Consider the following 243,793-nt stretch of genomic DNA (forward strand, 5'->3'; position numbering starts at 1 on the left):
TTGCCACCTGCAAAATGAGGGGCTTTGCACTATGTTGGGAGGTATGGTACCCAAATCCAGTGTTTTTGTGGCTCCATTGAACATGAAGAAATCCAGAGTAAAAAGCGAAGAGGAGTATGTGTTCTTGGTAGAGATGCAAAGGTCTGATTCTGTGAGTAGGAAACAAGGGTTCATTTCACTGAGAACTGTTGCTTTGACACCCCTGCAGTGTATGGGGGTGTAGAGCTGACACTGTCCTAGCCTTCCTCTGCCGAATATTTTCCATAGGCTTTGTGAATATTTTTCTTTTGGCAAAAGTGATCTGATTTTATGGAATGTGGAAATAAGAGATCTGATTTCCAGCCAGCTGTGTTGGGCTGCATCTACTCTGCAGAGAGAAGGTTGCTGACATCTAGATGTACAAAGTTCCTGGTTCTGGGGTATTCTATGTTAGTGACTATTGCAATTGGAAGCTGCCTCAAGGAGATATCCGGCAGTTTGCAAAGTCATGCCTTTTCCTTCAGATCAGTTTGAAAATTGCTACGTTGCTTCAGTCTTTGAAGCAATGTCTTCAGCGACACACAAGACTGCAACTTCTTTCAGTGCCTGGACTTGGCACTCAAATATCGGGCCCCCCTTGTGCCCAAATTAAAACTAGTGTTTATATGGGGCAATCACTTTTATGAACATAACACAAGCCACCTTGCTCAGCTTCAGTGCAAACATACAGAACCCTATGATCTATTCTCTTTATTTAAAATTACAGAATGCCTCAAAAATAGTGGAAGCCAACAGTTATATAACCCTTCTCACCCACCATTCTGGCCAACTGAAATTCAAAACCTCCCTCCCCCCCCCCCCCCCCCCCAGGGACGAGGAGTGAAGTCTTAGGAGAAAAGATTATAGGTCTTTCTCGGGTCCAGTTGTGTTGTTGTTTCACTCCTAGATCCATAAGCCAGGTGCCCCCTGTTGTCTCTTCCATATGACACTCACTGTGAGATCTTGTGTCCATTTATTCAAATCTACTAAATTTATCATTCCAAGTGTGCTCAAAGTATCTAAATCATAATGCTCTCATTCTGTCAGGCTTGTTTAAAATGCATATTGGTATGTAGGCTTAGTTTATTATTAAAAAAACAGATACCTCCCATTTTGCTGTGTCTAATCTAAACAATCCTTAACTGTATCAAGCCAGGAATTAATTAGTTTTATATTTCTTATGTTAATTTCTCTCACTTTCCCAGTTAATTTCATTGGAAATCTGTTTTATTAGCTTAATAACACTTCTATCCTTCTATGCTAATGGGATTTTTCATAAAAAATTCAAGGATTTCATATAGGCCTGAATAAATAGGAAATAATTGAATGACAGGGCTGATACATGGGAACTCTTTGGGTACCCAGCTTCCATAACCCCTTCGGGTCCCTGAGAAGTGGCTCTGCCTCATAGGCCTTGACAGCTCAGCAGTGGACAAATCCGCTATCGAGGTGGTCAATCTGTGCATGACCCAGAGGGTAAGACAGAAGGCAGGCAAATTGACTATTTTTTAAAGGCAAAGTTTCAAGGAGCTTGACCTGTCAAACTGGGGACAATGACTAAATTTACCCACAGAAACAAAGCAAATGAACAACTATTCCCAAAGGTTAGATGCCATCCATTGAACTCCATTAAGCAATCAAATACCAGATGACTCAGAGTCACACTGTTCTTTACGTTCCTTGGGAAAACTTGCATTCCACCCACCCCATCCATTAATGCTCCAGCCCCTCAGCAAGGAAGGTCTCTAACCTGAGAGAATGTGTCATAAGGAGGAGGCTGCTAGTTGAGCGAAGTCTAACTTGAGGAGGGCTCTCATAGGCTTGAGTTTAATAATTATCCTCCAGGGAAAAACACATCATGCAAGGAAAGCTCTAGAAGCAGCAGCGGGGGCATACACGTTCCTGACGAGTCTAGGGGATGTTCCTTAAGATTCACAACATCTTATGGGGACCGTGAAGGATTCAAGAAAACAGATGTGAAGGTCACGAGTCTGGGAGGTACTGCAGTGACCTATTTCATTTTTCAAAACAATTGTGGTAAAATATACATAACATTTACCATCTTCATCATTTTTTTTTTAATTTTTTAAAAAAAATTTTAGTGGGCTATTTGCCCAGCACGGGGCTTGAACTCACAACTCTGAGATCAAGTGTGGCAGGCTCTACCAACTGAGGTGGCCAGGTGCCCCACCCCCTATTTTGATCATTTTTAAGTGTCCTGTTCAGTAGCATCAAGCCATCACAGAACTCCTCTTCTTATACAACTGAAACCCTATTCCCATCAAACAGTTCCCCATTCCCCAACCCCAGGGAACCTCCATTCTACTTTCTGTCTCTATGAATTTGACTACTCTTAGGCACCTCATATAAGTGGAATGATAGAATATGTGTCTTTTTGTGATTGGCTCATTTTCCCTAGCAATCCTCAGGCTTCCTCTTTGTTGTAGCCTGTATCAAAATTGCCTTCCTTTTTAAGGCTGAACAATGTCCCATTCTATGAAATACTATATTCTGCTTACCCATTCACCCATCAGTGGACACTAGGGATATAATGGCATATTTCTGAATTAAAACCAGATGATTCCTAGACACTCTGGAACTAGGTTGCCGAAACTGTGCTAGAGAAAAGTTTCTGGGATACCAGGAAGGTCCTATTCATGACAGTTTAGCTTCCTGAGCAAATAACAAAAGGGGCAAGAAAAGCCAAGTGGCATAATTGCTACTTGGTTGAAAGCAGGAATACGGCACTCTTTTAACGCATTTTCTGGGTGTTTGTAGTTTTGATAATTACCTTTTTTTTTTTTTTTTTTTCACCAGAGTGATATGATAACCATTGGTTTAAAATAAACAAAATTCCAACAGCACAGGTTCTCTCTCTTTTTTTAAGATTTCATTTGTTTATTTGAGAGAGAGAGAGCACAAGTAGAGGGGAGGGGCAGAGGGAGAAGCAGACTCCTAGGGGAGCCCCACATGGGGCTTGATCCCAGGACCCTGAGATCATGACTTGAGCCAAAAGCAGATGCTTAACCCCCTGAGCCACCCAAGCGCCCAGCACAGGTTCTCTCTTAAAACACCTGAGACGGGGCACCTGGGTGGCTCAGTCGTTAAGGGTCTGCCTTCGGCTCGGGTCATGATCCCAGGGTCCTGGGATCGAGCCCCACATCGGGCTCCCTGCTCGGCGGGAGGCCTGCTTCTCACTCTCCCACTCCCCCTGCTTGTGTTCCCTCTCTCGCTGTGTCTTTCTCTGTCAAATAAATAAATAAAATCTTTAAAAAAATAAAAAATAAAAAAATAAAACACCCGAGACACTTAATAACCTCATACTTTTGATGATGTAAATTCCATAAGGTCACCTGGAAGGTTACCTTGTAAAGATGTATAAAATTCTGTAGGCTTTTGGTATATTATGGGAGAAAAGTGGTACATTACAATGAATATTTCAGTTTTCAAAATAGCTTATATTTTAAAATAAAACACTCATTTTCTTAAAAAGATCTTTTAGAAACCTTGGAAAGAGCTCAAAAAATTTCATAGCAGGCTAGCGCAAAAATTTGCAGCTTGCTGTAACATCATGTTCTGGCATTTGATGCCCTTTCTTAATCCTCATTATTTTCTCTCTCATCTATATCTCTTTTTTTTTCTTAAAGATTTTATTTACTTATTTATTTATTTGAGAGAGAGAGAGAGAATGCACAAGCAGGGGGAGGGGCAGAGGGAGAGGGTGAGAGAGAATCCCAAGAGGATTCCGTGCTGAACGCCGAGTCTGACGCGGGGCTTGATCGCACAACCCTGAGATCGTGACCTGAGCAAAAACCAAGAGTTGGACGCTTAACCGACTGAGCCACCCAGGTGCCCCTCTTGTCTGTATTTCTCACTGTCCTTTCAAAGTCACATTTACCACCTTTTCATCTTCCTTACTCACCTGTTTCTTAGCCTAGCCCATACCTCCACCTGCCCTGGACCTCCAGGTGTTCTCCTAACCACTGCTCGGCCCCGCTGATGGCTCTGAGAGAAAGAGCAGATGCCAGTGTATGTAACATCCGGCTAAAAGCTGCTTACACTCCCTCACCCATGCAAATGGATACATCAGAATTGCCCTGAAACATATTTATGATGAAGTATTACAGACAAAGATCACACAGATGAAATGTTCTGCCAGTAAAAGCAAATTTCAGATAATGATTTTGTTCTTAAGAAGGTTGATTACTGGCTTGGATTTTTAAGGAGTTTACTATACTAAATAATGTAAACACTTAGTGGCGATATAAATTTCACCCTATTACAGACATACATCTGAAAAGGCAAATGTTTTCAGTGAGGCTTTTCCTTGGGTTCTTTTCCTCCTTGAACCTTGTGGATCTTTGGATTTCTCCATGATCTTAATTGCAGTCTCTCCTGAAATTTGGATCATTCTGCATCCATGCTGATAATGATGTGAAAATGACTGTAAAGAGCATGAGAGAAGTTCCCCACGCTGTTGTAGCAGACTTTGCTCACAGCCAAACAGACTTGGCTATATTCAGTGAAGCCCTAAGTCACCAAAATCCTAAGCTGCTTGGATGAAAGAAAGAACTGCTACTGGTCTTATCTCTCTATCTCTCAGCGTCTCTGTCTCTGACCACCTCTGTCTCATGCCCCCTGCCCTCCCAACACACACACGGCTTCTTTCCACTTAAGGTCCTTCTCCTCTCTTGACCTCACTTTCTCTCTCTGTAAAATGAGGAAGACTGAATGATCTCTGAGACCCCATCCTGCCCTAACATTCTTTTGTTTCAAAACCTATGAATAAACATGACACTAATATCCACATTGCTACTTCCCGTTTAAAACGAGCTGTACTCTGGAAAAAGAGAGCTTGATGAATGTTGTAAAAATCACTTCCTGGAAATGAGACGAGCCATTTTCATAATGAATGTGATTTCATGCACCTAGCTTTTAAAGAAGCAATTTGCTTGCCAGGTTGCTAAATTGAAGATTATCATTGTGATAAGGAAATTAGTGGTTAACATTTATGGCCATTTGCAAAATCCACTCCACATTGATAAGTTTTCCCACATAGCCTAGAGAATTCCATTAAAGGGTTAGATTTCTGTTGTACAGATGAATATCTTAAAGGTGAAATACAAGTGAATTGAGATAGCTCATATACTTAAATTTAAATTTGTCATATCTCTGTAGGTACTGAGCACACCCTAAAGCTAGCTTTGAATGTTTCATGTGCTTTTAAGGAGTGACATGGAGATTATATTTGTGAGCAAAAAAGGTTTATTTTAAATGGTTAATGAGGACACTCACCTCCCTAAAATCACATCTAAAAATATGTTTATCTTTCTGAGCCCAAACCAATGAAAAGTCCTGCTTATTTACTTGCTACATCAAGTATGACCCATAGCTTTATAAGCAGACCAAAATTAATGGTGGGAGTATCTGTAACCAAGATATTAAACTATTGATTTGGGAAGACATGTCATGCCTCTGATTTTATTTTCAAAATATCTCTGAGCATAAGCACCATTAAACAAATAAAATGCAATGAAATGTGGGCTGTGCTAAGTCATCTTGTCCTCAAACTTCCATTCATCACAGAAACTGGAAAGTATAGAAAGCTCCAGACACTGGAAAAGCAAATTGTCACGATGGTGGATGGCTCTTTCTTTGTGGTCTTCAAAGGGCACCCCTGCCTTGGAAAGAAAATGCTGTAAAATGAGTCTGTCCCCTGAGTCTGAAAGGACACAATAGATGCCCGATTGATCCTTCTCTTAAGTCATAATATTGCTCTTGACTTTTAAATTGTAATGCCTGTATGAGCATCTTGAAAATGCGTCTCTGTCTTGTGGGATTTAGGCTTGTGGGTAAATCCTGATGTATGTAATACCTCTGGGCTGGGTTTTGAAGGTTTGAGAAAGTCTTTTCTTTAAGATTTTATTTTTAAGTAATCTCTATACCCAACATGGGGCTCAAACTCACAACCCTGAGACCAAGAGTCACACGCTCCACTGACTGAGCCTGCCAGGCGCCTTGAGAAAACCTTTTTTATATTTATTTTTTAAATAATTCTTTTCCTTTTCTCCTTCTGCTCTTACATAGTCAGATACTAAATATTGGAAAAGAAACAAAAATTCATAGAATATGACTCAGTAGCTTAAAAGAAGGGATAAAGATAAAAGGGAAAAAGTATAAAAACAAAGCCATCTAGGTCTGAACTAAAATTGCAGATCATGGTATACTACACATCTGCTATGGGTATGATCCCAAAATTGTTTCCAAGAGGCCTAGCAGCCACTAGGAAAAGAGAGAATCTGTATGCTGAAAAAGCCACAATGTCTGCGAAGTACACACATAGCAGTTATACAATGGATGTATAATTATTCTGGGTTGAGAGGCCAGGAAGTTTCCCCAGGCATCCGCGTAAACAGTGGTACTGGTAGTATAATGACGAAGGACCTGAACACTGTCTTTATATGTAATATTGAATTCCATTGGACTATTGCTTAACATGGCCCTTAGTAGAAGTTAATGGTGTGGGGGCGCCTGGCTGGTTCAGTCGGTGGAGCATACGACTCTTTAATCTCAGGGTTATAAATTCAAGCCCCATGATGAGTGTAGAGATTACTTAAAAGAATTAAATCCTAAAAAAATAAACCAGTAAAAAAGAAGTTAATGGCATAATATCATACCAAAGCATAATTTAGGAAAAGTCATTCAGCTGGAGGCCAGTATGATTAAATCTATGTGCCCAAGCCTCTACTGACACACCTGAATCCAGGGATGTATTGGAAGAGTAAACAGATCATGTCTTCTCCCAGCAGTTCTCCCATTTGAGGAGGTGTTCTTTTTAACTCCGCTTTTGACAAAGATTGAGTGACCCAGAGCTGGGGATTGTTCTCCTGGTAAACTGTTAAGAGTTCTGCTGCTTTGTGCTGCGGGTGAATTTATGTACAGCCAGACCTACATGTTTTTATAGACAGGAGAGCCGGGAATAAGGTAACCATCCTTTTCTTGAAACCTGAGGAATGACGAGATAAAGGCTCAGTTGAAATAAGTTATAAAACAAAAGGTTATAATAAGTGAAGATTAATTGACTACTTACTTTTGTCGGGCATTGTTTATGGTATTTTATATGCAGGATCTCATTTAATTGTCACATCAACCAATATTATACCCATTTTCCATATGGAGAGATTGAAGAGCAGAGAAGCTAAGAAATTTGCCCGACATCACACAACTAGAAAGTGATGAACCCAGGATTTACAACCAGCTGGTTATTGCTCCAGATTCCACATTTTTAACCACCATAATATATTGCCTCCTCATGGGAAAGCTTTTCTCATGACCCCAAAATGCTATCTGGAAAAGGAGCAGAGGGCCACGAAACTACAAAGCATTTCATAAAGACAACTCAGCTGCACTGCTGACCTTGGATTACCCAAGTAGAACAGTGTGGGCACTCCCAAAGACCTAGATCCACCTTGGCCTAGCCAGCGGGGAAAGAGTTCTGCAGCCGAAATCAGGTGACCTAGATTTGAGTCCTTCTGATGCAACATTGAGTCAATTTGGCTCAGTTTCCCCAACTGCACAACAAGGGTTTTGAACTCAAATGGACGGGGGGAGTCTTAACCAGGGGAGTAGAGTAATATCACCTGGGAAGCTTCCCCAGCACATCGCTCAGGCCCTGCCCCAAACTTGCTGAGCACCCACTGCGGGCTAGGTGTTGTGCAGGACATAGAGCTAACTTTTCCAAGACCAGCTTCTCCCTTGGGAAGGTCTTTATGGCGTGGTGCCTAAAGAAACAATTCTGCCTAGTCGGAGGTTTTTGTTGTGTTAAAAGCTAGAGGTGCATGTCTGAATCCAGCTCCATCTGTAAGAGGAGCAATACTGTCGCTCTTTCATGGTAAAGGACACTTGAAAACCGGCCACAGGCACAAGCTGAGAATCAGTGGCCAAACCGAACCTATAAGTACCAGGACAGGCTGCTGAAGTGAGCAAACCCCCAGCGTTGACTACTAGAGTGTTGACTACTAGAGTGAGCAAAGCCTGAATAGCAGCAGGGAGTTTGCAAGCAAATCCAGCCATGTTAGGAATCCCAGTAAAGCCATGAGGACTGAGGACAAGGGCACTGACTGCAGTCTTGGGTACTTGCTTGAAATCCCAGATTTGTGATTTCCTGGCTGTGTCACCCTGGGCAAATTTAATCTGACTTCCCCGAGCTTCGATTTCTGCCATTGCAATATGGAGACGGATCGTAGTGGACTCATGGGGCTTTATTCCGGTTGTGTTGTGTTTTCATTAACATTTATTGTGTCCCTTCTACTTGCCAGGTGTTATTGTAAGTGCTTGACATGTGTTATTTTATTTCATCTTGACCAAACCCCAGAGAACGCGTCACCCAGCTCGCATGCGGTCGGCCAGCCTGGGTCCAGTCGTCGGATTCCAGAGGCCACACTTCACCCCACTGCCCTGTCTCCCGCTGCCTAGCCTGGACAACAGCTCCAAATGGACAGAAGCTACTAAATTGCTTCTTTACAAGCTAAGTCCATTAAATCCTCTCCATTATGAAAATGGCTTCTCTGGTTCCAGAAAGTGCTTTTTACAAGATTCATTAAACTCCCTTTTCTCGTGTACATGTCATTTTATGAGGGTGGCAGAAATAGAGCTATTAGTGTCATGGGTTTTCATAGACTCATAGAATAACAATGCTAGACCTATCAAGGCCCCAAGGCATTGTTTAGTCTATTCCTCTCATTTTACACATGGGGAAACTGAGGCTCTGAGTAGATAAGTGGTTTAACCATGAAAAGCCACCAAGTTTGTGACTGAATCAGAATAAAAGCCCACGTTCCCTGACTCCCAAGTCAATGTTTACTTTCTCACTTGCTATCAGCATACAACCTTGCAAGCAGGTACCACTGGTGACTCATATATTTATTCAGGAGGTATGTATTCATGGGGCGCCTGGGTAGCTCAGTCAGGTAAGCATCTGCCTTTGGCTCAGGTCATGATCCCAGGGTCCTGGGATCTGGGATTGAGCCCCACATCGGGCTCTCTGCCCAGCGGGAGCCTGCTTCTCCGTGCTTGTGCTCTCTCGCTCTCAAATAAATAAAATCTTTTTTTTTTAAAGGAGATATGTATTGAGCAGTTATTGTGCCAAGCACTGTGCAAAGTCCAAGGGTGAGAAGAAATAAGCGGGAGGTTGCACTGGGCAAGTCATTCGGCTGGAGGCCCGTATGATTAAATCTATGTGCCTAAGCATGGGAAGTGATCTCAAAATCCTAAGAGATGACATGTTCGTACCTCCTGGAAGGGAGAGGGCTGAGTGGCAAGTGTCTTCCTTCTTTCTGTCGTTCAGGACAGCGAGACAACCCCTCGCCACTCTGGCTGGACTGAGCTGGGGACGGGGGAGCACGGGGAACCGTGTAAAAGCAGCAGGGCTTAACCTTGGCTGCACACTAGGATAACCTCGGAATCGCTTAAAAACGCCAGCGCCAGCAATGTTCAGGGACCCACCCTAGACAAGCTGAATAAGGATCTCTGCGGTAGGGCCTGGGCTTGTGTGGTGCCCCGTGGGGCTGAGATGCCCCTTGGGTTAGTAACCACTACTCTAAGTACATGTCCTGACAGTAGTCATGAAGAGTGTAGAAAGGATGGTGCTCCTGTGCATTGCTAAGGCTTAGCAGGACATTGCTGTTACAGGTGAAAAAAAAGCCTGGCTGGAGGGGCAATGGTTCCAGGAACAGCTGAAATAGATCGTATACAGCTGGAGCTCACAGCTTAGCACTCTGCTGAGCCGGTCCAGCCGCACTGCAGGGTATTGGGTACATTCTCATTCCTTACGCTGAGAGATTTCTTTTAAATTTCTGAAGCACCTATTGGTGCCAAGCACTAACCTAGGCTAGGCACTTCCACATAGGGGTGCGTTAGACCCTTAGACCCTTACATGACTGGGAGGTAGGTGCTGTTCCTATGCCCGCGTTTCAATTGAGGAAACTGAGACTCAAGCTGATGAACTTGCTCAAGATCACAGAGGAAGCAGCTGAAGGAAGATTTTATAAGCCTTTTTTTTTTTTTTTAAAGATTTTACTTATTTATTTGACAGAGAGAGAGACACAGCGAGAGAGGGAACACAAGCAGGGGGAGTGGGAGAGGGAGAAGCAGGCTTCCCGCGGAGCAGGGAGCCCGATGCGGGGCCCGATCCCAGGACCCTGGGACCATGACCTGAGCCGAAGGCAGACGCTTAACGACTGAGCCACCCAGGCGCCCCTTATAAGCTTTTTTATGAGATGACAGACTGTGGGTCCTGTATCATGTAAATTGTCAGGATGTTGGGGCACCTGGGTGGCTCAGTCGGTTAAGCATCTGCCTTCAGGTCAGGTGATGATGTCGGATAGAGTCCCATGCCTGGCTCCCCGCTCAGTGGGGAGTCTGCTTCTTCCTCTCCCTCTGCCCCTCACCCTGCTCATGTGCTCGCTCTCTCTCAAAGCAATAAATAAAATCTTCAAAAAAAAAAATAAATTGTCAGGATGTTGACCAATAACACGTTAGACCGGTCTCTTCCCCACCCTGGTTCTGTTCTCTCTCCTCTTCCCTGTCTGCTTCTAGTACCTCTTCCTGCCAAAGCAGCCACGGGTGCTGTCCTGAACGACAGAAGGAAGGAAGACACTTGCCACTCAGCCCTCTCCCTTCCAGGAGGTACGAACATGTCATCTCTTAGGATTTTGAAATCACTTCCCATAATGAGTTTTGCCAGAGAACAGGCACAAAGAATTGTGTCTTATTCTTAGCACATATTCTCAGCACGCCTTTTAATGACTCCTGTGGAACCAGTTCCGCGCATGCTGTGTTTCTGTCTATACTGAACATTAGCAAGCGCAAACATTCTCCACAATGGCTTGAAATTAGCAAGGCGGTGTTGAATACATTTCTGCTCTTTTGTTGTTGAAAGCTAAAGTATGTATTTACTTTCCTCTAACCAAAAATTTCAGACTACACTGTGCCTGTCTGTTTTGGCTGCATTTAAGATCGAAAGGAAAGGGTGCCTGGGTGGCTCAGTTGGTTAAGCCACTGCCTTCGGCTCAGGTCGTGATCCTGGAGTCCTGGGATCGAGTCCCGCATCGGGCTCCCTGCTCAGCGGGGGGTCTGCTTCTCCCTCTGACCCTCTTCCCTCTCGTGCTCTCTGTCTCTCATTCTCTCTCTCTCAAATAAATAAATAAAATCTTTAAAAAAAAAAAAAAAAAAAAGATCGAAAGGAAAGCCCACCAGTCGACATAGTATGTGCTGTATACATACTACGAAGATTGGAGCCCCGGCCTGCAAGTATTTCCATCTACTTCTTGAAGGTGGTACAAAGAATGATGGAAGTATTTTTATTTTATCTGTTGGCAGCCCATTCCCATGTCCAACGTGCTCATGAAAGTCTCTGCAAAGGAAAAGCCAGCGTAGGGTGTCAGAAGAAATAAAAGGCGAAGCAGATTTAAGCTTGGGATTTTTATGGGGACTGCGAGGGAAAAGTAAATGTCACATGCAAGATGCTACCACTTGCATGCCAGCTTCCCTTCCCAGCGTGACTTACCGGCAGAATTGAGTAGCCGCTGAATGAGAAGCTTTTTAGAATAAAACACACTCAGACACACAGGGGCTCCCAAGACATTCGTCCCCGAATGAAGACAGACCCACTCTTGCGACATCCGTAGTTGACACTCCGCTGTTGCCTTTGGGGAGCATGTGAAGTCTGCCATATCCCCCAAAGTAACTCCTGCTAGGCAGGGGGTAAGGAGGGTGGGATGCAGTCATCATCATCCCCAAACACCTTAGAACGAACAACCACTATCATTCCCTGCTGTTCCGGGCCGAAGGAGGAGGCTTCCGTGCTCTGGTTGCCAGAATAAATTTGAGAGTCCAGTGGCTCTTCCGAAGCTCTCACTCAGGCCTGAGGAGATAAGGGATCATTAGTGTCTCACAAAATAATGTTGAGTTTTTTCTCCCTTTCCTGGTGACTCTTCAGGCCTGGTTTTAGTATTCTGTTCACGGCTTTCAAACATCATCGAGGCATGTGGCTTTTATAAGCGTCGCATTGATACAAGTGCTGTACCAACGTGCTCGGTAAGACCACAGCAAGGGCAATGCGCAGGTTGCTAAAAACCCTTCCCAGGAAATGACAAGATGGGGTGCATCTTTCCAGACACGTACAGGACCTGTGTGCTCTGTGGCTGCCTTCAGACACTCCATGACTATCTCGAGGGCAGCAAGGCTTTCGGCGGGGGGAGAGGGGACTTGATCTCAGGCACTTGGGGGAGAGCAGCTCTCATGTCCCTGTGCAAGATGAAACTAGGAAGAGCAAATGCTCTGTGCCAGTGGAAGCCCGCTGGATCTTGCACGTGGGGCAAACCGGTGCTCCCGAGAGAGGCACACGGTGCTCACTGCTGCGCGCCCCCCACCCCCGCTCCTGCAGCATGGCTGCTTGGGCTCCTGGCACTGCCCAAATATTTCTTGGGTATAAAAGGCTGCCAGGCCAGGGCTGAGTGCCATGGTAAGAGAGGAGAGAAAGGCACCAATGAAGGGAATTTCTCTTTCCTTTTCTCAGAACCCTGAACTAAAAATAAAACAGAGGACACTCTGAACAACTGCAAATACAAACCAGCACGGGGAAAACAGCCACACACACACACACACACACACACACACTGACGGGGTGGCTGTGAACGTGGCATGAATTAATACATGCAGAACACTTCAGATGCTGTATGACACAAACGAAGGGCTATATAATTATTATTACTTATATTAGGATGGGCCCACGTCCATATTGGATCCCTCAAAGGAATACAACATGCGGAGTTGCTCAAGATATTTGCTTCCGTTAAGTCTCGACAAGAATAGAGCAAGTTGTTGTGAGGCATTCACCTTTGCACATCAAAACCAAACAGAAATGAAAGAAAAAAATGGAAGCAATTAGGATCTTGCTAACTAAGCACAGGGAACAGAAAGAATTCTAGCAATATTCTAAGCAGAATCCCTCATCAGAGAGAAGCCCCTCAGTTGACCAAATAACATCACCAGACAGACTTCAAAAAACCTTTTGAGAAACCCCCACCTCCCCTCCCATCTTGAATCTTAGGAGTTTGGGGAACAGCCGTGTAATTGCAGAGCTGAAAGGACCCCAGGTTTCTAGAAACTAAATGTGAAATTATTTTCCTGTCTGCTTACCTTCTACTGGAGGTCAGACGCGCCCCCCCCCCCCGCCCCCATTCTAGTTAGTATGATAGTCAGGCTGTCTGTTTCTTCGGCACAACTTAGACTGAACCTTCCCTGTTTGCCATCTGGGTTCGGGAGATGCTGTCTGGAGCTGTGATTTGTGAATGGCCGTATCCACCAGGGTGCTTCTCACACATAAGCCTAATTCATCGCCCTGTCAATTTTCTCTTCAAGTCATCATGCTGGAGACATAGTTAGAATCCTGGAACGTGAGAGCCGGAAGGGGCCATTGAGATCAACTAGTCCAACCTCCTCATTTTACACTCACAGCTGATAGCTGCATTCCAATTTGTCATCAACATCGCTCCTGGCATGATTAGGGCTGCGATCACTGGGAAAATGGGACATGTTCCTCTTCCCCACATTCTCAGAGAGGCCAAGGTCATAGCCCCCCCCTCCCTCAGCCAGCCTCACACACAGTTTTCACTGTTTCCTTCCTCCTGCTGTGTGAGGCGGCTTATAAAGCATCAGCCCTTTGTTGCGGAGGGAAGAACAAAACCCCAGCCTCCCAGCAGTCCGGAGATTTATAAGAGCTCAAGGAAGGTCAATAGGGTAAATTACCCTGTGACTTGTATATAATCAGCATCTTTCCAGTGTACTCCAGGATGAGGCTGATTACAGGGAAGGCAGAGGTGAAGAAAAAGGAGCATAAATAATCACAGAACATGAAGCTTTGAGCAGGTTATGGTCCTCATCTTTCTTTCGGTCTCTACATGGCATTCTGCTATATCTTTTTTGGAAGAGCATTTAGGAAGAACAAACGTTTGAGGATTCTTTCCAGATTTGTTTAAAAGTAGGAAACGGAAATAACTGGATATTGCGTGAGATTTTCTTTATTTTTAGTTGAGAAAGAATAGGTCCGTAAGTTGGAGGACATGGTCCAGAAGGGAGAGCCATAATTATTGAGGAGTCACTTCCGTTCGGAAGAAGCAGCGAAGGCTTCACAGAGGAGGTGCAACTTGTATACCTCTTCTCCCCTCTTCCTGTTTCCTTCTGTATTGTTTCCTTTCACACGGGACTTCGAGAATGTGGTAATATTGAGGTAAAATTAGGATAAGCATATCTTTACACTCTCATACATCCATGCATGGAAATCTCAAGTGCCCATTGCATCCTGGGAACTTTTGGTCTCTAGTTCACCCCGCCTTAGCACTCAGGGTATTGCACTGCCAGTGCTCCCCAGGGCACAGTAAGCTCTGTGTTATTTACCACTGTGTGCCTGGCACCAGTCGTAGAGCCCAGTACAGAGGAGGGAGGTGCCCAGTAAGCTGCAGGCAGGAAGTTCTTTGGAGAGCTATGTGGCTGTGATTTCATATGAAACCGGGAAGAATATATTCCTAGGAGTATTTTCCTACACCCCCTTGACATTTATTTATTTATTTATTTAGTAAGTAGGCTCCATGCCCAACGTGGGGCTTGAACTCAGGACCCTGAGATCAAGAGTCATGCGCTCTACCGACTGAGCCAGCCAGGCGCCCCACCCCCTTGACCTTTATAAGGGTCATTGCCTGTCTGCCTCATCCATTCAGGCTTCCAGTACCAAGTACGCTGTCGTCCCTTGAATATTGGTGTCAAGGCATAATGAATACGTTACAGGAACCACTTAGCAAAGCAACCGTTTTTGGGTTTTAGGATCACTCCTTTCAATATAAAATAACATGGCCCTTTCAAGTAACGAAATTGAGAAAGGATCAAATGTTAAGTCCTAAGTCAGTTATACTTCTCTACTTGAATGCTTTCCAATGATTGCCATGTGTAAGACATGACTGACATCCAGATTGTATTGACCTTCCACCTAAAAATAATCCTAGATTTATAATAAATTCACACATTACAGGGTTCTCATATTCCATATAGAATTTATATGCTCATACAGTCACCACACGTCCATACTAAAGGATAGACTCCAGCTAATGTTCAGGGTATGGAGGAACTGTTAGCACATTCATTCATGAGGGCATTTATAGATGGTCCTGTTGGAAGTACAGCCATTGATTTGAAGCAAGTCATTTATCTACAAAAGTCTTCAGTGCATATGAGGAAGTGAAAGTATGCTTCTCATAGGTACTTTGGAGTTCCATGCAAATGGGGACATGGGTTTAGTTAATGCTTTTTATGCCAAGACTTTGGTTAAATATATGTTAACATCTTGTATGATATAAACCTACAAGATTCTAGAAGGATTTGACCCCCTCCTATTCCTTACCCCCTTTTCTCATTAGGACTTCCATACCCCCTAGTTTCAGCTGCTCTGGCTCTTGCTTTGACGTCCACATTATTTTTCCCACCTCTGGTTTCTCCCTACCCTATTCCATTATCCCCAAAGTGATTTTTCTAAATATAGATTGGATCGTGTTACTACGGTGTTCAAACCCACAAGGCCCTCAGTCTCCTTAGCATGACATTCGAGGTTCTCCGTGTTTTGACGGTTGCCCACCTACTGCCGCATCCTTGCCGTTCTCCCCTTCGACCCTATCCTGTACTTACTTACACTGGTTGTCTCACCACGACCACAAGATATCCTGCACTTGCCCAGGTTTGTGCCTTCACACCTGCTGTTCCCCTCCCAACACAGTGCCCCTCACCCTTCTAGGTCCAGCTCGAGGATAACTTTTGCTCGGTCTTCCTGCCCAGACCGAGTTAGTGGCTGCCTCCCCTCTATCTAGTCTCAACGCACGCACTCTGTGTATCCTTCTAGCAAGGCGTTTCCAACTTTGCATTAGCATTCCTTTTATGCACCACTTGATTGTGAACTCCTGGAGGATTAGAGCTGGAGGTTCGCACAGTGTTTAATAAATGTTTGTTACATTAATGAATGAATGAGTTAATGAGTTAATTATTTTCCCCCACCATGGACATTAGTCAGCGTTCAAAACAGTCCGCTTCCACTTGGGAATCCCTTTATTTCCATATAGTGTAATGAGGCCTCTTAAGTTTACCAGAGGTCTGGGAAAAGGAAATGTCACAAATGGGAAAGTATTTTTAAGTAGGCATGTGTGAGCATTACCTTAAACCTTTTAAAGACAAAAGTTAGACTCCAGAAAACATTGTAAATGAGAATGTTGAAAAAAATGGCTTGCTGTATAATAGCTAGGGGTGAAAAGTTCATTTCTTTTCCTTTTTTTTTTTTAAAGCTCTAGACCCAATGTGGGGCTCGAACTCACGGCCCTGAGATCAAGAGTCGCATGCTCTATGGACTGAGCCAGCCAGGTGCCCCCAGAAGTTCTTTTCTTTAACCCCGGGAACAATAAAGTGATAACCCATATTTCAATCCCCTCCCCCCACCTGCTTTTGCCAGTGTTTACCATGTGAAAAAGAGCCATCAAGTGGTTTCATCCAGACTTCTGGTCTCTGAAAAGTATAAAGGAAATATTTTCATTTTCATTGTTCTTGATTTTCATAATTTTATGAAGATCAGATGAGATTTACAAATGTGGTAGCACGGTTTAAAAAGAAATTGCTTGGGGTGCCTGGGTGGCTCAGTCGTTAAGCGTCTACCTTTGGCTCAGGTCATGATCCCAGGGTCCTGGGATCAGTCCTGCATCGGGCTTCCTGCTCTGTGGGAGGCTTGCTTCTCTCTTTCCCACTCCCCCTGCTTGTGTTCCTCTCTCACTGTGTCTCTCTCTGTCAAATAATTAATAAAATCTTTGAGAAAAGAAAAAAAGAAATTGCTTGCTGTAGGTAAAAATTATTTGTTCAGTTTGCAAAACTGGAAATTTCTTCATCCAAAACTTAATTTACAGGTTTACTTTACTATAATTTGAATCACGGCACAATTTGTAAAGTAAGCCATGGAATTGTGCATTTTTAATTTTTTTAAAAGATTTTATTTTTTGGATACCTGCCTGGCTCCATCGAAAGAGCTTTCGACTCTTGATCTTGGGATTGTGAGTTCGAGCCCCACGTTGGTGTAAACGTAAAAAAATATTTCATTTTTAAGTAATCTCTACACCCAATGTGGGGCTCAAACTCACAACCCTGAGATCAAGAGTCCCATGTTCCACTGACCGAGCCAGCCAGGTGCCCCAGAATTGCGTATTTTTTTTTTTTTAGATCAAAAGAAGTCTTAAGACTATTTTTGTCCAGTGTAGATGACAGATTTGAGAAGACTTTGATGTCAGTACTACTTACAGGGAAAAAAAAAAAATATTGGCATTATAAGAGATGTTATGTTATAAAAAAGCCACACGCAGTTTTTAATCTACCAGTTCTAGGGATAACCAAAATACACATAAAGAATTCTTGATTTGTCTATTTAAGAATTAAGCCAGAGCGCCTGGGTGGCTCAGTCGCTTGGGTGTCCGACTCTTGATTTCAGCTCAAGTCATGATCTCAGGGTTGTGAGATGGAGGCCGGCGTCGGGCTCTGCAGTGAGCATGGAGCCTGCTTAAGATTCTCTCTCTTCTTTGGTCCTCCCCCACCCCGTTCCGGCCCAGGCTCCTGCTCTCTGGCTCTCTCGCTCTCTCTAAAAAAAGAAGAGAGGAAGAAGAATTAAGCCAGAGACCTATGCACTTATTTACCAAATCAGTCTTTAAGTTTTATTTCTATCATCTTCACTTGGTTTGATTGTTTATAACAATCATGAATGGAATTTAGTAACATTAGGGTTATTGGGATAAAAAATAGTGCTAGAAGTTTTCTAAGTCCCGAGCTACCTCTCTGCTGTGATTCAGCAACTTTTAGCAGTTGCAGAGCACAGCTTTCTGGATCTGTAGCCATCTGATCTGTCTCAGAGCTTGAGGAGTGAGGCTTGTGCCTGAGTCCACACTCCCGTGCCTGGGGAAGCAAGGCAGCCAGCCCAAGGGGGGCCTACCCCTCCTCTGGGCTCAGGGCTAAGGGCCTCTGTGCTATCTGGCACTACTGGGATTTTGTCAGCCTAAGGAATCAATGGGCAATGTGCTGAGTGCTTAAGCAGAATGAAAATAAGAAGAAAGCCTAAGCTTTGAGCCCAACATATGGTCTGGACTTCCTACATTACATCAATGCCCACAATGGCCCTTCAATGACTGGTGGGTTTTCAGGTCAGAAAGACCAAATAGATCACTCAAAGTTACTGTTGTCCCCAGGTCTCATTCATTTACATTCTAAGAAAGACCCATGGTTGGTGGGTCAGATGTAAACAGAAGGCGCATATGTGGCCTAACATCTCAGGCTTCAAAGGCAGCTGCGAGGTTTGCCTCCAAGCTCCTCCTCTGTGCCTGACAAATGCTTGACAGAAATCTTTGCCTGGGCGTCAGGGGAGTTTTTGCTTGTACAATGCTGTCATGATGTGACCTTTCTCATTTACTATTTAAAGAGTTTTGCTATGAATAACTGTGAAAATTTACCCGGGTGCCATTTAATGGAAATCCTCAAAGGCTTCTGAAACAGTTTCATTTACAATGAACTGATAGAATGCAATAAAAATATCCGGCTTCTGTGAATCTCTAACTTACTGTTTCAACTTTACCAAGTTCCCTTCCCCTCAAAATGCTTCTGTTTTTTGTATTCCTTTTTTTTTTTTTTTTTGGCTCCATGCCCAGCACGGAACCCAACGTGGGGCTCGAACTCACAACCGTGAGATCAAGACCTGAGCTAAGATCAAGAGTCGGACATTCAACTCACTGAGCCACCTGGGCGCCCCCTGTTTTTTATGTTCTTAAATGGAGAAAATTCTGCTCCCTTCTTTTTCCTTTCTTCTTGAGGCTCTTCTGATGAATGAAACCTGAGCCCACTGGAAGTTTTTCTTGTGGTCACAGCTTAGATGACAGAGGTGAATGGAGAGTTTTAAAAAGTACACAATTTCCTTCCCACAGAGCTTACCCAAATCATGCCAAGCCATTTTCTTTACCTGCCCTACAGAAGCCAAATTGCTCTTCTCAAATTGCAAAATCCCTGGGCTGCTCTCCCCAGCTCTCCGCTGTGGTGCTAACAGCAGAACAGAGACACCATGCCCTCCCTCACCGAGACTGCTTTAGCACCGGACGACTCATCTAGAACACGCGCACACACACACGTGCACGTTCTGAATTAGGTAAAACCGCATGGAGAAATGTAAATACAAGGAGTTTAAAAGAAGCATCTACCCTTCCCCTTTGCGTGAGACCACATGTGAGAGGACAGTGGAAAGAGAGACATGTAACCAGAAAAATAGGAGGTTGCAGGATGTTCATAAAAAAGTGATCCCAAGTAGAACTAGCTCTGCCTTAGGCGAGAGGAATCTGTGCCAAGTTAATGGAGTCACTGGTGTCACAGACCCAGGACTGGTTACCTCATCTGTGAGGCCCGTGGCGAAGTGACAACGTAGGGTCTCTTGTTCAAACACTGTTAATAATTTCAAGAACCACTAGAGTGACAGAGCCTGAAAGCAAGTGTGGGGCCCTTGTAAGCCTGAGTTCCTGTGTGACTGACCCCAGCTCTCCTCATTACGTGGCCTCGGGTTTCTGCTCCCATGACCAACTCCCTTCGAGGTGCTCTCCCTTCAGAATCCACCAAGAAGACCGTCCTTGTTTTCCTTACCCATTTTGCCTTCTGCTTTTCCCTTAGAGAATGTGAGTATTATTAAACTAGGAATCCCTGATGATAAAGGGGGAAGGCTTACTACGCATGGCTTTCTAGATCGATCTGTACTTCCAGTTGTGGACAGTGTGTGGTTAGATGGAAGAGCGGGGTCACTTGGCTTCCTTCATCTTCTGCCCCATTTCCCTGATCACGAGGGCTCACTTCCTTAAGCCCAGATTACCACAGCAGCCCCTGGACCCCAGGCTCCTCTCTGCCCAAGTGCTCGGATCATTCTTTCTGCCGGATGACTCATCGCTTCTTTGTTTATCCTGCGAGCCCCGGAGATGAAGTGCACAGGACACGGGTTTAAAGTCCAGTCAGAACTGGTTTTGACACCTTTGCCACTCTTCGTTTAACAAATACATTTTATTTTGGAAACCTGAACTCATCGATGCTCATAACCATCCCGTGAGGGCAAATGTGATCATCGTCACCTTGTTTCAGATGGAGAAACAGAGGTGCAGAGAGGTTAAGTGACTTGCCCAAGGTCACAGAGTTGGCGAGGGGCAGAGCTGCGTTTCAAATCTTGGCATGTGGGCTCCGGAGGGCCTGTTCTCGAGCACGGCCGTGCTGAGTGAGGTGGCATCTCTCTGCACCCAGCGGGTCACCAGGGCAAGCACCCACACTCCCTGAACTCCGGGCTCCTCATTATAACCTAGTTCTGATCATCTCCATAGTGATTACAGGCTTCACATCAGAAATGCCGACGAAGGACTTTACGAGGCACTATATAAATATTCACAGTTCTATGATTTTTACTTTGCTTGAAGGGCTTTCCATTATTTATAGACTTGAGTCCAAATGTCTGACTCTGGCTTTCAAAGCCATCAAAAGGTAAGTTGAGCCAGTCGTCCCATGCTCTTCACTGTTCTTCACAGGCTTATTTCTGTCTTTACATTGTCGAGCTTGCTCATTCCTCAAGCCTTTCCCCAATTCAAGGCTCTTTCTGTGTCCTCCTTCCTCAAAGCAGCCTTCTCAGATAATGCCAGTGTAGTGTGCATTGATCTTTTTCTTCTCTGACCCTGACCTCTCCTATCCCTTTCAAGGATAAGTAGCTCATCTTCCCAACTTGGTTATAAATTCCTTGAGGGCAGGAGTCATGTCTTATTTTGAGTGCATATGTTACGTCTCCGCGGCACACAGAGGAGGTCCCTGACACACAGACCGTGACCAGCAATTTCCTCATTTACGCCCGGAATCTCATCCTAGTGCTGGGCACATGCTGGGCCTTCAGGAACACTTGTGGATTTGTCTTCGATGTGCATCGCATCTGTTCAAGTGTTCAGCACACAATAAGCGCTCCATAAATTGTATTTTTAGAGACAATCTGTTACCACATAAGGACTACCAGAAATTACTCATACTCTTTGTGTAAATGGATTTATACAATTATAATGTTTAGGAGCTGAAATAAAGATGAGGGAAAGAAAATCATGAGACTTTTTTTAAGCCAAGAGGAACAATAGAACTGCAAGTCCAAATGTTTTCACTGGTGTGTCACAGAACAGGTGTGAGGTTTGTTGAAAATAATTTGTTATTAATGAAAGTTAATTTGTCAACTCAGCAAATGATTAACTTTTTTTTATGAATTGAAGTGGATTCCACGTTTCCCCAGAAAGAAGCTCGTTTTAATTCAATTGCTTTCTTGACTGGGAAGGCTAAGTCTAACTGCATTCTCTTTCACAGACGTGGAGGCTAAATCCTAGGGCCCCTTGTCCTTTGGTGAATGGTCCCTCCACTGTCCTCAGACCCTCCTCAGTCAGCAAATCAGAAGGAATCAGTGTCATTGAAGACCAAAACAAAATAGAACCCAATAAAATTCAAAGTCTTACCCGGGAAAATGTTTGTCTCCTGAGCAGGGATCAAGGCTTGGGAAAGATTTCTCTTGGACAGGCAAGGTTAAGAGAATTTTGTGAAACTCCCTATTTTGTGGCCCTCTGTTATAGATTACTTGGGGAGGGGCACCTGGGTGACTCAGTCGGTTAAGCGTTTGCCTTCAGCTCAGGTCATGATCTCGGGGGTCCTGAGATCGAGCCCCGTGTTGGGCTCCCTGCTCAGCGGGGATTCTGCTTCTCCCTCTCCCTCTGCCCCTCCCCCCCTACCCCCGCTCAGGCTCGCTCTCTCTCTCTCTCTCAAATAAATAAATAATCTTTTTAAATAAATAAATAATTTGGGGAAATATATATATTTACCCTTCTCCTAAGACTTCACCTTATCCATCCTTGGATATTTGATTTTGTTTTAGAGAGAAACTCAGAAAGTCCAATTCAAAAACAACAAATTGCATCAACACAGGCAGAGACTCCCCCCATTTTAATCTGTAAGAGCAGAAAAATTAGCTGAGTTTTGAAATTTCAGAACATTTGATCTGTTTGCATAGCAGAACTGAATAACTTTCTGATGAATTTGCACAAAGCAAAATCTGAATAAATACAGTTTCAAACTAATAAGATTCCTTTAACAAGTCCCTCTCTCAAATTACCCAGATGATTGCTTAACATGTACTTACTTTTCAGAGATCAATTTAGTAGATAAAATATATTTTGTTCCAAAATTTCAAGTTAAACACTTGAGATGTAATCATACTGTAAGTCCTTAGTATCTCAAGGGAATCCTTTTTTTTTTTTTAATGACAGCTTGGAGGCGCCTGACTGGCTCAGTGGGTGGAGCATGTGACTCTTGATCTCAAGGTTGTGAATTCAAGCCCCACTTTGGGGGTAGATTTACTTAAAAAAATAAAATCTTAAAAAAAAAATAAGAGATGACAGCTTGGACCGGGATAACCTACACTTCCTTTTTCATAACCTTCTGTAACATGACAGGAAACACACAGCAAAGTGTAGCTGGATTTTCCTTTCATTCACTAATGTTTTTAATAAGCCCCTCAGAAACTTCTGGAAAGCAGAGGAAGTTTCTCAATGGATATTTTTCTTTTCCACTCTTGCAAAGATCCTGTCAGCTGAATATTGCACAATTAAGGGGGCTTTATTTCTTTGTTTCCAGTTAAAATCTATTTGTCCAGATAGAGACACAGTGGCCCAGCAATAAAACTATGGCTGAAGTTTATGATCAGAAAGAGGCCAAACACCACTTGTCAGCTAAGAGCTTTGCTCACTGGAGTGAATCATTGCATTTCTGAGGCGCAACTGAGTTGTCCAAGGGTTCATCAGTTTCTCTGATGATAAGAAACTTGGTCGTGTTGGCTAAAAGGGTGGGATGAGGAAGAACTGAGTGAGAAAACTACACTATGCCCTGAAATGTGATAATGGGATCTCCCTAGATTGATGCATAGTTTAACTTTCTTAATTATAACACAGAATAATTAAACATAGCAACCTCATAGACTACTCTCCTGCAAAACAGCTACATGAAAAACCCATCACCTCCCCTGCCCCACCCCCCCACCAAAAAAAGCAGTAGGAAGTTGTGATTTACAAAGAAATAAAAGTGGTTTGAACATTTTTGAAGTCAAGTTTAAGAAGCGAAATTGATCCAAGGCACATGGTGCATTTGAATCCTGTAAAAATAAAATCGGAGTAAAGCTATGTCCGAATTGGACAACTGGGAGGGGAAGTGGGGTAAGAGATTTTCCGGTTGAATCACCTGAATAGTTGTCTCAGTGTTTGTTTTGTGTGTAGCCACCACTCCCAAAGTAGCCTAGAATCCTAGAGTACAAAAGTTAGATATGTCATCCCGTCCAGCGCTGCCCGCAGTTGGAGAAGATCACAAGCTCAGATCCTAGGACTCCTCCCTATGAAACACTACTCGTAGGTTCTTATTTTGTGTAAGTCAGACTTTACAAGACAACCGTGTTCTGACAGAAATGTGGTTTAATATGGTCTTGAACACAAAGAATTTCTCTCTTATCTGGAAGACTTAGGAAACAAACCAATTAAATATACAGAGCTGTAGGAAGAACTACGTGATAAGCTCCGGAAGAATTCATCATTCAAGCTTGTCAGGGAGTGCATTTTCTCTCAAGTCAGAATCTCCCAATTCCAAAAGCCAATTACAAGCTACTTTTAAATCTAGAATGAGTCATTGGGTTCAATAGACAGACTCAAGTATCACTTAAAATCGGGCCTGCCTGCATGTAATAAACTTTGGATCTTGGCTGTGTGTTACCATAACGTCTCTGCCATCCTCATGGGGTGTGTCTTTGTGTGTGTGTGTGTGTGTGTGTGTGTGTGTGTGTCTGAAAATGAGTTCTGAAAATGTTCCAAGTGAACATTTGTTTCAGACTTCCTGGAATAGCTAAGAATCCGCTGTAATTATGCTTTGAACTTACATCCTCCAGTTTTCAACCTTTTCTTCATTGTTCACACGAAAGCCAGAATCTTATTCATTTATTCATTAAGGAAATATTTATGGAGGGTTATTATGTTCCAAAGCACTGCATCAGGTGTTAACGATGTGAAGATAAAAGGGGCTTGAGAAGCGAAAGACTTGACCAAGGATTATCCACTCACCTATCCTGTCTGCCCAAGAGTCACTCGTGAGCTAGAAAGTACCTTATATTTCCTGTTGTAGCCAACATTCTGTCAAGATCAGATCTGTCCAAAAATGCCAGGTAACTGGATCTGACAGATAATTAGCTCAAATGTTCCTTTTTACGATAATGTTGATAGCAAATATAAAATAATGTTTGAAAATTAAATTAATAAAAATGATGTATACTAATTACCAAGTGGTTGCCCAGGGGAACCTGGGTCAGGTCCATTTCCAGCCCCCCTTCAGGAATGACAGCATCTGTTTTGATGGTCTTTTTCCAGTCTCAACAGACACATCTGATTTGCTGATGTATTACCTGCATTCAGAATAGGGAGCTGCGCACTACTCTCATTCCCATTCCTTCTCAACTCATCTTAAACAAACAAACAAAAAAAGATTTATTTATTTATTTCAGAGACAGAGGGGCGGGAGGGGTAGAGGGAGAGGAGAGAGAGACTCCCAAGCAGACTCGGGGCTGAGCACGGAGTCTGACGCGCGGCTCAATCCCACAACCCTGAGACCATGACCTGAGCTGAAACCAAGAGTCAGGTGCTCAGCTAGCTGTGTCACCCAGGCGCCCCTCAACTCATCTTCTTAAAAGATCAGATAATCTAGCGTTTCAAGCACCAACTCTCATTCTTCAACAAAACAGTTCAAATGAGGCTAGTCCCCATTGTTTCAGCCACCTTGTGAAGGCTACATGAATAAGCTGAAGATATTCTGCATATGGCACGTTAATAATCTCAAGAGGGGATAACTTGTTCTAAGTCTTCGTGTCCACCACAGGAATCTCAAATCCTTTGTTAGGTTATACATTTGTGAATGGAGCATACCTGGCAATATATTCTGATGTTCAACGAAATGCAAATAGTCAAAGAAGTCACTTTGCTAGATATATAGATATATAGATATCTCACCACGATTACAGCAACAAATGCATCTCTCTCTCTCTTTCTCTCTCTCGTTTTAACTCTACTCTGCGAATATAGTGATAACATTTCTGTTAGAGATGAATTCGTAATTTCCATTCCTTGGATTTGCATGTCAATCTGAATTATTTTATAAAATATAAATTTATCAGATGACTTACAGTATTAGAATTTTATCATGAAAACCAGTTAGCTGTGGAGTGGGTGGGTGTGTGTGTGGGGGGGGAGGGTGTGGAAAATCAGTAGACTTTCTTTCAGTTCCTAGAGAGATATCTGTGTCTCAACTGGTTTTTGTTCCTTTTTTTACTTTTAATTTTTTAAGTCTGATACTAATGGACATTCATGGAAAAGTATTAATATGTTTTTAAAAAGCTCAGTTTACCCTTAATATATAAATTATAATCATATATGGAACAGAAGACCTTAATTTGTAAGCATTTGAACACCTTACAACAAAGTTCCAGTAATACTTTGTCATTAATTCCACTTAAGTTTTTCTAATTCTAAAGAATTTTTCTAATTCAAAATACTTTGTCATTAATTCCTTTTAAAATCATAAAGAATTTTTATAAAGTACCTGTATAAACAGTTTATCCAATAGAACACAATGTCGTTGATCACATTTTCAGTATTTCATTTTGCCTATTAAGAGCCCAAACCATGACATTCAGTTTTTTAGACAATGTCACCACTTGGCACAGAAGGCTACACGAGAGCTTGTTTCATTTGCCATTTATTCCAATAACTTGACAACAATTATTTGCCACTAACTCTTAACAGTATTTGTACAGGTATGTTCAAGCTAAAATACCGCTAAAAAATTCCAACGCACATGCGATTCAATATATTTACATAATAACATATTTATTATAAAACCTGTGACTCTAAGCACTTTATAGGATGTGAATACAGGAGTCACTCTACCCTCTAAGGAAACACAGCCACATCTGAGAGAGAAGATGCTGCGGACAAGAGTCCTGTGTTCAATTCAGGTGAAGCGGGTTGGCTACTCGGACCGCTCAGGCATGCTACTGTGCATCCTGGAATCGCTCGGTAGCTCAGTTCACACGAAAGAGCAGCAGAGTTTCAAGTACAAGCCCTTAGCACCCAAGAGACCCGCAGCACGGGCAGAACACACTCTTATGCGGCAGGTGGGCTCTGGTTTAAGCAAAGTCGATATTGAAAACCCAAACATACAAAAACTGATGAATTAGAGGGATGACTTGTATTATAAAATGGTTTTCTGCTTTATAAAACGATTCACAAGTTTCCTCCAAGTGGCAGCTCCCCTAATGCATTGAAAATACAATTTGACTTACAAAATTTCAGTTTACACGTGACTTTTTGCACAACCATTGTGAGAAGCAAAGTAAGCCTATATACAGTACTGAATTTTCTCTCTCAGGATCTAAGTGAGTGTCTTATCATAGTACTGGTAAAGGACACTTAAGCCAAAATGTTACCTTTTAAGCCACTGAAATATAAAGCAAATACTGCCTCTAAAACATGGCTATTCCAGAAAATTTAAGTACGTTTGTGATTTTGTATTTACAATTTTGGGATTCATCTTTATAATGTAGATCTTTAGATAGCCCAAGTCTGTAGCTATCTTGAGGCCATAATATTGGGCCCTATCCTGCAGAAATTTGTTTTATTTTTGTGGGGTTTTCCCCCTTTTAGCTGCGTAATTTTAAAGAGATGTTAATGGTGGTTACACTGTAGCTAGTCTATTTATGACGTCTTACTCTTATACTTCATTGCACAGAATCACCTTTAAAAATCCAACTTCCTGCATTTCTTTACTGTTCCCACTGTTGACTCTGGGCGATTGTCATTCAAATAAGGTTCTCCTTTATTAGCTGTAAGCTCCCTGGCGGGGGGTTGGGGGGCTGGGGGGACAGAGATCCTGTCTATCTCTGTGCCCCCCCCCAGCACACATCATAGAGCCTGGCACCTAGGAAGCAAGCACTCAATAAATATTTATTGGACAAATGAATGAATGAAGAAATGATTGAATTGGGAGAATCGGCTGGAAAGCTTTCTTCACTCTAGCATCCAATCCAGTATGTTTCTGGAATGTGTACAATCAAAATGAATTTCCAGTCTTAAAAATCACAGAACCTCTCTCTTGTTCCCTATACGGGTTTTTGTTTTTTTTTTTTTTAGAATCCATTAAAATATGGAGCCCTTGATGACATGGAAATATTTAGAAAAATTAAATCTCCTTAGAAGTCAGAGGGCAAAGCAGAGGAATTTGAAGAGTCATTTCCTTACTCACCAACTGCTGGAGGGAACAAAAAAGGCACACAGATTGACTAAAGTCCAAAACCAAATCAAACTTGGCAGTTGTGTCCAGACTGAGAAATAGTACTTTTGAATGTTTCAATACAAACTTAGCCACAGGTATACTCAGAAACAATGAAAGCAAATCATTAAGAGCTAGAATCGAAGGAAATTACCATTTGCCATTTGTAGGGCCAGACACAGAAATCTGTTCCAGGCAGGGCGGGGGGAGATCACACTCTGTTGGCTGGAACCATTTCGCTGTGCTGATGCTCATACCCATTACAGGTTGCATAGGAAATAAAAGTGAAATAGCAAAATCCAGCTGTAGGAGATGAAAACAAAATCCTACAATAAAATAGCACTTGAGTGGATAAAGCAAAACAATATAGTCGGTGGGGATGCTAATTAGTTAATAAACGTAAAAGTGTTTGTGATTGCGTTAGGAAATAAAGCTTCAGAGTATATGGTGTATGAGGCCTTTTAAATGAAATAGTCTGAACCACATTCAAACAATTTCATCTTAAAACCTAACACAAATGAAGTAAAAATCTAAAGAACATGAGACTCTGGATTTGCACCGTAAGTACTAAATGAGAGAGTGTATGAATCTGAGTTCTTCCAGGAGGCCTCTTAAAAATCGTGTAACTACATGAATATTAAGCTATCTCTGTTGAAGATCAATGAAATGGGTTTTTCTATGGATAATGGAATGACTTTCAGGTGAATGAGAACAAACCCTGACGTGGAGTCACTACATCAGTAGTTCTAGTTAGATGTATAAACTTAAAAACTATCTTAACAGGATATGTATCCTAATTTGCCTTTATAATCACTTCCCAAAATACCTACCTCTGTATTCTGTGTTTATCATTGCACCAAATGAAAGCAGCCACAAGAAGATTTTTGAAACTCTTTTATATATATGTATTATATATATATAATACACACACACACACACACACACGTATATGTATATGTTTATACTTCACTCAAAGAGGAGGTGGTTTTTCCGGGAGCTGTCTCCAAGTTCAGTTAGCATAATATTCTCTCTCCTCTTTATGAAATGTAAATCTCACTACATTAACTTTCTTGTAGATCATTTCGGGCCACCATTCTTGACTTTGATCTAATGGATTTGAATAGGAATTATGATCTCTAATCAAAGAGTGAACATGCTAGCTTGTCACTGTAGATATTCAGAGGTTTGTTAAGGGCATTTTTTCCCCCGAATGCCCTTTACATTTAAATATACACAATTAACTTCTATTGTTAAAAAAAAAAAAAAAAAGATTTTGCACCAGTAGTTCTTAATCCAAATCATTTGGACTTAAGTAATTTCTAATTGAAAGCCTATCACATGAGTTGTTTATAGTGACAGACAATATACTATTAGTCATTTTAAAGCTTTAAAAGTAAGTTATCAGGATCCACTTCAATCTCCACATGATAATAAAGGATTATTATGTGCAGTAACCTATTTATGAAAAGGAAACAGTGTGCTTCTTTCAGACGCCATCAATTGCTTTAATAAGGAATTGAAAAGCTGGACTACTTTATATGCAGATCACCATCCCAGTTGCATAAGGATTTACAATAGACAAAACAAAACTATTTTTTGTTGTAAAGAAGGGCTGTTTGTTTAAATAGCACAATAATGTTTGCATCTAAAAATTCTTTACAGGCTAATAAGCCTTCATAAGTGTTATATAGACTTGGTTAGTTAAAATCATTCTAATGCTAAGACCAAAACGAAAGGCTTGCTTGAGCTGACAGGGAAGAATTCAAGTAACACATGCCTAAAGAAGGCAGACGAGAAAAGATGCTTCCTTTCTTGGTTTAGGTACTTTTTAATTGATTTGGAGATGCAAAGAGTATGTGATCTGATAGCACCTCATTAACGCTTCAATAAATGTAAGTGGAAAACGCTGCTTTCTCGGAAAATGTGAAAATTGAGGATTCGGAGCCTAATCTTTAATCCTAAAAGAAATAGAAAGTGATGTACACATTTGTCTCTGCTGCCTTGAATTTGCAGAGAACTTACTTGGGATGTTTTAATCTCACCTTTGAAGGGGTTCCTTCAAGGTATTTAATGGCTCATACGTCTTTATTAAATGAGGTGTGTGGCGGCCTCTACTGGTGTGTGTTTATAGAAAATGTTTCAATAGGCAGAAAAAATATTAATTTCAATTAAAAAGTTAGAAATACAGACTCTGTCATTTAAATATATAAAAATATCTAATTTAATGCAGAAAAAATATATTACAAGTTGTGTAATGCACTCTTAATTAGGAAAATAATCTAAAACACTGACCATGTTAGTGTAAAATAATGATTTACGGAAGGGCATTAATTGTTCAATTCACTCTGAGATTGGGTTAAATATCTTTTATTAATGAATTACTAATCCCGACTGAGGCAGCTTCTTACCTCTAGTCCACTGTTAAATCCGCTTAGTTGACTTAAATAAAATCACTTAGAACAAACCCAGAGGAAAGGAAATATTTTACAGTTAAATCTCTAAAGTCCTACAACTAGAATCATTTGATGACCGGCTGGTTTCTATAACTCAAGCAAACTGTACGTTGACTTAATATAGCTGACATTTTGATCTATTTTACAGTGTTTTTAATTTCAAAAATACAACACATTAAAATATGTTCAATTTATCAAAGCTAAAAGCAACACTTAAGTAATGTACTTAAAGTGCAAAGGCACTTTAACACAAAGAAGTGATGCCTAGTGGCTATACTTGGTAACTGAAGACGGAAATACCATATATCATTATTTACAAAAGAATTTATGGTCTCAAAAGATCTTTGGAGATCTTCTACAAAATACGCTAAATATCCATTTTTACGTGAAAAGTCTGCTTACTCTTTCTTCATTCACTATAATCTCCTCTTCCCATTCCCACACTGGAAAAATAAAAGAAGAAAAAAGAAACAAAACCATAAACAAAATATATGAACAAAATGCACTGTAGAAACACTCATGTTCACTGATGATTCCTAAGGAGAGAACTCGGGGGAGGGGGAGGAGGAAGAGAGGGTGGGGTGCGGGGAAGCAAGAGAGAAATAATTTAAAGGAAAACTTGGAAAAGCAGTATCATCGCTTCGCCCCATCCCCCAAGCATGTTCACAGTCCCCCACTGACGCTGAGGGAGGGAGAACACAAACACACACAAAAGCAAATGTAGTGCTTCCAACAGTGCGGAGCAGCAGCCCTTCACAGCTGACTGATTGCAGTTTGTTTTTCCAGAACTTCGAGGTAGTCTGGTTCTGATTGCGGCTTAGCTTGCAGTAAAGGGTGGTCGGGTTTTGACTGCCCCACAAAGCATTTCCTGGGAGTTCCGTATAAAACGGTTTTATTGATTCTGTCTTGGTTTTGGCGTCGAGATTCGTACGAAGGGGCGAACTGCCTTTTAGGTAAGGTACAAAAGTTATAGTGGACTAGCCCTGCACTGGGAAGTTCCTTGACTCGCTCCGCGATATTCTGATACAGCAGCTCGGGCTCTCTCGGCGTGGCTTGCTTTTCGAGCAACTCAGTGGCACTTATCGTGTAAGCCAGCGTGGCCGGCTCTTCTTTCTTCTCCTCCAGGTTGCCGTAGCTGAAGTCTTGCAGGTTTCGGTAATAGGCTACCGGGTCTCCCTCCTTCTGCATGTAGATCGGGTTTTGGCACATCTGCCCCACAGGTGGGGGGATATAGTTATAGACGTGGCCGTCCGTTTTATCCTGAGCCTCGGTATTGTAAGACCCATACTGTAGCTGGAAGGAGCTGACATCTAGGTTGTTGGCACTCCGCGGCACACTGGGCACCCCCTTTCTGCGCTTCAGGACAAAGACGAATAAGCCGGCCCCAAAACAGACAGATAAGATAAAGACAACAAGCAATCCTAAAATTAAGACGGAAAGTGGGACTTCAGTGTGGAGCTCCGGGTAGGAACTGGGAGACACACTAAGCGACCGAGGAGTGTCTGTGTTGTGATTCATGGACAAAACGGTTCCGTCTGACAAGTTGGGGCTGTCGGGACAGATAGCTTCCCTCCCCAGAAACTTCAGGATCTCCCCGGCATGCTTTGCGGGAGATTCGCAGGTCACCTCATTGATGATGACGGGGGAATTGGCATGTTCTGTCCAGTCCTTTAGCCCCATGATGTCACAGGTGCAGTCCCATGGGTTCTCTTGCAGATCTATCTGGATAAACGCCGGCAGCTGATCCAGAACCCCTTTCACAGGCAGGTGAGAAAAATGGTTGTTTCTCAGATTCAGCCTGGTGAGGGCCGTTCCCCCAAATATATTATCGGGTAGGGAGCGCAGCAGGTTGTTATTCAGAAACAGTAGCTGTAGGTTAATCAAAGCATCAAAGGTCAGTGGCTTAATCTCCTTGATGACATTATATTCTAAATAGAGATACTGCAAGCTCTGCAGTCCATCAAACATAGAAGGATACAGCACTTCAAGGTAATTGCCATTCAGGTAAAGTCTGCGTAAACTGGTCAGGTTTGTGAAGGCACCTTCCTGAATGACTGCAATCCTGTTGTTTCCTAAATGCAACAAGTCCAAAGAACTGTATTCTAAGAGGTCGTTCTTATAGACAGTTTGAAGATAGTTCCCTGTCAGGTAGAGCTTCTTTGGACTGGTAGGTTTGGGCTGCAGGTCGGAGATATTCGTGAACTTCCTTTCTTGGCAATTTACGTTTAGACCATTGTCTGAGCTCTGAGAGGTACAGACACAGCTGCTGGGGCAGGTGAGGGGCACGGGGGACTTGGTCTGGTACACCATGATCGGCCCGAAGCTCTGCCTGTCCTTTGACACGGTGACCCGGGGAGTCGGGCGATTTCTCATTTTGGGGGGCCGGCTGGCTTTGGGAGCCCTGGTTGGGTTGAGAGCGGGATTCATGGTGGGCGACAGCCTTTGGACGTGCGTGTCTGCATGGCTGCCCCTCTGACCGGAGTCGCCGGTACTTTTTCTGGGACAGAGATCTTGCCTGGTCAGCTGGGTCACATCTTTCCCATGCAGTCGAAAGGGAGTTTCACAGACAATCTCCCCGACAAACACAGTAATGGTGTCCAGCCAAGCCTTGAGAGGAAGTAAGTCACAAGTGCAATTCCATGGGTTCTCCTCCAGCTGGATCTCCATGATCCCTCCAATGTGCTCAAGGACGCCGGCGAAAGGCATCACTTTCAGCCTGTTCCCTCTCAGGTCTAAGTGGGTCAGCAGGACGAAGCGGAACACATTGCTGGGCAGCGACAGCAGAAGGTTGTCATTCAGGATGAGCACTTTGAGCTTATTCAGTTTGCTGAACGCCCCTGCCTCGATGGCACTGATGTAATTGTAGTCGGCCTGGAGGTACTCGAGGTTCTCCAGGCCCAGGAAGGTGTCTTCCCTCAGCACCTCGAGCTTGTTGTTGTTGAGGTGCAGTCTCTTGAGGGTTTTCAGGCCGCTGAACGCCCCGGTTCGGATCTCCTGCAGCCCGTTGTTGCCCAGGTGGAGAGTCACGGCGTTGGAGTAATTGACGAACTCGTTAGGGTACAGTCTCGTCAGGAGGTTTCCATTGAGGAAAAGCTGATAGATTCGATACTGGGGCGGCTGGAGCAGGCTGACAGTTGTAAATCCTTTGTTTTCGCAGTTAATATTCAGGACGTTTTCCTTCTCTTCACACAGGCAGCGGATCTTGCAAATGTCTTTGGCAGTTTTGCGGCTCTCCGTCTGTAAGATCCCGGCCACGGTTAACACACTGAGGAACCAAACGCCGCTCAGCATCTTTAGGCACCGTCGGTGTCAGTTCAGGTACCTACAGGCAAACCTTGGGGACGGGTGCGGGGAGAGGGAAGGATGCGGGGGAGAGAGAAACAAGGAAGCCCGATTAAAATGGCAAAGCAAGGGGGCGGAGTGGGAGGCCGGGAGAATGCGGGGAGGGGGCCACGCGGCAGAATGAAATCACTGCGTTTCTCAAAGCGGTTTCTTCTCTCCTCGCCCTCCCCCTCCCCCCGGCCCCCGCCAGCCCACCCACACGCGCGTCCCGGAGCACACATGCTTGCACCTGATTTCCCGGCGGGTCGCAGCCAGCCGCGGAGTCATTAGTAATCGAGTTGTCCTACTAAAGCCAGCCCATCACCTCCTCCCCTGGGGTATCTTGAAGAGATCTCGGGCGGCTCGCCCGTCTTAGGCTCGCAGCAGAAATTGCTTTACTTTTTTTTTTTTTTTTTTAACTGCGCAAAAAGGGGGTGGGAAAATCAGGGGACTGGCGGTGGGGGAGGGGGAGAGGATGGAAGAGCGAAGACAGCGCGGGGTGGGGGTTACTCACACATCAGGAGAAGACGGGACCCCTCTCCTCTGCAGTCCGCCAGTAGTTCAGCATCTTCGGAAAGAGAAGAAGAGCAAGGTAAAAAGAAGACGCCGCTTCCGGGGGGGATGCCCTGCTTTCTGCCGGCGGATTTAATTTGGCTGGGGGTGGGGGGTGGTGCGCAGAAATTAGAAATCCGGGAGGCCGCAGGGGAGGAGAGGAGGGCCCGAGCGGCGGGAGGCCGAGTCGACGGGGCCCCGGGGGTGCGACTGCGTAGGGAGGTCGGGGAGCCGGGCGGCGGGCGGCGGGAGGCGGCGGCGGCGGCGGCGGCGGCGGCTGAGCCTGGGCGCGCGCTTCCAATCCGGTGGCAGCGGCAGCAGTGCGCCGAGCAGTTTGAATTTGAGAGGTTTTGCAGGCTCCCCCGGACAGGGCTAGGGTGACGTCACGCGGGGAGGGGGCAGGCGGCGGATCGAGGGCGCGCGGTGGGGGAGGGAGGGGCAGATGCTTCCCTTCCCTGCGAGTGGCTTTGCAAAGCTCAAATCCGGGCTGCGTCAGTTGAATCTGAACTACTCCACCTCCCACCCGGCGGGCGGCGGGCGAAGCTCCTGGAGGGGGATTCTCCAGGAGGGGCCCCGCGAAGGGGCTGGGACTCCTCCGGCCTCGGGCGCCTTCGAGTGGTTTCTCCCACCTGCCACTCCCTCCAGGCCATTCCAGTGGGGTCTCATGCCACATTCCCAAGCGGAGGTCCAGATCTTCCCGGGGAGAGGGGTGCGTGCGTGTGTGTGTGTGTGTGTGTGTGTGTGCGCGCGCAGGAGATGTGCCTCTTAGCCACAGGCCTGGGGCCCGCCTGCCAGCCTCCTAGCTCGTGTGCTCTGATGCTCCTGGTGCCGAGTGGGGTGTGTGCCCGCCCCAGAGCGCCTGTGTAGGAGGGGACTTGTGCTTTTACATACAGAGCTTTTTTTCAGCGCGGAGAGAATTACTTTCTGGGGCGGTGACTGGCCAAACAGATATTTGCCTGGATTCTGAGAGCCAGCTCAACGTTAGAGAGAAACCACAACAAGCCCCCCCCCCCCCCCGCCCCTTGAGAGTTAGCCAGATAATGAAGTTTAAACGTGTGCTTTTCGCCTGCAGGAAGGAGGAGTGGGCGTCAGAAAGCACTGCCAGGCTGAGCCTCACTGGCGCGGTGTGGGAGCCCAGGAGTGGGAGCCCACGGAGGGGGCCTAAGCCTCCAGGCAGCATTATGAACTGCCAGGTGTGCGGTTTTTGCCTTCATTATCTTGCTCCTCCTGAATTCTCTTAAGGTCCCCTGGAACCAGGTGTCTCCCAGCGGGGAGTCCATCTGCAAGATGTGAAGGTCTGCTGTTGCCCGGAAGGGCCGGCCGCAGCCTCTGGTGAGGCAGGAAAATGAGGCAATGGAAGAGAAGGGGGCAAAGGAATGGACCGAGGATGCGCCTGTCCCACCAAATACTTACACTTGCTTTCCCCGCCTCTTCAGTCCCAGCCTGCTTCAGACCGAGTTGACACAGGGTCCCATTGCTGGACCACATTTGGAATAGAGACAATCCCACTGGCAAAATGAGCTGCCTGAGAACGGAAAGCCCCCCACTTCTCCCCTCCTGCCTCCCTGGTAAGCTCAGGCTTTAGGAGTGTTCCGCCCGCACCGGCTCTTTCGGCCCGGAGAAGGGCTCTGATAGTTTACAGACTTAGGCACTAAGGCAACCTGTGGCTCTGGCAGCCTCCTCCAGACTGTTCCTCAGGCTTTCACCTTGCCCTCTCCTTTTCCTTCGGGGAAGAACCTTGGACCAGACATCGTGAGACCCCTCCCCATCCTGTAATTCTTGCTTGGGCTTGGACAAGATCCTTTCCTTCTGGGGCCTCAAATTTCCCTTCTCTGTGCCAAAGGGCGGCACTGAGCTGAGCTATCCTCGGAGGGGGAGGGGCAGCCGGGTGATGGCCTCCCCACTCTCTATTGCAATTGCATCATTAGATGCAGAGTGATGCAGTGCACGATTAAGCTTCCTTTCACAGCAAAGGGGCATTTGTTCCTCCATATTTCTAAATATTAAATAGACATAGTTCCTAGAGAGATGTGGCTTATTCGTTGTCATTCATTTAACAAGTATTTATTAATTAGGTTAATATTTCATGGAAGCAGAAGCCAACATGAGAGCTGGACAAGACCTTTGCAGTCAGATTCATTTTATAGATGAGGACATTCCTCCACCAGGAGAAGTGCTGACTTGCTTAAGTTCAAGAATCTATAAAATGAGAAACAGAACCCAGGGATTCCTGGTCCAGCAGCTTTCCCCAAAGCTCACTACTGCTTGGTGTGAATTGGAGAACTATCTGCCTAAACTTAAATAATTGGTGGTGGTGTCTTACCTTTAAATGTGTGCTTTTAAAAAAATTGTATTTGAAAGTGAAAGATCAAATACTAGTTTTAGTTCGCAAATAATTTCCTGCAAGACACTGATGACGCTGTCAATACTCCCTGAGCACAGAAACTATTAAGAATTTCAGAGAGACAGAGACAGAGAAAGGGGCAGATAGATGGGGGGCAGCTGGCGGAGCTTGAAATCCGTGAAAATTAGTATAGAGTGAAGGAAATGCGGTGGTAAGCTGGCGGGAGTGGGGGGCGACACCGGGAACCCGGAGATGGTGTGACAGATCTTCCTTCCACGGTTAGCTTCCGACACGGGTCGGTGGACTCTCCCACCACTCCTCGGCCTCCACAGCCGCTTTCCCCAAGCACAGTTACTGGGATCGAATGAGCCTCAGCCCGGAAAAAGCACTTTAAGTAAGTTTCATTTGGCCCGGCGTCTCGGGGAGAAGCGCCGCGGCACCCCGCTAGGGAGAGCGGGCTTCTACGGTGGCGGAAAGGTTCTGGGGGAACTGGGAGCCCCAGGGAGGCAGAGGCGGACGCTAAAATAAGGCAAACCCTCCCTCTCCTCGTTGGGGCGAGGGAGGCAGAAGCGGGGACTCCGTCGCCTCGATCTCCCGCGCAGCTGAGTAGAGCCCGGCTCGGGTCGCCGGGGCTTCCACAGGGCGCGGGGAGGGCCGGCGGGATTGCAGCCTGCGCCGCCCGGCCGCCCGCCAGGCCTCGAGAGGGGTTAACGGGAGTCCGGCGGGCCTGCCGGGGAGGGGTGTCAGCCTCCCGCCCGCCCTTCTCGTCCCCCCCCCCCGCCCCAATCCCGGCAGGTACGGTTCCCGGAGCGCGCTTCCGGCGGCCAGCGGGCCAGGCCATTCCCGGGTCTCCGGGCACCGGGCGCCGACCGCCGACCGCTAGCACAGCCCTCCTCGCCCTCCCCCGGGCTGCCGGCCGCCCGGTGCCCGGCGCTGGGGCCCACAGCCGCGACGGCCGCGCGCGCTGCCTTCGCCCCGGCGAGCGTTCTTCCCGGGACCGGCGGCTCGCAGCCGGCACACGGGGCCCGCCCGGCCGGCGGGAGCCCGCGGGGCTGCACGACCGCCCCGAGCCCGGCCACGCCCGCGCGGGCTGTCTCGGAGCGAGCGAGCCCGGGCGGGCGGGGGCGGCCACCGAGGGCGGCCGCCGGCGCGCGGTCCCCGGCGGATCGCGCCCCGGCTTCCCGCAGCCGGTCCCCCCCACCCCCCGCCTCCACGAGGGGAGGCGGCCGGGAAAGGCAGGGGGCTGAGCGCCGCGTTCCCGAGTGCTGTGAACTTACCCGGCAAGCGCGCCACCCGCAGCTTCCCCCGGAGACGCCCGCAGCATCGGCCGGCCGGGAGGCGAGGGAGCCGGCACAGCCTCGGACCGGCGCGCCCGGGAGCGTGGGGTCACGGCGGCGAGCGCGGGCGGCGCCCCCAAGGGCAGGCAGATCCCCACTGGAGCGGCTCGCCACCGGGCAGCGCTTCTGGCAGGAAGCAGGGAGGGAGCCGAGAGGGAGGAGGGGAAGAAGAACGGGGGCGGGGGGGGGGGGAGGTAGGGACGGCCGCCCCTCTCCCGCACTTATCAATCACCCTGCAGATCAAATGTCCCCGCCGTGCCCCTGGGAGGGGGATGTAGCAGCCCACAAAGAAGCCGCCGCTCCATTTCTCTGACGAGCGCAGTGGCGCGCTGCTCACGCCTCTCGGCCCCTCTCGCCTGGAACTCTGCCCAGCCCTTGCAGCTCCTACCGTGGGCTGCAGCTCGGACTCGGTCAAGTGAAATGAGGATGGCACTCGGTCGGTACCAAATCCCAGGGGAGACTGAGACCACTGGGGGGAAGTTCCGGACAAGTCAAGAAGCAGCCGGCCCTCCGAGCTGGACGCCCTCCGGGACGGCTGCCTCCCCCAACTAGTAAGCGCCCAATCACTGGAGTTCGCAGGCAGATATGTAAGGACCTCCTACGAGGATGGTAAACAAGGAATTTCCATATAATATGGAGCGAAAGCTAGACTTGGGCAACTGTGTTAACAGAAGCAAGCCCTTAGCAGCGTGCCAGCCCCTGTGTTCATTTGATTCTTTTCATTCTTCGCGACGTTGCCCGGATTGGCTGGAGCGTACTTTGGCCATCCCCGCCCCTTCCTTTTCCTCCTTTTTTCCCCCTCTTATTAGTAGTCCAGGTGGTGGCGATTCGACTACAGGAAGGCCCTCAGGGAAAGAGTCACTGGGGTTCAAGAGGGAGGTGCGGTTGCAGTTTCCCTCAAGACCTGCCTTCCCCAGGGTATTGGGCATAAACTTGCAGTTGTGTTCGTTTCAGGCAGGATTAGGGAGTTTATTTGGATGGCACCAACACATCTCCCCCTCGATCCCGGAGGAGGGGGGCCTGCATGAACGCCGTCACTGCCTCCGGTCCTTCTTGTACCCCCGTCCAGAGTCGGTAAAACCCCAGCTGTTCGGAATCAGCCCCAGTTTGATGATGGAGAAGAGGGGGGGTGGACGATGAGCAGGGCCCCAAGTTAGAGCAAACATGAGCTCTCCTGCTAATGACTCTGCTTTGGGGTCTGTGTGTTTTCAAGGTTATTTCCTCTACAATGAAGCCAGGTTCTCACAGCACTGACTTCCACCCCATTCTTGTCCTTCCCCGGGGGAATCTTTTGTGCTTCCTCCTTCTCTTGGCTTTCTTTCATAATGGTTTTCTAAGGAGACCATGCTGGGCCTTTTGAAAAGAAAATTACTGATAATCGTATATTGTGACTATAAGCAAAGTTTACTTTCGGAATAGTACAAAGAATTATCTTTTATAATTGTAGCTCTGAGGTTTTAAGGATCATTGCTGCTCCTTTCACTTCATTCCTGAAAAAGACTTTTTGAGATTTCCCTGCCATTCAGATCATGCGCACAGGGGCAGACTCTTTACCGTTATGTACTCAGAAACATTACCCTGTTTTGTTAATGTCCTTATTTGTGCAAAATACTAACCGCGCTGTTTGCTACGGACTATAGCTGTCGTCTGGCCACATCATAATATTACTAACTAGGAAAAGTTATGCTGTGTCCTCTGTGTCTTTACCTCATTTCTGACTGTGCCATCTTTTCTTGTAGTTATTTAATGGGTGCTATAAACAACCACAAAACACAGAGCTGAGAGGCTATTCAAAGGCAGAAATAATGAGACAGTCATGCTGGAAAAAGGAGACCGTTTACTGAGAAGGGTGATGTGTCTCCGACCAAAGGAAACACACATACAAAAGCAGTAACTTGTGTACAGATGAGATGAGGAACACAGTATCAATGATAAAAACCGACATTTTATTTTTGATCCGGTAGAAACATGTAAAATATGGCATGCATCAATTTTAATTAGCCTTGGAAGCAAGGCTAACGTGTTTACCAGCGCTCAGAAAAGCATTCAGCAGCCTGTCTTTCCACACGGGACCATACCGATGGTAAGATAAAAGGAGAAAGAGCAGACTTCTCTTTTCATCAGCATACAGTTTTCCCGTAAGGGGGTAGCTCTTTCGAAGGGGGTCGTGAAGGCACACACAGACAGAATGACGAGCAACACAAAACTTTCTGTGATAATTACGGTAGGAGGGAGCTCGAAGTGTGTGAGTTTCAAATGTACCAATTTATTTGAAAGTTTCTTTATACTGACTTTTCTAAAAGCTTCTGCGTTAGGGGAAAATGTCCTGCTGTACTTGAATATCAAAGACATGCATATTAACGTACTTTTGTTAATGAATAAAAGTGGCATTGTTAATTCTTTGGTGTAGTGGCATTATAAACATATCTCTCTGTTCGTGCGCAGTTCTCTATCGATCATTTCATCTTACCAGTGGGCTTAGAGATCCCTGATCACAATGCCAGTAGGGAAAGAGTGCAAGAAAATCAAATTGTTCTTGGGTTTTTATCATTTCTTTCTACGAGTAAGGGAAAACCAGAAATTTCACCTAGGATGAATCAAAAAACAAACATGTGCCTGCATTTCTAAGATGATGCAAATGTTGCCCAATTACTATGTAGTACACAGTTTGAGAATGTTATTTCTCTACCTTCTCTGCACCTGTCCAGAGCTGGAAAGCTCCTAAAAAAAAAAACAAAGTAGGAACCTCATGCAGAGTGAGTAATTCTAAGACAGATGTGAGATGTTCTCAGAGAATACTGTCTCTTTTGAATCAAAGATTTCAAAGATTTCAGACAGAGACAGATTCCTAAATAAAGAAATGCAACACAGAGGACATGCCATTAATACCAGTAATTACAGTTTAGAGGATATTGTAGACTTTGGTTCTGTGATGCTATTGAAAGTGTGGATATTTTTAAATTCAATTCCATTATTTTGATTATTTTGGCAGGCCTGTTGGCTTGGTTGGAATAGTGCTGGGCCAGGACCCGAGTAGTTTGTCTTTTAATCCAGCACACATCCAAAGCCTTAGAGACCTGAATTCAAATCTCACTTCTGCTTCCTACTTGCAGGGGGAGCTGAGCAGGCACCTCTCTCAGTTTCCCCACGTGGAAAACTGGGTACTAAATCCTGCCATGTGGAGTCAGTAAGGACGGGATTCGTACAAAAGCCCTGGAAAATTGCGCAGCGGTACATATGTGTGAGGGGAAATCTTGACACGAGGGATTCCTAAACTCACTTCTTAAAATAACTAAATTATACAAAAACAGTGATTTTAGTGAGAAAGCAACATTTTAATTTAAATTGGATAACAGACTCAGGATTAGGAAGTTATTTACGATTCTGGTTGGAGCTCTATGATGTCGAACATTCCAATGGAAACCTAAAAACATTCCATTGTTTCCCTAGATTGTTCCAGAGAGTTGGATATATGTATATATCACCTCAACACTGTCGACATTTTGGACCAGATAATTATCTGTTGGGGGGGGGCTGTCACATGTCATGTGGGAGGTTTAAAACCATCCCTGGCCTCCGCCATTCTCCAGTAGCCCCAGTATGCCATATATATACACACACGCACATATATTATATTACATGTGTGTATATCTATTTGATGTATATATAATGTGTATGTGTGTATAAACAGCTTACACTTATTTAACAAACACAAACAAATCGAAGGAACGTGATATGCACTATGACCCAGCAACAGAGCGAGAGGAAGACCCCAGGCTCCCTGATGCCCTGCTTTGTGATCTGCTTATGGGTTGAAGTAAGAGCTTCTGGAACCATAGTCCCCTTGTCATAGCCATGCACCCTGAAATATTCCACTGCTGTTTATTTTAAAATTTGGTGGCCATGGCTTGCTAAATTGACTTCGTGAGTGACTAATAGGTTGGATCTCAGAGGTTGAAAAACACTGACATACGGAATCAAGAAGGGGAGGAAGGAAAAATGGGACAGAACAGAGAAAGGGGGGCAGTAAAAAAAAAGTGGGAGGAGAAGAGAAATAGAGGAAAAAAGAAGTTATAGAAAAACTTATGGTGCTCAACCAATTGTATCGAGTGTCACTTAACGATGGCACCTGCTCCGTCCTTACTGACTGAGTAGAGTGATTCATCAGGAAGAACCATAGTTAAGCTCACTGGACTTGGGAATAAATATACATGGCAAAAGCCACAGATTTTACAGATAAGGCTTAGGACAGCATTAGCAGGTATTTCATTTATCCTGACACATTTCATCCTATTAATCTCACTGCAGCTGGAAGTTATATTTTGGTCTGGAGTTACAACCTAATGCCTACAGGAGGAAACCAAATTTATTGGGTTTGACTTTGCACATTATTGGAACGATATAATGCAGTTGAGCCTCTGTACTAAGTTCTGTTGATTTTATTTATGTATTTATGTTTGACTAGTATAAATATAGGGTAAAGTATATGCTGTGGTAGAGAGTTTAATGCTGACTCTGCTGGAACATTCAAAAATGTCTGCCCGAAAGATGCCCAGTTCTAAAGAGTTATACCCAGAAGAGCAGCTACTAAGGATTTGCATTAAGTATTTCTGATTTTTTTTAAAAAGTCATCATTCGTGAAGAGGACCAGGCTATTAATATTCAAAAAAAGCAAGGATGGTACACTCCAGATCTATCCTGAAGTTGTGCTTTGCACAAAATGAAGCGAGGTTTAGAAACTGTGGGTTCAGAGGGGAGGTGAGTGAGATCTATAAAGTAAATAAAATAATTTCCAAGTAATAGCTGAGTGCAGCATTCAACCATCATTGCAAATCAATGCAAGGAGAATAGATTTTTTTTTTTTTTTTTTTGCCTTGAATCTTGATGAGTTACTACTCAGATGTGGTTTCAGTTCTTTTCTCCTTCCTTCCATTTTTCTTCTCCCAGGAGGTTTCCTAAATGACATGACAAGGACACTTGGCACGCGCCCTTAGTCACCCGATGATTGCAGGTGGGGTCACCCTGAACTCAAATGGGATGGCCCCGGGACGTATGTCCAACCACTTTTGCCTCTGTCTGTGGCCATACTGTGGTTCCTAGGCAAATTAAAAAGAAAAAAAACAAAGCTTCAGATTCCATGACATTCAATATCCCCGAGGCTCTCTCAGAAAAAAATACCCCAAAGTCTCTCTGGAGTGGAGGAACCATATGGAGTTTCTTGTAAGCACTTCGGAGCAACCCCAGGAAACGATGACAGACCTAGAGACATAATCATCCACGGATTTGTCCCCCAGCCTGGGCATCAGCACAGCAGCTGACGTGCAGTAGTAGGGTCCATGTCACTTTATTAATATTTTGAAAGAAGGCAAAGCAAGCTCATTTCTTGCTACACGTCAGTGCTTCAGAATAATGAGCTCAGTGTGCTGATCCCTTAGCTCTTTATATGAAGATCTAGTTGGCACAGGTCAGGAAATGGCACTATTGGAACTAGATAACTTATTTGCCATCATTTAAATATATTGAATTGTTTTATTTTAATGCATTTTTTTCCCATAGACATACTCATATTTTAAGAAGATGTGTACCGTATTACGAAAGGTTGAGGGCTGGTTATTGTTTGCAGCAAGGATGGACAATTGTCAAATGAATGAATCCATGTTCTCAAATTTTTTTAAAAAATATTTATTGACTTAAGTAATCTCTACACCCCATGTGGGGCTCGAACTCACAATCCGGAGGTCAAGAGTTGCATGCTCTTCTGACTGAGCCAGCCAGGAGCCCCTCTGCGTACAGTTTTTATAAATATAATCAGTCAACCTAAGATAACTTCTATCTCCTTTTTTAAAAGATTTTATTTATTTATTTGAGAGAGAGAGAGTACTAGTGGGGGAGGGGAGAGGGAGAAGCAGACTCCCCACTGAGCAGAGAGCCCAACGTGGTGCTCTATCCCAGGACCCTGGGATCATGACCTGACCTGAAGGCAGACGCTTAACCAACTGAGCCACCCAGGCGCCCCTAACTTCTATCTCTTGAATACAAATAAACAGTACATAAAAATTTTAGGTAAGCCTGAGTCCCTGCTGTAAAGCTCCAGTTGCTTGGAATTCAGTATATGTGCTGCCGAAGCGAGCACCAGTTGCTTGGAATTCAAATATATGATTTACTCAAGGGTCTGAACAGATCTGCTATGATTTACATTGATAGCATTGGGGTGTATTAGGCAACAATGAAATTCATTTATTACCCCTGCTATGGCCATTAGCCAAGTTCAGTCTTGAGCTATAGTAATGATATTGATCACAGGCCACCTGGCTTCGTCAAACTGTGCTTCTCCACTGATTTTTTTTTCCTTTTTTAAAAATTTTATTATGTTATGTTAGTCACCATACATTACATCATTAGTTTTTGATGTGGTGATCCAAGATCCATTGTTTCCGTATAACACCCAGTGCTCCATGCAGAACGTGCCCTCTTTAATACCCATCACCCAATACTCACCCCTCTAGAACCCTCAGTTTGTTTCTCAGAGTTCATAGTCTTTCATGGTTCGTCTCCCCCTCCGATTCCCCCCCTTCATTTTTCCCTTCCTACTATCTTCTTTTTTTTTTTTTAACATATAATATATTATTTGTTTCAGAGGTACAGATCTGTGATTTTTAAGTAAGTGGTTTATCAAAAATAAAGCCCTGGAACATTAATGAACCATGATACCCATGTGTACTTTATCCAAATTCTTGATCCATTTTCAGTATTAATATTCAATACACCTTAGATAATTTTTAAAAACTCCTGTGACATACTAATATAACAAATACTCTATGCAGAAAGATCTCAAAATACAGGGGAGTAGGGCAAGTGATCTACAATTAAACTTTGCAGATTTACAAAGCTGCTTTCATGCATGTTCGATTGTTATCTTTCATTGAAATACCAAAGGAATTAGTCATCTTTAAGAATTTTCTACTTGTGGGACGCCTGGGTGGCTCAGTCGTTAAGCGTCTGCCTTCCGCACAGGTCATGTTCCCAGGGTCCTGGGATCGAGCCCCCGAGCCCCGCATCGGGCTCCCTGCTCAGCAGGAAGCCTGCTTCTCCCTCTCCTACTCCCCCTGCTTGTGTTCCCTCTCTTGCTGTGTCTCTCTCTGTCAAATAAATAAAATCTTTAAAAAGAAAAAAGAATTTTCTACTTGTAAAATGTCAGTGATTATTTTGGGTCTAGATGTTGACTGAAAGAACTTGATAGCCTAAGAATTTGTCTTTTATATGTATGTCTGCCTGCCTTCCTCCCTCCCCTCTCTCCTTTTTCCTCTTGAAGTTGACCTGGGAATTCCTTCATCCACAATTAGATGTTTTGTCAAAGAAAACTATAAACACCACAGGCAGCAGTCTGTCTCCTAGGAAAATGATCACTTGGAATGGGCCAACACCGCAGAGAAGGTTCTCCCAGAAAGATGCCATCATGATTGCTGTTTCTGCTTGAGTTGTCCCTAGACTAGTAGAATGGTAGTGCTGGGCAGGGCTTTGGATGGGAGATTTATCCTACCTTCCCCTGTGGTTTGTGTGCACCACCTGCATCCACCTCCCTTGGGCTCTTGGTAAACGGGCAGATTCTGGGCCCTGCCCCAGACTCAGTGAATGGACTTCTCTGAAGGTGGAGTCAGGGAATGGTATTTTTATAGGATTCTCAAGGGACTCTGATGCAAATTGTAGGGCCAGTTCTAGTCTCGAGCGAGTGAGTGAGTGAGTGAGTGAGCTAGCGAGAGCACAGGTTGGGTATGGGGCAGAGGGAGAAGCAGACTCTCCGCTGAGCAGGGAGCCCGATGCGGGACTCGATCCCGGGACCCCAGGATCATGACCTGAGCCGAAGGCAGACGCTTAACCGACTGAGCCACCCAGGCGCCCCTGATACTTTAGTTTTAAAATTGTGTTTTTTTAATGACAAGCAGCATTAAAATTTAATGCAGCAAATGAACCATGTTACAGTATTCCCATAAAAAGTGGCTTGTTGGTTAGGCACATGAAGTGATAACATTTTATTTCAAACTCTTGACTACAAGTTTATTGCTATTTATTTGTGCTTTGGGTGATTAACTATATAAAATGGAATAAAATGCTTGATAAATACTTATTGAATTGAAAAAAAAAAGAGCACAGACCTTGGTGTTGAGTTTGAAAAGATTTCCTTTATTATCAGCATAAAGATGCTAAAATCTCAAATTTAATGGAATCTGAAGTAGCTTAGTTTTCGTGTTATCATTTACTGGGTCTGCCGAATCGTTATGAAGATATTGCAGGGAGACCAGTGTCCATAATAGTTTTTCCTTTGTCTTTTGCTTTCTTCTCATTTCAAAATTTTGAGTAAAGTTATATAAACCCTTCATAAAAGGCTTCGTGCGTGTGGAGGCTGAGGACGCTATGTGAGGGCTTGAAACTCTCTTGACCTATAAGTGTCAACTTCAAGAGAATTTCTGCTCGAAACTTTGAAGATAAAATAGAACATCTAATTAACATTTAGAAGAGGAAGATATATATCCATTTCAAGTAACCTGACCTGGATTTCAGCAGCAGGATCTCTTCTTGACACATTTGTAAGTCATTTTAATTGCTAATAGGTACTGTATACACACCCAAGGCAGAATGGGACTTAACCTCTCAGAGTTCCAAAGGTCAATTAACTTAAAATTAAACAATACATTTTTGTCAAGGGACATTTCATTTGGAATCATCTAATACTGCATCAGATGCGTATGATTGACAAACACCAATTATCCAAGAAAGTTGAAAGGACTAGTGGCATTTCGTGCTTCATCTATATTACTATAAATATTTTCAAGGGAAATCAGGTGATTTCATGGGTATGAAGCGTGGAGAGCAGGAACTGGCTGGGCTTTGGAGTCATACAAAACTCGGCCACCTAACCAAAAGTATGAGTATGGGCAAGTTACTTAAATTCTCTGAGTCCCACTTTACTCTTTTGTAAAGTCTGGGCAATGCTGCTGATTTTGTGAGTGTTGTGAGAAACACAGAAAACACATATAAAATTTTTCATACCGTGCCTGCCATTTAGGAGGTGAAGGGGGAACCATGTTCTCCTTCCAGTGTCCTTAGCTTGGTCCATAGAGTAAGCAATACCATCCTTTTTGCCAATAATAATGAGAGAGGACTTGTGGGCGCTCGTGCTCTCTCTCTCTCTCTCTCCCCCCAACTCCCCAAAGAGAAGTGACCTTGCTAGTGACTTTGAGTGAAGAATCTGAATAAGCTTAGCTCAGTGCCTTTTGTGTTCTCTCTCTTTCAGGGCTACTTCCCCACAGAATATGGCTAGCACTGCCTGGAATGGGGTGGCTAAGTTCAATTCAGAAATCTTTCCTGTGAAGTTCGACTGTGGTTAGTAGTATGAAGCTGATATTTTGTTCTCCATGTATATGATACTTTCGTTTACTTCTCAGTAGGTGTGAACCCGAAGGAGTGAATAGTGTGGGGCACCTGGCAGGCTCAGTGGGTAGAACATGTGACTCTTGATCTCAGGGTTGTAAGTTCTAGCGCCATGTTGGGTATAGACATTACTTAAAAATCAAAAATTGTTGGGGTGGCTGGGTGGCTCAGTGGCTTAAGGGTCCGACTCTTAGTTTCGGCTCAGGTCAAGATCTCAGGGTCCAGGTATCAAGCCCTACATGGGCTCTGTGCTCAGCAGGGAGTCAGCTTGAGATTCTCTTCCTCTCCCTTTGCCCCTCCCTGCCACTTTCTCTCTCTCTCTCTCTCTCTCACATAAATAAATCCTTAAAAAAAATAAAAAAATAAAAATAAGTCTTAAAAAAATAAAGGAGCAAACAGCTATCACTCCCAAATCTCCAACAATAGACAATCAATATATTATAGCTACTGTTATCATAGGCGCATTTGCCTGCACCCCCATGTTTTCTACAGTAATTTGATCTCACAATACCAAATGTTTATAGTCTAATGCACTGTTTATGGTACAATACCATATACTCTATTTCTTTATTATTTAATTGGGAAAAAAAATGCCCATTGTTATACTTTATCTAAGTGAGTAACAGGATTTGGCTCATAGTTTGTCAAAATCGAAATTCTTTCTACAACTTCAAAGCAAGACAAAATACTATGGTGCTTCCTCAAGGTCAGCGCTGCTTGGTCATACATTGTATGCACTCCTTTTAAACTCAGAAAATGTCTGATATATCAAAAGGAACTGGATTTAGAAGTATTATGAGGAGATAATCTTTATCATAGGGAGAACAATGCTCCCAATGTAGCTTCACCTGGTTTGTGAGAGGCAGAGAGAGAGACAGAGACAGGGAGACAGAGAGACAAGAGCAGAGCAATACAGAGAATAGCATAGCAAACACCTTTGTTCCCACCACCCAAATGGACAATGTGAAAAATACCTAAAGCAAATCCGAACAATATTATTAATATAAAAATAAATATGTGAAGATTCAGGTGAAGTCTCATTCCTTTCACCTCTCCCCAAAGGTACCACATTGATGTGTATATTTCCGGTCCCTTTTGTGTATCTTCACATATATGTGTATATATATTTATATATATTTGTATATTTATCCATGAACAATATATAAGCTTGTTTTGTGAGAAAACACCATATATGTTATTCTTCATTTTTCTAATTTAACATTTTTTAAAACTTTCCATGTGGTTGCATAGGAATCCTTTGATTCAGCTTAACTGCTAATTAATAGTCATCATATAGATGTATCAAATTAGATTTATCAATTCCCCGATTGATAGACATCTAAGTTGTTTCTGTTTTTTTCACCAATATGAACAAGCCACATCGTTGTTATAAGGATCCTTTGCTTGTCACTTTGTCTTCAATGTTCTGAGTAGGTGCTGGTTTTTCTTCCATAGTGCAGACTCCGATTTCTTTTTCTCTGTGGCATCTTACATTATTTTAACAATGTATCTAGTTATTTTATTCATTGTTTACTTTCTTTAAAGTAAGCTCTAGGCTCAAAGTAGGGCTGGAAGTCAGGACCCTGAGATCAACAGTCACATGTTCTATTGACCGAGCCAGCCAGGCGCCCCTCAGTGTTTACTTTTTAAAAATGGCTACCTCCCCCATCGATTGAGAGTCTGTATGCAGGAACTGTTTGCCGTTCCTGTCGCTCACCAACGTGTGTATGTTCAGTGACTGGAGTATAGCGTATACGCAGCAACGCTTGCTGAATAAATGAATGGAATCAAAACAACAAATAAGTGACTTCCTTTAAGGTGAATTCTCTGCCAGGAATCTCCTCTGTCCTTCACACAAAGAAGCTTCTGGCAAGTCTGCGCCATGGGTTAGCTAAAAATACCCAGACCTGTCTGGTTCCCCACGGTAAATGTGGCTTAGATTTAAGCTCAGATTTCTGCTGGATGTGGCGTAATATGCCAAGAAACCAGACCCCAGATGGGCATGTCATTTCCCTGAATCCTGGAGTCACTGGTAATAGAAGTGACTGTCATTCTTTTGAAATATAAAGTTGTCCCCAGAAGTCTTAAGACAGATCTTAAGACAAGCAAAAGCTACTGCAGCAGATAGTGCAGCCTTTCGGTGTCTGTTCTCCATTGCTTGCTTAGTCAAAGAAGCCAAATTTTCATTCCAGCGCATCATGTGCCAGAATAAAGACTATCATTACCCACCGTGTTTGTAGCTAAGCAGGACTATGTGACTGAGTTCTGGCTAATGAGAGTGGAAGTGTCATTTGGGAGTTCCGTGTAGTCTCCTGAAAAGGGGCAGTGGATCGCCTTATTGTGCCCTACTTTGCGTGGTGTCTGAGTGTGGCGTCTGTCCGATCGCACGGGGGCCCCCAAAGAGGGGGGGTGATGATCGGGCAGAGGCAGAGCGAAGGCGAGAGAAGTTTGGTGAGCACACCACCGGGGGGGGGGGGCAGTGGGCAGGACAGTGGAGAGGCTTTCTGCCAGGAGGCAGTGAGTGGAGGCTGTTTTTAAAGGGGGAAGATGAGGAGGTATGGCGACATATGGAATTCTCCCTTTTTTGGTCACTGTGCCTGGTTGTAAGTAGCCCACGGGTCAGTAAGGGCCTATGGATATTTTGAGGTGGGTCGCCCGATGGGCCTGTTTGTATTCAGCTAGGGGCTCACGAGCCCTTTCTACCTTCCATCGCTCAAGCCTGTTTTCTAAAAGCGGCCTCTACACTTTGATTCTGTTCCTACGGTCATCTTGGACCATAAAGACTACGGTTCTCTAGGATGGAGGAACAGATCCCCAGAAGGTACTTAGGTCCCTAAGGGCCAAGTGGAACCATCATAACAGCCCTCAATTGTTTACCTGTGGGCTCTTTCTTTAATGTGAGAATTAAACTTCTAGAGTCAGGTGACACTAATCCAAACAGATATATTTAGCTAAAGCAATATCATCCTAACCATCTTGCCATTTAAGAGTAAATATCTCGACCCCCTGGTAAAGCACCACGTAATAGCTGTGTAAACCTGAGCAACTCACTCTCAGGACCAAATTTTTTTTCTTCTACAGAACAGTAGGATAAGGTTAAGACTGAGATCTTTGCCTGTTAGAGAATCCTATGACCATATTTAAATATAATCGCTCTGGATTGTGAAGCTAGCTTTAGTAAGAAATGAAGCCTGTCTTTATCGTTTGGCAAAAGCTCATTAATTGGATTTTTTTTTTTTTTTTTTTTTTTTGATCGTTTGAATCCAGGCTAGGCTGAAGTTTATCTTTGTACTATCTAAAAAAAAAACAAAAAAACAAAAAAAACCCCAAAACCTCCCTAAACAAATCTGCATGGTAATTGTTGGCTTACTTTAGAAACCAACCGCTTTCTAATTGAAAGTTGGCAGCTTCTTATTTGCATAGAAACAGTTAATGTACTAACTTTCAATTATTTTTAAAAATCCATTTACTAAAACAGGCTGACGGTGGGGCGCCTGCCTGGCTGGCTCAGTAGGTAGATCATGCGACTCTTGATCTCGGTGTTGATAGTTCGAGCCCCACGTTGGGTGTAGAGATTACTTAAAAACAAAATCTTAAAAAAAATAGTCTGACAAGACATTATTGATGTTATTCATATTTTAGTGAGGTGGTGCAAGACTGAACCTCAATATTTCTGATTTCCTGAAGACTGGCAGCACGGATAAAGCTGCTTTTCAAAAATTGCAGGAATCACTTTCCCAGGGCTGGAAGAGTAAAAGGATTTGGAGTAGGTGGTCTTCTCTCCGTTCTGGAGTGTTATTGACATGCAGAAGTAAGCTAAGTACTTATTCTTTGTCCTCTGATACTGGAAGTAATCTAAGTGTAAATAATTCGAGTGGAATGCTAACTTGTTCTAATAACGCAAACATTTACTTTTGGTGGAGGTTGGAGGGATGGCAGTCTAAACCCTCATGGATGTCTGGGGATTTCTACTTCTTCTGGAACAAAACCTGGGAACTGGGGAGAGAGAGATGATGGGAGAAGACCCGTAAGAGACCCTTCATATTGGGGTGTGGCCTATGGATTTGGGGAGCAACAATGTCTGATGGTGGGCTAACTTTTCCTTTTCTGCATTGTAATGTTCTTATGAAATTCTCATTCCCAGCACAATGTGTTAACCACCACCACAACTTGGGTGTAAGTTTGTGTTAGCACTACCCTGGGGAGAGGAGGAAGGGGCTTTGCTTCTGTATTCAGATGGAGGTGTTTTGTTTTTTTTTTTAATTTATTCATTTATTTGAGTAATCTCTACACCCAACGTGGGGCTTGAACTCACGCCCCCAAGGTCAAGAGTCACATGCTCTTCCAACTGAGCCAGCCAGGTGCCCCTCAAACAGAGGTTTTTAAAAACTGGAGTGGTTCAGCTTAATGGTAACTAGATGGACCAAAGTCAGCAGTTGTCCAAAGAAGGAGGCAGCAGTTTGGAGCCAAGTGTCACAAGGAACAAGCAGGAGAGACAGATGGTCCCCAGGAATCATATGATATACACAGGAGGACTCTATTACTAGTGGTTACCTAGGATGACATTTCAAGTTATTTTATTTAGATATTCAAGAAAGGTGATTCCTGGAGGGCTAAAAGATGGGGCACTAGGGTTTCCCAATAATACAGCTGCTACTTCTCTTCAGTGCCCACTCTATTCTAGTCCCTAAGTAAACGACACTTGATACACATGATCTCCTTTATTGCTCACAACACCTGAAAGGCAGCATATTCTTTTTACCAGAAAAGGCAAAAGCCTAGAAATATCGGAAATTTGTCTCTACCTTTTCTCACTAGTTCATGCTGCACTTCCTCGCAGTTCATACGAATTGGTGACATTTTGGTAGTCAGATTACAACACAACTTTGTCAGAATTACTGATTGGTAGGATTCATTTCCAGGAAAAACATGGAAATATTTCTGCAATTCCAGAGTCTTCAAAAAAAAATAGTAATTCTGCTGAAAGTATGAAATGGAAGCGTCTTTACAGCTTAGAGTCAAACTAAGCTTTTATTTTTGTATGATCGGATGCAGTTGAACCTTGAACAACACAGATTTGAACTGCGCGTCCCTTTGTATTGGTTTCTTCAATCAATACAGTAAAGTACTGTAAATGCATTTTCTCTTCCATGTGATTTTCTTTTTTTTTTTAAAGATTTTATTTATTTATTTGACACAGAGAGAGACAGCGAGAGAGGGAACACAAGCAGGGGGAGTGGGAGAGGGAGAAGCAGGCTTCCCGCCGAGCAGGGAGCCCGATGCGGGGCTCGATCCCAGGACCCTGGGATCACGACCCGAGCTGAAGGCAGTCGCCTAACCAACTGAGCCACCCAGGCGCCCCTCCATGTGATTTTCTTAATAACACTTTCTTTTGTCTCGCTTACCTTTTCACAAGGATATAGCATATAATACATAGGACATACAAGATCTGTGTTCATGGTTTATGTTATCAGTTAAGGCTTCTGGTCGACAGCAGGCTATTAGTAGTTACGTTTTGGGGGAGACAGAAGTTATACATGGAGTTTTGACTGCCTTTGGGGGTGTTGACACCCAAACCCCCATGTTCTTCAGGGGTCAGGTGTATTTTGTTTTGAATCATGATGCAAAATAACAATGAGAGTATTGTGTTTGATGTTCTAGTATTAAACGACTAAAAGTGAGTGGTATTTACTCATGAGCTTCATGATTCCAATGTTATTGCCATGCTCTCCAATGACAGGACACTGTATGCAGATTTACTAATGAAAAAATGCAGCAAAAGTAAAAGGCTACAAAAAATAAAATAAAAGGCTCCATTAGTAATGGATAATAAAGTCAGAGAAGCTCTTAATGGTGAACAATATTGCAGTTGCTGAGTCTGCTGCTTTTCTTAAATTTTTTTTTTTTTTTTTACTGGTTCACTACTGTTTTACTATGGAGGGTTTAACACGTTTCTCCTTTTTTCTTCTTTAACCAACTAGATGGTTAAAGATTATATGCAGAAATGCATTCAAGTGTAAGTGGAAATGCCTGGCAGTAAAAGTTGATTGGCCTTTTCTAAAATTAGGAGAAATATTTATAGCCATTCAAAAAGCAGAGTTGGTTGATTACAAAGAGTAGAGTGTGACCTTACGTGAGCTCCTTGAGGGAACTTTTTGTCACTTTGTCATATGTACAGTAGCACGGAATTGAGCTGGTGCCTTGGAATGATTTGAGAAAGCGACGCTGTAGTCTTCTTATCACTCTCCTGCCCCCAGGACCTCCTAACTCCCCATTAAGTAATTTCTTAGGAAGCCCCTGGAGTCGTACGTCCGGCGCAGGGCAATGCCACAGCCTGTCAGGTCCATGAGGATTCGAATGAGAGAGAGAGGTGGTCAGGCTGCCTGGAGGCAAGGTGAGTCTCAGTGTGGATGGAGCTTAAGCTGGAGGTGCAGTCCTATACAGAGCGGGGAGGGGCACGGGTCCTGACCCCGATCAAACCTAAAGCTTGTTCTTAGGAAGGAAGTGAAGCAGTTTCCAATGATTTGGCAGCCTAAAGCATGATCCCAAAGGAAAGTCTGGGCAGGGTCAGCAGACCAGAGACTGTCAGGCTGTGCATAAGGCAGGAATGAAGCAGGCTGGGGGTTGAACTTTGGGATTTGGGTCTACATTTCAACACAACTAGTTTCTAATGAGTCTTGTGGCGGCTTCCTGAGCTTACAGGAGTCAGCGTCCCGGGATGGAAAGGGTCAAAGCCTCTTTGGACTGACTGCCCCTCATCTCCGGGGAAGAAGGCTGGGTCTCCGTCCTCTGGGAAGCCGCCAGTGCCCGTTGCATGTGAAACCACACTCTCTGGATGTATTATGGGCTGGGCTTGGTCTGGGGGAGCATCTCTCAGGGTCACTGCCATCACCTCCTTTACAAACTTCTCAGCCCAGTATTCTAACTTCCTCCTCTCTCTCAGGTCTTGACAGCTAGACTCTTGGCAGTATGGGTTTTTCTGTTTGGGTAGTATGTTTTTTAAGATGCTGTGTGACTTGAGCCTAGTGACATGTTAGCTCCGTAAGAAATGCATTACCATTATAGAAATATTTATATATTTATATTTATATTTATAGAAATATTTATATATTTATATTTATATTTATATTTATATTTATATTTATATTTATATAAATATCTTTCTACTCCGCAGGGGGAGTGTCCCTGCCTTCTCCATCTCGAAGTCAACGCCTTATACAAATGTCAACAAATACTTATTGAGTGTCTTTCTTTCTTTCTTTCTTTCTTTCTTTCTTTTTCTTTTTGCGTGTCTCTTAGATAAACTGATGTGTATTCGGCACTATAAGGGATACAAAAAGGCTTACGTGATATAGCAGTGTCCATCGGGGGCCATTCAGGCTTGGAGAAAGACAGAAAGTACAGCCACAAATATTTCAAGACTAATTCAAGGCAGTATGCGGGCAGGCACCAAATTAATTTGACAGCCAATAAGTACTGTGTGGTTTGCAGTTGTCCCAAAGGTTTTGTGTATGAGGGGGAAATCTTCGGGGTTTAAAAAATAAATGGGTAGGATTGAAATGGGAAGGAAAGGTAGCAGAATCTTCTTATTCATTTGACAAGCATAAATAATGCCTACTATATACAAGGCACTCTACTGAGTACTTCAGAAGTAATAACTCATTGATTGCTCACAACCAGCCTTTGAGGTGGAGCAAATTATGGGAAGACAGAGACACAGACAGGTGGAGGAGTTTGTGCAAGGTCATACAGCTGAGAGGCGTCTAACTCTAGAAGCGCACTGGAGGTGCCTGGGTGGCTCAGGCGGTTAAGCATCTGCCTTCGGTTCAGGTCATGATCTTGGGGTCCTGGAATTGATTGGTTGGGCTCACTCCTCAGCAGGGACCCAGCTTCTCCCTTTGCACCTCCTCCCCCACTTGTGCTCTCTCTCTCTCAAATAAATAAATAAAATCTTTAAAAATAAATAGAAATGCACTGGCCAATCTGGTAGTCACTGGTGGCTATTGCAAACTAAATGCATTAGAGTTAAATAAGTTAAATTTCTCTTTCGCAGTTGCACTAACCACATTTCAAGTGTTCAGTAGCCAAAGGTACCTGGGGGCTACCACAGTGGACAGCACAGATAGAACAATTCCATCATGGCAGAACCTTCTGGTGGACAGCGCTGGTCTACTGTCCATATATTTAACCATTCCTCTGGGCTAGCTCTTGGTGGGGTAATGATGTAAGCAAGCATGGGGTGACTACATGCTTCTAAGTCCCTGCAGAGAAAGTTGTTTTGGGCTAGAGCCAAGAGTACTAGAAGAAATTTTGCAAAAGCAAGAAGTGGAGGCTAGTTTTGAATGCCAGGCGGGGAACTGGGCTTAATCCGTATATTGGTTTCCTATTGCTATGTAGCAAGCTACCAAAATTAGCAACTCACAGTTCACATGGGTCAGAAATCCAGGCATGGCTTAACTGAATTCTCTGCGCAGTCCCACCAGGGGGCAACCAAGGTGTCAGCCAGGGCTTCGGCCTCATCCAAGGCTTGAGATTCTCTTCTGAGCTTGTTGGTTATTGGCAGAATTCAGTTTCTTGAAGCTGTAGAAATGAGGCCCTCAGCCCCAGTCTGCCTGCCGTTTAGTCTGCCTGCCATTCCCTCCCCGGTGACCCTCTACAAAACATGGCAGTTTGCTTCTTCACTGGGAAAGTATCTGCCGCTGCCACTCTGGCCTCTGAATTCTAGTCCCAGTTTTACTTATTTATTTATTTAAAGATTTTATTTATTTATTTATTTATTTTAGAGAGAGAGAGAGAGAGGGAACACGAGCAGGGGGAGGGGCAGAGGGAGAGGGACAAGCAGACTCCCGGGCTGAGCGCAGAGCCAGACGTGGGGCTGGATCCCACGACACTGAGACCACGACCAGAGCTGAAACCAATAGTCTGATGCTCAATGAACTGAGCCACCCAAGTGCCCTTCTAGTCCCAGTTTTGAAGGGCTCAACTGATTAGGTCAGGGCCACCTGGAAAAACCTCCCTTTTGATTAACTTAAAGGCAACTTAATAGGGACCTTAATAACATCTGCAAAGTTCCTTCGCATTTGCCATGTGCACAGCATACTCATACTCATATGAATGAAATCCCATCCTATTTACAGGTCCTGACCACACTCAAGAGGAGAGGATTATATAGGGTTTATACAACAAAGGGGGTATTTAGCATTCCATCTGCCACAATTCTATATGTTTTAAGAAAGGAGTGTGTTTTCTGACTACAAGGTGGGAAGATGGGACTGTTATGCTTTCAAGAGGCTGTTTATTCCCTGTTAGTTATTTGGTCTCCAGTTAACATATAATGTCAGATTAAAACCTTGGCCTTCTTGGGTGCCTGGGTGGCTCAGTCAGTTAAGCGTCAGACTCTGGGTTTCAGCTCAGGTCCTGATCTCAGAGTCCCGGGATCAAGCCCTGCCTGGGGCTCCACCCTCCGCGTAGAGTCTGCTTGTGTCTCTCCCTTCCCCTCTGTTCCTCCCCCTGCTCCCACGTGCACTCTCTGTCTCAAATAAATAAATTAATTAATTAAAAAAAAATAAAACCTTGGCCTTCTGAGATGGGTGAAGGGGAGTGGGAGTTCCAGGATTCCAGTTCTGGAATGAGTAAGTCACGGGGATGGAAGGCAGAGCACAGGGCGTATAGGCAATGGTACTGTCATAGTGCTGTGTGGTGACTTGCGGGGAGCACAGCATCACACTTACCTACACTGTTGCGTCACCGTGTTGTGCACCTGCAGCTAATGTAACATTGTGTGTCAACTCGACTCAAATACAAAGAAAACAAACCTTGGCCTTCTGGTCTCGCCATCTTGTCTATTAATGCATAGTCTTAAAATGGATATTTTCATGTTTTTGAAACCTAGTTATGTTTAAAAATCAAAATGATAACTTCGGCATTAATTTTTGAAGTATAAAAGGAACACGTGGTGCTAGTTTAAAAAAAAAGTAAAATGATAGAGAAGCACATTGATTATACAGTAAAATGGAAAATTGACCCACCTCCCACCAACCCCTTCTTTCTTGCTCCCATATTTTTATTTTTATTTTTTATGCTTCTTTTCTGCAATTCAACATGGATATTGGCATTCTTCCACGTCAATACCTACCGACACTCCTCTTTCTCATATATATACACACACATATATGTGTGTGTGTGTGTATTTATATATAAATTTAACTATATATATCCATACAAAATCATGAATGTAAAGATTGAAAGAGGTTATTCTAAAGGGAAAGCTATTATAAAGAAGAAATGCTCACATACAGCTCCTTATCTTATCCTTATAATAGATTGTTGCTTGGACTAACCCTGATTTTCGCCTCCTCAGAACTAAGGAGAGCCCATCTTTAAACTCACCTGAATCTTTAATCTTTGTTTTATGTCAAGAGCTATTTTCAGACCATAATCACAGCTCTGGAGCTTTAAAGCATCGAGGAAATTCACTATCAAAAGGATTTGACTTTGTTCTTTCTAGGGAGACAGACAAAAATGCCTGCTTGAAATAATCAAATGGCAGCCGAATTGGCTCTTTCTAATCCCCGCTTTCTCCCCGGATAAGGGAGGATGAAGAAGAAATTGTTCAAGGAGAAGAGAAATAGAACATCTCTCTGAAGTCTTCTGTCCATAGCCTTTTCCATACCCTTGGCCTGTTCCAGGACTCCGTCTCATCTCTGGTCCTAGCACTGATCCTGTTCCTTAGGCAGGGAAGATTCAAGAAGCCCGGGCCAGATGTTTTACTGTAAATCAGCTTTTCTGTCGATGCTGATCTGATCATCGAATTCTAACAATTGGCTTCTTGCCTTGTTCCTTATGATGGAGGTGCCATTTGGGGACATTTTTGTGAGTGAAGAGGGGTGCTATTAATAACTAACCTGGGAAAGCAAATATCAATCCGGGCTGCCCCGTGCAAACTGGACATATGATCGCTCTACTCATGATCAGGCAGTGCCCGGCCCCCACGAATGATAACAATCATCCTGCGCTTTGAGCAAGGACTCCCCAGCCACCATACTAAGCACTTACAGTGTCTTATTTGAGCCTCACCGTCAACTACTCTATTGGATATTGCTATTATCCTGCCCATCTTACAGATGAGGAACCCCAGTTCCCACGGCTAGGTTCCCACGCGCAGAGACAAATTGCAGGGATGTGGAGAAGGTGAATGGGGTATCAGCTTGAAAGCAAGGAGGGCTGGGCTGCCAAGAGGGAATGAGTGATGGTAGAGATGAATCTTGCAGGCGGTGTTTTGGGGATGAAAGGGTTTCTTTTTTCTTTTTTTTTAATTTAATTTTATTATGTTATGTTAGTCACCATACATTGCATCATTAGTTTTTGATGTAGTGATCCACGATTCATTGTTTTCGTATAACACCCAGTGCTCCATGCAGAATGTGCCCTCTTTAATACCCATCACCAGGCTAACCCATCCCCCCAGCCCCTCCCCTCTAGAACCCTCAGTTTGTTTCTCAGAGTCCGTAGTCTCTCATGGTTCATCTCCCCCTCCGATTTTCCCCCCTTCATTCTTCCCTTCCTGCTATCTTCTTCTTCTTCTTTTCTTTTTAACATATAATGTATTATTTGTTTCAGAGGTACAGGTCTGTGATTCAACAGTCTTAAACAATTCACAGTGCTCACCATAGCACATACCCTCCCCAATGTCTATCACCCAGGCACCCCATCCCTCGCACCCCCCGCCACTCCAGCAACCCTCAGTTTGTTTCCTGAGATTAAGAATTCCTCATATCAGAAGTGGAAACTGAGGCACAGTTGTGGAAGAAGCCTTGCGCAAGACTATAGAGAAAGTTCCAGGCCAATATTTTAACACCTAGTATGTAGATAGCAATTGGATTTGTTCAGACCCTTCCTAGCATCATGTGGACCAATTGGCTACCCGGTGGAAAAGGGAACCTCATCAACAGCACCCCTACCATCGCTCTAACGAAAAGTTGATTTATTTATTTATCTTTTTAGTTAAAAAGTGAAAAGAGGTACAAGTTTACAAATGCCAAGATAAATGTATGTGTAATTTCTTAATATTTTAATGTAAGTTTTATCTTTCCCATCATGGACTAGTGTGGCATTATTTTATTTTATGGTGCTGAACATTTTTTTTTTTGGCCATTAATGAGTTTTGTTCACATTAAGTAGCATTTTTGAAAAATACGCATGAGATATAAAACCAGAATATTTAATATTCATACTTGTTATGCTTTAATATCTTGCCTAAGAGTTCAGAAAGGGAATGGCATTTTTGTCCTGCATATGCCAGCATTTCTAAACCTTTCCATTAGTATTCACAGTAGAGATAAGTGAATGAAAATAAAAGCTATCTGGAAATTGAAATGTTTCTTCATTAAATTTGAAGTCTTCATTTTCCAGAATATATTATTTTATGATTTAAGCTCTCATAATCTTGTTATTACCATGTGACCAATACATAATACATAAATTATAGATGTGGAAAGATTTGGTTTGGGGGGTTGGAGTGAGGTAGCGAATGGAGAATAAAGAAAAATAAATACAAGTTCTATGGCTACAGTGGGCTAAATACTATAGCTCCATATCTATGCCCTGTTAGCTCTGAGCCAGCTTCTGCCTGTTTCAGTTGAAAAATTCTTGCTTGAAAAGCTTTGTTTTCCTAGCTATTGTCAAAACACTTTCTGTGGCCATGTGCCTCCATTGTGGGTTAGCGTTTGTCTTCGCTACTGGGTAGGAAGCCAACAGTGTTTACCACAGTAGCCAGGGAGAAAGGAGTGGATATCAAGAGAATCTAATTTTTTAAAAAATATTTTATTTATTTATTTGATAGAGAGAGACACAGCGAGAGCAGGAACACAAGCAGGGGGAGTGGGAGAGGGAGAAGCAGACTCCCGCTGAGCAGGGAGCCCGATGCAGGGCTCGATCCCAGGACCCTGGGATCATGACCTGAGCTGAAGGCAGACGCCCAACGACTGAGCCACCCAGGCGCCTCAAGAGAATCTAATTTGAAGACATTTTTCAAACTCAAAATATTGAAGTGAAAATAAAATCCCATTAGTATTTGTACTTAAAAATAATGAACATCAACCAAAATAGCTGCAAATTTTCTGGGCACCTCTACTTAATTTCTTCTTAATGGTTTGCAGTGTAACTCTAGGCAAGTTCACTTAAGCATTTGGCATTTCTTCCCTGAATAAGACAACCCAATAATGAGACTTTTTAATTCAAGAAACTAGAACTGGCATTCTGTGCTCTTAGTTCATCCCAGATGTTCACAGCTTGATCTATTTAATCTCCCCCATCACTAGGATTCAATAAGGGCAGGAGGCAACGTTTCAATAGCCACTGAAAATATTTGGCAAGATCTTCACCTCTCCTACATCAGAGGGCATCACCTTTCTGTTCCCTAGCTTTGGGGTACAATCTTCTTCCTTCCTTCCTGTGCATAATCCCACCCAGTTAGCATTACAGTGATTTTGGCCCAATCTTCTCGGGCATCTGGGGACCACCACCAGTTTGTCCAACTGTGGGAGGGAGTACTTGTGAAATTTGGCAGTCTTGTAGGCATCTCTTTCTCTCAGACAGATATAGACGGGTTTTCCACAGCGAATATTTATTATAGTTGAAATCATAGTCTACACAACTGTTTCCGGGTTTTTTCACCTAGCATCATTCTCAGCTTGTAACTGTGTTAAATTTTCCAGAAATCTTTTTGGAATTTATCTGCGATAAGTGAGTCTTGTCCTGCGTCCAGTGCTGACACGTACATTCTATCTCCCAGAGCCCTTCTCCCTATTAAGTCCATCTCCCTTGCTCGCAGGTGATCAATAAGGCACCATAATGTGTTTTTGTCCCTGGGAGTGGCAACTGACAAGGACCACTTTGCCCCCAATAGTGCAGTCCTTTCTCTTTTATTCCTTGTGGACACTGTACACTGATTCTAGTGAAGTTGAACCAGTCTACATTGGAATCGCCTTCCCAACTATTTTTTCCAGGAACAGATGAAACGAATTTCATTATTTTCTCATCAGATACTGCTTTTGACTCAAAGAATATACCTTGGTTGATCATTCACTTTTTAAAACAGATTTCGCTTCTAGTGACATCTGGATTTTTCTGAAAAGTTACCTTCAAAGGATGGAGATCAGTGAGTATTGAATGTGCTTTTGAATAAAGAATGCTGTGGGTATTTCCAACTGACTATTAGGTTTAAGAGTGTGATTTGCTCATTGTGGAAGGTCCTGTTTCAATCCAGTCCCACCCCATAAAGCAGTCCCCAATCATGGCCAGGATGAAACTTCCCTCCTTGGCTCTGCAGATTAATCCTAAGACACTTAATTATTTTTGTGCAAAGTTTCATGAAAAAGCAGGGCTAATCGTCGCTCGCTGACCTACACATTCAGCCCGGGTGTTGTTCAGCTCTCCACCTTTACGCTAAGCTGCAGCTGCAGAAGCAAAACTCACAGGAAATACACACACTCGAACACTTGAGAAGCTATTTTATACAAGTAGATTTTATAAATAACCACAAGCTCTTTTTATCTATCAAATCTCAACACCCAGCCGCCCCTGTGTTCCCTGGAGAAGTGTGCACTCCCTAGAGGAGCGCCGAGAGAGAGGAGAGAAGAAAGCCTTGAGGTTCACTCCTCTGACTCTTTCACCCCGACCTGCCAATGTTTGCCTGTGCCTTGACAGGTAACTCCTGATTGCTGAGCTCCTTATCTTCTAGAAAAAAAATTTTGGATTGAGTTTCCCTGTATTGGGCTTTATCTGCATTTCCAGAAATAAAGTGTGCTTCAGGGAGGGGGGGAGAAAGAAAGATCATTGGATCACATTCATTATCAGAAGAAGATTGTAAGAGGAATTCTTGAGCACGGTACTTTTCAAACTACATTTTGAACAAGAATAAGAATTTCTCCTTTATAGTATCATATGTTTAAAATGCACTCTTGAGCTTCTTGATGGCAAAGAGAAGGAGAAGGGGGCCTCCTAATCGAAAGGTAACGAATACTTGTTTGTTATGGGTGGGAACGTGAACTGAGAAGTGATGTGTGATGGATTCTCCAGGTCAAATCCTAGGCCGGTCTGTCCATTTCTCAGCCTCTTCTTAGCTAGTTAGGTAAGTGGCCCACAGTTTCTCCTGCCCACAGGAAACCTTCTGCAGTGCCTCAATTCTCACAGCGCTTTTAAAACTGCCCCTCTATTTTGCTTGTTTTTTTCAAAGACTCTGCTGACCAATAGAATGCCCACAAGTGTCAAAAGAAGGGAAGTCTTACTGGGGGGGGGGGGAGATGGAAGTGGGGGTCTTAGTATATTGCACTTCTGAGCGGAGCTCTTTATAGTGTGGTTTTGTCTTTTTATTTCTTTTTTGTCCCTGAGTGCTTCATACGAAGATTCAGAGTGATCTCTCACTCTGCTTCAACGTCAGGCCCTAACGTGGACACCAAGAGCCCTCCCCAGAGAAACCACCTCCCTCTCCAGACCGCCTCCCTCTCCAATTCTGCGGCCTCTGAGTGCCTGAGCCCTGGACATGACACGCTGGGCAGAATGGGGAAGGACTAGAACAGAGGGGCAGGCTGGCCGAGCCATTCCCCATGTACTCGACTCCGTAATAATTGTCCTCCTTTCTCCTTCCTCTTCGCCCTGTGCTATCTGGGCCGGGGCGTTTCATCCTGTTCCCTACTCAGTTCCATCTCGTCTGCATTCTACTATCTCTCCGCCATCCGCGATTTCTTAGAAATCTCAGTCTCCTGCCTGCTGCTTTTCTGGTTCCTCTGGGACTGTGACGGCTTTTTCTCTCCCGCCCCCCTCCCCCCCACAAATGGAGAGGACCTTGGGAGGAAAGACAAGTGGATGTGTGCTCAATGCATCTTTTTAAAACTCTAAGCCCAGATTTCTCTTTATCTCCTTTTAAAATCATCTATTAGGGGGAATGTACTTCAGGCCTTATCCATCAGACAGAAGGAAGTCAACCTTGTTAACTATTCTAGTTTAAGGAGCTACCTAAGCACTTTGCACAAATTATCGGCTAACCTATCTGATTACATAATCATCGTCTGAGCTAATGGCCTTTCAGTCAGCTTCTCCTGGAGCTCAGTGGGTGCTCTGTGGGACTTCTTTCTCACTCATGCCAAAAGCCGATTCCATAGCTTTCTGTGGTGATGTCCTTTCTAAATATCATAATTACAGAGATAAGCTGCGGTATTTAATTTGAGCACAAGAATGTCATAACATCATCAATTTTCCTACCATTGCTTCACTATTGGTCTGTTGAACATAGAGGTGTGGAACATCCATGGTTACTAAAGTCAACAGAGAGATTTTAAAGGCAAGTTTAATCTCCCGTGAAAAAAGCATTCTTTTATCTTATAAGAGTGATTATTTTTGGATATATAGATAAAGCCATGCTGATTTTATCCCCAGTCTGCCCACCGCCAAAAAAAAGTCTTTCTACAACAATCTGTCAAATCATTTTCTTTCTATTTCCCCATTCTACTCGGAGTGATTGAGCTGTGGGTACCCGTGAAATTTTATACAACCTGACACTACTGTATGTAAACAATATATTGAAAATATCAATAATTAAAATGGACCAATGAGGTCTCCTCCACTGGTGTAGCAATTTTTTTATTTGCATAAGAGGGCTGCACATAAACAGAAAAAAAATACTGCACAGAAATCTTACTTCTTAATTAAAATCGCTCCATCTGGGAGCGCCTGGGTGGCTCAGTGGGTTAAACGTCTGCCTTCGGCTCAGGTCATGATCTCGGGGTCCTGGGATCCAGCCCCACATCGGGCTCCCTGCTCAGCGGGGAGTCTGCTTCTCCCTCTCCCTCTGCCCCTCACCCCCACTTGTGCTCTCTGTCTCTCTCTCTCTCAAATAAGTCAATAAATAAAATCTTAAAAAAAATAAAATAAAATCACTCGATCTGGAAACACTGGAGTCATCGTCAACTCCTACACCGGTCACCCACTAGTAGGTTCTCTCAAAGTCGTCTCTTCGGGACCTCCACATTTCATGGCTAAACAGTTACAGTAGCCCCTGACTGGTCTCCTTGACTCTGATCCAGTCCATTCATCACCAACTTTATCGGCTTCAAATGAAAAGCAACATTCCTTTGCTCCTCATCGCTGAACAATCAACCCTGTTCTTTTAGATCTTTTAACTCTTGCTTCTGGTTAGTGATAAATTTCTTTCTTTTTTTTTTAGTGATAAATTTCAGAATAACTGTATATATCACTGTTTCTTGATTTATTAGTGTTGTACATTATACATCTTTACTTTCTGCTCCCCAACTTTCCCCCAGGATTTTTTTTTCACTTTTTTTTTTCTAGCTCCTCTCTTGATTCCTTTTGTAAGTTAGTAATATATTAACAACTTTATCGCCCATTTGAACGACTTCTGACAGTATTTCTGAGCCACTCATCTGATGAGAGGATGCTCAGTGGGCTGCCGCTCAGCTGTGATGTTGGGACATGTCTTCGCTGCTCAGCTTGATGGCACGCACGGTCTCCTGACTAGACATTTTCCTCTGTCTGCTTACTCCCTTATATATTCTGTTAGCTTTCCAAGAGGAACGTGAATTTTGGCACGTTTGAAAATTCATTTTAGGGGCGCCTGGGTGGCTCAGACGGTTAAGCGTCTGCCTTCAGCTCAGGTCATGATCCCAGGGTCCTGGGATCGAGCCCCACGTCTGGCTCCTGGCTCAGCAGGGAGCCTGCTTCTCCCTCTCCCTGTGCCTCTCCCCCTGCTCAAGCTCTCTCTCTGTATCTCTGTGTCTCGAATGAATAAATAAAATCTTAAAAAAAAGAAAATTCATTTTATCCTTTTCTCAACCTTGAGAAGTACTTTGGCTACGTGTGGGGTTTTAGCTTAAAAACCGACCCTAGGTTTTGAAGGCATTGCTCCATCATCCTCTCCCATCTCCTCTCGATGATGAGAAATCCGATGTGAGTCCGCCTATCATTCCTTTGTAGGTAACCTAACGTTTTCTCTTAAGGGCTGTGGTATCTTCTCGTCCCGGCTGTTCTGAAATGTCACAGTGATGTGTCCACATGTGGAACTTTTAACCTCTAACCTGGGCTGGGCACTTACTGGGCTCCTACGCTCAGAACGCTGAAGTCCGTTAGCTCCAGAAGTTTGCTTTGGGTTCTTCTCTCAATCCCTCCCCTGCACGTCCGTCTTTCCAGAACACCTGTTTGTTGGATGTTAGACAGCCTGTATTGAATTTCTTTTGTATTTTTCCTCACAGTTTTCTTCTTTCAGTTTTGTTCTGCCTAGAAGGAGATGTCCATGTTATATTTTAATTATGTTTTAAATTTCAGCGGCCACATTTTTAATTTTCAGGCACTTTTTCTGATCCTACCTATTTCGTAACATCTTTTTTCTTTTGGATGCAAAACGCTTCTGTCTCGGCAGCTGCCTCTGCCCCTCCCGGACAGGGATGCGGCCACAGCTGCTGTTGCCGGAGCTTCTGCTCCTTCTCGCTCCCTTCCTTCTCTTCCTTCTTCTTCCTGCTCTTCCACCTTCTTGTCTTCCTCTCTTCCTGCTCCTCCTCCTCTTCTGTTCTCCAAATCATTTCTAGTTCCTTCGTTATCACTTTTTCCCAGCTTTACCAACGTAAAGTGACATATAACAAATACAAGTTTTAGGTGTACATGGTGCTAATGATATCCGTGTATAAATAGTGAAATGGATACAGTGAATGGATATAACATATATGCCGTGAAACGATGATCACAGAAGGTTAGTTAACATGTCAATTCCCTTATATAAATTACCATTGTCTTTTGGTGATAACAGCTAAGGTCTACTCTCTTCGAGCTTGCAAATATTCAGTACAGCACTGAATTCTGGTCACCACGCTGTACATCAGATCCCACGACTTACTCATCTTATAGCTGGAGGATGCTACCCTCTGACCAACATCTCTCCATTTCCACACCCCCCACTCCTGACAACCACCAATCTGCTTTGTGTTTCTAGGAGTTTAGCCTTTTTGGATAACACACAGGAGTGAGAACACACAGTGTTCGTCGTTCTCCGTCTGACTTGCTTCACTTAGCGTGGTGCCCTCAAAGTCCATCCATATTGTCGCCAAAGGATTTCCTGCTTTGTTTGTTTGTTTGTTTGTGTTTTATGGATGCTGCTGCTCGGGCCTGGGCTGCATCCTTCCACAGCGGGTACAGCTGCTCTGCCTGCCGCTGCTTCTTGGTCTCTGGGTTCTTCTCTGGCTCGTTCAGTTGGCGACACATGGCACGTGACTTCTGGGGCCGCAGATCAGGGGCTTGTCCCTCTTACCCTCGCTCGTAGAATTTCCTGGGGTTCTCTTGCTGAGTCTGGTTGATGACGGTGAGAACGCGGGCGATGGATTTGCGAACAAGTCAGATCTTGGAGAATTCAGAAGCCCTGCCGCCTGTCACTTTGTTCCTCCTTCTTGCCATGAAAGACTCGAGCCTTAACCTTGGCCGTGGCTGCACAATCCGCTGCTAGCATTTCCTGCTTTTGTATGGCAGAATAATATTCCGTCACACACACACACACACACACACACACACACACACACACCCCAACTTTTCTTTATCTATTCATCCATCATCCAGTTCTCTCTTCAGGTCTGTTAATATTTGCTTAATATATGTAGGTGCTCCAATGTTGGGCACACATATATGTTATATCCTTTTGAGGAACTGACCCCTTTATCATTATATAGTCACCTTCTTTTCTCTTGTTACAGGTTTGATTTAAAGTCTGTTTTGTCTGATATAAGTACAGCCACCCCTGGTCTCTTTCGGTTTCTATTTGTGTGGAATACATTTTTCTTTCTATTCCTTCACTTTGGGTTTATATGTGTCCTGCAATCTGAAGTGAGTCTCTCATAGGCAGTATGTAGTTACATCTTGTTTTTTTTATCCTTTCAGCCACTCCATGCCTTTTGATTGAAGAATGTAATCTATTTACATTTAAAGTAATTATTGACAGATAAGGACTTACTAACGTCATCTTATTAATTGTTTTCAGGCTGTTTTGCCATGTTCCTTTCCTCCTCTTCTGATGTCTTCCTTTGTGAATTGATGCTTTTCCATAATAGTATGCTTTGATTCCCTTCTCTTTATCTTTTGTGTATCTACTTTTTTTGTTTTGTGGTTACCATGAAACTTACATGAAGTATCTTATGGATAACAGTCTTTTTAAAATTGATAACAATTTAGGGCGCCTGCGTGACTCAGTTGTTAAGCGTCTGCCTTTGGCTCAGGTCATGATCTTGGGGTCTTGGGATGGAGCCCCACATCGGGCTCCCTGCTCAGCGGGGAGTCTGCTTCTCCCTCTCCCTCTGCACCTATCCCCCGTTCGTGCTCTCTCTCTCTCTCAAGTAAATAAATAAAATCTTAAAAAAAAAAAAATCCTTTAAACTGATAACAACTTAACTTTGATCACATATAAAAACTCTACCCTTTTACTCCTCCCCTACATTTATGCTTTTGGTGTCACAATTTACCTCTTTTTATATTGTATATCATTTAACAAACTACTGTAGCTATAGTTATTTTCAATTCTTTTGTACTTAATCTTTTATACTTAAGTGATTGACACACCACAATGTTGCAGTGTTAGAATCTTCTGAATTTGACTGTATACTTACCTTTACTGGTATGTTTTATTTTTTCATATGTTTTCACTTTACTAATCATTGTTCTTTTGTTTCTGCTTGAAGAACTCCTTTTTGTAAGGCAAGTCTAGTGGTTGTGAACTCCCTCGGCTTTTGTGTGTTTGGGAAAGTCTTTATCTTGCCTTCATTTCTGAAAGACAATTTTGCTTGGTAAAGCATTCTTGGTTAGCAGGTTTTGTTTTTTTTTTTTTTTTTTTCCCAGCAGTTTGAATATATCATCCCACTCTCTCCTGTCCTGCAAGATTTCTGCTAAGAAACATGCTGATAGCCTTATGGGTGTTCCCTTATATGTGAGAATTTTTTTCCCTTTGCTTCTTTTAAAATTCTCTCTTTGTCTTTGACTTTAGATAGTTTAATTTTAATGTGTCTTGGAGAAGATCCTTTTCTGTTGGAATTTTTAAAATTCAAGTATAATTAACATACAATGTTATATTAGTTTCAGGTGTACAATACAATGATTCGACAGTTCTATACATTTTGCAGTGCTCATCATGACAAATATACTCTCAATCTCTTTTATCTATTTCACCCAACCCCCCACCGCCACCCAACTCCTCTCTGGTTGGAATTTTGGAGTGACCTATTAGCTTCATGAACTTGGACAGCCAAATCTTTCCCCAGGTTTGGGAAGTTCTCAGCCATTATAGCTTTAAATAAGCTTCCTGCCCCTTCCTCCCTCTCTTCTCTTTCTGGAAACTCCAATAACATGTAGATTGTTTCTGTTAATGGTATTCTGTGATCTATGTAGATTTTTTCACTCTTTTTTTTTCCTCCTCTAACCAGATGATTTCAATGACCCATTTTCCCAATTACTTATTCTTTCTTCTGCTTGGTGAAGTCTGTTGTTGAAGTTCTCTATTGAATTCTTCCGTTCATTCATTGTATTCTTTAACACTAGAATTTCTGTGTTTTTTTTTTAGTGGTTTCTATTTTATTGTTGAATTTCTCATTTTGTTCATGCTGTTTTCCTAATTTCACCTAGTTGTCTGTATTTTCTTGTACTGCACCGAATGTCTTTTTTAAAAAAGGATTTTAAGTAATCTCTACACCCAACATGGGGCTTGAACTCACAACCCCAAGATCAAGAGTTGCATGCTCCACCGACTGAGACAGGCAGGTGCCCCTCACTGCATTTCTTTAAGAGGATTATTCTGAATTCTTTCTCAGATAGTTCATAGATCTCCATTTCTTTAGAGTCAGTGATTGGGGTTTTATTAGTTTCCTTTAGTGGTGTCATGTTTCCTTGATTATTACCCTCGTGGCTTTGTGTTGGTGTCCGTGCATTTAAAGTGGGTACCGCCTCCAGTCTTCACAGACTGGCTTCAGGAGGCACAGCCCTTCACAAGCCGGCCTGCCTGAAGATTGTTGGTGGGCTATCTGGTGACGTCCATGTCCAGCAGCTTTGCTGTTGGAGTCACTTAGCAGTCAGAGCTGATGAATTCAACCTTCTTGCATTCCCAAGCAATGCTGAAGGCTAAGATGAGCATGCGTCAAGTAATGGTTTTAGCTCTGTGCGTCCTGGACTTTCTCCCTAGTAAGTTTTTCTCTGGCTTTGCAGATGAACAATGGAGTGTCAAGGCCTGCCAAAGCCTCAGGGTCTTTCTTTAGCCCTAAAGTTTCCAGGCAACATCAGTCAGAAACCTACTCTCAACTCTCCTAAAAGTACCCCCTTTCAGTGCTTTCTTGATATATTATCAACACTAGAAAGAATTTCAGAGATAACTTTGAAGACCTCTCTGCCTGGGGAGATTGGGGTGGGGGAATATATGTACTGTGCCAGCACCTCTGTGATATTTTGTGACCAAATCCAAGTTCCTATCCCATTTTCCCTGGCTATTTTTGTCAATATAAATAAAGGATAGACTACTGAGAGATGAATAACACAGTGGAAAAATAACTGTGTTGAAGGAATGAGTAGAATTGACACCTCAGAAAATTGAATTAGTAAATAAGAAGCCAAACTTGAGAAACTTCGAGAACCTAGAGAGAAAGAGAGATGAAAATAATGAAAGCAGTGATAGTAAATATGGCGGAGGGGTCCCATAGATAAGAGCTACAAATAAAGATAGCTAGAAGACAGGTGAGAACATATGAAACAGAAGCAATATTGCAGAAAAACACATGGGAAAAATGTTTCTGATCTCAAGAAAGGCATTAAATCTAGAAAATAAGAGTGTTCACCGGGTTCTATGAAAAATTAATAAAAACAGATTCACATCAGGTAAAAATATTAACTGTCACGAAGGATCCTAGTTGTCAAGTCTCTACAGACCACCAAAATAAAAAACAACCATAATAACCTAAATAACCACAAAGAAACAAGATCAGACTACCCTTAGTCTTCTCCAAAATACTAAATTGAAGAAAACAGTAGATCATCAACTGCAGAGCTGAAAGGGCAGAGGGTATGAGTTAAAAATTCTAGATTAGGCCAAGACATCAAATTCTCATTCATTTTGAATATGTTTGACAGAAATGGTCTATCTCTCTATCTCTATCTATCCTCAACATGTATAGATCCAGGGTTTGTGCCCCCAGAAGCTTTTACAATTTAGGGGACCCATTTAGGAAAAAGAATACAAATTGAGGCATGAAAGTGAATATTTATTTAGGTTAAGAAAGCACAACAAATTACAAAGTTGATAAGTAACTACAAACATGACTGCATTTTCCAATAACATTTGTTGACAGTGTGCAACCACAGAAGATATTAATAAGGTCCATAAAGGGAAGTCAAATATATTATTTTGCTATTGAGATTACTTGTGGTCACTTCATTATCTCCCTCAGTTAATTGCTCAGCAGCATTTCACATGGTTGACTATTCCCTACTTGTTGAAATACTTGCTTCTATCTGCTTCCATGACCCTGCACACTTATGTTTTTTTCTTCTATTTCACTGGCTGATCCCTTTCAGTCTCTTTTCCTGGCTTCTCTTCTCTTGGACCTCTAGAAAATGATGTCCCAAGAATTTAATCCTGGACCACTTTTCCGTTCTTACTCTACTTATGTCTCAGGTGATTTCATTTGCTACATGGTTTTAAGTACAAACATATTCCTGCCCTGACAGCTCCGCTGAGCCTCTGCCTTATGGGGACATATCCACGTCCTACACAATATCCCTTCCTAGGTGCCAGCTAGGCATCTCCAATCCAGCACATGAAAAACAGACCTTTTGATTTCCCTCTAAGCCTGTACCTCTCCGCTTTTTAGACGTCAGCAACTAGTAGCACCATTAATGTAATTGCTAAAGCCAAAAGCTTCAGAATAATCCTTGATTTTTCCTCAATTTTCTGAATTCCATCCCTCAATATATCTTCTCAACTCAGCTTCCAAAATAGCTTCTGAATATATCTACGTCCTCCTATTTCTTCCACCACCACTCTGGTCTAAGTCACCATTATATTCTGCTTTGACTTTTTTTTTTAAAGATTTATTTCTTTATTTGGGGGGGAGGGGCAGAGAGTCCCAAGCAGACTTTGCACTAAGTGTGGAGCCTGAGGCGGGGCTGGATCTCAGGACCCTGAGATCACGACCCGAACTGAAACCAAAAGTTGGTCGCTTAACTGACGGAGCCACCCAGGTGCCCCCTGCTTCGACTTAGCTCTCTGCTCCCATTCCTCATAGTCTCATTTACTCACAGTAGCCAGAGTGATATTTTTAAAATGTAATTCTTATCATGTCACTGCCAGGCTTAAACTCCCCCAGTGGCTTGCCATTTTACTTGGAATATAATCCAAATTGTTTACCCTGGCTTACAAACAAGGCTTTCTTTTTTTTTTTTTTTTAAGATTTTATTTACTTATTTGACAGAGAGAGAGACAGCGAGAGAGGGAACACAAGCAGAGGGAGTGGGAGAGGGAGAAGCAGGCCTCCCGCCGAGCAGGGAGCCCGATGTGGGGCTTGATCCCAGGACCCTGGGACCATGACCTGAGCCGAAGGCAGATGCTCAACAACTGAGCCACCCAGGTGCCCACAAACAAGCCTTTCTTTACATGACCCGGACCTTCTGCCTCTCCAAAGTCAATCCCCAACACTCTCTGCTTAGCTCACCGTGCTCCGGTCACACAGGCCTTCTTTCTGTCCCTTGAGCAAGCCGAGCTAGTTCTTTCCTTGGGGCTCGTCCACGAGTTCTTCCCTCTGCCAATAATATTCGTCTCCAAAAAATTGTACATACCTGTCTACTTTTCTCATTCAGATCTTGGCTTACATCATCCCTCCTCAGCAAGACCGCCTTGGAGACTCTTATTTGACTAGCAATCCCCCCTTAGTCGTTATCATATTCCCTTATCTTAATCTTCTTCAGTACAAATATCTTTATCTGATATTTTATTTTTTATTTATATTTAAATCATTTTTGGTTTTCTCTCCCCACGGGAATGCCAGCTTCATCTTTTATTCACTGCAATTTCCTGAATACCTAGAACACGACCTGGCATATAGTAGGTACTCAATACATGTGTCCAAAAGAGGAATGAATGCTTACATGGACACTAGTGCAAAAAGTAGGTGCTTACCTTTCAAATCGTGGAAGAAGATGAAAGCAATTGTATGAAGTACATTCACCTGGGAGTACTTCGAAGAGCAATAATAAGTTTTTTCTTTTCTCTACTATTACTTTAAATCCATCTTGTGGAATCTTTTTTGAGTCCATGAATGAAATTTTAGGCAGTCTTCATACATTATCCACTCAGTCTTAGTCGATATCAAGTCCACTGGTTGCTTTCATTGGTGATAGTTCAACTTTAGTAATGAATGGGTGTAGTCTAGGGTAATAATAACAAAACTTTGGACTTCAAAGTGAAGAATTCTAGCCTCCATGTGCATGTCTCTTCCTTATCATATTCCTTATTTCCTCCTCCCCTCCCTCCCCCCTCCCCTCCACACAAACGTGTGGCTACAGTTTCTGACCTCTCCAGAATAGAAGACAGGTGGGAGCGGGGGTCAGGGTCAGGAAGTTCTTTCTTGACCAGAACTCAAGGTATCTGCTCTTGGTGTCTCTGCTTATGGCTTATGGCAGATGCTTACAGCTGCCGCTCCTTAGGCTTGGTAGATGGTCAAATCTGACTCTTTGCCTTGGGGGCACAGATGTTATTCCTTAGAGATTCCCCCAGTGGCAATAATCAATCAACACTACTTACCTCCCTTTTATCCCGAGAATTCAGCATTTTTATCTTCTACTGGGATCACTTTTCCCTGGGAGGCAGTCTGCATTGGCAAGATTTCAGAAAGGCTTCAGGTGAATAGCTCTCCCTACCACCTGGCCCACATGTCACATTTGGTCCACGAGAAACCGTCCCACATCCTTGCCCCTATTCAGTAACTGCAGAGCTAGGTCCCAATGCTGCCTGTTCCCACGTCAGGCCAATGGTCATGACCTCTCCTGATGTTAGATTCCTCAGGTATCTACATCGACTGTGCTCCCCACCCCCAGTTTCTAGTTCTGGTTCACAAGAAACATGTGAAAAAGATATAACATACATTATTGATATATGTTAATTAGCATTAATATATATCAATTATATAATTAATTATGTCTATTATATAATTATATATTAATATATGTTAATGTAATAATGTATATTAATCAACATATTATATAATATTAATGAATATATTATATAAAACTGTATTATCACAAGAGTGAATAGAAATACCAGATTGCCCATGAATAGAATCCTACCGAATATATCAAAAGCAATGTATCTGCTAAAATTTAAAGCTTATACCTGAAGAAAAATAATAAAACCTCTACCTGAGCTACAGCATTTGTTTAACGTTTACGTAGTCAAATAAGTATTTTTCTTTGATATTCCCCCACTGCTTTTAAGTTTAGAAATTCCTGACCCTCAAGAAAGTTGATAAACATTCACTGGTGATTTTCATATTTTCCCAATTTTCTATGACTATTACCTTTACGATTAAAATAATAAACTATAGTTAATACTGGAATTAATCTTCAACCCAAATTCGAGGCCTATAAACATATCAGATAATCCTTTACAGCCTGACCCCTTTATCTTTAAACTTAGTGCAAGACTAGGCTTCCAAAGACTTCTCTAGTAGTCCTTAGAACAATGCTTTGTGTCTGTGTCATCAATTCATCCTGTCCTGAGCAGTGGGAAGCAAGCCTGTAATAGAAAGAGGATAATGGGAAGAGTAAAGACTTCGGAGTCAGTCAGATCTAGCTCAAATTCCAGCTATCTCACTTCGTAGCTTCGACTGTGGCCAATTTATCCAGCCCCTCGGAATGACATTTGTAAAAGGGCAGCAAGACTAGGGGCTAGCTCGACATTCATTATTGACATGCTCATCAGGGATACTTGTTAAAATTATTTGCTCTATAAATTGAGGAAGTCAATTGGCTATCCCTGAATTAAAAGTGGTAAGATGGAAGTTGTATTTTCCACGTAATGTAGCACAGAACATTCTGGTAGAACACAAGCTCAACCGAGACTTACTTCATGAAAACAAAGCGATTTTCTTTCCAATGTATTTTTGCCTATCGGTCCATTTTTGTGAAGTTATCCTATAGTAACGGCCTTCCAAATCTCAGGAGCTTCCAAAGGTAAAAGTATTCCTCATTCACCTTTCACAACCTTTGCGGGTCAAGCACAGTTCTCCTCTATACCTTCTTCCCTCTGAGAACAAAGCTAAAGGAGCAGGCCCTTCTTGAGCCATGCCAGGCTCAGGGCAGAGGGCAAAGTGAGAGAACCATCATATGCCCTGTGATGGCCCTGAATGTTTCTACTCAAAATGGCCACATGATACTTTGGCTCATTATTGACCAGACCAAGTTCCAGGCCTGAGTCTAAAGTCAGTGAGATGAGAAGTGTAACTTTCCCGCCGGCATGACCCAACAGTGGGCTTCTGGGCAAGGCTGGGGGTAGATTATAACAGTACCGTTTAGCACACATGGCTCTCACGTATGAGGCTCTCATTTGAGGCAACTACGGAATATCTGAAGCTGAAGTAAGACAGCGGTAACGACTGAAATGCTGTGACGGGTGCCGGTTAGCCCTTTCTGGATTCTGTGAGGTCTCTCACTGTGGTGTTACCAACATCTCTTTGGGTGCCTTCGGATCTCAGAATTTTTTTTCGGCTCTGCCGAGGTGCCTCCCTTAGCTAGGATGGAATGTGATATTCTCTGGCTCTTTGAAGGGTCTAGACAAGAACGGCCTATTTGTGAACAGCGCTCTGTGTCTTTTTGTAGACTTACAGTTGAAAATGTTGCCCACTATGCACCTCGGTGCTTCTTACACGGGGACTCACATGATTAGCATCAGACTTTTGGCCTCTGCAGAAACAAAGCTCCTTTCTGTAGACTAATATGTGTGTTTTCTTTTTTCAAACAATGACTAAAGAAGAGATCCACTATGTTTCCATTTTTGGACTTTCATTGCCAGAAATCTTGGGACCCAATTCACTGCCAGACTGTGGTCATTGACTTGATTCAGCTGCCTGGTAGAATTTTCTCTTGCTGGTGACTTTAAATAGTTTCTGTTCTATTGAATCCCCCGATTGTCCAGATTTGCATTTTTTAAAACTTCCAACCTGCCTCTAATGTTTTGGGAAATAGTCCAAATACTAAATCCTGAAAAAATAAAAATGTGAACCACGATTACAAATGAACTCAGAAGAAAAAGTTCCAGTTCTTAGTAACATATCTATGGAGAGATGGAGCATATTATGACCAAACTTGAATTCACTGTGAAAACTCTCTCTTAAGCCCTAAACTGAAACAAAACAAAACACGAGATACTGTTTTTGTGTCACAGAGCGGAGTATGTAAGTGCTTTTATGCAGTGCATTCTCCAGCTAGAACGTGAACCTGATGAAGGCAAGATCCATGGCATAATCTGTATTCCCAGCATCTGCCACGTAGCCCCAACGGGAAAGAAGTGTTTCCTGCCCATAAGACACCTTGCTCTGTGGACGAACTCCAAAGATGAGGTAATTTCCCTGAGGTCACAGAGCTAAGAAGTGGTAGAGGTTTTGCGGTGTACATGTAGGGACCTTTTCAAAAATTTTTTTTAAAGATTTTATTTATTTATTTGACAGAGAGAGACAGCGAGAGAGGGAACACAGCCAGGAGAGTAGGAGAGGGAGAAGCAGGCTTCCCGCTGAGCAGGGAGCCCGATGCGGGACTCGATCCCAGGACCCTGGGATCAGGACCTGAGCCGAAGGCAGACATTTAACAACTGAGCCACCCAGGCGCCCCTGGACATTTTCAATTTTAAAGTTCTGCAGTTGTTTTCATGGGTGGCAAAAATAATTAGCATGAGAACACCTCCGACTTCATGGATCTTAGGGAGTAAGATGAAGCACAATTTATTAAGTGGAAAATAGGGGTCAATGAAAAGAACAGTGTTGAGCAAATAAGACTGTGGGGGATATAAGGGATGTGGAAGCTAGCCTGTACGTGCCCCAGGAATGACCGAAGTCTGGGAAACAGTAGGTTACACCCTGATGCTTAACTCCTATCTCGTCCTGGTTGACACATTTACCATATACCATGTTTATCCTGTGATGCAGTGTATTTAATCGAAGATCTGCTGAGCTTCCCCTACATGCCAGGCACTTGCCAAGAGTACAAAGAATAGACATGTTGCCTCTCCTCATTAGGCTTTCAATAAGCACCTCAAAGACACCTGAAATCAGCCACATCTATTGTGGATGGAATTAAAAAAAAAAAAAAAAAAAAAGGCGGGGCACCTGGGTGGCTCAGTCGTTACGTGTCTGCCTTCAGCTCAGGTCATGGTCCCAGGGTCCTGGGATCGAGCCCCGCCTCGGGCTCCCTGCTCAGCAGGAAGCCTGCTTCTCCCTCTCCCGCTCCCCCTACTTGTGTTCTCTCTCTCACTGTGTCTCTCTCTGTCAAATAAATAAAACCTTTATAAAAAAAAAAAAGGCTGCAACCTATGGACATCTCTGCCCACCAGTTCTAACCAGGCATTTGAAAATTCTTTCCATTATAAGTTTGGTCCTCTATGGTGTGGCAATATCCTTCTTCCCTTTAAACAGCAATTTTGATGTAAGTTAATTCAGCTCTGTTGTTCAGTCACTCAAAGGTCAATTATCAGCTCTGATTAAGTAGGGTGTTGTCTCTTTGCATTTGTGGTATCAGCTTTAAAAATAAGGATGCCAGAGGCTCAGATATCAGGTGAATCTGGGGCCTATAAATAGAAAAGATAATAAGGCACTTCAGCTTTCTGCTAGTAAAACTTTATGTAGGCTCTTGGTGACTAAAATTATAGGCATTTAGAATGTCAGGAAGGGGAAAAAACTTACTATGGCAAAACAGCAGAGAGTTTGCCTCTCTGTAATAGTTATGAGTTTTTTCCTCGCTTAAAATAACATGATTTTTTTTTTTTTTTAAATAACATGATTTTATGAGCTTATAATACCTGCTGGAAATTAAGAAGAGTACTGCATTTTGCAGCTCATTAAGTGTTGATTACGTAAGTACTTCTGGGTGAAGCATCATTTGAATTTTCCTTTAAAAGCAAAACTGATGTTTTTTTCCTCCATCCTTTTTGTTATTATTTTCTCAATTATGTGTTTGTAAAGCACATGATTACTCTTAGTTATTCTCATGAGCATTCATTTTCGTATCTAGCAACAACCTCAGGTCTGAAAAAAGTTTCGCACAAGAAGCAGCAGAGAAATCTATGTACTGTTAGCTGGAATTAGCATTTATGAATATTTCAGTTGATTTTTCTATAGCTTCTTTTTATTATCACCACATTATTTTCTCTATCGTGTCTTCATCTAAATACGTGCAATGGCTATAGCTCAGCTAGTTGTATCTCCAGATAGCAAGCGATTAAGGAATGATGGGGCCCCTGATGGCTGAATCTTGGGCTACACATCAATTACTCCCATAGCTTCCCCAGAAAATTAGATATTCAGGACTGGAGCGGGTGGATGGAGAGGGACTAGTATTTCAAACAAATTAATGTAGTTTAAGCTAGGTATATTGGTTCGGGTCCAGTCGAGACAGAAAACACGGATTTTGGAACTGAGAGGGAAGAAATTGGTAACTGGCACTCTGGGTTTTGGCTTTCACCACCTTCGTGGCCCTTGGTCCCTCGGTTTCTCCCCTCAGCCTCTCATCCCAGGGCATTTTGAATACAGCGGCCAAGAGGAACGTGTTAACGTGGAACTGAACATGGGAATTAGGCCACGTCACTCCTCTTTGCAAAAACCCCTAGCGGCACCCATCTCACTCAGAAAAAGCTAACATCCTTAAATCTATTGGGTCACATACAACCCAGGTCCCTCTTCCCTGCCCTTTGTGTCTCTGCTCCCACCTTCTACTCCTCTTCCTTCTCTGATGTGCCACCTCGTTCAGGATGGTACTCTTGCTGTTCTCACACATGCCAGGGCGTGCCGGCTTTAGGCCTTGGCCCTTGGTGTTTTCTCTCTCTAGAATGTTCTTCCTTGCAAGAGTACATGGCTTGCTTCTTTACTTCCTTTCCTCGAATGTCACCTTCCTAGGGAGGCCTTCCCTGGGTATCCACCTCACATTCCAACTTGCTCTTAACCCTTCATATCACTTCTGTATGCTTGTTTTATTGTCTCCTCCACATCTGAAATTCTATATACTCCTAATCAGTCATGCGAGGCTTCTACTAGTACCTGTTTTCCAGGGATATTATAAAGATTTGATTTATATATATGTATATATATCAATTTATATATTTATATATATTTACTATATAAACATGAAAATAATATAAATATATGAAGTATAGGCCCTGACACAGCGAGCACTCAAGAAATATTTGCTATATATAGCCAACAAGCCCTAGGAAGCATAACCTATGAAAAACTGTGTGTGATCTTTGGAAGCCCCTTTTGTCCACGTTTGGCCACCTTGTCACACATTCAATATAGACTCTCGAGACCTTAACCTTCCGACGGCAAGAAGAGGCAATTAAAGACGAACATAAGGGGCGGGCGCCTGGGTGGCTCAGTTGGTAAAGTGTCTGCCTTCAGCTCAGGTCATGATCCCAGGGTCCCAGGATTGAGCCCCGCATAGGGCTCCCTGCTTAGCGGGGAATCTGCTTCTCTCTCTCCCTCTGACCTTCCCTCTGTTCATGTTCTCTCTCGCTCGCTTGCTTTTTCTCTCTCTCACTTTCTCAAATAAATAAAATCTTAAAAAAAAAGATGAACACAAGGGACGGCATACCAAGGGAAATAGAGAATACAGCACTCTGACTAAACAGTGCCAAAGAGGACACACCAAGAGGAGTTGGTTGAGGATATAATAATGTCACATTCTAACTACAGGGCCTGGCAAAGGAGCATAAATCAATTCTGACGATCTCATACGAGGAGCAGCCATTGGAGATGTTTCCAAGTGCAGGCGCACACACCATGCCTCCTCAAATGCCTGTTCTACCCTGTTTTGGCTTGTGCACTATTTCCATCCATCCCCATGAGAGATTTCAGGCATTTTATTTATGTATTTTTTTAATTTTATTTTCTTATGTTATGTTAGTCACCATTCATTACATCATTAGTTTTTGATGTAGTGTGATTTCAGGCATTTTAGATCACTTCCTCCTTCCCTGCCCTCCCCGTTCGTTTCCAAGATCAGGGTGGCCTGATTGTGTTACCTCCTTTCTCTGGCCACTGCTCCCGTTCATGCCTCAGCATTTCTCAGTTGGACCACGGCAGTAGCACCCCAGCTAGTCCTCCCACCGCCCGGACCTAGCATCCGCCCTGCTGCCAGATACTCCCATTCTGATGTCATGCATCGAGCATTTACTGTATTCCACACTTGGTTTTGGGTAGTTCACCTTTATCACTCCTTTGATCTTCCAGCCACAGTTTGAGCAGAGGACTGGTAAGAGTTCCGATTATGAATGCAGAAGCAAGTCCAGAGAGGTTAGATAACTTGTTCCAGGTCTTTCTGCTAAACAGTGGCAAGGTGACATCTCATGATTTTTGTACCACCTCGTACCTGCCTCTCACACATCTTGCCAAAACACAAACCCCTTTGCAAAATTAAACCTTGGCATTTAAAGATCCTCGTGAGCTAACCCCATCCTACTTAAGATCGTTGTCTCCCATCTAATCACTCTTAACAATTCACTGTCCAAGTCAACCAGTTGTCTGCTTTCCGCCCAGTATTCTGGGGACTACAGTACACTGTAACTTTGCATGCGCTTCTTCTCTGCCTGCAATACACATTCCTCCTTCTTAGTCTATGAAAAATCCTCGAATTTTTTAGGCTCAGGTTAATTGCTACTTCTTTTTTTTTTATTACATTCCCACAACACTCTGCATTTACTTCTAATATAGTATTTTTTTCATTCTGACGTCTATTACAATTGTTCATGTATTTGTCTCCTCTCTCCAGACCAAAAGTTCCTTCTGGGCAGAGGCTACGTCTGATTTATCACTCAGTTTTCATCACCCAGCATAGTGCCTGGGACATAAAGTTTCATAAGCAAGGTTTGTTGAATGTAGAATAAATACTGGACTTCTCCAAGGCGGTAGTAGCTCTGAGTTATCAGGCTAATCCCCACAGGCTGTAAGGAGCACATTCAGCCAGGCCCCTCCAGTCACGGCTGGGAGCCTCTCTCTCCTTCAGGCTCCCAAGATACTCCATGTACTTTGAACGTGGTATTGTCACGATCTCTTTATGCGTCTGCCTTCCTTGCAAGGCTGCCCAAAGTGCGGGAGAAGCGTGTAAAGCCCAATGACTATGATTCAGTGAATGGGTTTTGAGTGAATAAATGAAGGCTGACTGGACCACTCGAGTCAGTCAGCAATAAATCAGTGTGATTGGCCGAGAAATGGGTAAGTCAGTTGTTCTCTGGGGGAAAAGGATGACTATGGACCAGTGTGACCGTAATGGTGATCGGAATGACTAGCTTTGAGGCTGCTGCTTCCTATAGAGACAGAGCCCGAAAAAAATGGACTGGATAACTGGCCAGTGTAAGCACATCCATGGTCAAGGTTCTCGTCCCCATCTGCTGTTAAGAGATGTCTATCAGTTTTGTCTAATTTCCCGTTTCAAGAATATCAAATTCTGATGGTCAATCTCAACAAAACTCAGCAGAAGATTTGATATTTTACAAGAATAAGTACATGGAAAAAGATCCAGCAGAACTGAAAACTGTCATGAAGAATGGCCTGTGACATTTTCAACATAATGTCCTGACCTTAGTTATTCAATCCCTTCATTGAAAAATGCAAAATATTTGCATACAGAAATCCTTCAATAGTGTTTTCTTCCTTTCCTGATACCAACCCATCTGGCTTGAGATTTTGTAAACCAGATGACTTTTTGATTTTCACAAAGATGACATTTTTATGAACATAATAACATAAAAATATGTATCAGTGCCAACCTATCTTAAATATTTTCTATCAAACTGTGACCTTTTCTACCCAAAGTAATATCTAAATCCTTTTTCCTTGTGTTTACATAACCTGTTGAGAAATTCAAACAATGTAATCTGAAATGTAAAGGTATGTTTAGTAAAATTGGTTAAACCCAGATGTTTATTCAAGGATGCAACAGAGCTTAATAGAGCTGCTGATTGAAAAGGAAGCTGCAGGCTCATAGGTTAGCTTGAATCACCTTTCAGATGAGTGAGTCCATAGGACAGATCAGCTGTGTTCATAAAGAGGAATATCAAGAGGAATTGGAAGAATTCCCACGAGAGGCTAGATTATAGTTCACAGGATATTTAGAGAACATTGGCTCCCTCTCATGGGAGTGGGCACTAAGTGCTAAAGGTGTCTGTAATGTCCACTCCATCCTTTTCTCTAAATCCTATAAAAGGTCTGAGCATACCTAATTCAAGCCCCCTGTCCCTCCCATATTTGCCCCAACTGTGGCATGAGTAGCTGCAAAATAGGAATGCTCTATCAGGACATGTGTGTCTTTCCCTCTTGCTCGCTGCAGAATCCACAGAAGTCAGATACAAAGGGACTAAATGATGCTATTATAGTTAAGTAACTCAAGAGAAATGCCCAAGGGGTAGAAGTAAGCGGTTTCTTCCCTTAATAGGATAAGAGCTCTTCTTCCTTCTTTCTTAGCAAACTCATCCTCGTCTATGAGAGCCTCATATAGCTCAAATATTTTCCACTGTGAAAGTCTTGCTAACCTCTGGTAATGGTCATATGCTCCTCTATATGCCGGGCACTCTGTGAAGCAGAGATGGAAAAACAAGACCTTTGCTCTCAAGTATCTTACAGTACAGAAGGGAGGACAGACACCTGAACATAAAGCCCAGAGTATTACCGTGAGTTGCTGCTCTAATGGAAATGTCTACATAATGTAATAATAAAAAAAGTGTCTCAGTCGGCCTGGGAAAATTATGGAAGACTTTTCAGGAGAGGTGATAGAACTAACTCTTGATCTTACTTAAGCAAACACAAATATTTTTTAAAAGATTTCAAAAGTTGTCTCAAGGACTCCAAAAACAAGAAATTGAAACCAGAAGTTAAAATACCAGAAGGATTCTTTTTTTAAAAGATTTATTTATTTTAGAGAGAGAGAGAAGAACTCATGCAGGCAGGGGGAGGGGCTGAGGGAGAGGTAGAGAGAGAATCCCAAGCAGATTCCTCACTGAGCACGGAGCCCGATGTGGGGCTCGATCTCACGACCCTGAGATCATGACCTGAGCTGAAACCAAGAGTCAGAGGCTTAACCAACTGAGCCACCCAGGTACCCCTAGATGGATTCTTGCTTTGTGCTTCTTACCTCTATTATTTTTGAAAGGGTTGACTTCAGTCTCTCTCTCTCTCTCCCTCCTTCTCACTCAACCAGCTATCAGTACTTCAACATACCCATAGTGAAATATGGCCATTTGAATTCGCAGCCTCCCTTAGAGAGTGCTTCCTGGGAAAAGAGAATCTTTAAAATTTTTTTTTTTTTTATTTAAAGATTTTATTTATTTATTTGAGGGGAGGAGAGAGAGTGCAAAGAGGGGGAGGGGTAGAGGGAGAGGGGGAAGCAGGCTTCCCGCTGAGCAGGGAGCCTGATACGGGGTTGGATCCCAGGACGCTGAGAGCATGACCTGAGCCGAAGGCACTTAACCCACTGAGCCACCCAGGCAGTCTGGGGAAAAGAGAATCTGGCCCTACTAAGGTCAGTGTGTAACCCTAAAACAAATACGCTATACCTAGGGGTCAGGGTCATGCAGCAGAAATGTAACTGCTGGGTCACCATCCCCTGGATAGTGAGAGGGGTTCCCAGTGAAAAGTGCCTGGACTCATACCACTTAGTATTCATTATAAATACCATAAGCAAAGAAATTCCCTTAGTTCTGTGTGACTGAAACATAGGTGTTATGTGGGGAGAGGGGCAAAGAGATGAGGTAAAATGCTAGGCAGAGGCAAAATTTTAAGGACTTTGAATTCGAACTTTGTCTTGTAAAGTGGCATGGTAAACTTTGCAAGGGGACAGTAATAAATGGCATTACTGGTTGAGATAGAGCAAGCTGGAGAAGCTGCAGTTTGGAGCCTATTATTATATATTATTCTATCTCCAACTGTATATTATACGGCATAATACTGTATACACTAATGATGATAGACTGTTGTCTATTGTGTATTATTAGTATTACCTATTATTAGTGCTATTTTTGAGCTTGAGGTATTTATATCAAAGTGGAGATGTTGCATAAAAGCCATAACTTATTGGGCGCCCGCTGTGCGCCAACCACCCCATTTTACATAGATTATTTTACATAACCCACAGGGGGCCCCGGGAGGTAGGGTTAACTTCTGTCGCCCTTTTACAGATGGGGACTCTGAGGCACACGGGGATTAACTTGCCCAGGGTCACACACACAGTAGAGCCAGGGTGCGTCTCCACAGGGTGTGAACGCAGTCTGTCCACTTACCCTCATTGTCTCCGGCCTCTCGGTGCTGCTGCTGACATGTGCTGGTCGGCAGCTCGGGGCCAGAAGCCATCTTTGTTCTCACACACATTACTTTATATGTCCTGTCCGTCTTCTCCCCTAGGCTCTGCGTTCCTTAAGATCAGGGATTGAGTCTTTCTCATTTCTGTGCCTAATGCCTATCATGGGATTTGGCACAGAAAATGAGATGATGCATTTCGTGGGTGTAGTAGTCACACCAACATTTCTGGTTCCAGTCTCTTTCCTGCCTCTTGGAGTTAGTCATGGCCACGTGACTTTCTTTGGCCCCATGAAAAGCGAGCGGAAGTTATTCGATTTATCTTCCTGTAGAAGCCTTTCAGAGTCACGGTGTGATTCTCCATGCCTTCTTCCTTTGCTGTGGCAAAGCTTGCACTCTCCTATTGAGAGGGAAGGCTTAGAAGATGGCGGAGCCTCTGTCAGCTGGCTCTCTGAGTGACTACACGGAGCAAAGATGTAGTCCCTGACCCCTGCCGGAATATATTGGGCAGAGAGCTTGAAGGAGAAATCAGCTTTTATTGATCGAAGCCACCGAGTTTCGGAGGTTGTTACTCTAGCAAAGCTTAGTCCTTTCTGCCTAGTAGACTGAGCAGTTGTTGTTGGTTGAGTACTAATATCTCTCCCTGATTTCTACTTCCTTTTCCTCTCATTTGCCAATCTCTCCTCTTCTTACCATTCACCCCTCTGCCTCACAGGACTGGTGGGGTGAATTTCCTCAACTACTGTCCACGGCCACCTACCCCAGCTTGAAGGGTTGCCATCAACTAAAATCGGTACTTCCATTGAACCATAAAAATGCATTCGCCATTGACTGAGGCCTGAGAAGGGTTGCCTCAGAACTGTGCCTTTCAAATATCCCCAATGGCAGAAGAGAGAGATTGGAGCTGAGCCGGGAGCAACTTAATGCAAGCATAAAATGTTTTTAAAGTCTCCTAGTTTATCTAAAAATGCTATGCAAGTTTTGCATTCTTATTCATTATATATCTTTATTTTAACCTAAAATAAGGTTTTCCCTCAAGTCCTCAAGGGATATTGATTTTTTTCTCAAGAAATGTGTCCTGTAGTTTGTTTACTACATATCTTAGATAATCAGAAGAAAAAAGTATCTGGACTCTATTAAAATCTTAGCTACCCAAAGAAATGCCTTCACTATGATTTAATGTTATTTTGTGTATTTTTATAGAGGTCTGGCTGAGGAAAACCTATGTGAAGAAAGCACCTGTGTCTTTTATCAAAGTGTACTCACAAATATTGTCTAAAATAGTACACAGTACCCTTTATACAAGGAGCCATGCAGTACATTTTTTGTCAAGTTTTTCCTGTGTCCTCAACGACCGCCCAGGTAGCCATATATCTCTGTCCGAGGAGTAAGACTTTGGCACAGTGGTTCCCAAAGTGTCGGCCCTGTACCAGCGTCATCAACATCACTTGGGAACTTGTTAGGGATGCATATTTTCGGACCCCACCCCAGACCTACTGAATCAAAGACTGGGGGTGGGGCACGGCACACTGTGTTTCGACAAGCCCTCCAGGGGAATCTGATGTATGCTCACATTTAAGAACCACTGCCTTAGCAGAGGCCTCAGGCCCCAGGTCAAATGATTGAAGTGGGCACGGTCAGCATTTTGCCCTGTTCCCATTCCCTTTTCAGCTTCCTGGTGTTCTTGTGTTTACCTCTTCCCACCCCATCCCCACCACCTCATACCACTTTCTCCTCTGCCCGACTGGTCTCTTTTCCTTTTCTAGAACACATCAAACTCCTTCCTGCCCTAGAGTCTTTACACTCGCTGTTCAGTTCTCTCTGCTTGCAGCACCCTTCACTATGGCTCTCAAGTGACTGACATCATCTTGTCATTCATACTTCAGCGGAACGTGACACTTGCTCAGAGACACTGTGGCGAAAAGCTAATTTAAAGTAGCCAACCAGGGGGCGCCTGGGTGGCTCAGTCGTTAAGCTTCTGCCTTCGGCTCAGGTCGTGGTCCCAGGGTCCTGGGATCGATCCCCGCATTGGGCTCCCTGCTCGGCGGAGAGCCTGCTTCTCCCTCTCCCTCTGTCTGCTGCTCTGCCTACTTGTGCTCTCTCTCTCTGTGTTAAACAAATAAATAAAAATCTTTAAAAAATAAATAAATAAAAAATAAAGTAGCCAACCAGGGGTACCTGGGTGGCTCAGTCTGTTAAGTGTCTGCCTTCAGCTCAGGTCATGATCCCAGGGTCCTGGGATCGAGCCTTGGGTCCGGCTCCCTGCTCAGCGGGGAGTCTGCTTCTCCCTCTCCCTCTGTCCCTCACTCCTGCTTGTTCCCTCTCTCTTGCTTTTGCTCGCACTCTCTCTCAAATAAATAAATAAATAAATAAATCTTAAAAAAAATAAAGTAGCCAACCAATTACTCAATAATGTCACCATTATTTCTCTCCAGAGCCTTTCTCACCATCTTCCACACTGCAAATTTGTTTGCTTATTGTCTGTCTCCTCCACTGGAATGAAAGCTCCATGTGACTAGGGACTTTTGTCGGTTTTGTTTACATTTGTATCCCCCACACCTAGAATACTGCCTGGCACATAGTAGTAAACAATCAAATGTTTGGTAAATGAATAATTAGTTAAAAGAACCATAACTACGAGTCAGGAGAACTGGGATTGATAAAGAAAAAAATGTGAATGGAGGTGCCTGGGTGGCTCAGCTGGTTAAGCAGTGGACTCTTGGTTTCGGCTCAGGTCATGATCTCGGGGTCCTGATGTAGAGCCCAGCCTTGGGCTCTGCGCTCAGTGGGGAGTCTGCTGGAGGATTCTCTCTTTCCCTTTCTCTCTGCCCCTCCCCCCCACTCACGCTCTCAATCTCTCTCCCTCTCTAAAGTAGATAAACAAATCTTTAAAAAAAATGTGAATAGTTTAAACAATTGTGTGCACAATTTCCAACTAATGAGGTTTTTTTAAAAAAGATTTTATTTATTTATTTGACAGAGAGAGAGACAGAGAGAGACCACAAGCAGGGGGAGCAGCAGGGAGAGGGAGAAGCAGGCTCCCCGCTGAGCAAGGAGCCCAATGTGGGGCTTGATCCCAGGACCCTGAGATCATGACCTGAGCTGAAGGCAGACACTTAACCAACTGAGCCACCCAGGCGCCCCTCCACCTAATGCATTTGTGCCCAGAAGTAAGTGTGAACTGGCACTCTGGACTCTTAGTTGGTCTCAGTTCCTATTCGCTGCACATGGATTGAGGATATGGCCATTCTGTATGTGATTTTTAGGCAACAAAGCCCTTATAGTCAAGCCAAACTACTGATTCTGGTGCTCAACCAAAGAAACACAGCTATGTTCCAACACTGGAGGAAGAAATTGTTGTGCTGGACTTATTGAGAGATGATGTATGTAGGTCTCCAAGATGATACCATCTTAAAAGATTTTCAAGGGTGATTTTGACTATACTTGATTTTCACCTTAGACTGGCTTTGTAACTTTGCCCTTGAGTGATATGTAATTTCATTGTAACTGTGCTTTGTGATTCTTTCAAGGAACCTTAAAATTACATTTGTGAAATCCCTCTTTCTTCCTTCCTTTCTTTTTTTTCCTCCTTCCTTCTTTGCCAAAAAGCAATTAGACAGATGTGAATGTGATGGAAAGGAGGTCTAGTGGTAGCGAGAAAGCCTGTTCAGGGAGGACGTGTAAGCTGTGCAGCAGCCTGGCAGGGTTGGCAGATTTCAGATGTATAAGGAGATCAAGCAAATGAGTAAATAAACTAAGTAAGTATTTTGAGAAAATAAGTAAATATATTGAGAACAGTGGGAGCCAGTTGGTTTTAACTATTCAAAAAGGGATTTACAAATATGTAAAGGGATAAAGCAAGACTGAACCCTGAGATGTTGGGTAGAGATTAAAGGTATTGATGTGAACTCAGTATTCAGTAAATACAATGTAGAAATAAATATCCATGTTAATGTGTGTAATATATATTTATACGGGAGTGTGTATACATATGTGTAGACATAATTCCCTACACACATACACACATGTATTTCCTAACTCCGTTCATTGAGCAATCCTAGGAGAGTGATACCGCGGTAGCAACAAGCACCCTTACTGTCCAGCTATTGGTTTCTAAACACCGCTCACTGTCCAATGAAAAAAGCCAGAGCACCTTTGAGAAATGACCGCATCAAGGATTAGGGCAAGAAAAGAACCAGATGGACCTGGAACGTTTTCTTGTTCCCACAATAAGGATGTTCTCTAAGAATGATGGGCATATGTAAAAAGGATACAAATGCCAGCTTAGAGAGGATCACACTGGCCAAATCTAGGACAATTTGAGCATCAATATATATAATCATAGTGATGGATTATATCCCACTAAAAAAATCAGCATCTGGAAACCATCATAGAAATAATTAATTCACGTAAGATGGGGCCCCTGGCTGGCCCAATCGGTGGAGCACATGACTCTTGATCTTGGGGTTGTGAGTTCGAACCCCCTGTTGGGTGTAAAGTTTACTTAAAAATAAAAATTAGGGGCGCCTGGGTGGCTTAGTTGGTTAAGCGGCTGCCTTTGGCTCGGTTCATGATCCCAGGGTCCTGGGATCGAGCCCCGCATCGGGCTCCCTGCTTGGCAGAGAGCCTGCTTCTCCCTCTCCCTCTGTCTGCCTCTCTGCCTACTTGTGCTCTCTCTATCTCTGTTAAATAAATAAAAATCTTTAAAAATAAATAAATAAATAAATAAATAAATAAATAAAAATTAAAAAGAAAACTTAAAAAAAGAAATAATTAATTCAGGTAAGAAACAACAACAGATGTTAAAACTAGTGGGTGAAAATGGGGTGAAGGATGGGATTTTACATAGTTCCAAAATGTTTCCCCCCAAAACATTTATTCCTTATGAAGAAAAAAAAAAGTTACTGCACAGTAGAAAAACAGGGCAGATACCATATTAATTAAGTGACCAAATTTAACAACACCTTAGGCTGACAAATCAACACCGTCTACTACCCGATAGGACAGAATGAGAACGTAGCATCACTCTTGTGGTATTTCAGTCAAAAATTCAGAGTTTGGGTCTAATCGTGAAGAAACCTTAGACAAACTCATAATGAAGGACATTCTACAAAATTACACCTGCAATCTTTAAAAAGTCAAGGTCATGAAAATCAAGGAAAGACTGAGGAACGAGTCCAGATTAAGAGACTGGAAGGATATATCAACAGGGTGCAACTTGTGGTCCTGAATTGTATTCTCTTGTTAGAAAAGATATTGAGACAACTGGCGAAATTTGAATGGGGTCTCTGGAGAAAGGGTACATGGGAGTTCCTTGCAACTTTTTCTTGCTACTTTTATGTAGGTTTGGCATTGTTCAAAATGCAGATTTAAAAAAATATTTTATCTATTTATTTATTTATTTAAAGAAAGAGCACAAGTGGGAGGAGGGGCAGAGTGAGAGGGGGAGAGAACCTAAGGCAGACTCCCCACTGAGTGTGGAGCCTAATGCCAGGCTCGATCTCACGACCCTGAGATCGTGACCTGAGCCGAAACCAAGAGTCGGATACTTAACTGACTGAGCCACCCAGGCACCCCCAAAATGCAGCTTTTTTTTAAAGGCACTAAAGTAATAAAGTAAATCCTTATAAGAAACTGCTTAATTTTGATTTCGATTCTGGTATTGTTTTTTGAGCATCTACTGCAGGCAAGCCATCATTCTAGCTATAATGATGACTAACATATAATGATGTTAATATTCCAGAAATATCTACCCAAGGGCTAATACGTGCCACATCAGAGTGATCATAAGGCTAAATTCCTCTGTTATCCCTTGGGATAACTCAGTTCTGGTGTTGCCTGATGTCCAATATCTGAAAACAGTTGTTTCACTTATTTGTCTAATTTACTAGTTTTTCACTGTGTGAAGACAAATATGGTACCATTTATTCCATCATGGCCACAAACAGAAATCTTGTGTAATTATATTTTCTACAGTCATTTTGGAGAAATATTTTACAGTTTCTCATAAAGTTAAACATACACTTAACATAAGATCTGGTCATTCCACTTCTAGATTTTTAGCTTAGTGACATTAAGGCATATGCCTATACCAAGATTTGCACACAAGTGTTTACAGCAGCTCTATTATAATAGCCCAAACCCGGAAACTCCCAAAGCATCCATCAACAGAGGAATGCATAAAGAAATTGTGGTATATCCATACAACGGAACTAAAAAGAATGAAGTACTGATATATGCAACAACATAGATGGATCTCAAAACTATTATCCTTGGTGAAAGAAGCCAGGCACAAAAGAGTATATATGAAATTTATATGGAATTTGAACACAAGCAAAACCAACTTACAGTGACCAAAAGCAGATCCGTAGTTGCCTGGCGCCTGGGTGGGGAATTGCAGTCCAAAGTGGAAGGAGGGAACTTTTTGGGATAATATTCCATATCTTCATTGGGGGTAAGCATATGTATGTATATATGTATCAAAACACATTGAACTGGTCACTTAGAATGAGTGTAGTTTATTTTCTGTAAATTAAACCTCAATAAAGTTGATTTAAAAAGAAAAAAAATAGCAGAGGTGCCCTTCTAATAAGATCAAATAAAATCATTCCACATAGGCAACCATCTAATTTAGAATTTAAGATTCAACTATTATTTGTTTAGCTGTTACTAAACACAAGGCACTATGATCATCACAATAGTGGCTAACAGTTCCTGACCGTTTACTGCATGCAGGTACTGTGCTAAGTACTGTCTGTGGACTTGTTCTTTTAACAAATATTTATCAAGGCGCTTCTACAGGCGAGGTCCTGTTCTAGGCACTTGAGTATACAGCGGGCTCCTGCTTTGACAGAGCTTACAATCTAATGGCAAGAAACAACTTGTCGATGAAAAGACAGGATGGGAAAACTTTAGTCTGCACTCTCAGCTTAGGACACTTTTATAGTTAATACACATGCTTGAGCATATGTCAGTACACACGTGCACACACCCCCACGCACATATACGTGTGCACCAATCTGGGCAGGTTGCTTTGGTTGCAGGCCCCCTTCTTCCCCGCCTGCCCCGCAGTTGCTGGCCTAAGATGCACCTGGTTCCCCCTGCCCATGCGCATGCACACTTGGCCACTCCCTCTCAATCACTAGCACATGCGCTCTCCAAAGCGTTCAGGCCAAGTATATGGTGCACGCATAGCCATTACGCCCATCTCTTTCACTCACTTCTTTCCCTTCCTCCTGCACGAAATTGTTTTTGCTACATGGAGCCAAAACCTGCAGGCGTTCTGTAGGACAAATATAGCCTGGCTCTTCTGACATTTGGGAAGACTCTTGATCGAATTCTATCAACATTTTATAGAGTGTCCACTGTGGCAGGCTTTAGAAGTGAATGAGACTAGGTCCTTATCCTGAAGGAGCTTGTCAAGTGGCGAGTACTTAAATGTGTACATCACAACCCTTCCCAGCTTAATTTCCAGCACACTTTTGGCATCCTTGGAGAAACACTGTTGGGCCTCCTGGTCTTCAGATTTGAATTGTCTGTGGAGGAACAGACTATTCTTATGAAGTGATGGGAGTCTGTTCGGCATTAGTACGTCCAAACCAAAAGAGCCCTCAGAGATCACGTGGGCCAGGGCTACTCAATATGTGGTCCCTGGACTGGGGCTGGGTCTCAGACGGCTATCTGTCCACAGTGTGCCTAGCGCAGAGCCTGAGAGGAAGCATTTACAGACTTTTAAAGCAATTTGGCATTGCGGTGATGTCCAAGGGCGTGATTTTGTATTTTACGGAAGCATTGGTCTATGATATATTGGGATAAAAAGGTCTCTCACTGTATAGAGTTAGAGAAACATAACTCCCTCATGTCACCCCTGTGGAAACTGAAATCCAGAGCAGGAAGTGACTTTCCCAAGGGCTCCTGGCTCTCCCTTCAGGTCTGTTGCCTATCATGCTCCAAAGTTTATTCCCAACTCGTTAGAAACAGAATGCTGAATTGATACCAAAAAAGGATTAATGATGGCTACCATTTGGAGAGTATGGCCTGAGTGTCAGGACTTGAGCAAGGCAGTGTTCACACTGGATCTGTATTCCTCATGACATCTCCTGTTTGTATGTGTTATTATCATCACTTTGCAGGTGCTGAAAATGAGCCTTAGCAAGGTAAATCAACATGTCCCATCGTCACCCAGGAGTCTGTGGTCGAACACAGGTCTCTTATCCACCATACCAGACACACCTTATCTCAGGGAATCCTCCAACCATCCTAGGAGGTAGAGACGATCACGAACCCCATTTCACAGTTGGAGAAACTAAAGTTCGACAAGATGAAGTGACTTGCCTAAGACCATAGTGAGGGAGCGATAGGGCTGGATTTCATTTGTCTGCCAGCTCGAAAGCCCACACACTTTCCCATAATGCTACGCTGCCTTACAATGTTCAAATGAGAAATGTGAGCAAGAGAATAGAATATTGTTCTCTTGGTATTGAAGCATATCGGTTTCATGGGAAAGGTCACAAGGCTGGGGAAGTTCGGAAGTGTAATCTGGGACTCCTGCCAAGGTCTGAGTCCTGTCTGGTTGGCACATACTTCGACTGTGTCACCAGTGTGGGCTATAGCTCATGTTGACTGTTTAACTCCTGTTCTGTAGCCAAGTCTCAGTGGAATTCTCTAAGATTCCTCTGGACTCTCTCCGTCCAGGCAGATGCCAGTGATCTTCCCTTTGCCTGGAATGATCTTTTCTAGCTCTTTGCTTGCTCACACCTATTCATCATTCAAATACCAGCTTAGGTTTTATTTCCTCACGTAAGATTTCAGGCACCCCTAAGGGAGTCAGGTCTCCCCAGCATCCACCTTCGCAGCATACTAAAACACCCAGTGGCATTCCACATAATTGTAAAGAATTGATTATATAATTCTTATTTTCACTTTCTCTTAGTAGGATGTAAATTTTGAGAGAGCAGGGGCTTTGTCTTGCTCACCCTTGTATCTCCTAGTGCAGTGCCAGGCATGTAAGAAAGTCAATGAAAATTTGGTTTTTGAAATGAAAGAACAGAGGCACGGATGCAAATGTGGGGTTCTTATGCAACCATACCTGTTGTCTTCTCTGGGTTCAGTTTGACCGGTGTTTCCTAAGCTTGCCTGATCATAAAAATCACCTGGAGTGCTTGCTAAAAATATAGATAATTAGGCAGAGAAGCCTGGGGGTGGTCCACAAATCTCAGTTTTTTTTAAAATTGGCAGACAGGGCGGTTTTTGTGGGCAGGCAAGTTTGGGAAAGACTGACTTTAAATATCTATGTCTTATTTCTGAGAGTTTTTTGACAGTTGGACCTATAGACTCTCAGGGTCTGACCCAGAACTCCTTTCCTTTTGCCCCTCTTCACATGCCTTCTGCTTTATGTGGGCTCAGCTAGTTACTACTCCTCATACACATTCCACAGCCCAAACATTTTCACTTTAGTTGCGCTATTTCTCTGGTTCAAATGTCTTTTTCTCCACTTGTGTTATTTTCAAATGACACTTTTTGGATCCAGTTCAATGGTGCTTCCTCCATGCAGCCTTCCATGGCTTCCTCTTCTTCTGACCTCTCCTCCAATTGCATGTGTTCCTCTTTGATGGCTCTTGTCATATTCAACTTTGTATCATAGCTTCTTATGTCTCTATTCCTTTTAGCCTGTGAGCAACCTGAGGGCCAGATCCATACCCAGGCCCAAGTTTTGGTCCCTCCTGAAGCACACACGGAAGCTTTTACCCCAGTAGGAACCAGGTATTAGTTTAAGACTTTTTCCCACCAGCTCTCTAGCACCATTACGAAAATGGAGATCATCAGGCAGATGCTTCCTCAACTACACTCTTCTCTCCATCTCCAAACTTATCCAGGTCCTCATCCATTTTTTCCTTTTGTCTGAGAACAGGCATGCTTATTCCTTTCTAAGGTGATCCTCTCCACAAAACCATTTAAGATTTTACTTATTGGCTTGAGAGCGAGAGCGAGAGAGCACAGAGGGAGAGGGAGAAGCAGACTCCCAGCTGAGCAGAGAGCCCAATGTGGGACTCGATCCCAGGACCCTGGGGTCATGACCTGAGCTGAAGGCAGACGCTTCACCGACTGAGCCACCCAGGTGCTGCCACAAAACCATTTAAACATTTTGATTAACGAGTAAATGAATTAGTCAGGCTAGACGAAGTTATTCTGTGACTCAGAAAGATATCAGTGGCTTCATACATCAAAAGTTTAGTTCTCACTCTTGCCCCATGCAGAACGCAGGTGGTTCCACCCCTAACGGTCACTCAAGGCCCCGGGGTGATGGAAGCTTCCTCTCAACATGTACGGCCCGCGTCGCTGTAGGAGGGGCGAGAGAACATTGTAAATTATGCCCTGGTTCTCAAAGCTTCTGCCTGAAAATGCCCTACATGCTTCCACGACACTTCACTCCTTCTCTTAGCTCATTGGCCAAAACGAGTCACATGGCCATACCTAATTCAAAAGGGAGCAAGGAAGTATAATCCTATTGTTTGTCCAAAAGGAGGAGAAAACTGGGCTATTTGTGAGCATCCTTAGTGATTGCCAAAATACATGGCTGGCACATATTTCAATGGCACTTTCCTTGCTTTATTTTTCTAAAGATTTATTTATTTATTTTTGAGAGAGAGAGAGAGAGAGAGGGAGAGTGAAGGGGAGGGGCAGAGGGAGAGAGAGAGAGAGAGAGAGAGAGAATCTTAAGCAGACTCCCCATTGAGCACAGAGCCCCATGTGGGGCTCGATCTCACGACCCTGAGATCATGACCTGAACTGAAATCAAGAGTCAGACGCTTAACTGACTGAGCCACCCAGGCGCCCCATTTCTTGCTTTATTTTTAATTACTTTCCCCAGCTCTCTCCTGGATAGAGGGTACCTCTGTCTTTCCTTTCTTTGGCTCACTGACTATGCATACGTTTGAAAAAAGTGGAGTCGTTTATGACCCCACATAGATGCAAGAAATTTAATTACAGACTGACTCTTGCTTTGGTAGGAATTCCAGGAAAGTTCTTCGGAGTTAAGAGACTGAGAGTCAGAGCAAGACAAGTTTGGGAAACTGTCAAACTCTGTTACTTTCGAGGACACTTAATTACCCTTAATAATTTGCAATTTACTGCTTGATGTTCCATGCTGATAACATCTGCTTCCTTGTAAAGGATATATGGGAAACAATAGCCCCAAAGATGCTTTTTGGAAGGAGGTTTTAAAGAGCATCAAGGTGTGTAGATAACTAGCCCTCCTGTTGTGGCAAGCATTTAGGTTTTGTCCTTGACTCGAGCCTGACTTATTTTTGCATGTTTGGAAACCACTTAACCTTTCTCCACATCAGCCTCCACCCCCTGCCTATAGAAAGGAGATAATAGTTGCTTAGCAACTTTGGGGCAATTTCAGAGGAAGGGTCCAAGTAGTCAGCACAGCAGTGGGAAAGAGGGTCTCTGTGGATGGTGGGCTTCAACTAATGTATATTAACGTAATCTTCACTTATGTCATTCAAAAGGGTTCATTATATAAAAGAGAGAGCACCCATTTGGAATCAGAAAGACATCGTTTTGAGTCTCATCTCTGTCACTTCCTAGCTCTGTAAACTTGGAAAAGGCATAGTCACCCTTAAAAATTGGGACGACCCTTACCTCATGGCACTGTTGTGATGAGGAAATGAGAGAAAATATACACCCCACCTACCACGGAGCCAGCATATAGTAAAGTATAAATAAAAGACAACTGTTAAAATGAAAGATCCATTTTTGGGAATTGAGCACTCCCCAAACATCCTTTAGCCCAGCATGCTTTTATATTAAATATGCTGTGCTAAAACATTTTACTTGTATAACTTCTTCTAAAAATCTTTTTTTATAAAGATTTTATTTATTTATTTGACAGAGAGAGAGACACAGCGAAAGAGGGAACACAAGCAGGGGCAGAGGGAGAGGGAGAAGCAGGCTTCCCGCGGAGCAGGGAGCCCGATGCGGGGCTCGATCCCAGGGTCCTGGAATCATGACCTGAGCCGAAAGCAGACGCTTAATGACTGAGCCACCCAGGCGCCCTAGAAATCTTTTTTTTTTAAAAGTAACCTCTACTCCCAACATGGGGCTTGAACTCATGACCCCAGGATCAAGAGTCACATGCCTTACCGACTGAAACAGCCAGGCGCCCCTGCATAACTTTTACTCATAATTATAATGTGCACAGATACTGAATTTCTCCCCTCTTTCTGAATTAATCATGCTTAGTTATATTGTTCTCTGAGTCAATAAAACACTTGGCTTCCATAAGGGATATTAAGATCTTCCAGAGTTACATACATTCTAATAGAGGGAAATTATCATGTCCTTATCTTTTAATGATCAAAAACAGGACTCGATTATTCTCTGCTGTGGTATTCATTATTAATGTGTGACAGTAGATTTGGAGTTAAAGTATGAATGTGTGAGTTGCTATGGTATCACAAATTAGGGTTTTGCGTATTGAATCATCTCCTATGTTAAATATGAACTGTAGGTAGACAGATACATTTGTATGGTAAGTGTGGCAGGAAGGAAAAAATATTGATTTAGCAACCATCATGAGGCTAAAATACTTTGTCTTAAAGTGTCTTTTTTCTTAGTATCTACCATTTTATTTCCACATATTTTTCTGCTACTTCAGGAATGATGAACGGTCTCAAATGAATATTTAACTGCTTTTGCAGTTTTGCTTACTTAATCTGTATAGGGCATCTAATGTTTGAAATGGGTTAGTTTATTTATTTTTTCAAAGATTTTTTTTATTTATTAGAGAGAGAGAGAGAAAGGGAACACGAGTGGTGGCAGAGGGAGAGGGAGAAGCAGACTCCCTGCTAAGCAGGGAGCCCGATGTGGGGCTGGATCCCAGGACCCCGGGATCATGACCTGAGCCAAAAGCAGACACATAACCGACTGAACCACCCAGGCGCCCCTGAAATGGGTTAGTTTAAAATGCACCTTCAAATACTTGATTGGGGAGAATTCATTTATCTATTTATTTTATTTTTTTCACGATCTTTATTTATTTGAGTGAGAGAGCACAGAGGGAGAGTGAGAGGGAGAAGCAGACTCCCCGCTGAGCATAGAGCCCGACGACATGGGGCCGTTGGGGGCTGATCCTACGACTCTGAGATCATGATCCGAGCAGAAAGCAGATGCTTAACTGACTGAGCCACCTAGGTGCCCCACTCCTCTTGGTTTTTCTATTTAAATTCTCCCCAATTGGGTGCCTGGGTGGCTCAGTCGGTTAAGCATCTGCTTTCTGCTTGGGTCATGATCCCAGGGTCCTGGGATCCAGACCTGTGTGGGCCCTGTGTTGGGCTCTCTGCTCAGTGGGGAGCCTGTTTCTTCCTCTCCCTCCCCCCGCACGTTCTCTCTCTCTCTCTTTTGCTCACTCTCCCTCTCAAATAAGTAAATGAAATCTTAAAAAAAGAAAGAAAGAAAGAAAGAACCAAGAAAAGTATACGTTCCTGCAAGATTAGAGCTGGGAGGGGCATTTAAAATAATTCCTAATCCAGTGCTGTCATCTGGCAAACTGGAGTAACTTCTATCCAGAGAGATCAAATGCCTTGTCTGGGAATAATTTCTTGAGGCAGAAGCAGGATTAGAACTCAGGCCACCAGCTGCCTCCTGTGTTCTGTTAAAAACAGGACTGCCAAGTTGGAAAAAGACAATGCTACATCTCCATAAAAGACTCTAAACCCAGTGCTTTTGACCTTCCTTGGGACACGAAGTGTAAGAGAGCTATCATCTGTATTTTCTGTGTTTTCCTTTGAGAGGACAGGACGAGCACTCAGCTATTCCAAAGGGAACGAGTATACAGTGAGCCCTCCACAGGCAGGATGCCCCCAGCCCCTAGCAGCAGGTGTGACCTGTTAAGTCCAAAGAGCAGACCATTGAGATAGGAAAGAGGATGTGGCCAGTTTAGCCCTGCCTCTCCTTCCTTCACACTTAGGTAAAACATACCTGATCTAGTCTTTACGGCTCAAGCTGAGACTCGATTTAAATCTCATCCGTTAGGGGCGCCTGGGTGGCTCAGTCAGTTAAGGGTCTGCCTTCGGCTCAGGTCATGATCCCAGGGTCCTGGGATGGAGCCCCACGGCGGGCTCCCTGCTCAGCGGGGAGCCTGCTTCTCCCTCTCCCTGTGCTTGCTCTCTGTCTCTCTCTCAGATAAATAAATAAATCTAAGCCGTTATTGTGATTTTGTTTGACTCAAACTCCTGTGATGGTGAGTGAAGACACAGTTACGGTGTGAACACATGCATTTTCTGTCCTCAGATATACAGGGTTTTGCAAACTGGAATTCAGTGAACATATATGGCTGCGTTTTCCATTGGTCCTCTTACTAAAGCTCATCACTCTTTGCCGTGGCATTAAGTGATAAGCGACATGAAATAACATGAAACTTGGAAGCAGTCGTTCCAATTTATGTTATTAGCCAATGCCTTTGCCTAAACAAAGAAAAACATTACTAAAAATCAGTATGGTTATCTTGTGATCATGCTTCAAGATTTTTTGAAGTTGAAAGATGAAATCTAAAGGAAAAAAAGATAAATATATCCGTGTGATTTGACCAAGAGAATGACGGAAATTTAATCCCGGTTCTAAGTTCACGGGGGGTTCTCGCGGGAAAAGGAAGGTGACCAACACAATAGAAGTTTCTCAGACATCTGGATTTCTAGACAGTAAGGACTGTTTAATAGTGGAATGGCTGGACCACCTGCTGTCTGTGGTTTTTTTCCCCCCCTGTGTTCAGCCAAATCTTTTTTTTTTTTTTTAAAGATTTTATTTATTTATTTGACAGAGAGAGAGATAGTGAGAGCAGGAACACAAGCAGGGGGAGTGGGAGAGGGAGAAGCAGGCTTCCTGCCGAGCAGGGAGCCCGATGTGGGGCTTGATCCCAGGACCCTGGGATCATGACCTGAGCCCAAGGCAGACGCTTAACGACTGAGCCACCCAGGTGCCCCAACCAAATCTTTATTATTAGCCAATTTCCTGTATGAAAAGGCCTGGTGAGGGCATCGATAACAAAGGATCTTTTATTTAGTAAAAATCCAACATGAAAGGGGCGCCTGGGTGGCTCAGTTGGTTAGGCGACTGCCTTCGGCTCAGGTCATGATCCTGGAGTCCCGGGATCGAGTCCCGCATCGGGCTCCCTGCTCGGCAGGGAGTCTGCTTCTCCCTCTGACCCTCCTCCCTCTCATGCTCTCTGTCTCTCATTCTCTCTCTCGCAAATAAATAAAAATCTTAAAAAAAAAAAAAATCCAATATGAAAGATTATCAGAGTACCAGTTAGCAGGCTGTGTTGCTGGACTTCAAAGTAGTTTCATCTGTGGAACAAGGACTCGGTGGTAAGTACGGAACTAGGATTCTCTGAGTAGTGGGTATGCAGAAGTAAGACACAGAGGAGGACGCTCAACTCCTGCTTGCTGCAGCCGTGTTCTCCTCAGTGCGCGTGAGGCCAGGGCACCCCAAGCGTGATCCATGCCTGAGTTACACCACTTCCTCCTCGTGGTTTCTGCATCCTGGGATCCATTCATGCAGTCATCCATTCATGCAGATTTCAAGCTTTGCAAATCATCGCAGAGAGCTCTGTCCACAATGTTTGGACAAAGAATAAGAATGAACATTTTTTGAGGACTTGTGTAGACCCGGTACTCTACCGGGCTCTTTGTATACATCAGATCCTCACGTCAACCCCAGAAGGTAGATGTTGCTATGATCCTCGTTATCCTTGTGAAGAAAACTGGTGCAGGGAGTGGCCACTAAATGCCAATGTTATTATGTTTGCTTGAAAATAAATGTTTTTGGGGCGCCTGGGTGGCTCAGTTGGTTAAACGTCTGCCTTTAGCTCAGGTCATGATCTCAGGATTCTGAGATCAAGCCCCACGTCGGGGTCCCTGCTTAGTGGGGAATTAGCTTCTCCCTCTTCCTCTGCCTCTCCCTCTCCCTGCTTGTTCTCCCTCTCTTTCTCTGTCAAATCAATCAATCAATCAATCTTGAAAAAAAATAAAAGAAATGTTTTTAACGAAAGGCAAAAGGGCAAGAATTAGTTGAATTACCTTGGGTGAGTTTTAAAGAGATTTTTTTTATATGTGCTATTATAGTTCTGAGTTTCCTGGCTAGCATTCTTAATATCCAGCTCCGTAGTCAGGTACTGAGGTATGCCCGGGGATTAATTATTTTTATGCAATGGTGACTATTTTCCAAATTGAACTGTTTTCGTAGCTAAATTCAGGCATGCACATATGCGTGTGTGTGCACTCACACAGAGAACAGATCAAGGGACCTAATGCTATTGCAGGAAGCATCAATATTTCTGCTTGGTAAAGTGTATAAACAGAAGTTTTCAATTAAGTAAACAGAATAAAATAGGGAAACTAGAGTTGAATCTAAACTAGCTTGAGCATTTTAACAATCAATGGAGTTAACATTATAGTTAACTGAAGGGTAGAGATAAAAATCCTCTCTGCTTCACCCTGATGGGAAAACCCATCAATCCCCTTTTCTACCTTATCGAGCTGCATTTTGAGAATTGCATTACTGTGCCAGCCAGTCAGGTTCCGGCTTGTGTCTTGAAGACATGCACGCATGTGACTCGTTTAAAGCAAACTGAAGTGAAAAAGCACAGTTTGGTGGTCTTGGTTGGGCCCTTCTCACCATTGTTTCCATGTTTCTGTCTCTTATTGCCTTGAATCCTTATTTTTTTGTGATTGACTGGATCATTCCACCAAAGTCATGCTAGTAGCAGGTAACAAATCTACCACTATCCGAAGTCCATTTGTAGACAAATAAGACTCCCAAGTAGGAATCCAGGCCACCTGTCTGCATCTTGTTTTCATTACACTTTCTCAATTATCATTCTTTGTGGACCTTCTCATCTTGACTTTTGGTATTATTGCCTGCTCTCCACTTTGTCCCAGGGATAAGCAACGTAATTTTGAATTCTTGTAACCTGATATCGAAACCATGTTGGAGCAAAAATTTCAGTATCTGAACCTAGCTAGACTCCCGGAAGCCCTGGGTGAGAGGTAACTCGTACCCCATTTAAAGCTCTGTTGGATGGACCAGCCAAACCTACCTTTTGCCGAGCCCATCTAAGAGAGGAGGTGAACAGGATCAGTTCGGACGCCTCTCTCTGACCAGATCACCTGGACCGTGGACTGTGTGTGCTATTTCCTCCTTGATTACAGCAGTGACCTTGTGTGTGTCTCATGCCTTCCAGGCACTCAGGGTAATCTCAGTTAACACAATTTTCATTGTTTACCTCTATGAATGAAGAAGTCACAGATTAGCATTTATATCTCTATTCATCTCAATACATGCATACGAAGCTGCTTTTTTTTTTTTAAGATTTTATTTATTTATTTGACAGAGAGAGAGAGTGAGAGCAGGAACACAAGCAGGGGGAGTGGGAGAGGGAGAAGCAGGGCTCCCACGGAGCAGGGAGCCCGATGCGGGGCTCGATCCCAGGACCCTGGGATCATGACCTGAGCCGAAGGCAGACGCTTAACCACTGAGCCACCCAGGCGCCCCTGAAGCTGCTTTTTCAGATAAGTACTTCTTGTTCACTTACTTTCTCCTAAAAGCAAGACGTTAGAAAATTCTAGGGAAGTAAGGGTGTGACTCAGGCAGCTGCAGTGGAAGTGTGTACTACGGTACATTTGTAAGGGGTCCAAATGCAGTTACTCGGGTACTAGAATGAAGAAGAGGTAAAGGAAAAGGAAATAATCATTGTGGGAAATGAGTTATAATTGTTGTTAGCATTTTCTTTGTTTTCAGCTTTAAGGAAGTATCCGAAAGTTTTCTAAAATAAGATTTTGCTTCCCTTGTTTTCTCCATGTTAACGGAATCTTTAGTGTTAAGATGGAAATATATAGAAGTGGAAACCCACTAGAAATTATATCCTTGGTTGTTTTATTATCAATCACTAAGAGGATTAAAAAGGCTTAGCATCAATTACCTGACTAGACAACCAATGGAAAAAATAAAATTACATCCAAAAGTAATGGTGATAATTGGCTTGTTTGGGCTGCTGGAGACCTTATTCACATGCCCTATGATTATGCCTTCATTAGACCCCACTGAAGAGATGGCTCTCTGGGGCGCCATGATTCATAGGCTAAAGCTCAATGCAGTGGCAATATTACACAAAGGTGGAATGTGACAGGTGAAATTAGGCCAATTAAACACATACAATTCTGGGACTAGTTAAATTTGTCCATACCAGATTGCTTGGTTGGCGTAAACCATATTTTCCTAGCTCATCTGATTATGATTTCATCTTGTGTTTACTCTTACCCAAATGAAAGGAAGTTAGGCTACGGACAGAGAAATACCCACCTCATTGTCTTAGTTATGCCTGGCACTGGTTTTAAGGACTTGTTCATTAACAAGGCCATAAGTTTTACCCTTTTTCCCTGATCCAAAAATGCATCCATTTAAGCTAACGTGGCACAGACTGTCCACCTCTGTCTTCCCTGGCTCCCTCCTACTCATCTTTTAAGGCAGAGGGGAAGGTTTCTTGTTCTGCTCCTTCCCTGCCCCACCTCAAGGTGAGGTGGCTCTCTTAGGTACACCTTTCTCATAGCCTATAAGAGACAATGATCAGATTGCACCCCAAGGACCAGAGATGTCATTTCAGAGGACAACGTGCTGACTTGGAAGGCATGCGGGACAACCGAGAGTAGTTTAGCATGGTTCCTGTGGTCTGTCCATCCCACAGAGGTGCTCTGACTGATGGACCCAGTACATGGGTCTCACTTATCAAGACTCAAGGAACACCAGGGCGCCTGGGTGGTTCAGTCAGTTAAGCGTCTGACTCTTGATCTTGGCTTAGCTCATGACCTCAGGGTCGTGAGATCGATTTCCGTGTCAGACTCCTCACTGGGCGTGGAGCCTGCTTAAGATTCTCTCTCTCCCTCTTCTTCTGCCCCCCAATCCTCCCCCACCCGTGCACACACTCTCTCTCTCAAAAAAAAAAAATTAATAAAGACTAAAGAAACACCTACCAACTTTTAAAACTCTTTGTATCTACTTTTTGGTGTTGTTTTTGGTAGCTGAAACTTTGCTGTTATCTTAATCTTTAATTTATCAGGATTTATCTGTGTATACCACATTTACATAACTTGTTTAAATACTTGGGCAGCTGCCCATATGAGTACATGGTCCAGGTATCTCTTCCACATGAACACCCCCATATTGTGTCTCTCGTGGAGTCATGCACCAGTGTGTTTACTTGTATACACCCGACTGTAAACTTCTCGAGGCCAGCCAAGATGTTTTGTTCCTCACTAAATCCCTCATATCTAATATGAGGCCTGGCATAGAGTAGGTGTTTAGTGTCATGAGCTTATTGAATGCATAATAGCTAGCATGTATTGGACACTTTTTGTATGTGGCAACTTTCTAGGCATTATCCCATCCGGTTATGAGGTGGTTACTCTCATTCTTCTCATTTTACAGATTAGAAAACAGAGTCATAGAGGTAAAAATGCCTGAGGTCACAGAGCAAGTAGGTGGCTGACTGGGGATATGACCCAGGTTGGTCTGACCTCAAAGTCCTTGCCCGTAACTATTATGGCTAATGCTTTAGGATCTGCGTCACCCTTCCAAGGAAAGCAGGCACCTGGGGCGCTGTACAAAGCTTGGACCTGTTCCCACTGGAGTCTGGGAGGGGCTATCCTTTGTCCTCAGGCTATGAAATCAGGGAGGCAGTTTACTTGTCTAAGAAACTCTACTCCCCCGGGGAGAAATGATAGCGATTGGCAGACAGTCCTACTGAACCATCAAACCGAAGGGGCTAGGCAGATGGAGACTCTAAATACAACACCATGCCAAGGGAACTGGCAAAGAGCAAGAAGGTTTCAAGTGGAGGGTTGAAGCCAGAGTCTCGAGGGATTATTGAACTGGAAAGAGGAGCTGCGGTATTGCATGGATTTTTAAGAATGCCACTCAGCTCAGACTGCTGACTAAGCATCCGTCCATGCCAACAGTCCTCGGTTATTGAGAACTTTCTCTTGGTCAGCCACTGAGCAAAAGATACAGAGATAAGCTGGCCATATCACCTGGAGCAACAGAAAAGAAGATTCTACACGCTTGCACAAACTTTGGTGCACAGTGGGTGTTCACATTGCCCTCCATCTGTGACTGCCTAACAAGAATTACTGTGAAGAGCATTCTTGAGCGCTCACTATGAGTCAGGCGCTGTTCTAAGTGTTTTCTATGCTTTCAAACATTCTATCCTCACAACAACTCTCTAACGTAGGTATGATTAACATCATTATATTACAGATGAGGGAATAGTTAGCGGGCTTGCCCAAAGGCAAGGGTAGAGCCAGGATTGGAACCTAGGAAGTCTGGCTCCAGAGTTTGAGCTCCTAACTTCTATACGCACTAGCTCTCTAAGCGTTAACTCATTCTCTAGGTTCCCTTTCACTCAGTAGCATTTATTCATTTACCACACCTTACCTAGAACCTATTAGGTGTTTAGCATTGGACTGGTTGCTGGGGATGGAACAGTAACGAAGTTAGGCGAGGTTCTAACACGGTCTGAGATAGAAGGGCTGTTGAGCGGCTCACCAGCTTAGAGAAAGCAGTGACACTCCACCTGTCCCCCTCAGGACTCCAGCCATGTCCCTCCTCTATGGCTGCAAGCTGCACGTGCTTCCCAGGAAAGACGGAATCAAGACAGACTCCACTCACTCTCGTGAATCAGAACTGCTAGGATTTGGGTTTGAGTCCTTCCTGTGTTGGAATTGGCCAGTTCCTGGGGGTGATAGCAGATAATTCAGCCTTTATGTGAGAGGGAATTCTTACTGGAAATATTGCATTCCTGGAATCAAGGAATCTAATTTGACAGCAAGCATATTAATTGAGACTCCGGGGCTGCACTACTCCCCTTAGGAGAAAAACGGCCTTGCTTGTGTAAACTTGAGAGCATCCGCCTGCCCCGCCCCCAGCAGCGTGCCCCAGAGTCCACAGAGAATCAGAAGGGGCATTTTTAAGTGAAAAGACATGTCCAGCTGTATTTGTCTGTTGCTACATTATTATGACAACTAGTTCGTATTCGCGCATAACGTTATTGGCTAAAATAAAAGCAGAGCTGACGATAAACTTACAGAGAGAACAAGGTAGATGGATGTTTAAAATGTTCTTGCTTTCAAGCTCAATAGTGAATAACTGAAAAATCAATTTTTAAAGATCGCTACAGGAGGGAAGAAAACACTATCTTTTGAAAAACAGATTTCATCGGGACCGTGTGGGAAGCCCTTGTGCCTCGCAGGCTGTTATCTGGAAACTGTAGCGTACTTATCTCGGAGTCTGGCAGACGATTCCATATTGTACCTCTACTCTGAGTCATTTTAATCCCCATTCTGCTTTTTCTAGTCTGGTTTCGATATCAATTTGGTTTTGTTGGCACGGGGCTTAAGAACCACAAAGGCTAGGAAGCAGTACTTTGGATGAGCCGAAGTGAAGCACCTTTGAATTCCAATGTATAGACTTTGACAGAGAGGGCAGGACAGGGGCCCTGAGAAATTTTATGTGATCCATTCAACACACACTTACTATAGGCCAGGCTGTGTGCTCTGGGCTGGGGTATAAAGCTCAAGAAGTCTATTCCCTGGCTCAACAAGCCTGCAGTCTGATGGGAGAGTGAGACATAGACAGATGAGTGCAGGACGGGGAGGGAATTCTGTGAGATCTCTGGAGCTGGGTTAATGCCAGCAGGAGGGTACATCTGCGGCCGGGGTCCCCAGAAGAGGGCAAAAAACGCCACCCGGGTGGGAGCCAGGGTGGCAGTTGTAGGTAAAAGCAGCGGTGGTTAAGGGGACCAGCTCTTGCATCAGCCCGATCTGGGCCAAGGCTCTATTTCAGGACCCAGGAGCCATGAGCCTCGGGCAAGTTAATCAGCATCTTGGAGCACCCATTTCTGAACTACCGAAGGGTTTTGCACAGAGGAAAGATAGAGTCAGCTATGTGCTTCGGGAAGATCTCTGGAACATCTGCGTGGAGAGCAGGTTGAGGAGGCAAGGCCAGAGGCAGGAATGGAGAGGAGAGAGCTGAGCTCTGTTGAGGAAATCGGTGTCTCCAAATGCAGGCTCTTTTTTATGCACTGCCCAGCATCTGGCAATGCCAGGACTGACAATGATTCACCATATATAGTACTTACTTCGGGTTTGGCAAGTGGTCGGAGACCAGTGAGGAGAGCTGCCCCTCCTCTTTGCTCAGCACACAGGACCCATTCAGTATCATCCCTTTAGACCACGGCTGGGCTTCTTGCCCTCCAATCCCTGGGCTCCCCTGGTCCTGGGGAAGTGACAGGCTTTGGGAATCAGAGACACAGTGCCCTTCCTCATCACGCTCAGCTGCCCTACTGTCTAGGAGGTCACGGATTGTCCCGGAGGTAGCGAAGCCTTTAGTGCATTTGCTGGGAGGATCTCATGGATGTAAACTCTGCTACCTCTGCCCCCCTCCCCCCCCGCCCCCGACAGGACGTGGGCAGACAGCATCTCCGCGGGACCGGGGCCAAGATGCAAACAAGCACAGCATCTTCATGCCTCCTGGCCACAGAAGGACCTGCTCCCCGGCTCACTGGGACGGTGCTTGCTGGCGAGGGAGATTTTAAAGCGGTTTGAGGTTTTTCCCAGGGCATGGTTTACCCGCTCTGGGCGTGGTGATACTCTTCAAGAATGGCAACGACAAAAATAAGGCCTGTGTCTTTTTGTCTATGAATGGCCCTAAGAAACGCTGTTGTAAAGAAACCCGTTTAGCTTTCTCGAAACCAGTTTTCTCAACGTGTTTGGCTTCAAACCCCTTTTCCATCCATCTGTTATCAGCTGTGTGGAAACGATGTGGGGACATGCCAGTGTCCTGAGTCTGGGAAGGGGTAGGGGGGATGCAGGGAGTGGGGTGTCACGGCGAGTGGCCATTTTGGAGTTTATTATCCATGTGACCAGGCAGGTTAGTTAGCCACCCCCCCCCCCGGGCCTCTGTTTCCTCATCTGTAAAACTGAGATAACACCGAACTTGGGGATTGTCACGAGGATTACCTGAGACAAAATAGGTAAAGCTGCAGTTATTTTTTTCCGCAGCGTGGGCAATCATGAGTCTAGACTTCCAAGGACTAGTTCTCCCAGTAGAATTGTGTTAGCTCATTAAGGTATTAGCTGCGAAACCCGAAAGTGAGACACACGTGATTTATCTGAAACGGAGTAACATTAGGTTGATTTTAGGACTGAGGATAGAGGCAGACTATGGAGTGACTCACGTTTCCTTCACGAACGCCAGGGCTGTGCAAACACTCGCATCAAGGCTTCTAAACCAAATACTGACCAAAGCAGGCACGTCTTGTAAAAATGATTCCCCCCCCCCCCCCCCCCGCCCCGCTTCAAGTCTGTGACATAAAAAGGTAACAAGCTAACAAGTTTGGTCTGTTCAGTGTTGTTTATGGTGTTTCACTCGCTTGGGAAAATCAGGGACTAGACTTGGGGTGTGAGGAGGTTCTGAATAACAGGGAAAGCAGTGTGATTTCTGGGGTTCTTTGCTGGCCTAAAACATTTCCGCACCTGCCGGCTGTTGTTTGGAATCGCTATCACAGAGCACGTGTTTCCAGAGTTGGCTAGGACAACTGCCACGCGGACGAGGGGCGCATGGACGTTTGGGTGGCTAGATACGGCACAACCTTCCGGCGCTGCTACATTAATATATTGTCCTTTCGTACACGACAACCCTTTCCTTATCTGAAGACATGTATTCTGTGGCCTCCAACTTGGATCTTCTCCCGGCCACACCTCCTCAGTTTCTTCTGCTGTTGTCCATAGGTCAGTCTCAGAATCCCCACCCGCTGACCCCTGCCCGGCTCAACCAATTTAAGCAGGTCCCTTATCCCAAACAGCTCTGCCAGAGGGAAGTCTTCTCAGATGGGCTCTGCAGACGCGGGACTCTTGGCAGCCCCTGCCCCCATCGGGCCTGCCCTGTTTTTGGAGTTCAGAGCTCAGAGCACAGGAATATTCCTAGTTCTGTGAGTGGGAGGGGAGCCACAGTGGGAATGAACGTCAGCAGATGACACCCCCTGACATTGCTTCCCCTTTCCCAGAAGTGGTGTTTTGTTGGTTGCTTTCCCACAGCTGAGCTTGTCATAAAAGGAGCTCTGTTCTCCCAGGGTTTGTTAATTGCAGCATCACTGGGTTTTAAAAAAAAAAAAAAAGAAGCTTCAAGAATGTAGGGAATCTTGTCTTAATTCATTTTGATATCTAGTCCCTTACTGCAGTGTCAGTTTCCAATCTTATTTTTGATACACCAAAAATTAACAATTCAAAGTTGTATTGACATACTCAAATTTCCGATATTTAAATAACCCTCTATGCTAATTAAGTGTGAATTATATTAGACGTATCAGGTTACAGTGCTGCATATCACCCAACAGTTGCATAATCTTTTGAATTCTGTCAAAACCTACTGATTTCAAATAGCGTTAGCTTTTTTAGGAGGAATCTCTGTTAATATCTAGTGAATATCTAGGCCCCTTTGGTGAAATTTTTTTAACTAATTTTCTGGCGCAGCAAATACTGGTGATACTTGGGAGTTGGCTTTGATCCTTTGATCTGGTGATGATGTGGGTGTGAGTGTGGAGGAGGGACAAGGCTGAGTATAGTTCACTTGGTGATTTATATAGCTCCTTTCACAGGATTAGAGTGAGAATCCTAAAGGAAACAGCATTGTTGGAAGCCATGATAATTAGGAGCTCTCTCTCTCTCTAGCTGGACTAAATTCCAAAGCAATCCTAGTGGCTTGGAAGTCAGAGAGTCCATTTCAGTCTGTGCTTAAGAAGCTTTCCCCTGAAGGAGTCCTGCTGATTCTGGAGATTAAGGAAGAACTTCCTGGTGGCGATTAATTAATTGAATGCAACACTTGAATTTAAAACGAGTCACTCCAGTTTGGAAATAAATAAAACCCTCTAAACTGTGAAAGCAAAATGAAAATAAATGTTGATGGCCATATTGTCAACCTCGTGTGTGCATGTAAGTGTGTTCCTTTTGGAATCTTAGCGCCGATGCTGCGAGGACCACAGCCTACAGAGCTGAGAAGATCATTCAGCTCCGTCTCAGGGCCCACGCCCATCTCCCTAAACCAGGCTTCCTGCCCACCATGTGGATCGCCGGGGAACCAAGTTAGAGCTGGGGTGGGGTCATTCCATTGCCAATACTAGGGCTCATTCCGCGCCCTCTTTTTCTAAACCCGAAGACGGGGCAGCAGCATTTGCTTCTCCATCGGGGGAATTTCCTCAGGCACCCCAGGGGTTCTGAAGCCAAGAGAATCTGTGAGGAACGGACGGCACCCCAGGGAAGCTGAGAGCGCATTTTCATTCTGTTGAATCTTACCCATTCGGTATGCGAGTGCATTTGCACATTCTTATTATCTCTGTTAACTGGATGCTCCTAGAAAGCAAAACTTGTCTGGTCTATTTTCAGGCCTGCACCCGTGCGGCTTCCAAGGGGGCTTTTCCACGGACTGGCTCCGAGCCACGCGGCAGCTCGGGAAGCTTCCCCGAGCCTCTCTCTCGGGGCAGAATCCAGGCCCCCACCTGAATTCGCTCACCTCGCAGTGGGGGCCAGGGGCGAACGTCACGCTCTGATTTATCTGCCCCGATCTCGGCCCGCGTTCCAGACTTGTCATCTGGGCTTTCGGCCCGTGTTAGCTGGGGACGCTTCAGCTCTGCTCGTCCGCGGCGCTGTGAGCCCTCCCACACAACCTTGCTCGCACCCACAGGAGTCTTAAAAAAAGCCTCAGCAGCTGGGTACTGGTCAAGGAAGGAAATCACTGCAAGCCTCGCCTGCCTTCCTGCCGCTCGCACTTCCCTAAGGTTTCAGAGGCAGCAGCGGCCCTGGCTTGCTTTCCCTGTTTAGACGTGACCACTGCACTCCAGCCCCTCCTCCACGGCGAACCTGGAAAGGCCACAGGCTGTGGTGGCCCTGCAGGTGCGTCCCCACGACCCCCAAGCACCCGCTCCAGCGCCCTGGTCCGCTGCACTACTAGCTACGGAGACGAGACTGGACGCTCCGTCCAAGCCCCAGCGCGCCTTGGGGGTGTCTTGCGCAGGGGCCATGGGACCCTCGGTCACACTACACCCAATCCTGGGCTGAGCGGCAGCTGGAAATGGCTCGTTCGTCCTCAGCACACACAGCCCGCGCTTTGCTGGTCCTCAGGGCTGTAATTCCTGCCTGTGTCCGCGTCACAAGGCTCAATAGCTACGGCTGTCGGCAGCGCGGCCGACTCCCCCAGGGTCACCGAAGCCTTCCGCCCAGCCTCTTAACGGATTTCGACACTTTCCGGAAGGAACGGGCTCGATGTGGCAGAACTCTCAGAGAGATTGAACAGCAGAGGCCAAGGGGAGGCTCGATGTGGGTGGCAGGCTTACGTTCCTGAGAGTCCATGTGTGGAAACAGCGCCTTCAAATGGTCCCGGAACACGTGGCGTTTGGATTTAACATTCTGAAGCCTCTCCTTCGAAGTCTGCCGTGGTTCACATCATCCGCTTTGCGGAGGAGCACAATTTGCCACCACAAAATATGTCTCTTTGGCATGAGGATTATTTTAGGCTGATTATTTTTAAGAAACAGAAAATGCAAGAGGTTTTTCTTTTTACCTCCCCCCCCCAACTGCCCCTCCAAATTTAGTTGGGGGAGCTCGTGAGCACCAGGAAAAGAGCCCTCACCGAGGATGACTCTGTTTTGCATTAGAAAGAATTCTCTGCTTGGCATAGCAAACGTTGGTTTACCGAACCCGTTGCTCTTTCCATCTTCCTGTGAATTGTCTTCCTCCCCTTTCAAATCCCACACCCCTACCTTCTTCTTATTTCAGGAGGGCACACAAGCCTCGCTTGCCTGACTGCTTGTGGGTGGGCCTCATAGTCTTAGGGGGCCCCTGTATGTACATAATTACCTATAGTTTTCTCCTGGTAATCTGTCTCATATCAATTTGATGATTACACCAGCCAGAAGAACCTAGCCGGGGACATGAAACTTTTTTTTTCCTTCCTGACATCTTCATTCATATTTAAAAATCTCATTCTCTTGTAGAGTGACCATTAACAAAAACTATTCTGAAACTTCCAACTTTATAAAGACATTAAGCCAGGTTTTTAAGCAGGGGACGGAGGTGAGGCATTCTTAGGGACCTAGTGGGAATTCAGATTCTGTCTGGGTACATTATCTTTTCCTCTTCAATCAAACCGCTCTCCTTAGTTGCTACATAACACTGTAGGTTTTGTTACGACACTCACTAAGAACCAAATAAAGGCAACCAGCATAGTTTCATTTTCCTTGTTATTTTAAATGGAAGTCTGCTCTGTGCAGATGAGAGTGACCATCAGCGGGCTCAGAGCCAGTCCTTTGGTGGAAATTCAGGACTAAAAATGTGCTCAATTATTACCTGTTCTTAGTTCATCAGTAGAATTTTTCTTTTTTTTTTCCTAAACTGAGCTCTCCATAATATCCTCAAAGAAAAACTTTGATTGGTCAGGTTACACTGTGGTAACAAAAACCTCCTAAACTTAAGTGGCTTATATTAGCTCATTCGCTGATTGATTTCTTGCTCACGCCTCATGCCCACTGTGGGTTGGCTCCTTGACTTCCTCACCCATGCCAAGAGAACAGCCCCTAGCCTGGACATTGCTCATTGCTCATCTCATGGCAGAAAGAAAAGAAAGGCAGCAGTAAAGAGCATGTCCTGATGGGGTATGGATCATTTTCTCTTGGCCAAACTAAGTTGCATGGCTCAGCCTGCCAGGGCAGGAATGTGTAACCTTCCCTAAGGGATGAGCAGCGAATATTTGGACAGTAACATAATCTTCCACAGGCTTCCTCCTCCAGGATCTCTCTCACCACATTTCTCCCGAAAGGGCCAAGTTGATTTTGCTTCTGAATCATGGTTTTTTAATTGTAAGCCATCCTCTGGTACCCAGATGGCAATTTCAGGACAAGCCCTCTGGCCTCTTGTGTCAAAGAGATTTCCTGACCTGTATCAAAAGTGCCCTGGGGATCTGTGGCATCCATGAAAGAGAAGTTGTTCTGAAGATGCCTTCTCTCCATAATAAAGCCTTTCTTTGCCTGTAGCAGAGCAAGCCAGAACAGAGTTGTTGCCTTCCAGAGGTTTCCTGAATTTATGTAGTAAGCCTGGGCATCGGCAAACTTGACATATATTTTAAACCATAGGCATTAGCATTATTATTTCTCCTCCTCCTCCTCCTCCTCCTTCTTCTTCTTCGTCTTCTTCGTCTTCTTTCTTTTTAAGATTTGTATGCTTGCTGCTGTACACACCATGTGGTATTACCCTGTTTGGTTTCTCTGTTTTATGTTCACATAACATTCTCCATTCTCCATCTCAACCATAATCTGCCTTATAATTACTTTTACAATATCTGTCTCCCCTGACTTACTCACATGCACCCACCTCGAGGCTAGCCCCTTCTATACCTGTGATCATCCTACTTGTTTGTTTCAGCCCAGGTCTTGAGACATCCTTGGCCATTCCTCTTGGAGCTGGAATGTTGAGTCCCTGCTTTAGGAAACATTTCTGGGGTCCATTCTATTGTGCATGCTGCATACCAACTTCCTAGGATCCCCCTTTTTGCTCCTTTATCCTCTCTCTTATTCCTGTGGACTTCTAAATCTCTCTCTTTATGGAAGCTTGGCACACAGTCTTTGGTCTCATGAAACATGGAGCCAAAGCTCAAGTGGGGGTGAGGTTGGAGAGAACCTGGAACCTCCTTCTGGACTTGACAGACCTGGTATCCCTAGAGAGTTAGATACTGCTCAACCTTCCTGGTCCCAGGGAGGGAGCTCTGTGTGCAACAAAAGAATGCCTGTTGGTCACTGACCGGCGCCATGCCTGGTGATACCACTCACTGCCACCCCGTGATGGGTTTGCCCTTTGGGGAAATAGTACTGACCTCAACCAGCCAGGCACTTTGCTGGCATGCTAATATTAAAGTCAAGCCAGGAGAAAATGCGATGATGTTTTATGTAAGAAAATGGTTATAGCACAGTGGGTGTAATGTACTCACTGATCTGTTTTTCTTACCTGTCAAAACTCCAGTTTGAGGATTCATATCAAACTTATTTTAGTTCACAAAGAAAGGCTGTTTCCATGGGGGCTGGGGGAAAAAGCATCAGTGGGTTGCTGAAGACAGTCCTTTCATACACAAGACCAAATTCACAAACTAAAGGAGGGCCCAGTCAGGGACTCTTCATAGGATAATGACTAGATGTCTAGCCCACATGTGTGCTTGGAAGGCAGCTTGTTTGGTATGGAATTTCTAGGAATGGAGCTGGCAACAGAGAGACCAAACAGCACCCTCCCTTCAGACAAGACCACAGTTTTTTTTTTCATGTGTCACTTAAGGATAATCATAGTACCTATTTGAAAGGGTTACTTTTGAGGAGACAATGTGAGAATACATGTACAGTGTGGGGCACAGAGGAAGTCATCAAAAATGCGAATTTGCATTGTTATTGTAAAGGTGTTACCTGATCAGATTTTGAAAGTGCAGTCATCGCTGAGCTTTGTATTGCCAAGGTGATGGTCTGGAGGATCCCCAGGAAAGGGTGCAATTAGCAGTGCTTTTCCAGAACTGGGACTGAGGTCCCTCACCCCAGTTCCGGATGCCTTCTTCAGGCCACTGCATATGCTAATCACTGAGCTGGCTGCCCAAGGCCAGGAAACAGAGTCAAGTTAGACTCCCATATGGCCCAAATTATAATTCTAGAACATCTTCTATGTGTTGAGTGCACTTCTATGCACCAAGTGTCATTCCTGTTTCCTGACGGACATGATCTTATGTCAGCCACAGAACAATCTAAAGGTGGGCACTGTCATGAGCACCACTGTATACGGATTAGGAAAATGAGGTGCAGAGAGAGTAAGCACTGGCCTATGGCTAGCTGGGAATCTAGTAAGCGGCAGGGCTGGGAATCGAACTTCAGTCTCGCTGGGCTCAAAGCACGAGCTCTCCAGATCTGAGACTATTGTAATATTAGCAATAACTGTAAAAGATACCCTTCTATTCCTTATTTTATATTTCCCTAGGGGTCTTATGTCTATTATGACTTCAAAGAAAAGACTATGAAAATCTCTTTTAAAGCAAAATGATTGTAAGTAACTTTTCCTTATACACTTAAAGATTTATTAAGGCACATAATATTATTAAGATTTCTTGTTCAGGATTAAACTGTTCAATTTATAGTCCTTGATAAATTACTTTGATACACTTAGCTACCTCTTCTTTAGCATCTCTTGAAATTAAATTTTTAGTTTAAGAGCAGAGAACACTGACAAAAATGAGATTTCAAAATAAAATGACTGCATACAGAAATCTGTATTTAGCTCTAAGATTTCTGAATGTCTCAACATTTTAATTCCTATCACACGGATATAAGCTTGGACTTAAAATATCTATAATTTCACTTTGAATCATACATTTAATGATTATTTTTTATGCCTTGCTGAATTTGTTGCTACTTCCTCTCTTCATCAGAGCCCTAGTTTCGCCGATGCTGAAGTGACACTAATCTCGAGACCAGGTTTGAATTTATTTTAGTAATTTGTGAGGAAGTATTAGCTATGTACCCACGTACTCGATTTAGCAGTTTTGGAAGAAAGACTGGCAGAGCTCAAATAGCATGAGATTTTCGGGTAGATAATGCTGAATATGATTACTGACCCTGCCACATACTAGCTGTGTGATTCTGAATATATCATTTAAGCTGAGTGACCCTTCATTTCCCCATCTGTAAAATGGGGCTCATAATACCTTCTTCCTGGGAGAGATGGTATGATGTACATCAAGGATGTAGACCAATGCATACCACAAAATAAGCTCCCGCTTTTGTTGAAAACAGGAAAAAATGTTGATTCCAAACGGTCTTGTCATCCTTTATATCAAGAGAAGTGAGAAAAATCTGGGGCTCCTGGTGGCTCAAGTTAAGCGTCTGACTCTTGGTTTCGGCTCAGGTCATGATCTTGCGGTCGTGGGATTGGCCCCGCCTCGGGCTCTGTGCTCGGTGTGGAGTCGGCTTCAGATTCTTTCTCCTTCTCTCTTTCCCTCTGCCCGTCCCTCTGCTCGTGCTCGCTTTCTCTCTCTCTCTCCCTCAAATAAATAAATAAATAAAATCTTCAAAAAAAAGAAGTGAGAAAAGTGGATCATTTCTAATGCATAATGTAGAAAGAACTTTTTGGCAGTTCCTAAATATATATATATATATATATTTATTTATTTTTTCTCTATACTATATATACAGACTCTGTATACTATATATATATAGTATAAATATGTAGAGAAGCTGTATATATATATATTCTATATATATTCTGCATATATATACTATATATATATACACCCAATATACTCTCTCTCTCTATATATAAACTTATAATCTCTCTCTCTCTCCCCCCTCCCTCTCCACACACACACACACACACACACACACACACACACACACACTTGCGCAGTGGGCTACTTCATCGTTAGCTCGCCATTATGGCACATATGGAGGGAGAGTAAAATTAGGCTGCTGTAATGGCTTAAATGAGATTCTCACCCAGAACAAACAATGGCTCTCCATCCTTTAAAATGAAGTTAGAACTCCTATTTTCTTCAGTGTTGTTTGTATGTTAAAATTTTTATGTTAGTTTCTTTTAATTATTTTGTAAGGCATAACCGTGGAAGGCACAGTGCGTGGCACTTTCACAAAAATGATCTTTTTAAGCCTCATAACAACCCCAGGGTGTAGGTAGCATTATCCCCATTTTTTAAAAAGTAAGTTCTTGAGACATAAGAGACATATAAACGAAGTATAAATTTTAAGACGTATGGTTTGATACATTTTGACATACGTATACACCCGTGAAACCATGACCATAATCAATATCTTGATTGATAGTGAACCTTTCCTGGGAGCCTGGGTGGCTCAGTCGGTTGAGAGTCCAAATCTTGATTTCAGCTCATGTCATGATCTCAGGGTGGTGAGATCGAACCCCACATCGGGCTCCGCACTCTGCAGGGAGTCTGCTTGAGATTCTCTCTCTCCCTCTGCCCCTCCCCCTCCTCTCTGTCCCTCAAATAAATAAATAAATCTTAAGGAAAAAAAGATGGTGAACATTTCCATCATCCAGAGAAGTTTCCTCACATTATGCATCCCTCTGTCCCTCCTTGCCCTTGCTCCATTGCAGAATAATATTCCATTGTATGGATGTTGATGAACATTTGGGTTGTTTCCATTTTTAGCTATCATAAGTAAAATGATGTTGCTGGAAACATGAGTGTACATGTTTTTGTGTGGACATATATTTTCATTTCCATTGAGTATATGTTCAGGCGTGGAATTTCTGGGTTATATGGTAACTTTGTGGTTAACTTTTGAGGAGCTGCCACACTGTTTTCTAATGTGACTGCAAAATTCTCCATTCTCCAGTATGTTTAAATATATGAATATATATGGAATTAGAGAATGTTAAGGATTTGCTTAAGGCCACAGCACTTGGTGTCCAGTGCAAACTTCCCAGAGTCTGCCATTTCAAAAATCCAAGCAAGGTGATGGCAAGCTCCTTCAGGATAGAGACGTTTCTCAACTTCCTTTATAGCATGGGCAGGCTCTGAACCAGGCTGCTCAGATCAAAGCTCAGTTACGCCACTTACCGGTTGGTAACACTAAAAAAGATTGTTAATCTCCGTTCTTCATTTTCTCTCTTGGGAAAATGGAGATGCTAATAATGATGGCTACCTCATAGGATCGGTGATTAAATAAATTAATGGTTATCGGTTACTTTGCTCAATCCCGGAACACCTAGAGTTCCATAAAGATTGATCGTTATTATTCACACCATTATTATTATTATTTATTATTATTATTGCTGCCGTTACTGTAATTTGCACCCAGAACAGCTCATAATAGTGGCAAAAATCAACCCTCCTAAATAAGCACACCGACAGGCTGCTCTACAATATATGAATTGACATCTGGTTTCGGGAGGGATACTCGATTCATGTCTCAAAATAAGGTGGCCCTGTGCATATGGAAATGATTAAGGGCTTTTCTACTCTGGGGATTCAGTCTAACGTGGAGGGTCTTAACCTTTTGGAGCTTTGAGCATTGGATGAAACTCACAGGCTTTCTCTCTAGGAAAGCTCACATGTATAACGCCCTTTATAACGTTCCGATTATGGCCGGTCTTTCAGAGGCAGGCATCAGAAGTAATGTTCAGTACATACCTCATCAATGACAGGCTTTCTGCTAGGCACTGTACGTCCAGCGGCTCGTTTATTTTTTTAAAAAAAGATTTTATTCATTTATTTGAGAGAGAGAGAGAGAGAGAGACAGAGGGAGAGCACAAGCAGGGGGAGTGGCAGGCAGAGGGAGAGGGAGAAGCAGGCTCCCTGCTGAGCAGGGAGCCTGATGTGGGACTCGATCCCAGGACCTCGGGATCAGGAACTGAGATGAAGGCAGATGCTTCACTGAAGGCAGACGCTTCACCGACTGAGCCACCCAGGCGCCCCAGGGTTGTCCAGGGGCTCATTTAATCCTCATAATCACCTTCAAGCAGAGGATCGATCACTTCCATTCGTAGAGGAGAAAACTGAAGTTCACAGACTGAAGTGCTTTCTCAAGGTCACATAGTTGGGGTGATTCCTGCAGTGTTTCCAGAGTAGTTTCTCCTCTGCCACCTTTTCCACTTCTTCCTCTTTAACTATCAACTGAAGCACCCTTCAAGGTGCAATTTCTTCACAACCCCTTCCATGATTTGACAGTCTCCATTCAAGCATTTTAGCATAATTGGGGAAGTCAGTGGGCGGGTGATTCTAGCTTGCTGTGGTAGAAGCCAGTAAGCCATCTACTTATCATTCTGTTGGTGCGCTTTCTCTGCTTTCTTTCCTCTTGATAACACAGCAGGATGTCATTTTAAAGGATGCCAATCCCAACATGGTTCTTGCACCTAACTTGCAACATCAATTATTGACTGGTTGTGAGAAATGCCTCCATTGTGTAAATGAGCCCATTCACTTTGACACCTAAATTGTCTTCACGTCACATCAGGCCCAAGTCACTCAACTTGAATACGAGGCAGTTTCATAATGTGCCTGTTATACAAGTTGGAGGGTGAAGAGAGTGTTTTCCAATTTCACACCCCTAATCCAATTTACTAGACACTTCGGTGCGTAACTTTGAAAGCAGAGGAGGATGTAGTCTCCCACTCCCCGGAGCGGACTTTCGATCCTGCTGCTAAGTACACCTCATTGGGCGGGTTTCCTCAAAGGGGATTCTGGTGTCAAGGCATGGAGTCCAGAAAGAAAAGGGGATCTGATCAGTGGCTGTTGTTTCTCAAAGTGCTGTGGGGAGGTCTCTGGTGCCAATCTCGGTGTGATGGTGTGGCAGGTGGGAAAGGAGAGCGGGGTTGGTGGGGAAGCGCGAAATCCCACCCCAACCTCCTGGACTCAGACATGACTTTCCCGTGACTCGGATGCCAAATCACTTCTTTCCGCATCCTCTAAGGTATGTGTGAATTGCGGGAGGTGGGGGTTGGGGGGGGTGGGAGATGGGAGACAGCCTATGCTTTTATTCGCTAATTATATTAAGTACAAGAGAAAATGTATTCTCAGTCCTATCTCACTGTGTTGTTAATTCTCCTTCCCAGTGTGCCACAGACATCCCATTTTTGGGACCAGCCATCCTCCTTCCTCTTCACACACAGAAAGTAAAAGGGGTAATTATCCCCCAGGAGCACCTTAATTGTTCCAATTAACCTGACCACTTTTTGCAATCAAAGCCAGGCAGAGAAGAGGATTTAAAGTGATCAAACACCATTTTATGGGCTGTAGGTAAGTAATAGACAAGGCAGGGCATTTTCTATAAAGGATGGGCTCTGAAATGACATGGGCTTGCACTCAGGGATTTTTCTCCCACCGTTACTGAAAAGAAAAATGACATTTTAGCAGCTTTTAATTCTACCATCACCGCGCCTTTCTTTAATAACATGGCACATGACCACAATTATCCATGCTTGTTTAAGCTGTCTGTGGAAGCATTCTGTGAGTGGGACTGTTTGACTGCTTTCTCGGGCAGGCAAGCCTAGGTTTGAGCCCCCCTTTTAAAACCAATGTGCACTACAGTATTGGACAAACCACTGAAGCTTGCTGAACCCCTCTCCCGTGTCAGACCATCCCAGTCAACTCTCCCCAGCTCCAGGAGGCGGGCACTGTCCCCATAGTTTTGATGATGGAATTGAGTTTCAGTGAACTGAAGTGACCTTCCCAAGTTCATGATTTAGCTTCGTAGTGAGCTAGAGTTCATTTTTCCTCCTCCTCCTCCTCCTTTTAACGTCCTAGCATTCACTGAGAATCTACTATGTGCCAGGTACTCCGCTAAATATCAGGGACACAGTGGTGAATATAATGGACACAATCTCTGTTGTCATGGAACTTAAATAGAATTCAGCTCTGTTTGCAAAGCTCACATCCTAATCACAAGAACATAGGATTTTGCTTTCCTTACAATATTGTTAGTCTCAGATTAGTGAATGAATGCAAAAGTGCTATATTCTTTAAGGAAGTTAGGTTATGTATGTGATACACACACACACACATCTTACAACAGACTGAGTCTTTACGAACCTGTTCAAAGCTCATTGAGGCAAGACCGAAGGAAGTAACTATAACTAAAACTGGGTCATTTGCTCAAAATCAGTTAATTTTCTAAATAAAATGTAATAGAAAATATACAGGCAAATCTATAGGGACAGAAAGTAGATTAGTGGTTGCCTGGGGCTAGGAGAAGGAACAAGGTGTGACTGCAAATGGGCATGAGTTTCTTTCTGGAGTGTTCTGAAATTGGATCCTGGAGATGGTTACGTGATGCTGAACATTTACTAACAATCTTGAATTGTACACTTAAAATGAGTGAATTTTCTGGTATGTAAATTAGACCTCAGAAAAGCCGTTAAAAACACAAAGGAAATTAATAAAGGCTTATGAGTTAGTCCTGATGGGAAGTGTGAGTTCAAGTCTTTCTGGGCTGATCAAGGAAGAGATAGGATCATGAGAGGCAGTAACACATGAGCTTTACTGGGCAGTACACGGACAGGATCGAGTGAAAGGAGAAGTCCTTCCCAGCAGGAGACCTTCCAGAGACAGCAGCATGGGGCTATCACCCTGAAGAGGAATAGAGCAAGGGACCCCCTGGGGGAGAGGGAACCGGAGACAGGGCTTACGTGTCCAGGCAGCGTTGCTCAGCACCAAGGTGGAGAGTCTGTGGGTCAGAGAGCTCTGAAGGGCAACAGTTGTTTGGGGGTCTTCTATGGACACTGGGTTTGCCTTATCTCTGGCAAGCAGATGTTCAGTGTAGCTTCACAGAGTCTATAAAGTAGGTAGCTTCTATATGGTAAAAATATGTTTATTTGGACCATGTTTAAAGCAACTGGATGTGTAAAAATTTGAGTTTGGAGCCACAGGGCTCTGAGCTAGTGGTCCTAGCCTGCTGTGAATAAATAAATGACCCGGGGACCATTTTAGGCCAAAGCACAGGGGCCCTCTCTGGACCATTTATATAACAGGAAGGTATCGTGGATTTGCCACATCACTTAGCTAATAGTCAGCGTCCAAAACTGTAGTGGTTATGAGCAAGAGCTCTCTAGTCTGCCTAGATGGGTCACATACCTGTTATATAACGATCCTGGGCAACTTTGTCTAGTTTCCTCATCTATAAAACGGGAGAGTATGAACATTTACTACACGAGATGGTGACGATTGCCCATATTTGTACCTATACAGTAAAAACACTCATCACGGCGCCCTGCACATAGGGAACGCTCAACACTTGGTAGCTCTTATTATCTGAGAAACGTGAGTAGCAATCCGTTTTAGAAACCTCAGGGAGAAGAGTAGTTTTAATTACTAAAGTCTAGGCTATTTCTATCGAAAGCAACTTTTGAAGCAGCGTTGCTATCAAAACAGCTAACAGTCTTCCATAGAAACGCATGCACGTTGCCATCAGTCTGGTACAGGAGGCAGGTTGGCACTGACCCACTCCCACCTGGGAGCCTTGGCCCCAACACCCAGAGACGATTTACTCCTGGGCACACCGCCTCACTGCTCTCACCATCAGTGTCTACATCTGGTGCTCGAACATGCTCTGTTGGATCATTCTGAGGATTAGATGAACTAACACATGCCAAAGGACCCAGGTCACTTACTATGATTAGGAAACTGAGGCTCGGAGACGTTCAGTAGCTTGTCCCAAATCACAAGGATAGTAAGGACTAGAGCTAAGATTTGAACCCAATCGACCCGAATCTTGGGGTTGTACTCCTGACCATTATGCTCCACAACTGACCCGCTGTGGCCCCTGGGGCGAGATGAACCTCTCATCCTCAGTATCTTCAATCTTTTAAAATGTGAGAGTTAGTAGTACCTCTGCCTAGGATTGTCCTGAGAGTTAGATGAGATACGTAAGGCATTGAGGATTGTAGAAGGTAGGTGCTCAGTAAGTGTTAGTGAGTGTTGAATCACTATGATTATTTTTGCCTGAGGCACTTTCACTTTAAAATTTATCTCCTGGAATAAGGTCACAACTCATGAGAGGGAGATTGGGGCCAGGCCATGGTGGACTCCAGCCCTGGGGTCACTTGATCGTCCATCTCAGCAAATGTCAGTCCCATTCTTTTGTTGCTGTTTAAAAACCTTGGAGTCATCCTGGACTCCTTCCTTTCTCTGATACCCCACTTCCAATCAGTCAGGAAGTTCTTCTGCCTCTGCTTTCAAAACAAATCCAGCATCTGACCCTTTTCCATCACCTCCAACTCCGCCTTCCGGGCCCAGGTCACCATCACCTGTGACCTGGACTCCTGAGAGAGCCGGCTAGTTCGTCTCCCCGCTCAACGGCCCTTGCCAGCTTCGGTCTATTCTCAACACAAATGTCGCAGTGACCCTGTTAAAACCCACGTCAGGTCAGGTAACTCTTCTGCTCGGCTACCATTTTTCTCCTTTTCTCCCCACGTAGCTGCATGGCTGCCTCTTTCAACTGCTGTATCAAGTCACCCACTGGTGTGTAGCAAACGACTGCCGACCCAGCAGCTTGGCCAACAGTCATGTATTATTTCACAACTTCAGTGAGTGAGAAATCAGGCCACTGCTTCGCTCTGTTCACTGCTCAGGGCCTCACCCGGCTACAGTCAAGATGTCGACCGGGCTGGGCGCCTGGGTGGCTCAGTTGGTTAAGCGGCTGCCTTCGGCTCAGGTCATGATCCTGGAGTCCCTGGATCGAGTCCCGCATCGGGCTCCCCGCTCAGCGGGGAGTCTGCTTCTCCCTCTGACCCTCCCCCCTCTCATGTGCTCGCTCTCTCTCATTCTCTCTCTCTCAAATAAATAAAAATCTTTAAAAAAAAAAAAAAAAAAAAAAGATGTCGACCGGGCTGCGCTCTTATCTGGAGGCTCCAATAGAGAAGGGTTCACCTCCAAGCCCCCTCAGATCAGGGGCAGAATTTGTCTCCTTGCAGCGGCAGAATTCAGGACAGTTTGCTTCCTCAAAGCCCGTAACTGAGACCCAGAGTCTCTGCCACTTCAAGTCTCTGACTTCTAGATACTTTTTGAAAAAGCTCACCTGATTAGGTCAGGGCCACCAAGGCTGATGTCCCTTTTAATTACCTCAAAGTAAAGCTGATCAGGGACGTTAATTCCCTCTGCAGGAGTCCCTTCTCCTTTTCCACGTTACCTAACCTGATTATAGGAGCGATGCCCATCGTGTTCGTGTGCTCTGACCCCACTCAAGAGAGTCGGTGGGAACAGTGGGCACTATCTCAGAATTCTGACTTCCATACCTCCTTTAAGCTTCTGATCACATGATGCCTATTCTGGTCACACCATGTAATATTGTAATCCACCCCTCCCCCACCCCTGCCCATGCTCCAGTGACTCTTATTCGATTCTACTCTTTAAAAAAATAAATTATATTTATTATAATTATTAACATATAATTTATTATATTATTAACATCTTATATTTTTATGGTGCATTTGTTATGATTAATGAGCCAATATGGATATAATATTATTATTAACCAAACTCCATACTTTATTCACATTTCTGTGGTTTTCCCCTCAGTCTTTTTACAGTCCAGGATCCTATCCAGAATAGTGGATTCTATTTACTGCTCAGGCTGACTTAGGCTCCTCTTGGCTGTGCCCATTTCTCAGACTTAAATGAGAATTGTGGCGAATTGTTGGAGGCTGAGAGTGGATGGGCTTGAGCGTCAGACCCTCACAGGGCAGCAGTCTTATCACACAAAAGAGCCAAGAAAGATTCCTTCTGGATCTGGCAGGGGAAGAGTAATCATTGAGAGATCCTCAAGACCATTCTCTACAAGAAGGCCAACTCTACAGGGGAAAGACTGCCAGAACCTTATTCCATCTGTGCAAGGACATTCACTTGACTCCATCTGCCTCTAGCCTTCCTGGCTAACCTAAGGGTAGAAAATAAATGATTTAAAAAAAATTGTGAAGACCACAGTCCACGAGAGGCCAAAGCAACCGGGAGAAAAGAAAGAGAGACAGGAACATGAGGTTGGACCTACCCTTCAGCTTTCTCAAATAGTGTTAAGAAAGCACCAGAAAAAAATCAAGGTGGAGGCCTGTTTTCTGACTGAACCTGTTTCAAAGAGGCAGGAAGCAGAAGAGAGAGCTCTGCACGTGGGTATGGCTTTTCAGTGCACAGTGACCCCACACAATGGTGAACATGGCCAGATTGGTATTGTTGAAATGGACGCATTCTGGTTAGTCCTCTCTCCTTTTCAGTAAGAGTAGAAAGGGGTTGAAGAGAGTAACAGTAATAGAGTCCTACTTGGACACTGACTGCCATGGTAGATGTAATCTCAATGTGCAGGAGGAGGGGGCACATGGGAGGGATGGGCAGGCTGGGAAAGACCCACAAAAAGAAGTAATGCACCCCTGAAACAAAGAAACCATTATATGTTAATAAAAAGAAAAAAAGAAAGAAGTAACACCTTAGCATAATCTTCAAGCCTGAGGAGGAACTAGTAAAGAAGGGGAAGGAGGAGGAAGCCATTCTGAGCCAAGCAAGAATCGTGAGTGTAAGCCTAGAGCCAAAAGAGAAAAGGGCCTACTGGGGGTTTGTAAGAAACTGAACATGACTGGCATATTGAGTGCTATGAAGGAAGTGGAGCACGGTCAGAAAATGAAGCTGGAGAGGGAGGCGGGGGTCAGATCATACAGAGTATTGTGTGCAGGGCTGGGGAAACTCATTTTTTATTCTAAGAGCAGTTAAAACCATTGAATGGTAATGGTGCCATCAGATTTTTAGGAAGATGATTCTGGTTGCTGTGTGGAGAATGAATTGTAGGTGGTGGTGGTGGGGGTAACAAGGAATATCAAGGACATCAAATGGGAGTCCCAGCCCCTAGCATTAATGTAGATGATAAATGGACATAAGGGTGGTAGTGAGGATGTTCAAGACTAGAGAAACATTAGAGAAATAATTAAGAGGGACAATCTGCTGGTATTGGTGGTTGATTGGATGGGACATGGAAAGGGGAGAAGGACTTAAAGATGATCCCGGGAATCTGGTGGGGATATACTTTTTGTCCAGTACCAACAATGCCTTCGGAAAATACTGTCTATGTAGTTAGCGATCCTTTCAGTAGCTTCTCAAAGGTTTTATACAATGAAGGTAATTGTTTAAGGATACCATCTGTCTTAATTAGAGCATGCAGAATTTGGGTAAGCCTAAATTTCTGGTGAGGAATACCAAACACATACAATTGTAACAACTTGTGGAAATGAAAAAAAAAAAAGGAAAGCAATTTTACTAATGTCCAGTCCTGATGTTAATCAGGAAGTTTTTAGCTGAAGCGGTAACTAGTTATAAGACTTTAACTGTAGACAGAATGATAAGCTGAGGATTCATTAATTGTCCCTTGCCAGGTTCTGGCCTTGTTATTGACAATCAGTCACAGACAAACTGAGTCTGTAACTTTTCAGTTGGACAAATTTAAAAAAAAATAGGAAGCATTTGCTGCCCTGAACTATTTACCTGATTGAGTTATTTTTAAATTGCACTGTGAGAGTATTGCCAAGGACTGAAAGCTGACACATCATCTTAGAAGGGGTGAAGTTTGATTGTGAAATTGGACATGAACTTATCTGGCAAAAACACAACTTCTGAAGTGTTCTTGCCTAAAACATTTCTTCTCATATAAACTTATGAAAATGTCAGAGATGACATTTTAAAGGTCAACCAATCCAGCCCTCTTTTAGACATAGATGAAACTAAGACCTACAGAGACGTGGTTAAGGAACCTGCCTATGGTTACATGGCACCTTTGGAACCGAGCCGAGACTCAAAGTCATTAACTTTGAGATCATTGGGTCCAATGCTCATCAGACTGTCTTGCACTTCTATGTATGACTAGCTTCCAAATGCAGATAGGCACTGTTATTAATAAAAAATGATAAAATACAAATGCATTTGAAAGCATTACTAAACTGAGAGAAAGTTTATAAAAATCAATGTATTTTTCCCCCCAATTAACAAAAACTAAGATTACAACTCCTCTCATGTGGAGATCAATATAACCGAGGAGGAAGCTGTTGATAAGGTGTTCTCACACTAAAAAAAAATTGGAAACTTCCTGTTGTGGGTTGAATACTGTCCCTAAAAAGATATGTTGAAGTCCTAATCCGCAATACCCGTTAATGTGACCTTATTTGGAAATAGGGCTTTACAGGTGCAGTCAGGTGAAGATGAGCTCATACTGGATTAGGGTAGGTCCTAATCCACTAAGACTGGTGGCCTTACATGAAGAGGAGAGAAGCTACACGGGGAGAAGCTTGTGTGATGACAGAGGCAGAGCTTGGATCCACGCATCTCTCAGCCAAGAAATGCCAAGGATTGCTGGCAGCACCAGAAACGAAGAGAAAGGCATGGAACAGATTCTTCCCTAAAGACTTCAGAGAAAGCATGGCCCTTCTGACACCTTGATTCCAGACCTTCAGCCTCTGGAACCATGGGACAATGAATTTCTGTTGGTTTAAGCCACCCAGTTTGTGGTGATTTGTTACAACAGCCCTAGCAAGCTAATACACTTCTTTTCGGTTGAGGGCTGCCAACAGGCTATGGAAGACCACTGTTCAGATGGCAGGTTGTCATTGTGGGCTATTTATTTGCCCGACTTACCTCCCTTCATCTAGATGCTACTGCTTTCAGCACAGTGTTTCTCCATCAGCTGTACTAGGCAGTGAATGGATTTGAACTCAGGTCATCTCTCCATCTGTCCTCTCCCACTCTCTACTCCTTCCCTGCTTCTGTCTGCAGGACTGGAGGTCTTCCACACGACCCTTGTAGATCAGATTTGTTGTAGAGGATGACAAGAGATGGGGTAAAGCAATGATTACTTTTATGAGCTTTTTCATTTCATCTTACTTTCATTTAAGAAAAAAACCTCAGTTTGCTTTTATTGAAAACATTAAGGATTATTTCCTTACTGGTCCTCTGCCTCCAAATTGAGACCTACATGTATATCCTTTTATCTGCATCCTAGCTAGAAATTTGGGTCTTTTTTGCTGTACCAGGCAAGGATCAAAGCAGAAGTCAATATCTAGGGAAGATAACAGAGAACCATGAAGTATAGTACTTCAGTGGCATAAAATAAATACAATCGTTCCCCCTGGCAATTCTGTTCCAATTAGACACACAAGTGACCTTCATACTTTCCTGTTCACTGTACTCAGGTGCAGAGCTTCTTAGGTATTAATGTGACACCGGCTTTAAATCTTGCTCTTTCAACAACATCATCCTCTGATTAAACTTTGGAGTTGGGAGGGATGTCAGAAGTCAGTGAGCTCAGTAGGGTCTGGGGAAGAGCTGAGACTTGCTCAAGTTCACAAAACTAATTGATGGTAGAGTCAAGCCTGGAACACAGGCCTCCTGTGCCCCAGCCTGGTATTATTTCAGCCAAATCTCTGTTCTTTTTACATGAGATTTAGTTTTCTTTCAGGAAGTGTTATTGCCCTTCCTTTTCCAAGCAAAGGCAGTGTAGTTCAAGGTCTGACCTTTGAATGCAAAGGACAGAACTTTCCTGCAGGGCCGTGTACTTCAACGCTCTCTTATTTCAACTAGAGCTGCAACACTTTGCCCTCCTACCAACAGAATAGAATACAGTAGAAGCTTCAGATAATGAGATAGCTAATTCAAGATATAATTTCTTTTTTAAAAAAAGATTTTATTTATTTATTTGACAGAGAGAGACACAGTGAGAGAGGAAACACAAGCAAGGGGAGTGAGAGAGGGAGAAGCAGGCTTCCTGCTAGCAGGAAGCCCGATGCAGGGCTCCATCCCAGCACCCCGGGATCATGACCTGAGCCAAAGGCAGATGCTCAATGACTGAGCCACCCAGGCGCCCCTCAATATATAATTTCAACATTAAACAACGGTAATTCCTCAGTTTTGATCATTGTACAATGGCTATGTAAGATGTTAACATGGAAATCTGGGTAAGGGATATAAAGGAACTCTATACTATTTTTGCAACTTTCCTGCGTGTCTAAATTTAGTTCAGATTAAAAAGGTTTAAAAAATTGAATAAGCGGGATTTGAAATATACTGATGGCTTTCCTACCTAACCTTATTCCTGAAAGAAAATGTGCGTGTGTATTTCTCGGAAGGTTCTTTACAAATTCTGTCCCTATACTGCTGCAACACTGTAAGTTTGCTAAGTCCCTCTTATCATCTTGTGAAAATTACATTTTGTTAATAGCCATTAACCATTATATGATAGACTATGCACTTAGTAGCTATAACCTGCACATAGTAGAGCTTTGGGAGAGAAACAAAGAGTACTCTTGAGGGCAATGCAATGATTGGATAATCCTCTATTGGAAAAGCTATAGTGCTCCACTTCTCCCAGGGGAGAAAATGCAGTTATTATCAACTGGAATCTGAAACTGATAGCTACTTCTCTCCGAGCCCATTTCTACATTTAAAATCCATGTAATTGTTTCAGACGAAGCCTAGATGTATTTAATGTTATCTCCCGCAATTGCCCCAAGTGGAACCTGCAATGCATTTATATTCATCAATTAACTGTTGAGTGCCTACTATTTGGAAAGCATCATTCTAGTTGGAAAGACAGGCAAGTAAGGAGATTATCATTATATAGTTTGATAAGTGCTATGGTAGTAGAGGGAGTCACCTGGTTCTATCAATGCACAGAAGATTGGTACTTCTAATTTGGCCTTCGGAGTGGAGGTGCCAGGGAGGACTTCCTGAAGGAGGGACTACCTGGGGCTGAATCTTTAAGGAGAGCATGAGGTAGCCAAGCACAGAAGGCAAGGTCTAAGCAGAGTGAGGAATGGGAGCACAGTTCTGAGAAAAATTTGGCATGTTTGGGCAAATAGTCCATCATAGTTGGGTCATGAGGTGTACATGTATGTGGGAAGGGTACTGGGGCAAAGGCCTTTTGCCCTGAACCCTCTGGAGAGTGGCACGGACTAGCTTTTGTCTCAGAAAAATGGCAAGTGGATCGCAGGTAAACTCGAATGGAAACAGAATCTGGTGAGAGGGGATAGTGGCTTGGCGAGGGATGGCGGCAGTGGGGGGTGAAATATACTCGTGAAAATTATATTTAGGGGGTAAATTTAAAGTTATATTTAGGGCGTAAATTTAAAAGTACTTGGTGCTTTGTTGGATGTGGGGGTTTACTGAGAGTAAAAGATGATATCCAGATTTTTGCTTTTCCATAATTAGTTAGCTACAGTTACAGCTTCAACTTCTTACCGAGCACTTCCTCCACCTCCTTGTCTTAACTGAAACCTGGCTTTCCTAAGGACACTGCTTTCCTTGGGCCCTCTCAAATGAAAAGGGCAGAATAAAGGAACACCATATGTTCCCAGATACAGTTTATGGGAATGGCAAAAAGACATAGGTCAAATAATTTTTTTTTTTACCATTTTGCACTCAGTTAAAATCAATAAAATTAAAAAAACTAATTCCAGTATAGCTAACATGCAATGTTATATTAGTGTCAGGGGTACAATAGAGTAATTCAACAATTCTATACATTACTCAGTGCACATTAGGATAAGTGTACTCTCAATCCCCTTTATCTATGTCACTCATCTCCACCCCCCGACATCCCCTCTACTATCAGTTTGTTCTCTATAGTCAAGAGCCTGTTTTTTTTTAAATTTCAAAATTTTATTTTTCTTGCTTACACAAAGCTAATATAGAATACTGATGTGTTGCATTAACAAATATCAAACAACTTACATATTTCCTGGTCCTTTTGATGTGAAACATTTTTTATTTGGCCATATTGAGCAGACTAGTTTATATAAAAATTTTTTTAAAAATTTTTATTGTTATGTTAATCACCATACATCACATCATTAGCTTTTGATGTAGTGTTCCATGATTCATTGTTTGCGTATAACACCCAGTGCTCCATGCAGAACGTGCCCTCTTTATTTTTTTATTTTTTTTTAAAAGATTTTATTTATTTATTCATGAGAGACAGAGAGAGAGGCAGAGGGAGAAGCAGGCTCCCAAGGAGCAGGGAGCCCGATGCGGCACTCGATCCCAGGTCTCTGGGATCATGACCTGAGCTGAAGGCAGACGCTTAACATCTGAGCCACCCAGGCACCCAGAACGTGCCCTCTTTAATACCCATCACCAGGCTAACCCATCCTCCCACCCCCTCCCCTCTAGAACCCTCAGTTTGTTTTTTTTTGTCTCTCTTTTTTCTTTGCTCAGTTTTTCAGGTTTTTTAAAACAAATTCCAGTTAGTTAACATACAGTGTAATATCAGTTTTAGATGTAGAATTTAGTTATTCGTGTTGTATATAAATACAACGCCCAGTGCTCATCACAATAAGTCATTTGTTTTGTTTCTTGTATTTCACATATGAGTGAAATCATATGGTATTTGTCTTTGACTGACTTATTTCACTTAGCGTTATACCCTCTAGATCCATCTATGTTGTTCTAAATGCCAAGATTTCATTCTTTTTTATGGCTGAATGATATTCTATTCTCTCTCTCTCTCTATATATATATATATTTATACATATATACACATTATACATATATATGTATATACATGTATATATATATATGTATATATATACACACACAGGTGAATTCTAATAAGAATTCATGGTCATGAACTTCCTGTGGGCCCTTGATTCTTCCTGAAAGAAACCTATTGTATTTCTATGGTTAATCCATCCCCTCTCTCTTCACAAAGACTATTTCAAAACTTTTCTTCAAACCTGAGCCCTGTTTCAAGTCATTCTTTGTAGATGACCTTTTATCCTGTCTTACTAAGGAAAACAAAGATGCAAGAAGGGAACGTCTGCATTCCCCCTATCAAACATAGAAGGCGATCTATATCAGAATTGCACCCATTTCATCTTCCTTCCATTTTGTCATAGTATAGGACCTGTCTGTCCTTCAGTCTGAGGCTGGGCAGTCAACTAGAGCTTCAGATCTCATCAGTGCCCATTTTCCCAGGACCTTTACATTCAGGAACTTTAAATTATTGTTTACTCCTTTCTCTTTATTATTTTCAACCTCTCAAATAGACTACTTGTATCAGCTTTTATACATGCTCAATTCTTTTTAATTGAAAACAAAATAAGCACTCATTTACTTATCACTCTTCTCCCCTGTACAACCACACTTCTAAATAGGTTGTTTATACACATTGCCTCCACTTCCTCCCCTCCTGTTCACTCCTCAGCCCAATACAATCCAACTGCCATCCCATTGTGCCACAAACTAGCTTTTGCTAAAGTCATTTGCTAAAGTCACCTGTTCTGTTGAATCACAGTTTTTGCAGTACTCAACTGCCTTTTGGCACAATCAGAGAAGGTGGACAGTTGGATTGATACAAGGTTGGTTTTTTTCAGGTTGATTCAATAAAAAGAAATAACGTAAAGTGTTTGGGGTATTGACAAAGATGTTATTGAAGTGATTAATTATAAAACTAGGCTGTCACCAAATCCAAAAAAAATTTTAAAATCCTTGTTTTACTTGACTTCTCATTAACATTCAACCTGTTGACCAATTCCTCTTTTTTTTTGAGAAAAAGTAAAAGCTTTTACGATACAACACTTTCTTTTTTCTTTCTTTCTTTCTTCCTTTCTTTCTTTTTCTTTCTTTTTTTCTTTCTTTCTTTCTTTCTTTCTTTTTGATACAACACTTTCTTTGTTTTCCTTCTTCATCTCTTACCTCCCCCCTTGTCCACCTCCATGGAAGGTGCATCCTTTTCCTCCACCTTCATCCCAAACCTCAAGATTCCCCTGTCCTTTGCAGTTTGGGTGCTTTACATGGTAAGAGAGGATGCCATAAATAGATGGAGCATCTTGCAACACTGTAGTCTGAATTCCTTGGTGCTTCCATTGTAGGAGTCCAGCAAAAAAAAAAAAAAAAAAAAATTCTCCCTCAGATTCCTTATAATCCATCCTCTAAGGTCAATAGCTTTCAAACTGTGTCTGCAGAGTCCTTGGCTTCTGTGAAGGTGCTGCAGGGGCCACTGTGGAGAAACCTGTGCTGATGGGATTCCAGGTCCTATGCTGGGTTTCAGTTAAGCCCAGCTCCATTATCCGATTTACATTATTAGAGTTTCATGTAATATTTCATTGGTAAAAGATGTTTTCTGCACATACCCACATTTATATGTACACACACACACACACACACACACACCTGCACACGTGTACACACAGACCTGGTCCAATGGCTGCACTGAGCCTGAGACTAAGAAACAAAGTTGGTATCATTTTGAGTTTTAGATATCTGACTGCTTCTAGTTAGTGCACAAGTCCTCTGTAGCGACAAATTAAGAGTTGTATGTAAGGCCTCAGATGGCATGCAGTAAGCTAGTTTCAGTGGTGTCTCGTTCTCACTCACAGGAAAAATATGTTCCTTTACCCCATTGCCTGAACTTGATGCATCTTGGAATTTCCAACCCCACATCTATTTAATCTGTCATGGCATCTAAAGCCTTTTGCTGATGCCCTAAAATGAAAATTGCCAACCAGGGATGGCAACATCTAAATAAGACTAATGAGTATACTAATTATTTCAGGGGATAGATGCTCTATAAAGAGGACTGATGGGAAACGCTATCAATGTTAGCTACCAAGAAAAGGAAAGACAGCATTTTAGCAAATAGGATGCTTAATCAGCAAAAGAAGGTCTTCTAAAGATCAGTTTAAATCTTAAGCATGGAAGCATGTTAGTGAATGTCAAGTTGAATATTCAGTCTGCTCGTTCCAATTTAAGTTTGATTCAGAGCACATTTATTGGGGCTTGGTATATGTCAAGCACTCTGTCCCATGCCATGGGGCATCCAGATGAATGAGTCATGGTTCCTACCCTTAAGGAGCTTGCAGTATATCATCTACAGATCACGCGTCTTTTGCACCAAATGATTAAACCCTAAAGTCTCTGAGCTGCTCGAGGTGAGTTGAGAATGCAGAGTAAAATGGAGGCCAAACAAACAAACAAAAAATGCTAGGACACTGCTCAGTATCCAGTTTCCACAAAGACCCAGATAGGAAGTGTAGCTTTTTCCAAGGGTATCCTCTATGTTGCCACAGTGGCTCAGGGAATACAGATAACATAGAAAGAATGTATCTGGCTGAGGAAGCATATATCATTTGGGCTAAAAAGAAAACATAACAGCGTTATGAAGCCATTCTTATAAATCAGTAAAGCTGGAAACCAGTATTTTGTGTGGTTAACTGAGTCAAAGGGGCTGAGCGGTCACATGGGAGGAGAAGTAATGATGGCTTATTGGATTTATTAGTATCATGACCACCGCCATCGCTACTCCTGCTGTTGTTTACGGAGTTTTTATTCCCTGCTCCAGGCATTTTTTCTAAAAATTCTATTCATATTATACCATTCCATCTCTCCAAGCACTCTAAGTGATACACATTCATATTTTCATTTTATCATTGAAATAGCTAAAGCTTACAGGTTAACTAATTCATCCAGACTAAGTGGTGTCACCAGGACTTTACTGGCTGGACATTGGTGATTGGGACAGAAATTATTTCAGTGGATAATAGGAATGGGGGGCAGGTTGGAAGGGGTTAAGGAGTAAATCTACGTGAGAAAGGACAGCTAAGGAGGAGAGGAAACACATTTGGAGATAATTTTTTGCATGAATTTTTTTTTAACTAAAGAAAGAAGGAGATCTCTCCTTTAACAAGAAGGAAGGAGGCAAAGACTAGTGCAGAGATAGGTCAGCTTGTGACATTTGATAGGCAAAAACTGAAGCACTTTTTGTCCGATGGCATCTATTTCCTTTGTGAAGGAAGAGGCAAGATCATCTTCTAGAAAGAAAAGAGGAGGTGGGGTCAGTTTTGGAAGAGGGTGATCAGGCTCGAAATAGACCTCGGAGAGAGTGGAAGAGTCAGTTGAGAAGGGAAATATAATAGAATTGCTTGGCAGTGTTGAAGATTGATTTATTTAAGGTTTGTGATCATATATTTATAGTAATATGAGCCTGCACTATTTTAGAATTTTCTCTTGCAGCCCTGGGATTCTTCATTGCAGGGAGAGAAAAGGTGGATGTTTGAATTTTAGCTCTTGTTGGGATTTGCTAGATAAGTGCAATGAAAGACAGATTGGCGAGGGAGATTAGGATAATGACAGTAGTGTTATTGATGTGATAGGATGTGGAATCTAAGCTGGATAAAGAGGGCAGTGAAGAACGTCAAGGACTGATCAATAGGTAGAAAGTAGAGAACTTGATGGACTGAATGTCATTAGGAGTGGGGGCTAATTTAAAACTCACAATGGGGATGCTTTAAGCCAGCTTAGAGTTAGAGATAGTGTTCAAGAATGATATGTTTGAATCAATGCTTTCAGGAGCAGCATAATTTCAGGTCATAACAGAATCCATGCTATGAATGTGGAAATGTAGATAAGCTGGAGGAGAGAAGGCTGCTTAGTTCTTTCTGGATATGCTAAACTTGACATAAAGCCTGGGTGTTTGCATTGTTGCATTCATTATTTCTATAACCTGTATAATGAGATAATCTATAGTGTGTTGAGATACTAATTTTTGTCTTGTTCTTGCTGTAGGAAATTTGAAAAATCAAAAGGCAGTATTGCGCGCCCCCCCGACTCAAGCCTTGTGTTCTAAGATGTAGGCCACTTGTTCTAAGCTACAGTGCTACATCATTCCCACCCACCCACCCCCACGCACATGCACACCACCAGGAGGCACTTTGGAAGTGGGTTGGAGTGTTTCTGGTTGGAGATTAGGAAACACTACTGGCACTCACTCAGTGAGTGGTGGCCAGGCAGCCTAGATGTTCTGCAAAAGCTAGAACAGGCATTGCAAAAAAAATTCTGCCATTGTCTGCATTGTTTTCGAATGTCCCCTTCAACATTATTGTAGGTGTAAAAACTGTTTATCAGAGTGTGGAACCAAACTCAATTTTATATAAACACCTAAAATATTTGTTGCATATTTTAATAACCGTTAAAATTTCAAAGAGATGCAAAATTCCACAAAAAGTGGGAGGCCCTGTCTTTAATTTTGTTTGAAACTTGTCGAGATTTCGTCACCACATCACAAGATAAGATAGTCATATGAATTCTGCTAGACATATTTGAGGTATCTGTATCTGCATTTGTAACTGCTATGTGCAAACCAGGATAAGGAAAATTATACTTCTAAGTCCTCTCAATGGAAATAAGTATTACTAAATTAGCAGATCTATGAATTGCAGGGATCTCATTAAATTTTATCCATAAAGGTTTATTTAAGTATATTATTAATACTATTATTGCAATACAATAATTAGTCCAGTTCGACATCTTAGTTGTAAATATTTCATTTTAAAAAATTTTTATTTTTGGTGTTGCCTGTTGCTTTTCAATCTCATTCTGATCTTGTCCCCTGAGGTCTATCATAATCTCTCTAAAGCTTCTTTTATTAGCTTGGTTTTTTTTTTTTTAAAGATTTTATTTATTTATTTGACAGAGACACAGCGAGAGAGGGAACCCAAGCAGGGGGAGTGGGAGAGGGAGAAGCAGGCTTCCTGTGGAACGGGGAGCCCGATGCGGGGCTTGATCCCAGGACCTTGGGATCATGCCCTGAGCTGAAGGCAGACACTTAACGACTGAGCCACCCAGGTGCCCCTTAGCTTACTTTTTAAAAAAAAGATTTATTTCTTTATTTGAGAGAGAGAGAGAGAGCATGAGCGCGAGCGGGGCGAAGGGCAGAGGGAGAGGGTAAGAATCTCAAGCAGACTCCATGCCAAGTGCAGAGATCGATGTGGGGCTTGATCTCATAACCCTGAGATCATGACCTGAGCAGAAACCAAGAGTCGGACGCCTAACTGACTGAACCACCCAGGCGCCCCTAGCTTCCTTTTCTTTTCTTTTTTTTTCAAGTTTTTATTTAAGTTCCAGTTAGTTAACATATAATGTAATATTAGTTTCAGATGTAGAATTTAGTGATTCATCACTTCCACATAACGCCCAGTGCTCATCACAAGTGCCCTCCTTAATACTTCATCCATTTAGCCCATCCCCCCCCACCTCCCTCCCTGAACCCTCAGTTTGTTCTCTATAGTTAAGAGTTTGTTTCCTGGTTTGCCTCTCATATTTCCCCACCCCCCCACGTTAATCTGTTTTGTTACTTAAATTCCACATGTGAATGAAATCACATGGTATTTGTCTTTCTCTGACTTATTTCATTTAGCGTAATACTGGCCAGCTCCATTCACGTCGTTGCAAACGGCAAGATTTCATCTTTTTTGATGGCTTAGAGTTAAGAGAGAGTGTTCAAGAATGATATGTTTGAATCAATGCTTTCAGGAGCAGCATAATTTCAGGTCATAACAGAATCCATGCTATGAATGTGGAAATGGGTAGATAAGCTGGAGGAGAGAAGGCTGCTTAGTTCTTTCTGGATATGCTAAACTTGACATAGAGCCTGGGTGTTTGCATTGTTGCATTCATTATTTCTATAACCTGTATAATGAAATAATCTATGGTGTGTTGAGATACTAATTTTTGTCTTGTTCTTGCTGTAGGAAATTTGAAAAATCAAAAGGCAGAATTCCCCCCTCCGCCCGACTCAAGCCTTGTGTTCTAAGATGTAGGCCCTCGTTCTAAGCTACAGTGGTACATCATTCCCCCCACCCCCCACCCCCCATGCACATGCACACCACCAGGAGGCACTTTGAAAGTGGGTTGGAGTGTTTCTGGTTGGAGATTAGGAAACACTACTGGCACTCTTCTTTATCCATTCATCATTTGATGGGCATTTGGGCTCTTTCTATAATGTAGCTATTGTTGATAGTGCTGCTATAAACATCGGGATGCACGTATCCCTTCGAATCACTATGTTTGTATCCTTTGGGTAAATACCCAGTCGTGCAATTGCTGGATCATAGGGTAGTTCTGTTTTTAACTTTTTGAGGAAACTCCATACTGTTTTCCAGAGTGGCTGCATCAGTTTGCATTCCTACTATTAGCTTCCTTTTCAAATATTCTCTCTATCCCCCCATTGTTTACCGAAACACATGCTCTCTAAGGTCTCTTCATGTACGAGAGACTACAATATAGACCTTGGAATGTGATGGGATTTCAAATTAGGCGATGTATTTTCAGTGATACTTCATCCATACCCTGTAGGGATGTACCATTTTATAATCCTTAAAAATGAGGACCAATTCATTTGTGAGAATAGCATCTTTGCTCTTTTCCTCATTGGAGTGTGTAATTTGTTTGGCATATTATTCCCATTACAATAAAAGTTGTTTCTCTTTTTTCCCTTATTGTACATGACTCTGTCTAGATCGTTATTACTTATCCTAACACGTTTTCACTCATTAATGTCTTTTATTTAATTTCCCCTTTATGATTCAGTTCTGGCATTATATTTTTTTATCTTAAGTATGTGAGTATGTAGATTTGCGTATGTGTGACTTTCTTTTCAGGATAGTAAAATGGGCAATATAAAATATTTGTCAGAAAAGGGAACACAAATTTGATATGGTTGATGTCTGATGTCTGGGCTTCCCTTACTACTCCCCTCCTCTGGGTTAAGATTTTGTAGGTTTCAATGTTAGATCCTTCAAAGGATCATGCTGGACTGGACCAAAAGTGAGTGACCTGCCCTGGGATACTCAGTGGATTCCCCTAGGGATGGCAAGTGGGTTTGGGGTTTAGTTTTGGTAGTGAATTCCTTGAGTGGAAGATACTTATTCCCGGCTTCTGCGCACATCTCCAGTGGGGAGATGGCTATGTGGAATAAAGAGGGAAGCCGGGCAATAATAGATGCTTCAGTTTGGAAGCACTGTCAAGTTTCCATGCTTGGCTTGACGTAAAGGGATTAGAGCCACTTGTGTTTGAATGAAGTAGGCTGGTCGTGAGCAAGGACCACGATGGATTGAAGACCAGAGGCTCATCATCACATTTTTCTGGACTGAATAGCCCTTTTGTCCCCTGTTTAAACCCAAAGGGAAAAGGAGTCCCCCAAAGCACTGCTGAGATTGAATTTCCTATCAGTTGTAGCAGATGGGGGCTAAATTAGATTTATTTGGTTTAAAAAAGAAAAAAGAAAGAGTCACTAGCCCTGAAGTGCCCTGGTGAAAACTCATGCCAATTACACTTGAGCTTGATAATATTATTTTAGACATATTCTCATCAGAGACACATTGAAAAACCTTTAGTGAGGGGCGACTAGTTGCATGACTCTATTCCTGCATATTCCAAAGAACTAGTAGCTTCTGGTTGACCTTTTGTCCTGTTCCTCTGGCACCTCTGGAATGAATATCTTTTTATTTTTAAATTTCCTCATCCACTAGCATCTCTGTGTGAAGGCTCCAGGGAGTAAGTGAATGTGAGGTTCCACTCTCTGGAAACATTCACACATCTTGCTCTGGTTTGTTACATTGCGGAGGGAATGGTAATACTTTGGCTAAAAGAAGAACTTCAAATTGTCAAATCCCAGTGCTTTTGTGAGGCCGGTGTTTGTAAGAAAGTAGACTGAATTCATCAGGGTCAGACAGTAGCTGGAATAAATCACCAGGGAAGACCGTGAGTGGCAGGGGGAGGCTATTGGGGTGCATACACTTGGGAAATGAGAAGACAGATCTTTGAGCTGTGCTTACTAAACAGAATTCTCTGGACATATCGCTTAGGAGTGATTGGATGGTGAATTAAAACGTCTGCATTCGTGTTTCCCCTTGAATGACGGTAGCACAATGAATGCTTTTGAGGAGAGATCTATATGGCTTATTTTTTATACTCAACTGAAAGCTCTGGAGCTCAAGACAAGATATTTCTATTTTGTGGCTTCATTGTGTGAGTAGTCACAAAATGAGGTGGGGAAGAAATATTGCTCTTTAAAAGTTAGTGAACCGTGGGGATCTTATGTGGACTTGTAAAGAGTTCAAACTAGTCAAGGAAAGAAATGGCAGATAGACAACTCGAAGAGGGTTCAGGCGCTGCTTGAAAGACATGGGCATTGATTTCAAAGCCCAGGCCTTGGGGACTTCAATAGATGGTCAAAAAAAAAAAAAAAATATCCATGTTATTGCTTTGGGCTTTCTGCTGAATACAGTTTCTACATCCATCCTCAAGACAAGTTTATAGCTAGCTCCACACAGCACATAAACTGCTTTGTAAAGGCCCCCAAATGGTTAAATTTCATCAAACAAGTGGTTACTTTGAAACAACTCATTAGCATCCTGTCACCAAGCAGGGCCTTGACTGAATTAAGTTGCTTGTTTTCAAACACCTGTTAGAAAATACACCATATGCAGAGCACTCGAATCGAAGAGAATTCTCAGAAACAAAATCTTGGACATCTTTTAAAAACAAACAAGAGTTACCAAAGCATTTTGTGTCTATTTGGGGAGGACAGGCTTCTGGGTATCTTTTAGTACCCGCTTTGCAACTATTGCAAGAGTAAATCATGGTCCTTATAAAACCTTCAAGCTGCCCGGCCTCTCAGCAGCATTTGACATTGTTGGCTTCCCTTCATTGTCTATTGACTTCCTGTGTTCCCACTTTAGCTCTGTGGCTATCCCCCATCGGGGTCCCTTCCTCTGCACATCCCCGAAATGCTTACTTATTCCCCTGTTGTATTGTGGGCTCTCCTCTCTCCTCTGCACGAACTCTCATCTTCCACTGGCCTTCACTTTTCCTCTGCGTTTGTGCTGTCCACTCTCGTAGCCATGAGCCAGGCATGGCTCTTGAAGTCTAAATTAATTACAATGAGATAAAAGAAAATTCAGTCACACTAACCATGTTTCCAAGGCTCACCGGCCACACATGGCCATAGCCAATGCAAATACAGAACATTTCTATCATTACAGAGAGCTCTATTAGAAAATGTTGCTTTGTATGCTAATGACTCGCAGACAGGTCTCTAGTCCAGGCATCTCTCTGGGGTCTTGGACTCATAAGAGCCTACCAGACATCTCCATTTGGATGTTCCATAGGCCTCACAGACAAAATATTTCCCTCAAACTGCTTCTTTCCTGGAAGTTTGATTGGGGCCTTGAATGCAGAGATAAGGAATTTCATCTATATTCTTTATGAAGAGGAGAGCCATCAAGAATTTTGACTGTTTCCAGATAATTAATTTCAAAATTGACAATTCTTTAAAATAAAGAAGACTTCCAATTTTCAAGGGTGGCGTTTGACAGTTTCTAAGTTGAATCATCCCTTTCAATGACCCTGTAACTGGCACCTGTTCCTTCCCATTACCCCTGTCCCCAAATTAATTTCACATATTTTATGCAGAATGAAGCTAACAAAGCAAACTTTGTGATAGGACTTCCACAGATTGCTTAATTAACACTTCCAAATCTCTCATTTATTTGGATTTCTAAATCAACAGAATTAGACTACAAATTAATTCATTAGTGCAAACAATAGCAAATGGGGTCAGGATTATTAGGAGAAGAATAGACAAGGAGATGAATTGATCCACAGTCAGATGTACAGGTTGATCCCTGAGACTCAGAAAAAGTAGGTCAACTTTTCCCCCTTTTTCTTAATTACATGCCCACAAGCTTTCTTCTTGTCAGGTCTGGAAATCTGTGTAATTATGTTTCCATATCTGATCGCGTCCAATTTTGAAATGAAATAAACAGTAGGAACTGGTCACATTAGCAAGTGGAGCCATGAAATTACATTCATTAAGGCATTGTTCAACTATGGAGTGCAATCCTCCAGTGACCCCAGGAAAGCAAAAATTCAGGTTACAATTAAGGACCTGTGATACTCAATAAATATATGTATTATTTTGGAAAGAATGCATTCTTTCCCCTTCTATCAAAGGGACTCTAGACCTGGAAAGGGCTTGGATAAAGAATAATTACAATTTGATGAAAAGAAGCTGAATTCACCTTGATCCAAATCAGGTCAGTAATTATCCACCCTAATGCAGTATAATGATCCTTCGGATTTATAATTATAAACCTTCAGGAGAGTCTCAGTGTAATTCTGAAGTAACAGCAAGGTAACAAGCAATGTTTCCCATTTAATTTTCCACAACACACAACGTGATTCTATACTGAATTACCAGTATGCTTTTATTACAGTCATTTCTCATGCTTTAAAAAAATTCCCTCCTCTCTAGGGGTGCCTGGGTGGCTCAGTCATTAAGCGTCTACCTTCAGCTCAGGTCATGATCCCAGGGTCCTGGGATCGAGCCCTGCATCGGGCTCCCTGCTCTGCGGGAAGCCTGCTTCTCCCTCTCCCACTCCCCCTGCTTGTGTTCCCTCTCTTGCTGTGTCTCTCTCTGTCAAATAAATAAATAAAATCTTTAAAAAAATAAAAAATTCCCTCCTCTCTAGACAAATATATAGCTCCCATTGTCAATCTTAGCTTGCCTTCCCAACTTTGAATATTGTTCTCCACTGCGCTGAAGCAAGCTGCCTTTCATCAGGCAGACAAAATGCCTCCTCCCAACGTTTTCTTTTCTTCAAGACCTTTATCAGAACTTCCAGGAGTAAGCAAGGAAAGATGATTTCAGCTCAGTAACTAAAATGGCCAAAGTGGACACCGTTACCTTTGCTTGTCCTATGTTTGCCTGTCTGTCTACTACATCCCACTACATATACATGTGATATTTTATTGGATAACAGAGTGAAATTGCACACCATACAGCCTACGTGGCAATGAGAGCAAGGCACACATACTTGGACAGAAAGAGGGACAAAGAGGAAGGGAGAAAAGGAGAGAGGGAGAGAAATGAGGCACTTTTCTATAACAGAAAGGGCAGACTTTCACATTCATTATGTGTCCTTGAACCAAATATTTAATCTTCTGAGACTCAGAATACATATCTCATAGAGTTGTTGAGGATTCAATAAAATAAAGCTCTAAAATACCTAATATAGTGCCTGCCACAAAGTAACCATTCAATAAAGGATGGCAAGCATTCCATTAATCACCCAATAGTCACAAGGACGTTTCAGTCACTTTGACAAAAATAAATAGTATAAACATTACATATGTATTATTAATAAATAGTATAATTACATATTTGGGCCGATGTGAAATATGGAGTAATTGAAAGAGGGCCTGGTTGGGAATCAGGAAATCAGTGTTTGAATCTTGACTACGATTGTTGTCAGCCAGATGATCTTGGGAAAGTCTCGTAACCTTTGGAGCTGGGGCTTCCATGAGTGTAGGACAGAGGCCGCAGGATCCACCCCGGACATTTGGTGTGCTAATCCATGCACAGGGGCTGTTGTATGTCAAGCTCTTTGCGTGTATGTAAACCATGAAGGGGTGAGACCCTGTTAAGGTCCTTTGCCTTTGGGGAAGCAGGCCCAGAGGCAGGCCCTCACTGTGTGTGGCTGAGAAGTCTTAGACTTGAAGTCTGACAACAGCCTCTAGCCCTGTGTGCATGAAGCTTCTCCGTTCTGTTTTTTCGAGGGGCGACTGCCACGGTGACAGGCTGTGTCCAGGCCTATCTCACCCAGGAGTCCGGAAAAGGAGCCCCTGGGCACTGGAGATGGTGATGGGAAGGTAGTGGGGCAGACTTCTTGGGGCCTGTTAGAGGCAGCTGGGCTGAACACACCGATTTTCAGAGAAAGCAGACACAATCTCAAAATCCTCTTCTAATCATCACCATCTAACAACCAAGTCCTCACACACAGTAGGTGACCAGTAAATATCTGTTGAAGAATTCCAGGCAATCTCAAGTTTCATGAGCCCAATACATCGAATGACTAAGAGTCTATTGGCTTGCCATTCCGTCACTACACACAGCGTTCAAGGGAGAGTTTATGCCTCAATGCCGGGGAAATGGTTTTTCTCATTTGTCTTTTCTCCTCCCTCAGAGACAGCCTTCCTTTGTACGCTCTTGCAACCTCACTTTCAAGTCTCTGGTGAAATCAGGTAGGAAGCATCTTGGGGATTTTTCTTTCTTTACCAACTCTCAGTTGCTGATCAGGTTGCCATTTTGGATTGCTAAATGGCCTTCTAATTCCCATTTCATGCCCAGTGCTTTGTCTCTTGTTGGCTCTACAGGACTGTCAGAACCTATTTACTAACCTCGCCTATCTCCTCCTTCAGAACTCTTCAGCTGGGCTCTTTTTCCTGCTCTGTATTCTGTTCACTGCTCAGCCACCCTCACAGGCCGCCGCTGCCACTGAAGAGCCCATGTGAAATAGGCGACTGAGCTCCATGACACATTTCGAAGAGAAATATCCACTCTTTCCCGAATCAGTGAAGTTTTAAATACCAGAAACCTGTGTCTCTATGAAAGAGTTGCCAGAAAATTACAAATGGACTTCTTTTTTTAACAGAATCTCTGTGTAACTTCAAGCTATACAAGTCACATTTAGGTAAACCTGCTTGGGGGGAGGGGGCGGCGAACTGCCAGTCACTCTTAATGTACACTTGGTTCTCTGGGGGGAAAAAAAGGTTTTTTTCAGACCAAGTAGAAAACAAAATCTATCATCTGATACAACTTTGGATCCTCTTTTTTTTTTTTTTTTTTGGCTGAAGATTTTGCACTGAAAACATTTTTACAGCCATGTATAAATGGCCAAAAAATACAGTGATTTCCTAAATGCTAATAAAGTTTTAACATAAAAAAATAGATTTTCTGAGATGATAGCAACTGGCAGTTTGGGGATAGAAATAATGTATTCAGTAAATAAATTTCACACAGCCCAGCTAAGCACTCCTACAGACTATTCAGATCAATATTTGATGAGAATGTATCAAAGCAAACTTATTGCTATGAGGGGCCACTGCTGTCTTTTGATTGAAGTTAATGAAGCAGACATATTAGTGTAAAGCACTTGGGGGATGCATTTGGAAATTTGTCCTAACCACCACTAGTGCTGCTAATGGAAGGTGGTAATTACTGTCCACATAATTCTGAAATAATTAGGAAAATGGGCACTTTTTGGAATCATCCTATTTCAAATGCAGGCCCAATAACAGAAAAGTTTCTAGAGGTGTGCTGACTTGAATCAGTGAAGATAAAAGTGACAGACCTTTTTACTTTACAATTGAAATCTCTCTTCTTTCGCCCTATAGCTTTAGAAGGAATGAGGGAGCGGGAAACCTTGTTAATGCCAAGGCGTAGAGAAGAGCTCAGGAAGTCAAGTGTGGTAGCAACAGGATGGCTCACCTCCCCATTACAGTTAAAGATGCTCTAGCTGTCCTGTAACTTGAGACCCCTCCTGCCTCATTCATGTAAAAGGAAGCTCCCTGATTTGGCTGAGTCTCCAGGATGCTTCCCTGAAGGCATAGATAGATCACAGCGCTGACAAGGACTCCCTAGGACTGAAGATGTTCAGAGCATTCAGCTCCGTGTCTGAATAAATCCTGGCAGAAGGGGCAGCGGCGGACAGGTGTGCCCCGCTCCCAGGACCGGGCCCGGGCCCGGCGGATTTGCAGTTGGGGCGCCCTCCTGACTGCAACAGGGGGAATGCTAAATGCTGGGCACGGGAAAGAAAAGACGAATGGTTCCCGGAAGCATATTGTCAATTGCGAGGCAGCATTCCACCCCCCCCCCCACACACACACCCAGTGAAAGAGAAGGAGCTGCTTCGAGAAGGGAACCTGGGACACCATCAATAAAGAGGAGACAACCTGATAAGCAAATGTGGTCTCCGCAGGCCGGGGCAGGTGCATACTTTCCCAATGTAAAATGCCTTGAAAGCAATTTGTAATTGCAAACAGAAGAGCCTTACAAAGATGGAGCCGCCCAGAACATGCAGGGGAAAGCGGTCCGCAAAGCACACCGCTGGTGATGATTCAGGAAAGCACAGATTTCCCCGCGAACGGTGAAATCTTAAATCACGCAGCCATCCTCACAAGCCCTCCAACAATCCTCTGCATGCGTTTGATCTCAATTCTCTGCATTGCCATCGGGTGAGGAAGGCAAGGCGGGGAAGTCGCACCCCCACTTGAGAGGGGTGCACCCTGCTGCCCATCCCCGGACCTCAGCAGCCCTCCCCTAGGGCTCTGCTGTGTGCTTTGTGCGGGCTGGCGATTAGCATCCCCCACAAGAAAACCTGGTCTCAGAGAGAAAAAGAAAGAGAGAAGGGGGGCGGGGGAAGGAGAAAAATCTGTCCCCAGAAAAAGAAAAGAAAATATGGCAAGAGACTAAGGCTCTTAAAAAATGCCACTTCCTCCGGTTGTTTTCCCAGTGGTTCTCCAGGACGTCCAGCGGCACGTCCACACCTGTGACCCTGACATCCGAGCCCCTCCATATTTGACGCTTCACCCCACTTTACCCAAAGGGAAGCCTTCTCCACCATTTGAAACCACGTTGATTTGTAACACTGCAACGTTCTCCTATGCTGTTCCCTCCATTGGCTGGGCCTCTCTTCCCTCACCTGCGACTAAATCCTGCCCAGGTGTGCTGATGGCGGCTCAGCCCGCAGGCCCCGCGCAGTGACTCCTGCAGGCCCGGCCTGTGGCCCTCAGGCCCACGCGGTGTCTAATTCTCGAGAGGGATCCTGACGGGTTGCTGACCATAGCAGTCACCACTGATCCCATGGCAAGTGACTGACGGAAGTTCAACTTGATCTTGCTAAGGCAAAAAGAGAAATTTACTATAAGGCTCTTGAGGAATTTCATATACCAACGAAAGGTGGGAAGATCAAGGGCAGCTGGGCCTTAGGGGCATTTGGAATCAGAGGTGCAAATGCTGCCAGTACTGTGTCCCTCTCTCATCTTTGATTCCCTTGGCATGACACCTTCTTTCTCTCAGCTTCTTCCACATTCTGGAACACTCCACATTCTGGGGAACATGGGGACCAACAGTTCCTGTGCTGCACGTCTCACAGGCTTTCCACCAGAGGACAACTTTTGTTCTCTCCTCAATTTCATTTCAAGTAATTCTAGGGGACTGCTTGAATGGGCCTGCTTGCTCCAGACACCTATTTCCAGACAAATCTGGTACGGACTGGGGCAGAAGCACTTAACAGAGACCCTGCCACAGGGGACCTTGGGCTGTGTGTCCTGTCCAGAGGAGACAGGAAATCACTGTGATCTGGGTGGCCTCACTGGTTGGTGTCCACTACATTGACCTGGGCTCTCTCAGGAATTGCCTCTTCACTCTACATGCATCACATCTCCTCTCCCAAACAATTTCCACAGCACTCTGAGGGTGGATCCTAGGACCACATATTACCCTTCTAGAGTCCCCATGGTACTTAGTATAGTTCTATGCAATTCGATTTACTTACACAACCATTTTTTTTCCTCCAAGTTTTTATTTAAATTCCAGCTAGTTTATATACAGGGCAATACTAGTTTCAGGTGTAGAATCCAGTGATTCATCACCTACATAAAATACACCCGGTGCTCATCACAAGTGCCCTCCCCAGTACCCATCCCCCATCCAACACATCCCCCTGCCCACCTCCCCTCCAGCAACCATCAGTTTGTTCTCCATAGCTAAGAGTCTGCCTCATGGTTTGCCACTCTTCCCCCCCTTCCATGTTCACCTGTTTTGTTTCTTCAGTTCCACATATAAGTGAAATCCCATATGATATTTGTCTTTCTCTGACTGACTGACTTCACTTAGCATTATACTCTCTAGCTCCATCCATGTCTTGCAAATGGCAAGATTTCATTCTTTTTGATGGCTGAGTAATATTTCATTATATATATGATATATGGTAGGTATGATATATATATATATATATAGTTATATATATATATATATATATATATATATAGTTATATATATCTCTCACCTCTCACCTCCGCCTTCACACATGGTATTTCCTCCATCCATAATACCTTTCTAATTCTTCCCCTGACAGAAAAGCCTGTTGGGACTCCAAGACTCAATTTTATGTTACCACTTCTGGAAAGCCTTTCCTGACCACATCCCCTTGTCCCTTCATCCCAAGGCTAGATGAAGTGTCCCTCTTATGTGCCCCCACAGCATCCTTCATGGCACTTACTGCTTATCACTGTGCAGTGTAATCATTTACTTGTTGGTCTCATGTACTAAGTGGGTGGTTCTCAAAATGTGGTCCCTGGACCACCAGCTTTACCTGGGAACTTGTTAGAAATGCATATTCCTGGGCCTCATTCCAGGCCTAAGGAATCAGGGATTCTGAGAGTATACCCAGCAATCTCTGTTTATTTTTTTAAAGATTTAATTTATTTATTTTGAGAGGGAGAGAGAGAGAGAGCACGAGCAGGGGATAGAGGCAGAGGGAGAGGGAGAGCAGACTCCCTGCTGAGCAGGGAACCCGACAGGGGGCTTGATCCCAGGACCCTGAGATCATGACCTGAGCCGAAGGCAGACGCTTAACCGACTGAGCCACCCAGGCGTCCCTTGGTAAAGTTTTGCTGAATGAATGAATGAATGAATCACTATTTCCTACTTTATGTGAGGATTTTGGGATGTGTTGTTTCTTCTTGCTTGCTTTTCAGACATTATCAACAGGTAGATGACTGATTTCCGCTCATTTGTTAGACCATCCATTTATTTATTCATGTGTTAGACTATCTAGAAAACTTGACATCCAGAGTAGAATTCATACTCTTGGCCACAACCGTGGTACATATCTCTTCCAACCACCAGGAGTCTTTTAGGAGCCTTCTTCCATGGCTATGTGCCACAACTTATAAACGTGATCTCTTCCATTGGTACCCTTTTTAAAATAAACGAGAGTTCCAGAGAAAAGAATGTTCTTGCAGCTGCTGATGTCCTTTGAGCCTTGCATGATTAAAAAAAAAAAAAAAATGCCCTTACTTAATCCTGATGTTTTCACATCATCTTCGCTGATAAACCCTGGGCTTCAGTTGTAAACAAATTAAAGGCTGAAAACTTCTTTGGCACATTCTTTCCCGAACTTTATTGCTGTCCGTGAGTTACTTGGTTCCTTTCAGAGGGAGCAATCTCTGCGCACTGGGCCGAGGAGGGCCGCCCTGCACCTTGGCAGGGCCTAGTGGGAGTGTGTGTGAGAGACTGAGCTGTCTCAATAGCCCAATGTTATGCTTTCAGCAAGCTTTTGAGAACAAAGTCTCTGTTTTTATTGCTCTCCCTGCCAGTGATTGCGACTGGCTTCTTTCAGTGGGAATGCCAAAGCAGGGCATCCCCTGAGTGCTCCAAGCTCCTCACAGAGCCCTGAAATGAGGCCATTCTGGAGGCCACCTCCTCTCCCATTCTGCACACACAAATGCACACACAATTTTCTGATAATCCTTTCCTGCATCCCAAAGAAGACAGTGAATATAAAGCCCCCAAGAGCAAAGGTACTCTTTATTATACCAACTTGTTACATTACAAAAACTATAAGTAATTAGTTTCTGGAAACTTGTTCTACATTGTAATGTCCAAAACTTATGCCACACACACATACACATAAAACTGACTTAAGGGAATGAACTGCTTAAAGCTTGGAGGTTAAGGTTAAAGCCATAAAGGATAAAAGCGTAAATTATGTAGAGAGGTTTCACACACGTGATGTCAGATTGCATCCCAACACCCAGAGATTCATATTTAACGTGCAGATTTGCCTGGAGTGTCTCATTCAGTAGGTTCAGTAGGTTTCCTCATCCATGAAATTGTTATTTTTATCAGCAGCCCCAAGTAATTCGGATGTTCAGCTACTGTTGGGAGTTACTGGATTAGGTGGTGTTCAACTCTCCTTCCAATGTCGTCTATCATGTTTTGTATTACCACCGCACAATTTGTGATTCTTTCTGTCTGTCTCACACACACACACACACACACACACACACATCCAAATAAGGGAGGTAATATCAGTTTCAACATTATATCGAGGGTCAGGAAACCTGGGTTATGGTCCCATCTCTGCCACACACTCGCTGTTGCTTTAGATAAGTTATTAGCCTCCTCTTGCTTTCAGGTTCCTTATACACAAAACAAATAGTCTGTACTACTAGATCCAACAGTGTGCTGGTGAAAAGAAAAAATAATGAAGAAGCCTTGATTTGTAGTGTTTGTAGCATTTGCCAATTTGCATGGTGTAAGTAATCCCACCCACCATGGCCATTTTCAAGCTATCAACGTGATATCACTGAACATGGAGTTGAGAGGAGATGCACACACTCTACTCTCCCAAATTAGTACAAACTGGCTCCAGCTCAGCACTGACCAGACCCCTCCCAACTTTAAGTGTCTATATTCCATTTATGCAATTAATGAATTAATAATGGTAACACCTTCTCTTTAAAAAAAAATGAAAGTCAGTCATCTGTGCTAAGGAGAGAGCCTGAACTTTGTAGTTGGACAGATTGTTAAATTCCAGCTCCACCATTTGGACCTTTGAAAGGACAATTAACTTATGGGTCCTGTCTTTCTCATTTGTAAACAAGACAAAACACCCCTTTTTAGTGAGGAGTAATGAGTGGAGGTATGTAGAGTATCCAGCAGAGTGTCTAGTATCTGTAACATGCAAATGAATTAAATAAGAAATGAAAGAGAAAAACAATAACAGTCATAGCATTAGAAACACCAGCGCTAGGCTGAGTAAGATCCCATTGTATGTGTATACTGCATTTTCTTTATCCATGGAAGGGCCTGGAAGATGTTAAGTGAAGTGAGTCACAGAAGGACAAATACTGTATGATTCCACTTACATGAGATATCCAAAACAGTCAAATATATAGAAGCAGAGAATAGAATGGTGGTTGCCAGAGGCTGGGGGAGAGGAAATGAGGAATTGCTAATCAATGGGTATGACATTACACTTATACAAGGAGAATAAGTTCTAGAGATCTGTTACATAACATTGAGCCTACGGTTAACAATACTGTATTCTATGCTTAAAAACTTGTTCAGAGGATAGATCTCACGCCATGTTCTTGCCACACAAAAAAGAGCAAGGAGACACATGAAGTCTTCTAGAGGTGATGGATATGTTTATTACCTTGTTTATGGCAATGGTATGACAGGTGTACACATACGTCCAAACTCTTCAAAATGTGTACGTTAAATATGGTAACTTTTTAAATATCAAATATACCCCAATTAAAAAAACACCAGCACCAGGCAGGAAAAATGTCCCAAGGGAGAATATGAAAGAGAGCTCACAATAAAACTCAAGTTTAATGATAACATTACTTACTGTTTTATTGAGAACTTTCCATGTTCTAGGCACTGTGCTAAGAGCTTTACATGGTTATCTGATTTTAAAAACACAGCTCCAAGTATTATAAACCAAATTGTCACTTTAAAAAAGTCTTTTAGATGTCTTAAAAGCTAGTTTTAGATTTGAGCTTCTGCACAGGACAATTTTTAGGAGGATGAATCTAGAGAGGAACAGAGATATGAAACCAATTTACCACAGTCCCGAGCTTTGTACTTTGTATTCAAACCAATTCATTTGTGAAGTCACTCAGTGGACATCCACTATATGCAAGATACTGAACAAGTCACTGGGGGAGGAGGAAATGTAAATGTGAATAATACAGGGCCTCTGTGTTAGTGAGAGAGATAGCCTCAGGCATAAATCACATTGATTTAAAGCTGACTCAAACCCACTTTTCTCATGGTCCCTTAGATTGTCTTCGAAGTCATTCACCTGGGCCTCTTTTTTGCAGCCTTTTGTTCTAAACACAATGTGCTCTCTTTTGAAACTCCAGGAGGCATGTTTCAGTGGGTGTGTAGTGAAAAGACATCAGGGGTTGAAACCCTATCCCTATCCTATTTACTAGCTGTAGCAGCCAGGACAATTTCCATGACCAGTTTTTATTTATTTTATTTTTATTTTTTAAAATTTATTTTCATTTATTTAACTTTTATTTTATTTTATACTCAGGGCTCAATAAATATTAACTATTGTTTTTGGTAACTTTATGAAGTAAATTGATACTAGTTCTTGTACTATATGCCAAAATACATGATGGCTCAAACCTGCTAGAAGCTTACTCACATAAATTCTAAAACAGGTCTTTCTGATTAGCAAGCGGTTCTTTTTCATGGAGTGATTCAGGGACCTAGGATTGTTCTATCTCATGGATCCACCATATTTAATAAATGACTTTCAAGGTCATCAGGCTCGGCTACTTCCACCAGGAAAGAAAAAACCCAAAGAAACCACTGTGAAAGATTTTATGGACCAGTCCTGGAAGGAGTGCATGTGACTTCCTCTGATAATCCACTGGTTAGAACTCAGTCATATCACTACACTTAACTCCATGAGAAGCTGAGAAATGTAGAAATAAGAAGAAATGTTTTTGGTGAGTAGCTGGCTAGTCTCTACCACAGAAACCAAGTAACTCTTATTCTATTCTAAAGATCTCACCCCACATAACACCATGTGATGTCAAGCTATATATTTAGTTTTTTAAAAAAATTTTTATTGAGTAAACTCTGACATGGGGCTCGAACTCATGACCCAGAGATCAAGAGTTGCGTGCTCTACTGACTGAGCCAGCTGGGTGCCCCTATATATTCATTTTTCAATCAATATTAACAGTATCAGAAAATTTCTAGGTGCCATAGTTGCATATTTGGATACAAATTGGCTTTGCCAACTTTACTCTTGTCTTTGCCCTTGGAGATTTTCTAACATTTTGTTGCTGCCTTATCTGCTGTTCATCAGCTTCTACATCATGGTACTCTAGTTTGTCTAGTCTATTGTGTGGAGCTGAAATGATAATAATAAAACAAGACTTGAGGAAAAAACCAGGCATCAAGAGTCAGAAAGAAGTCATAAATCAGTACTGCGCTGGTAGAAGTACAAAGAGGGCAGGAGAAATGTCAGAAGCCTAGCTAGAAAGGAAAAATGAAGAATTTGCATGTACTGAGGGTAGAGAAAACCAGGCTCCATAACTCACAACAATTATTAGAAGTCAGGGTACTTCTGGAAACTACCCCAGTGTCTCAGAGCCAGAGCCAGAATAGAGAGTTATTTTTGTAATGCCAAAAGCAAAATGCACTAACAGAACAATTAACAGATTAGGTAGTATTCTATCTTCTTGGGGAAGATTCTTATAGCACTTTGTACATTATATGAATCAGCACAATTTGTAATTATATATATATTTTTATTATTTGTTTAATGCATATCTTTCCAACCAGACTGAAGACCATATGAGGGAAAGAACTTTATATTCATCAATGCTGAGCACAGTGCTTGACACACAGTAGTAACTGCTCAATAAATACCTGTTGAGTGGAAGAATGGATGGCTGGATGGATCACCATATTATTATCTTAGTTCAACTAAAAATTGGGTGACCTCCTAGAAGATATCCTGCAATCTTAACATTTTTTTTCTATCTAAAACTACTGCTTTTGTTTCCTAACTTTCCTCTCCTATTTCCTTTCCTATATCTGATAATTTCTATTTAGTCCCCTTCATAGGCTTCTCTTTCTCTGCTCATCTCCTAAGTATTGAGTCTCCCAGAGTTCTGCTCCTAGGCCACTCTTCTTTTGTTCTATATACCTTCCAGAGATGGTCTCTTCCAACCCAGTCAGCTTCTTGTTGATGGCTCTGATGACCCCATACAGCTACCCAAGACCTCACCTTCAAATTTCAGATGATGCGAACTGCTGGGTGTCTTCATTTTGAGTGCCAAGTTCATCTTCATTAAAACCAAACTCATCATATCTTCTTGCGAACCTGCTTCTGTTTCTGTGCTTTCTATCTGCGTTTTTGTGTGTGGAAGTGTGTTGCCCCCCTGTGCAAATATCTATCATAGCACTTAGCACGTTCTATAAGCAACTAACAACTTTTAGAACAGGGGCTATGTCTGATCTATCTTTGTGCTCCCAAGACTTAGCATAGTATATGACACAGAGCTCGTATTTGCTGAAATGAGTTCATATATGTATATGACACAGAGCTCGTATTTGCTGAAATGAGTTCATATATGTATATCATAATTACCCTTCCAGGTTCTTTAACTTGATCCCTTGAACTGTATTTGATTTCTCCCTGTTGTGTGATTATAACATTCAATCAACCACAAAATTCCATGGATTCTACCTTAAAATATCTCACAGTCCCCTCCTTTCTGATCATTCTTCCCTTACTCAGAGTCCTTCACCCAAACTATTGTAATACTCTTAGATGTTGTGATTAAATATGATTTCTTCTCGCTAATACATCCTACAAAAGCCCCCTTCCTTCCCTCATATTCAACAGATGTTCATTGAGTGACTACTATTTGCCATGCAGTTTTTTAGAGGCTGGAAATATGACAATGAACAAGACAAAACAATTTCCCAAGGAGTCTTCATTTTATTGGGAGAGACCTAAAATTAATCAACAGTCAAAAATATACTATTTTTCCAGCCTTGTTGAGATATAATTGACATATAACATTGGATAAGTTTAAGGTATACAGCATGATGATTTGACATATATCTATCTATCTATATATATAGTAAAATTATTACCACAAAAAGGTTAGTTAGCACAACATTCACATAGTTACCAAATACGTTCTTGTTGTTAACTATAGTCACTATGCTGCACATTAGATCCCTAGAACTTATTCATCTTATAACTGGAAGTTCATACCATTTGACCACCCTTATCCATTTCTCCTACCCTTCTACCCCTGGCAACCACCATTCTGCTTTGTTTCCACAACTACTTTTTTTCTTAGATCCGCATATAAGTGAGATCATACAGTATTTATCTTTCTGTCTGACTTATTTCATTTGGCATAATGCCCCCCAGTTTCATCCATGTTGTTGCAAATGGAAGAATTTCCTTATTTTTTATGTTTGAATAAAATACCACATTTTTAATCTATCCATCTGTCAGTGGACACTTAGATTGTTTCCATGCCTTGGCTAGTGTAAATAATGCTGTAATAAACATGGAGGTGCTCATATCTCTTCAAAATAGTGATTTCATTTCCTTTGAATATATACCCAGAAGTAGGATTGCAGGATCATATGGTAGTTCTATCTTTAATTTTTTGATGAATCTCCATATTTTAAAAAATATTTTATTTATTTATTTGATTGAGAGAGAAAGAGAGAGGAGTGTGCTCGTGCAGGGGGCAGGGCAGAGGGAGAGGGAGAATCGGGCTCCCCGCTGAGCAGGGAGCCCCATGCGGGACTCCATCCCAGGACCCTGGGATCATAGCTTGAGCCTAAGGCAGACGCTTAACCAACTGAGCCACCCAGGCGCCCTGAGGAACCTCCATATTGATTTTTATAGTAGCTATACCAATTTACTCTCCCACCAACAGTGCACAAGGGTTCCCTTTTCTCCACATCTTCACCAGCACTTGTTATCTCTTGTCTTTTTGACCATAGCCATTCTAACAGGTATGAGGTGATATATCATTGTAATATTGATTTATATTTCCCTGATGATTAGTGATGTTGCGCACCTTCCCATGTACTTGTTGGCTGTTTGTATGTCTTTGGAAAAATTTTTATTCAGTTCTTCTGCCCAATTTTTAATCAGATTATTTGGGTTTTGCTATTGAGCCTTATATATTTTGGATACTAACCCCTTATCAGATATATGATTTGCAAATATTTTCTCCCATTCCTTAGGTTGCCTTTTTGTTTTATTGATCATTTCCTTTGCTATGCAAAAGTTCGCTTTAGTTTTGTGTAGTCCCGTTTATTTAGTTTTGCTTTTGTTGCTTGCGTTACATATTTTATTTTATTTTATTTTTTATTTTTTATTTTTTTAAAGATTTTATTTATTTATTTGACAGAGAGAGAGATAGCGAGAGCAGGAACACAAGCAGGGGGAGTGGGAGAGGGAGAAGCAGGCTTCCTGCCGAGCAGGGAGCCCGATGTGGGACTCGATCCCAGGACCCTGGGATCATGACCTGAGCTGAAGGCAGACACTTAACGACTGAGCCACCCAGGCGCCCACATTATATATTTTAAAACAGTATTAAATGCTAGGAAGAAAAAAAAAATGAAGCAGGGTAAATGGATAGATGAATGGTTCCTGTGAGTTAGGAGTGTGAGTTAGGAGATACTTAGATTGGGTAGTCAGATAAAGTGTGTTTGAAGAGGCAACATTTGAATAAAGTAAAAGAGTAAACCATGCAAATGTCTTTGGAAAAAGAGATCAACACTGAGGAAACTGTAACTCCTTTAGGTGGGAGCCTACTTTGTGTAAGCCATGTACCTGCCATGTAGTAAGCAAGAGGTCATCAGGAACCAGAGTCATGTAGGAGGTTGGAGATGGTGTTATTCAATGCCTATTGAATTTTATTCTAAGCATGATTGCAGTTATTATAAAATTGAGGGCAGTGGAGTGCCATAATTTGATCTAAGCATTAAAAGATGGCTATGCAGTTAACAGACTGTAAGGATGTATATCAATCAGCCACTGACACAATAATACTGTTTCTTCAGCAATAGGAAAGTAATAGAGAAGTTAATTCAACAGTATTCCTGTATATTTATTTAGAGATGGCATGTTGACTCAGAGCAAAATATGTAATCTTAAATTATTCTAAATCCATGGAAAGAAATGAATTTGTTATACCCAATAATAAAAATGTCAATAGTTATAAGTTATTCATTTACTTAACAAATAACTATTAAATCATTGAACCTACTATGTGCTAGGAACCAAGCTAGCCACTAGGGGAAACAACTTTAAATTGGGGGTGCAAAATAGGCACCAGGGAGATAGCACTAAAACCTCATCACATCATAAACAACCTCTAGGTCAGCCCAGAGACACAAGAAATCTATTGCATACACACTCATATTCAATGGGATAAAGTTTATGTGCTTTCCCTAAATGAGTGCAAATGCCACAGGACTAAGCTCCAATCATGTTCCTATACATTCAAATGTCCATCTGTGGTTCACTATTGCAAGAGAGAATTCAATTTATTCTACCTTCTTCTCTGGGTGACATTTCACCATGGCAGTAAAATCTTTATCCTCAAATGTTCTGTTAATTAAAATAGCATGAACTATGTGGAGAATTTTAAATTGCCATTAAGCATATAATTTCTGAAGTCCTTTCCAGTGTCTATAAATTCCCTCTTAAATGTGCATCCATTTGTGGAGCTTTATTACTACAGAATTAAAAAATAAACAAAAAACAACAGTTACATGCAAAGCTCAAATAGACTCGGGGATTTTTTAAATCCTAAGATAATTAGTTATTTTTGTTGAGGAGAAGTTCATGTTTGCACGCATCAATCAGCCTATCACATCTACTTATTTCCTACAGCAAAACGTTTTCAACAAAGAAAATCTATGAAAACATAAAAGTTAAGATGTAGCTGAAAATCATGATCCGGTCAATTCATGCCCCTCTCCACATTGGACTTTGTCTTTCCGTGAGAACTCCCTATTAAATATGTCTTTTACAGAGAGCTTGAGCGATGCACATTTAGACAGGCTTCTATTGTGATGTCAGCTTTCCAAACCCCTTCCAGATAGTTCTGGGCTGTTGATGGGTCTTATGCATTCGGGCTCACTTCTGCTCCAGAGCTCCTGCCTGCAGATTTGCTGTTGTATCCAGTATGACACTGACCTAGTGATGACCACAACCTCTTGCCCAATTGCCAGAGATGCCCACATAGAAACTTTACTCACACAAAATACATACTAGTATGTTAGATTTCACAAATTTGATTGGATTGGGAGGGCACAGAGGAATGGTGTATCTTTCAGCAACACAAAGGAGGTCAAATTCAATATTTAAGCATCCCTGGTTATATTAGTTTCCTGTTCCTGCTGTAACAAATTGCCACAAACTTGGTGGATTTAAGAAATGATTTTCTTATCTTATACTCCTGGAGGTCAGAAATCTGAAAGCAGTCTCACTGGGCTAAAGTCAAGGTGTCAGCAGGCCTGGTCCCCTCTAGAAGCTCTAGGGGACAATCTGTTCTTGCCTTTTCAGCTTCTGGAGGCTGCCTGCATTCCTTGACTCATGATCCCTTTCCCCATCTTTAAAGTGCTTCACTTCAACCTCTGCTTCCTTTGTTCCATCTCCTTTTTCTGATGATGAATCTCTTGCCTCCCTCTTATAAGGACCCCTATGATGATATTGGGTCCACTGGATAATTCAGGATAATCTTCCATCTCAAGATCCTTGACTTAATCACAACTAAAAAGTCTCTTTTGCCATGTAAGGTAATATATTCACAGATTCCGGGGATTAGGATGTCAACATCTTTGGGTAGCCATTGTTTGCTTGACTGCAGTGATGAAATATTTTTTTAAAAAGTTCTTTTACCTTCCTACTACCAGGAAATTTTGACTGCCTGATTCAATTTATGTAGCCCCTCAGGCTCATACATCTTAATAGTTCCCCTCTCTCTTCTTCCTCCCTTCAGTCTTCCTCTTCACCCCATCTCTCCACCCAAATTTCCCTAGATAACTTCAAAATTATCTTGCTTTATTATATGTAACCATTCAACTCTGTGTTGCTATTATAAGCTAACTCCAGTTCAGGTCTACCTCTGCCATCTGAAATTGTCAAAGTGTTAAGCAGAACAGTAGGGTTTTTCATTTAACTGGAACCACCCTCTAGAAACAATGATGACTGCGATGACTGTTTTTTTTTTTTTTTTTTTTTTTTTTTTAAAGATTTTATTTATTTATTTGAGAGAGAGAGAATGAGAGAGAGCACATGAGAGGGGGGAGGGTCAGAGGGAGAAGCAGACTCCCTGCCGAGCAGGGAGCCCGATGCGGGACTCGATCCAGGAACTCCAGGATCATGACCTGAGCCGAAGGCAGTCGCTTAACCAACTGAGCCACCCAGGCGCCCTGCGATGACTGTTAAAGGAAGAAAATACCCTTATATTATGTCTGAGCTCCTCTCAATTATAGTCAGCGCAGCTGGTCAGTATAGGAGTTGTAAACAATTTGCCTTTTCCTTGATATCAAAAATGTTTCTTGGTCTCTTACCCTTGAGCTTAGCAAAAATGGGTTTTTCTTCCTATAGCCCAGGGAATAGCCTGCCAAAGCCAATCTGCCAGGCAACCCAGTATGTTAGAGCTTACCTTCTACTTCAAGGTCTTCCCAGAGTAGGAACAGCATCTTTCTGATGCAGAGGCTTCCCCAAGTCTATTTCACCACTTTGACTGGATAGGAAGGAAGATAGAGAGGAGAATCCAAATGGAGCTCATGGGTTGAACTGTGTCCTCAAAAATTCATATGCGTCCTAATCCCCAGTATCTCAGAATGTGCCCTTATTTGGCAATAAGAACTTTGCAGATGTAATCAAGTTTAAATGAGGTCATCAGGGGTAGACCTTAATCTAATATGACTGATGTATAAAAAGAGAAAATGGCCACGTGAAGACATGGACAGAAAGGGAGCAGGCCAGGTGATGAAGTAAGTAGGGGCTGGAGTGATACAGCTGCAAGCCAAGGAATGCAAAGATTGCTGGTCACCACTACTTGAAGCCAGGAACAGTCAAAGAAGGATTCTCCTTCCATAGGTTTCAGAGGAATCACGGCCCTGCTGATACTTTGATTTCTGGAAGTTCTAACTTCCAGAACTGTACAGATAATAAATGTCTATTGTTGTAAGACACCAAGTGTGTGGTACTTGTTACAGCATCTCTAGGAAACTAATACAGGAGCCAAACATAGAAAGTGTGGTTTCAGCTTCTTAGCAACTCCAAATTCTAATAAATATATGGTCTGGACATATCTATGTCTTAGTCTTCCTTGTAAGGGATGAAATGGGGATAAGGAATGTTGAGTTCTCCCAAAATGTTAGATCTTTACATTTTGCTGTCTTATATGTTAGCTCAATGGCCTGTAAGTCAGATCTATAATCAGTCTGGTACAAGGTTGACCCTTTAAGAAGGACATTATTTACTGACTATAGGAAAAATCCTGGGGTGCCTGGGTGGCTCAGTCAGTTAAGCATCCGACTCTTGATTTCAGCTCAGGTCATGATCTCAGGGTTGTGAGATCAAGCCCCACATCAGGCTCCATGCTGGGTATGAAGCCTGCTTAAGATTCTCTCCCCCTCCTCTCCTCCCACCCCCCCGCTTGCATGCTCTTTTGCTCTCCCTCTCTCTCAAAAAAAAGTCCTGCCTATCTTTTGGGGAAGCTACTTCATTTTTTAGTGCTGTTCTTGTTCTTATGAGTCTACCTCAGACCAATATGAAAAGCATTTCAGCCTCTCAAGACCGTTACTTGGTGACAGGTATTTCTCCAAGAAGCCTCTGAAATATTAGACATTTTACTATTAAGTTTTCTCCTAAGGCCAAAATGCATATTAAGTAAAAAATCAACATCTGTTCTTTCTATTCATTAAGTATGCTCAGTTGGTTCATTCACTCACATTCAACATGTGAGGTTATGCAATGTGCATTAGGTTATAATGTACCATTTTAGTAATGTTATAATATATAAAATGTAATATGAAATATATATATATATATATAATATAAATGTCATATATGAAATTTAACACCCTCCTCACTTATTATCAATTCCAGTGTCTGTGTTCACAGATAAATTCAAATATAAAGAAGAACATCTTCCCTTGTTTTATTTTTTCTTTGTTGTTGCTATTGTTGCTGTTCTGTTCTGTCCTAAAAAGAAGAGTTTTAGCGAAAGTGGCTTGCTAGAGCCCAAGTCATCTCTTTAGTGCCTGCAGCCTGGGGAAGTTTTTCATAAACTGATATAGTGCCTTCAGTACCTGCAAGGTCTCAGGATCCAGGGTAAATTTACGAGGGTCAATTGCTTTTCTATACACAGGCATTGAACAATTGGAATTTGAAATTAAAAGACAATATTATTTGTAATAACATCAAAAAACAGAAATTCTTTTGTAAAAGTCTAAAAAGCATATATAGGATTTATATGTGGAAAACTACAAAACTGATGAAAGAAACTAAAGAAGATCTAAATAAATAGAGAGACATTTTGTGTTCATGGACTGGAAGATTCAGTATTATTAAGGTGTCAATTCTTTCCAAATTGATAGATAGATTCAACACAATCTCCATCAAATTCCTGCAAGCTATTTTGTAGATATCGACAAACTGGTTCTAAAATTTATGTGGAAATCAGAGACCCAGAATAACCAACACAATACTTAAGAATAATGTTGGAGAACTCACACTAGCTGATTTCAAGACTTACTATAAATCTACCATAATCAAGACCACATAGTATAGGTGAAAATACAGACACATAGATCAATGAAATACAATAGAGGGTTCAGAAATAGACTCACACAAATACAATTAACTGATTTTTATCAAAAGTGTAAGGCAATTCATGGAGAAAGAATAGTCTTTTCAACAAATGGTGCTGGAACAACTGGACATCAATATGAAAAATGAATCTAGACACACTTTACAGCAGAAGTAACTCAAAATGGATCATAGACATAAATGTAAAATGCAGAACTATAAAACTTCTAGAAGAAAACATGGGAGAAAATCTACATGACTCTGCATTTGGTGATGAGATTTTAGATACAACACCAAATGCATGATCCATGAAAGAATATGTTAAAAATGTGTGGTCTCTGAAAGACACTATTAAAAGAATAAGAAGACAAGACATAACTGGGGAAAATAGTTGCAAAATATATATAGATAAAGGACTTGTATGCAAAATGTACAAAGAACTCTTAAAACTCAACTACAGATCTTTCTCAACTGATAAACCCAATGTGAGTTGAAAATATCCTAAGTTTAAAATGCATTCAATACATCCAACCCACCAAACACATGAGCCTACAGTTGGGCAATATCATCTAACACAAAGCCTACTTTATAATAAAGTGTAGACTATCTCATGTAATTGATTGAATATTGTATTGGAAGTGAAAAGCAGAATGGGTGTATGGGGACAGAATGGTTGTCAGTGTATGGCTTATTGACCCTCTTGATTATATGACTGACTGGGTGTTGTGGTTTGCTGTCCCCGTCCAGCATCATGAGAGGGGATCAAAATGCATATTGCTAACCTGGGAAAAGATCCAAATTCAAAATCTCAAGTACAGTTTCTGGTGAATGTATATCATCACTTTCGTGGCATTGTAAAGTCAAAAAATCGTAAGTTGAATTGTAGGTCAGGTACCATCTGCATAAGGAAACAACCTAACTTAAAAATGAGCAAAAGATTGGGGTGCCTGGTGGCTCAGTCAGTTAAGCATCTGCCTTCGGCTCAGGTCATGATCCCAGGGTCCTGGGATCGAGTCCCACATCTGGCTCTCTGCTCAGCGGGGAGTCTGCTTCTCCCTCTCCCTCTGTGATCTCTCTCACTTTCACTCTCTCTCAAACAAATAAATAATCTTAAAAAAATTTTTTTTTTAAAGATTTTATTTATTTGAGAGAGAGAGACACAGCAAGAGAGGGAACACAAGCAGGGGGAGTGGGAGAGGGAGAAGCAGGCTTCCCACTGAGCAGGGAGCCTGATGCGGGGCTCGATCCCAGGACCCTGGGATCATGACCTGAGCTGAAGGCAGACGCTTAACAACTGAGCCACCCAGGCGCCCCATCTTTAAAAAATTTTTAAAAAATGAGCAAAAGATAGACATCTCACCAAAGATGTACAGATTGAAAATAAGCTTTTTTCAGCAACACCTCAGGTTTCCATGGGGGAGAATCTTTTCTTAAACACTCCTGTACTCTTGCTCCACCCCTTGTTCTCCTCCATGGAAATGGAGTGAGTCACCTAAATGATGTGTTTGATAGAAGAAATGGCAAAGGTAGCTTAATCTCTTTCTCTATGGCAAAGGTAGCTTAATCTTTTTCTCCATCCTTTCTTTTTTGGATCTATCTTATTGCAAAGAGAATGTTCTTTAGACTATTTTACCTGTATGCTGTATGCTTAGTGGCAAACACTTTGCTCTAGGTGTTGATGATTAGAGGGTGGTTATGGTAGTATCTGATTATTTTGTACTGCCTATAAATCTGAAAGTAAGTTCTTAATTCTGGGATTCAGTGTTTAGACAATTGTTGCTTGAACACTTAAGCCACAAAGTACAGCTCAGCATTTATCATTAATGATGATGCTATTTTCATCTTCATATGTTTTCCCATCTCAATTTGTTTTGCATTCAGACAGGAAGATGGGTGCTATTAATTTCTACTATAATGCTAACAAAGGAGTATAAACAACTCCAGAATTTTGGCCATAATGAGTAGCTGGATAAATAGATTATAGTTGGTTATTATTGGGCTCCAGAGACTTTTTTGTTATATTCAACAATTTCAGGATGGAGAGTATACTAAAGCATGTTTATAAGCTAATGAGAATCATTCAATAAAGAGGAAGAGCCTAATTTGCAGGACAAATGTAGGAGAAAATTTCAGGAAAATGAGAGGGGATGGAATCCAGAACTCTAGTGAAGAGAAGTTGGCCTTTTACAGGAGTGATACTGTCCCTACTATAACATGAGGAGATAAATGCATAAGCAAATAAACTTCTGGATTTGTTGGTGGCTGTTGGAAGAAGCTTTGGATTTCTCAATTCACCATGTGGTGGTGTCAACAAGTAAAAATGTTAGTATAACAGAAGGTATGAAAAGTCTATAGAAAGAGAGCTTATGAAATAGTAATTTTAGGTTGTGGAAAGACAAAACCTCTAGGGCAGCCTAGTAGGCTTACTGGTCAACTGTTTCTCATTCAGGATTCTTTTTTTTTTTTTAAGATTTTATTTATTTGATAGAGAGAGAGAAGAGCAGGGGGAGCAGCAGAGGGAGAGGGAGAAACAGGCTCTCCGCAGAACAGAGAGCCCGACGTGGGACTCGATCCCATGACCCTGAGATCATTACCTGAGCCGAAGGCAGACGCTTAACCGACTGAGCCACCCAGGTGCCCCTCTCATTCAGGATTCTTATTGTACAATAAAAGTAAACACAATCAGCTCAGTTGTGCAATTTTCTCCAGCAATGGTCAACTACTGAGATATAGGTATAAAGAAAGTAAGCTAATAAAGTTCATCCAGAGTCTGGTGTTTTCCATGCAAGTTTGACAGAAGTAGAGGGGAAAAAAGATTTGAAGTTATTAGTAGGGGAATGATTATAATGATGAGCCCACATGCACTTATAGAAGTGAGTTGGAAGGTTAGGAGGTGGTGGTCAGAAAGAAGGATGCTTGATATCAAAATTTTAAAGATGGGGCACCTGGCTGGCTCAGTTGGTAGAGCATGTGACTCTTCATCTAGGCATTGTGAGTTCAAGCCCCATGTTGGGTGTAGAGCTGACTAAAAAAAAAATTTAAGCTAGTATTGTTTCTAGCAATGGCTAGGATCCAGAGTATAACTATGGAAAGATTGATTGACGAGGACTTAAAAATAAAGTTCATTTGGGATGAGTTGAACAAGGAACTTTGAGGCCAGAGTGCTATGTAGGTCAACCACTCAGACATTGAAGTTACCCAGGGTAATGACAAGAGTTGAGGTAGAGAGGAAGAGAGTGAGCAAGAAGCTAAATCTTCCCTGAAAAAAAGTAGATTGACAAGGAAGTAATGGGAAATGACAGGGACAAGAAAGAAGAGTGATGTGGTTGAACGACATGTGCCTCAAAGCAGCAAAGGTAGGAGAACAAATCACCAGAAATAGCAATGAAGATCGAGGGTGCCGGCTAACCTGTGTCTTGTTCTTGAGGTGCCCAGAGTACAAGAAAAGCAGCTATAATAACAAAAAAAGACAAATAAGAAACAGCATCTGCTTGACAGAGTTAAGAGGGAAGTTATGCATTTAGATAAGACAAGGCTGAAAGACAAAGAGATGAAAAAAGATATTCAATCCCATGCAAATGATAATCAAAAGAGAGCAGGGTGGGCATAATTATAGCAGACAAAATAGACTTTAAGTTAAAAACTTACAAGAGACAAAGAAGGATATCAGATCATGATAAAGTTCAATTCACCAGGAAGATATAACAAGGATGGGGCTAGGTCATATAAGACAAGGTAATATGTAGCATGGGGATAAGAGCCTAGCAATAATGGATTACCAAGGGCCTTAAAGTTCTGGGGATTTTGAGATTTGGATGTGCCCTATGACAGTTTAACTTTGCCTTCTAGTGGAAGGATGGAACCAATATTAACTGAGAAACTTGTGGGAGAAGTGGCAACCAAAGAGGAGTGGGAATTTGGGTGGGAATCAGAATTTAGTTTGGAATATGTTAGTTTGGAATGTCTATTAGACATCTAATTGGAGATGCTGATTGGACATTTGGATGTATAATCTGGAGTTTAAAAGAAAAGGTGTGGGCTGGAAATGTTAATTTGGGATGCATTACAAAATAGATGGTAATCAAATCCACGAAACTGAATGATATCATCTAGGGAGTCCATGTATGTAGAAGACAGACAATGTCCAAGGAGTTGGCCTTGTAGCATTCCAACATTTAGAGACTGGAGAAAGTTTAAGGAACCAACAAAAGAGACAAAGAACAAGTGGGTGACCAGTGTTGTAGAAGGGAAACTTAAGTGAGTGTGGTAGAAGGGAAACTTAAGTGAGTGTGGGATCCGGGAAGCTATGTGAAGGAATTATTTCAAGAGAAGTGATCAGCTGTGTCAAATCCTGGTGTGAGTAACAATAACATGTGGACCAAGAAATGGCCATCAGATTTAGCAATGTGGAGGTCATTGGGCACTCTGACAAGGGAAGTTTAGGTGGAGTGGTAGGGAAAAAGCCTGTTTGCAATGGCTGAAGAGAGAATGAGAGGAGAGAATTTGGAGATAGCGAGTATTAACAAACCTGTTATTTTTGTGTTTTAAGGAAAGGCCAGTAGATGGATTGGGAAATGGAGTTAAATGAGGGTTAGTTATTCTTTAATTCTCTTTTTAACATGAGAGAAGCAAAGTCCTTGAATGAGCGAGAAGGTTGGAGAGCTAATGCCCCATTGGCCTTAGCTAAGAGTCTGGGTAGCTCATTCATGGAAACCAGTGGGAATAAAGAGTACAGAGACCCAAATGTAAGGAGGTAGGTAGATGTGGTTGTGGGAGATTTTTGAAATTCTCTGATTGCTTCAATTTTCTCACCGAAGTAGGAATTAAGGTAATGGATGAAGAGTGAGGATCAGAGAAGAAATGGAGGTCTGAGTAGAGAGGAGAGCATGTTAAATTCTCATCTAGGATAGTGCAAGAAGGCATGAACTAGGGATGCATAGTATGATTGCTTGGCAGCATTAGGACCACTCCTCACCCCTTGAGGTTTATGATCAGGATTTGAAAGTGAGACCACTTGACATCGTTTGTATTTTCTCCAGTTATGTTCAGCTGTATTGGGAAAGACAAACAAATACTCTTTGGTGCTCCCTGAAATACCGATCTGGATTCTTCTCCATCTGGTGGCTAAATGCATAGTACTGGATTGCCTTGGGAAAAACTCAGAGCTGTGAACAAAAAAATTATATCCTTTAGCTTCTAAATTCAAAGAAGTATCATTTAGGGGGCTAGGTTATTTTAATCCTCACAAAGATGGAAATGAAAGGAAGCCTGTTGAACAGCTTCTAAAAAAGGAGAATAGCAAATATAATTTTGTCATTTTCCTCCATTTTGGGTGACCTCTCTCCTCAATACCAAATAATCCCCTTAGCAATCTGGGGGCTATTGCTAAATAGAGGGATTTGGCCTTCAACCTGTCTGAAATTCACACTGTGTTAGAAGTCACAAGATTACCTGACACTGCTGGCTGAAGGATAGGATAGAGCAGCATAGGGAGGACAGAATAGCCCAAGAAATCAAGACAGGGCAAAGATTTTTCCCATTTATGCAAAGGTTGACATGAAGGGCTATAGGAAGTAGTAGCAGGGGGACACCAGCTGGCTTGCCAGATCCGTTCAAGAAGCCTTACAGCTTATAAACACCCCAGTGGGATGAAAGGATTTCAGTGAGCAGTTGTGGGGTAAAACACAAATTTGGGGTAGCAGTTATGCCTCTGTAGAATCATTGGTACCCAAAGGCTGTGGAGGGGCTGCCTAGCAGATGCCTATAAGCCACTGGTTGTTCCATACACAAATAACAGCTTTGGACAAGCTTTGTTTTTTCCATCCTTGAATAGAACACACTGAGTGATACAGTCACAAACATCAACAGATGTACCACTGCTGCTTTAGACTGAGGATGTAGAGAGCTGCCATCCGTTACCACCAACTACCTCCCTTACACCCACTCCACCCCTGCCCTGCCAACCACTTCCAGGAGGCAGGTATTGTTATGAGCTGAACTGTGTCCCTTCAAAATATGTTGAAGTCCTAATGCTCAGTACCTCAGAATGTGACTTTATTTAGAAATTGGGTCATTGCAGGTCTAATCATTTAAGATGAGGTTGGGCCACATTCCTATATGACTAGTGTCCTTATAAAAAGGGGGGAAATTTGTACATAGACACACATACAAGGGAGAAAACCATGTTGGAGGCAGAGATGGGTGTGATATTGCTTCAAGCCTAGGGATACCAAAGATGGCCAGCAAACCACCAGAGGCTGGGAGATAGGCATAGAGCAGATCCCTCCCTCACAGCCCTTAGAAGGCATCAACCCTTCCCACACCAGGATCTCAGACTTCTGTTCTCTAGAACTGTGGGACAATACATTTCTGTTGTTTAAGCCACCCAGTCTGTGGTGCTTTGTTACGACAGACCCAGAAAACTAATACAGGCCCTTTTATTTTTTTTTAATTAAAGCAGAACCAGGGTAGATGAAGGAGAAAATACCTGCAAGAAGAAGCCCTGGGATGGTGAACTTGACAGTGACTTGAATCTGATTGCATACATATCCAAGAGAGACTAAATTTTAAACCAGAAATATCTGAAACATTATGAGGTTGAACTGGAATGCAATAAAATGAGTTGTCTTCTCTGAGCATAGCCAGGACTCAAATCTAAGGAGAGGATATAGTTTTATGAAGAGACCAAACTTTACATTTTTTCCTCTTAGAGAAGAGCTGGCTTCTCTTATACAATAAACTATTCTGGATAGGCCTTTCAGGGATGATTGTGTGTGTGTGTGTGTGTGTGTGTGTGTGTGTGTGTGTTGGAAGGTGGGTAGTTATGAACTATCAGTCTATTCATGGCCAGTTATATCAAAACATATTAGCCAAGCTTCAATCACTGAATATTTGAAGAATAACCGAAGTGATTTTTGTAACATTCTGTAAATCCCGCTAAGTTCAGCTTAGCAAGACTTTAGTTGTTTTCTCAACTTAAGACCTGTGGCATTCATATAGCTAAAACAAACAAAAAAGATTAACACTCCACACAAAGTTCATACCTACTTCATAACTCACAAAGATTCATTGGGTAGGTCATAGATGCTTATGTCAACTGCATGAAAATAGAATAGATCCACTAGATGTTTTTGTTTTTACATGATTATGTGAGCAAATTCCATTTCCCTTTAAGGAAGTAAAATTGGAACAAAATGCAACATAGACATTTTCAGCTCTGGATGAGGAAAAAATTATGGAGGAGTTATAATTATAGCTGTCTTGCAATTCTGAAAATTCCTTCATTAAATCCTGAATACTCTAATGTAATGACCCTAACCCATCTTCATGTGCATTTCAAAGAATTCTTCATACATAGATGCTTCCTGTACACTGTTTTATAGACAGTTTTTCCAATTCATAATAACTTAACTAATTTTTTGTATCTATATACAGAAACTGTTGAAAATTTGGGATTTTTTATTTGGGGAGGTTTTGTACACATCGAGGGGGAAAATATTATATGACATTACAGCATGTATATTTGCTATAATAAACTGACTATTTGAATATTATAATGCCTGAAAACTCTACATGAATTCTATTTTAAATGTATTAGTGCTGGATAGTATTGCTGAGTGGAAAGAAGCCTTTATCTGAAGATAGTGTTCTAATGTATTTGTTCTACCAGAAGCTGGCTGTGAAACTTTAGCTCCTTTGAGTCTCATTTGCTTCACTGATAAAACAAATGGTTTGGGCTAGGTAAATTCCAAGTTTTCTTTCAGTGCCAAAATTCTAAATTAATTCAACAAGAATTCATTGCCTACTGTGTACAAAGGACTGTGCTAGTAGGCACTGATAGCTTGTCAGTGAATAAAACAGATAAAGATTCTTGCCTTCGTGCAAAGAAAAAAATTGCTGGTGCCCTCCTGGACTCCAGTGTCTGTCCCGACCCTTACACCCATCTCCATGTCCTGTGCCATTTGAGTCATTTTCTTAGAGCATGCTTATGAGCAAGTCCCTCTAATACTCAAAAACTTTTCAAGGTTCTCTATCAGTAGCACAATATTTGCAAATTCTTAATTTTTTTTATTTTTTTAAAAGATTTTATTTATTTTTCAACAGAGAGAGAGAGAGAGACAGCGAGAGAGGGAACACAAGCAGGGAGAGTGGGAGAGGGAGAAGCAGGCTTCCCGCTGAGCAGGGAGCCTGATGTGGGACTCGATCCCAGGACCCTGGGATCATGACCTGAGCTGAAGGCAGACGCTTAACGACTGAGCCACCCAGGCGCCCTGCAAATTCTTTAATTAGGCATTCTTTCCCCAAGGTGACCTAGACCAGTACTATGTTAACAATCTCATTACTTCAGTGGAGGTATTGGATAATAGAAAAGAACTGACACAGGAGTCCAAAGCCCTGGATTTAGGTCCTAGTACTATCACTCATTAGCTATATAACTTTTTGGCAGAGCATATAAATTCTCGGAGCATCTATTTCCTCATTTGTAAAATAAAAAGGATAATAACCTAGCTCCATAGGGCAATATGCAAGCAATAAATCACACTTGATAAAGATATGAAAGTACCTTATAATTCTTAAGGTAAAGTGGGATAGTGAAAAGACAATCATTTAGAACTAGGTTTGAAATCTGGCTCAATACTTTATTAGCTTTGTGACTTTGAACAAGTTAATTAATGTCTCTGAACTCCTTATCTATACAATCGGATCAAAATAGCTATTTTGCATGGTTATTATGAGTGCTAAATGAGTGTAAGGAAAATACTTGACAGTCAATAGGTAATTAGGTGACCATTGAATAGTAGCTATTATTAAAGCACTTAGTATTTATTTTAATTCTGCGTACAGAATGAATTGTATAGATACTATATTCCTACTGGTTGACAAATTAGTTCAAACTTCCCTCAAGAGAAAAAAAAAATATATATATATATATTTGAGAGAGAGAGAGGGAGAGAGAGAGGGAGGGAGATTATGAAAGATTTCAACTGGAACAAGAATGAATTGCAATCCCAATTCTTTTTTTAAAAAAGGTTTTATTTATTTATTTGACAGAGAGAGACACAGCGAGAGAGGTAACACAAGCAGGGGGAGTGGGAGAGGGAGAAGCAGGCCTCCCGCTGAGAAGGGAGCCCGATGTGGGGCTCGATCCCAGGACCCTGGGATCATCATGACCTGAGCCGAAGGCAGATGCTTAACGACTGAGCTACCCAGGTGCCCCTGCAATCCCAATTCTGAGCTTATGCTGATCTTACAGAACCATTAAATAGTATTAGAGAGCCCACACTTAGAAATGCATAAGAAATAAAAAGAGTAAGGAGATTGATTTAGCATCACCTTGTAGAATCGAAAATGCATAAACATTATGATCTAACAGATCTACTCCTAGATATGTGCCCTATGGAAATTTCTATGCATGTCCAAAGTGAGGTATGAACAGAGATGCTAACTGCAGAATTGTTTATAAAAAATGAAAGATTGGAAACAAGTTAAAAGTCCATCAGTTGGGGGCACCTGGGTGGCTCAGTCAGTTAAGCAACTGACTCTTGATTTCAGCTCAGGTCATGATCTCAGGGTCATGAGATCAAGTCCTGCATCAGGCTCCCCACTCAGCAGGGACTCTGAGATTCTTTCTCTCTCTCCCCCTCTGCCCCTCCCCCCTCAAATAAATAAATAAATAAATAAATAAAATCTTTTTAAAAAGTCCATCAATTGAATGGTGAATAAATAATTGTGATTTACTCAATAAATAGAATACATACAGCAGCAAAATGAATGAACTATATTGTATAGCTTACCTCTCAACATGATTGACTACTTTTAAAAATATAAACCCCAAATAGCCAGGGGAATGTTGACAAAGGTACTGGCACAAAAACAGACACACAGATCAATGGAACAGAACAGAGAGCCCAGAGATGGACCCTCAGCTCTATGGTCAACTCATCCTCCACAAAGCAGGAAAGAATGTCCAATGGAAAAAGGACAGTCTCTTCAATAAATGCTGTTGGGAAGATTGGACAGCCACATGCAGAAGAATGAAACTCGACCACTCTCTAACACCATACACAAAGATAAACTCAAAATGGATGAAAGACCTAAATATGAGACAGGAGTCCATCAAAATCCTAGAGGACAACACAGGCAGCAACTTCTGTGACCTTGACCACGGCAACTTCTTGCTAGACATAGCTCCAAAGGCAAGGGAAACAAAAGCAAAAATGAACTATTGGGACTTCATCAAGATAACAAGCTCCTGCATAGCCAACAGCTGACAAAACCAAAAGACAACCTACAGAATGGGAGAAGATATTTGCAAATGTCTTATCAGATAAAGGGCTAGTATCCAAGATCTATAAAGAAGTTATCAAACTCAACACCCCCAAAACAAGTAATCCAGTTGAGAAATGGGCAGAAGACGTGAACAGATATTTCTCCAAAGAAGACATACAAATGGCCAACAGACACATGAAAAAATGCTCCACATCACTCAGCATCAGGGAAATACAAATCAAAATCACAATGAGATACCATCTCATACCAGTCAAAATGGCTAAAATTAACAAGTCAGGAAACAACAAATGTTGGTGAAGATGTGGAGAAAGGGGAATCCTCTCACACTGTTGGTGGAAATGCAAGCCAGTACAGACACTCTGGAAAAAATATGGAGGTTCCTCAAAAAGTTAAAAATAGAACCACCCTACGATTGCCTGACTAGGTATTTACCCAAAGGATACAAACATTGTGATCCAAAGGGGCACCTGCACCCCAATGTTTATAGCAGCAATGTCCACAATAGCCAAACTATGGAAAGAGCCCAGATGTCCATTGACAGATGAATGGATAAAGAAGATGTGATATATATATATATATATATCAATATATATGTATATATATATACACACACACATAAATAAATATAATGGAATATAACTCAGCCATCAAAAAGGATGAAATCTTACACTTACAATGATGTGGATGGAACTGGAGGGTATTATGCCAAGCAAAATAAGTCAATCAGAGAAAGACAAATATTATATGGTTGTACTCATATGTAGAAATGAAGAAACAAAACAGAGGATCATAGGGGAAGGGAGAGAAAAATAAACTGAGATGAAATCAGAGAGGGAGACAAACCATAAGAGACTCTTAACTCTAGGAAACAAACTGAGGGTTGCTGGAGGGGAAGTGGGTGGGGTGATGGGGTAACTGGTTGATGGACATTAAAGAAGGCATGTGATGTGATGAGCAATGGGTGTTATATGCAATTGATGAATCACTGAACTCTACTTCTGAAACTAATGATACATTATATGTTAACTAATTGAATTTAAATAAGATAAAAAAGAAAAAAGAAAAAATATATAGAGTAAAAAATATTGTGCAGAAGAGTATTTACAACACAGTATTTATATAAAGTTTAAAAACTTACAAAACAATACTACATAGGGTTTGAAAAAAGAATATATATGGTAAAACTATAAAGACAGGAATAGGAATGATAATCACCAAATTCAGGATAGAGTCTAATTCTAAACAAGGTGTGTGTGTATGTGTGTGTATGCAGAAGGGGATGAGAAGCATGCTATCAGGGTGAGCTACTCAAGGAGCTTCACCTATATTTGCAATGCTCTGTTTCTTAAGCTAGATGGTGGGTACATGGCCACTTGTTACATTATTTTCTATACCTTTTATATATCTATATTATTTTGTGATATCTACTGAAAAGAGTATGATGATGAAGTGAGAGGAGAGGAGAAGAGGGATCTGGTTCTCCCATGTTAACTAATCAGGAAGTCACGATGAATTGTGAGTGCTGTTAACCCAGTGAGAAGCTAAAAGTAATCATCGTACCCAGAGTGATATCAACACAATTCCAACTTAAAAAAATAACCATAAAAACCTAAGTAGATGTTTGGATCTCCCATACTCAGGCCCAGGTATCTGTCTAACCTCCTACTGGAGGCAGCTAAGTGGGATAGTACAAGCACATGAATGGATGAAAAGAAATATAAGCTTTGAAGGCAAACTGACTTGGCTTACAAATTTCCTTTCTGCCATCTGCCCATGGAAATGAGCTGTAAACTTAGGACTGTCAGTGACTTGCTATGTTACCTTAGATAATTTTTAGTTTCAGTATCCTTAAATGTCTATATCTACAGATATAGATAGGCTATAATATCTCTATCTATATATAACATCTAGCTCACAATATTTCAGGGAATATACACATGTACCCACACACGTGCCTAGAAAATAATAGGTACTGAAGGAATTTGTTTTCTTCCTTTTTATCCACTAAGAGATTTCTTATAGCCTGAATTCTAAGATCGATTATTAAATTTCACTATAATCCACTTGAGATCAATTTGTATAATCCCATTATTACAATGACCTGGAGCAGTTTTGATGTAATGCAGTTTTTCTCATTTTAGTATTTCTTTGTTCATCCTTACTTTAATTACCATAAATTCCCCCCAAAATTTGATTAAATTTCTCATCAACAGTTGGATTAGAGAAACAAATTATCTGTTCATGTTCTCTCCTGATAGGTGTTGCTAAAGCATGTGGTGACCTTAGGCAGCACTGTCTCCCTTGCCCACCAAGATGGTACTCCGATTGCAGAATGACTTTGAGCACCTAAGCTCCCACAGTGCCCTGTGCAACAGCAGCATGCATTTTCTCAGCATCATATTTTGTGGATCCTAGCTGCTGAACAAGCTGAGATCTCTCTAGTGAGCCATCTGGGAATAGAGAGGGACCAGGAATTGCAGGACCATCCCCATGAGAAGAAACAGTTTTGGTTATAGCACCTGAGAAAAGGGACTGGCAATTCAAATTTCAAGGAATAATAGGAATCAGAGAACTCAAGCCACCACCAACTTCTCACAAGCTTGTAGGTCCTAGAGAATTCCATAGCATCATTTTTTTGTAGAAAAATTTAGAGGGATAGAGTTGTTAAATACCATACACAGCCAAGGTAGGAACAACCTGGTTTTCTCTCCTGTAACCAAATGAACTTATACTCATCTGGGATATCAAGCCAAGATGTCATAACTCTGTTCAAAGGCACTGACTGTCATAAGGCAGCATGCTGAAACCTTGAAAAACAACACAGGAAATGGAATATTTAGCATGGTAAGATTGCATGGAAATCCAGAAGATCTGATATTTTATCCTGTACTTCATGTTCATTTGTTATAATTACACTTTTAACTGTGGGGCGGGGTGGGGGGTATGTAGGTGGTAGAAATTCTACATTTTGGTATCCTCCTTTATTACTTCTCTGACTACAGTGAAATAAAGCTAGAAATTAAATTGTGTAGAGAGGTGCCTGGGTGGCTCAGTTGGTTAAGCATTGGATTCTTGGTTTTAGCTCAGGTCATGATCTCAGGGTCATGAGATTGAGCCCCGCATTGGGCTCCACACTCAGTGTGGAGTCTGCTTGAGATTCTCTCTCCCTCTCCCTCTGCCCCTGTCCCCACTTGCACTCTCTCTCTCTAAAATAAATAAATAAATAAAATAAATAAATAAATAGTGTACTGTTTAAATACATAGAAAAATCCAACCATTTGGAAATTTTAAAACATTCTCAAATAGTGCTTAGGTCAAAGTGGAACTCTAAACTGGTGACAGACTAGAATTTGATGACATGAGAACACTACATCTCAAAATATGTGGATGGTGATCAAAGATGAACTTAGAAGATTTACAGCCATATATGTTTTATTAAGAAAAAGAACAAAGATAAGAATTTAACTAAAAATAATAAAAATTAAAAGAAATAAATGTAAAAAAGCAGGAGGAATTAATTTATTCATTCAATAAATATTTATTGAATGGCTACTATGTGCCAGACACTGCTAGGTACTAAAGATACAGCAGTAAAGGTAACCAAGTCTGTGCATTCGTGGAACTTACAGTGTAAGAGAAAAAGATAGAAAATTAACACATAAACACTTAAGTGAATAATGTGTTAGGTGGTGCTTTTGAATAACAATAAGGCAGGGTAACAGAAAGTATATTTGAGGACAATGAAATGTAGACAAATGTGACATGTATTACTCCTCAGCAAAAGCTTCAAGAATCAATGTTCATGATTTGTTATATTCCCTTTTTTCTGCCTCTATGATCATGGAAAATGGTGTCAAGATAGGGCCTCCATCAGCCATGGTCCATGAGACCCTTTGTTGACTCATGGTGGATAGGTAGCTTGCTTGAGAAATAAACATTATTGTTTAAGCCATGGGCATTTCCATGCTTTTTGTTAGTGCCATATAACCTAAGCCATTCTTATTCTTTTTTTTTTAAAGATTTATTTATTTATTTGAGAGAGAAAGAGAGCTTGAGCAGGGGGAGGGGCAGAGGTAGAGGGAAAGAGAGAATCCCAAGCAGCCTCCCTGCTGAGTGGGGAGCCTGACATGGGGCTCGATCCCAGGACCCCAAGATCATGACCTGAGCCGAAATCAAGAGTCAGTTGCTTAACCGACTGAGCCACCCAGGCAATGCAGCCATCCTTATTCTTAAATTCATCTATGTAGAAATGTCAAGTAGTTGGCTGTTTACACAAGATTTTGGGAGAGAAATTGGGAATTGCTAATATACAGCTGGTAGTTGAAGTCATGGAACTGGATAAGATCACTGAGGGAATGAGTCTATATAGAAGTCTGAGTATTGAACTCCAGGGCCTTGAAAAGTTAAGAAATCAATGTGAAGATAAAGATCCAGCAAAGGAAACAGAGAAAAGGTGATACATGAGAAAGGAGAAAAAAAGAACAATTATTCTTGAAGCCAAGAATAGAGAGTGTTGCAAAGGGGAAGAAATACAAATGAACCTAATGTTAATAGGTCATAGAAGAGGAGGACTGAGAATTGATCATTGTATGCAGAACATGAAGGTCACTGCTGAACTTGACAGATGTAATTTTGTTGGAATGATGGTGTCTTAGTCCATTTGGGCTGCTATAACAAAGTATCATAGACTGGATGGCTTATAAACAACAGAAATTTATTTCTCACAGTTTTGGAGGCTGAAGCCTGAGATCAGGGCCTCAGTGTGGTTGGGTTCTGATTGAAGGACATCTTTAAAGTTGCAGACTGCTGACTTCTTGGTGTATGCTCATATGGTAAAAAGAGCAAAGCAAATTCTACCTAAGGGCGCTAATCCCATTCATGAGGGCTCCATACTCAGGGCCTAATTACCTCCCAAAGGCAACACCTCCTAATACCATGATGTATGGGGTTAGGATTTCAACATAAAAATTTTGCAGGTACACAAACATTTAGTCTATGACAGATTTGAAACTGAACTTGAATGGAGTGGGTTGATGAGAGAATAGGAAGTAAGGAAGTATATAAGTAATGAGAATCATCTACTTTTTAAAGGAGTTATCCTACAAGGAGGAGCAGAGAAAGGGGTGGCAGCTGGAAAGTGATATGTAAAGTTGAGAGGTTTGTTTTATAAAATAGTAGATACTAAATTATATTTGTATATTGATGGGGAGGCTACAGTAGAGAGGAAAAACTGATCAGGCAAGAAAGAGAGGAAGTTTTGGCTTTAGCTAGGAGCAAGAACAGTTTATCCATGCCAACAAGAAAGAAGTAGAGTATATGGGCCCATCTGTAGGCAGATGGTCAGATGTGGTTTGGGAGTTTGTTCAAATTCTTTTCTAATTATTTCAACTTCTCAGTGAATTAAGAGGAGGGTTCATCAGCCTAGAGTAAGGAAGGTGAGAGGATTTTGGAAGTTTGAGGGGAGAAGGTGTAAATAATCACTTTGGAAATTGGGAGAGGGAACTCTCAGGTAACTAATATAGACAAACATGGGAATTATCATATAAACAAAAGTGGGAATTAATATATTAGAACAAAGAAAAGCAATAAAGTTTATAAATACATCCAAAACTTCGTTCTTCGGAAAGATCAATAAAAAAGCAAACTTCTGATAAAAGTAATAAAGAACAAAATAGGAAAAGAGAAAATGTACATATACAATATTTGAAATCAAGTACGGATATAACCACTGCGTTGGAGAATATTTGAAATATTATATATAGAAATTTAGACTAATACATAAAAAATCTTCACATAATGAGGGGCACCTGGGTGGCTCAGTCAGTTAAGCATCTGACTCTTGATTTTGGCTCAGGTCCTGATCTCAGGGTCATGAGATCCAGCCTTGAGTTGGGCTCCACACTCAGCAGGGAGTCTGCTTCTCTCCCTCTCTCTCTCCCTCTGCTCCTCCCCCTGATCGCTCTCTCTCTCTTTTTCTCTCTCTCTCTAAAATAAATAAATAAATCTTTTAAAAAAACTTCACATAATGAATAATTTTCTAGGGAAATACATACTATCACAAATATACTAAAGAAATAGAAAATTGGAATAGGACAATAATCATAGAAAAAAGTTGAAAAATTATCAAAGATCTACCAGCAAAAATAGCACTAACCTTAGAAGACGTTAAAGGCAAGTTCCTTCAAACTCCAAGGTATAAACAATTGTCATGTATCTCAACTTTTCAGAGTATGGAAAACAATGACATACTTTCCATTTCATTTTATGAGACTAGTGCGACCATGATCCTCAAATGAAAAGATAGCATACAAACCCTAAAGACCAATTCACATGGGAATATAAACAGCAAAAAGAAAGTTTACCCCACGACCCCTTTCTTTAATATTTACGTACCCTTAGGTATAGCAAGAGTTCTCTACGGAAGATTAGCATTCACTCTAACACAGTTTAGAATTATTACTTGGAAGTAGCTATCCAGCTCTGGACTACATTTTGCAGTTCCCTTTGCATCTACATGGAATCAAATGACTGGTTCTTGCCAGTGGACAATGAGTGGTAGTGATGTGAGACATTTCCAGCCAAGGCACTTATGCAGATGTGCTTTCTCTAATCTCTCTTTTTTCATCTGATGGCTGGATCTAGATGACATGGAGGTCCTATGGAAAAATGCAGTCAAAATATGGAAGTAGCCTAGATTCCTGAGTCATCGTGTGGAAGACCAGTCTGACAAACACAAACAGCAACATTGGACTGATACCTGAGTGAGAAATAAGTTTCTGTTGGTTTTAGTCAATGAGACTTTGGGATTTATTTATCACAGCAATTGACATTATCCTAATTAACACATGAGATTAGTCAACTGCTTGCCCTAAGCTTCCATTTTCCCATCTCCAATATGGTCATCAAAACATTTTAGGTGGAAAAAGAATCTCTTTCCACCCACCTCATTGATTCCTATGTGCCCACTCAAGGAGTCGAGTTGGTAAGGATTGCAGTTATTCCATGACATTGATTAGGCTATATATGCTAGTGAGATGGGTCACTCAGAATCTATTTCATAGAAATAAAATCACCAGAGCATAATATATAAACAAAAATATTTATCACAGTGTTTCTGTAGTATCAAAAGAGGAAGAAGAGAAAGGAAGAGGAAAAAGAAGAAGGGAGAGGAGTGGGGGTGGGGAAGGAACAGAAAGGAGGGAAAGAAGAAAGGAAGAAGGAAGGAGGGAAGGAGGGAACACTCCAAAACTCATCTTTTGTGGCCAGCATTACCCTGACACCAAAACCTGACAAGCACAATACAAAAAAGAATATTACAGGCCAATGTTCCTTATGAACATTGATGCAAAAATTCTCAACAAAATGTTAGCAAACCCAATTCAACAGCATTTTTTTTTTGAGAGGAAACGGAGGGACAGAGGGAGAGGGGGAAAGAGAGAGAGAGAATATTAAGCAGGCTCCACACCCAGCATGGAGCCCAACACAGGGTTCGATCTCACAACCCTGAGATCATGACCTGAGCCAAAATCAAGAGTCAGATGCTTAACTGACTGAGCCACACAGGCACCCCCCAATTCAATAGCATTTTAAAAGAATCATACACTACGATAAAGCAAGATTTATCACTGGGATGCAAAATTTGTTCAACATACAGAAATCAATAAAAATGATATGCCACATTAACAAATTGAAAGACAGAAATCATGATCACCTCAATAAATGCAGGAAAAGCATTTGACGAAGTTCAGTATCCTTCCATTTTAATATTTCTCAACAAATTACGTATAGATGGAATGTACCTCAATATAATAAAGGCCATATATGACAAACTAACAGCTAACATCATAACTCAATAGCAAAAAGCTAAAAATTTTTCCTCTACAATCAGGAATAAAGACAAGGGTGTCTTCTCTTACCACTTCTATTAAACATAGTACTGAAAATCCTAGCCAGAACAATTAGAAAAGAAAAAAGTTAAAAGACATTGAAATTGGAAAGGAGGAAGTAAAATCATTTGCTTGCATTGACATGATTTTATGTATAGAAAATCCTAAAGATTCTACTAAAAAACTGTTAGAACTAATAAATTCAGCAAAGTTGCAGGATACAAAATCAACCTACAAAAATCAGTTGTATTACTATACAATAACAATGAACTATCTGAAAAAGAAATTATGTAAACAATCCCATTTATAATAGCACCAAAAACGGTAAAATACTTAGGCATAAATTTAAACAAGGAAATGAAAGATATGTACACTGAAAATTATAAAACATTGATGAAAGAAATTGAAGAAGACACAAAGAAAAGAAAACCATGTTCATAGATTGTAAGAATTAGTATTATTAAAATGTCCGTGCCACCCAAAGTGATCTACAGATCCAATGTAATCCCTATCAAAATGACACTTTTCAGAGAAATAGAAAAAATAATCCTAAAATTTGTATGGAACCAGAAAGACCTCAAACGGACAAAACAAACTTGAGAAAGAACAAAGCTGGCGGTATCATACTTCCTGTTTTCAAGCTATACTACAAAGCTTTAGTAATCACAAAGTATGTTATTATCATGAAAAAAGACACATAGATCAATTGAACAGAATAGAGAGCCCCAAAATAAACACAGGTATATATGGTCAACAGATCTGACAAAGATACCAAGAATACACAATGAGGAAAGGATAGTTTCTCCAATAAATGGCATTGGAAAACTGGATATTCGCATGCAAAAGAATGAAACCGGACACCTATCTTAAACCACATACAAAAATCAACTCAAAATAGATTAAAGACTTAAGCATAGACTTCAAACTGTAAACCTCCTAGAAGAAAACATGAGGGAAAACCTTCTCAACATTGGTCTTGGCCATGTTCTTTTTGGGATTTGACACCAAAAACGCAAGCAACAAAAGCAAAAATAAACTAGTGGAACTACATAAAACTAAAGTTTCTGCATAGCAAATGAAAGGACCAACACAATGAAAAGGCAACCTACAAAATGGGAGAATATATCTGCGAACCATGTATCTGGTAAGGGGTTAATATTCAAAAAATATAGGAACTCTTTACAACTCAATAGCAAAGCAAACACACACACACACTACCCATCCCCCCCCCCCAATAAAGCCAAAACCAAACAAATAACCCCATTAAAAATGTGCAAAGGACTTGAAAAGAGATTTTTTTTAAACACTATGTATAAGTGGCCAAAGGGTATATGAAAAGGGGCTCAATATCACTAATCATCAGAGAAATACAAATCAAAGGCACAATGAGCTATCACTTTACACCTGCTAGGATGTCTATTGTGAAAAGGACAAGAGATAACAAATACTGGTGAGGATGTGGAGAAAAGGGAATTCTTGTACAGTGCTGATGAGAATATAAATGGAACAGCAATTTAAAAAAAAAACAGTTATAATAGGAATAAGTTCTAAGGATCTACTGTACAGCATGGTGGCTTTTGTTAATAATACTGTATTGTACGTTTGAAATTCGCTAAGAGGGTAGATGTTAAATGTTCTAAAAAAAAAGGTAACTACGTGAGGTGACAGTTGTGTTAATTAACCTGATCATGAGAATCATTTCACTATGGATACATATATTGAATCATCATGTTGTATGCTTTAAATATATTGCAATTTTATTTGTTAATTATGCCTCTATAAAGCTGAAGAAGATATAAGCAGTTGAAGCAGCTGGAAATTTGGTTCATTTTTTTTTTTTTTTTCAGTTTTCTAAGTGTTGAGCTGGTACCCTGGTAAGTCTTTAGATATTTGGGAAATTGGGACACAGGAAGGACTTAAAGTTGTATTAAACTCAATTTTGAAGCCACCCTGAGTGCTACAGAATCTTTGAAGGAACACATCGGTTAGGCTATATTTGCTGAAAAATGAACCCAGACCAACCAGATACCTGATACCCCACTTCTTTTTTAAAGATTTTATTTTTAAGTAACCTCTACACCCAACATAGGGCTCAAACTCACAACCCTGAGATCAAGAGTTGCATGCTCCAGCGACTGAGCCAGCCAGGCATCTGGAGATACATGAGAAGCCTCTTAACGGGCTCAATCCTGGTGATAATATGGTGAAGGGGAGGTTTAGAGGTTATTATGCCCCTCTGGAAACCAGAAGAAGAAAATTCACATTTTGGGGCGCCTGGGTAGCTCAGTTGGTTAAGCGACTGCCTTCGGCTCAGGTCATGATCCGGAGTCCTGGGATCGAGTCCCACATCGGGCTCCCGGCTCATCGGGTAGCCTGCTTCTCCCTCTGACCCTCTCCCCTCTCATGCTGTTTCTCATTCTCTCTCTGTCTCTCAAATAAATAAATAAAATCTTAAAAAAAAGAAACTTCACATTTCATTAAAAGTAGAATTATGTGTAACGTGTTATCATGATTCCTTGACACTCTCTGCAACTTTCCTGGCAACAGATGTCAGTTTTCTCTGATGGTTCATGCTAGACCCTGAGGACTGATGGATGAGGGAGTAGAGATTGAGATCACCCCATTTTCCAAATGTGTATTCTCTGGGGATCCAGGGAGGGAGGCAAGCAGCGTTCCTGCTCCAAGTGTGATGATGTTGTGGCTGTGGCTCAGTGACTTTATTCACATGACCTCTGTTCTCTGTCTTGTAGTCTGGGGGTGGGGGGAAAGAAGTCAACATCAAGTGCTCTTTGCCCAAGCCCCTGTCATTTCGTCTCCACTGATTGCTAGATGATTCCACACCACACATAGGGGAGGGCCTGAAGGTATAACAAGTGACAGAAACATTTGAGAAGGGGTTAAGAGGACGCTGATTTTCACCTTTGTTATCAGGGACAGATGATAATGGGATTCTTGTCACTATGGCCCATAAAGGAGAAATAATACGACTATATCAACTGCTTCATTACCGTCAGGAATGGTGGAAAGGAGAGAAAGACAACTTTAAGAATTCATCTCAATCAGCTCTTTCTTAGGTTTGGTTAACTGTCAGTTTTTGTATATCCATAGGATGGAATGATATGCTGCCAATAAAATCCTATTTTTGAAGAATACTTCAGGACAATTGACAGTCTTATGATATAATCTTAAATGTGAAAAAGAGGATGCAAAACTTTATTCACAATATGATCCCATGCAGAAGGAAAAGCATTTAAGGAATTCTATAAAATGATGGGATCTCTGTAATTGAATATTTTTTCTTTTTTTTATGTTGCTGTATTTTCCAAATTCTCCATACTAAACTTCCTCTGCTTTTGTAATTAGAAAAATAAAAAGCATTATTTTTTAAATGTCACTTCCTTCTTTGTTGAAACTACAGGTCTCACTTTCAGGAACACCTGAAATTACGGAAGTGAACAGTAAGAAAGGGAGGATGGGGGAATGGTTTTCTCATTTTGGCAGCTCAATTGGAATTACTCAAGCTGACAGGTTTTAATTTAACTTTGTCTAATGAAGAAGTGAGAGGAATAAAGTACATGGAAGGACAAAGTATAGGGTTGGGTAGAAATTCCATTATAATAAAGAATTAGAAAATGTGGGCATTGGAACAGATAGCCAAGTTTATTAATTCTCAAAAAAAAATCAGAGGTGAGGACAGTAAAAAGATTCATCTTTTTTCCCAAAAGCAAATGTTTGTCTTGGTAACCAACTCAGTGCTCATAGTTAGTCTATGCCCTGTAACAACACAAGAATAAATAACAACAAACAATGCTATCACTTGTGTACTTTAGTCTTTCCAATGTTTAAACTTTACATTTCAATTATCTTAAAGTAAAAATAATAACATAGTAGAAAAGGATTTCAGAGCTCCTTTGTAGTAAATTCAGGATTACCAAACACAAAGAGTCATCTTCATGGAGTTCCTGTTCTTCTAAACAGCAAATGCTGTTCTTAAAGTCTGTAGATAAGTTTACTTTGGAGGAATTTTTTTTTATTTCTGTGTATCTTTATTTTTGTTTTATTTTTTTAAATTTTATTTTATTATGTTATGTTACTCACCATACATTACATCATTAGTTTTTGATGTAGTGTTCCATGATGCATTGTTTGCATATAACACCCAGTGCTCCATTCAATACGTGCCCTCTTTAATACCCATCACCAGGCTAACCCATTCCCCCACTCCCTCCCCTCTAGAACCCTCAGTTTGTTTCTTAGAGTCCATAGTCTTTCATGGTTTGTCTCCCCCTCTGACTTCCCCCCCTTCATTTTTCCCTTCCTACTATCTTCTTTATTTTTTTTAAACATATAATGTATTATTTGCTTCAGAGGTACAGATCTGTGATTCATCAGTCTTACACAATTCACAGCGCTCACCATAGCATATACCCTCCCTAATGTCTATCACCCAGCCACCCCATCCCTCCCAGCTCCCACCACTCCAGCAACCCTCAGTTTGTTTCCTGAGATTAAGAATTCCTCATATCAGTGAGGTCATATGATACATGTCTTTCTCTGATTGACTTATTTCGCTCAGCATAATACCCTCTGGTTCCATCCACGTCGGTGCAAATGGCAAGATTTCGGGTTTTTTTGATGGCTGCATAATATTCCATTGTATATATATACCACTTCTTCTTTATCCATTCATCTGTTGATGGACATCATGGCTCTTTCCATAGTTTAGCTATTGTGGACATTGCTGCTATAAACATTGGGGTGCACATACCCCTTCGGATCACTACATTTGTATCTTTGGGGTAAATACCCAGTGGTGCAATTGCTGGGTCAGAGGGTAGCTCTATTTTCAACTTTTTGAGGAACCTCCATACTGTTGTCCAGAGTGGCTGCACCAGGTTGCATTCCCACCAACAGTGTAGGAGGGTTCCCCTTTCTCCACATTCTCGCCAACATCTGTCGTTTCCTGACTTGTTAATTTTAGCCATTCTGACTGGTGTGAGGTGGTATCTCATTGAGGTTTTGATTTGGATCTCCCTGATGCCGAGTGATGTTGAGCACTTTTTCATGTGTCTGTTGCCCATTTGGATGTCTTCTTTGGAAAAATGTCTGTTCATGTCTTCTGCCCATTTCTTGATTGGATTATTTGTTCTTTGGGTGTTGAGTTTGATAAGTTCTTTATAGATTTTGGATACTAGCCCTTTATCTGATATGTCACTTGCAAATATCTTCTCCTATTCTGTCGGTTGTCTTTTGGTTTTGTTGACTGTTTCCTTTGCTGTGCAAAAGCTTTTAATCTTGATGAAGTTCCAATAGTTCATTTTTGCCCTTGCTTCCCTTGCCTTTGGCGATGTTTCTAGGAAGAAGTTGCTGCAGCTGAGGTCAAAGAGGTTGCTGCCTGTGTTCTCCTCTAGGATTTTGATGGACTCCTGTCTCACAGGTTGCTGCCTGTGTTCTCCTCTAGGATTTTGATGGACTCCTGATGGACTCCTGTCTCACATTCGTCCATTTTGAGTTTATTTTTGTGTGTGGTGTAAGGAAATGGTCCAGTTTCATTCTTCTGCATGTGGCTATCCAATTTTCCCAACACCATTTGTTGAAGAGACTCTCTTTTTCCATTGGACATTCTTTCCTGCTTTGTCGAAGATGAGTTGACCATAGAGTTGAGGGTCCATTTCTGGGCTCTCTATTCTGTTCCATTGATCTATGTGTCTGTTTTTGTGCCAGTACCATACCATCTTGATGATGACAGCTTTGTAATAGAGCTTGAAGTCCAGAATTGTGATGCCACCAGCTTTGCTTTTCTTTTTCAACATTCCTCTGGCTATTCAGGGTCTTTCCTGGTTCCATACAAATTTGAGGATTCTTTGTTCCATTTCTTTGAAAAAAGTGGATGGTATTTCGATAGGGATTGCATTAAATGTGTAGATTGCTCTAGGTAGCATTGACATCTTCACAACATTTGTTCTTCCAATCCATGAGCATGGAACGTTTTTCCATTTCTTTGTGTCTTCCTCAATTTCTTTCATGAGTATTTTATACTTTTCTGAGCACAGATCCTTTGCCTCTTTGGTTAGATTTATTCCTAGGTATCTTATGGTTTTGGGTGCAATTGTAAATGGGATCGACTCCTTAATTTCTCTTTCTTCTGTCTTGTTGTTGGTGTATAGGAATGCCACTGATTTCTGTGCATGGATTTTCTATCCTGCCACTTTACTGAATTCCTGTATGAGTTCTAGCAGTTTTGGGGTGGAGTCTTTTGGGTTTTCCACATAAAGTATCATATCATCTGGAGAGAGCGAGAGTTTGACTTCTTCTTTGCCGATTCAGATGCCTTTTATTTCTTTTTGTTGTCTGATTGCTGTGGCTAGGACTTCTAGTACGATGTTGAATAGCAGTGGTGATAGTGGACATCCCTGCCGTGTTCCTGACCTTAGGGGGACAGCTTTCAGTTTTTCCCCATTGAGAATGATATTCGCTGTGAGTTTTTCATAGATGGCTTTTATGATATTGAGGTATGTACTCTCTATCCCTATACTCTGAAGAGTTTTAATCAAGAAAGGATGCTGTACTTTGTCAAATGCTTTTTCTGCATCTATTGAGGGGATCATATGGTTCTTGTTCTTTCTTTTATTAATGTATTGTATCACATTGATTGATTTGTGGATGTTGAACCAATAATAATATAATAATATAATAATATAAAAAACTGGAAACATAGTAGCAACAGACAAAAATATAAATATTAAAATATAAATTTTAAATAAACACTTGCTTAAAAGTATGTCTTTAAAATCAATAAGGGTTTATGTGGTTTAAAAAGTCACAGTGGAGTTTAATATACACTTGACTATCAATTGATACTTAAAAAAAAAGATTTATTTATTTTTGAGAGAGAGAAAGAGAGTGGGCAAGTGGGGGGGCAGGGGGAGAGGGAGAGAGAGAATCTTAAGCAGGCTCTGTGCTCAGCACGGTGCCCGATACAGGGCTTGATCTCACAACCCTGAGATCATGACCCGAGCCAAAACGAAGAGTTGGATGCTTAACCAACTGTGCCACCCAGGTGCCCATGTAGGTGGATACTTTTAATACCAATCAGAAACATCAGCATCTTGTACATGGAAGATCGAAGGAAGAAACCCCTGAGAAAGGAAACTCTGACTGTGTCATTAGCTTACTGTGTATTGTTAGACAGTATGTGTGTGTATATATATATATATATATATATATATTACCTCTTTGGGTCTGTTTCCTCATTTACAAATGGTGACAATAAAGGTAACCATATTTACCTAATCTTAATTGAAAGACAAAAATGATGATATGGTGAACAAGTCAGATGTGGTTCTTAGAAAGAAGTTATTACAAACCATGACTCAGTCCTGGCCATATAGAGTGCTTGGAGCAGGGTGGAGTAGAGGAGTGTGATACAGAGGAAGACCCAGGAGAAGAAGGAGGAGAGATCTCCCCTCATAGAATTGGCAGTCTTCCTTTCCCTTAGGAGTCAGAGGCCAGAAGTTTTCGACAAAATGACCTCTGAGAATACTAAACTTCAGTAGAATCCTAAGCAGAGGTCAGAATTCAAAGGAGTTGAAACCTTAGAGAACAATATTGGGAATAACGTTTCAAGACAGAGAATGAAGACTGCAGGGGCAGAACTGTGGGGAAAATGGACTATACAGAAGGAATGGAGAGAATCAGGTGAATTCTCTAGCAACAGAGCTAGCTAGCAGGGATGAGGCAAAAAACAGAGCTAGTTACCCTCGTGTATCAGATCACACAATAGATGAGACCTAGCTCCAGATGTCCTGAGTAAAGGGGAGCCAATCATGAAGACCACCCACTTTCAAAGGTATATGCATCCTGCTATTCCTGGGTCCTCAGGTTCTATGACTTTGGTGTGTCATACAACAGCATATGCCTATCTTTGCAGGTGAATCATTCAACCATATTTTCAGGCTAGGCTTTTATTCCTGATTTTACAAAGTGGAGAAATGTCTGGGGCTAGGCCTGGGTAGAAAGTGACAGATCTAGGATATCCTATGATCAAAAACTGATCACTTTTATTAACATATACAACAATAAGCATGGCAATAGCATTAAAAAAAAAAGTAGCATAAAAACCAGATCCAAATAAATGTGTACTTGAGATTTAAGGGTTTTTTTTTTTTTTTTTTTTTTTTTTTTGTATTTCCAAAATACCCAAATAATTAAATAGGGACAGTAGAGAGACTCCATAGCTCTCAAATGGCTACTCAGGTTTGTCTCTGGGAAATATCAAGTTGCTAACACTCTTGCTTTAACAATGCTAAAAATAACACCACAATCCATTTCAAGAGTAGGGAAGAAAAAATGAAAAAGATTAACTAGATGATGTGTCAGCAATGATTGAAAAGAACCCAAATGAATCATTTGGAGCTGTCACTGCTGAGAGACAAGTTCTGATGTCTTGACCTGTTTCATAAAGGCCACTAACATCTACAGCTATATACACATAGAGTTTGGGGTTATGAAGCCCACTTGAAGTAATGTGAAGTCGGCTGGTACTTCTGGTCACATCAAAGAATGAATCAATTTGTTGCAAATAGATGAAAATGTCATTTGTTTCCCAGAATATGGCTATAAAATCCTTAACCCCCTTCACTCACAGCCCTGTGTCATTGAACGCCTGTGTCACTAAATTTTCTCTTTTTCACTAGTGGGCTGTCTTACTATAAATACTGTGCAAACAAATGCCACAATTAGCATTTAACCCATCTCCATGGATGAATTCACTCATTCAGTAAGTTTTTATTGAGTGTTTACTAAGTGCTGGGTAATCCTCTAAGCCCTGGGATATGTACATATATGAACCAGACCAAGTCCTCACCGTCAAGGAAGGTAGACTCTAGCTCCCGAGGTACACCCAACTGCTTACCTCCCAATAGAGATTCCAGTGCTGACGAGAGTGAAATCGGTCCCTGCTCCTTTATCTTCCCCAGCATTCTACGCACACATCTATGGTGCCAGTTAGCATACCAGATTGAATTGTAGGCTAACTAGGATACCCTGTGAGGCTGTGAGCAACTTGGGAGGAGCCAGAGTGCTGAGTGAAGAGAATCCTTCAACTGAGATCCTAGGGAGGTAACTGCGTGTATCATCTGTTCCACACTCACTCACCAAGGATCTAAGCCAGGAGGGCAGGAGCCTTATCTTGCTCATGGTTGTATCTCCAGTGCCTAGGACAGTGCCTGGAATATTCTAGGCACTCAGTAAACATCAGTTGAGTTCATAAATTAACAAAGAAATCAGTTTTCTGATTTCTAGGTTCTGATTCTTTGTACTACTTTGTGCACTGTGTTCTTGTTCATTTCATGGGGCATGTGGCAAAATTCCCAAGAGAGAGGGTACTGCTGTAGCTTCTGCCAGAATCTTGGCACCAGTGTAGTTTGTAAACTGGATTATATGTTGGCACATTGTCTACTCCATACCCATGGCTATGACTCTAACTGATTCATGCCCTTATAGCCAGCACCCAGCAAGAGAGAGCTTCAAGCCCCTAAGCCCTATTCATGGCTTGAGTCCTTGACCATTTTTCCTTGATTTTGCTTTGTTTCCTGACTTATTTCTCTTTTTCCCTGGTTTCTTCTTTCTTGCATTACTTTTCATTTTGGACCCTGCATTCACCCCCTTGGATCTGCAATTGCTTCTCTGGCTCTGAAAGTCATAGGACTGTGCTGAAATTGCCTTGTACTATCCAGGCTGGTTTGGCTACCCTCAGTAACTCCATTTCTTGATAAGGCCATCAAATGCCATAATCCTCCTCAGAGTTGGCTCCCATGGCTGACATCCACTCATATTGGCTTAATCCAGTCACCAAGAAGAGGGATCAGACACAATAGGCATTCAATAAATGTTTGTTCATTTGAATTCACTCATAATAGTGGATACAAGATGGGGTCACTTCCTGCCTCACAGCAATCCCTTCAGTGACCATGTCTGTGTTCTTTTCCTTCCTTTGGAGGAATTCTCTTCTGCCCCCAAACACATTGTCTAAATGGAATCTCCTATTTTCTTATATCACACATCTCCCTAGTCATAGTTAGTGATCAAAGAAGGGAGAAATTGGCCAAACCCTAGCAAAGCATGTGACCTAGAATTTACCTTAACTCTCTTATCAGAACAACCTTGGAGGACTTGGAAAATGAGAGCAGAACCTGGAACCATGTGATTAGCTGATCAAATCATTCCTTCTCCACTCAAAAAGTTAGTCAACAAAAGAATGTCTTCAACTCCTTTTGCTACCACTGTCCATCAGGGTGAAGTATGTGCATACTTGTGTGCTTTCTTTTTCTCCCTTTATTGAATGGGAGTTTTTATTGATATTATATTCTGCTTCCACTATTATATATTGATTATTTTGTGGGTGGATAAATTTGTCATTTAGTCTTAGAGTATATGCATATAAAGAACCACACTTGGGGGCACCTGGGTGGCTCAGTCGGTTAAGCGTCTGCCTTCGGCTCAGGTCACAGTCTCAGGGTCCTGGGATCGAGCCTCACATCAGGTTCTCTGCTCAGCAGGAAGTCTGCTTGTCCTTCTTCTTCTGTCCCTCCCCTCTGCTTGTGCATGCTCTCTCTCTCTCAAAGTAGTCCAATCAGATTATTTTTCCTGAGATTTTTCATATTCCTCTGGTAGCCATATATCCAGCTTCATAGGGAAGGATGTGAATGCTCAGAAGCAGAAGTGAGAAATGGAGAAAAACAGAATGAGAGAGAGGGAGGGAAAGAGAAGAAAGAGCAGCAGGTTCCGACAGCGTACAAGCCCCTGCTTCCAGTTCCAGGGTGTTTTGATTATTGCCTTCTGGAAGCTCAGTTCATTTCTTCATTCATTTTTATGAACACTTTGCAGCCTTCCAAAACATATTCCTTTTATCTAGGCTACTTTAAATTAGGTGTCTCTTGCCTAACAACCGTAACAGTCCACACCAATATAATACACTAGTTTGTAATCCATTATTCGGTGATGAAATTAAAAATTAAAAAAAAATTAATGGAACAAAATTAATAGAGTATTTCTGAGTGCATCACATGAAGTGTTGGTTTGACACGTGCGTGCACGTGTGTGTGTTGCACACACATGCTGGATTACTAAGAACATCATGCTCAAAAATGTTTGAAAGCCATGGCATGAAAGCATTTAAATCTGTGACTCAGTGGGGCCACTTGAAGAGTGTTAAGAAATCAGTCTAGATCATTTTGTTTTTAATGAGCAACCCAGGTATGTGGGAGGTGAAAAAAGCCTCGAGAAAGGCTGAGTCATTAAAGACACTTCTCTGTACTTGAAGCGAAATATTCTCCCCAAAGTGACACTGTGGAATAATTCATGCCTATGAATTTGGTGAGGACTGGAAACCAAAAGGCCAGAAAGAAGTTCCTTTCAGTAGCTACAGCCTCACAAGCTGCAAGAGTTCCAATTACCCAGGTGATTGGCTTAGTGTGAAATCTCCATATTATGCAAAATACGAAGAAGGATCCGAGGAAGTTAATAGAATCAAGGCAGTGATGAGTGCACAATCATAGCAGGATAACGGGTGTGCAGCAAGACTCATTTTGAAAAATAAAGCGAACTATCAGGATGACTTAGTTATGAATGGGCACCTAAGCTAATTTCCTGCAGCGCTGCTGGAATATAATGTGCCTCCAATTGCTGGAATTCTGCTCCAGAGGGAAGCATTCAGTCTCTAAATAAAAGTTGCCATGAAATAACAGACTTATTACTGAAGCGGATAACTTTGGTTGAGTGACAGTTACAGTTGCTCTATGGTGAAGGGATAGGAAATGAATCCGTGTCAAGTTGAGGCTAAAGTAGGGATATAGGGAGCAGCGTCTCACCTGAAGGAGATCCTGCCACTGATCCAATTACCTGGAGGGAAAATGCAATCTTCATAACAGAAACTCGAACTGTAGGAGGGTTTTAGGTACGCTTGAGGGTGGGGGCCAACTCTTGGTCAAGACGCTAGAGCAGCACTGCCCGATAGAGTTTTCTGTGATGACAGAGGAGTTCTGTGCTGTCCTCTACAGTAGCAACTAGCCATATTTGACTACTGAACCCTTGAAATAAGCCTAGTGAGACTGAGGAATTGAATTTTTAAATTCAATTTCAGTTGAATTAATTTACACTCAAGTTTAAATAACCGCATGTGGCTACTGTCCTCCATAATGCACAGCAGAGGTTAGCCCGTGAGAGCGTCTGAGTGTTTAGGAGGCAGCTACCTGGTGGTGGGTCTGAACCCCCTGCCTGGAAATGGGCCGGGAGCTAGGGGGAATGCACTTGGTTAGGTTAGAGTGGTGCACCATGGTTAGGTTCCTCAATGCACTGTTAGTCAGGCACCGCTTACTTCCTACACACTCCTATTCCTTGAATTCTCACCTGTATCTGGAGAGGTCCTTTGCAAAATCCCTCTGTTTGATTTGGGCTCAGGGGATTCACCGGAAGGAATCTATCTACAGGATGACTTGGGTGTTAAAAGGGGACGAGGGGCGCCTGGGTGGTTCTGTCTGTGTAGCATCTGACTCTTGATTGAACCTCAGGTCTTGATCTCAGGGTCGTGATTTCAAGCCCTGCACTGGGCTCCGTGCTGGGTGTGGAGCCTACTCTGAAGAAAAGGGGGTGGGCGGGGAGGGGAGCATTCTTGGGCTCTAGGGTTTATACTTGCAGGAGGAATCAAAATAAAAGCATTTTACCCAAAGGTATGTAAAAGTTTCAAACTTTAAGTGAAACTATTAATTTTGCCTTACGGACCGACTAAACAAAAACATTTTGTTGTATTCTATGTTTAAAGAGACATAAACTGAGCTAAAACAATGTGTCTAAGTAGACATAGCGTCTCACTGGAGTCTAATTCATATAATATTGGACCTGCTAACTGACTCCAAACAAGTTTCTTATGTTCTGTACAAAAAAAAAAAAAATGGTGTCATTATCCTCCCACAAGTTATCTCTGTGAAAAACTCAAAAACAATTTTTTGTAAAATTAAAAAAAAACTTTTAAAAAAAGTATTGTACAGGCTTTACTTGTCCATTATAGAAAACTGATAAGATACAAGTAATCAAAAAGAAGGAAAAAAATCATTGCTCCTGCCATGGAAACTACGGTTAAATTTTGTGGTATGTACCGCTAGAGAATTTTTTGTGCTATATGACTAATAAAGTCCTTTCTACATGCATGCACCCACATGTATATTAAATGAGATCACCTAGCGTAATTGTAATTTTTTCTTTCCATGTAAAACAGATAAAAGGTTTGTTTCAAAACATACACATTTGTATACATTTTGTAATTTTTTAAGGATGCATTATATTTCATTGTGTGGATAAATCAGAACTAATTTAGTCATTCTCCTGTTGTTGTATATTTAGGTTTACTTTTTCACCCACCATCATAAAGAGTACTCCGTAGAACATTATTGTATCTATGCAAGTATTTCCTTTAAGGTATTCTTTTGACTGGATAGTTACATTTGAGAGGTAATAAAATAAAATAGGATGATCCCTGTCTTCAACATCAATAATGATAACAGCTGAGATTATTGAGCCCTTACTATGTGCTAAATATTATTCTAATTGCTATGTGAGTTTACTTCTTGTGCACTCCTGTTCCTTGATTTCTCACCTATATTTGGGGAGGTCATTTAAAAATAATTAATTTGAATAAGTGTTACTATTATACCCATTTTACATAGGGTAAAACTGAGGCACAGGGGGATTTATTCACTTGCTCAAGACCATTTCATTACTGAGGAGAAATCTGGATTTAAATCCAAACAGTCCGACTCCAGTCTGCCCTGAACCAGAATCTCTACTCTGCTTCCTCACCATAAATTTTGCTTTGGGTGCTCACATTAGAGATTCCTTTCACCATTATTTCTCATCTACAGGGCTGTCTCTTGGGCTTTTGCTACTCTAAGCACATTGGAAAATATGCCACCACTCAAATATCAAAAGGTTGCCAATGGATAAAAGGAACTCTTCAGTTTTGGGTAATCCCAGTTTCAGACGTAGGAAAAGACAAACACTTAACAACAGCAAAGAATGATGGCATCAGTTTAGTTTTTCCATCCTAGTCAGTAATTACAGTAGCTAGTATTTTTCTCCTATTTCTATGGTAGTGTTCTTTTAATTGGGCCTCATGGTATAATTTCACTTATCACATTCATTTTTCCCATTGGATTACATGGGAGGAGGGGTGATGATCCATATCCTATTGATTTCTGTTGCATAGGGCCTAGAACAGTGTGTTTTAATCTCCATGGAAATGCAAACACATGATCTTGTGACCTTATTTTGGTCATAAATTGCATTCATAGGTTCCGTAGCTTCAACACATAAAGAAGCAACCTTGGTCTGTGATGTTGTGATACAGTAAGAAATAGGTATTTTGTGTTTGTCCCTGCTTTTTGACCCACAGCTCCTAAAAACCCTTGTAATTTCCTGACAGTTGTGATAGGAGCATCATCTGTTACAATATCTGGTCTTGGTCCCAGTTCCTGACACAAGAGCTTCCAAGACCCTTGGAATCTCAGGAGAGATGAGTGTCTTTTTTGTATGCTAATGAGACGGCTGGTAGCTGGGGCTCCTAGGTAGCATCAGGAGTGCTTCACAGAAAGATCAAAGCAGGATTAGAGGGTTAGAACTTTCGGCTCCACCCCCCAACCTCCAGTGACAGGAGAAGGGCTAGAGATTAAGTTAATCACCCACGGCTAATGATTTAATCAATCGTGTCCATGTAATAGAAACGCCATTAAAAAAACAACAACAACTCCTAAAAGATGGGGCTCAGAGAGCTTCTGGGTTGGGGAACACATTGAGGCGCCAGAAGGGTGGTGGACCCAGAGAGGGCTTGGATGCTCTCCAGCCTTTCCTCCCATACCTTGCCCTGTACATCTCTTGTATAGGGCTGTTCCTGAGTTGCATCCTTTATTTAATAGTAACTAAACTGTTATTCTGCATTCTGTGAGCCATTCTAGCAAGTTATCAAACCAGAGGAGGAGGTCATAGTAATTGCTGGTCCATCAGAAGTGCGGGAGGCCCCAGAGACTAGCGACTGGTATCTGAGGTTGGGAGGCAATCTCTTGGGACGGAGCCTTTTACCTGGAGAGTCTGATGTCTGTCTTAGTGTCTGGAGAGTTGGAGAATTGGTTGGTGTGGGGAACAAAACCTCACACATTTGCTGTCAGAAGTGCTTGTGAGTAGAAAAACAGACCAGCATGTCTGTTTCCTAAATGACCATTGATTTCTAAGAATCCTGGCTCCTGAGCTGTGGCAGATCCTGCAGTGGGGACCCTTTGAGGTGGTTCTCAAAAGACAATGCAATATGAACATGTAAGGTCTCATTTATGTAAAAATCCTATGAAGGGACTGGATTATTTTTCTCACCTTATATTATCACCTTATGCTCTCCCTGATGGCAAAAAATCAAGAATCAGCCTAAAGTTATATATGACTTCACTAAATCAGAGAAGTTAGGTTTTACCAGTATGGTAAATGCTCAAAGATATTTTAATATTTAAAATATTGCAAGGGGAATTCAGAAAAATGAGTGGCCATAGGGATGTTGCATGGGCATGTCCACTTTTCAATCCCATTCCTATGTCCTGCTCATTTTAATTAGCAGTTGAACCAAATATTAAAACACATTAGAACATCAGTTGCGTTTGCCTTTTCGTTTGAAAGTGCAGGCTTATCTGCTGAGAAATCTCGGGTGTGACAATGCAATCAGGACTTTAGAAAAAGCGTAGCCAAATGCAATTTATATCAGTGCTCAGAGAAAATTGATTGTGATATTATTCATTTTTCTCTGCATTCATTTCTCAATCCATGCATATAAAAATGTTACTTTCTAACTCATGGACTATAGACACTATAGATTATATGAAATTGGTCATACATTTAAGATTTTAGAATCTTAGGGAAAAAAAACCATGTCCTACATAGTGCTCCATCTGAAACAAAAATATCCATATAAAGAGAATTTGTGCTTCCACTAGGCAGGAATCTGCCTGCTCTACACTACATTACATTAGCATGAGTGCTTGCTGTGTATCAGCATGGCGGGTAGTCCCCACTGGCAGTGGGAGCCATGGAGGGACTAAAGCTGCAGCGGAAACCCCCATTTATATGTGTGAACCAACCCCTCCCCTTCCTATCTCCATATTTTTAAAAGTGTGGCCAAAGGAGCCCCAGAAGACAATTGTGGCCTTTGCCTGGGAAGGGTCCCTAAAAGCAGAAAACAGTCTTGCAAGAGATTGTCAATAAAAAGGATCAGTTCTCAGGGGCATCTGGGTGGCTCAGTTGGTTAAGCAACTGCTTTCGGCTCAGGTCATGATTCTGGAGTCCTGGGATCGAGTCCCGCATCGGGCTCCCTGCTCAGCAAGGAGTCTGCTTCTCCCTCTGACCCTCCTCCCTCTCCTGCTCTCTGTCTCTCATTCTCTCTCTCTCTCAAATAAATAAATAAAATCTTTAAATAAAAAGGATCAGTTTTCGTCAATTCATAACCTCATAAATACATTCAGGTTTTTTTTTTTTTTTAAGATTTTATTTATTTCAGAGGGAGAACAAGAGTGAGAGCGAGAGCGAGAGTCGGGAGCAGAGGGAGAGGGACAAGCAGACTCTGCACTGAGTGTGGAGTGTGGTGAGGGGCTGGATCCCACGACCCTGAGATCATGACCTGAGCCTGAACCAAGAGTCCGGCGCTTAACGGACTGAGCCATCCAGGCACCCTGCATTCAGTTTTTATAACATGAAGTTTTTGTGGCAAAAAATCTCCTCATTGCTACATAGAGAAATGGGGCATAAAAGAACCAGCTGTAATCATTAAATCTAAAAGGTTCTAGAGATTGAAACACAAACTATGATAAAATAGGACTCAAGATATGAAAGAGTCTGATCTGGTCCCTGACCTAAGGGTTCCCTAGGATGAAATGTTTCTTCTTTCTTTATAACAACTTTATAGAGATACAATTACCATACCATACAATTCACTCATTTAAAGCATACAATTCAAAGGTTCTTAGCATATTCACAGAGTTATGCTGCCATCACCACCATCAACCCTAGAATATTTTCATTTCCTTCAACTAAACTCTGCACTACTAAGTTGTCACCCCCAAATCTCCCCTCACCCCCTATACAGATTTTCCCATTATGTACATTTTATATAAATGTAATCATACAATATATGGTCCTTTGTGACTGGCTTTTTTCACAAGCGGGAGGGGCAGAGGCAGAGGGAGAGAGAATCTCAAGCAGATTCCATGCTGAGCACAGAGCCCCACGAGGGGCTCGATCCCAGGACCCTGAGATCATGACCTGAGCAGAAACCAAGAGTCAGATATTTAACTGACTGAGCCACCCAGACGCCCCTAATTACGTTTTCTTGATCTTCTCTTTAGAAGCCAATTATCTACATATTATTAAAATCTCCACCCCCTATGTACATCTATTAGATTGCATACATTCTTTCTTTTTGGCTTGGAATTCACCATTTATTTTCATTTTTCTGTACTTAGTATATATATGCACTTTACAATATTGTTTGGGTAAAAGGGATGGGTTTTGCCACAGTTTTAAAGAAGCCACTAATGACAGCAGATTTGAATTCCGTAAGTGTTTGTTGTGGTTTCTCCAGCTCTCAACTAGGCCTGAGATGGATCTAGTCTGCCACAAAAATCACAGTGCTTCCTTGAGTTTAATTATGTATCTTCATGTGTAACAGCTCTTTCTTGACTAAACAGAATATCGCCAACACTGAACTGGTACAACAGTCAGGGGTCTCGATCTCTTTCATCATTGAATTCAACCAAGTGCCACAAAAATACAATTTAAGCCAATTTTCATGATTTTATTCTTGTCTATGCTGATATTTTCTGACTTCTGAGTTTCTTTGCCTGAATATCAGAGCATCGAAGAAGTTTCCATGCTTTTAAAATTTCAGTATCTCTCTCCATGTCGATGGGTGGAAAAGCCAGGCCTTTTTTGTATTTCAGTTTGTACAATTCCTTTGGAGAACTATGGGACATTTTAGTTGTTTCTGGCACCTCATTTGCATATGCATTCTACTTTTCTTCCATTCCAAATTTTTGAAGAGAATCATAGTTTACACTTTCAGGAACCTAAATGTCTAGTGGACAGGAGAACGGTGAAACAAAACAGGTACTCTATATATCTTGAATGCAAAAAAACAGTTTAAAAAGTGAAAATAAGTATGATTTATTACTACCTATGTGCCAAGAATTGCATTAAACACCTTACATGCATTTCATTTTTTTTTGTTTTCCTAGAATATTTACTTTTGTTTTTATTGGGGAATCCATTTTAATATGCTGCTCTTTTTAAAGTGAACTATTTCCCATTCAAGTATAAAATATGTTTATCACTTAAAAAATTAAAAACAGAGAGGCAGAAAGCAGAAAAAAAAAAACCAGTTGTATGCATTTCATTCTTAAGGCAACCACATCCGGTAGACAACCTCATCCCCATTTTAAAGATGAGTAAGTTGAAGGGTACAGGAGTTAAGAAACTTGCCTAATTAGGGCGCCTGGGTGGCTCAGTTGTTAAGCGTCTGCCTTCAGCTCAGGTCATGATCCCAGGGTCCTGGGATCGAGCCCCACATCGGGCTCCCTGCTCCGCGGGAAGCCTGCTTCTCCCTCCCACTCCCCCTGCTTGTGTTCCCTCTCGCGCTGTGTCTCTCTCTGTCAAATAAATAAAATCTTTAAAAAAAAAAAAAAAAAGAAACTTGCCTAATTAAAAGCTCAAATTTATAAATAGTGGATGTGAGATTTGAATCCATGTTTTGTGTAAATTTGAAAGCTGACTGAATTGATGCATTAATGTATAATGAAGTTATTCTGCCATGGGACAAGAAGTCCATAATAAAAGCATGAAGGGGGAGTGACTAACTTTGCTTGGGGGCATTGTGGAAGATGAGAGAACGGAGGGGGCCTCAGAGCTGGTCACTGGGCAGAAAGCAAAAGCTGGATATGTGGTTGCCTCGGGCCACTGTGGATGAAAGAAGTGCAGGACGGGAAGTTGCTATTATAGGCAGCGGGCAGCATTGCTCTCAGCCAGTGTCTGCGTGGGGAACGGTTCAAGGGTCAAAGGGGCCACAGCACATCCGACCGCTGCAAGTGGTCAGTACGTGTGTGCACTTGGGAAGCAAAGACAGAAGAGGATGGAACAGCAGGTTGGGCTAAATAAGTTTCCAAAGGGCTGTTATGTTAGTGTAGAGACTGGATGAGAAGCATGTAGACTCCCCAATTAGCTAGGGCAGGAATCCAGGTAGGGGCAGGGTGGGAGTGGGAGAGGAGATGGATCTGAGCTGTGCTGACTGGTGAGAGCAGCAGAATGTCAGGCTGGGGGGAATTTAGAGTCCACACGGTGTCTCTCAATGAAGCATCTCTGTTAGATCCCTGGCCCTCCCATGCACCCCAATGTTCATAGCAGCAATGTCCACAATAGCCAAACTGTGGAAGGAGCTGTGATGCCCTTCAACAGAGGAATGGATAAAGATGTGGTCCATAAATATAATGGAATATTACTCAGCCATCAGAAAGGATGAATACCCAACTTTTGCATCGACATGGATGGAACTGGAGGGGATTATGCTAAGTGAAATAAGTCAAGCAGAGAAAGACAATTATCATATGGTTTCACCTATATGTGGAACATAAGGAATAGCATGGACGACATTAGGAGAAGGAAGGGAAAAATGAAGGGGGTGGAAATCAGAGGGGGAGATGAACCATGAGAGACTATGGACTCCGGGAAACAAACTGAGGGTTTTAGAGGGGGGCGGGGGATGGGTGAGCATGGTGATGGGTATTAAGGAGGGCACGTACTGCATGGAGCACTGGGTATTATATGCAAACAATGAATCATGGAACACTACATCAAAAACTAATGATGTACTGTATGGTAACTAACATAACATAATAATAAAAAAAGATCCCTGGGGTGCCTGGGTGGCTCAGTTGTTGAGCGTCTGCCTTCGGCTCAGGTCATGATCCAGGGTCCTGGGATCGAGCCCTGCGTCAGGGACCCTGCTCAGCCGGAAGCCTGCTTCTCCCTCTCCCCCTCCCCCTCCTTGTGTTCCCTCTCTTGCTGCATCTCTCTCTGTCAAATAAATAAATAAAATCTTAAAAAAAAAATCCCTGACCCTCCAATCCCCTCTGCTGTGTCCTGGGATGGGGCTGTAAGTGCACAGATTCCCCTTGTCTCGAGATGACTTTTCCAATGCATTGATTCTAATCTTGCTTCTACCACTTATTGTATAATCTTAGGTAATGATTAGTTTTCTAGGGCTGCTGTGACCAGTTGCTATGGACTGGGTGACTTAAACACAGAAATGTGTTGTCTCCCAGTTCTGGTGGCCAGAAATCCAAAATCAAGGTGTCGGCAGGCTTGGTTCCTTCTGAGGGCTATGAGAGGGAATCTGTTCCAGGCATTTCTCCTTGGCTTGTAGATGCCTGTCTTCTCCCTGTGTCTTCATATTGTCTTCTTTCTATGCATACCTGTGTCCACATTTCTCCTGTTTATAAGGATACCACTCATATTGGATTAGGGTCCCTCCTAGTGACCTCATTTTAACTTAATTACCTCTGTAAAAACCTTATCTCCAATATGGTCACATTTTGAGATATTAGGGATTAGGGCTTCAACATATGAAATTGAGGAAGAGAGGACACAATTCATCCCATGACAGGCAGGTTACACCCAACCACAAGCTTTGTGAGTGCTGGGTTTAAAGGTTTATGCTTGCAACCTGCTCTTGAGAATTCTTCTTGACTAATGAAAGCTGTCATATTTATACTCCTCGGCCTTCCATACATACCACCCCCAAGGGTTAATCCAAAGCTAAACTGTAACTAAGCCCACATGCTTCCTCAGCTCTTCCCTATTCCCTGCTTTGTTTCCATCCCTACCATACAGGTTCCGCATGAACTGCACGTTCCCAAAAAACATCCACCTGAATCTTTACGTCAAGTATGGTTTCCAAGAAACCCAATCTCAGATATTACCTAATCTTTCTGTGCTCTACTTTCCTAATCTGGCACATAGCAAGTGGCCAGTAAATGTTGCCTATCATCTCTATTACTGATATGGTGTCTACTTTGGTATTTAAACACATCATTAGATATTGTTGTATATTGCAATGTATCACAGTGAAGAGTAATAGTGATTCTTTATAATATTCTGGTAGCCCAGAGATTCTGCCTTGGGGTGGTTTGAGTCAACTATAAAGACCTTGGACTTTGAGAGGATCCTAAAGTTCCTAGCTAAAAGGATTTACCCTACGGAAAGATATTTACATGTGTAGTGAAAACTGGACACTGTGCCTTCAGAGAGCTAAGCAAAGTCTACAGCAACAACTCTTAGAGAAAATGATAGATTCTTAAAAATTGCAACCATTTGGGGTACCTGGGTGGCTCAGTTGGTTAAGTGTCCAACTCTTGATTTCAGCTCAGGTCATATCTCAGGGTTGTGAGATCAAATCCCGTCTTGGGCTCCATGCTGGGTATAGAGCCTGCTTAAGATTCTCTCTCTCACTGTGCCCCTCTGCGTGCACGCTTTCTCTCAAATAAATAAGTAAATAAAATCTTAAAAAACACACAAACATTTGGAAATCTTCAAATTAGTAGGAAGGAATATTATAGTGAGCTGGAAATACTGTGGGATCAGGTGCAGGTGAGAATCAACAAAATATGGGTTATAACTGACTCCCTTTCAAGCATTATCAATGTGACCTTAGGGAAACACAAGGTTTACAAACAAATAAGTTCATCAATACATTAAACAACTTATTCAGAACCGAGTAGGATTTTTCCCAAGGATGCAGGATAATGTAGTATTGAGACATCTACAATGTGATACTAAGCAGCTTTTGCCCAAGACCCAAATAGAGAAAACAAAAAAGGTTTATAGATTTTTTTACCATTAAAAAATACAATTATTGGGCGCCTGGGTGGCTCAGTTGGTTAAGCGACTGCCTTCGGCTCAGGTCATGATCCCAGGGTCCTGGGATCGAGTCCCACATCGGGCTCCCGGCTCAGCGGGGAGCCTGCTTCTCCCTCTGACCCTCTCCTCTCTCATGCTGTTTCTCTCTCGCTCGCTCTCCAATAAATAAATAAATAAAATCTTTAAAAAAAAAGAATACAATTATTGACTCCACTGAAAAAAATACATTCTTGCAAGTTTATCTTGTCTTATGGAATAAAAGAATGCCAAATGAAAACATTGGCATGGCATTTTAGTTTGTGTCTAGGTAAAAATGACAAGGAGAAGCGACAGAAAGGTAGTTTAAATTGGTGTACAGATTTAAAATTTGAAGTTAGGTATGATGGCAGTTACATAACACTTAACATTAATAGTTCCAATAAGGAACTATTAACCTAACAGACGTATGAGGTCATTTTATAACATTCCATACCCACCCAACACCTACTATAATGCCTGGCACATTGTATATACTCCATAAATATTTGTTGAATTAGTGCTCAGTTGTCTCATAAGGAAAAGGAAAAAAAAAAAACTTTTAGAAGGACATTAGTTATATTAGGCTGTTTCCACAGGTCTGAAGCTAACAGCCAACATCATATTAATTTTCAAAATATTCCAGCTCTCATTATTTAGGACAGTAAATAATACCTCTCTTGCCTTCCCTTCCTTAGTTCTGAACACAGAGAGAGAAATAGAGAGACAGAGAGAGAGAGAGAGAGAACAGAGACAGGGGTCAGTAGTCTGTTAGAGGATGTGGCTAAGTGGGCTTACTCTCACTTTCTGAAGTGGACATACTCGTCTCAAATGTCAGGCTTTCTGGGAGAGGCTAATGGATGTGCGGTATAGAGACTTACACAATGGCCAAGGGTGAAGACCAAAATTCACCCTCCCTGGAGACAGGTACATCCTAAGGAAGAGACTGGAAGAGTATGGGAGTGAGCCTTGTCTGCCCAGTTAGCTCTCTTAAATTAATTAGCTAAGTCTTTTCTCCTTACCTGAGGACCAGCAAGTGAAAGAGAAGGAAGAGTGAAGGGGTGGAAAGAGGTTGAGGGTGTCACTTTAATGGAAGCATGGGGAATAGACATAGTGATCCCTCTAACGCCATCATCATTATTCATCCATCAGCAAGGGTAGTTGGCTCTAGCTCCAGGATATATGTTGGATCTGATGACTTATTTCTATCTCCACAGTTTTTCTAATACAAGCCACGAATCCCCTGCCTGGGATAGTGAGATTGTTTCCAGACTGGCAGAACTTCCATACAGTTATGTAGGTTGTGCTTTGAATTACTCCATTTGTTCTATGGTATCCCCTGGTGTTGCACAGTGCACAACCAGGACAACTATATGTGATAAATTCCACATCACTAGTGCCTATTATGTGTTCCTGTAGGCTAATATTAGGTGCAGGGGATACAGTGATGAGCAAACAAGTACTTGCTATCATGGAGCTTACATTCCAGTGGAGGAGGAGACAAACATGTATATAAACCTACACATGGCTTTCAGATAGTGACGATTACTGTGTTAATTTTAGATAGTGGCAAAAACTATGGAAATAGCAAATACCACCCACTGGAATAAGGCTTACTCCCCTATGGAATGGTTGAAGACCCTCTGTAAGCTGTCCTTGGAAATGAGACTGGATCTTGGAGTTAATTCATATTGGACAAGAAGCTAAAAATGCCACGCAAAAACAATCTGGAAGGACAAGGAAGATTAATTTCCCAGAGGTCATTGCTCCATTGAGGGAACTGCTTCTCCCTTAAGAGACAGAGGTGAATTTTTATAGTCTGGGTCCTGGGATTTAATAGGTGGATTTTAATTGTTTTATTTCCAGGAAGTGCTAAAATACAGATGCTTGCATATTAACTTGTAGAATATCTGGACAAGGGTCTCCCAAACTGAAATGCTTACAGAGGCTGAGCAGGTAATATAAATGCATGGAGCAGGCAAGTGAAGGGAGCAAGGAAGAGATCATGCATGCCCCCATTTAAAGGGCAGTTGGCAATGGCTTAGCTTTCCCTAATCAATACTACATGGGAATGTTCTTCCGGCATTGCCAGATATTCTTATTTTTCAAGAGATGCAAAAAATTGGATTTTTATGTGAAATTTCTGGATCGTTAGATGTTATTTCCTAAAACATTAGCTATGTAGGTCAAACAACACACTTTCAAGCTGAGGGCAAGGCGTTCTGACCTCTCAATCAGACTAAGAACACCAAACGAACTCTTTCATTATTGAAAACGAAACATTATTTGTTTCCTCGAGATACAGATGCATGTAATCTCACATGTCTGTTCTAAGAAGGTTGTTTGAAGAATGGTTTTTATTTTTATGCATTTTGTTCTCAACAGCCTTCCGTGTCCTAAGTCTATAACCCTCTGTGAAATAAAGCCCTGCCATGTATATTTCTACTTAATCTCTAGGCACTAAAAATGAAGCAGATGATCTTCAGAATCTGATTCTGAGAGAAAGAAAAAAAAATAGAGAGGGATTAGAGTAGTTCTAGGGCTTACACTGTTAGGGTTAGCTCTTTTGCCCTTCAAAATGATTAATTTAGATGCTTTTAGCTATTGGCTGCAGAGTAGACAATTCAGATCCCAGTACTGGATTCTTACAATCTACATTTGATGTTGAAGGGACTCCATAATTGGAATCCTACAGAGAACATGTGGTGTGGATATTATATTTTCATACTGAAAATTTAATACAATTCAATATTGCTACCCAAAACCTCTTTCCATACACACACACACACACACACACACTGAGTTGTTAAGCTACATTTAAAAACAAACACACAAAACAGCACTGATAAATATTTGTGAGATATAATTTTTTTCTGAGCATCAAATATATGGTTTTCGAACACTATTATCTATCTGAACCATTATTATTATAACACGTTTTGATAGACTGAGAATGGAAAAATACAAGATATTATTCTGAGACTTTTAAATCCCTGAAAATTCAAAGTCAAAATCTGTCATTAATATATTCTGTTTGCCTCAGTACTAAAGGACATATGTTCCATCTGAATCATGCAGTTTCATGATGTTCCTAGGACTTGAAAAAAAATGACATTAGCTTTCTCTATATCATTCCTTTATAGAGAAACACACAGAAGTTCTTCAATTATGATTACTGTGATATTCATTGGTGTCATCTACGTTGCTTTATTTAGATAAGTTGATAAGCTCTCTTGACTCTTATAGTGGAGGAAAAAAAGAAATCAATGTTTCTGTTAGGTCAGGTCCTTACTGAACTGTTTTGTCTAAAGGCTGTTGCTGAGCTTACAAAGCAGAGTCTATACAATGTGATGCAAAAACATATTTATAAATATCAAAACAGAACAAAAATGAACTTCTGTGAATAAACACATGCAATATTTCAGGAGGATTTTCAAAATTTAGAAGAATCATCTCTGTATCACCATGTCACTTTACCTGCAACTTCTATAGGAATTTGGGGATCATTACTTTAAGAAGTCAGTACAAAAGATGGGTGCCTGGGTGGCTCAGTTGGTTAAGCATCTGCCTTCAGCTCAGGTCATGATCTTGGAGTCCTGGGATTGAGCCTGCGTTGGGCTCCCTGCTCAGTGGGGAGTCTGCTTTCTCTCTCCCTCTGCCCCTCCTCCTGCTCATACTCTCTCTCTGTCTCTCAAATAAATAAATAAATAAAATCTTTAAAAAAAGTCAGTTCAAAAAGAGATGTTAAAAACAGTTCAAATTATGCCTGTGTCAGACAGTAAATAACATGTCTTTCCCAGTGTTGTTCTCTAGCAGGATATGATTATATAATTTATAACTATATTTGTTTAAAATATGTGATTCTTATGAAACTTACACAATGCATAATTATAGATATCTTTTATTTTAGGATTAACAACATCCAAAGGTACCGTACTATTGATGGATCCACAAAGACTGGAAAGGTATGAGGTTTGTAAATTGTAATAAGAACAACAACATAAGAAATTATTTACACACATTATCTCAAATTATCATAATTATCTCACAAAGTGGGCCATATTATGTTATTTTACAGATTAAAAAATGAGGCTTACAGAGCTATTTTGAGTGGAACATAGAACTATTTAACTTCCCTTCACTAAGGATGATTCATCCAGGCATATGGACTCTCAAAAAGTCAAAATATAGACACCAGGGTTCTCACAATCTCCCCTAAATTTATGTGTACAATGTTGTATATAAATGTACATTTAAAAAAACGAAAATCCATAACTTCTATGATATTCTCCAAGAGATTGGTGACCCAAAAAAGATCCCCCATGCAAACTTTTAAATTTTAGATGTAAATTCATTAAGGGCAAGAGCCATGCATTTCTTTGACTTTTTCTATTCTATGTTGGCACGCAAACCATCTGATGACATATTCATAACTTAACAGTTACAAAGATATTTGTAATTAGATTTTCTAAACTAGGAAGGATTTTTTTATGACCAGAAATAAGTGGAAAAGGGCATAAGCCAAATCTTTATGATATAGTTTCATTTTGTGGATACAGAGTTCATCCCATTTAGTTGGTAAGATGGCTGAAATAGCCTGACTTAGAATGTGGTTCAATTATCTTGGCAGAAATTGAGCTAATTGGTGGTAACAGGATATCACCTCTTAGGATATTGCAATCAGATGTCAAATTCAACACAACCCAAATGGAAGGTATCATCTGAACTCACTTCTAAGCCATCTCTCCTTCAAGACTTCCTTATTTATGAGAATAGAATCAACATTCTCCCAGTTTTTCTCTACTCTAAAGGACACTGCGGATAGAAAATGAAGCACATACAAAGGCATCGAGGGGTGAAATATCACTTCTGCTTTATCAATGCATCCATAGACAGACACATAAGTTGTTTTCATGTCTTGGTTATTATGAATAATGCTTCAGTGAACATGGGAGTTCACATATCTGTTCGAGATCCTGATTTCATTTTCTTTGGATATATACCCAGAAGTGGGACTGCTGGATCATATAGTCGTCCTAATGTAATTTTTTGAGGAACCTCCATACTGTTTTCCATAGTGGCTGCACAAATTACATTCCCAGCAGCTCTGAACAAGGGTTCTTTTTTCTCCATACCCTCAGCAATGCTTGTTGTTTCTTGTCTTTTTTAAAAAAATAACAGCCATTCTAACAGGTATGAGGTGATATTTCATTGTAGTTTTGATTTGCATTGTCCTGATGATTAGTGGTGTCAAGCACCTTTCCATGTATGTTGGCCATTTGGAAAAATGTCTATTCGTGTCCTCTGCCCACTTTAAGTTGATTATTAGTAATAGTAATTGCCATTGAGTTGTAAGAATTCTTTACAAATTTGGATATAAGGTCTTACCAGATATATGATTTGCAAATATTTTCTCCCATTCTGTAAGTTGTCTTTTCATTTTGTGGATCATTTCTTTTGCTATGCAGAAGCTGTTTAGTTTGACATATACCACTTATTTATTTTGTTTTTGTTGTTTGTGCTTTTGGTGTCATATCCAAAAAATTTGTTGAGTTTTTATCATGAAAAGATTATTGAAAAGACTGCACTTTCCCCATTGAGTATTCTTGGCCCTCTTGTCAAATATTAGTTAAGCATACATGTGGGAGCTTATTTCTGTGCTCTTGATTCTGTTCCTTTGGTTTATGTGTCTCTTTAAGCCAGTCATTCTGGTGATTGTCAATGAGGCCAAAACCAAAAGGATTTTCCTGTCCAGTTTTGTCTTGTACTATCAAATGTCTTTGTACTACCATTCTTTTTGTTTCCAGTGAAGCTTTAGGTGGTAGTGTTTGGAAGAAGCATTCAGGTTCCCTCTAGACAGCCTTCTACCTATGTGTTTGGGCCCTGCAGATGCATGCCTGCCAATTTTTCTGTTTGGCTCACCTTTTAAAAAATGTTTTTTATTTGAATATAGTTGACACACAATGTTACGTTAGTTTCAGGTGTACAACATAATGATTCAACTTCTCTATAGGTTATGCTATATTCACCGCAAGTGTAGCTACCATCTGTCACCATACAACGCTATCACAATGTCATTGATTATATTCCCTATGCTGTGCTGTTTGGCCCATCTTAAGAACACAAACAGCAGGTGGAAAAGGTGGTTTTTCCTCCTGTATCTGTAGTTCTCAATCTATCCTCATAGCAGTCCTTGTCACAAATGCAACTAGGGGACCAGTTGCCTGCTTCATGGGTGTGGGGCAATGTGCAAACATTCAATGTTATGAAAACATGATTTTTAAGGTAGAACTCCCACGATATCTTCATATGTAACATTCCCTATGGTGTTTTATTCATATATTTTTGATTCCCTATCACATGCTTTACCCTTCTCCTTTGGCATTCTCACCCCAACCCCAAGCTTTTCAAACATTTTATTTACTTCTCAAGTCACATAGTTTCCTAATTGGCAAAATGCAATGCTTCCTTTTAATCCTACCCCGTGTGCCTATGGCATCTGAAACTATTAGAGATTTCACCTTTTTTGAGTTGTCTCCTCCATGGTTTTACGTTATTTTTCTTCATCTGTCATTTATATTCTATCATCAGAAAAGATATGTGTCAATTTGAAATACAGAGCTGCAGGTGAAAGAAGATTAGATAAAGCTAAAAAAAAAATTCTGAAATCATTAGATATGAGAGGGATGTATCAGCTATTTGGGATAAGGCAGGTATTCTATTTTGGCACCAAATTTTGGACTTCTAGTAATCAAGCAGAAAATGTAAACTGGCTGAGAATATTCCTAAACCACAATGCTTGACGGCAGCTCTTTCCTCTGCCAATTCTTCTAAGTTGCGGATATTGCCCAAGGTTTGGTCTTTATCCAGAGACTCTTCTCTCCCTTTGCTTAGTTCCATCACTCTCATGTTTCCAAATGCCACCACCCAGGGTAACTTTTCAAGTTCTACTGTCTCATAAGTTGTCTACTTCCAATTATTTTTTAAAGATTTTATTTATTTATTTGACAGACAGCGAGCAAACACGGGAGTGAGCACAAGCAGAGGGAAGAGCAGAGGGAGAGGGAGAAGCAGGCTCCCCGCTAAGCAGGGAGCCTGACGCGGGGCTCATGACTTGAGCTGAAGGCAGATGCTTAACCGACTGAGCCACCCAGGCGCCCCTACTTCCAATTATTGTATCATACGAATATGACAGCAACTCAACTGTTGATCTTCTAAAAAACAAAAACCAAAATCCCAAACAGCTCAAGCTGTCTAAATTCCTGAGTTATTTGAAATGTCTCAACATCTTCCCAGCTCCAAAAATCAGGAATTTTGTCTCATTCTTTTTCTTTGCCACCCCCACCCAATTAGTCACTAAACCTTGTTGATTCTTCCACTGCAACCTCACTCTTCTCTTCCAATGGCCTCGGGTTGTTTTGATAACCTCAACACTGGTAAACCTGATTCTTGCCTTTCTTTTTTCCAGTCCTGCAATTGGGCTCAAATAATTTTTTTCTAATTTTTACTTTCCTCCTATTCCTTCAATCATAGGCACGAAGCTCACACTCCTTACCCTGACATGAAAGATCCTTCACAATCTCACCCTTAGATTCCATTTAGCTAAATGATTACACTTCCTATTTGCTTGTATGTTTATTCTCATATATCTCCATACTTGAAAATTCATTCTCCTCCTCTAGGCACATAGTTCTTCTTCTTCTTCTTCTTTTTTTTTTTTTTTAAGAGAGGGAGGGTGGGGGAGAGGCAGAGGGAGAGAGAGAATCTTAAGCAGGCTCCACACCCAGCATGGAGCCCCACACAGGGCTTGATCTCAGAACGCTGAGATAATGACCTGAGCTGAAATCAAGAGTCAGATGCTTAACTGACTGCACCACCCAGGCACCCTGCCACATAGATCTTATAAGAGCCAATTCCAGGTTCCCTGTGTGCTAGAAATATTTATCTTGTTGCTGACACTGTAGCTTCAATATTTGTTACTTACTTAAATTTCTATAAATCCTTAGATCTCTTATCTCTCTCCAACCAGATCATTAGCTCCCTAAGGGATGCCTCATACATCTATGCATTCTCAACAACACCTAGGATAGTAGATGTTTTGTAAATATTTGTTGATTTGATTTAGAGCTATTTATACAACTACTTCCCTACTCAATGATATCTATATGAAACTGTGCACACATTAAGGGAACAAAAGAAAATAAAGTTATTATATTGCTAAATAAAAAGTCACATTGCTCCCTAACCTTCGTATCAAAATAGACCTTAGTGTTTTGCTGTTTTAATATCCACAGCAGCATATGCCCCAACCAGGAGCTGGAATCTACCAAGAAGACAGGAACTACCACAAATCACCATTCCGGAAGTAGAAAATGCCATCACTGCCATTGTAATAACACCAGGGAAAGTCAAATTACAGAGTTAAAATGGGCCTCCCTTTCTAAGTTGAGCCTCTATGTGAACAATCATGGGCCAGAAGAATAGTGAGGGCCACAAAGACTCCTATAACCTGAGTAATTATTTGCTTATGGTGAGATATCTCCTGGAGGAAATAACACCAGTAGTGAATACCATTTATTGCATTCATATTGTGTGCCAGGCACTATACTAAATGATTACACGAATTGTGTGATTTAATCCTCACTACCATGTTATAAAATAGAGACCATTATTTCCCTGTTTTACAAATGAGGAAATCGAGACAAAGTAACTTGCACAACGTCATATAAGCTAAGAAATGAGTAAACTGGGATTAAATGGAGTTAGGCTGGCACCCAAGTTTACATGATTTACTAACCTGAACTAGTCCTTCTCTTGCTACTTCCTTGCTTTATATTAATAGCATGACTTACTCAATAATCTAGGTAGAGGTTGATCTTAATCACATACTTGCATACACAACCATACTGCTTCAGGAAAGGGGATTGCACAAAAAATTTTATTTCAAATTACTGGCAACCTTTAGAAAAAGGTTTTGGGAATTTCGATAAATTCACCTTTGTCTCAAGTTCCAAAAAAAGGCTTTTATGTGTTGATGCAAACTAAAAAATCCACTAGTTGTAACAATCCTCTAATAGATTTAGAAAATCTCAGGAATGTGGACTGGATCTATTCTGCGTGTCTCAATACGGACGGCAGATGATATCTGTGCTATTCCCGTGGCTTTTCAATGAGTGCCTCTTTTTGTTTGTCTGGCTACCACTCCAACCTATTTTCTCATGCTAAAGATGAATCACGTGCCAATCATGAAATATCAGATTCCATCCCTTAGAAAGCTAATGGAGATATTTTTAAACACTTGCAAACTAGCAATTCTATCTCATAGATAACATAAGGTCTATACACCAATGCACTCCCATGTCCTTTGGATTTAAACAGAGTTTCTTATGTCATGCCAGAAAATGATTTCATACACTGCAGTAAATATATATGAAGACATCCATTCAAAGCTGTGGAGACTGGGTAAAATATAATTAATAGAATGAATGCATGGTATAAAAATAACTCTGGGGATTGATATCAGATAATATTATGTCATAGTTCGATTCATAAACTCCTTGGATACTGGGGCCATGTCTGATTCATCTTTGTATTTTACATAGTTCTTGATACTAAATGGTTGTTTGTTGAGTTAATGTGGTTGCCCCCAGGAATTTTTCTGTATCCTTTATGTGGACGTACGACTTGTAATCAGGCAAGAGGTATATCTTGGATGAATGTGGACAGTTCATAATTTTCACCTCATAAAACAGTTTCCTCTGTGTATGTCTCTCTAATCTTTATCAGCATTTGATTAAATACTTCCTCAAAAGGTCACGCATTGAATTGCTGGGCAGTATTAATGTCTAAAACATTTTTCCTGGTACTGAAATAAATTTTGGCTCCTCAGGGGTCTACTTATAAAAGTAATTTTAAAAAATAATGAAATTATTGTCATCCTTAATTTTCCCTGTTTCACAGCTGGATCTGCTCCTGCATCCTGGGAGTTGTAGGTGTCCTCTTGCTACAAAAAATTTACTTTAATGGAACCCCTTCCATGTTGACCAATTCATGGGATTGTGCTCCTCCCTTGGTGTCCCCATCTAGCACCTCATTTCTCTGCTAAAGCCAAGACATATCATAAAATTCATCCCATCTTTCTGGACCCAAACACTCTAAATAATAATAATAATAATAATAATAATAATAATAATAATAAATAATTTTTGAGTACTTTCATGTGTCAGATTCCATATTTTACAAAGATATCTTAATAAATCTCTTAAAAATCATTCTTCCTGGATATCTCATCCTTAGTTCACCATTTTTTCCCCCTACAATGTCAATATACCTTTATTTCCATCTGGTGTATTTTTCATCTCTGACATTATAATTTTTCTTTATATTTCTTGTATTTACTTAACTTTTAGAACATATAGAATACACTTTTAACTTTTTAAAAATTGAGGTATAATTAATGTAATCTTATATTAGTTTCAGGTATGCAATATAATGATTCAGTATTTGTATATATTGTGAAATGATCACCACAGTAAGTCCAGTTAACATCCAACACCATACATAGTTACAATTTTTTTCTCATGATGAGAAATTTCAAGATCCACTCTCCTACCTATTTTTAAATATGCGAGACAATATTATTAACTATAGCCACCATGCTGTACATTACATTCCTGTGACTTACTCATTTTATAACTGGAAATTTATACCTTTTTCATCTCTATTCATTTCTACCTTTCATCTCTGACATTTTAGTTTTTCTTTATATTTCATATATTTACTTGAACATACAGAACATATAGAATACAGTTATAACTGTTTTAATGTCCTCATCTGCTATTTCTAACATCAGGGTCAGTTATGTGTTGGTTTTGAATGATTGATTATTCTCCTTATTATAAGTCATGTTTTCCTGCCTCTTTTCATGTCTAGTAATCTGTAATCGGATGCCAGACATTGTGAACTTTACCTTCTTGCACGCTGAATATTTTTGTGCTCCTGAACTATTTGTTTCTTGGAAATAGTTTGATCCATTGGGGTCTTCCTTTTATATTTTATAAACAGGACCTGAGCAGCATTTAGTCTAGAGCTAATTTTTCCTCACCCCAGAGGCAAGTCCTTTGTGAGCACTAGCAAATGCCCTGTGAATTAGGACCCTCCCAGACTGGCTGGTGGGAACTGAGTTATTCCTGATCCTGAGCGGTGAGCTGTTAATCCTTTCAAGATGCCCTTGGGTAGTTCCTTCACATGCATGTGCTGATGAGTATTCTGCTGAATGCCTGGCAGCTCCCTAGCTTTCCTCCTTCTGTGTCGCTCTGGCCTCTCCAGTCCTCTATACTCTGGACTGTAGCTGTCTTGCTCTACTTGTGATCTCAGTTTCAGCTCCTCAACCCAGAGGTTCCTCTAGGTTCCCTCTGCACTGTGGCCTGGAAATTTTCTCAAGGCAGTAAGCTGGGGCAATCATAGGACTCACTCCATTTGTTTCCTATCTCTCAGAGATCACTGTCTGTCATTGATTATCATCTTGAAAACCATTGTTTCATACAATATTTTTTGGCTTTTATTTGTTGCCTCAAATGGCAAGGTAATTCCAGTCTCTGTTATTCCATCTTGGCCAGAGAAGTACCATATTTTTTTTTTAACAGATACAATGTTATGTATATTTTTATTTCTTCTTTATCAGGTTTTGGTAAGTTGTATTCTCAAAAGAATGTTGTCCATTTAAGTTACTTAATTTAGTGGCATGAAATTGTTTATAATATTTCCTTATTTTCATTTTAACATCTCTGTGATCTGTAATAATTTTCCCTCTTTCATTCCTAATATTGGTTTCTGTTTTCCCTTTTTTATTCTGGATCAGTCTTGGCAGGAATTTATCAATTTTTAATCAGTCTTTTCAGAATTTTTAAATCAGCCTTTTCAGAGACCAAAGTTTTACTTTTTGACTTCCTCTATTTTTTTTGTCTATTTTTTATTTTATTGACTTTTCACTCTTTGTAGTTTCCTTCCTTCAACTTACTTTAGGATCAGTTTTTTCTTCTTTTTCTAGCTCTTCATGGTGGAAACTTAGATCACTAAAAATGAAACTTTTCTTCCTCTTTAATATGTGCATTTATAGGTACATTTTTTCCTTTAATCATTGCTTTAGCTCATTCCTAAATTCTGATGTGTTATGAATTTATTATTGTTCAAGTCCAAGTAGTTTATAATTTGCTTTGTGATTTCTTCTTTGATCTCTCTGTTATTCAGAAGTATATTGTTGAATTTCCAAATGTTTAGGCATTCAAAAAATTTTAATTCCTGTGTAGTTAACAGAGTGTTATATTAGTTTCAGGTGTACAATACAGTGATTCAACACTTCCATACATCACCTGCTGCTCATCAGGGCACTCCTTAATTCCCATCACCTATTTCACCCATTCCCCTATCCACCTCCTCTCTGGTAACCACCAGTTTGCTCTCTATAGTTAAGAGTCTGTTTTTGTTTTGTCTTTTTTTCTTTGTTCATTTGTTTTTTCTTAAATTCCACATATGAGGGAGATCATATGGTATTTGTTTCTCTCTGATTGACTTATTTCACTTAACATTATATCCTCTAGATCCATCCATGCTGTTGCAAATGCAAGATTTCATTCTTTTTATGGCTGAGTAATATTCTACTGTATACATATACCATCTCTTCTTTTTTTTTTTTTCAGAAGTACTGCAAGGAACATCTGGATTTATTTATTCATTCCACAGATATTGAGAATATGGTTGTGAAAAGTTCTTGATCTCATGAAGTTTATATGGTGTATACCATCTCTTCTTTATCCATTCATCATTCAGTGGACATTTGGGCTCTTTCCATAACTTGGCTATTGCTGATGATGCTGCTATAAACACTGGGACACATGGATCCCTTTTAATTAGTGTTTTTGTATTTTGGGGGTAGATATCCAGTAGTGTGATACCTAGATCATAGCATAGTTCTATCTTTAACTCTTTGAGGAAACTCCATACTGTTTTCTACAGTGGGTGCACCAGTTTGCATTCCCACCAACAGTGCAAGAGGGTTTCTTTTTTTTCCACATCCTCAGCAACAATTGTTTCTTTTTTTTTAAATTTTATTTTATTATGTTATGTTAATCACCATACATTACATCATTAGTTTTTTATGTAGTGTTCCATGATTCATTGTTTGCGTATAACACCCAGTGCTCCATTCAATATGTGTCCTCTTTAATACCCATCACCAGGCTAACCCATCCCCCCACCCCCCTCCCCTCTAGAACCCTCAGTTTGTTTCTTAGAGTCCATAGTCTCTCGTGGTTCGTCTCCCCCTCCGATTTCCACCCCCTTCATTTTTCCCTTCCTACTATCTTCTTTTTTTTTTTTTTTTTTAACATATAATGTATTATTTGTTTCAGAGGTACAGGTCTGTGATTCAACAGTCTTACACAATTCACAGAGCTCACCATAGCACATACCCTCCCCAATGTCTATCACCCAGTCACCCCATCCCTCCCATCCCCCACCACTCCAGCAACCCTCAGTTTGTTTCCTGAGATTAAGAATTCCTCATATCAGTGAGATCATACGATACTTGTCTTTCTCTGATTGACTTATTTCGCTTAGCATAATACCCTCTAGTTCCATCCCCATCATTGCAAATGGCAAGATTTCATGTTGGTTTTTTTTTATGGCTGCATAATATTCCATTGTGTATATATACCACATTTTCTTTATCCATTCATCTGTTGATGGACATCTTGGCTGTTTCCATAGTTTGGCTATTGTGGACATTGCTGCTATAAACTTTGGGGTGCACATACCCCTTCAGATCACTACATTTTATCTTCGGGGTAAATACCCAGTATTTCACTTGTTTTTTGAGTTTTGATTTTAGCCATCCTGACTGGTGTGAGGTTATATCTCATTGTGGTTTTGACTTGTGGTTCCCTGATGATGAGTGATGATGAGCATCTTTTCATGTGTCTTTTGGCCATCTGGATGTCTTCTTTGGAGAAATGTCTGTTCATGTCTTCTGCCATTTTTTAATTGGATTATTTGGCTTTTTGGTGTCGAGTTGTATAAGGTCCTTATGTATTTTGGATACTAACCCTTTATCAGATAGGTCATTTGTAAATAAATTTGTCCATTCTGTAGGTTGCCTTTTAGTTTTGTTGGTTGTTTCCTTCGCTGTACAGAAGCTTGTTATCTTGATGAAGTCTCAATAACTTATTTTTGCTTTTGTTTCCCTTGCCTCAGGAGACATATCTAGAAAGATGTTGTTATAGCCAATGTCAGAGAAATTGCTACCTGTTCTCTCTTGGATTTTTATGGTTTCAGGTCTCATGTTTAGGTCCTTAATCCATTTTGAGTTTATTTTTGTGTATGGTATAAAAAAGTGGTCCAGTTTCATTCCTTTGCATGTTGCTGTCCAGTTTTCCCAACATCTTTTGTTGAAGAGACTTTTTCCCATTGCCTATTCTTGCCTCCTTTGTCAAAGATTAATTGACCATATAATTGTGGGCTTATTTCTGGGCTTTCTATTCTCTTCCATGATCTATATGTCTGTTTTTGTGTTAGGCATTTCTTAAATATCTTATTATTAATGATTTCTAATTCAATTCCATTGTGGTCAGAGAATATATTTGGGATGATATAAAGACTTTTAAACAGACTGTAATTTATTTTATGGCCTAGAATGTATATTGCAGTTTGGGGATATACTGTTCGATAGATATTATGTCATATTGACTGTTCAATTCTTCTATATAATATTTTTTTTCTTTTTTCTATGTGTTTTAGCAGTTGCTAACAAAGGAGTTTTTAAATATCCAACTGTTTATGAATTCATTTATTTTTCCCTTCATCATATCTTTTTTACATACTGTGCATTGGACTCCCAGCTATGCTAATCCTCAACTCACTCCCTCTGAGTCTGGCCCCACAGCAGTGTGTTTCTCCCACGAGTAGGCATTAATGAGTCTAAGATTCTGTTTTTTCCTCACTGACACAGCATGTTCCACACTGTCTCCTACTCAAGATACAACATAAGGAATTCAATGGGCCCCCCAAATTAAAAAACTTCCCTTTAGTATAAATAAATAAATTCGCGTTACTATAAAAATGTCACAACTGAAAACCTCTTATTAGGGTGTGTGCAATAGGTGAGGATGTGTTAAACCTATTCGGTTGGATTTCTGACCAACATGCTATGTTATTGACAGTTGTTTGCCTGGGTCAATGGTTTCAGGTTGTAGCCAAAGAACTGACTGAACTAAATGGCCCCATTTGCATTATACTCATATCCCTCAACTCACAGACCCAGAATGTGTTAGAATTCCATTTTTAATTATATGTAAATCTTCTTTTGGGGTAACAGCTATTTCCAGGAACCTCTGTTCCCAGAAGATGACTTTGTACGTAAAGAGCTGGCACCGTGAACATAAATAGATTTAAAAAAAAAAAAAAAAAACCCAAAACAAAGCACAGCCTCCATTTAGCATATGCAACCTTCCATAGTGCAAGTCCAAATGAGCAAATCTCCCAAACAGGTAACTTTTCTCTTGATAGAGAGTGTGTTAGTAGGGAGAGGCCTTAGCAAATGTCCATGTATATTGGATAGCATTTATAGATCACATTAGAAGGATCATCTTAATAGTTGCCTTTTCATTTCCTTCCATAAAATTGAAGAGCAAGCATACTTTTTTTCTTGTCACATGGAAGAATAATGGCTTTTAACAATGGCTTTTTGATTTGCACTAAGCCTAATCTTCTTTTGAGGAGTGCAATTATCAAGGACATTGTCACTGTTGTATTGTCCTTGAGTACTCAGTGGTGAATTTGAAGATGCGAGAAAGCTTTCTTTGCATGAAATCAAGTCTCTTGAAAAGATAACAGGCAACTGGTAGTGAAATGGAGACTAACGTTTTCTGCAAATGTTATATTCTTCCTTCATTACCACTTTATAATGGAATGCAAGAACACTGCTTTATAGTCTATGCTGAGAACAGCATATATTGACCTCTTGTCAGTACTTCAGGCTAGTGTTCTCAGTTTACTGTTGAGATATAGTATAGCTATTGACAAGCAAAAGGAACTGCCAGAGATAGAGCATATATTATTAAAGCAGTTCATTTTCTCATCAACAGTTTATGTCTTGCTTTGGATAATTAGTGAGGTCTTGGAAGGAATTAGTATGGTATTTGGGAATGTGTGTGCCAAGAGAATATACATACACTGAATTAGAAAAGAAATGTACTCATTTACGAGGGGACTGAGCAATGTGAATGGCATGCACATAGAAACTGAGCTCTGAGATCATTCACATGGTTTTCCCATTGTATGCATACAATTGTCCCATTTATTGCTCTTTGTCTATAAGACTGACCCAGGGTCATTATGTTTCTAATGTTATACCACTGCATATATCCAAAACTACTTCTTCATTCACCCACCATTACCCTGCATAAACTGAAGAAAAAGACTCTATTCCCACTCAGCGGCCTGAGGATATGTCAACCAGAGGATATAATTGACCAAATGAACTCATTCCATTTACATAGCCAAAACGTGTGCAGGAACAGGTAGAACTCCAGGGACTAACCCAGATATGCTATCTCTAGATGATCTCAAGCATCTAGATATTCATATGAAACTTAGGTAGCCCAGTATTCTATCCCTGGTATTTGTTGTTCAAGGTTATGTTTCGACCTAATTCCATCTTCAAGTGTAGGTATTCACTTCAAGGTGGCTGAGGATAACACACTGTCACATTTTATATGAATGTGTTGCATTCTGCGATTATGGTCTATTCCATCCCTCAGTACACTTAGGTTTCTGTCTTTTTGAAATGATTATTTCCATTGTATTTTGTATAATCACGGTTCCAGGAGGGAATAACCTTCCTCTTAGGTGGTTCAAGTGAAACCACTTTATTTTTTTTAAGATTTATTTATTTATTTATTTGTCTGTAGTGTCATTTGCAAATATCTTCTCCCATACCATGGGTTGCCTCTTTGTTTTGTTGACTGTTTTCTTTGCTGTGCAGAAGGTTTTTATCTTGATGAAGTCCCAAAAGTTCATTTCTGCTTTTGTTTCTCTTGCCTTTGGAGACGTGTCTTGAAAGAAGTTGCTGTGGCCGATGTTGAAGAGGTTATAGCCTATGTTCTCCTCTAGGATTTTGATGAATTCCTGTCTCACATTGAGGTCTTTCATCCATTTTCAGTTTATCTTTGTGTATGGTGTAAGAGAATGGTCCAGTTTCATTCTTTTGCACGTGGCTGTCCAATTTTCCCAGCACCACTTACTGAAGAGACTGTCTTTTCTCCATTGGATATTCTTTCCCTCACCACTTATTGAAGAGACTGTCTTTTCTCCATTGGATATTCTTTCCTGCTCTGTCAAAGATTAGTTGACCGTAGAGTTGAGGGTCCATTTCTGGAATCTCTATTCTGTTCCATTGTTCTATGTGTCTGTTTTTGTGCCACTACCATGCTGTCTTGGTGATCACAGCTTTGTAATATAGCTTGAAGTCAGGCATCTTGATGGCCCCAGCTTTGGTTTTCTTTTTCAACATTCCCTTGGTGATTTGGGGTCTTTTCTGGTTCCATACAAATTTTAGGATTGTTTGTTCCAGTTCCCAAAAAACGAAAGTCCAGGGCCAGATGGCTTCCCAGGGGAATTCTACCAAACATTTAAAGAAGAATTAATACCTATTCTTCTGAAACTGCTCCAAAAAATAGAAATGAAAGGAAAACTTCCAAACTCATTTTATGAGGCCAGCATTACCTTGATTCCAAAATCAGACAAAGACCCCACCAAAAAGGAGAATTACAGACCAATATCCCTGATGAACATGGATGCAAAAATTCTCACCAAAATACTAGCCAATAGGATCCAACAGTACATCAAAAGGATTATTCACCATGACCAAGTGGTATTTATTCCGGGGATGCAAGGGTGGTTCAACATTTGCAAATCAATCAATGTGATAGAACACATTAATAAGAGGAGAAAGAAGAACCATATGGCCCTCTTAATTGATGCAGAAAAAGCATTTGACAAAATACCGCATCCTTTCCTGATTAAAACTCTTCAGAGTATAGGGATAGAGGGAACATTCCTCAAGTTCCTAAAATCCATCTATGAAAAACCCACAGTGAATATCATCCTCAATGGGGAAAAGCTGAGAGCCTTTCCCTTAAGATCAGGAACATGACAGAGATGCCCACTCTCACCTGTATTGTTCAACATAGTACTAGAAGTTCTAGCAACAGCAATCAGACAACAAAAAGAAATACAAGGTATTCAGATTGGCAAAGAAGAAGTCAAACTCTCTCTTTTTGCAGACGACATGATACTTTATGTGGAAAACCCAAAAGACTCCACCCCCAAATTACTAGAACTCATACAGCAATTCAGCAATGTGGCAGGATACAAAATCAATGCACAGAAATCAGTTGCTTTCTTATACACTAACAATGCAACTGTAGAAAGAGAAATTAGAGAAACGATTCCATTTACAATAGCACCAAAAACCATAAGATACCTCGGAATAAACCTAACCAAAGAGGTAAAGGATCTATACTCTAGGAACTACAGAACACTCATGAAAGAAATTGAAGAAGACACAAAAAGATGGAAATATATGCCATGGTCATTGATCGGAAGAATAAACATTGTTAAAATGTCTATGCTACCCAGAGCAATCTACACTTTCAATGCCATCCCGATCAAAATACCCCTGGCATTTATCAAGGTAAGGGTGCTTCTAAACAAATAACTTGCACAATGTCACACAGCAAAGAAATGACAAAGCTGGAATTTCATTGGCAGTAGACTGGCACCCAAGTTTACATGATTTACTAACCTGAAGTAGTTCTTTTGCTACTTTCTTGTTTTCTATTAATAACATGATTCACTTAATAATCTAGGTAGAGATTTATTTTAATCACATACTTGCATACACAACCATATGGCTTCAGGAAAGGGGATGGACAAAGTGTTTTTTTCAAATTCCTGGCACTTCTAAAGGCTTGGGGAGCTGAGAAGGACCTATGGAAGAGAGGTCATGCGGCAAGAGCTGTCATTCTAAAGAAGTCCAACTACTGCCAGAGGAGCGGTGCAGAGGCAGGAGGTGGGGAGAAATACTACCCTTACCTTTCTCTCCTCCCATCCTCCAGTGTCCTGTTGGTGCCTCCAATGGGCTAAACCCGTCCAGTACACAGAAGAGGCAGAAAAAGGTGTAAGGCAGAGCTGCAGAGGGTGAAGTGGAGGAATGAAGAACAAATCAGCATACATTTCAAGTTTACTGCTTTTGCATAGAAGGGTGAGGTGGCACCCAAAGCATTTGAGATTATTCCATGTCACCATCATCTTTTGGTTGGACAAGTGCAATTTTATCCAAACCAGTCTCCCTACATCCACACGTGTGTCTCCATCCAATCACAACACCATGGAGGCCAGAGGAATCAGTTCAAAACAAAACAGATGAAGACGCAAACACACAACAGCAGAAACAGACCTATAAATACAGAGAACAAACTGTTGGTTGCCAGGGGGAAGGGGAGGTGGGGAGGCAAGCAAAATGGGTGAAGGGGAGGGGAAGATACAGGCTTCCAGTTATAGAAGGAATAAGTCACAGGAAGAAAAGGGGCAGTGTAGGGAATATAGTCAATGGTATTGTAATAGCGTTGCATGGTGACCGATTGTAGCTATGCTTGCGGTGAACACAGCATTATGTATAGACTTGTCCAATCACTATGTTGTACCCCTGAAGCCCATGTAACATGGTGTGTGTCAACTATACTTCAATTAAAAAAAGAAAAAAAATGGCATCAGTAAAGGTAACTGCATGGGGAAAAAAAACATCTGCCTTCCCTGCCCTCTGCACTGAACCTTTCCATAGATTCCATTGCTTTTAGGACAGAAACTGTGGTCCTTACCAGGGCCCTCAGTGTCCTACCTGGTCTAGTCCCAGCCTAACCCTTCCGTCTCTCCTGCATTCAGTTCCCTCCAGCATGACTGGCTTCCTTTGCTTCCTGCCTGATTCTGAATCTTTGAAATGTTGCCCCTTCCTCCTGGAATATTATTCCTGCTTTTCCCTCTTAGTCAATGCTTCTTCATCCCTCAGATTTCATCTCAAAAGGCACTTCTGAATGGAAGCCTTCACATAATTCCTAGATCCAGTTAGCTACCAAGTTTTATACATTTTGCTTATCTCATGTATATTTTCTTCATTGAATCTTCTCAGCTTAAAATTCTACTCTTAGCCATTTGATGATTCGCTTGATTTCCATCTCTTCTACTACATAATAAGCACCATGAAGCAAGGAATTTGTCTGGTTTTGTTCACCATTGGACCACAGGCCCTAACTCAGCACTTGCATGTGATAGGCTTTCAAAAGTCATAAGCAGTGTTGAAAGACACATGTGTACACCTGAAACTAACATAACACTGTATGTTAACTCTACTGGAATTAACAATTTTTTAAAAGACACACTGTGGGGGCACGTGGGTGACTCAGTCCGCCAAATGCCTGACTCTTGATCTCAGCTCAGGTCTATGATCTCAGGATCGTGAGTTCAAGCCCCATGTTGGGCTCCACACTGGGTGTGGAGCTTACTTAAAAAAAAAAAAAAAACCTACAAAAGACACACTGTGTACCTCAACTACAGTTCAGGATGTTAATACCAAATAAGATGCATGCATTAGAATGTCTGGGTACTTGATACATTGTGAATTTATTTTTCAGTTCTCTGTGCAGAAAAACATACAACAATATAGCCACAGTTTATATTGGCTCTTCATGTATCTTGCAAGTAAAGCAATCTTTTTTTATTTGTATTTTTAGGTTATGTCCTTGAAATGTCTGAGCTAAAAATCATTGGTGGCATTATTATGCATCATAGAAATTGTGTTTCTAAGAAATAAAAAATAAATGTCTCTGAAAACTATGTTTAAAAACCACCTTTTTACTATCTTGCATTTTTCTTCCTATAAAACTCACATTTTCCTGGTCATGAAAAAGAATGCAGTTGCCAGGAAAAAGGTGTGAGCGTGAATGCATAATACTTAAAATTATTCAAAGTAAATGTTCTTTCAGAGAGGAAAATTGTTATATCAGGAGAAATGCTGTCTGCTTCCTAAGAGACCATTCTAAACAAATAATTATAAACCACATTTTTGATGTGGCCTATGAAGTTCTGGATGGCAGAATATTTCTGTAATTGGCTTAGCTATGTTCAGGGAGACATGACTTCAGCCCTGTTGCCATATCCCTTATTAAGGCTGTTTCTACACAGGCAACAGGGAATATATGTGAGGGAAATACCTTATAATTTTGTTGAATTAATTTAGTCAGTGCCAGTTATTTTTAACATTCCAAGAAGCAAAGAGAAAGGCATAACTCCTTCAGTATGCCTATCGGAATGGGGAGTAAGGTGGCACATGCAAATGAGAGAATGTGCAGGAAGTGCCTACCTTGGTGAGAATAAACACTATGTAATATCACACAGTAGACACTTTGTAAATGTAAGTTCCCTTTCTCTCTCCTTGAGTATTGAGGTACTCAAGTTGTCAGGGAAATACTGATTATAAAAGTTCAGTCACACAGCTGGAAGGATGTTTCATAGGGAAAGGTAGTGTATTGGCTTTATTTGTATTTCTTCTCAAGTGGGCATGAAGGAGACAGGACAAAAGGATTAAAGGTTCAAAATGAGAAGGCTCAATGGGGTATAAGAAGCCATGGGGGAGAGAGAGAAAGGTGAGTGCAGTGAAGACCAACAGTAGCATCACTCTTCTATAGGCAGGTAGTGAGAACGCAGAACTGAGCAGCTTGTAACTTTTAAAGCAGGAGTACCTGATTTTCCATTGGAATCTTAGCCAGGATGGTAATATATTAAAAAGATAAAAGAGGAACTCATGGGGTTGTTGTCAGGAAGGGGAGTGGGATTAGATGCCCACCCTCTCATTCTTTCCTCCCCATGCCACCACCACCAGGAAGCTTTGGTATTTCTACAAATAACACCGTAGCCACATAGCCCTGAGTTCAACCACAGCACCATGGCCAGAGGGGACTTAGAGCCAAGTCTCTAAGGAAAACCGAGAGGTTAGATAGTTTCCATCTGAAGTTTAGGAGGAGAAGGTACTTAATTTGGACCTGGGAATGCCTGGTTTTAAAATCGAATCTTTCTTTCTTTCTTCTTTTTTTTTTTTTTTTTATGTAAAGCTTCTCTGAACCCTTTTTTTTACTGCTCTGATGAAATCCCTTACAGGAAGTGCCATCAGAAGCGAACCCTTTTTAAAAAAAAATTTTATTATTATGTTATGTTAGTCACCATACATTACATCATCAGTTTTTGATGTAGTGTTCCATGATTCATTGTTTGCGTATAACACCCAGTGCTCCATGCAGAACGTGCCCTCTTTAATACCCATCACCAGGCTGACCCATTCCCCCACCCCCCTCCCCTCTAGAACCCTCAGTTTGTTTCTCAGAGTCCATAGTCTCTCATGGTTTGTCTTATCTTTCATTCATCGCTGATTCCAAAGACTGAAATTCTGAATTGGCAGAAACTGCTGCTTAGGCAATGTCAGTGCTTTTTGTTAAATATTTTATTTTATAGGAAAAAGACTAGATCATTTGTTACATTATTTATTTTATTGAAAAAAAAATGAACAGATCCTGAAATTGCTGACTTGAGATAACTAAAAAGGGATGGTATATAAATCTAAACCTTGGCTTTGAGATTGATGGGTTTATACTACTTTTGCTAAAGAGCAAAGTTGCTTTAAAAATATGAGAAGAAACTAAGGAAATAGTGTGTTGTGCTCACTATTTTATGTAACTTCTATTTGGATTGACAAAGGTTGTAATTTCAATTTAACTGTCAGCTGACATCACTGAATGGGACACCCCAAATATAGCATTATCAACAAAGCCCATCCCAAAAAGATAAAACCAAAACCAAAACCAAAGCAACCCACCTTTTCCAATCCCAAGGGGATGAATGCTTTGCCGGCACAGGCTAAGTTGAGAACCTGCAGTAAATATAAGCCTATAGTTAAGAAGCAAAGATGGGAATAAAAGCTATCGGCAAGAAATGCTTTGTTTTCCCGCCACCAAATCTGCCATTCTTTTCTATGTGTACCTATATATTTTGCCTCCTACTTCCCACTAAAATGGAAGACATGACTCTGCAATGAATTAACGCTATATATTGAGTTCTGGCCGTCAGAATGTGACCAATGGGATATGGACCTAGGCAGTCAGGAATCTGTACATTCTCCATGTGCCTTCTCTCTCCAACCTCTATGTCTGTAAGTGATACACTTGTACATGGCATCGTTACAAGTTGCAAGGAGCATAGATCTTGAGTCACTGACTGGAGAGTTGTCTGATCCTGTTATGTTACTATACATGTTACTATGACATGAGTGACAAGCCTTTGTTAAGGCCAGTGAGTATTCATTACCACAGCATAGGCTCTACCATTCTAGCCTATCCTAACTAATATAGATGGCAATGGGTTTTGTCAGGTTTTCAATGATTTCATAAAGTTTCACTATATGTTGCACGCTTGGCTCTACTGTTCTGTATGTTAACTTTTCCTTCCTTTTAGCTCTGCATTTATCTCTATATTGGTCAATAGATCATATCCTTAAAAAAAAATGTAATGGCATAGAAAATAATTTAATTTGGTTCTAATCCAGCATTTTCCAAAGTGTTTCTTTAAAAAGCATTGCTTTTGGGAGCTATTAATGTGTATACCTGAACAGAATTTCCAAGCTTATATAATTTTGGAAAATGCTACATTCTATAGATCTGTCTTGGAGATGCTTGACATATATTGTCATAGTAAAGGCTCTGAACAGACCTGTAATAAAGAAGCCAAAGTTACCTTTTCCCAAGAGTTTGCACATTTATTTGACCATGACTTTTTCCCTGCAACTATTTCTTAGAAGTAGTTCCTTTTGTGGGGCACCTGGCTGGCTCAGTCAGTAGAGCATGTGACTCTTGATCTCAGGGTTATGAGTTCTAGCCCCACATTGGGTGTAGAGATCACTTAAAAATAAAAAATCTTTTTAAAAAGATTTATTTATTTTAATCTAAAGAGGGGGGAGGGGACAGAGGAAGAGAATGTTAAGCAGACCCCCCGCTGAGCACAGAGCCCACCGTGGGGCTCAGCCTCATGACCCTGAGATCATGACCTGAGCCAAAACCAAGAGTCGGATGGTCAACTGACTGAGCCACCCAGGAGCCCCTTAAAAATAAAAAAAAATCTTAAAAAATAAAGTAGTTCCATTTGTGCAAAAGTAGTTATGGAGATGGCCTGAGGAAAAAAAAGTCCTGTAATTTCACTTAGAAAGATAAATTTTCACCAAAAGGACATTGTATTAGTCAGAAACAGAACCAGTAGTTAAATAGGTGTATTAATTTCCTAGGATTGTTGTAAAAGTGACCACAAAACAAATCGCTTAAAAAAGCAAAAACTTAGGCTTTTCACACTTCTGGAGGCTAGAGGTTGGAATCTAAGGTGTCAGCAAGGCCATGCTCCCTCTAAAGGCTCTAGGGAAGAATCCTTCCTTGGCTCTTCTGGCTTCTGGTGGTTGCTGACAGTCCTCGATATTCCTTGTCTTTCTTCTCTGTGTGTCTTCTGTGTCTTCAAATCTCCCTCTCCTCAAAGGGGCACTGGTCATTGAATTTAAGGCCCACCCTAATTCAGTATGACCTCATCTTAATTTAATTACATCAGTTAAGACTCTAGTTCTGAATAACTTCACATTCACAGTGTCTGGGATTGGGACTCCAACATATCATTTTGGGGACATAATTCAAGCTCCAATAGTAGGAAATATTTTTCATCTAAATATCTAGCTATCAATCAAAAAATTGGCTTATGCAATTGTAGCATCTGGCTAGGCAAGTCAGAAATATATAGGGCAGGCCAGCAGGATGGAAACTCTTGGGCAAAAGCTGAAACTGTCATCCACAGGCAGAATTTATTCTTCATGGAAACCCCAGTTTTACTCTGATAGTCTTTTAACTGATTGCATGAGGCCTCCACACACTATCGAGAGTAATTACTTTGTTGCAAGTCAACTGATTGTAGATGTTAACCACATCTATAAAATGCCTTCACAGCAACATCCAGCTTAGTGTTTGATTGAATAACTAGGTACTATAGCTTAGCCAAGTCAACACAGAAAACTAACCATCAAACATAAAATTAAATTGTAAGGTCAAGAACCTTCTGATGTTCTAGCACATTCTAAAGCTCTCAGGCACACAAAAGCTTCTTTTCTTCTTAATTAACAGAATTTTCTTGGGTTACCCTGATCAGCCACAAGGTTGTCATTATGAGTCCTGTCTCTGAATGAAAGGGAGAATTGATGTGATGCAATTTAATTGTTCAGGTATTTTAAGAACGAAAACATAATGCCTATTTGGCTGTCTTGAAATCTTTGAAGTGATCTTAGAGAGTACCTAAGCTATTATTCTTACTTTCTCAATGGGCGAACTGGGCCCAGAGTGGGTAAGCACCTTGCGCCTATTTTTAATGGCAGGTTCAGACCCAACCTGAGGTAACAACCCAGTCCAGTTCTCTTTCCACTGTGGCTCTCAAATAAACTCTCCGGCTTTCTTCTTCCAGTCATTCTACTGTGGGAACACGTGGTGCTGAGAAATCTCCTGTGCCCATCTCCCAGGACCCATAGCTCGACTGCCAGGTGCCGTCCACATTGTTGGAGAGGAAAGTATGTGGGCAGGAGGGCATGGCATCCAGCAGAATGCTTTTCTTGCCATGGACCTCTCAGGACCCTCTTTAAGTATGGGTCGTGCCTCCAATTGGCATCAATTTGTAGTCACTCTGGGTACACAAGGTTGGCTTGCCTCTGCATTTCAATGACACTGTATGTTTTGATATCCTAGGTGACATGTCTGCATAAATACATGAAGACGGGACCAGCAAAGGTCATAACTTTTCCTATTACTGAAGATAAAATTTAATGAGCTAGATCACAGGCTGCTTTAAGAACGGCTGTGCCAGGTTAATGGGGCTCTGCCACTGAAGCCAATTACACTGGGTACAATTACAGCCTATTCTAATAGCTGTAAGTCAGGGTTACACAAAGATTCTGTCTCTGGGTAATTACTAGCTAGGAAGCAGGTGAGGGGAAACTAAGCAAATTGTCACTGATCATACAAGAGACACACAGAAAGCACAGAGCTTGTAGCTATTCCGGGTGCGTGTGGGTCATCTGTTGCTAAGAAGGAGCTGGCGTCGCAGTCAGAAAGCCCTCTTCTTCTAGCACTCACCAAAAGGATATGTGATTTCAAAGACGCTTTTAGAAAAGTAGCTGAAAAGTGAATAGTAGGAGAGGGGGAGGAAGAACTCAGAAAGCCCTTCTCTATTGAAACGGTTTCCCTGAGGATTGTGAAAGATTTAGTGCGTTGATATTATTAATTTCTTCCAACCTAAATACAGGGGAGTGTTACCAAACCCAACATGATTTTGTAAAATTTGGACAAACAGACCTCAAAGATGGACTTAGTAAAAGACCTCCTTTAAATTCTCTGCTAGCCTCACCCTGGCGGCTATTTACAGGTCCTTTCCTGCACATGGCTAAAAGGGGGTCATTGAAGAGTCTTCTGACAATTGAAGATCCATCAGAAATATAAATGAAAACACTTTGAAATTTCAAGGTAACAGAATTTTCCTATGATCTCATGGATCGATTTGCACACTATTGATTTTTGAAAAGCCTTCGAGGACCAACACACCTTCTCCAAGTGAAACACACGTGTTCAGGTTATCGCTGAATAAATATTTTAAGATCCAAGGGAGTGTGTGGGGGGGTAATGTTTCCTTTCTGAAAGCATCAGTGACATTTATTGGAACTGTGGGAAAGTCATTGCCGACAAAGGCAGCTGTATTTCTGTGTGCTGCCTTTTGAGTAGAATGATGTTTATAAGGGAATGAGTATTAAATAAATGACACAAGCAATGTCAATTTTTCAAAATGTTCTTTGTTTCCAAGAGGTTAAAGATTAAAAAAGTAATTCCTAATATTGGTTGTTCAGACCACAATTGGAAAGACTTCCAGAATGACTCAAGATTTTTAAAAGATCCTTTCAAAGTAATGAAGTAATCTGTGGTAGAGTAGAAACAAAGAGACGAGAGGGAGTAGGTGGTAGAATGTGGAGTCAGATGCTGTCCTCTTGGTGCTGCTTGCCCTGAGATTAAATTTTGGTGATATTGCTCTTTTTGTCATTAGAAGAGAAGGAGGAGGTTTTTCAGTAATTGTATATTCATTCTGTCCCTTTTCTCTCTTTAAACGAAACTCGTTTCTCCATTTTTTTTTTTTTTTACAATCTCCAAAATGTCATTTGTTTTTACTCCTAATTTAAGATTGCTATCCTTTTCTTGGTTATCTTCCTCAGAGACTCTCCTTAGAGAATTAAATTGTGCAAGTATGCTTAATAATTTGGAAGAGGCTTCAGTCATTCCTATCAAGACTGCCTTGTAGAATTGCCCTTTGGTGACAAGCCCCCCGGGAGCCCTAAATAAATCAAAGGACAGAATACTCTCCCATTTTTCTTCTAGTTCTTTCACTATTCAGTTGTACATATCATCTAAAGAGGGAGAAAACCCCACTGAAAGTGTATTATATTTGAGAGTTACCCAAGAAATGATGCAGCCATCCTTTCTACTAAATAGATCCAATGCCGATCTGTCTTGGATAACCGCAGTGTTTTGAATGTGTAGATTTTTCTATGAAGACAAACAGATATTCTTCTTTAATATTTAGATTGACTGTGGCTATTCAGAGAACATAACGGTCAGCCCTGTCATTCACATAAGTGCTGGACAGTAGAGAGAAAATAGGAGATCTACTTTGAGTTGAGAAGTGAAAAGGTGCATCTGATGAAGAGCAATACATCCAACACCATATATTGCATACACCCACCTAGAACGGATACAAACCAAGAGTGAGAAACCCCAAAGTTTCAAAAAAAAAAAAAAAAACCCAAACCCAGATATACTGGTAGCTTGCTCTAATACCAACGGGTCCACATTAGAGACAAAACAAAACAGTCACATAGGAGTGATCTTGTCACTGGCAGAATTAAACTTTCTTAAAGTGGGGTTCAAGAATGACCCAGATCAACTCATATCCTGCAGTCTCTCCTTACTCAAGAGTGGTTCACGAACCAGAAGGCAAAATTTCGGGGCACCTGGGTGGTACAGTCAATTAAGCGTCTGATTTCGCTCAGGTCATGATCTCAGGGTCGAGGGATTGAGCCCTGCTTCGGGCTCCCCACTCAGCGGGGAGCCTGCTTCTCCCTCTTCCTCTGCCCCTCCCCCCACTCCTGCGCTCCTGCACACTCTCTCTCTCAAATAAATAAAAATCTTTAAAAAAAAAGAAAGGCAAAATTTCAAGCTTCACCTCAGACCTACTGAATCAGAATCTGCATTTTATCAAGTGATTTGTAAGTGCATTAAAGCTTAAAAAGCACTGCCCCAAACACAACAGACCATAAGGTTCTAGGGTCTACTTCCATTATAATTTCTCTAAAAGAACATTTCAGATTTTCCAGATCCAATTCCAGATTGTTTCATGAATCTTCCAATAGGTCCACACTCCGGTTTGTCTCTACATTATGAGCATTGAAAGCCATTAGTGGGAAATGACCATACTAAGGACAGCATGGCCTTTAGTGGAACAAACACTAAGCTTGGCGTCAGAGAATTATGCTCAATTCCTGACTCACCACTAGCTATGTGAACTCGAACAGGATGCTTTAGCTCTTTAGTTGTCCTTTCTTCAACTTATAAAATTGGGTTAATACTACCCATGTCATGGCGCTGTTAAGAGAATGGACTGAGATGACATAAGCAGAGGGCTTAAATAAATCTAAATTTGATCTCTTGCCTGAGGACCATCTCTACATTACCTCCCAGAACCTCAATATGAATTTCCCCTCTCTGGTTCATTTTGTAGTTTGTTGCCTCAAAGTTATTGGGCAACTTCACATCATTTATATTCTTACATTTGAGGCTCACATTTCCTCAAAGCAACAGCCTCTTAGGCCTCATCACAAGCGCAACATGATAACTTAGGTGAAACAATTTTTCCCAGGCCTCATTGCAATTAGAGAACCCCAGAGTCGTTTTATGACCATCTGTCAAACTGTGACTTGGAGAGTGCTGAATCCTATATCACAAACTAATTGATCCAGAGGGCTCTTCTCATTTAGATTGCTGGACAATTTGTCCTTGTTTGCCCAGCACAAGCCTAGTTTACTCTTGTTTATTCAGGTGTGATCATTAATGCCCCCAATTTCACTTTAAAAGAGGTCTCCCAGCTTGTGGGAGAAATTACACAGTCAGCTATAAGCAGATGACTTTGGCTTTCCAAAGTTAAACAGCAAGTGCAGAAGAAATGTTACACTGGTTCCCTTGCTTTGCCTGAGCAGCTCTTCAAAAAAGTTGCTTCTGATATAGAACCCTATACATTGCCTCAGGCCTCCCAATCCTATGTGGGGCCTGCTGACTCTCTGTTGGCATTCACATCCTGCTCTGAGGCCTCCCCTCTATCGCACATGATGCAAACTTGGGACTCTCTTGCCAGACTGCTTTGCCAGCTGAGATCCACAGAGTCTTAGATGCCATGTTAAGATGCATTGGCATGAGGTTTGGGAGGCAAATGAGAAGCTCAGATACATTTGCTGCTTCCTCTGCAAGTGGCAAGTGGACTCTGGGATCCAATTTGTGATCACTTTGTGATTTCAAACAGAGGGTGTTTTTTCATCGCACCCTCCGCAGCCCCCAGCCACTTAATTGGCTTTGAGGCTGAAGAAGATCTGTAAGGTTGGCAGTGACTTTCTGCAGATCCCCGACCCTGGGCAGCAGCATCTCTGTAAGCCTCTGCTTGACTTGTCCCCTCTTTTTTCCTGCCAGGGCTTTGTCATTTGCCTGCTTATTGATGTTCTAACAAATCTATTGAGCTATAATTGATCTAATTAATCCTCCCCCCTCCTTGTCCCCCAGCCCCGGGCAGCTAATGATCTGCTTTCTGTCACTATAGATTAGTTTACATTTTTAAGTTTTATATATAAATGGAATCTTACAGTATGTACTCTGTTTTGTCTGGCTTCTTTCACTCATCTTAATGTTTTTTGAGATTCACCAATGTTGCTGCGGGCATCAGATTTCATTACTTTGTATTACTGAATAGCATTCCATTCTATGGAAATACCTTATTCACCCACGCACCCATTGATGGACATTTGCACTTGCTTCATGTCCAGTTTTGGTTGTTACAAATAAAACTACTATGAAGATTCCTGCAAGTCTTTGTAGAGACATTTTTTCATTGCCCTTGAATAAATAATTTAAGAGTGCAATGGCTGGCTCTTTTTCGTGGCACCTCAAATGCGGCAGGCTGTTAGGACAAAGCTGAACATCTCTTTCCCAGCTCCTAGCTGCCAGAAAATCATTAAAGTGGATGATGAACACAAACTTTGTACCTTTTTTGAGACGTGTATGGCCACAGAAGTTGCTGTTGATGCTCTGAGAAGAATGGAAGGGTTCTGTGGTCTGAATCAGTGGTGGCAATGACAAACAAGGCTTCTGCAGGAAGCAGGGTGTCTTGACCCATGGCCATGACTGGCTGCTGCTGAGTAACAGGCATTCCTGCTACAGACCAAGTAGGACTAGAGAAAGAAAGTGCAAGTCTGTCTGGGGTTGCTCTGTGGATGTCAATCTCAGTGTTTTCATTTTGGTCATTGTAAAAAAAGGGGAGAAGGACATTCCTGGACTCATGGATACTACTGTGCCTCATCACCTGGGGCCCAAAAGAGCTAGCAGAATCTGCAAACTTTTCGATGTCTTTAAAGAAGATGATGTCCACAAGTATGTTGTGAGAAAGGCCCTAAACAAAGAAGGTAAGAAACCTAGAACTAAAGCACCCAAGATTCAGCATCTTGTTACTCCACATGTCCTCCAACACAAGCATCAGTGTACTGCTCTGAAGAAACAGCATACTAAGAAAAATAAGGAAGAGGCTGCAGACTATACTAAACTTTTGGCCAAGAGAATGAAGGAGGCCAAAGAAAAATGCCAGCAACAGATTGCCAAGAGATGGAGGCAGTCCTCTCTGAGAGTTTCTACCTCTGAGTCTAGTCAAAAATGAGATTTTCTAAGAGTAACAATAGTGATTGTACCATTGTCTATGATTTCTAGTTGCTCTGCATCTTCAGCAACACTTGTAATTGTCTTTTTAATTTTATCCATTCTAATAGGAGAGAAGTAGGATGATCCACATCTCCATCAAGACTTAAAAGTGGCCACATTAGCCTGGAGGGATTTTAGGTAAGATATACAAAATACTAGGTAATGGTGAAGGGTGAGAGAGAACAGAATGAATCATGGAATAGGGGTGGCCATGGGGAATGACTTAGAGAAAATACCCTTTCCTTGCCTTGTGCGCCTCCAGATTTGAATGCGGAGTGATGAGGAAAGTTAACAGGTCAGTGTGAGAATGCTCTTTAGAGGGTTAAAGAAAGCCCCTTTTGTCCAACCAGAGGAACATTAGCCTCCACAAAATCACCCCCACAGAAGTGTTAAGAGTGGTACTTTGTGATTTCGAAGCCGTATCATGACGTCCCCAGTATCCACCATGCTATGTTGATGTCCAAAGTGGTGCTCAGTGATGTCTAAGGCCCCCAAGCCACCATTGACTGGGTAGTGCTTAGCTGATCAATCAAACTGAAGAACTCTACTCCTCATTCCTTGGGAGGGTACATATAGGCAGGTCAGAGGCTCTGGGTTAGGCTGGTTCTTGCCTTCATCATGGCTAAGGTAACCAAGAAACCATAGGAGCCTGGAATATTTATAACACAACCAACCCCAAGGACCAAAGGGAGGAAAACGAGAAAGACCCTCTGTCAACCGAGGTCCAGAGATGGTGTCAAGGTGAGATGACTTCAGGCAAGCTCTTCCTCTTCCCCTATTGACTTTGTCTCCCAAGTCCTTTACCCTATCCTTGCCTAGCACAAAGCTCCTCATTGATCCACACCCCTTTTCATGAAGCCCCCACCTTCCCATTTAGTCCTCATCCTCTTTCTCCAAACTAATGCCCTGGCCTCACTCTCTTGCCCTTCCAGGTGCCAAAAACAACCAGGAAGGCCAAAAGATCCCTTCAAGGGAACCTGAGAAAAGCAATCTCAAACATCTACCACTCATTCAAAAAAGCTGAAAAGAGCATGAAGCCAACAATATTCAACTGTTACCATATGCTGAATAGAAATGGCATCAAAGTAGGAGAAGAAATTAAAATAAGAGACAAGAACAAATGTCCCAGAACAAGAGACCCTGGAGAAACCCACCACTTCACATAACTTGTGCAGCCAGTAACTGAATAAAAAAGGCCAAAGACATTAGAAATACCTGTTGTGGGGCACCTGGGTGGCTCAGCCGGTTAAGCATCTGACTCTGGATTTAAGCTCAGGTCATGATCTCAGGGTCCTGAGATCAAGCCCGTAGTTGGGCTCTGTACTTGGTGGGTAATCTGCTTCTCTCACTCACCCTCTCCCTCTGTCTCTCCCTTCTCTCTCTCAAATAAATCAATAAATCTTAAAAAAAAAAAAAAGAAACATCCGTTGAGTCTCCAGAGGCCTGGTTTCTGGGAAATGGCCAACCACATAGAAGCTGAATCTCATACCAGCAGGGTAAACTGATGGCTATGATTAAAATAAAAATCAAGTTGTGAAAAGATGAAATTCTGTGTGTCTGAATTCTCCGTTGGTGGGGAGGGAAGCAGGAGCTGAGACAGGTGTGTGAGAAAGGAGGGACGTGGTGTCCTGGATGGTTGGGGACCAGACCCTCAGGTCCACAGTTAGCCAGACATTAGGGATAAGGACCAAGCTTTAGAACTGAGCACTGAAGATAAATTCCCCTCCTGAACACTTTATCACAGGGGCAAGGAATATACGGATGTGGTGTTACTGCATTTGTTTGGGGTAGGGAACAACATTAGGGTCTAGATTGCCACAACCCAGATGTGAAGAGGGTTTGATGTGTGGACAGTGACTGTGACTATATGATACTTTCAAAAAAAAAAAAAAAAAAGGCAAAACAAAGAAATCACTTCCTGGTCACCTGCCTCAGAGTGGGGTTCACTGTACCCACCACCATATGCTGTAAGCTAAAGGTGTTCAGAAATGCTCACCTTACTAAAAGTCACCATCAGCATTCCCAAGGACTAGAATAATGTTGGGAGGGAACAAATCCAATACTGATTAGTTTCCTTTTTTGCTAAGAAACTGGGGGTCGGGTGGTGGGAGTAGTCCACTCCCAGGGCAGGTGATTAAGAGGATCTTTGTCTGCAGAGTTTTAATACAACTATAAAACCCAGTAAAAACTGGTCTTTTAATTATCACCACACCTCAACATTTCTAAATAACTACAGTAGTAAAACAGTCTTCCTCAATAAAGCCTTTTGTTAGTTCAAATTCTAAACATTTTTGTGATTTAGGTTTCAAAAGCACAGGTTTATTCTATAACTAAATAAAAAACTAAACTCGATTCAAAATGGCCAAAGATTTTTGTATATATTTCTCCAAAGAAGATATGCAAATGGCCAATAGGTGCACGAAAAGATGCTCAACATCATTAATCATTAGAGAAATGCAAATCACAATCATGAGATACCACTTCCTACCAGGAAGGCCACTGTGGAAAAAATTAAAACTAACAAGTGTTGGTAAGGATGTGGAAAACAGTTTGGTGGTTCCTTAAAAAGTAAATATAGAATTACCATATGATCCAGCAATTCCTCTTCTAATTATATACCACTTAAATTTGAAAAGAGGTACTCAAACAAATACTTGTATGCCAGTGTTCATAGCTACATTATTCACAACAGCTAAAAGGTGAAAACAACACAAGTGTCCATCAGCAGATGAATGGCTAAATGAAACATGCTATCTATATCCATGCAATGGCATATTATTCAGCCATAAAAGGAACGAAGTCCTGATCCATGCTACAACATGGATAAACCTTGAAAACATTATGTCAAGTGAAAGAAGCCGGACACAAAAGGACAAACTATATAATTCCCCTTATATGAGGTACCCAGACGAGGCAAATTCATAGATACAGAAAGTAGAATAGAAATTACCCAGGGGTTGGGGGGAGGGCGGAGTGGGGAGTTCTTGCCCAATGGGTACAGAGCTTCTGTTTGGAATGATGAAAAAGTTCTGGAAATGCATTGTGAATGAACTTAATGCTACTGAACTGTACACTTAGAAATGGGTAATAGGGGGAATTTTACTTTATGTACATTTCACTGCAATAAAAATGCAAAAAGTTTATGTAATATTCAAAACAGCATATTTTTAGTATTTATCCTTTAAAAAAATCATTGTCTTCTGCTGTGGAGGTCACTTGGAGAAGGCCCTGTTGCACCGTTGGCCCCAACACAGGCTGGCATTTACCACTGCTCCTTCCTATAGAAAGTTCCTAATGGTTTGGAACTGTTTTGACTTCCAAAGCACTTCCAGTCTATAATCCCAGAGGTCATGTATGTAATACACACATCCTACATTTAAATGGGAGATTCTAAATACATGATGGTAATCACAAAGACTGTAAAGGTAAAGACACACTGGATTAACTTGCTTAATGAGCTGCTAGGAAACACTGCAATACTTTTGGGTGCTGTAAGCTTTGTTAGGTGGGATGAGAGTAATATTTAGTCTAGGGCTAATTTTGCCCCACCCCGGCTGCAAACCCCTCTGTGTACACTACTTTGTGTTCTACAGAATACTCTGCACACTATCCTCAGCCCTGTTTGAGCCCGAGGGATTGTTCTTCCCAAACCTCTTGGGTAGCTCTTCCCTTGGCCTAAGGTAGTTTCCTCACACACATTTGCTAATCAGTAGTATGCTGAGTACTCCGGGGGTTGGGGGGCATCTGTAGATCCCTTAAGTTCTCTCTCTCTCCTTCTCCCATTCTCCACCCCCCTATCTCATTCCCCTCTGGTGCTCTGCCCCCTGAACTCCAGCCACCTTGATCTGCCCGGACCCCCAGCTCTGTCCCTTCACCTTGGGGGAACCACCAGGATCTTACCAGGTTTCTTGTTTCTGTACCACAACCTGGAAACTCAGTCCAGGCCATAAGCTGGGTCATCTTAAGCCTCACCTTGGACATCACTGTCCTTTATTAGCCAATGTCCCATGTCTTGAAAGCTGATGGTCAATATACTTTGATTTTTTAGTTGTTGCAAACAGGAAGGTAAAGAAGTTCTTGTTACTTCGTTTTTCTCAGAAGTGGAAGTCTTATCCCTTGTAATGGTTTTGAAAAGAACTAATTTACTGTAAAAAAACAAAACAAACAAAACAAAAGAAAACACACTTCCTGTCTGAATAACTTCGAATTGTTCTTATTTTACTACTGGGACATTGACTACAAGTATGCCTAGAGTTTGAAATAAACGATGTAGGGCGCCTGGGTGGCTCAGTCGTTAAGCATCTGCCTTCGACTCAGGTCATGATCCCAGGGTCCTGGGATCGAGCCCTGCATCGAGCCCTGCATCGAACCCCGCATCGGGCTCCCTGCTCCGCGGGAAGCCTGCTTCTCCCTCTCCCACTCCCCCTGCTTGTGTTCCCTCTCTCGCTGTGTCTCTCTCTGTCAAATATATAAATAAAATCTTTAAAAAAAAAAAAGAAATAAACGATGTAATTACAGAATTAGAAGCTAACATTTTTTCAGTACTTACTGTTTACTGGGAAAATTACACATTTAGTAAAATCACTCAGTGAATATTAGCAGACTCTGAATATTACCGATTTTATTTAATATTTTTAGTACATGTATATGTAATTCAATTACATTTATTTGAAACTGTGCTTTATTAGTCTATAAGGAGTAGTGGTGCTAAACCAGGAGCTAAACAAGTTCTAAATGCTAGCAAATTTAAACAATGGACCTTTGACATTCAGTGGCTAAATAATTATATATGATTTCAGTGACTATTTACATAGATTGAGTCCTTACAATACTTTGCTTGCCTTATATTTCTAACACTTTCTAAAAGTAGGGTATTTCGGGACTACAGAATCTGATCATAAAAGTGGAATTTTAGTTTTAAACCTGAATTATAAAGTACAAACATAATAAGCTTTTTGTAAAATATTTTAAAAATACAGAAGCTTAAAGAAAAATGAAAACAACCAATAATCCCTTTGCCTACTGATAAGAAATCTCATGGTCAACTTTACATCTAACTAGTATTTATCTAAATACAACTTTGAATCTTAATCTGAATGTGTGTATATGTGCACATACTTAAGTTTTTCATAAACTTATGTTGATATTGTATTTGTAATATGCTTTTCAAAACCATAAGGTTTTATATTTTATACTTCTTGTACCATTTTACAAAGACTGTTTTTGAGAAAATATAGACTTGTTATTCATGTACTCACTTCAATTTTCAAATAGAAATCCTTTTACTATTCCACACCATAATCATTTTGGTATAGCCTAAGATAATCTCTCTCTTTTATTTAGAAGTTGCTTATAAAAGACATCACTTTGAAAAACAAAATGATGGTACAGCCAGTGGTGTGCTGGCATTCTGTCATACTGCTGTGCTTGAATTCAGCCAATTTACAACACAGAAGTATCTACAACACAGAAAAGGGGAAAATGGTACAAATTAGGGCCTTTTTATTCTGGAGAACCAGTTATTAGATATTTACTAGCGTACCTCTGGGTATAGCCATGCCATAGAATACAAGGTTATTAAATGAAGATATAAATAGATAAGGAAAAAATCAAATCATTGAAAATATATGGATTATGTTCCTATTTCTGTTAATAACAAATTTATATGCATATGCAATGAAAGAGGTCTTCAAGAACTAAAGTTACCTCTGAGAAACGTGACTGGGGAATGATCTGATTTTTTTTTATTTAAAAAATTTTTTTAAAGATTTTATTTATTTATTTATTTATTTGAGAGCAAGAGGGAGAGAGAGAGAGCAAGCGTGGGGAGGGGCAGAGGGAGTGGGAGAAGCAGACTCCCTGCTGATCAGGGAGCCAAAGGCAGACGCTTTACCAACTGAGCTACCCAGGTGTCCCATGATTTTTTTTAAAAAAATGTGTACACATTTGTATTCATTTTGACTTTTATAATAAATATGCTTTACATATATTAAAATTAATGCATATTTATTTAAGGAAAATGAACTTATTGTGCCGATACTGTCTTGAAGGTATTGAGATAATAACAAACACGGGCGCCTGGGTGGCTCAGTCAGTGAAGCGTCTGCTTTCGGCTCAGGTCATGATCCCAGGGTCCTGGGATCCAGCCCCCTGTCTGACTCCCTGCTCAGTGGGGAGTCTGCTTCTCCCTCTCCCTCTGCCCCCCTTCTCATGCTCTCTCTCTCTCTCTCACACTCTCTCTTGCTCAAGTAAATAAAATCTTTAAAAAAAGATAATAACAAACACATTGTAAACCACTTATTTACTGTTTACAGTATGTCAGATGTGATTTGTGCTAGGGTAGTTTTAATTTATGATTACTCATCTAATCCCCCCACATTCTGTGTGACTTGGATTTTATTGTCCTCATTTGGCAGAAGGATCAATTGAGATGCATAGATGTTATTTGCTCATAATCAAACAGCCAACATATGTGTGAATGCTTGGTTTTAAAGCCAGTTTTTTGCCCCCCCTCTCTGCTGAATGGAGAACTCCACTTGGTGGTTTTGGAACAACTCATTTGCAAGTTCCACCCTGGAATGGATGAGACGATCTTAAGCATATTAGAAGAATGACAACTGCATGAATACAGAACTTATAGGCTATTAACTACAGAAGAACTGTGTAACACAATTCTCCACAGAAGGAAATTCTTTGAAGAGGTCACCCGGACTCCAAGTGAGATGAGCAAACCAATTCTATTAGCTGACAGCACACATCTAGCTGTGTGGATTTGGGCAAATGTCTTCATCTTTCTGTGCCTAGCTTTCCTGTGTGTAAACCAGGGCATCTCAAATACTTCCATAAATTGATGTGAAAATGAAATAACAGTGCACTTATTATTGGACTGGCAAAAATCAGAAAGCTGGATACTATGAAAACCTGGTTGACTTGTTGGGACATTGCACTGTTGATAGGAAGGCATATGGACTGGTACAGCCATTATTGAGAGTGATCCAACTCTAGTCAATTAAATACATGCAAACCTTACAACTCCATCATTCTCTGTGTGGGGATTTCTCCCAGAGAAATTTTCACACAGCTCCATAAATTCTATGTAATGTCTACATTATAGATGAAAAATATAACAGCATGGTAAGAACCACACACATTGCTGAGGCTTATATCTGAAATCATTCCCTGGTGACATCAGAAACTCCTTCCAGTTTCACATTCTAATTGCTTAATATAGCAAGATACTTAAGATATTTATATGCTTTTGGACAGACATTTTATAAATTGTTTCAGAGTGTGGAATATTTAATTTGATGTTAACTTTCATTTTGAAAAAAAATTTTTTAAAGAGTAAAAGACCTTTCAATCAAATCAACTGAAAACTCGTCCAGAGTACCCACTTAATACCAGGGCCTCACCTAAGCTTTACAGATATGGAGATACACAAGGTAGAGTCCCTGACCTCAAGAAGCCTGCACGACCTCAGAAAACATTTTAGAAAAAAACTAAAACATGGAGTTTTTTCACCCATCAGCATAAAAAGAGAAGCTCAGTTCAGATTTTAAGTCAATGATATGGTATCTTTTATCTAGACTGTGGCTCTCTAATTAAATCTTTCTGGCACTTTAACTCCAGGGAAACCCAGTTGATAATTCAAAGTCAGTCACTGAATGTGATTTAAAATCAATAAGAGTGAAAGACATCCTGGGTGTGCTGTCCTTTCAAAGGAAGTGGGAGCACTTTCATGCCTTGTTTGTAGAAAATCGATTATCTCAAGCAGCTAGCAGGCTGATATGGACAGAGAGAGCTTATGTCTATGGATAGGCCAATGTTATTATTCCTGATCTGCATATATTATAACCGTTTGACACTATCGCACTTTAATGCTCTGTTGTAGGACTTGCTGAAATGCTTGCTGTTGTAGTGGAAGGTAACAGATTTCTATGCCTCAAGAGCTGAGGCTGACCAAAAGCAAATGTTAAGAGTGCCTTGTTTCCCAAAAGAACTCGAGTATATACTTAAATACGCATGGATACTTTGTCATATTCCACAAAGAAATGACGATATTTGGAGTTAAAAAAAGATCCAAGGATATGTAGGGATAAAAAAGAAAAAAAAAACATAAATAAGAAGCCATGAACAGAGAGAGAATATATCCAAATAGAACAACAATAACAAAAAAGATCAGTATCAAATGGGTGTAATTCCCCTTGAAAAGGATAGCATATTCGACATGTCATTTCCTATTGCAAAAGCTGTCATTTGCTCCTTAGCATTTACAAAGTATAGTGCAAACTCTTTAGACTTAACAGGAAAGATCCCCTATGAACAGGCTTCAACTTATCTTTCTAGCCATATCCATAACAACCTCTATTCAAGCAACCTATGCTCCAGAAAAGTTGACTAATGCAATGATTTCCCTAAGACCCCCCTGTTTTCCTCTTCATCTATATCCATGCTATCCTCTGTGACCCCAAATCTAACATTCTTCAAAGCCCAGACTAACAGCTACCCCCCCAGAGTCCTTTTCTCAATTACCCCATTATTAGTTTTTTTTTTAATTCTCTCTACTCATTTATCTTACTATTTACTACATGCTGCCTATATGATAGTTATTTGAATATGTGGCTAATCAGAAAAACATGCCAGAGGGGTAGATTTATTAAAAATCAACACTGTGATGTAAATTATTATCGGAAGTAGAGTTATCTAGGAGTATAAGGGGGAGAGAGAATCACTCTATTCTGCAAACTACATTTAAGAGTCTGTTTTGAGGGGCACTTGGGTGGCTCAGTTGGTTAAGCGACTGCCTTCGGCTCAGGTCATGATCCTGGAGTCCTAGGATCGAGTCCTGCATCAGGCTCCCTGCTCAGCGGGGAGTCTGCTTCTCCCTCTGACCCTCCCCCCTCTCATGTGCTCTCTCTCCCTCACTCTCTCAAATAAATAAATAAGATCTTTAAAAAAAAGAATCTGTTTTGAAAATATAATAAAAAAACATAGACAAACTGGTGTGTGGGTAGGAGTTGGAAGTTACTAATTAATTTAATTAATATTGAAATATAGTTGACATAGAAGAGGTTGAAGCTATTTAAATCAGAGGTTTCTTTTACCAGAAGTCAGGAAGAACTCCATGTCCTTGTATTAACACCACTCCTTTGCAGAAACCAAGGGCAGAAGCCAACAAAGTGCTCATGGACTCACAATGAGAGCGCCATACTGCTGGCTCTGAGGCTTTTTTCAGCAGAGGTCAAGAGGAGCTTGTGTGCTGAGAGTGATAACACCTCTCTGCAGGACTCCATCCAACCATCATCAGGGATCAAGTGGGAGCCCCAGAATTCTATCTGTTCCTGGCAAGGCCCCTCACCCCAGTGCCTTTCCTACAGGCTTGTCACCTCTTCCTGCCTTGTGATTATCATGATTAAATTTCATCCTACCTTCTCTTCAACTAAGGGTGTTGGGAAACTGGATATCCACATGCAAAAGAATAAAATTAGACCCTTATCTTATATCACACATGACAATAAACTCAAAATTGACTAAAGATTTAAATGGAAGACATGAAACTATAAAACTCCTAGAAGAAAGCATAGGAGAAAAACTTCATAACGTTGGTCTTGGCAAAGATTTTTTTGTATGTGACACCAAAAGCACAGGCAACAGAAGCAAAAATAGAAAAGTAGGACTACATCAAACTAAAAATCTTCTGCACAGCGAAAGAAACAACAAAATGAAAAGGCAACCTGCAGAATGGGAGAGAATATTTGCAAGTCATATATCTCATGAGGGGTTAATATCCAAAATATATAAATAACTCATAGAACTCAATAGCAAAAAAACAAAAACAAGAAAAAAAATCCAATTTTAAAATGAGCAAAGGACCTGAGTAAACATTTTCCAAAGGAGACATACAAACGGCCAACAGGTACATGAAAAGATGTTCAATATGACTAGTCATCTGGAAAATGCAAATCAAAACCACAATGAGATATCACATCACACTTGTTAGAATGGCTGTTATTAAAAGGACAACAGCTAACAAATGTTAGTGAGAATGTGGAGAAAAAGTAACCCTTGTGTGCTGTTGGTGAGAATGTAAATTGTTACAGCCATTGTGGGAAACAATATGGAGGTTCCTCAAAAATTAAAAATAGAACTACCGTATGATCCAGCAATTCCACTTCTGGGTATGTATCTGAAGGAAATGAAATCCTGATCTTGAAGAGATATCTGAACTCCCATGTTTATTGCAACATTATTCACAATAGCCAAGATATGGAAATACCCTGTGTTTGTCAACAGATGAATAAAGATGTTCTATATATAAATATATTTATATATGTTATATATTATATGTATTAATTATATATGTTATATATATTCTATATGTGATATATATTTATATATATGTTTATACATGTATACATGCACATATAATGGGATATCATTCAGCCATCAGAAAGAAGGAAATCCTGCCATTTGCAACAACATGGGTGGAACTTGAGGGCATTATTCTAAGTAAAATAAGTCAGAGAAAGACAAATACTGTATGATATCACTTATATGTGGAATCTAAAAATCCAAAACTCATGGAAACAGAGAGTGGAGTGGTGGTTGCCAGGGGTTAGGGCTGTGGGAAATGGGGAGATGTTGGTCAAAGGGTATAAACTTCAGGTGTAAGATAAACAAATTCTGGAAATCCAATGTACAGTATGGTGATTATAGTTAATAGTATTGCATTATATACTTGAAAGCTGCTAAGAGACTAGATCTTACAACACGGGTGAACTTCAAGGGCATTATGCTAAATGAAATAAGACAGAGAAAGACAAATACTGTATGATCTCTCTTACATGTAGAATCTAAACAAACAAACCAAGCTCATCGATACAGAGAAGAGGTTGGTGCTGCCAGAGGCATGGCACGGGGGATAAGAGAAATAGATGAAGGGGGCCAAAAGGTAAAAATAAATAAATAAATAAATAAATAAATAGTTCTTAGCAACAAAAAGAAATGGTAATTATGTAACATGATGTAGGTGCTAGCTAAGACTATAGTGGTAATAATTTTGCAATATATACTTGTATCAAATTAATACTATCTATACCTTAAATTTACACAATGCTATATATCAATTATATCTCAATAAAGCTGGAAAAAAATTTAAAAACTGACCAAAAGATGTAGGAAATGATGCTCAACGTCACTAATTATGAGAGAAATGCAAATCAAAACCACAATGAAGTATCACCTCATACCTGCAAGGATGGCCATCTTAGATAGATAGTTACATAAATATATAAATACATATCTCAAACAGAAAATAAAAGGTGTTGGCAAGGATGTGGGAAAACTGGAACCCTTGTGTACAGTTGGTGGGAGTGTAAGTTGGTGCAGCCACTATGGAAAACAGGAGAACAATATGGAGGTTACCCCAAAAATAAAAATAGAATTATCATATGATTCAGCAGTCCAACTTCTGGGTGTTTAACCAAAATAATTGAAATCAGGATCTCAAAAAGACATTTGCATTCCCATGTTGTAACATTATTCCCAATAGAACAGAGGTGGAAACAATCTAAAGGTCCATGGATGAATGGCCAACAGACACATGAAAAAGTGCTCAACATCACTCGGTATCAGGGAAATACAAATCAAAACCTCAATGAGATACCACCTCACACCAGTCAGAATGGCTAAAATTAACAAGTCAGGAAACAACAGATGTTGGCGAGGATGCGGAGAAAGGGGAACCCTCCTACACTGTTGGTGGGAATGCAAGCTGGTGCAGCCACTCTGGAAAACAGTATGGAGGTTTCTCAAAAAGTTGAAAACAGAGCTACCCTACGACCCAGGAATTGCACTACTGGGTTTTTACCCAAAGATACAAATGTAGTGATCCGAAGGGGTATGTGCACCCCAATGTTTATAACAGCAATGTCCACAATAGCCAAACTATGGAAAGAGCCAAGATGTCCATCAACAGATGAATGGATAAAGAAAATGTGGTGTATATATACAATAGAATATCATGCTGCCATCAAAAAAACGAAACCTTGCCATTTGCAACAAGGTGGATGGAACTAGAGGGTATTATGCTAAGTGAAATAAGTCAATCAGAGAAAGACAAGTATCATGATCTCACTGATATGAGGAATTCTTAATCTCAGGAAACAAACTGAGGGTTGCTGGAGTGGTGGGGGGTGGGAGGGATGGGGTGGCTGGGTGATGGACATTGGGGAGGGTATGTGCTATGGTGAGCTCTGTGAATTGTGTAAGCCTGATGAATCACAGACCTGTACCTCTGAAACAAATAATACATTATATGTTAAAAAAAAAAAAAAAAAAAGAAGATAGCAGGAAGGGAAAAATGAAAGGGGGGGGAATCGGAGGGGGAGACAAACCACGAGAGACTATGGACTCTGAGAAACAAACTGAGGGTTTTAGAGGGGAGGGGGTTGGGGGGTGGGTTAGCCTGGTGATGGGTATTAAGGAGGGCACATATTGAATGGAGCACTGGGTGTTATACGCAAACAATGAATCATGGAACACTACATCAAAAACTAATGATGTAATGTATGGTGACTAACATAACATAATAAAATAAAATTAAAAAAAAATAAAGGACAAGATAGCTTGAAAAAAAAAATAAAGGTCCATGGATGGATGACTGGGTGAAGAAAGTGTGGTATATGCATACACTGGAATATAATTCAGCTTTTAAAAAGAAGGAAATCCTGTCATATGCTACAATATGGATGAGGACATTATACTAAGTGAAATAAGCCAGTCACAGAAGGACAAATACCTCATATAAGTGGAATCATATAGTAATTCAAGTAGTCAAACTCATAGAAGAAAGTAAGAATGGTGGTCACCGGGGACTGGGGGTATTTGTGAAATGGGAAGTTGATGCTCAAGAAGTATAGAGTTTCACAATGAACACTGGGTGTTATATGCAAACAATGAATCATGGAACACTATATCAAAAACTAATGAAGTACTGTATGGTGACTAACATAATAAAAAAAATTACCCCCCCAAAAAATTAAAAGAAAATGGGTGAAGGGAAAAGAAAAAAAGAAGTATAGAGTTTCAGCCATGCAAGATGAAAAAGTTCTCAAAGTCTGTTGTACAACAAGGGGCAAATAGTAAACAAGACTGTATAGAACACTTAAAATTTTGTTAAGGTTAGATTTCATGTTCTATATTTTT

The 243,793-nt window shown here is 41.6% G+C and overlaps 1 protein-coding gene, 1 long non-coding RNA gene, 1 other non-coding gene and 1 pseudogene across 4 annotated transcripts; 3 read left to right on the top strand and 1 right to left on the bottom strand.

Moving 5' to 3' along the window:
- Positions 1 to 27,370: 27,370 nt before the first annotated feature.
- SLITRK2 (SLIT and NTRK like family member 2) lies at positions 27,371 to 33,275 on the bottom strand. Its single transcript, XM_036090597.2, has one exon. It carries the CDS (start codon positions 33,273 to 33,275, stop codon positions 30,738 to 30,740), a length of 2,538 nt encoding a protein of 845 aa, XP_035946490.1. The 3' UTR covers positions 27,371 to 30,737.
- Positions 33,276 to 36,415: 3,140 nt separating this feature from the next.
- Positions 36,416 to 232,124, top strand: LOC144380588 (uncharacterized). 2 transcript variants are annotated; one of them, XR_013444795.1, is made up of 3 exons: positions 36,416 to 36,595; positions 230,656 to 230,725; positions 231,520 to 232,124. It is a non-coding gene; the product is annotated as an uncharacterized LOC144380588 (long non-coding RNA). The 2 variants fall into 2 exon arrangements; XR_013444794.1 differs by lacking the exon at positions 36,416 to 36,595 and adding an exon at positions 118,257 to 118,423.
- On the top strand, positions 221,602 to 221,645 carry LOC144380655 (small nucleolar RNA SNORD49). The gene has a single exon (XR_013444877.1). It is a non-coding gene; the product is annotated as a small nucleolar RNA SNORD49 (small nucleolar RNA).
- Positions 229,787 to 230,546, top strand: LOC118532599 (small ribosomal subunit protein eS6 pseudogene; annotated as a pseudogene).
- Positions 232,125 to 243,793: the final 11,669 nt, after the last annotated feature.

This window comes from Halichoerus grypus, chromosome X (genome assembly GCF_964656455.1).
Source record: "Halichoerus grypus chromosome X, mHalGry1.hap1.1, whole genome shotgun sequence".
NCBI classification, from domain to species: domain Eukaryota; kingdom Metazoa; phylum Chordata; class Mammalia; order Carnivora; family Phocidae; genus Halichoerus; species Halichoerus grypus.

Bases quoted from the DNA above. Each gene is read 5' to 3' on its own strand.
- SLITRK2 (XM_036090597.2), bottom strand. From the start codon at position 33,275: ATGCTGAGCGGCGTTTGGTTCCTCAGTGTGTTAACCGTGGCCGGGATC.